Source organism: Acomys minous (assembly GCF_964271855.1).
Source record: "Acomys minous genome assembly, chromosome: 11".
Classification (NCBI taxonomy): Eukaryota; Metazoa; Chordata; class Mammalia; order Rodentia; family Muridae; genus Acomys; species Acomys minous.
In genome coordinates, this window is record NC_140492.1 from 3,804,058 (window position 1) to 4,038,442 (window position 234,385).

Genomic DNA, 234,385 nt, shown 5'->3' on the forward strand with positions numbered 1-234,385 from the left:
GCAGATACGCCAGACTAGGAACTGTGCTCTCAGCACACCAAAGCCACACGCACAGCCCCCCTCTGAGAGCACTAGGTCCTGGCATGTGTTTAGACAAACCGTTTCATCCAACTGCACACGGTCTCCAGCACAAAAACAGACACCGAAGGCGTCTTGAGCCTGAATTCTCAGAGCTAGTAAAATAAAAGCAGACCCATCAAAACAAAGCTGGGGACCAATTTAAAATGCAGTGTTTACTTCCCCCCTCCCCCACTCCAGGATTTATTTATTATGTATACAGTATTCTGGCCACATGTGTGCCTTCCCGCCACAAGAGGGCACCAGATCTCATTATAATGGTGGTGAGCTGCCGTGGGGTTGGTAGAAATTGCACTCGGGACCTTCAGAAGAGCAGAGAGTGCTCTTGACCGCGGAGCCATCTCTCCAGCCCTTACTGCCTCTTTATGCATTTCCCCACTGTAAGAGCACAACAGCACATTTAATGACAAATACACGGGAACCAAAGAGGGTGGCAAAGGCCCAGAAGTCACTTCTGAGGCCTTAGGTTACTATATCCTCATCAAAAGAATGTAGTTCTACCATTTATTAGGTAAAAATAAGTCTCAGGTACGTTCGTCCAGTATCACAAAATATGCTGATACCTAAGTAAAAAAGAAATCCCGTAGCCTGAGAGGAGAACAAAGGACGTTCTCAGTTCTCCAGGCACACTGACCTCCGTGCGAGGTCCTCACCGCCAGAGTGACCTCCGTGCGAGGTCCTCACTGCCTGAGTGCCGCCTCAGCAGACCCTCGGCAGGCCAGGGCCCACAAGGAGAACGCTGTGAGTTAGGCACAGCACAGCACGCCATGGCAGGGTAACTGACTAGCGCCCCCGGGAGCTGAGGGAGGGCGGCAGCACTGTCCTCTCCATCACCCCAGCAGGCCAGAGCCTTAGGCAGCAGCTCACACTGACCACTCAGAAGCAGTAACTGCACATGATAGTCACTCAGGTAAAGAATCCATTTTAAAATGGAATCGTCTGTTAAACCTCCAATTTTTACTTTCAACGATACTTGAAGCCTATATCTCTGCCACGCAAATATTTTCCCTTTACACAGGTGACTAAGTTATACCTGTATACCTAACATACCTGGATCTGCTCCATTGCATAGGAAGATTGGGGTGGTTTTTTTTTTAAACTGTGTTTACATTTTTCCTTAAATTAATATTTTAAAAAAGCATAGTAAAGAGTCTGAGGACAAATTATTCAACTGTTTATCATACATAAGACCGCATGACTATAATACAAAGGGGGGGTCTTTTTTTCATTTAACGTTACAATATACACAGCAAGTCCGGACTAGATCTTACAATCTGAACACAGGTATTTAACCCTTTCCATGCTGTTTATGTTTACAATGCACAGAAGTCCTGTAACCAAACTGTGTAGTAAAGCACACAAAACTGGACTGTAACACGACACAGTGTGCAGAAGCACTGGATTGTGTGGTTTTCCTTGTGTACGTATCAGTTTAAAAACTGCTTTCTTTTTTGGTGCTTGCTAAAATGTGGCAACCAGCACAGAAAGAAAAAACCAATGACCTGAGGCACCTGGTGTGGTGTCTGGGTTCCACAGCAGCAAACGGCTGACTCCCTTCTGACAGTGCTGTGCTCGAAACTCTCATCAACTACCAAGTTCCAAACAATCCACAGGCTTGACATTTAATTACAAAATAAATATGGATTTCCTGATTAACAACCAAAGTGTCTGTGTTTATATAAAAATCGGGGCTCTCCAAGTTTCCATTCACATTCACAGAGTTTTAGGCCTTTCTTTTCTCACTGTTTACATATAAAAACCTGCTTTTGCTTTGAAAAGAAATTAAAAAAAAAAAGTTGACCTAGTCAGCCACATGGAGTTGACCAATAAAAAGTAACAGGGCGGCGTTCTGCTCGGCTGCTTCCCACAGGGCTGTCGGCAGAGGTAGATTACTGCTGCTTCCTAGGCTTCTTTTGATCCTGGACAGGGAAATTACTCTATCTTCCTTCTCCCAATTCAACCGCTTAAAATTGCTCAATTTAAACGGGAATACAAATTTAGCCACTGCCAGACTGTGTTACACGAAGGCAGCATATTCTCCAGAGGAGGCGCCTGCTAAGCCAGGTGCTCTCGTCAGGTCGTGCTCAGCTCTGCCTTCCTCCCGTTCCTACTATGGACCTGTCGGGTCAGTCGGGGTCTCGGGTTCAGGTTTACAAGTGAGTCAGTGGGGAGCGCGAGGCTCGGCTGCTGGCTCCAGAGCTGCTGGCTCCAGCGTCCCTTCCCCACATTTAGAATGTGACAGGTGTTGTCATCTTGAGTCAGATGTCATCTATTCTGTCCAGGACAATTGCTGTGAAGGTATCAGCTATGGACTCATCAACAGTTCCAGTTTTGTTTAAGCAATAGTACAGCCATAATTTTCAACTGACATTTAAAAATGGTCTAGTTACACCTTGTGTCAAAGTGCACAACTGCTACATTATTGGTTACAGACATCTATGTGCTATAAAAACAGCTTTGGTACAATAAATTATCAAAAAAGAAAATAAATTTTTGTAAAATTCACAGCATAATTGTGAGGCAAAAAAGCAGTCACATAAAATCTGCATTTTAAAATGTTCAGGATGAACAGAAGACGTCTTTGTGCAGAAGAAATGGTGAAGACACCACGTGCCGAGAAAAAGCCAAAGAAAAGGTAAAAAGCAGGAAGGGACACAGCTGTAGCTATTCCATCAAAGCAAACCACTACCTCTGTGGCCTTCAACCAATACAGAAGTCAGCTTTATGACACACGCAAAGTGACCTTGCAATACCTTACAATTAGTGGGTCACAAAAGTCTATTTAAAAGAAAGGCCTCTTGAGTTACCCATTCTCTGTGTTTTCAGCATTAAGGACTGTCTGCGGAAGCGCGTCCACAAGTGACTGCATCTGACATGGCAGGCTCTTCTAACTTCGAGTCCAAATCCATAAGGCCAAAGGTCATCCCAAGGACCACCACTCAGACCTCCCCAGGACTGGCCACAACCGACCCGCTGCTTGCTTCTCGGTGGGTGCGCCTTGGTGAGGAGACCAGTCACACTCCATCCTATCTTCCTGTGGCCTCTCCACCAGGAGACCCACAGGATCCCACGCAATTGATGCTTCGCTCCTCAGGAGGTTCAGACAGGAGAGTCCTGATCCCCGCCACTTAGCATGCTTACTGTGCCTTACAGACTTCAACACAACCGTCCCTTTCACACAGCTGGTGATGGCGTGTGAGCTGGAGGGCCCTCTTCCTTACAGTACTGCATTTCCGTGCCCAAGTGTGGAGAGGACATAAAAACCCAAACTTCCCACCCCACCCCCAACCCAAAACAAAACAAAGCAAAACAGAGGGAAAAAGGATAAAAATAAAAATGAAAAAACAAAAACAAAACAAAACACCCTTATGGGGCCCTTTATGCAAATTATGTGCAGTGCCTTTTTATTTTAAAATTAGTTGGCAAATGACCAAGACCAACATCTGAACATTAACTTTTGTTGGATAGAAAGACAAACCCACTGTGACCAGGAGATGCTAAGTTAAACGGGGAGGCAAGAAGAGGACACCTCTGAGCTCTCCGTGAAGACGGGTGGACATGGCTCTTAAAAACTTCAGTGTCCCTTTGCAATCTTTTCAAGTTAAAAAAAAGTCACTTTGCCCTCTTGCCAGGGTTCAGTGTGTCCATCTCCTTCTGACTCAAGCAGCTTTGCACTTTGTTTTTGGGAAAAAACACCACTTCTATAAAAACACACAAGAAACAAACTCAAGTTTCAATGTAGTCACGAGCTAGCTACAGGACTCTGTTGCACACAAACTCCTGTCATGGGAGACTCTTCTCTATCGGCCCCTTGTCTCATCGTCAGATGCCCTTCAGTCATGTAATGTGCAGGGCCTGTATTAGCCGAGAACTGGTACGTCGGATGTCCAGCTATGCCAGTCTCTTGGCGGGGATTGGAGTAGACGGTCAAATTAACGTCCATAGCTCCATTCTGTCCAAAGTCCAAGGCATTAGCAGCCACCGGGCGGTTCTGATAGGCCTGATGGCCTTGATTACCAGTAGAGGAGGAAGATGTCGAGGAAGAAGTCGTTGAGGAAGACAGGGATGTCATGGAGTGGTGACTGTGGCCAACCTCCATAGAATCCTGGGTAGAGGAGCTATTTGTTGGAGAATTGTAGACCCTTGGCCTGGTCCGGTTACCCAAGGCTTGCTGTCCATGGTGGTGGTGGTGGTGATGGTGGTGGTGGTGGTGATGGGAGCTGTTTCCGTGGTGATGATGCAGTGCACTCTGCGGAGGGGCTACATGAAAGGTTGTTTCCTGAACAGGACGAGTCTCAACAGTGACCTGTGTAGGAGCTTCAGTGCCTGACCAGCCCAGAGGAGCCGGGAACTGCTGGTGCGCCTGTGGGGACATGGTGAAGAGGTCATTAGCACTGATCCACCTGCAGCCTATGCCTGGGCCTACACCCGGACGCGTGCAACGGTCACTGGCCACCCTATGCCTGGGCCTACACCCGGATGCGTGCTCGGTCACTGGTCACCCTGCTTCCACTCTTGCCCTTCTCCAACACATAAAGAGGAGCAGGAATATCTTTTAAAAACCAATCAACTTGCTTCCTAAATCCTGCCGGCCACTGCCCGCTCCCCACCGCGCCTCAGGCCTTCTTCCCACCCCTTTGTCATACACGTTCTGCTTTCTTTTAAAAACTCAGCTAGGTTGTGTAAGTATGTTTTTGTTTTAATCCCAGGTATGGGATATGGGGCCGCTTTTAGTTTGTCCAGAGCTGTTAACTAGGATTGCTTCACATGGGCTCAGAGAGGGGCGTGATCTTTGCCAGCTGCAGAGAGCTGAATTCTGAAGACTCTGAGAGGAAAAGCGGTCTGAGGAGGAAGAAGGCTCCTGCTGTGTTGCCCTGCTGCTTGTCTGCTGTTTGCTGGAAGGCTGGATGTACTAACTACAAAGACTGTAACTGCCCCAAGGAGCTGAGTCTAAAGAGCGCTACATCCTGTTTCCCTCATAACCTTCTCTCTCCTACCTGGTGATGGGGCGTTGGCAGGGAGGCAGAGGTGTAAGAAACTCCAATAAAACAGAATAAAAAGTAACGCCAACCCCGCCTAGCCTGGACATCTGCTCCAGGGCCCTGCACGCACTGTTCCCTCCTGGTGAGGGCGTTCACTGCTAATCTGGGCTCAGGTGTCTTTGTAGAAGTCATTGCATTTCCTGATGCTCTGCACCACGCACAAGCACACACCATACTCTGCGTCCCCTCTGGCCATCAGCAGGAGGGTGGGTGGAGCCGGGGTGGACTGTGGTCAGTGGAGCTTGACTAGGTCTCACTAAGCCTGTCTGTCTGCTGGACTCCATAGCTGCTGCACCTGGGCCTGAGGAGTGTGGGGTCACACGCTGGTAAGAGACGGGGCACACGTGATACCCCAAAAGCCTGAGCCCTCACTTAAACTCCTTTCTCTCTCGAGTGTCTGTGTTCAAGCTACTTCAGTCAATGTGCCTCAGTCTAACCAAAGTCCTTCTCAGCCTCTCACCCTTGCCTATGCTGGGCTTTGCCAGGTCCTGCCGTAACACCTACCTCAGAGACAGACCCCCAACCTTCCTTTTTTTATGTAAACAATCTTGTCATTTTTGTTTGTGTTTTATGTTTACTTGTGTCACTGAAAGCTCTGAAAAGGCACAGTCCACCACCAGTGTCTAGCACAAATTGCTGAAAATACATGTTCAATTAAAATTATATGGAAATGAAACTTGAAAATCCAGTAGGGAAAACAAAACTCACAGACAATCTCACAAAGGAAATACAGGCCAGCTCCTCCCGCTACCTCCAGCTAGGTGGAGCAGACTACAGAGTGCTAGCTGCGCCGGGTGCTCTGACAGACCTGGGTGCTTGCCGTGCTGCTCTTGGGCTGGACCTACTATTAAATGGCTAATTATAAAGTCTTAAATCATGAGAATCACTCACACAGGCACAGTGGCTGCACAAACAGCAACCTGCTGACCAGGATGCCGCTTCAGTGACTAGGGGGGAGACCGTGGGCATGGCACCGATAAAGCCTGACATGGGACCCAGCACAAGCGGTGAGAACCCAGCCTGCAAGTCGGAAGCACATGATTCTATACTGATAAAACCATTCTTACGAATTTTCTGCTTAATATCCTGAGGCCACCGGCGGGTGTGTGCAATGTGGTCACACTGGAGTGCGCGTCCTCACCATTCCCCCTCTCTTTTTGGCGTGAGTGCCCATGTGCTGCTGGAGACTGATTCTAGTCAGGGCACCGTGCACTCCAAGCAAATGCTCTACCACTGAGCAGTCCGCCCGGCTGGTGATGACTTCTAGTACTCAACTTACTGAGCCGTAAGATCATGCAGAAGACAATCATGACCAACCAAAACTACTGTTACCTCCCTCTGACTCAGCAATTTGACTCCCAATTGTTTCCAGGAATTTATAACACAATCGATATGCTTATGTGTGACTGATGTATATAAAATTTTTTATTATGCTATCATAAATAGTAAAAATGACTAGAAGTAAGGAAAATGCCCATTAATAAGCTATGAATGAAATGACTCCTGGAATATCTAAACAATGTAATGTTGCAAAACAGTATAGCATAAAAGCTTTATTTTGACACAGGAAGAATACCAGATCTATGCCAAACATGTAGAAAAACCTAGATATAGAAGTGTGTACAGTATGACAGTATTTATATAGAGGCTGGAGTGAATAATATACCTAGGGTAGGTGTTTGCATGTGTGTAAATACTGTGTCTACATATAAAATGTGGCCTAGTTAACATATAATCTGATAGTATATAAATGGACTTACTTTCATATGAAGAGCACTCTTCCAAGGATATAAAACCTTGGATTAACCCACTTGACATGATGAAGAGGGCTCCTCACAGACCAGTATGTTGTTTCTTATTTCCCACATGACTGCATTAATTATTTAAAAGCTCACTGGCAATATGGCTGCTCAGCAGATAAAAGCATTTCCTAATAAGCCCGACGATCTGAGAGTTTAAGTGCCCAGCACCGACACGGTGACGACTCTCAGACTTCCACATGCATACCATGGTTCACATGCACCCACACACATATACACATAAAATAAACAAGCAACTAAAAAAAATTTTTTTTAACTCAAAAAGGAAAATAAGAAAGAGCAGCATGCTGGGTACAGGGAGTGTGTCTGTGACTCCAGACCCTTGGAGGCGGGATGACCATGGTCTTAAGTGGGAAGGCCAGAGGGGGCCACCTGAAGTAAACAGCAAGATCAACAACTAATGTGAAACAAAACACACACTGGGAACTTTCTCTGTGTGTTTACAGTATAATATGTATGAAAAAGAGAAATAAAGGATAGGGCAAAATAATTTAGGGCAGCTTTTGCAAATAAGTGAGTGGTGTTTAAGAACCAAGTGTAAAGTGTTGTCACTAAGCAGGAAGAGAGCTGAGCGCGCAGAAAGAAAGAAAAGCTCGGGAGACCCGGTGTGGCACACCCACGTGGTCAAAGATCTCCGCCTGAGCACCCAGGGTGTAGAGCACAGAGGAAGGCCCGGGCAGGGAGAGACCGAGTACGGACTCCTGGGTCTCCCAGCACGTTCTACATGGTAGTTTCAGGTACAAGAAGAAACAAAGGCAAGGAAAGCAGGGGGCAGACTAGAGTGGAGCAGCAATGCCTAAGGCTGACGGGGACAGGGACGAGGAAGCCAGGGCACAGGCGGCTCCAGCAGTGGAAGGGCAAACAGTGTGTGTATAAAGTTCAGAGTTCACACTTTACTAGGCTCTGGATTTAGGACAGCAGTAAGTGAGCTGAGGTCATTCTGCCTGTGAAGGTGCTACAGTGTGTAATCACTGCTCAGGCTTTCAGAATGGTGCTTAGAGCAAACCCAGTCCAGGGGCGCGGAGTTAGGTTTAGTCAGAGACAAAGCGGGAAGGAATGCTTTAAAAACGGTGACTGCAGTGACTCCCAACAAGAGACGAGACCAAACAGGAAGCACGAGGGTCATGTTGAAAGCGTGGTGGGCAGTAACACCCAAACATGAAGATGGCGAAGGGAGGGACAAAGGAGCAGCCACACAAAGACACATGCAACTCAACGTGTGTGCACAAGTCAGCACTGCCAGAGACTGCCAAGCAGTGTTGAAGATGAGCACTGGAGAGCGCGCTGGACACAGCAGTAAGCATCATGGCTGACACAGGCGGTTTAACTGAGGCCTGAAAGCTAAGTAAACTGCGCTGAAGACGAGCGGGAAACCCAGGGGAGACGCACAGCGAGCAAGACAAGGACCAGAGAAAGACTGGCCTTGTCCTAGAAAGATCAAAGGAGCCTAGTGCCACTCACACAAGGAGCCAGGGCCATGGAGGGAGGAGGGGAGATGGGAATGGCCTTCAGCAAAAAGCCCAAGGCCAACGGCTGGGCAGGCAGCTGTGTGAAGGCATGCCCAGAGGCTCAGAGTGGAGAAACTGAGGACTCCGCCCAAAGCCGGGGAGTGGGGAAGACAGGCCAAGGAGGAAAGAGGAAGACAGCATTCTCTAAGGAGTGTGTAATTACCTCATAGAGTCTGGTGACACTAACAGTGGTGACAGACACACTGTGTGACAGTCTCTCCAGCAGAAGAAGCAGGAGGCCCAGTCACTAGAAAGGGAGTGATCATCAAGCGAGCAGAAGGTTCACTTACTCCACCAGATAAGCGGCTGGCCTCTCACCATCAAGGAGGAAAATGCAGCACACAGTATGCAGGGGGTCACCTCATAAGGACAGGTGCTTCTGTCTGAACAGGGAGCACCTCCCACAGGCTCGGGTGTTTGAATACCTGGTCCCCAGCTGGAAGCAAGTGGCAGAGGTGAAGCCCTGGCTGGAGCAGGCTGGCCCATGGGGGATGGGCCTTGAGGCCCTGCAGCGCAGCCCCATCTCCTGTTTCTTGATGCAGAGGCACTCTGAGCAGAGTCACCTGCATGCTGCCATGGCCTCCCTGACACAACCCAGTCTTTCCTTCCACAGTGTCTTCCTCCCACTGCCTCTGTCTGGACTTTACCACAGCACAGCAATGCAGGAGTAACTAAAACACCACCTCAGCATTTTTACCCTTGCTGTCTGCTTCACACGAATTTTAAAGTTACTTTAATAGGAAGGCTCAGTGGTTAAGAGCACTGTCTGCTCTTTCAGAGGTCCTGAGTTCAATTCCCAGCAACCACATCACAACCATCTATAATGTGATCTGCTGCCCTCTTCTGGACTGTAGCTGTACATGCAGGCAGAGCACTGTGTATGTAATAATAAATAAATATTAAAAATAAATAAATTAAATTAAAATCTAAAAAGTTTAAAAAGCAAAATAAATACTTTCAAGGTTAAAAATCCAACACAAACTGATTGAGACCCAGGACTGGATTTCAGGAGGCCACAAGACTCGACAACCAGGGCTCCAGACTGCACAGCTCATGAGATGTGCTGCATCTATGAAGGCCTAGCACCTATTGAAAAGCAGGGGCCAAACTGCTGAGACTCAGAAGCTGCTGAGGCAAGTAAGAAAATAAACAAGGGAGTGTCTGGAAGGACGGTGGCGTGTGCCCCCTGCACGTTCTTTCTACGGAGGAAGGAGTTACCAGGCTGTGCTCCTCCTCAAGTCCTTGGCAGCTAACACAGCTAAAGCTAGCAGGGCTGTGACTGAGCAGCAGGACCACTCACCTGAGGACTGTGTGTCTCACAGTCCATGGCCTGGACAGCAGCAGTGAAGTGGCCGCCACTGTGCCGATGCTGGTGCGTTGGGTCCGACCTGGCTCTCCCACTGTTGCTCGTTCCTGAGGATCCACCTTCAGTATGAGGACATAAAATAACTTGTGAGCGTACATTAAAACTATATTCCTACAACTCAGAGCATGGGGCTAGGATGATGCTCAGGAATGGCACTTGCTCTCAAGCACTAGGACCTGTGTCTGGAGCCTCGGAACCAATGAAGAAGCAGGCTGACTTAACCCCAGGACTTTAGGGGGGACAGGTGACTCCCAAGAACTCAAGGCCAGACAACCTGGATGAACCAGCAGGCCTCTGGTGCAGTGGGACTCTTACATCTAAGCAATTAGGAAGACACACATGCAAATGAATGCAGCACTCAGCACATACACTGACACTTTATAGTATTAACTTGAAATGCACAAGGTTACTATGGTCTCACAAATGTTTTCCCACATCAACCACGAGCACAGCCAGGCTCTCCTCAGCAAGGAAAAACTCAAGGATGTGGAAAGATACCTCCAGTTAAAGCTATTTAGAATTGTGGCTGCTAAGTAGCTTTGTTTCCAACTGCCAAGCAGACAGTCATCACATGCATAACTAAGGGTATTATGGTACTAACTGTACAGAAGGGGAGGAGCTTACAAATGTTTGCACACAGAGCCAAAGACACACAAAGAAGAGATTTAAATAAAATAACCCCTTGTTACCCATTTACAACATTTTAAAAATTACAAGCACTCTGAAAGATCCCACATTGAAGCCGGGCGTGGTGGCGCACGCCTTTAATCCCAGCACTTGGGAGGTAGAGGCAGGAGGATCTCTGTGAGTTTTAGGCCAGCCTGGTCTACAAAGCGAGTTCTAGGATAGCCAGGGCTCTGTTTACACAGAGAAACCCTGTCTCAAAAACAAAACAAAACCAACAAGAACAAATCCCACACACTGCTAAGCAAACAGGAAGCAGGCACAGGGAAGGCCACAGTGAGAAGCAGACCTGAGCTGGACGAGGTGCTGGAGGTGGTGCCTGAGGACTGGGACTGCTCCATCGCGGGGCTGGTGGACACGCTGTTGCTTGTATTTGTACCTTCATCAGCTGTTTTCTTGAAAAAACTGTGCTGCAGCGCATAGTAAGGCTGAATCCGAGTTTTGGGGTCATAATCAAGCATCCTTAAAATGAGGTCTTTGAACTTCAAGTAGTCAGCTACGGTGTGACCCGATTCCCCAGCGCGCCGCCCGCCAGGTCCTCCTGTTTCTACTCCAAGAATATTATGAAGTTTGCGGGTTCCTGGTGGTTTGTACTCCTATTAAGAGAAGAGCAAAAACGGTCTCTAAGTTGGGAAGGAGACGTAACATTTACATGACTTACTCCAAGTATCTGAGGTTCTTGCATGTACAAGGCTTTGTGAAGAAAAGACAACTGTAGTGAGAATTCTGGTTTAAAACCCCAGTTATAGCTGGGTGTGGTGGTGCACACCTTTAATCTCAGCACTCAGGAGACAGAGGCAGGTGGATCTCTGTGAGTTCAAGACCAGCCTGGTCTACAAAGTGAGTCCAGGACAGCCAGAGCTACACAGAGAGGCGCTGTCTCAAAAACCACAAAAACAAAAATAAAACCCAGTTGTTGTGTGATGGCCGTCTCGATCACAGGTGTGGGCTAAGAGGCTGCTTCACAGCAGGTGATTATTTGCCTAGAGCACTAGCAGGCATGGTTTTGCCGGCTGCACACAGTTGACCTTTGGAGTTCTGAGGAATCTTGAGAGGCCATACAAGCGAGAGCCCCGAGAGGGCCAGACGCTCAAAGGCAGCGGCGGCTCCCTCTGCTGCTGCATTTGCTGCTGCTGGATTGCTGGGTATTCTGCCAACCACAGCTGTACTTGCCCCAAGGAGCCGACGGCCTGATCAGCAGGAGGTAAAGACATCTACTCTCCTTCTTTCTCACCAACCTAGTGTTGGGGGCTTGGAAGGAATTGGATAAAAAAGGGTGGTAATTATAAGAACCCAAATAAAGTAGATTTATCATATACACCTATAGACAGTTACTGAAATAAGTAGGCCCCTACTGTACACACCACTTTCAATATAGTTTTGAGAGCAAACAGTGACTATGAGGTCAGTGTGGCTCAGGCATGAGCAGCTGGGGTGAGCGGCTGGGGTGAGCGGCTGGGGTGAGCGGCTGGGGTGAGCGGCTGGGGTGAGCGGCTGGGGTGAGCGGCTGGGGTGAGCGGCTGGGGTGAGCAGCTGGAACCAGGTTTGTTCACCTTCACCCAGGAACACCGCTCTTATTTTCAAGGTTGTGAAAAAAGCAAACAAATGAACAAAGACAGAGTATGACCCAAGAAATCACAAACCTAAAACAATCACTATGCAGGCTCTCAGTGCGTAGACTCACTACACAGACCAGGCTGGCTTCACACTCACAGAGATCTGTCTGTCCCTGCCTCCCAGGTACTATAACTGGGATTACAGGTGCCCACCACGGTGCCAGGTTTGCTCTGAACCTGAGAACATCTGCACTGCCTCCCTAATGGTGGCTCATTAAATTGTGTATGCCACTCAGAGTAAAGAAGCATTCAATAGTCTACCCCCAACTGTCCTTTCTCATTTCCGAAGCAGTCCATAAGCTGTTCAACCACACGGCGGCATTTCTGGATACTTGTTTAGAAACAGGGAGCAGTGTCCCTCCACCTCTCTACAAACACCAGTCAAAAAAGCATCGCTGACTTTCAGTGACAGTGTAGGCCTTTGTCAGGAAGCAGGACAAGTCACAACTGCACGTGTGCAGCAAGTGTTCCTCCACTGGCCGAATCCCCAGCCCCAAGAGGGAGCACCATGCCAGACATGAGCAAGAACACCTCACCTAGTTCTGACACATACTACTGACAGCCAGAGGAAACGGTGTGGGGCTCCTGGTAGCAATGTGCATAGAGCTCCAGAGCCTCCACCAGCCATGAACAAGCAGTGCTTGAAGAAGCCGCCTCAGATGGTGAGTAAACCTCGAGTCAAAGGCTCAACAGAGTCAGACTCCTCTGACCTGACAGTGCCAGAGACATGTTTGCTACTCAGGGAAAACTACACATCAACCATTCTCAAATACAGAAAGATTAACATACTTTTTAAAAGGGATGGAAACAAACAATGGAGTCCATAATTTAGCGGGGGTGGGGGGTGAGGTGGGGTAGGGTGTGATATATCAGTCAATCCATATTAATAAATGTTCCAGGCAGTGGAATTGGCAGGCAGGTGTTTTATACTAACAAATAAATGTGTAAGGTATATAGTTTAAAACACAGGCAACCTGTGTGAATACATGGGATTTCAGAGAGGAAAAACTAGTTATGAAAAATGAGGACAAGGGGCTGAAGAGATGGCTCAGCAGTTAAGAGCACTGTCTGCTCTTTGAAAGGACGTGGGTTCAAGTCTCAGCACCCATATGGCAGCTCACAGCAGTCTATAGCTCCAAGAGCTGACACCCTCACACAGACACACGTGCAGGCTAAACATCAATGCACATAAAATAAAAATAAATAGATTATATTTTAAAATGAGGGCAAATACAAATTCTTAAACTAAAATACTAACTAAGGAAGAGCCTGCTTAACATGTGGGTGCTCTGTGCACATTTGTAGGGGGCAGCAAACAATCTCAACTGTCATTTTTCTCTTTTTTTTTTAAACAGTGTCTCTCACTGGCCTGGAACTCCAAGTGTGTCAGGAAGGGCCATCTCTGCTTCCCAGTGCTGGGGTGACAAATGTACATCATCCTGTTTAGGCGGATAATGGGCACAAGCTATGGCTTTTGTGCTCAGGAGGGAAACACATTGCCTGTGGGACAGTTTCAGCAGCACACTTGATGTAGAGTGCTGGGGAGCTGAGGTTAAGAAACTAACACTGAGCAGTTATTATCCAAACTCAAAACACAAGAGCAAGGTCAGTGCTGCTGCACTCCCACGCCACAGGAGCCCTGAGTGAGCCTGTGCTCCAAAGCAAGTCACTCAAGGAAGCCACTCAACCCATAAGGAAAGCTCTCAGGGCAACACTGAGCACACCAGTGCCATCCATGGAAGCCGAGAACTAGAACAAAGACTGAGCAGAATAAATATTTGACCTCTGAGGACCTACCGAAGAGAGCAGCCCACAGATCCAAACTTTTCACTACCCATTAAGTAAGTGCACAGTGATCAAGTTATAAAGACAAAAATGTTTAATCACTCTGAAGGAGCCAGAACACCTCTCTGAAGGAGTGAGACACGCTAACCTAGATCTCTAGATCCATGAAAAGCATCACAAACAGACAGTGGTTAAGGGTATCCTTCCGGTAGCGTACTGCTGCAAACCATCCATGCAAGTCACGTACTGAGAAACAGAAGGGAAAGACGTTCAGGAAAAGGGAAACAGAGCTAAGCACAGGCAGGAGATACAGACACAGGATGGTAAAGACCACTTGCCCACTGTGCCTACAGCTTCTCTTCTTGCCTGAGATAAAGCCAATGTGATCTGAGGACTCTAGCACACTCAGAAACAATGTTTGTATACTAGCACTCAGGAGCTAGGAGGAGTTACACACAGTGATACAACAGGATCTGAGGTGACCTGACGTAAGGATACATGTTGTAAAACAACTCTACAAGTTAGACACAGAACTGAGAAGTCAGCTGAGGAAATTAGAGTATCCGAAGCATCCAACAGCCCTAAAGATAGCAAAAAGAGAGGAATCAAACCCAAAACAATAAACAAACAAGCAGAACAAGACAAACCGTAAACCCAATGCTCTGAACGAAATAAATATTCACTATAGAGGAAGACAGATTTTAAAACATGCTCTACCTATATGTTGCACACAAGTCACACTTAAAATGAACAGAAAGGTTTAAAGTTAAGGTGGTGTGTGCACACACAGAAACATCCTAAAAACAGTCAGGATGAGAAAACTGCCATGGCACAGTACTAACAAATATAATGAAGAACACTTACTGGCAATACAAGCATCAAGTTATCAAAAATCACAGTAATATTACTAACAAACATTAAAAACCATGACACAACTGAAGATAAGCCTCAACATACCTCCCACCGCTACTGGTTTAAAAGTGACTGCACCGTCACAGTGTCACGTGTGCTGAATGCTTGGTCCCTAGCCACTGGCTCAGCTTGGGGAGGCTGAAGAACCCTTAGGAGCCGGGGCTGAGACGGAAGCCAGTGGTTGGGGCGTAGCCTGCACCAGGCACAAGCTCTGGGCATGGCTTTCCATTCAGCATCTCCTAAGCAAGCAGTGCGACACTCCGGCAGGCAGACTAGGAGCTGAGGGAAGCCTTCCCCACCAAGCTGCTTGCTGCCAGTATTAGTGACAGGGAAATAGCTAGTACACCACTGCCTCTCTGCTATTGACAGAAACACACGCGCGCGCGCACACACACACACACACACACACACACACACACACACACACGGCTCCGCACCACTACAACTGAATACAGTTGCTATCAGACACCCATGAAAGAATCAGCAAGACAGATTACATTCTAGGCTATAAAACCAAACTCCAATTTTAAATGAGTGAAATCACATTTTGAAAGCACAGTACTTGTCTAGAAAATTCTCATTATATTTTGAAATTATGTACAAGATTCAAGATAATTCTGATTTAAAAAAAAAAAAATCACAGCTACATTAGGAAGACCTCAGCATATTCTTACTAGAACAGTGAGTTTAACTTAGTGCTATACAAGAGGACAAATGCCAGGACCACGTGTGCTTCATCACAGGCTAGGATAAATATTAAAACTAATTAAAAATCCATTATACGCAGGGTGGTGGTGGCATACACCTTAATCCTAGCACTCAGAGGCAGAAGCAAGTGGATCTCTGTGAGTTCGAGGCCAGCCCGGTATACAGAGAGTTCCAGGACAGCCAGGGCTACACAAAGAAACCCTGTCTCAAAAGAACAACAAAACAAAAACACCGTATAGTGAGGGTGGGGAAAGCACACGATCACCATGTCTGCAGTGCAGAAAAGGCTTGTGACAAAGTGTGTATTATCAGTGCAGTTACCACTAGGACTTGACATTCAAGTGCAAGCTTGTTTTCAAGTTTTAGAAAGAAAACACCTAGAGTGTGCAGAGACCAGCACCATGCTGCTGGACTACAGACAGGGCGATAGGAGTCCACATTAGCAAATATAAAAGGTGATTAGCTTTGTACAGAATCAGATCAACAGAGAAAGGCAACCGTCCAACAAAAATGATGTTCATCGCTGCCCCCTCCAATGCTCAAAAATAAATTCTAAGGGAATCACAACAAAGGGGGAAATCCGAAGAACTGTTAGGAGGAAGCATGAAAGCGTATCTTTACCAACGTGGGAATTAGAAAGGAGGGAAAGTTCTGTGGAGCTGAGGGAAAGTTCTGTGGAGCTGAGCATCCACTCTCAGTGATACTTGACTAATACTGGGTTTCCTTGGCATCCAAAGAGACCATGTTCAGACAAAGACTAAGCAAATGCTGCCCACGAGAAAGTGCTGACGGGCAGGCCCTGCAGCAGTAAGGCGCTGGGAACATCCGCTAGGTCTTTCCTAATGAAGATAAACATACAAAGGCCACAGTAATTCCTGCACAGTGCCACAAAAAAATTAAAATTAAAACAAAAAAACCACGTGTGTTCTCTCTAGCTTTAACTAAATAGTTCCTATTTAGGTATAAACAAAAAGTTCATTGACAGATAATAAATTACAGTATAGTCAACGAAATATCATGAAGCAATAAAACGAATTACGCCCTGAGACATACAACAGTATGCCCCATGCCCCCTCACCCCACCCCAAAATATTATCTTACTAAGGAAGTGTGCCAATCTTCACAGTCAACTGGACAGGTCACCATAGGAACAACTAGGTTAGCTGAGGTGACAGGACCTATATTGTGGGCAGCACCATCCCACAAGGCTGGGGTCCCAAAAGGAATAAATAGGGAAGAGAGCTGGGTGGCTGCACCCACCTTACAGTTTCCCAACTGCCATGTCTTCCCTACCACAGTGAGCTGCACCCACAAACTGCAAACAAACAAATACCCCTTTCTTCTGTAGGTTGCTTTTGTCAGGAGTTTTGCTGCAGCAACAAGACTGACCCTTCAGTGCTAAGACCAGATCTTAGAATTTTATAAGTGCACCTGTTTATCAGATCCACCTGCAGCAGAAATTAAAAGAGCAGAACAGAGTCAGAAAAGAAGGCGGAGCTTGGTAGAAATGTCCTGTATCCTGAACTAGGTAGTGAGTGAGAACTCAACACTCCAAGTGCGCACACACTGCTACAAACAAATTGTGCTTCAAAAAAAGGAGAACATCTGCAATCTTACTTTTCTTACTACAGAAGAAAAATATAGTTACATGTAGATTTTGGGGTGTGAACTGAGAATGCTTGTTGGCTCATGGTGATGTTGGGGTAATTTCCGAGGTGTGGCATTGCTGGACAACGCATATTACTAGGGCAGGACTTCAAGGTGAAGCCACACAGCATTCCCAGTTGGCTTTCCCTGCTTCCTACTGCGGCTGAGGAAGTGACCTCCCAGATCTCCACTGCAGCCACCATGCCACTGAGGAAGTGACCTCCCAGATCTCCACTGCAGCCACCATGCCGCTGAGGAAGTGACCTCCCAGATCTCCACTGCGGCCACCATGCCGCTGAGGAAGTGACCTCCCAGATCTCCACTGAGGCCACCATGCCACTGAGGAAGTGACCTCCCAGATCTCCACTGCAGCCACCATGCCACTGAGGAAGTGACCTCCCAGATCTCCACTGCAGCCACCATGCCGCTGAGGAAGTGACCTCCCAGATCTCCACTGAAGCCACCATGCCACTGAGGAAGTGACCTCCCAGATCTCCACTGCGGCCACCATGCCACTGAGGAAGTGACCTCACAGATCTCCACTGTGGCCACCATGGTGTCTGGTGCACATCTGGAACCCCGAGCGCAGTCCGGCCTTCCCTTCCAGCGCCTGCTCTAGTCAGGTGCTTTATCACAGCAATCAAAGTGACTAATACAGACTTCACTAAAATCTTGAATACAGGCATCTGAAATATGAAAAGCTAAGTCAACTACACCAACAACCAGTGATGGTGTCTGCGTTTATGTCCCCTCCCCACAGTGTGACCAACTCGGCCAGGGGACTCTCATCGAGCTTACAGTTGATCAGTGTGTAGTAAATATAAGTTAAGATATGATTTTTTAAAAAATCTACTGATTTCTGAAATGCCCTCAATAATCAATAAATAATAACATAGCTCAATATGGGAGAAATGATAAGCTATGTGCTACATGTAAGAGAGACTCGGGGTGGGAGTGAGGTATTTTCCATCCCCCCAAACAGCCTACTCCACTCCTGGATTTGGAGACAGTTGATGAAGCCAGCGTGCTCCATAGCAAGCCTGAATCAGAAGTCCCACAGCTTGCACACTCCTGGAGTGAGGCCACAAGTGCAAGTTAGGAACTGGAAACTATGGCCTACAATCACAGACAGTAAGGCAGAATGCAAGAAGTTGCAAACCAGTTATGAAAGAAATAATAACTGTACTCTAAGTCTCTGAGCACTGTAAAGAATCACCTGGGGCTGGGGATGGAGGTCACTTGTTTGCCTAACACCTCAGCTACACAGCAAGTTCAAAGCCAACCTGGGCCACATGAGACTCTGTCACAAAATAAAACAAAACAAACAAAAAGGCCAAAGCAAAGCAAAGCAAGTGGGGCTGAAGAATCGTTGTGTTGATTAGAAGCACTAGCTGCTGCTCCTCAAGAGAGCAGGAGTTTGGTTTCCACATGGACAATGGGTGGCTAACACACTACTGCAGCCCCCAGGGGATCAGAGCCCCCTATAGCCTCTGCAGGCGCGCGCGCGCACACACACACACATGACGAAAAAAGAAATCTCTTGCCTGGCATGGTAACGCACACCTGAATCCCAGCACAGGGGAGGAGGCAAAGGCAGATGGATCTCTGTGAGTTTGAGGCCAGCCTGGTCTACAAAGCGAGTCCAGGCCAGCCAAGGCTACACAGAGAGACCCTGTCTCAGAAAACCGATGGATGGATAAATAGATAAATAGATCTTTAAAAAACAAACAAACAAAGAAATGCAAAACAAGAATCATTAGACATTAAAAAACTCTACAATTAAGTGTATGTGAGTTAAGCAAGCGGCACCTCAGTTTCCTGAAGATGATAGCTGGTAGCAGCATCACTAAAATATAGGGTAAAATAACTAAAGAAAAAACTCTTAACTACTGAAAATGCAGAACTACAACCACAAGACAACTTACGTGCACCAACTCCAACTGTGCATCTGTGCAGTCTTTTTATTTACTAAAGCCCAAAAGACTAAGGTGCCTGGCAAATTACAGAGATGGAAAAATGCAAATTTGTTATCATTTACCCTAATAAAGCAGTACATTGGACCTCTGAAAAGTCCTCCAATCGACTGCAGCATTAAAAGATGCAGACTCCCCACTACCTTGGTCATTGAGTGAGGACCCTGAAATCTGTCAGGAGATTTCCAGTCGATTCATATCCTTGAAAAAGGATCGTGAACTGCTTAAGCTTACAAATCATCTTTTCCACTTAAAAAAATTAATAACTGACTGCAGTTATAACTTCTGCTCAGTGCTGTGACTTCACTCCTATGTGCAAGCTATGAGACTTCTGGTTAAGCTCTGAAATGAAGTATCCTGGCTTCATCAGCAGTCAGAGGCAGAGAGAGAGCAGCCTCCTTGTTTTTAGGGAAGGCCAGAAACCCCTGACCACTAAGCAAACACTGGCCCATACACAGTCAGCTCAACTCTAGTCAACTTCTGAACAAAACTACTAATTCTAATACTCTGTCATCAAATAAATGCAATGAGCTATAAGCAGACAGCTCTGGTGAGAAAAAAAGAGACAGAAAAAAAGGGGGAGGCAGCAGAGAGAGAAAAGAGGGGGAGAAAAAAAGGAAGTCCCCTCCAAGGACAAGTGTGCCCCTACTTTACCCGTTTCCCATCTTTGGTCTTCTTTAAGTTCCACGTGCCATCGGGCAGCTTCTCAAAGAACTTCCTTGCTTTTGGTGCTTGGTCAAGGATGTGAGCAGGTGGGATGCCCAGAACTTCCACTATTTTATTCATCTGATCTACCTGCATCAGAAACAACAACAGAGCCTGTCACTTCAACTGGACATTCACTCACGTCTTCGTGCTAACTCCCTCCTAGACACAGTGCACATATCCTCTGTGCAAGGCTCTGTTGTGGACACTGAAGACACTAAAACCAACAGGTACATTTCTGCCCTCATGGACCACACACTCCACAGAAGAAAAGACAGATAACCAGCAAATACAAATACCAACAACGGACACCATGCCTCAGACAGAATGGGACGGTACTTTTAAGTGTCAGTTTTTGAAGTTTTAAATAACCAGTCAAACTGTCTCACTAACTTACAGACGTAAGTTACTGTTTAAGTAAAAGCTACGCACTCATGTGACAGTGTACCTACCATGAGGCTAGAAGCCAGGCCTCCCGTGAGACACATCAGAGGGAGCAGGAAGTCCTGCTCTGGACGAGGCCAACTGCACACGGTCTCGCCCCAGCACGCTCAAGGGCATGAGCAGCACAGCCCCGCCCCGTGGATGCCCAAATCTATGTTGTACAAAATTAATACCCGCATATAATTTGTGTACATCCTCCTTTACTTCAATTTTCTGTAGATTGCTTACAATACAAATACTAGAAAAAGTCTTTATGCTGTACTGTTTAGGAACTCCTTAAACAGGAGAAGAGTCAGAGCGTGCTCCTAGCAGGCCGAGTCCCAGTAGGATGGGCCTGAGTTACGGCAGCAACAGCTACACTATTTCAATTAACGCGAGGACTGTGTATCAACATTAAGACACAAATAATCCCAAGTATAATAAAACTCTAATCTAGACATCTGGATTCTACTGTCTCGAAGATAAATCCTAGAAATAAAAGGGGTGCAAGAGTAGACACGCAGCGCAGAGACCCCTGCACAGTGGGACGAGGACAATGTCAAATGCAAAAAAGACTTTTGGCTTTGACAATGAGAAAAATGGGAAGCCACTGGCTTTCTGTTATTGTACTTAAACCTGTAAATTGTCTATGAAATGTCACTTTCTAGCTAATCGCCTTCATTAACATGTTAGCTATCTCAATTACTTGGTCAGAATTCTAAACCTACCATTATTAACTGACAATGAGGAAAAATTAAGAGAATGTAAAATAAGACCACTGACCTCAGACCTAAACAGTCAGGCTGACAAGGAGGCGCCTTCCTCTGAAGACACCCTCACTATAAAAACCGCGCTGTCAATCACATACCTCATTGGCACCACTGAACAGAGGCTCTCCAGTGTGCATTTCAACCAAGATACATCCAAGGGACCACATGTCGATAGCAAGGTCATAAGGCATTCCCAGTAGCACCTCTGGAGACCGATAAAAGCGACTCTGAATATACTGGTATATCTGAAACATATTTCAAAATTGTATTAATTCAATATGCCTTGTTTATAGTTGTATCTGCATCTGGTTAAGAACACCACCCACAGCAACAGAGCCGCTAGGCAACTCACCAAAAGAAACACGGCCAAATAATTCAACATTTCAAAGGGACAACTAAACAAAAAGACAGATGAGAATCCAGACCCGAGAAGCCGCCTGACTACCTTGGTTAAGCCAGTTTACACCTGACCCCTGCAGGCCCTTTCCCAGGCATCCCTTGCCCGTCTGCTGTCTTCTGACTCTGAGTCGGTACAATACACCATGGGTCTGGGAAATATTTCTCATGTGACACCAATACACATTAGCAGTTAAACATCTATGGCCACTGAAGGTGTAAGTCATCTCAGTTTGTCTAGACAGAGGCTACGGTGTTGGATATTAGGACCGAAATCAGGATTTGGTTTAAACTGAGGGGAAGAGTTGCTAATTGAAAACATATTGAAAGCCCTGGCACCGTAGGCGTGCGCCCCGGTCACAGGGGTCTTACTCACAGACCCCGGGGCATTGCTGGGCTTTCCGGCAGCATCCACAGCTGCACATTTTGCTTCCTAATCCAATTTAGAAAACTCTCTCTTCAACTACACAGTTTTGCACAGTTAGAATGTTAGATTAAAAAGTTTCTTTCGAGAGGACAAGCTGTAACCCGTGTGTGCATCTAAAGGACATCAATGGTACAGATGCCCGGATGCCACCAACTATGTCAGGAGGGTTCTGATTTCCCGACCCGGATCAACTTAATCACAGTAAACATGTCTGCTATTAACTCTGTAGAGAAAACTAGTTCTGCTGTGTTCAACGTGTATCAATTCTAACTCAGTGAGGAAGGTAAGACTTAACTTATTTATCAAAACGTGTGTGTACCACCTGTGCTATTTCTACACCATACCATCAAAATCACCACATTTGTGTGTATTCCTCAGTTTTTTGCTCTTTTAATATTTTTTTAAAATTGTGTATACAAAGTTCTGCCTGAACGTGTGCCTGACCGCCTGAAGAGGGCACCAGATCACATTATAGATGGTTGTGAGCCACCATGTGGTTGCTGGGAATTGAACTCAGGACCTCTGGAAGAGCAGTCAGTGCTCTTGACTTCTGAGCCATCTCTCGAGCCCATATTCCTCAGTTTTTAAGGAGCAACATTTACCTTGGTGACTTAAGAGAAGTAATTTATAGTTAAGATCCTAGCTCAAGCTAAAATTATTTCAATTTTTATATTAAAAGCTCTATTTGGGAGCTGCAAATCACCTAATATTTAATTCTTTTATCTTTTTTTTTCTTAAAAATTTTTACCATTAAACATAATTTTAAATATCCACTTTAAAAATCATCATCTTTCACTTCAAGTATTGCTACCTGGATTTTAAACTGATGCCAGCAGAATATAAAAGCACGTGCTATGTGTTCAAATAAGCAACCATCTGTTAGCTGCCTCCAAGCTATGAACACATTATTCACAATACTTTGAGTAGCTAACTATACTGTCCTACCTAATTCCACGGTTAGTCCCAAGCCCTACAGTCACACTCACCCTCTGCCCCAACTGACACGAGCTGCCGAAGTCAACGATTTTGATGGCGCTCCGCTTGGGGTTGCACAGGAGGATGTTCTCGGGCTTCAGGTCACAGTGAATGATGCTCAGCTCGGGAGTCGCGAGGAAGAGCAATGCTGTGCACATCTGCTGTGCAAACTTCCGAGTTAGGTTCAGTGAGACCCCTCGGAAATTCGTGTTCCTCAACAAATCATAGAGATTATAGGACAGCATTTCAAAAACTAAACAGAGATGGTTTCGAAACATAAAGTGGCGTTTCAAATGCACTGAAAGAGAAAAAAAAAGTTCACTTAAGTTATTCATGTTGGTAAGATGAGACTTCACACACAGAGTTCTCCATCCGTCCCTAGCAGTTCCCCATCCAGCGCGGACGGGGACCAGGCTAGTCTGAGCCCCAGCAGTAGCAGCCTGACCTTCCGTCGTTAGGAAGGTCTAACCCACTCTTCCTGAGCCTCACAGCACAGTGTCTATCAGAACATAAGGTAGCACCACCGCACGGATCCCCTCTGCTAAGACCCATTTGTGACACTGCATCTGACTGCCCTCTCCACTGCCTGTGATACATGTATAAAGCTATGTTCAGTAGCAGCTTTCACCAATACCTGGCTACTGCTTACATACAGAAGCCTGTTGTTATGTTTTAGGAAAACATAGCATGTGTCTGCAAATCACGCAGACTAAGTTCTTGGGAATCCATAATCAACATATTTGTGTATTTATTTATGGTTTTTAGACAGGGTTTCTCTGTGTAGCCTTGGCTGTCTTGGACTCACTTTGTAGACCAGGCTGGCCTCAAACTCACAGAGATCCACCTGCCTCTGCCTCCCCAAGTGCTGGGATTACAGGTGTGCGCCATTGTGCCTGGATAACTGACATATTTATTACCTTCAGCAAATTGAGAAAATAAAAATCTTGGTTAATACTAAAGGTTTTGGGAAAACTGTAAAGTCCAGGTCAAGTACAAGAAAGAAAGGATGAGTAGGCCTATGGCCAGGGACGGCCCAGAAGACATCTGCGGCTGCTGCTGACTTCTCCACAGAACTATCAGTGAGCCAATCAGGCAAAGTCGTTCACAAGCTGCATGCAACCTTTACTTCAAGCATTCTCTCACACACCAGGAAGCGCCTGTAGGTCAACTGGTGTGACGTTAAGCCAACAACGTTATGACTCTTCACTATGGTCTTACAATCCTTCCAGAGCAGTATGACAGTGTGCAGACACCCACTGTGTGAGAAGTATGTGTACGTGTGTGTACACACACACACACACACACACACACACACACACACGAGCCTTCTCAGCTGAGCCCCACACTGACTGCCTTGAGTGGTCTACAGCACTCCCATGTGATCTAGAGTTGGGATGAACCACACAAGGAGTTTTCTGTGTGGCTCGAATACAAGTCCACAGCACTGCTCAACACTGTAAGGTAACAAAAATAAACTCTAGAATTTTCCTAAGAGCATGTATTATCTGTTCTTAGTCACATCACAGTTCCTAGGTTTAAAACGAAAAATGGCTCTTTGACCGCTCAAAGGTTTTAATCTCCTGGTTAAGCAGTAGTGACAAAAGAAATGCAAAAGAGACCTAAAGTCAAATCCAACATGACTGTGCAAGTCCGAGCAAGAAGCTGCGCAACAGGATGTTCAGGTCTGCTCACCTGCTAACCACTCATGGACTGAGATACACTAGCAGGAGAAACATTGTCAAACACAGATACATTTGTTAATCTTTTTGACTGGATTCTGAAAGAATGGAGAGTTAGTAAGATTTTCTCCAATAAATGAAATGGAATTACTTTTAACCAGACCATTGTCATTAAATATTCCAGGAAAAAAACAAAAAACAAAAAACTCTATAAAGCGAATGAAGCGAAGGACAGGGAAGATTCTTGAGGGTCCATCTGCAGTAAAAAGGGGCTGAGCTCTGACACTTACGCCATGGGCAGAAGGACCACAGAACAAACCCAAACACAGAGGACAGTATTTCACATGCTTCCACCACCAACAAATGATAGCTGCTTATCCTGGCCTGAACCTAACATAAGGAACATGCACTAAAATACACATGGTAGCTAAAAGAATGTACAGTTTGTACAACTTTTCTGTGCCAATTAAAGTAAGTTACATTTTAACTTAAAAAACAAATCTGCCATATAGTGTAAGGTCATCAGAATAAATTGTAGCTATCAATTGTACCATCAGAAAGAAACCTTGAGTTTAAGGCAGGGGTCACAACACTGCTGTGTCTGAAGTTTTTCTGTGGCTGCTGTCATCCACAACACAACTCTTAGTTTCGTTCTGAGTCACTATGAATTTTCCATATTATTAAACAAGAACCTGACCGCTCCAAAAAGCAAGGCACAGGAATAAGGAAGAAACTAGGTGTGGTAGTGCATGCCTTTAATCCCAGCACCCAGAAAGAGGCAGGTAGATCTTCGAGGCCAGCCTGGTCTACAGAGAGTTCCAGGATAGCCAAGGCTACACAGAGGGACCCTGTCTAGGGCTGGGGGAGGGAAGCGGGGAAATGAGGCGTGTCTATCCCTTGATGCCCCTCCAACAGAACGGGGCTTCCTCTGCACTGAATCAGACCTGCTTGTGACAAGGAAAGCTTTTAAGACACACCCCCTACCGTCAGGAACTGTTCCGACAATTTCCAGAAGAAGATGAGTGGCACAAGTTCCCTTCCCTGCCTGGAACAGGAACAGGAGCTCACAATCGTGTGTGGTCTGCACTATCTGAAGGTCACACACGGGAACTCTGGGATGACTAAGCCGCAACGTGCTCTTATGACTTGTTTAATGATGCTCATTATTTGAAATCCAGCTTGACCTATGACACTGCATTAGAAGCTCTCAGTGCTAGCCGGGCACTTGGGGGAGAAGCAGGTGGATCTGCTTGGCTGCGAGGCCAGCCTGGTGTGCAATGCCAGCCCAAGACAGCCAGAGCCACATCGAGAAACCCTGTCCAGAAAAGCCAAAGCAAAACCCTCAGTGCTGACACGTCCCTTTATGCATGTGCTCTGCACTCAAGTACTAAGAATGTTCGGTAATTGATCACAACAGCTAAATATTAAAATGGCCACAAATTAAATTTGTGGCAAATTGGGCCATTCAATATTTGTTGTGGAAACAATGTATACATGTGTGTGGTACAGGGGTTTTTTTGGTTTTTTCCCCTCCTCATTTACATTAGTCGACTTGGAAATGTTTACGACAGTACAAGGAAACTAAACTTGAGGAACAACGGACGTCATTAGTTTGGGTATCAACAGTTTACTCTAAAAGGAAGGCACTGGGACTATTTACATGATGAAACAGCTCAGAAGATCAGGGGGATGGGCAGCTCCATGTGACACCGTACCAAGAGTGACTTCAGTGCACACACTTTCCAACAATGTCATCATCTCTAAATAGGAAATAATCCTGCTCATCGAGAACTACTTTGGTGTCTACAACTTTCATACTAACAGATAGACTCTCTGCGCCCTTCTCTTTGACCCCTGACCCCATAGCTACCTCTGCTGCTCCCAGTGCTTTTCCTTGAGGCTTTCTGGAAAGAAGCATAACACTACCAACTGTTACAGTTCTGTCAGCACGCCTGTTAACCAACTCTCTGTCAAAGAGCAGAAGAAACTGATTTTTATGTATGTGTCGGTCTGTGAGTCGCATGTGTGCAGGTAGCTGTGAGGTAGAAGGAATTAAATGCCCTTGAGTGAGTCACAGGTGGCTGTGGGCTCCAACAGAGGTACTGTAAACTTGGTTTTGTTTTGTTTTATTCCTTGCCAGTGAATAAAACAATTGTGTCTCATCAGCACTGACAGCTGAGATCTCATTAAAAAACAGCACTGGGTGAGTGAGAATGAATGCTGTTCTTCCAGAAGACCCAAGAGCTGGATTCCACACAACCGTATCAGGCGGCTTACACAACTATCTGCAACTCCAGCTCAAGGTCGTGGACGACTCTGGCCCCTGCAGAAACTTGTACCCATGAGCGTACATACACACAAAGAAAGAAGTCTCTTAAAAGTATGGAAAGATATAATTAGAAGGCATTTTGTCTGTAAACCAACTGGCTCTAAAGTCCCGACTTTCCTAACTCTTTTGCCTTACTGATTTTGTCTCTGGAATGGCAGTGAAACAAACCCTGAGTCTGAGGTTATGCGGGAGCAGGTTCAGATCCCAGCTGCAGTGCCTGAGACCCTGCACACCTACAACTATAAGGAACTTTTCTGTTATCTAAGGTTGGCGTCATCTTCCTGGGATGTGGCTAGGAGACAGGAGACACGTAGACACTCTTGTCAGAGATTTCGCACTGTGTACCACCCTACAGATTAACGCAGAACTCAGGCCTGCAAAGGCAGCTTGTATGTGCCTACTTTCAGGTGGGAACTCAGGCCTGCAAAGGCAGCTTGTATGTGCCTACTTTCAGGTGGGAACTCAGGCCTGCAAAGGCAGCTTGTATGTGCCTACTTTCAGGTGGGAACTCAGGCCTGCAAAGGCAGCTTGTATGTGCCTACTTTCAGGTAGGAACCAAAGCATCAACAGCCCTTTACCTATGTAGTACTTCATTTCCGTGTCATGCTTGTTCATGAGCTCCAGCAGGCGCACTTCTATCTGGGCTTGGTTCAGAAACGCTTTCTTGTTCTTTATAATTTTAATGGCGACCCATTCTTGCTCCACTCTGTCATATGCCTTCACGACCTACAAAGAAAAGGGAGTGGTCATTAGTGCCGTCAGTAACTGGTGTGCAGGGTACACTTCTCCACACTGCATATCCACTTTACTCTCACTTAACCTTCTGATGTGTCTAAGGAGCAGCTACTTGTGTTCAACAGATCATCTATCTAACTCACTGCACAGCGGCTAGATCTGTCTTTAGAACTGAATTTCTCCGTGAATCCTCCTTACAGTATTTCTAGGTATCCATAGAATAGGAACTTTAACAAAATTAGAACTGTTTTCTACTTCAGAAATGAAATGACTCCCGATGAACACGCTGGGTAATTTTCACTCTTATTGAAGAAGAGAGAGAGAGAGAGAGAGAGAGAGAGAGAGAGAGAGTGTGTGTGTATGATAGTATGTGCTTTTTAAAATGCTTTTTAATAAATAAAACAATGTACTCAACTATTGGGTTTTTTAATTGTTATTGTTGAGGCAGGGTCTCACTGTATAACCCTGGCTGGCCTAGAACTCACTATGGACCAGGCTCACACATCTTCCTGCCTCTGTCTCTCCAGTTCTGCATTTACAGGCATGCACCACCACTCCAGCTCAACTATTCTTTTAATGTAGAAAAACTTGATTTAATCCTAAGAATACATACAAAGTTCTAATGCGTCTCAGAAATTTTTCTAATTTTAAATTAGAATTCTTATATACAAAAATGAGGTAAGAGAATTAGTCTGTTTTTTAAAAAAGTTGCCAGCAAAGTACTATAGTGGGAATGTTATAATTAGATGCTTTGAACCCTTCTAACCCAAACACAAATGGTAGAGCCGATTAATACATTACACATCTGTAATATGACACAGTCTGAACAGGCAATGGTTTTAGATACATCTGACACATTTCACTAAGTTTGGCGGCCGAGCCTCAGAAGAGCCCAATATGAAGACTGCGGCCACTGGCTTAGGCAGGAGGAGCCTTCTCCATGTTCACATCAGCGAGGCTCAAATACACTCGAGATGATAAGTGGCATACAGCTGGAGTGCGCGGTCTCAATATCATCGTCCACCGCCTTTCACACAGGACGCTGTGCCTGGGAACACGTGACAAGTAGTTCTGCTATCTTTGACTCAGGTGACAACTACACCCACATTAGCAAGAGTGGCCCGTGACTACCCTGTGCCCAGAGGTCACTCACAAGGACTCAACACCTCCCGACTTAGCCAACAACTAGCTGCTCAAATGCTAATGGGTGGGGTAGGAGGAATATGTTAGCCTGAGGCATGCATTAAATGCGCCAATGCATAAAATCCAGCCATGAGAGATTCTTATTTACGTAGGGTTACGGTACAAGCTTCTGGAGATTTTCAATGTATAATCAGGACTAATAAACAATAGCTAAAAGAAATAAGAAAATTCCCTCATTTGACAGACCTGACAGAAAATTCAGATAAATTAGGTCACGTCCATGTGGTGAATGACAGGTCCTAGCTGTGAATGTAAATACTGCAGTCTCGGCCAAGGAGCAGACAATCAGCACAGCCAGGTAAACAGAGCCAGAACCAAATGCGCCTGTCCTGTCATACTGCGCTCCTCTGCTCTGGGCCAAGGGAGCACAAGACCAAGGTGGAGAGGGGAGCTGAGAACCCAGGGCTGCTGGGCGGGGGAGCACCACGGGCAGCACGCCATGGTGGAAGGACCACAGAAGAGGACAGGCCCTGCTGACTACTCCTCAGGGTAGGGACAGCACTCCGTCTGTCCGTTTGTAGGGCGTTCCCAAGCCTCATTAAGACACAGGCCTCAACAGTGCTTTGCTCAACAACTGTCCTGGAGACACGGGAAACACGAAGAATGAGGCCTAAGATACTATGAAAGCCTTGACTCGGTAGAAAAAGGTGGCAAGCCTCCTTTACAGCACAAACAGCAGCAGCCGTGCCTGGTGTGGCCATGCGGAGCTGGAGCAGGCACACCGCTTCCCTAGTCAGTAGCGCCTCTAAGAGTCACCTGTGGCTAAGGCCAACAATGTACTTTAGTCCTTAGCAAGATTACATCTGACAGAGGAATATTACCAACATAGTTAAAAGAACATATTCTGTTTTCTCTCAGAGAACTACGCACATTCAGACCCTATAGGTATCTGTCTGGCTTCTTGAGACACGCTCTCACATGCCCAAGGCTGGCCCCACACTCGCTGTCCACTCCTGGTAACCCTGCCACTGCCTCCCAAGCTCTAGCATTACAGCCATATGCCACCACAGCTAGTGCTTCAGTTTTGGTGGGTTTTTGTTTTGTTTTTGTTTTTTCCCCTACAGCCTGTTTTTAATCAACAAAGCAAAAAGGAATTTTACAAAAAGTCATTTTGACTCCCACTTTATTTTACACAGTAAAAAGTAGGTTTGGATTTCATGTAACTACCTAACTTAATGGCATCAACAGTAAATCAAAGCTCTAACAAAAAGAGCCTAATGACTCCATGAGATGGGGGGGCTGGGAGCAGCCAGAGAGAAAGCTTTACGGAGCACAAGTGGTGTGTGCCGCGCTCTCAGCCGTAGGACCCGAAGCAGGAAAGTTCCCGGCCAGCCAGGGCCCGGGCACATCCTGTTTCCAAAGAAAGAAAAGGCGAGGAGGGAGTGACCACCCCTAGGTGAGCACACGGGAGGCTCAGAGCTCAGGTGAGCACAGGAGAACAGCCGGGCCCAGCGTAGTCACCGGACATAGAGGGCCCCAAGGCCGGTGCTCTGCGGACGGTCCGGAGAGCCCCGACCCGGTCTCCTAGCATGAGCCGCTGCAGTCAGAATGGCTGGTGAAACGCAGAGCCCAGCTCCAGCGTCAGGGAGAACGAGGGCTCTTGCTATGCTGCAAGAGAACTCTAGCAGCCAGGCGGCGTCCTGACTAGCCCAGACCAAAGAGGAGGCACTAGCTGTCAGCAAGGCACGTTAATCACTTAGTCACAGCTAACAGTGAGTAGTCAGCAGCGAAAGAAACATTTATAAACATAAAAAGGTTACTGGAATTTTTATAGCTGTGAACTATGATCCTTTAAGTATTTAAATATACATGGTTCACATAAGCATATTAGTATTAAAGGTGTGTTACTAAGGATTTACTACTATGACCAAATACAAATTTTAATTAATGAAATGCAGTGGTCTCCATTCCATCACCTGTCCAAACGAGCCTTTGCCTATTAAGGAGTCGATCTCATAGCGGTCCATCCACTTCTCCCCGTTCTTCACGATGTAGTCGTAGTTGTCGTCGTCGTAGCCGTCGTTGTATACCTTCCGCTCCTTCTTGTGGCTCGAGTCGTCGCCCTGGCCCTGCTGGTGCCGCCGCTTCTTCTTTGCATAGTAAACCTGCAGTGAGTTTCACAAAGTTAAGCTGGTTACACTACTCAATCACTACTGAAGATGCAGGTTACAGGCACACGCCTCACAAACCAGTGGGAAATGAACTACTCTTCTCTAATAAAAAATGCAAAACAAAACACACATCGTCTGCAGTTAACATCTGAATGCAAAAACAGAACCAATGCGGCCACGTCTGTGTGGAAGACAATGCTGCGCTGCAGATGCATTTTATAAACAAGAGGCACAGGGGTGGCCTAATGCATCCCATTAAGGAAAACTCACAGTTCCTCACACTTTGTTAGCGTATGGCTTAGTTTACGTACAGTGAGATTACAGATCTTAGAAATACAGTGAGGAATCCCCAAACAAAAGAAGCAAACTTTCATTCCCTCAAAGATGAACTCAAAGTTCAAGGTCTTTTATGTTCTAATCTCCCAGCACTACTAATTTGAAATTTAATCTTACAGCAAAAGATTTTTAAGATGAAAGCTTTAAATACCAATGAATTGATGTTTTACTAAAATCATCCAATTTCTATGTCAAGAGAAAATAACCTAATGACTAATAAAAGCCATGGCCATCCGGCCTCATACCTCTCTGCTAATCCCTTATGCCTTTGGGTCAACCCTAAACCAAGTTATTTTTCTTACAGCTTAGTTTTTAAAGCTACTCGGGTGGCAACAATAACATTCTAAGAAATTGGTACCTTGATACACTGTGACAAGACATCTGATGAATGAACTTCAACAAAACCGCTAATAAGGACAGGTTAGCCCAGGTATGACATAACGCACTGACACTGATCCACTGCGAGGAACAATGTTTCAGATGTTTCCAGATAATCACAAGGCATCATAACCAAATGTGTGCAAGTGAGGCTTTCTAACTTCACCCTGACCCTGCTGACGCGTGAGCACTAAGAACAGCTCTGAGGCAAGCGGCTCCCGAGCCTTCAGGGTGAGATGGCCCGGTGGGGAAGCACTGCCTCCTCTATGCCTAACAACGAGCTACAACGCTATAGAGTGGAGGCCAGAGGTAAATGGCAACCACGCAGAAAAGGGCCAAACACCAGAAACTAACTTTTAGTGACAACAAGCCAAGTTACAAGAAAAATAATTCAATGTGCTTCTTTTTTTTTTAATCCTACTCTTCACTGCAAGTTTCTGATTATCTTACCATGGGAAGACATAGATAAGAAAATACACAAAACCAGACATGGTAGATTACCTCTGCAATCGCAGCATTCAGCAGGCTGAGGCAGGAGGACTGCTATGAGTTCAAAATCAGCCTAGGCTACAGAGTAAGATCCTGCCTCGAAAATAAGTAAAAAAAGAAAAAAATTTTTTAAGAAAAGTGTAATAGAAATGTGACTAGTTAAAATAAAGCAGACCAGTTTGACTTAATGTTAAATGTCAGGACTTCAGCAGAAAATATATACTCATTTTTAATATTTAATATAATATATACTGTATTTTTCAGACTGTAAGACGCACCTGACCAAAAGGCACATCCAGTTTTTAGAGAACAAGAAAAACAGTAAAACCAGCAATTGGACCACAAGGCGCACCCCAATCCCCCTCCCTCCACCTCGGGGCGTCGAGGGGAGGAGCAGACCTTAGGGTCTATATGAAAACGTAAGCAAAGTCTACTGCTGCCTGCACACTTTTTGTAATTATTAGTCACCCCTTCTTGTTCTGAGGAAAAGCTATAGAAACGACTCTGAGTAGTAAACACGCCTTTCTATATCCTTCCTACCTGCAGCCCTGGGGATACATTTTCTACAGTTGTAATTATGTATAAATCATTAACTTATTAGAACTCACAATACTCATAAATGGTAATCATTAGACACAAAACACATTAGACACATTTAGTTGTCTAAAGGGGCAATAGAAGACTTGTCCCTTGATCTGTTGAAATTATAGATGATGCCATAGCAAATTAAGACTCTTACCTCATTAATATGCTTGTATGTTTTGATCAAGTCAACAGAAAGTTTTCTCAGAGGAGCAGTTGCTGGATCACGGAAGGTTTGGGGCATCCGCCTCTGTAACATGACAATGTCAGGCATCACCTTAAATAGACAGAAAGACTAGCAGTTTAACTACACTGCAGCTGTGTAACACCCTGCACAACAACCTAGTCAAGATCCCGCTACCAAAACTAACAGTCAAGTCTCTTCTGCCATATACTTACTTTGTCAAGCTCTCCCTACTATAACCTAGGAAAGGCTCTTCTACCACAACCTAGTTAAGTGCCCACTACCATAATCTAGTAAAGACTCTCTAAAAAATATACTTATATTAGGCTATACAATCTCAAAGTAATTTCTTTTATCTGGATTGTAAGGGAGCAAATCAATGAAATTAAGATGCAGTATGCCCAGCTATCTATTTCCCCCGACAGTGGGACTCCAGGTCCACCTATGAGCCTGGAAATATCTGCAATGCTGCACCACATGCCTCCTCTTCCATGTCATTAGTCATAGAGCAGTGTCTTTTTCTGCATTATTTCTAAAGCCTGGCTGGCTTACAACAGGCATATAAGAACACACCTAGCCACTGAAGCAGCCTGCATCTTCTTAACCCAGCTGATTCAAAAAGGCCAGGCGGATGCTGAAAAAGTATAGTTCTAACACCCCCTTAAGCACCTGCTCCTGTCACAGAAACAAGACTGAAAACTGCACAAGCATGACGAGGTCACAGAGCCCTTCTGCCGACAGGTGCCGTGCCTCAGTCATGGAGGGTTCATAAAAGGGTTTCTTGCAGTCAAGAGACTCAAATCCAATGACACTGGCACCCACAATGATGACCACCAGGCCATCCTGTGCCTCTGCTCAGCTCTTACAGACCTTTCCATCACTCAAGTTTTGGGGACCAGAAGATACCCCCAAATGAAACCTTTCTTAAAGGTTGGCAGTTTGGGAGGCAAAGCAATAAGGACTACCCAACTTCACAGAAATGTCTAACGATGATCATCTCTTCTGAATAAGGCTACCTAGCAAGGGTTAACCACAGTGGTTCTTACTGTACTCTTAATTAACAGGACTTAAATTAACTTCCCAAATACTTTATTTCTTAAAATGCAAACAGAAAAAACTAAATTCAAAGAATACCATTCCTTGAGGACTTAATTTGTTAAACAGACAATACTAGTAATAAGTCAATTCTTTTGTGTGAATTAATGCTGTAAGCATTTGAAGTAATGAAAAGGCTTTTAACAGTTGGGTTTGTTTGGGGTTTGTTTTTTAATTTAAGTCCCTGGAATTGTTTCATGAAAGTAACTTATGTTCGAGAGGCTCTTTCTTGGGCTGATGCAACGGACCCTCAGTTTGAAGTTTCACAAACACACAGACTTTATAAAAACACACAAGCAAACACGACTGCTCCACTACCACCACCACCCATGTACAAGTTGGTGTTCCAGCAAAGCACAACAGTAAGACAGCACGAGCAGCAGCTGCTGCTATTAGGGAAAACTATTGTGAGCATCTACACTTTGTACGAATTTTATAAGAAAAAGTACTATCCTGCCTGCATTTATACCTGAGTGCTGCCCTAATAAATGACCAGGGTTCTAGAGCAAGTACAGCTACACAAGGACACCACCAAAAGACACGCCAAAGTGGAAAAGGGAAACCCTAGACAGAAAACTACAAGCAACTAAGGAATACTGAAAGCAGGAGGAATCCCCAGGGAAGAGCAGGCCAGCCTGTCAGCCAGCACCACATGCTGCGCCCGAAAAACATGCATGGAAGTAACGGTGCGCAGACTGAGCAGGTTAGGTTAGGTGTCTATCTACTCTTCACTCAAGTGCTCCATTTCGCCCATGTTACACTCAGGCACTATTTTCATTCATCAGGAAACAGAACACTGTTTTCTGCCTTTCTGCTTACTCTCAGAAAGATCAATGAAGTGCAAGGAACAGCACTTAGCACCCACATCCAGGGCACGGTGGAGCCCAGGAGGGCTGGGCTAGCCTAGCGATCAGAGCTCCAGTGGGAGCCACACTCATCTACACTCACTTTTGTTATAATTTTCATTTCTTAACTATTTTTAAATAGAACCTTTAATTTTTGTACCAAACACACTTATGAAAAAAAAACCTAATGACTAGAAATAAATGCTAAGTTAGTTCCTTTCAAAGTACTTGTACAGTAAGTCTCATGTGAAAGACACTGGCAAAATGGTAAGAAACATGTAAATCAATTATAAAATTTACAGAATATGATCACTAGAAGATATTAAGGGGGTATCGAATATGGTCCCAATCTTACATTCAAGAACCTACCAGGAGCTGGCATGGTGGCACAAGCCTGTAATCCCAGCACTCAGGGAGGCAGAGGCAGGCCAATCTCTGTGAGTTCGAGACCAGCCTGGAATACAAAGCCAGTCCTGGCTACACAGAGAAACCCTGTCTTGAAAAAACAAAATTGGGCCTATCAGACATGAGGTGTCTGTGTGGTTTAACTCAATTCCTGTAAGCAGCTCAGGCGTGCACCACGCACCAATTAGCATGCTCCTTGGTGAGCCACATGGATCAACACCAAGAAAGATACCTTCTTCAAGACTACCTTACTAGACTTGGAAACTTCTCGACTTGAAAGGAATACTTCATTATTACTTAATAATCATTTGTGTGTTTTTCGGTAGTCCTGGCTGCCTTAGAACGCACTATGTAGACAACACTGGACTCAAACTCAAGAGATCCACTTGCCTCTGCATCCCAAGTGCTGAGACTAAAGGTGTACATCACCACACCTGCCTCTACTTAATAGCTTTTTTTTTTACATCACATGAACTTATAACTTAAGTGATTTAAAGAGCAGATAGTAGCTGGCTGTGAAAACAGATACTGTGCTCGCTACACTGCCCTCTAACATGCTATAACGACAGAGAGCATCTGGCGGGCGCTGTCTCTGTCTCTCTGTAAACGGAACTGGGCCCATCTAACAGTGCCACGTCTAAGACGGAAGCAAGCAGGGCTGGACGCTGAGGTCAGCCTCCACTCACACACACCTCAGAACTGCAGAGTGGGGCTTCAGCTGGAGAGCATATTAAAGCAAAATCTGTGTGACACACTGATTTGAAATAAATGGGAGTGTGACCCTGAGCACACTGGTTCTTCAGAGCACACGTCAAGCAGAGCCGTGTGCTTTGGGTACTTCACTCTTTCGGCTTCTCTCTGTGCTTCCCTGTGGTACATGACAAGAGCTTTCTAACCCTGAACATGCTGATGAACTGCTCCAGCTGCCGTACGCAGCCTAACTCCCAAATCAGACGGCTGCAGGAAACAGGTCTAAGCGCCAGCACGCTGCTGCTGTTCACATGCTCTCTGTGCTGTGCTAGTGTTGCGAGAGGGCACTGGCAAAGCATGCCCATAACACAGACACTCAACCACAGCCAACTACTCATTTAAAACCACACATTATTCAGCAAGAGAAAGCACACTCCACTTGACTAACCCACTACAAGAAATGCCGTGTCCCTCACTTGCTGTACCAATGATCAGAACGAGCCGTGGCCAGCTAAGCCCTCAATCTGCAGAGCACAGTGCTCCTTCCTCAGCACGGACAACAGGAACTCACCTCACAACCGGACAGAGGGGGACTCCCCAACAGCGGCTACAGGAGGGCGCCGCTGATTGGGACATTTAAGACATGCATGCACATGTGTATACAATGTGCTCAGAGATTACAGCGACCTTTTTATACCCTCAATTTATGAAAAACGGCTGGATCTGTAGTCTGAATATTAGAATAAATAGCATGCTTAAAATTCCCATATTCATCCTTTGAGTCTCAAGGACTTTTGTCTATAGTTTTAAAAATGTATATAAAAGTTATTTTAACATAAAATCAGTTCCTGTAAGTTTGTTGTAAGTCTTACTTTCCTATAACTTTCTTAAGTTAACAATTACCATTCTATAATTTTTTTATTTTAAATACTCTTCTTTAAAAATAACTTCATTTTCTTTATTTCAGAATAAGCAGCTGTGCTGCTTCTGAGCATCTTTCAGTGAAGGAAAATAAACATGTACAAAGGGTGAGGAGAATCAGCAAACTTAGATACAAACTCGTGAACACCACGTTCTGCCTACCGAACTTTCATTTAGCATACGAAACTGAAGCGGTTTTCCCATCTGACTGGTCTAGTATTTTCAAAGTGAGAAGCTGTACTTTCCCCACCACTTAGCATAATAATAAAATTACCTGGTTAGTTAGAGGCTGCTGAATCTGCTCAGAATATGATAAGGCAGAAACCTGCTGGTCATTTATGTTTGGCTGGCGACGGTCACTGTACTGGTGTGGATGGGGCATCTGTCCAGCCATCTGCAGGCCAGCAGCATGGAACGAGAACGACGGTGCAAGCCGGACAGATGAAGGTTTGCATGCTGAAGTCTCTCCTCCTGCGAACACATAAGCCGAGTTTTACAAAGTATTCACATCCTAATGTGTATCACTGATGTATCATAGCTACTTAAATCAGTGCTTTAGGACAGTCAATAATAATACTAAAAGCCTATGTAACAACCTACAGGTGTAGTCATTCAATATAAAAGCTATGTGTTAAACTATATATAAGACAGAGATTAAAATGAGTATAAATTTCTTTTGAGAGAATCCTTTTAAAAGCTTTTTATAGGCTGGAGAGATGGGTCAGAGGTTAAGAGCACTGTCTGTTCTTCCAAAGGTCCTGAGTTCAATTCCCAGCAACCACATGGTGGCTCAAAACCATCTATAACAAGATCTGGTGCTCTCTTCTGGCATGCAGGCACACATGAGGGCAGAATACTGTATAAATAATAAATAAATAAATCTTTTTAAAATAGCTTTTTATAACAAATTATTTACTATTTTTAGTTTTCTAAGTGTGTACACACATGGAGTTCAGAGAGCAGCCTGCATCAGCCGGCTTCTCTAGGTGGGCCGCGTGAGTCTTAGGGTTCACACTGAGCTCATATCAGATTTGGCACCGAGTGCCTTTACCCACAGAGTCATCTCATCTGTCTAGAAGTAACAACTGTTTTTGATTTTTGGTTTTTCGAGACAGGGTTTTTTCTGTGTAGCCCTGGCTATCCCGGAGTCACTTTGTACACCAGGCTGGCCTTGCACTCACAGAGATCCACCTGCTGAGATTACAGGCGCGTGCCACTGCGCCCGACCAAGTAACAACTTTTAATACTTTTTCTCACTTATGAAATACTCAAGACTTAAGAACTGTGCATCACAGGAAGAATTCTCGAGAAGGGCCCAGTGCTATCCATCAGCAGCATCGTGGGCTAACCCCACCCCAAAACCAGGCTGAGGAAGCTACACTGTGATGTTCTCCACTGACAGGCGTTACCACGGTGAGCAGCACATTCAAATATCTGACTGAACCTCATTCAAGGACGTAAGGCTCCCTTGGGCTTTCCCAATACTGTCCTAGCGAAACAGACCTGGAAAGTCGGAAGGGAGGCAGAGAAGAAAACCAGGGCGCTCGATAACCACTTACAGGTAAGCTAGGAACCATGGTTACACTACTACCCACGGCAGAAAAGGAAGATGAACGCTGAGTCCACAGAACCACTGACGGCTGACCAAGGAAAGGGGGATACTTGCTTTAAAAAAAAAGTTTCTTCTCTGTAGGCAAACTTGTAATTAGAAAAGGCAGATTAAAAACCCTGTCAATCAATTATAGCCCCAAATATTTGTGTCTCCTCTTAAATGAACGTCCAACATTCACCAAACCGCATGGGCAGAACAGAACACTGTGCCCAACGTTGTTGCTATTTTAAAGGCCCTCAACTGGAGCGCAGGCTAAGGCAAGCTACAGGTCTGCAATCTCAGCTCTACCACACACCTGTAAGATCCTTGTGTGGCCAGTTTCATGATCATAGCTAATAACCTGACACAGGTGTAGTGAAAGGCTTACAGCAACTCAGGATTGGACAGATATTATCAGCCGTCACCGCACACCCAGCACTCCTAACTTTACTGAGATGGAGTAAAAATCATGTAGACAACGTGCAACCTGGCCGACCCCAACACTTAACTGGGTGCAGAATGAAGTCTGTAGACTCAAGAGAACAAACAACGTTCAGGCCCCACGACTTCAGTCTGTTTCTCCTTTTCTACCAGAGCAGACTCTGCAGTCATGGCAGAGGCCCCTCGAAGAGGCACCCCAGCCCCAGCCCCAGCCGCTGGAGCCATGTCCTGGCCAACACTCCAATGCCAGCTGTCCTTTTCCTCCACACATCGCAGTGTGCTCATCAAAGTGGATTCCTATGACTGTTCATCTGTCCTGTGTACACCTCTGCATTACCAAAAAAAAAAAAATTGGATGGCTACAGTGGCCTTTCTAAACTGTAGAGTTCAGACCTGTCACCTTCTGGAACCTGTCTTTGGCACTGCTCTCAAGATCAGCTTGCCTTCCTATGGTATAGCTTCATCTGACCTACACTGAGAGATCAGACTAGTCAAGTGACATCAAATCTATCTTAAGAAGTAAGAGAACTTTCTCTAAACTCTTCAGATATTTGGTCAATTTAATTAATTAAATGGAAAAACTATTCAATGAAGGAGAAAAACTTAACTCCCAGGAACTTATGCTAAGCAAATAACTGATGTGAACAAAGATGACAGTCATGTCTGTAACAGCAAAAATTCAGAATTCTAACTGCAAAACAGTATGGACAGGGCTTTAAGTCTATATGCTAAAAACAAAAACAAAAAAATGGAGCAGCCGAATATAAACAACATTAGCGGTAACACTAGTACGGTTAAGGTTGAGAGTGACAAATCACTTAACCATTCAGAATCTTGGTTTTCCCTATTCAGTGTTAGAAGTCTAAGGAGAGGCTATCTGCACCTGGATATGCAGTTCTAAAATAGAGCTTGATAGTTAACATCTCAAAAAACTGCCAGTTGATGTCGATGCTGTTTTAATCGGGTGCACAGGATGCAGAACTGCTTCATGCCAGTTTTCGGTTGTGTCAGCCCAGCATTCAGGAGGCAGAGTTGAAAGGCATCCTGATCTACACAGCAAGTTTCCAGGTCAGCCACGGTTAAATGTCTTAAATAAATGTATAAATAAACAAGCAAGCAAACAGGTGAAAAGCTGTTCCCCAGATGATCTAAAAATAAGCACTGTGTGACCACACATATGCCAGCGGCTCCCAGTGTGCTCGCCTTCCCAGTGAGTCTGGCTTTGGTCCTTAAACATGAGGTGGTCCACGACTGGTAGCTATGTGACATGGTGTCTTCTTGTCCGTACATGCTACATGTTAGGTTGTAAAGGACGGAGCAGGAGGAGAGGAGGCAGAAGGAAGATAGGGGAGGAGGAGAGGAGGCAAAGAAGGAAGTCCCCAAGCGGCAGCGCGGGCCCTGAGCACACGCCCTGAGTGCTGGCCTGACAGAACACAAACAGCTCAGCTAGGATGGAGTAAGGCAAGTTACATGGGATGTGCAGCTGGGAAATAGTAAAATGGCTTAGAGGGCTGATATCTGTCCAGTTATTGTGCTCTGAAGCTCTTACGATTCCAAGAGGTCTCTGCCTCAATTACTTGGGAGGGAGCAGGAGTAGAGAAGCCCTCAAGACTCTTAAGATTAGCCCCACAACAGGTTTCCACTCGCTCCTTTCCTACCGTAAGATTCCAAGACAAATTGGTGCAGACATTTGTCTCAACCTGACTCTGAATGGACGAAATTACCATGTGCGGATTCTTCCTCAAGTGCCTACCTCCCATTCCCACTCCCCTGGTCATTTCCAAGTGGACATTCCATAGCTTCTAGCAGAGATGACATGCTAATGAAGAACTGGGTTGAATCATACAAAATGATTGGTACTTAGCCTTCTTTGGGCTCTAAAGTAACAATTCTGTATGATTCAACCCAATATTTACCACATCACAAATGATCCTTATTCTATTGAACTAACAAGCAACTACAGCATTTTAGCCCAAGAGTAAACAACAATACACTGGCATATCAAATGACATAGCTACCTGATAAAGTTGTCACATTTAATTTTTCTAATCATTATTTGAAGTTCAGTTCCACAGAGCACTGAAGCAAATATGCAACATCCCATTGTCCCTTCATTATTCTTCTGAACTGTGTCAGCTGTTTTTGCCACGAAGGCATGTTCAACTTTCAAAAGTCCATTAAAATTTTGTTGACAAAAACTGTCAATGTGTTCAAAGCGGAGCTGCAATGGCTAGGGAGTAGGAGGTCCCTAGTGAAAAGTGACACAGGCTGTGTGGAACAGTCCGTCAGCACACTGTTGGGCTGGTATGTGATATGACTCAACACTGCAAACCCAAGGAAGAGCAAACTGTGGAAGCCCTGAGTAAGTGTAACAAGGAGCAACTAGGCACTTGTCTGATACCTGACCTCCCCACAGGTCACTACACTTAGCTATCCTGAATGTCTCTACTATTAATGTGCGAATATAAGACTAGTGACCGCATTATTCTGTATTAGACTTTAAGGCGTATGTATAACAACAGTAAGGGACAAAAAAAAAGAAAGAAAGAAAATAATTCCAAGTAAATTCAAATTAGAGCACCCAAATCTTGGCACAGAATTCCTTAAACACCGAGATCCAGGTTTGCATTGGAATAACCTACAAAATTCCCTATCAGCACAAAACAAAAGGATAAGGAGGACAAATATGTCAGAGAAACAAAGGTCTGGGACTAAGCGGGCAACGACTGTGAACCCATGCGTGCGGCTGTGATGATTCACTTCACCAGCAGCGGCAGCAGCACGCGCGCTACCTGCACATCCTCTGCATCCAGCAGGTTGGTTTTTAGTGGTTGAACCCACGACAAACTGAATCTATCAACCAAGAAATCATTGAGGTGAAGGATAAGGATGAAGGAGTTGTTCTGAAAGCGAAGCTCAGTCAGAAGTGAAGAGCAAGAAGTCTGTGGTCACTGAGAAGAAAGAGCCATCTTGTGCAGTCTCCCCATCACGTGACGCGCAGGGTCAGACCCAAAGGGAGCATGGCAGCACTGCTGAGCTGTGTGGACAGAGGAGAACTCAAGGCTGCCAGCACCGTGTGGGCCACCCCTGGACTCTTGTATGGAGGTCGTGGTGCTGCTGGGCACACAGCCTATCAGCAAGGTAGGCGCTAAGGCACTATGAGAACCCACGCACGCACAGACAGACAGACAGACAGACAGACAGACTCACTCACTCACTCCAGGGATGCAGACGCAGTCACACACTCTTCAAGGAGGGCGGCAGATGTAGATGTCGGGAGCTCAGCACAGACACTGTAACATCAACCTAACCCACCAGGCCAAGACCCCCAGGACAGCAAGAGCTGAGAATATCATTAGCAAGAGATAAGAAAGTGAAAACACAAAAATTGCTACCGTAAGTCAGCAGTGACTCTTACTAGAGAACTCCAGCCTCTAAAAGGAACCACATGGAAACTGTCTGACCTCACTGAAGATCAGACACCAGAGAAGATCAGAGGGAGATGGAGCTAGCTAGCTAGACAGACAGACAGACAGACAGATAATAGATGATTGATAGATAATAGATTGATAGATACACAGATCAGATAGATAATAGACGATAGATTAGATAGATAGATAATAGAGGATTGATAGATAACAGATGATACACAGATAACAGATGATAGGTAGGTAGGTAGATAGATAGATAGATAGATAGATGACCAAATTAACTAAAAAAAAAAAAAACACTAATGGGAAAAGCAAATACAAACCATATGGAAACATTCAATCAAATTGTTGAAATCGACTATGAAGAAAACAAATCAAAGCAGGCAGAGGGTTTTTACATGCAATTAACCCACTGACTTATGAAAACCATGCACCCCATGAGAAGAAAGGAAATCATCTTCACGACAACCAAGAAAACAGACCTCCAACCTTCACTTCTGTATCCATTCAAAATATCCTCAAAAAAATGTCAGCAAAATACTTTTCAGTCAAAGAAGGAATCTGTCAACATCAGATATACACTCAAAAGAAAGTTCAGGGAGACTCCGAGAAGGAAAATGACTGCAGACAGAAACTAAGCTCCACGTGGAAAAATTAAGTACACCAGAGAAAAAATATGTCTAAAAGGCAACTGTGTGTGCAAAAAAGCATGTTCTGGAGCTCTTACATCTGTAAAACTAAAGTGCACAGCAGCCACAGCACGGGGTGAGCAGTGAGGACTCAGGTTAGCCCAGAACAGCTGAGAGACGTGGGAGAGCCACAGAGAGCAGCCACGACTCCTTTGGACCAGTGTACAAACACTCGTTACTGCAGAACTCACACTTGCTAATTTCTGAGGCACTGCACTATCCTAAAAGCTAAACACGGAAAATTTTATTTAACCTCGTGGCAAAAGTATTTTTACCTCCCAATTGTCAGAGGTAAATTAGGCCCTTACTGCTGAAATAAGAAGCCAAGAATTTAATCTTTAATGCAGCATGGAATATGAAAAATATTAAAATAACCCGATAGAGCTGCTGGATGTCATAAACTAGTGTACTGTTAAGACACCACATGTGCAAACTTGTATTTTCTCTATTTTAAATTTTACACTAAAACTATTTTAAATAGGAAAAATATAAAGTGGGTAATCCGAGCTGGCACTTCATAGCTGCTGACAGCACTGACTGTTCCACATGGGAAAAGGTGATCTTCCTGACGGTGCCTATGCTTCTAAACACTTAAGAAATAAAACCATCTAAAACTTTTTGCCCCGCTTAGTGGCTACGCAGCTACCTCTGAGCCCACTAGGCTAAGGGAGCAGAACAACAGAGATATGCTGTGTGTGAGGATAAAGTCTAGGGGGAAAAGAAGAGTAAGCTTTGAAGGAGGTCATCTGACTTTTAAAAAAACAAGGAGGGCGGGCTAGAGAGAGAATCAGCTTGCCAGGCAGCGACTCAAGGATGAGGACAGTTGCCGAACAGACTTCACAGGTAGCAAGTCAAGACCACAGTGCGCTAGGAGATTTAGCAACCTCAGCATAAAAGAGAAGATCTTTTATATGGTAACAACAAATAAGACTGGCCAATAGCTCTTAACTTACTAAAACAAAACTTTTGAAAAACTTAATACTAATACTTTGCTAGAAACAGTTCTCATTTTAAAAAAAAAAACAGCAATTAGACTAATAGCCACTTATGTAATGGTGTTTTAAGTTTGAGCTAAATATAATAAAAGAAAAAATAGTTACACTTTGTAGCAGTGCTTTTACGATCCTTCCTAGGTAAGCACTCAATGTAAGGCTCCCAAGAAATTATATATACTTTTTTTTTCAAGTTTATTTATTTCCTTACTAAGCACTCATCCACCTTTAGGTAGCAAACACCAAACACGTGTCTGGTGGAAACCTAGCATTAGCTCTGTCACTTCAGAGCCCTGAGGAGGATCCCATGGCCTCTCTAGACCAGGAGACACTGCTGAAGCACTGAGCTGCTACTGCACATCCGTGGAGCCAGGGCTTCTCAGCAGGCCAACCAGGACCACATCCCTGAAAACGCCAGCCATCTACAGGCACGGGTCAGGATGAAGTGTCTGCAGGATTCTGGATTTCCAGAGAACAGTGGCACTTGCCCGCCAGTACTCTCTGGGTCAGTGCTATAGACAATGAGAGAGGCAGTAACTGCTCAAAGCCTAGCAGATACTTAAAGCCCCAATTCTCACAAAGGTGTAAGAAATTGTACAAAAATTCCTTCTTCACACTGATACATTATACTGATTGTAATTCAATAATTAATTCTATAAGACAACCTAATAATGGACTGTTCTTTGGAGTAGATAGTAAGATAGGTTCTGATATTCTACAGTGGTGAGAGTGGTCAGAGAGTGAAGGGAGGGCCCAGGTCAGTCACACACAGGGAAGGCAGGGCCCAGGTCAGTCACACACAGGGAAGGGAGGGCCCAGTCTTCATTTCTGAACTGCCCTTCACACTTTTACCTCTTAGATGCATTTACCTGAGATAGGATTAAAAACAAGTTGGTGGCACATCAAATGCTTAACTGTCAGCCATTTTAAAAGTGACAGAAGTGTTTTAAGTGCTTTTGACAAACAGCGTTTCCCATTAGTGTGTTGAGGAGGTCTCTTCACTCTCCTCCAGGGTGACCCCCACAGCAATCTACACAGCTTAACTGTGGCGCCCCCCAGCTGCTCACTAAAGCATCCTGGGCCTGCTGTTCATACTCAGATACCTTTCAAACTTACAAACTGAGCACGTCTATTTGTAGAACAAAGTTCTGGGTCCTGCCAGTTCAGCTCCTAAATTGGGGTCACTGTGAAAGGGTAGATGCTGGCGCGAGATCAAAGACAAGTTAGACTTTCCTGTGTCCAACAAGACAACCAATCACCATACTCAGCGGACAGGAAAACACTACATAATTTCCAGAGGACACAAAAGGTGATCTATGAATATTAAAAGTTTTTTTAATGGTAAAATTCCAAATTACTTCATTTTATCAAAAAAATCCAATAAAATAGTAAAATGCTATTTATGTCAAATTAATTAATGGTACACAATGGTATGCATGTCCATGTATATATACATATGACATACAACACACACAAACATATATACACATTTCCTAAAATCACCTCTCCCCTATGCCTCAGTTTCTCCTCTAGTCTCACACTTGTAACTCTGTCCAGGCCTTACAATACACTGACAGTATCTTCTAAGAATCACCAAGTACAAAAACACTGAATCATCACAAAGCCACTAAAAACAAACAAAAAAACAAAAACACAAAAAAAAAAAAGCCAGAAGTTGACTGCTTAGCTGCTTTTCCTCCAGAGAAGGAACTAACCAGACTTAAATACAGTAGAGCCCTGTGCCGACTACAGGCCACCAGGCTTTCAACAGAGCCACAGCAGTGCTGCATAAAAATGCCCAAAGACTGACTGAGTCTCAGGCACAGTCTCTTTGAAAACACTGCTTCAAGCCTTCCTTTTCTTCTAAAGCAGGTTCAACAAAGATAGCTGAGAAATTTTTTTAAAAGTTAGAAAAAGAGAAAGAAAAGTGCTCTCTCTCCCCTGGGGCCATTGCATACTCCTGGCTCTTAGTTCCAGCTAAACAGCTATTAAATAAGCAAGACATTCTTAAGCCAGTTAAGCACTTATGTCTCTATATTGAATTATAGCTTAACACTTAAAATTATCCAACGAGGCTTAATGATTTGGCTTATGATTTCATTTGGCTTAATGATTTCAATTAAAACACTATGTATTTACAGAAATCTCCATCACAACCCATTCAAAAGACAAAGTATTTATCTGAACAAAGATACTTTAAAAGTCAGTCATGAGTGGCCTTGATGGCATCACCTCTAATCCCCACACATGGGCAGCAGCCACAAGTAGGTCTCTTTCAGTCTGAGGGTGCCCTGCTCTACACAGAGTCTGAGGCCACTCAGGGACACACAGTAAGACCCTGTCTCAACCAATCAATCAATAAATGTAATAAACCAAATTAACTGCATAATAATGGTTTAATATTTAAGAATAAAAGTCCCTCATTAAAGATCTATTTATGTAGTAAAATTTGCCCTCTTCACATACATTATGCAAACACAGTTAACACTGCATTTCTGAGGTAGGCTGGGTGCTGCCAGGAGTCAAACTGCCTTATTGTCAAAGAATCATTAACACAATATAAACATCTTTAAATGCCATATTCTGCAGGACTCTGAGGTTTCTGAAGACCTTATCTAACTATTTTACGTATCTGTTATAGGAGCATACCTATCTGTTACATCCAGGATGTATATTCTTGTGGTATAAAGATAGTAGTAATTGAAGTGACCACGATTTGATCAGTTGACAATTAGCTGGTCTAACTTATTATCCTAAACAGCCTGCAGTTGCAGTAGCATTTTTAAAACAGGAGGTAAACCTTGTAATCTACTTGAGTGGTATGGGTACAACACCTCGTAATAGAGTAGAAATATATATAATGTGTGTGAAGAATAATCTTAAATTTGAATTCTGTATCAATGTATCAAAATTAAACTTATTTTGCATCAATATACAAATTTCTATACCAGTGAATTAAAAACCTCAAGGATGATGAAGAGCATCAGTGAACCTCTAGATAGAGATGGTTTCAAACCAGCCACTGGTCCTTGTTTTGACCACTGACAAATTTCTGTCCCAAGCTTGGATGCAGGCAGTCGGCAGCTGAACTCTGGCAAGAGAGGGTAAGCAAGTCCTCAATAGTTCCTGCCTCACAAATATGTCGGTCAGATACACTGGGCCAGAAGGCCAGAGTTTTGGGTGACTCTCCAGGCAGCCAACTGTCTCTATCATTTTTTTTTTTTTAATTATGGAAGCTGCTAACCTGCACTTCATCTTTACTCAGGTGATTGATTTTGCTCCTTCTCAAGTCTCTCTGATGGGATTGAAGACCAAATAGTTTAGTTTCACAATTAAACTTGGTTAGTATGTTTTTGGGTCTAGATAAATGTTTTAAGTTGATAGAGATGAGATATGATAGATATTGAGTTAGGTTCAGAATTTTAGACTTACCAAAATAAGAAAATGTTTTCTTCAAGGTTGCCAAATACAAACAGCCAAAACATGAATGTAATTCCTGAATGTTCTGTGATTCTTCTCACTGTATGCAGTGTATTTTATATATTTGTAGTAATATAAATGTATATGTAAAAAAAATAAACATTACCAAAAAAACAAAAAAAATGTGCATTTCAATTCTATATCTAACCAAAGTAATCCAGAAAACGCTGCCGTCCAAAAGCTGCATAGTCCCCTAAATACACACGGCACACGTTAGTCTAAACGATACAACTGAAGTCACTGAAGTGATCTCCCTGTCTTCACACTCAATGCTACTCAGGACCACAGACAGGGGTCATGCCAACAGACGGCGTGTTAAGGAAAGCGTTATGCTCAGTGGTCTAACGCTAAGTATGTAACAGCACGCTTCCCTTCCCCTTTCAGGAAGCACATCTTGACAAGCCAGGAGCACTCAGTAACAACAGGATGGAAACCACGGGTTTCTGTGACATGTTACCACAGTTCTGTGCACAGCTGTCAACAACTAAAGCAAAGACAGAACATAAAAGCACTTACGATTCCTAACTTTGTGCCACACTGTGCCAGTGAGTCAGTGCCAGAGAGCCTGTGCCAGTCTCCACCACAGCTACCTCTCTGGGGGAGAACTAAGTAGCAAGCCCCTTGGCAGCACCCCCTACGAAGACACAGCATCCACAGAGGGCACAGCAGGTCAAAGACAAGCTCGGGAAACCCTTAAGAAACCCTACCGACTCCCCCAAAAAGAAGACCGCTGCACCTGCATAGGAATGAAGAGAGCATGTCTTTGGCAACGGACAGAGAGCGACAGCGAGCGCCGCAGGGAGGACAAGTGCCCCAGGCACAACCTACATGGGTAGCTGTAGCCACGGGGGAGAAGAAAGAGTTTAAAAAGCATTTAAGCAAGTTTCAGAAAGCACGTTGTGAAAGGGAAAGGACCTAGTTATCTAGTATCCTGAATCTCCTGGTCAAGTCACAAAAGGCCCTGTGAAGAGCGCAGAACCAGGAAGTGCTTCCCAGCCGGCCTCAGGCGGAACCTGCAGGCCTTTCTTTTAAGGAGCAACTTAACTATGAACAAACAACACAGAACAGTTCAGGGCCGGAAACACAAGTTGACTGAGGTGTAGCTCAGCAGTAGAGCTAGACTTAGCCTACACAAAAGCCCCCGAGTGCAGTCCATAACCCAGAGCATGCTGGGAGTGGAGAACACAAAGAAAAGCAGTTCAATTCAACAGCCTTGGGAGGTCAGTATCCAGCAGGAAAGAGATGCGTGAAGTAGACAAGAACCTGCCTGTTTAGACAAGACACGGCTACCTACAGAACAGTGCTGATTACTACAAGTCAGAAAACAAAACTTACTCCACTAGGTGGTGTTTCTGCAACTGTATCTTGACCAGAAATTTAAAGGCTGCTTCCTGGTGCATCCAGTACTTTTGACATTTTCTAGTATAAGACAATTAAAACTGTTTAAAAAAACACTATGAAGATTTCAGTACCAAAACAAGAGGGACAGAGAGAGAACTCAGTAGCTGGACCGTGCGCTGCTCTGACAGGGATCTGAATCCAGCCGCCGGCTGGATGAAAGGTCTTCCGGTTTGAACGGTGCCGGTCCTCCTGAGTCCCACTTACTGCAAAGCTCCTGGTGCTGGTCTTCAGTTCTGTTTACACTAACACCTGAAAATAGCAATTCCCTAATCTTGAAGGTTTGTGGTCTTTGTAGCGCTTTCCTACAAATCCATTCTATCAAATGACTTCCATAACCTTCCAAACCTACTAGGAAAAAAAGGCTACCGAGGGCCTTGTAAAGGAGAACTTGTTAGTCACTGGCTGGTACAAGTTGTATCAAGTATGTAAGAGACCACACATCACATAATTTTGTCACTGAAGTATATGAGGGCTAAGGAATAAGTCTGGGAAAAATAATCTCACTTATAATAAATTCTAAAAATCAGGTTCAGGAAATTAGTCCTTAGTACATAAAAATACTTCTTTCCAGCTGAATGATATCTAAAGTAGAAAATACTGGCGCACACCAATAGCATGTTTTCTACTTCCCGTGTTAAAAAGACAGTTTTCCCCTAAGTCATTTAGGAAAGCACATTCACCTTTGGGGTGAAGTGCAGGGGTGTGAACCCAGGACAATGCACCTGCTCTAACCCCTGAGAATTTTGCCCTTTACTCAATTTTTAAAACTTTTAAAATGACCCTCAACCTCAACTACTTGAATGTTGACATACCTACAGTTTTATCAGGGAATAGTTAATAAACAACCTGTTGGCTGGGTGGCAGAGGCAGACAGATCTGAATTCAAGGCCAGCCAGGTCTATAGAGTGAGTTCTAGACAGCCAGGGCTACACAGAGAAACCCTGGCTTTAAAAACTAACAACAAAACCCATCTGTTTTGTTGGGCACCTCCTCAGGGCACTCTCCAGCAACCAGAGCTGCCCCTGGGCACCTCCTCAGGGCACTCTCCAGCAACCAGAGCTGCCCCTGGGAGCTCCTGGGAATCTCTTACCACTGCTTACCTAGAGCTAAACATTCAACTGCTTCGCAGAGAAAGCAACGCCCTCATCCCACACGCAATCGTCATAGCAAATTCTTTCCATATTCATTCATTAAGCTGATCCAGGTGGTCACCCAGCACAGCCCAAGGCATTGGCTCACAGTCTGTGTGCTGCTCAGAACCAAGGTAATTTATAAATGTAAAGTACTCCACTATCATCTTAAATCTGATTAGACTTAAATAATGTATCTTAGAAATGCTGAACAAAACTGTATTATTATTATTAAAATTAAATTAAATTTTCAACTTTAAAAAATTAGAATTGCTTGTTACATGGACATTGTTGCTCTAGACAAGGCTCTAGCACCAGTGACCTAACTGAAGGTGGTGAGCAAAGCCCCAGCCTTCAGGACATCTGCATCTCACCACGTATGAGCAGGAGTGCCATCAAAGGGCCGGACGGTCTCAGGAAACTGAGCAGGCGCAAGGCGAGGAGGCCACGCGCTCCCTTCCCTCGTCACCCTCACAGCCCACGCTGAAGGCACAACCAGCAGAGTGTAGCGGCTGTTAGAGCAAAGCTTCCAGAGCTGCCTCCAGCCTGAGCTGCAGAGCAGGGCATACTATATTTAACAGAGCCTTTTGGGGTTCAAAACCAAGCAGGAAAGCCAAGTTTGACCCAGTTCTGTAAATGGCATCCCCACCCATCCATCCACCCACGTTAGAAAGCTTCTTCACTCTTTTCCTTCTACCCCCTCTCACTCTCTCTTCCTCCCTCCCCTCCCCCACACCAGGACTCTGGCCTGTAACTCATAAATCCAGTTTATTTCTATGCTCTCTGTCAAAACCTTATCTAGTAAAGCGGGGACCAGAGTAACTGATTCTACCCAGGCTCCAGGCCCTCAGTTGCTGCTCAGCACTGCTACCACAATTCATGTTTTCAGAAGTCTCAAACCCCACCACTTGAAACACGCAGGCCTTGCAGGCTAAAGCTCACACCTCTGGTCTGTCGCGCAGTAACTTTTGTCTGGACAACACTGGCCATCTTGCTGCTCTTTGAGAACGCCTGCAGGCAACGTTCCCGTCATCTACACACAGCCTGCTCCCTTTTCTGTTCCTAATATTCTGAACTAAGAATTTGAGACCTAGATCTCATGTCACCCTAGAATCTTACTTCCCCTCCCTAAGAACGCTGTTCTGGGCCCCCGGCGGGAGCGTGCTGCATGCTAAAGGCATCACTATGCTCTTGAAATATAACCAGGACCCAGGGGAAACCTGGCCCCAATTATTTCTCTCACTAAACAGGAAAGAGATCTCTGAATCTAGTTTCTTTCTTGTCTCTTTGAGCATGACTACTATCAAACTACAACCAATCCCACTGAATGGCCAACAACCCCAGCTTCTAGCATCTATGTGCCCTCTGAGAAGTTCCAAGAAATCCAAATGTCACACAGTTGAAGAAACCATCTGCAGCTAGCAAAACCATTCCTCTGCTAGAGCACAAGGCAAATCATAGCCAGCTGCTTCAAAGCAGCCCCATAGCCCCATACCTGGGAGTAAAACAAAACACAATCTTATAATATTTCTGTGTTTTTAAAGAAACCAAAGTTCCAGAATTGTCAATATATTTGTGCATTTTCTTATTACAACGCTGCAAAGCCTTAAAGGTGACAATGAGCTAATGAGTGAAAGAAAGTAACTGTGGGTGGACGCCCTACCCAGGACTTCTCCATTTAGGGAACAGGGCGCTCCTCGGCAGATCCTACACCTCCCTGGGCTTAACAATATAAAACACTGCACACCAATTGCACTATACAACTTCTCTGCTCACACAGTTTCCTATGCAAGGGTTGTCATACCAACTCTTAGTGAACATAAGTGACACTCACAACAGTCCATGAATGAGCAAATGGACCAACAACAGTGTAACAGGAAAGGTGTGATGAAGAGACGCACGTAAAAGGTCAACGGCAGATGCAGAATGGAATGATTTCCATCTTACAACTCAGCATTACTTGTCCTCAAATACCACAGGAGCTACTTGAAATCTGGGCCGTGAGGCAGGAGGGCTGCAGAGCCCACAATGAGCCAAGGACCCATTTGCTCTGCCTGCCACACAGGGCACTTCTTCACTGACTGGCGCATGACCCTGCATTTCCCCATACATGTATATGCATGTTGCAGGAATGTCTATCCAAATATCTAAATTCTTAGCAGAAAGACCAGACTGTCTACACGCTGTTCATTCCCAAAGCCACAGTCACGAAAGGGAAGGGAAGGGGGCAACAGAGCAGACTGGTTCTAGCCACAGGACCACTCATCTGGGTCTGCGTAGCGTGCTAAGCAAATATATTAGACACCCACAGCTCTGCAGTTTGAGGCATTTGAGACATTTCCCCAAGGTCTCTCAGCAGACTGCGGCAATAGGTCCTCCAACAAGCATTCCTGCGAATACACTGCACAATCTGAGATCACAGCAATAAACAGCAGAGGCGCACGTGTGTGTGTGTGCGCGCACACACACACACACACACACACACACACACACACACAGTGACAGCACTCTGGAGGCTGAGGCAGGAGGATCATGAGTTTGATGGCAACCTGTACCACATAAGTGGTGGCTTACATAATAGCAAGATACTAAGGCAACAAACAAACTAAATAACAAAGGAGAAATATAGCAAGAATGTGCTTAAATATTTACTATTTTATATAATGTTAACACTCAGAACATCAGCTACTTAGTGACGGGGGAGGGAGTATGAATATGCGAATGAGTGTGTGTGTGAACACAGCCCGCTGCGCCCTCTGAGTGCTGCTCATGAGGCGTGCTGCCTGCTTAGGACTGTTACCTGGCACTGGGTCCCTGCTGGGCTCTGTGTGACGCAGCCTCGATCTGCAGTCAGCCGCCCTTGCTAGTGCTGCACAAAGCTGCTATAAAACACAGTGCGCACAGCCATGTGCCAACAAAACTCCTGACAGAACAGTGAGCAGAGGCTGGACTTGGGATCTGGGAGCTCTGAAGCAGTGTCAGTTTCAGGCATGCTGAAACTTACATGTATGTGTGCACATGTTCATTGATACACCTGTGTGTCTGAATACACACTTTCTGCCAGTATCAGACCTAAAATAGCATCACATTCGCTCTGTACCTTCATGTGTGTGAGTGCTCTGTGTTTTCATGTGTGTGAGTGCTCTGTGTTTTCATGTGTGTGAGTGCTCTGTGTTTTCATGTGTGTGAGTGCTCTGTGTTTTCATGTGTGTGAGTGCTCTGTGTTTTCATGTGTGTGAGTGCTCTGTACCTTCATGTGTGTGAGTGCTCTGTGTTTTCATGTATGTGAGTGTTCTGTATTTTCATGTGTGTCAGTGCTCTTGCGAGACAGGGACAGGATGATGGGAGTCAGAGGTGAGTACACACTCCTGTCAGAGCCAGAGACCAGCCTCAAATGTGCTTCCTCAGGTGCAGTCCACCTTGGTGAGTTTGTTGCTTGCTGTTTGGTTTGTGTTTGTTTTTACACAGAGTCATTCACTGACCCGGTGGGGCTTTCCAAGTAGGCCAACCTGGCTGGGCAGTGAGCCCAAGGATCCATTTATCTGCCCCTCACCAGCGCTAAGATTACACCTGTGAGCGCCTTGTGAGGGGTAGGCAGGCCACAGCCCCTTCAACACTTCCCTCCCTGTGTGAAGCACCACAACTAGCTCAGCATTTTTTTAAAAACATGGATTGTACGAACAGAATTTAGGTAGGTGCTTCATGATTGCAAGGCATGAACGTAATTGGCTGAGCTATCTCCCACCCTATATAGGTATTTATATATGATAGGAACTATCATAGATTTATATTTGTATATTTATCTGCTATTAAGTCTTCTTCCAGCCGGGTGTGGTGGCGCATGTCTTTAATCCCAGCACTCAAGAAGGCAGAAGCAGATGGGATCACTGTGAAACTGGTCTATAAGGCAAGTCCAGGGTAGCCAGGGCTACACAGAGAAACCCTGTCTCATAAAAAAGGCCTTCCTCTCCAACTATAATCAATAAACCAATCAACCAACCTACCTACACTGAGGATGGAACTGCTGCTTCAGGCAATGACCAATCTGTAGTGAATAAAAAAAAAAATAAGCACCGTAAAAAAAAATAAACATGTGTGTCAGTGGAGTGCTTGAGCACAAGTGGAAAGGACACTGCCTCCACCACCCCAAGGCTCAGGGAGCACTGTGAAGGAGAGCGCACAAAGCCTGTAAGAGCCAGAAGTGGAGGAAGACCAGAGCAAAACAGAGTCCTCTAACATGACAGAACCGCTGGACCCAGGAACTCACAGCAGCTATGGCTGCCTGCACAAAATCAAACTGGTCAGCATTCTAATGGAGGAAGAAGGTCTCCGTCCATGACCACGGAGCTTCTGACAGCTGGCTGTGTAAGCGAGCGAGCCAGTCTTCTGCAGGAGTGTACCTCTGGGAGGCCGGCCGTGTTCTGCGGATGGCCCCACTCCTAGACGTACATAATCAGCACAGGGGATGTGGTGGGCTGTTGTCTCAGAGGCCACACCCACGCGCCTCAGCAACACGACCACCTACACATAAGCTGAACAAGGACAGCACCACCAGCCGTGCAAAACACATCTAAAAATTACAAATGCCTATTCTTAAGGTTTCTAGGCTCCCATATGGAGAGCTGTTAAGCTTCCTCTCTGCTTGGAAGAAAGTGTGAAGTTGTCCAAAAACAAGAGGTTCACAGGATCTTACACACAACTATGACCAATCGCTCCAGAACCCACAGTGCAATGAGGTCATCTTAGCACTAAGATACAGAAGGTAATGCCACAAGACCAGAAGTCACCAAAACAAACTACAGAGCAGTCTCTGCCCTCCACAGCACCAGCTGAGTGCAGTCTAGGAGCCCTGTGGAAAACCTTCCTGATTTTCCTTCTCTGTGTTACCATGTGGCTGTTTAGTTAGGTCCGTCGGAACAGGGTTATTATAAACTGTCACTGGTCTACTATCTGCATTTAGTGAGGGGCTCTCTACTCAGTGAGCCCAAGGTGAGAAATACTGAACACCTGACTTACTACAAATGCCCTCCAAACTCAATTCCTTGGCTTCCTTTCTAAACTTCCAGGCCTTCCTGATATTATTCTCTGCTAAAAATATCTCATTCAGAGAGCCTGTCAACTCAGATATATCCGTGACATATTAATTCATGTGGCCGCTAGTTACGAAGTACTAGAGGTGGCTCTGCGGTGAGTGATTCTTCCCCGCTGTTGCAGGCAAGTGCTGGGAACAGGCTAGATGCTTGTGAGACGGGGGCACCATCCGCTTCTTCAGTAGCTCTGACTCCAGCACCCTGCTGTGAGTGCACGAGATTCCACGGGGAAAGAGGCTGCACACTGAGCTTTGAGTTCTCTAAATTCACCAAAGGACACCTGAGCCCACAGGACCTCAGAATATGAGGAAATTATTTGGAAATAGTCAGAAAAGGGTGCAGTCAGTGAAGACAAAGTCACTGGGTAGACATTAATCCAATGTGACTGGGTCTATGCCAAACACTAGACACAAGACCCCACCAGCGATCAGCCTGGAGAGGCAGAAGCAAAGATCTACAGACTGCCAGCAAACGGCGCAAACAAAGAAGAGAACTCACCAGCCACATGGCCACAGAGGACTTGGCAGAGGATCCTCATCTTCCCAGGGACTAAAGATAACCATCAGTGGGCCCAACACTGCAGTGCTCCTTCTTACAAAACCTTTTGAGTCTCACCAGGCCATAACTACACCACAGGAGGGGGACGAGACGGTGAGATGTAAGATGCAACACAGTTTTAAAAACAAAAGACCCCAATGTTACATGTAGCAAGTGACCAGAAGAACTGCGGCCTCAGGAGGCAGAGGCAGAGGCAGGCCAAGCTTCAGCTACAAAGCAAGGCTCAGGCAGCCAGGGCCACGAGACCATACACTGAAACAACACACACCACAATTTGGGGGTCACTCTTAAGGAACTGCCGTGTAAAGAGGGAGCAGGAAGACGAGAATAAAGGGGGAGCACAAACTTGTTCACAACCTGGTAAGAACTAGTATACAAACCAGCAGCATCTAGAACTCAAAACCCTACACAGAATCACACTCAAGGCACATTACAATAAAGCTGCACAAAATGAATGATCAACAGAAAATCTTAAAAATACAAACAAAAGAGCGTCTGGTGGTCCACGAGCACCTTCAGATCACTGTAGCCAAAAGGAAAGGCTTGAAGCTCCTCAGGCACAGTAGCAGCCAACAAGTGAGTGACTAGAAGTTAGCCTACTCCAACTGAACTCAAGGGCACAGGGAAAGGGAATGTGGCCCAGGAGAAAGACGGAGAATTACGTACTGTAACTTGATTGTTAATCAACAGTAATAATGTATTTGCGGTTGGTAACCAATAGATACAAAAAAAACCATGAAAAAGTTCTGAAGGGCTGATAAGAGAGAAAGGCAAGTGTCCTGCAGTAAGGTCTGTGGCTGCATTCGAGATGACGTAGAGAAACAGAGTCATCAACATGTAGATTATGACAACAATAAGTTTTAAGTTAAAATGAATAACCTAACAGACATAAAAAATTAATAACCTAAAGGCAGCAGGGACAGGTGAGAAGGTCCAACAGAAGCGGCAGGACCCTTCAAATCACATACCCGTGACTGCACCAAGGCAGAGTCCAGACAGACAGACAGACAGACAGACAGACAGAACAAAGTCTAGCTACCCAAGGCCAAATTCTCTGCAGCCTGTGAGAAACACATTTCAAATATAAAGACACTAAGAGCTTAAAAGAGCAAAGGTTTAAGGAAAAGGGTATAGTTTTCTAACACTAATAAAAATTAATATAGAATTCAGAAATACAAAAGTATCACATGTTAAGAAGCCATGATAGTTATGGACTATTAACATAGCATTAAGACATGTGGAACAAGGAATAGCAGGACCAAGAACAGACACAAATACATCAACATCTCAACACCTCAAATTAGTAAGGGCTGCATACATGGACAGCACTACGGACAAAATGACATCAAAAGAGCATTCTATCAAAGTGGAAGACAGCCAATGCATTTGCAGTTGACAAAGCTCACTTACCAATGCACACCTCACAGAAAGTGAACCTGACTAAAGAAGTGTGATATAAACCTTTTCTCTGACAATAAAAGTAAACAAAAACAGTAGCATTTATGCAAAGCCCACAGATCACAGCTCTACACTGCCATGCCTCCAAAAGAGAAATCAAGCTATAAAGTGTTCTAAACAGAACAAAACAAAAATCAAACAAGGTTTTGATATGACTAACATTTGAGGGTGGGGTAGGAGAGCTGGGTTAGTAGCACCCATCAATTTTTATTAGAAAGCAAGAAAATTCTGAAATGACTCCTGCTTCTAATGCTCTGTGTGTATGAAAGAGGTGAAAGTGTTAAGAAAAAACTGTAATAAACTGAACCCAACAATCTGTGTAAAAGAACAAATAACATAACCAAGTAGCTTTTATTTCAGTATAAAATTTCAGCTTAGCAATAAGATTCATGTTACTTTAAAAACAAACAAACAAAAAACTTTCATTAAAAGTAGGAATAGGATCAGAGTGATAAAGGATACTGGCAAAATGTAGGAAAAAAGCCATCTACATTTAAAACATTTCTCCTTCTAAATCAAGGAACAAGAAATAATGTCCTTTTTCTGCATTTCTACTCAATACTATATACCATGTTCTTTAAATATGCTTTGTAAATACAGTCCATGGAGACTCCATTCAATGTGGTATGGTACAAGCAACCAAACTGGAAAACTGTCTCTCAACAATGGGCAATTATCTCTGAGGAAAAAAATAATTACCTATCAAAAAACCATTGAGTCAGACATGGTGGTGTAGGCCTTTAATCTCAGCACTTTGGAGACAGAGACAAGCAGATCTCTGTAAGTTCAAAGCTACCAGTCTGCATAGAGAGTTCCAGGACTACCAGAGCTATGTAGAAAGACCCTGTCTCAAAAAAACTGGAAGCAAATAAATAAACAAACCTATTTGAGTTAATAGTGCAAGATTAATACAAGAAAAATTAACTTATTCATATATTACTAACTTCAACCAGAATCTGAAATAAAAATAAATTTATATCAAAAATATAAAATATTTTGTCATGAATGATAAAATATATATGAAAGATTTACAAAATCAAAATGTCTTAAACCAGAGATGTTAAGTAAAATATATAAAACATGTGCTGAGTCTAAAGAATCAATACTGAGCTGGGCCTAGTGGTGCACCCTGTCTACAAACAAACAAACAACATTGGTAACAGCCAGAAGCCGAATCTGGGGGGGGGGGGGGGTGTCATGATTTAACACTATTAACAATTCACGCAGCACAATCTAACTTCATGCTCCACAAGGCTTTGGGGGGAGGGGGTAGATTCAAACAGAAATGTAAAGAGACTCAAGCAGTTGTACCAACTTGAAAATGAAAACTGTAGGATTGACACTATCTTACTAAGGGGAAAACCGCTGCCAGCACTGAGACAGACTAACGGACAGGACCTGATGTGCATGCTGAGAACTGACTGTGAAGACGGCTCGCACAGCAACTCTCAAAGAACAGTCATTTCGGCACAGGACGACCTTTAGGATTTTTGCATTTTTTTTTTCCTTTCTTTCTTCCCCCCGCCCCTTCTTCTTTTGTATTTTTTGTTTTCTTAAATGTGACAGGGCTCAGCAGTTAGCAACACTTATGCTCTGGTAGAAGACCCAAGTTCAGCTCACAGCACCCACAGAGTGGCTTGCAACCATCTGTGACTCTAGATCCAGAGCACCAAGTAGCCTCTTCTGTGCATCCTGCACACAGGGAGTACACTCATGAACACACATGTATAAACAAACAGTGGTAACAACTAAGCTGTGCTACTTGACACTCCTAAATATTAGCTCAAAATGAATCTCCAACTTAAACGTTAAATCTGAAGCTACAAATCTAGGAGAGAAACATCACAGGACCCCAATAGAATCTTTACAGCCTCAAAATAGTTAAGTCAAGACTTTGCAAAAGGACAATGTTTAAAAGAATCACATTAATAAATGAAATTTCTTAAGAATTTTAAACATCTAATCTATAAAACACTTAATGAAAGATAAGCCATGGAATAAGAGGAAATTCCTGAAAAATCATGTATCAGAAGAAAGAAAAACTAAAATAAATCAGAAACTCTTGAAGTTCAATAAGAAAGCAACCAGTTGTTTTATTAAAGTTTTTTTTTTTTAAGTAAATGTTGTTAGTTACTACATTGGAAGGGCAAATAATGATGTGGCAAGCTGACCTTTAGTAATTACTGCTTACCACCAAACGTTTACAGCTGCAAGTGCTGAGCACCAGGTGGACACAGCAACCCATGGAAAGACAACTCCACACTGTGCTGATGAGAACACACATGACACACACGCAGCCAGGTTACAGTTCCTAAGAATGATGTATAAATAAGCCTCCTATACGCTATCATCCCGCTTTTCCAAGAGAAACTAATATACACCCATGTAAGAAATTGTGCATTAATACACACGGGCTTTTATTTGTAACATGTCAAAACTGAAAAGAAAAAATTTCAATAGACAAATGTGTGAACTGTGGTTGCACAACAAAATATAAATCTAGAAAGAAAGCTACTGATATGTAATATGAATGACATAAATGACTCTCAAAATGATCACACTAAGTGAAAACTAGGCTGTGTGTGTGTGTGTGTGTGTGTGTGTGTGTGTGTCTGTCTGTCTGTCTGTCTGTCTGTGTGTGTGTGTGTGTCTAGAAAGGGCAGAGTAGGTTTCAGAAGAGACATGCACTCCATTAGCGGTCAACACTGATGGATACATTGAACAGCGTGTTCTGTGTAAGTTTACTGCCTGCTGGCCCTGCCCGGTAGGCAGGCTCCTCCCTCCTCTCCGCAGCACAGCCTGTCTCAGATGATGGCGACTCAACCCTACCAGCTTCTTAAAAGAGAATATTTTCCTATTTTGATAAGCAAAGAAATGGCTATCTGAGCTTGAAATTTTCACAGACAGCTTGATTATTTTCTTAATTGTAAAAAACAATTCTGTAAAGAATTCAAAATGCCCACATTTTCACAAGGCAATCTTTAAATCCTTTGTGGTCCTTTCTGTTTGTTGGAAGATAAAGCATCTCTCGTTAGTATGGCTAAGACCTACCTCTTGTCTGGAGTCCAAGCTCATCTCAAACTCCCACTTCCTCCTTCAGCCTCCTGAACTGTGTGAGTGCAGGCATGGGCCACTCTATCCAGGGAGCATCACTCTCCCAAGCCCTCAACAGCATTATCAATCTCCTTTCCCACCTGTAATGAACCATCTTCCAGAGACTTCACAGCACACCTGTGAAGAACTTGCCCAGAGTTCCAAACCTTGTGAACTGCTACTTTCATCAAGTGTTATCTAAGCCCGCCTGGTCTACACAGCGAGGTCCAGAACAGCCAAGTCGACACAGAGAAACCCTGTCTTGTCTTGTAAAACTAACTGTGCCCCTCTCTCTCCCCGCCAAGTGTTTGTCTAGTCCCAGTCCCAAACTCCCCCAGGCCTGCATTTCCACTATTCTCACAGCCTGGACACTTCCATCTTGTGAAACTTTCATGAAAAGTCAACCTTTCCATTAAATTATAGCTTAAATTCAAGTCACTTTGACTCTCTGACTAAAAAAGCAGTCCTATAGGGTTATTTTCTAAAATATCTCCAGAATATATAGCTAAAGAAAATATAATTAGTAATCAAGTTACAGTTTAATTTTTAATTTCCATTCTTCACAAGTCTGCAAAATGGTCCAGCTAGCCTGTCTACCTGCTCTTTAATACTGGGCAGAACAATTAAATGGGGAAATAGCCTAGAAAACTGAAGACAAGCATCTAAACTCAGATTATTTTGGCTGTTTCAAGGCTTTAGGGCCAGCAAGAGGATAAAGAAGGTAAAATGCCTGTGTTAATAGACCCAGAAAATACTGAGCACTGCTAAGCTAACCACAGAGACCAAAGGGGAGAGGAGGCAGCAGGGCGTCGGCTGCAGGGAGGCCACCCGCCCTGAGCTGAAGACAAGGACGGCAGCAGCCAGTGTGGAAGCTCAGGCGAGGAAACACGTAAAGCACCAGAGGCCTTGATCACAGTGACCCCTGCGCTTGACAACCAAATGCTGCTTTTATTCATCGATTCCACATCCAAATAAAATTCTCCATTCCTTTAACTCGTCCAGCTATTTCATCTGTAAGTCATACTTTACCAAACCACAGTGTTAACTTTTTCTCAGACTATACATTCTTTCAGCTCCTTACTCAAAAATCCTAGAGACTAAGAGGTGTGGTGTGGTAGCTTCTTTCTTCTCTGTGTCTTCTGTTTAGGGTGCATACCCATAAGGAGTTTGGGGTCTGTTGGATGATGTCCTGGGAACAGTGCTATGGTTGGTGTGGGAAGCACAGCAGAGGGATGGAGCAGGCAGGTCCTGCAGTGTGGAGCTGGAAGCCCTTGTCCTTCCAGCAGGACTGAGAATGGTCCAGTATCTGACCACATAGTCTCTAACAAAACCAGGCTGTCTTGCATGCCTGGCAATAGCACTGTTTACGTTTGTATCAATATGGTTGGGAAGGCACCAGGATCTGCATGAGGTGTGTGTCCAGGCGACTGTAAAACCTCAAGTCCAGATGAGAATATCTAAAACAAAAGAGCATGTCCACAGGCTGGGGTGGTTCCATGTGTCTAGGGCAGACCACATGTACTTCCTCAATAAGGACCAGAAAATTGTTGAAAATACAAGCACAGAGCCAGAAAGTAAAAGAAATATGGGTTTTTTTTTTTAAGTTAGAAAAGTCAAGGTTCAGATAAAGGAAAAAAAAAATATGTCCTAGAGACCTTCCCCCAAATCACTCACATGTCACCATTTATTGTGTTCCTCTGTGTGGTCACTGTGCACTTCCACCTAGTCCCGTGTCCTCTGTGTGGTCACTGTGCACTTCCACCTAGTCCCGTGTCCTCTGCGTGGTCACTGTGCACTTCCATCTAGTCCCGTGTCCTCTGTGTGGTCACTGTGCACTTCCATCTAGTCACGTGTCCTCTGTGTGGTCACTGTGCACTTCCACCTAGTCCCGTGTCCTCTGTGTGGTCACTGTGCACTTCCACCTAGTCACGTGTCCTCTGTGTGGTCACTGTGCACTTCCACCTAGTCACGTGTCCTCTGTGTGGTCACTGTGCACTTCCACCTAGTCACGTGTCCTCTGTGTGGTCACTGTGCACTTCCACCTAGTCCCGTGTCCTCTGTGTGGTCACTGTGCACTTCCACCTAGTCCCGTGTCCTCTGTGTGGTCACTGTGTACTTCCACCTAGTCCCGTGTCCTCTGTGTGGTCACTGTGCACTTCCACCTAGTCCCGTGTCCTCTGTGTGGTCACTGTGCACTTCCACCTAGTCCCGTGTCCTCTGTGTGGTCACTGTGTACTTCCACCTAGTCCCGTGTCCTCTGTGTGGTCACTGTGCACTTCCACCTAGTCACGTGTCCTCTGCGTGGTCACTGTGCACTTCCACCTAGTCCCGTGTCCTCTGTGTGGTCACTGTGCACTTCCATCTAGTCCCGTGTCCTCTGCGTGGTCACTGTGTACTTCCACCTAGTCCCGTGTCCTCTGCGTGGTCACTGTGCACTTCCATCTAGTCACGTGTCCTCTGCGTGGTCACTGTGCACTTCCATCTAGTCCCGTGTCCTCTGCGTGGTCACTGTGTACTTCCACCTAGTCCCGTGTCCTCTGCGTGGTCACTGTGCACTTCCATCTAGTCACGTGTCCTCTGCGTGGTCACTGTGCACTTCCACCTAGTCCCGTGTCCTCTGTGTGGTCACTGTGTACTTCCACCTAGTCCCGTGTCCTCTGTGTGGTCACTGTGCACTTCCATCTAGTCCCGTGTCCTCTGTGTGGTCACTGTGCACTTCCATCTAGTCCCGTGTCCTCTGTGTGGTCACTGTGCACTTCCATCTAGTCCCGTGTCCTCTGTGTGGTCACTGTGCACTTCCATCTAGTCCCGTGTCCTCTGTGTGGTCACTGTGCACTTCCATCTAGTCACGTGTCCTCTGTGTGGTCACTGTGCACTTCCACCTAGTCCCGTGCCCTCTGTGTGGTCACTGTGCACTTCCATCTAGTCACGTGCCCTCTGTGTGGTCACTGTGCACTTCCATCTAGTCACGTGTCCTCTGTGTGGTCACTGTGCACTTCCACCTAGTCACGTGTCACTTAGGTCTCTGCTCTTATATTTCATCAACAAAGACTTGACCTCTCTATTGTCCAATCAACTATCCACCTAGCAATACCTTGTAGGTTTGTTGTCAACCAAAGACAAGAAGCAAATCAGTATCTTAAACCATCTAAATAGTCAAAATTAGAAAAATGACAGCCATAAATAAATACAATGTGATTTTCAAATTGAACAGAAGATGAATAACAGACTGAAGTTCACTCTTCTGTCTGCTGATGACACAGTAGTACAAAGTGACTTTCATCCACAGGCTTAGAGCAGTTCCCTACAGACAGCATCACTGTAAGAAGTCACGACTGTGAGAAGAGCCGTGCACGCTACCGCCTGTGCCACGAGGCTCCGTGTGAGGAGAAGGGCTGACTTCACGGAGCAGCTTCAGGGCTCTTCACAGAGAGCCGCTACCTCCGAGTGACTCTCAAAGACGAAGCAAAAGCGCTGCCTTTTATGTTGTATTTAATTAATCAAGATTTACAACTTCATGTCTATAATTTAATACACTTATTTGGCCACAGACATTTAACAGAGCAATTAAATCCGTATTTCCACTTGTGTTCTAAAGTCTGCCTGCCCGCAGTGAGTGGGAACTGCTGCGGATCATTAACCTCACGTGTATCAATGTCTCTCACCAGGCAACACAATGCAGACACACACACAGAACCCATCCTGAACCCCAGCAACAGCAGCTAATTAGCATAGCCTACCACTAAAATGCGACCATATGATTGGAACCGTTAGTCAGAATGCTAGCCAATCAAACTAGGTTATGCAAATAGACTATTTTAGTTGCCAGGGTAGAGCTACTTCCAATTGTCCAATAGGAAAACAAGCAATAAACAAGAAATGAAATTGAGCTTTGTCACATTCTCAACTTGCTGTTAACACTTTCAGGCTTAGAACAAAATTAAAAACAACTAGAAAGGATTAGATTTTCGATCTACTTTGTACTACCAAGGCAAACAGATGCTAACACACAGAGAATACTATTACGCAGTTATCTGTTGCAGTTTTAGCTTTTCACTTTATAGACATTCATTTTTATAAAACCTGCGGCCTCCAACACTTCCAGTTTTCTCCCAGCTTCTCAGAGAGATTACACAAGTGCCTTTCTATGCATCTGAAGAGACTCCCAGGCATTGCGCTTCAGAGGAACCCCACACACTATTGTTAAGTCTTTGTGAAGCTACAGCTAAGGTGAGTATCACAAAACACAAAGCTCAAGTGAGTTTTTTCAGATTCTTATCTTTCATTATGGTGTCTTTCAATATATAACTGTGTTAAATGTCACTTGTGTAACAGTTTCAAAAGTAAGAAACTGTAAGACATATTAATCATATAGGGTTTAAAATGTGCAGGCTGGAACCAAGTAAATACTTCTCCATAACTGAGAATAACATTCTACTAAAACTGTAGCCAAAATATAGACATTATATACATATGTATGTAAATACGATATAGACACTATATACATATGTAAATTTTTCAGTAATGAATAAAACATTCTTGAAACTTCTAATTCTGTTAGTACATATTAATAGCTATAAAACTTTTTTTAAAAAATCAGTATTCTGACAATCTTGGGTTGAGGGAATTTCTTTAATTTCACATAAGTACTTTAAAACATGTCAAAGAGTTTTAAAGTCAAAGACTTAACACTTATACCTTACAAGGGACACATTTTAAAATTACACCATCCTTCCTAGCAATTATCCCCACCTAAATAGAATGCAGATTTGTCCCACACTGTTGAGAAGTTACTAGTTTTAAATATTTTTTCACAAAAGGCCAGTAAATGTCTCCAAAATGACTTGTAGCATTTGTAAAAAGGTGTCCTATGAAGACACAGCACCTTTAAGCTAAGCTAAGCTAAGCAGAGCCCTGTGCCTATCACTGTGGCTTACCCTCCCTTGAGGAGGACAAAAGGAGCAGATACGCTTCTCCCTACAGGAGAAAGGGGACAGGGCTCTGGAGGAAGGGAGTGTACACAAGTACAGCAGCAGCACAAAAGTGCCACACAGTGAAACACAAGCACTCTGGAAAATTAGAAAAAAACAAATGCAAATATAAACAAAAACAGAGAACATGAGAGTTCAGGTCCTGCTCGCACATCTCCGGCCTGGTCTCTTCCTCCCCCTGCTCTCTCCACTCAAGGTCAACTGGTCCCAAGATAGAAACCACACGTTTCTTAAAAGGAGCAGGCAGAGGTTTCAACAGGAGACCGTGACATGGGGAAGGAAGCCAGTCAGGCTAGAGCACTAACTTCTCATCCTACAAACTGTGCTGTTAGAAAGTCCTACAGATGACGTCTAAGCCCTCCCAGATCTAAGTACTTTTAAGCAGGACTGATGAATCATCACGACCTTTTCCTGCACATCCCAGAAACAAACAAAACTCCCTTTTATATCAAAGTAATGGAGGAAGGTGAGCAAATCACCCCTACACTAACAGCTGCCTACACCTGCTAGGGAAGGGTTCAAACTCACTAACCCTTAGACAGCTCACTCTCACGCATCCAGGGGCAGGATCATTTGGCCTGTTGTTTAAACACTTGCAAGCTTTATGCGCCTCCTGAAATTCTCAACGATAAAGACAGGAAGCAAAAAGAGAGAAACCTAGCTTCACGCATACCTTTACCCATAACCACTCACGCTTTCAAGTCCCTGAATTCAGAGCCCTTTCTTCTCTCCACACTGGGAGTCCAACCTTATGAGGCGCACCTTCCACATCACCACGGGGTGCCCTACTATGCCTCTCAAGCACTGTCCATCACAAAATTTCACCTGTCCTTGAAAGAGGTGAAATGAAAGCCTTGGTACTCGGCCTTCTCCTCAGGGGCTGGAGACACAGGGGACATCGTCTGTCTGGTAATGATGCTCTCTGCGATAGAGCACCTGCACTTAATGGTTGTAGCTTAACATCATTTCTTTTCAAAGCAATTAAAAAGTAAAATTTAGGAAAATATAAGTACTACTTTAAGAATCAGAAATTGAACATTTAAAATATTCAAAAGTAGTTCACTAACTAAATTAGGATCTTTATCACATTAAACAGACAGTAGAATTTCTAGTAAAGGAAATAAGCATCCGATGAATCCTTAGCTTTTAAAGAGCTAGGCTTTTCAGTTAGGTCCTGTCTTACAGGAAGAGCTACACTGGAGTAACTTCTCCCTTGACTGTAGGCATGCTCAGTACACCAAAAGCATCAGCTCCCCCTTCATGCACACCAGACACGTGGCAGTGTCACCCTGCTGCCCACTGCCCTGAGCTCCAGAGACACATCACACTCCACCCCAAGAAAAACAAACAGCTTTATAGTTTTGAAATTATTAAATATGTAAAAATAAAGTTTTAAACTTTGAAGTCATCTACTTAGAAAAATCATCAAAAAATTTTCACTATCTTGACCAGTTTTTAATGTCCCACACTGTAAGACGGCTGCTACTGGCCACACCAGTGTTTGTTGGGCATCTTTTACAGAAGACTAGCCCAGCCGTTGTCATAGTCTCCAGCTTCACAGCAACCGTGGCCCTGCCCTGACGTCCAAGACACGAACAGCAAGTTCAAGTGCGGGCTGCCTTGTTCTTGATGCTCTGGCACATGTTTAAGACTGTTCTCTTCTAAAACACAGAAGTCCCCTGGAGTGTTACTGAAGTCATGGTTATGCAGTAAATACACTTCCTCTGAGCAAGGTATTAAGAAAATAAAACAGTAGGAATAGGTTTTTATATAGCCAAAACACGTTTTTATTTAGCTAAAAGTTAACAAATTAATAATATGCATTGCAAACTGACTTTTAGGTTTAAAGATTCTTATTCCTGAACTATGCTGTGGGTCAGTGCAACAGCATGAACACCAGAGCTACACTGAGACAGTACAACAGCAGGAACACCTGAGCTACACTGAGACAGTACAACAGCAGGAACACCTGAGCTACACTGAGACAGTACAACAGCAGGAACACCTGAGCTACACTGAGACAGTACAACAGCATGAACACCAGAGCTACACTGAGACAGTGCAACAGCAGGAACACCTGAGCTACACTGAGACAGTGCAACAGCAGGAACACCTGAGCTACACTGAGACAGTACAACAGCAGGAACACCTGAGCTACACTGAGACAGTACAACAGCAGGAACACCTGAGCTACACTGAGACAGTACAACAGCAGGAACACCAGAGCTACACTGAGACAGTACAACAGCAGGAACACCTGAGCTACACTGAGGGACAGTACAACAGCAGGAACACCAGAGCTACACTGAGACAGTACAACAGCAGGAACACCTGAGCTATACTGAGGGACAGTACAACAGCAGGAACACCTGAGCTACACTGAGACAGTACAACAGCAGGAACACCTGAGCTACACTGAGACAGTACAACAGCAGGAACACCTGAGCTATACTGAGGGACAGTACAACAGCAGGAACACCTGAGCTACACTGAGACAGTACAACAGCAGGAACACCTGAGCTATACTGAGGGACAGTACAACAGCAGGAACACCTGAGCTATACTGAGGGACAGTACAACAGCAGGAACACCTGAGCTATACTGAGGGACAGTACAACAGCAGGAACACCTGAGCTACACTGAGACAGTACAACAGCAGGAACACCTGAGCTATACTGAGGGACAGTACAACAGCAGGAACACCTGAGCTACACTGAGACAGTACAACAGCAGGAACACCTGAGCTACACTGAGACAGTACAACAGCAGGAACACCTGAGCTATACTGAGGGACAGTACAACAGCAGGAACACCTGAGCTACACTGAGACAGTACAACAGCAGGAACACCTGAGCTACACTGAGACAGTACAACAGCAGGAACACCTGAGCTATACTGAGGGACAGTACAACAGCAGGAACACCTGAGCTACACTGAGACAGTACAACAGCAGGAACACCTGAGCTACACTGAGACAGTACAACAGCAGGAACACCTGAGCTACACTGAGACAGTACAACAGCAGGAACACCTGAGCTATACTGAGGGACAGTACAACAGCAGGAACACCTGAGCTACACTGAGACAGTACAACAGCAGGAACACCTGAGCTACACTGAGACAGTACAACAGCAGGAACACCTGAGCTATACTGAGGGACAGTACAACAGCAGGAACACCTGAGCTACACTGAGACAGTACAACAGCAGGAACACCTGAGCTATACTGAGGGACAGTACAACAGCAGGAACACCTGAGCTACACTGAGACAGTACAACAGCAGGAACACCTGAGCTATACTGAGACAGTACAACAGCAGGAACACCTGAGCTATACTGAGGGACAGTACAACAGCAGGAACACCTGAGCTATACTGAGGGACAGTACAACAGCAGGAACACCTGAGCTACACTGAGACAGTACAACAGCAGGAACACCTGAGCTATACTGAGGGACAGTACAACAGCAGGAACACCTGAGCTACACTGAGACAGTACAACAGCAGGAACACCTGAGCTATACTGCAACAGCAGGAACACCTGAGCTATACTGCAACAGCAGGAGCACCTTTAATACACCAGTCTGCACAAATGCACTGAGTGCTCTCTTGCCAGTCGCCATTCCTCTGACAAAAAGCCATATAGCTTTGGTTACTGATCAAGGCCTTGATGCTTGTTTTGGAGACCTATTCTCCTATGTGATCTCGATCAACCTGGAGCATACTCTGTACACCAAGGTGGCCTCACACTCACAGTAATGCCCCAGACTCAACAAATTTAAGGGATAAATTTATCTTATTTCTTTTTTTCCTAACAATATGAAATTTTACTTTCCAGAACCTCAGGGTGAAGAACACCTACAGGAACAGCTCTAGGCAACTGAAACCTCAGAAGGAAGAAGAGGCCTTGAGTCTATATATGGGAGGAAACAAGACAGAAGACAACGTGCAGAGATCCCAATTCAAAAGTCACAGAGACAGGGTTCAAGACAGATGGAATTCTAACAAGTGGCTTTCCACTGGGGCAACTTGAAGTGGCATCCCCCAGCTGCTTAGCACCAGGCAATGTTTGCTGAAGCCAGGTCAGCCACCTACTTGTCAGCACAGCCACAGGTACAGCTACAGTTAGGAAGAACAGCAGAGACAGCTGGAGCCTTCAGAAAGACGGCAGCAGCGAGAGCAGCCAAAACGTAGTTTTGTAAGTTAGGGGGAAAAGACACCTGAGGAAAAAGCCTAATCATACTTGTTAACATCTTTAATTTAAACAAAAAACAAAAAACAGCAGAATAGTAATAATCACAAAATTAAAATATGAGTGAGGACATATCAGTGAGCCAAAGGATTTTAAGAGCTTTCTACAAGACAAGTAATAAATAAGATCATTTCTAGTATTTAAGAAATATTAAAAAAAAATATTTATCTAAAAGCTGAAACCAAAACCCACCATCACTAGATATGACAGCATAGTTATGATATCAGCACACAGAAGGCAGGGCAGCAGGGAAGAGTCTGAGACAGCACCAGCCCACCCCACCAACTCTGCAAATGTGCAAGCCGTGTGCACGTGTCTGTGTGTCTGTCTCCCACACCCCCACCTACTGCCCACTGGGTAGGAGAGGAGAGCTGGAAAGACAGGCTGCTAACCATGAGACCCCCTCCAGCAGCTCAGCGCTAAGGAAGCGTCTGTGCACCAAGCAGCACACAGACACCAGCTCCTCAACATAAAAGAGCGCTCGCACCAGGAAGCCTGGGGTAGAACCTTAACTGTGGACACCACGCAAGTCCTTGCTGCTCCAAAGGGCCACCTCAAGCTGGTGATTTAAAAAACAAACAAACAACAACAAAACTCTTCTGGTCAAAGCTTGTATACTCACTGCACTGAAGCCTATTAATATGCCTCACCACAGACACCAAATGTTCACGTGGTTTTTTCTTCTCCTTTGGAAGAAGTGCACAATCCTGCCTGGGCAACAAGGGTTCACAGTGGTTATGACTAAAACACTATACAACAAAGCCATACGCGACCCTCAGAGAACGAAACATCTCATGTGACAGGCAACTGTGTGTCACACAAAGTAAACTATTTGCCTGGCACAAAAATCACATCTCAGCCCCAGGGCTAACCTTTCTCTGTGTCTACTACAAACACAGTGTACTACAAATACAAATACAGTGCCACATGGCACACATTCCTTTTGGATGATCCTAGTAAGTTGTTTTATCTAGTAGTCTTGTGGTTTCAGTCTTCCAGGTATTTTAAGACAAAACTCTGGGCTGTAGCTATAGCTTTGAAAAGTGTACAAGTGCATGTGCCTCTATACAACAAAACATCCGGTGGTGCTGTGCTATACACTGTAGCTATGAATGAGTTGGGTTGCTCTTATCTTGGGGAATGAAAACCTGTCTTTAAAAAAGAAAAGAAATCAGTGGGTCCAAAGAGAGAGGCTTTAAATTGATTGTATAAAATGTTTAACTAACCTGAAACATTAAAAAGAGGACCAGGAGAAGATGGCAAGAAGAAGACAGTGCATGTGACTATTCTGTCTTCTCAGCAGACTGTCAGTAGTGTAAACTAACATTGTATCTAAAAATGATAGAAGTAATCAAGAAAAGACCTTTAAGATGGAAATGATTTAAAAAGATATTCCTAAGAATGCAAACAAGGGAAAGAAAAATAAGTTGTAATTCTTTCTATTTCCAAAAGGTCTTAACCCTTAAAAGCAGGCCTGGAAACTGATTAGAGAACAGTAAAAACGAAAAATACAAGTGTGAATTTAGCACACGGGCTAATATGGCCCAAAGAATGACAAGGTTTGTAAAACACTGGTTATGATCAACAGGCCACAGAAACAACACATATTTTAACAGCTTGTAGCTTTCTGTCCAGTGTTAGTAACAACTAGTAATGAACAAATGTCCTCCCATTCAGCTGCCAACCCAACCAGAGAAGAGGCAGCAACCTATCAACAAATGCATACATACGTGTGGAAGTCAAGGGGTGACTGGAGGGATCGAGCAGTAAAGGAGCGTGTCCTGGGGCGGGGTAGTGGAAGGGAGGGGAGTGTGCACACAGACAATAGAGCCCTCACAGCCCTGAGCCCTGTGTCTGCCCCTCCCCCAGTGAGTGGTACCCACTCTACAGAAGAGATGATGAAGTCATCCTCATCATCACCCAGTGCATTCTCCTAGGTGGCTCGTCACTAACTGGAATGTCCTGCCTCTATGGCAGCATCCCTGGGCCAGCCTTCACTGTGACACTCTCAGAGCACAGCTGGGAACTACCGCTGTCCAATTATCACGGCATGACAACACTCAAGCACTGAGAAGTTTATCCCAATACCCATATTTATTTTGCATATAAACCTGCACTCTGCGTAGGGACAATCACTGTCCACTCAGTGTTGGGTAGATGCCTTTAAGAGGGGGGTGAGAGGTGGGGCTGGGTCCACAAGGAACCTGCTCACTCATGTAAGCTAACAGCTGATGCTGCCTGGGATCAGAGCTGAGGACCTGGGCAGACATCTCCATGAGCTTTCTCATGAGCTCCCCTGGCTTCCTCACAACATTACGAAAGACAAAGAGAGAGAGACAGACCCAGGCACCAGTGGTACTTACTGCCTAGTGTGCTCAGTAGGAAGGTCACTAAAGCTGAGCACACTCCAGGGAGGGAACTACACCTTTAATTATCAGCCATGCTTTACAACAATTATACGTAGCATGTGTATTAGAACAAATTCCTTGTAGATGTGCTGTGATCTGTACAACTGTGCCTTGGGTTTCCATTCCTGCCATACCAATAGCAACCTGAGGACCAGTTTGCTTGGCTTGCAGATTACATCATCCAGGGAGGCCAGGACAGAACCCTGGAGGCAGGAACTGAGGCAGAGACAACGAAGAGCTCTGCTCACTGGCTTGTTTAACCTGCTCTCTATACAACAGGACACCCACGGTGGACTGGACCTCCCATAGCAATCATCAATGAAGAAAATGCCCTGCAGACTTGCCAATAGGCCAATCTGATTGATGATGGCATTCTCCTGATGGACGTGCCTCTTCCCAAATAACTCTAGCATGTGTCAAGCTGACCAAAACCAAACCAGGCCAAAATGATAGTGAACTTACCAGTCTCTCTCTAATACAGAGCCACTAATATGACGATCTCTACACTGTCTTTAGAGACTAGGTAAAGACAGGACAAGTCTTTGACAAAAACCAAACCTTAGGTTTCATCTTTAAAAGGGTCACCCACATGACAAGGTCATTCCTGGTTTCTTGCTTTGGGTTTTCTATTTTACTTCTTGAACTAAAATTTAAAACATTTTAAACAATTGGTCAAATATACCCATAACATTTTCTTAAACTATAAAGCATAAATTCCATAAAATCATTTTCAGAAACAAGCATGCTATCTCAGTTCAGTCAAGCATTCACATCTCTGTTAATAATGCTCCTCTGACTTGGCTATTTAAGACAGCATGCTCCTGTTTCAACCAGTGATTACTTCCACGGACGACAGCCGCACTAGTGAGCAACTGCACCTTATCCCATCAACAGAGAGGTAGCCATGAAGCCCCTAAGGATCTCTCCTTTTTGTTGTTGTTTGCTTGTTTGTTTATTTCTGCGTAGCCCTGGATGCCCTGGAATTCACAAAGATCAGCCTATCTCTCCCTCCCAAGTATTGGAATTAAAGGCATGCACCACCACCATGTAAAGAGATCTCTTTAAAGGGGGACATTACAGAAAATAAAAGGTCATCGCCATCAACAGATTGCTCATGGCTTTATTCTAATTTGTTCAGCAGATCTGAAAACCTATTATGTTTCTCTTCTATTTTAGGGCCTTATCCATTCCAGAAACAAGCAAACAACATAAAGCTGCTATGCAGCACGGTGCTATGAAGACACATCCAGACAGATGTGAACTGAGAACTAGTTCACAATGGTAACAGGATGTGAGGTGTGTGACCTGGCGTGTGTCACCTAGCCTCTGGCCTCCTCAATCATGGCCCCTTCCCAGAGCCATCTATCACCAAGAGAAAATCAGTCACTGTACAGATAGCTTATAACAGTTCTTGACATAGTAAGCGCTCAGCAGCGTACATGGAACAAGAGATAACACCGCCACCAGATACTAACCACGGTCTCTCTTCCTGTGAGGAGCACTGGGGAGCTCTCTTCCTGTGAGGAGCACTGGGGAGCCCTCTTCCTGTGAGGAGCACTGGGGAGCCCTCTTCCTGTGAGGAGCACTGGGGAGCCCTCTTCCTGTAAGGAGCACTGGGGAGCTCTCTTAAGATCCACCCCAGCCTGAACTGAGACAGTCTTACTGGGAACACATACAGCAGTGGTGATTATAGATCCCTGGGAAGTAAGAATCTGTGAAGCCAATGAGTCACAGTATTTAAGGAACTCTCACACTCACATACCAGTGGCGATGAGTGAAACTCAAGAAGACAGAATTAATTTTGCCATCACAGATATGGTGTATTTTATACTTTACAAGGACAGAAAGAACATCAAATAATTATTTCAAGTATATTTCAACTAAAAATTAACTCAAAATATTTTTCTGTTATATTTATGCCAGAAGCAACTCAAGTGCAGAAGTTTGAGAAATGATGTGCTAACTCTCTGGCTTTGTTCCGAACGCTCTTCACCAAGCTCCTATAAACAGCAGGTGACAGGACAAGCATAGAGCCTATGCTGAGGGATGGAGCAGAGCCTGCACCTCCAGGACCTGACAAGCACAGCCGCCCATGCAGACTCCATTTGTAATGTAACCGGTAATTTGAGAGACAGACACTTAGGGCTTAACAAAAACTCCCAGTTAGTGCACAACATGAGTCTGAACTGGTAACACCAGCAGAATAAATAAACTGTGGAGCATTAGTACGTAACCTGACAAGATCTACCAGTTCTCAACCAAGTAAGAAATTTAAGAAACGGCAGCCCCAAATGTGAGTAGTTAGCACAGGGCCAGCCCGGGAGGGGACGTTAGGAGCCAGTGATAAAGGCAGCGCCCGTCCCCGGCAGTGCTGTCCCCGGCAGTGCTGTCCCCGGCAGTGCTGTCCCCGGCAGTGCTGTCCCCGGCAGTGCTGTCCCCGGCAGTGCTGTTCCCGGCTGTGCTGCCTGGGCTGTGCGCCTGGCACGGGCCACTGTCACCATGATCCTCATCAGTGGCCCAAGAAGAGACGGCGGGGTGAAGTCGCCGCTGTCCTGTCTCTGTCTACTGTATCTGTCTGTCCTGTCTCTGAGAGAAGAGTAGGCCCAAGCACTCCTTACCCAGAGACAACAGCCACCTGCCACCTGCCTCCAAGCTCAAGTGACACTCTTTTACGGCCAGTTAGTAACTACAGAGCCGTCAAGACTCTTCCCTCTGAACAAGCCCCGCTGGCCTGCTCCCTCTTTACACGGCAGTTCCTTATAACCACCGACGTGTGGCCCACAACTGTGTCTGGTCCCGCACCATCTCTTTGCTGTGTAAGCTCGCTCTCTAGCGCAGCCCTTAAGAACCCGTGAAAGCAGTGCTGTCCCAATGCACTCTCACAGCTTAACACTGTCCACGCTGCCTTTCTACTGTAGAGTAAACATAAAAGTCTTAGCTTTCCCTGAATGCCTCAGCAGTCACCATCAGAAGGCAGGTCGTGTTGACAGTCCCCACCTCAGTAAGTAGCTGGGCCCTTTGCACGTTTATCTTTATGGTCCATCTTTGGGGCTGTTGTTTCGTTGTTTCTTTGTAAGCAAAATCTTGCCATATAGACCTGGCTGGCCTGAAACTCTATGGAGACAAGACTGGCCTCCCACCTGCACAGATCCTCCTGCCTCTGTCTCAGGGTGCAGGGAATGCAGGTGTGTGCCAACATACCTGGGCCTGCCCACAGCATTCTATCCAGGTGGGCACTTTGCTGTGCCCCGCCCCGCCCCGCCCCGCCCCTCCTTCTCTCACAGTGTAGATAAAACAGCTCAATTCCAGCAAACGCTCGTTGCTCCAGCTCTTCACTAACCATCACTTTCTTTGAAATGTGTGCGTATATGCTTTGCATTTTGTTTTTTGTTTAGTTTCGTTTTGTTGCATTGTAACATTTTTCTGCTGCTCATAATCTACTTATCTGAAGAATTCTTAAACTGAAACTTCTTTTTTAAATCATCTATTGACTTGAGGCAGGGACCCCTTCATTTGTTGGTGTTCTTGACACAGGCCCAGGTTCTTGACATGTGCCCCAGGTTCTGAGCCTTCCAGTGTCCCTGCCTCCTCCTTTCTAGGGGCACCCCACACAGTGTCTGTAGTGCTGGGGTACAACACGGGGGCCACAATCATTTTGAGCCGTCACTCTACCAATTAACCACAACCCTAGCACCTACGCAAGATTTTTCCCCCTTTCCAAAAATATCAACAAATATCTGAATTTTCTTTACCCAATTTTATGTTGTTCTTCCATATTTCCATGAGTCTTGTCGGTTTCTCTGGGTGGTCTAAAGCACGCTGGAAACTTTGCAGACATTTTTTTCTGCTTTTTTATGATCTCTGTGATAGTCTGTTCCTTCTGGTTCTCCTTTTACCACATTTCTTGAAGATTATTTTTATTTTATGTGTATGTGTTTTGTCTGCACGCATGTCTGCATGTATGCATTCATGTATGTATATGTATATGCATGTATGTATGTATACCATGTATGTGCCCGGTGCTCATGGAGGTTCTGACATCATAGTTACAGGTGATTGTAAGCTGTCGTGTGGGTGCTGTGGGCTGAAGCCAAGTCATCATGTGTTCTTAACCACTGAACATCTCCCCACTTCTCCTCGCTCTTGTCAGAACTACCCTGCAGCCAGCCTGACAGAGGCACCTAGAATCCCAGCACTTCCAGAGCGGAGGCTAAAGGTCTGGGGCTCTAAGTTAGATGTGGCTACACCCTCAACAACAAAGCAAAATCTATGTCAAAATATCAGCAACAAAAAGAAAAAAATAATGACAGAAGATGACAATGACGTTGACCACATCAGATTCTTTGTCTAATAATTCTTATGCAAACTATAAAAACTATGTATAGGTTGTGTAAAATGTAAAAAGCAATTGAAGAGGTGGCAAGATGGCTCAGTTGGATCCCACAAGGGGGCAGTAGAGAACCTGCTCCTGACACCTGTCCTCTGAAACACACACACACACACACACACACACACAGGCTATATAAAACTCCTGGGCGGCTAGGGTCTCTGTCTTCACTGAGTTCTTGCCTGGCTTTCTTCCGTGCTGAACTAAGTCATGAGCTGCAAGCTGCGACGCGCTGCCCCAAGCTGCTTTGGGTCATCTTATTTTACCATAGCAATAGAAGCCTAAGTAAGACGTTTGCAAAAAAGCCTTAAAATAAAAAGTACTGTAAGGACCAGCAAAATGGGTCTTTCCTCCAAAACCCACATAGTAGGAGAGAAGTGACACCCACAAGCTGTCCTCAGACCTCCACAGGCACACTACAGCAAAAGAGCACGCACACAAACAAGTAAATAAATTTAAATTTAAAACATTAAAATAATGTAAACATCTGCTTTCTTCTAGCCCTTGAGTAAAGACCTTACTATCTAAGAAATTCAACTATATACTGAGACTGACCCATTATACCTACATGTAGATTTTATTTTATTTTTATACTGTATATACATGACAATCAATAACACTTCTGCTTAGAAAATAAAAGCTGAAATCACAAAACAAGTAAGACATGAAAAGAAGCGGCAAATAACAAGAAAGCACGTGAAGAGCTTCCTGAGGCAGGCACTGGGAGAAGCTGCCGCTTGACAGGAGTGAGCTGGCAGGCTCGGCACTCCACTCCCAAGGACCCTGCACACACACAAGGAGCCACAGACCTGACCTGTAACTCAGGAAAGGGTGCAGTTGTGGCTTTCCATGGCCAGTGTCTCTGAGGCAGCTGAGCTTTCCATGGCCAGTGTCTCTGAGACAGCTGAGCTTTCCATGGCCAGTGTCTCTGAGGCAGCTGAGCTTTCCCGCCATCTGAGCTGTAGCTGTAGCAGCCACTGCAGCCACCTAAGAGGTCCCAGTCAAGCCTAATGCCTGACCATCAGCTTTCTGAGAAGTTTTATACGAACTTTAGAGTTTTCCAAATCACACAACCTGAGTCACCCCAAAGCATAAGAAACTGACATTCAAGCTAAACACTCATAAATACCTGTTAGTTATTCTTAAAACTGAGGAAATATTAATTTAAAAAAAAAACAGCTTGGAGTAGAGTGTTAGCTCAGTGGTTAGGAACATCTGTTGTTCTTGCATGTGAGCTAGATGATTGCCAGCACCCAGACAGCGGTTCACAACCGCCTGCAACTCCAGCCCTAGGGGACCCAGCACCCTCTTCTGTCCTCTGAACTGACCAGGCATATGCATAGTGCAGACATACATGCAGGCAAAACACTCATACATATAAAATAAATATCAAGATCAGCTAAGCATGGCTGGCACACTCCTCTAATCCCAGAGCTCCAAGGGCAGAGGCAGGGAAGTAATTTCTGTGAGCACTAGGCCAGTACTGCTTGCTCTAGAAAGGAAGTTCCACAATGGCCGGAGCTAAGTAACAAAACAGCCCTGGCTCAACAAAGGTGGGTAGGGGTTGCTGTGAATAAGCAATGTCTAACATAAGCTAGGAAATGTTCACATGATAAAAAGGTAAAAAGCAGCACACGCTGGAACTAATCAACCTTCAAGACCAGTTACGTCTGTCTGGACCAGTACGAGTGTCAGCAGGTCACTCAAGGGTGGAACACTAGTCAACAGGAGCCTCAAATGCACTCTCCCCAAGCTCACCACCATGAATGGCTCAGTGTGATCTCAACTGAAACTGGCGAGGGATAGGGGGCAGGCCAACAGATGAGGATGAGGATGTGCCACTGCGCCAAGAGACTGAACACTTGGTGCACGTCTGTCGCCATGATAAAAACACCATGACCAAAAGCAACTTGGGAGAAAAGGTCTACTTCCTTCTAACAACTCTCAGGGCACTCCATCACTGAGGAAAGTCAGAGTGGGAACTCAAGCAGAGGCCACAGAGGGCGCTGCCCCACAGGCCTGCTCCCCATGGCTTGCAGCACCCAGGAGGCTCAGGACAGTAAACCTGAGCTACATGAGAGCCTGCCTTGGAGGGGGGTGTGAGATGGGAGCGTGCTCTGGACTACTTCCAATGGCCTCTTGGGTAGAGGGCTGTGTGTCCACAGAGGCAAGCAGCCTCCTGCTCATTCCCACTCAGTGTTTCTGAGACAGAGGCTCTCACTGATTCGGTTGGGCTGGGCGGGAATTAAGTTCCAGAAATCCTCCTGTCTCTACCTCCCCTGAGCAAGGAGTGTGGTGCATGCTTACAGGTCATCTTTTCATGTGGTGCTAGAGATCCAAACTCATGTCCTCACACTTGCACAGTGAGCACTTTTCCAGTGAGCCACTGCCACCCACCACCACTACAGACTAGCACGTCACTATTAATGTGCTTAAAAAGAAAAAGCTACCTGGGTAAAGAAAATCATTAAAACAAAGAAGAGGACCAAGGGTCATCCCAAATAATGGTCTACAGGATGTAAGTGAATTTAAGCCAAGCTATAAAGGGGAGTCCTTGAAGGAAGGCTGACCTTGCAGGCTCCTTCCTGCAGGAGCCTTTAATGGGAATGCGCTCCCACATCTAATTTATTTGTTTGTTTGTTTGTTTTTTGAGACAGGATTTCTCTGCCCTGGAACTGAGAGATCTGCCTGCCTCTGCCTCCCAAGTCCTGGGACTGAAGGCACACTGCCTGGATCTCAAATCTGGTTACTTGTAGGCCCTCCGGATCACAGGTGCCCCTGGGTGAGCTAGCATATCCCATCACTACAATGTTTACATGAGCAGAAAGGGTTGTGTAGGAGAGACAACCAGGAGGCAGTCACCTGAGTCCGGAGCTGGCATCAGAGTGAGGACCCAGAAAACAAAGTGCCATTGGAGGTGCGGAGCAGGATGGCTCAGCCAGTGACAGAGCCTGCTCCCTGAATTCAATCCCTAGGACCCAGACGGAGGAGAGAGACCTGACTCCCACAGCGTCCTTCACACTGACGCACACAAAAATCAGTAAACAAGTGTAGGAGAAAGTTTCAAAAACATTTCTTAAGTGTACATTCAGGACCACCATCAGACTTACCCACCCAGACTCTGTATTGACCCCACCAGAGGCTTTTATAACATGGGCACTGAACGGTCAGCTGAAGCTATGACTGTAACAGGGTTAGCCTGGCTTTGCTATCGGTGCCTTGAATTCAACAGGAAAATGCTAAAATGTTATGACATACACCCACTGCACGACTTAGGTCCTTACAAATCCACCCCTTGCTCTAAAGGAAATATGGCCCTAGATACCCTTAGCGGCACAACACCCATTACAGCACTAGCTACAAAACAAGCAGTAGACAAATAAATGTTTACATAGTCTTCCAAAAGTCAAAGGAAACTCTGAATGCTCTAAGAGTTCTAATTGCATTTAACATGACAAAAGGAGCCTAGAGCTTACACAGGGTAGATCAGAAGGCTGGTCTGACATTGACTCAGCAGGCAGTAAATAACTACCTTCCTTTCTCTGCAGTGTCACAGGAGTGTAACTGGGAAACAACAGGTCACAACCTATGGTGTACTGCATGACTCTTTACATATGTGTGCAAGAGCAAAGTAACCCCCTCCCCCCAAAAAAAACTAAGGAAATAAACACAGCTATCACCTCACAGTAACCCAAAACAAAAACAAGGGGAATTACCACACCATCATCACCTCACATAGTCACGATGAGAAGCACGGCCTGGGACAGTCGGCTACCATGCCCGTGGCTGACACAGCAAGGCCAGCACCATGAGCAAGGGGCACAGAACATCCACCTCCGAACATTGTGAACACTGCAGCAAGCAGGCTCACTGAGAACTCCTTATGAGCTTGTGTCTGTTGTGCTGCCTAAAGTACAATGCAAGACCAAAGTACCATGTTAACTCATCAGGACGCTGCTGGTTTTATTATCAAAAAGACCCAGCTTTCCAGTTATGAATGAGAAATCCACCAACAATGTACATATGTGTTATACAAGCTTTCTTGGGTCATTTTTTTTTCTTTTGTAAGGCAATAAATATTGTTAAGTTCCAAAAAGCCAAAAGACTGGTTTATATCACAAATCTAAGTCCACAGAATTCTCCTGTATTCCAACAGTTCCTAAGACAATTAGGTATCTTTTTAAACACCTACTCTCCAGCTATTTAATTCCATTGAGACCATAAAGTTTTTAAAAGAAACAGACACTTAGGAACACACTGTACCTTCGGTTATGAACAAATTTACAAATGGAAAACCTCATGAAGGAAAATGTCCCCAATCAGTAATTCACAGATAACAATGAGACAACTAAAAGCTACTTTGTTCTCCTACTGACCTCTACTGCAATGCAGACAGCATCTGCTCAGCATAACCCAGCTGCTATACAGACTGTGGCCAGGGAGCAGATAGCAACTGACAGTGCTAACGGACTGTTCATGCATCAAAAGGCCAGGGTTATCCGATATAAAGAACCCGTTTCTGTAAGCAGCACTCCTGTTGACTCCTCCATGGCGATGGCATTCAGCATTAGCACCACAGTGACTCTAACAGCCGTCCACTGAGGCTAGCTCATGGGACGTCTACATGCTACCTACATGCTACCTACAGGCACCCCTACAAACAGAGGGGTGAGTGCTCACTGACTTAATTAAACAGTTACCATCAGACTCTGAGAAACAGAGGGCCCCATGTGTAAAATACATGGTAACTTACTTTCCCATATCATTTCATTTACAAATGCTATATTCAAACACGTTTTTGTCACAGAAAATAAAATTATTTCTAAAGCAAAATAAAACTTATTTTAGAAAATCTGAGTCATAAAAAATTAAAACTCCCCCACAGCTATACCAATTATCATTAGATGCCAGACAACTACTCAAGACTTATTTTCCACTTAAAAATCATTTTCAAATATTAGTTTATGATATAATCAGATAAGAACTCACATCGACCAGTAAAAGTAACTTGTTTAACAGAACGTCCCCGCCTGTCTACATACCATGGTTAGGCATGTTTTACTGCTGGCTACACTGTCTTTTTACCCTCAATCAACCATGAAGCACACACACACACACACACACCTCAGGACAACCTCACACTAGTTTTCATCAATAAATTCAGATGACATAAAGATGAAAGAGAAGAGGAAACTATGAGAACGTAAGAAGAAAAGGAACAAAGGACCACAAACTCCCAGACCACACTTGTGTAAGGAAACACACACACACACATACACACACATTTATGCCAACAACTTTCACCTTTACTTGTTAGTCTCATTGAAATATCTTAACATCCATTCCCATGGAAAATTTGCTATGTACTCACAGGAATACAAGGAGACATATTTAACATAAAAGTAAATGTTATTAGTTTAGAACAAATATTTCAACTTTAAAAGCATGAGCCAGCTTTTAAAAGCTCAACTACTAGGAAGTACTCTGTCAACATCACTGTTAAACTGAGGTTTAAACTGAGCCTCAGAGTCACTGAGCATCTTCCGCTGCGCATCTGCGGATCTGAGCAATTCCCTCCACTAAGCGCTGTCGGAAGCCCCACCCTCCCCACATTGTCTTATAGTCATAGCTCTACCGTAGTTCAAAACTTGAGTCACCTGTATGCATCGTCTTCTTTCAAGTCTCATAGCATCCTGATGGGGTGGGGGAAGGGAGGGAAGAGTCCAGCGGCAAAACTACAACACTGTGTGAAGAAAAACAGATTACGATAAGACATGATGCTGCAAGACAAAGGCCCCAACCAAGGAGGATCTAAGTGCAACCCCCAAACACATGGAAATTACTTCAAATTTGTCAACGTAAGTCACTAACCACTATACTTATGTGAGTAATTTTTATTCATCTAGAGCATATAGAAAACATATATAATAATCATTTTTCATGGAAAAGAAGAAAGTAATAAAATGTGCCTATGAGCAGTTAACACGTTGGGGATTTCCAGGCATCAAGTAAGCATAAGCACTGACCGTGCAGCTCTGTGCAGCGAATCTAAAGGAGCAAGCTGCTGTTTGCGCTTACACACTCTGCACAAACCACAGAATTTCACTTCACTTCTCATAGGAACTGTCAAGGCAAGATAACGAAGGCTCCCTGGGGGAGAGACAGTGTGCCGTCATTACTGTCTGCATTAAGTTCAGAGCCATCTCGCTTGTGTAGTGTCCCGTCCATACACTCTCCCTTGCTCTCCAACTGGTCCATCTTAATTTTTTATTTATTAACTAACTAATATTATTAACTATTTATTAAGTATTAATGAAGCTATTAATTGCTTCCACTGGTGATTCAATGACTACTGGGACAATTCCATGATGATGTGGGAAGTTCTGGCTATCAAGGGAGAACAACACAAGGTGGTGACAAGAGAGAAGCAAAGACAAACAGGCTAAAACCTAACTTGCAAAAAAAAATTTTTTTAAGTGATACTGTGAAATTCAGTGAGCACTCCAGAGGAAGCAGAGTTACTTATTTGGGCCTAGCTCTCAAGCTGAATGAATGAATGAGCCAACAAGCAAAGCACATTGATTCCTGAGATAGCTGGGCTTGTTTGCTAGCCTTTAAAGAAGTTTTATATGTAAATTCTTTTAATGATTATTATTTTATGTGAATTGTTGTTTTGAATGTTTGTGTAATCTCTTGGAACTTGAATTACAGACAGTTTGTAAGCTGCCATGTGGGTGCTGGGAATTGAACCTAATCCTCTTGAAGAGCAGCCAATGCTCTTACAAACACACACACACACACACACACACACACACACACACACACACACACACACACACACACAGTTTTTTAAAGAAAGGAAACCAGGAAGAAACACACCAACAAATACAAAAATACTGTTAGTCATAAGTGTTACAGACTGAGGAAGAAAAGACAGTCTATCTAAGCTAACTCATCTCGGCAAGCTGCCCTCTGTGGTGCTGCCTGCATCCCAGTGCCTGGACCTCCACACACTTCCCAGGATGCATCCTCCCAACCATCCTTCCAGAAGCCTTTTTCCAACTTAGTATGTACTCTCAAGTGTCCATCCCAAGTCACACTGAGTGTAGCCCATTTCAGGTAATACATGGGGAAGGGGAAGGGAGGAAGGAAAGGAGAAAGGAGGGAGCGAGGGAAGGAAGGGGAAGGGAAAGAAGGGGGAAAAAAGGAAAACCTAGACTGAAACAACTCTTATCAATGACTATAAGTCACAACAAATGGTACTAATTAGCCTTATTACTTAAAGTCCAAGTAATACTACAAAATAATAGGAAAACTAAGTCTGAAATGAGGTATTTTTAGGCAACTGGGTAGTATGTGCGTGCATGTGCGTGCATGTGCGTGCGCGTGTGTGCTTACTTATTGCCAACGATTTTGTTTTTCACTTATTTCTGCTACTTTTGAACTCTCAGGTTAAAGTCCAACTCTGCCCTCTAACAGCAGCAACAGGAAGCACTGCTGGTGAGCAATCTCCGTCAGCCAGGACTGGATCTGGGGGTTCTTTGTAAACTGCAAACTGCCTGTTCTGAAGTCACCGCCTATATCCCTTACCTCCTGCTCAAGGACTGCCTTTCCAGACACGCTGATGCTACAAAGACACATGCTGCCAAGTGCACCAACTCTCAGCACACAGGGCTGGCTGTGTGGCTAGGGGCATGGTTAGCGGGTGAACGAACAATGAAAGGAACCGTCACAGTAGCTTTGCTTCTAAAAACAACTGAGTCAGTGAAATTAAGTCAGTCTTTCAAATTCTGGCATGGATTACCAGAAACGACAGAGAAGGGTCAGCTGTCTGGTTCGGAGCTATACACAGCTGCATTTGACTCTTCATGCTGTTTGCTTGCAACATTTACACACTGAACAGGTGACACTACTGCCATCAAAGTCCTTTACAACATTGGATCAAACACAGTCCTAGTGGTGTGTGTGTGTGTGTGTGTGTGTGTGTGTGTGTGTGTGTGCGTGCGCTGTGCATCATGTACATCCTGCTACCTGGAGGCCAGAAGAGGGTACATACAGCAAGTTGTGAGCTACTATACGGGTGCTGGGGATTGAGCATGGTCCTCTGCAAGAACAGCAAGTATTCTTAACTGCTGAGTCATCTTTCCAGCCTCCAGTATTCCTTTTATTAAAAGCTGATAAAAAGTTAAAGTATTATTCACTACTAATTTAAATATGTAAAGGTAAAAACAAGTCTTGACACCTTTCAGAAGCACTATGCGTGGCTCACTACTCACTGGAGAAGCAGCCACAGCAGCAGCAAAAGGCTAACCTATGTCCAGGTCACACAACCTGCTCCTGGCTTCTGTACCACCTAACCATCACACAGTTCACAGGGAAATCTGGACCTTGCATCATTTTAAACGAAGTTTCTAATACACCCTCTCTGTTAGCTTCAGGAAGAAAAGGTTCATGTGCAGCCAGCTCACTGCTGTGTGGGGCTCTGCAGCGCCTGGCCTGGCCTGGCAGGCAGGCACCATGTGCACATTCCATGATGTTTGGCAGCTCTGTGCGGTGCTCCATACATGAATTCTCAGCCAGAGCCATCGATGGGCACATGGTTTGCCTGGGTAAGTACAAGGGTTTCGAGTGCATCGTCACCAACGCAGCCTCGCAATGAAGCAAAACCAAAGTAAACTACGTTTAGCTTGTCAATCTACGTGCCCGATATGCGGAGTGTGTTTTACAAAACCCGGTCTCCCCTTGCAACCAGCTGGGGATGGGCAGCAATCAGGGATTCTGCAACTGGGGATGGGCAGCAATCGGGGGTGGGCAGCAATCAGGGGGTCTGCAGCTGGCTACAGTGTCAAGTTTGACTTGTACCTCAAGATCTGTGTAATGGAGACAATGCCCACCCACTGTGGAAATGGGTGAAAGTCCAGCCCGAAGGCAGGGGCATGCTGGGAAATGCCATCAAATGGAATTCTACGAAGATTCTCACACCTAAGAACAGCTGGCTGCGTGGAGAAGCGCGATGGTCCCATGGAGGAGCCTCATGTCATAGAGAAGGACCTACCGTGCTACCTCTAGCCCTCCAAGTGTGAACGAGGCCCCTGCCCTGTGAATCCTGGACCCTTCTACCCCGGCACTCATGGTGGTCTGCCTGCAAACCAGCCTGCTGGTGGGACAGTCCTGAAGACCTGGCATGCACCCCTACTGGATGGAGGAAGGCGCAGAGGCCTGTGGCCCCCCAGGCTCAAGTTTTACCTTGGCTGCCTTGTGGGAATAAATTATAGAAATGTGAATTAAAATAAAATAAATTAAATTAAATTTTTAAAAAAAGGAAATCTGTACCCTAATACTCCAGGGCTAGAGAGATGGCTCAGAGGTTAAGGGCACTGGCTACTCTTCCAAAGGTCCTGAGTTCAATCCCCAGCAACCACATGGTGGCTCACAACCATCTGTAGTGAGATCTGGTGCCCTCTCCTGGCCTACAGGAGTACATAATAAATAAATAAAAAGACTTTCACTGCAAACAGGTAATTGCAAACACCAACAGCTACTTCTGCAGTCTCCATTGGATATGATTTTCTTTTTGAAGAGCCTTAAAATATTACAGTCATATACTTTAATTTCTGGAAAACATGTAGTCAATTAGTTCCTTTTCCTTCATAAACGGAATCATTCACAAACTGTGGAGGGTAGCTGTAGACACTAATAAAAACACGCCCGACCACCACAGAAGGAGCTGTCCATCCTGGTTCTCAGAACCCTCCGGTGTACTTCAGCTCACAGTCGGCCGAAGGCTACTAACAGTCCATCAACCATCCGAAAACTGAGCTTATGTGCTTTCCTAAAGCTAAACTTGGAAGCTACTTGTCAGTTATCTAACGAACAACAGCTTGTCTTCCGGGAGGCAATCGGCAGTGGACACGTGGTGTACACAGGGAGGCCCTTGCGCTTGCACATCCCTGAGACTAGTGAGCAGCAGCCCCCCACCCCACCCCGCTGGCGTTCCCCAAGGCTGCCCTGACCAGCTGGCACGCACAGCTCGGCTGTGACTACAAGGGCTACTGAGTGCTCTGGTGTGGCCAGATCAAACCCAGGGCCAGTGAACTCAGCTGGGTGTGGAGCCTTCACTAACGACACCAAGCTCCAAAGTGTCTCTAACTCCACTAAGCGGTGGGACCTGCTGCAAAAGGCAGATGAGGCAGTGGGTCGTGCACACCCTGAGCCCAGCACGCACAAGGCACAGGCACCTGGAGCTCCACAGTAAGGCCTAGTCACAACAAAAGCAAGCTTTTTTAAATGTTCTCATACAAAGACTTTCAAAGAATAATTAGGCACCATTTTATTAAACTGAGTGCAAATGAACAGCTTCCTATTGCTCTCTAACTGTTCCTGTGCTTTATATATACTTCCTAAGTGATTTTAGTCCATATGAAGAAAACATGATGCATCATGGAATTTAAAAGGAAATTTAGGTGGTTCCAAAGCTACCAACTGAATAAACAAAACCAGTTACGTATAAAACATCTAAAATTTGGGGCCAGCTAAGTGCACTTCTTCATCATGCAGCGTATCGAGGGTCAGCCCCAGCACCCACGCGGAGATGCACGGCCATCTGCAATTCCAGCTCCAGGAGACCGGAGGCCGTCTAACTTTCAACAGCTCTAGGCAGCACGTGGTGCACATACAATGCATGTAGGCAAACACTCACACATGTGAAAGTTAATAAATGTAAGAAAAGCTCTAGAACCCTACTTCGTGAATTAAAGCCGTGATTATCTAAAAGCTATACCCTATGGCTAATAAACATCCTACTACTCTGTGCCCATCACACAATGGATGCGGCAGAAGGAAACAAAGTCTTTTCCATGTACTTGTAGAGGCAAATTTTCCAAAATTACAATAGGTAAGTGGTTAAAAAGGAAAGGAAATGTCATTGTTCTGATACTAAACACAGAAAATAGTCCATATCTCTAATTCCCAATAAGATGATCAAATGGCATTATAGAAAAAGCAATTATACTAGCAGGGACTTCATCACGGCCCTTTTTTTTTTTAGCCTGTATTATGCACTACCATGCTGCCAACATTACTGATGAAACCACAAGGAAAAGCATATTTGTGGACACCGCAGCTCAGGTGCTTAGTGAGCGCTGACATGTTTAATGCTGTAGCGACCACTTTACAGATGTGGGAAACAAGGGGGCAAGAGACTAGCAGGCCAAAGGCCCCACTGCTGACCACCTCAGTCAGGCGCCAAAGGGCTCCACACCCCAACAAGATTCTTCCAATTAAATCATGGAATGGCTGAGAAAACTACAAAAACACAAGACCCAGAGTCCATGCAAGCACGGCTCTGACCTTAGCTCCTGCCGTCTCTACCTCAAACATGGAAGAGCAACAGCCTTAAGTAATAAATTAATACATTAAAAAATTTACCTTAGGCAAATGACACGCCAACTGTCCCAAACTAGTCAGGAAATTTTGATTCCAACACACAACAGATTGCTGCATACTCCTTCAGCTGCAAGAGGACAGCTCAGGACAACCCACAAGTACTCTCAGCATGGGCCTTGGGCTGCTCTAATGCACAAACACCCTGACTGGGGAATGAGGAAAGGAGGCCTGTGTTAAAGAAACAAGTGCGGGGTTCAATAAGAATCGGATGGAAGTAACAGGTTCCTATCCTAAGCCCTAGGGAGAAGGTCAAGGACAATTCAGTAGATTAAATTTTGACCCAAATTTTTGCTACTTCAACAAATAAACAAAGTTCTAATTCAGCCTCTAAAATCTACTTAGGCCCCGAAACTGACTTAGACATTAAGTATCCACACACAGCAGCAGGTACAGCAGAGGAGGAAGGGATCCAGAGCAGTGAGCCCCCGGGAACATGAGGCCCGGGATCTCCTCTACAGCAAGAGCTGGAGAGCGTGTGCACAGGAACAGCACAGATCTGCCCACCATGCCCCGGGGTGCTGCTGTCCTCTGTCTTCTCAGTCCACACAGACACACCCGGGCGTCTGCATAGCCTTAGGTGAACTCTTCCAGTCTGCAATGCATTTGTTCTCTCTGACTCTCAGTCTCAGATCCCAGAGCCTTTGAGGACCCTAGCTGCCCTTCCCAGAGGGGCAGTGTATAGAGCAGACACAAGGAAATGCCTGGCTGGTTCTCTTCTACCTTAGAGCTTTCTACAGTTCAAGGGCCACATTTCCAATGACCCAGTGAAATCAAATTTCCCTGTTACGATTCACTGCATGAAGCATCTTTTTAACTTACTTAACCTCCACTAATTAATTACATAAATCACACTATCATATCCATTGTTACACATGATAAAACTAAGGCCCAAAAATTAAGTAAGCGCAAGTCAGACATAAGCATGGTAAAAACAGGACGTTTCATACTCACACCCGCGGCTCTGCCCCCATGTTAAACTGAATGTAACAGTTCCCTCACTTGCCTTCCTCAAAACCAAGGAAGGAAACAGGAAGAACCTCCTCACTCTCCACCTTGGATAATGGACGTCACTGCCAGCCCACTATCTCAAGCCAGAGCTCTTATCACCTAGGACTCTGTCCTCTCCCTTGCTGCACATCCCATAATCTCCTGGGGTAGATTTCACCTTGAGAGCGAAGCCTTCCAAACTGACCTCACTGCTGCACCGCCATCTTGGCCCACCAAGGTCCTCGTTTCCTTTGGACTTGCTGCTCGTATTCTCCGACCCAGCAGGGCCATTCTCTTCAGAGCTACAGTCCTGAAAAGCCAGTCACGCCATCCGTCTACTCCCCTCAGGCATAATTATACTGTTCAAAAGGTAGGACTGCTTAAAAATGAGTATATTTTCTATTTGAAATTCAAAACTTCAGATCTTTCTACCTTTTTATATAAAATAATTATTTTAAAGGATATTAACTATTAAAAAAACTAAAATTCACACAAAACTTGACTGTCCACAGTTTGGTGGTACGATTTCTGCGCTCCTGTTGTAAAATCCGTGTAACTTTGTATTAAGAAATTACTTGCAGGGCTGGAGAAAAGCCTCAGCGGTAAGCAATGCATGCTGGCTACCATGTTCTGGCTTCCATACGCACCAAGAGCACATGGCATATGCACAATACAAACACAAGACACACACAACAAAATGTAAAAGTTTACAGAATACATGTGCATCATCTGATAGGTTCACAGGTTCCACTGAAAAGACCTGAGCGCATTCTAGAAAACACCGCTGGGCATTGTGTAGGTAGGCGGTTCCCAGTTCTTTACTATGGAAACCTGAACCCGGTGCCTGCCTCTGCCCACCTGAGAACACAGTACAGCGCGAAGCACTGTGCCCTCCCCCGCTGGCTTGCGTACTTACAGATGCCACCCACAAATCATCCGCTCACACTTTCTCACACGTACAGGAGGTGGCAGATGGTATGTAGTTCTCTCATCCAGACAAGGTTGAGAACGAGAGTCTCACACAATCTATTGTTCTATTTCCTCCCTAATCTGAACTCCTAGGGTAATCACTTGTGTATATACTTCCTAAACTAATCACCACCTATCCCAGAAAGCATTTAGAAAGAACATGTTCAATCAGCAGCCTGCAGCCTTTCCAAAACCCACTTCTAAGACAAGGGTGTAACTGACCCGCTCTGCCCTTCCCGATTGCACTAGTTTTCCTAAGTAAGATGGTCTGTAAGTGCAATGGCTCACATACATAATTTTAAATTTAAGTGCTATATATTTATATCCATGCATACATGTATACATATGTCTAGTTAGCCATAGTTTTATAAACATAGAACTACGTGTAATCTTAATAAACCATTGCTTTTAATTATCTTAGAATGTAAAATCTACAGAAAAACAACAGGGTCCAGAAATGACCACAGCACAATCGCCATCCACTTAAATCTCTCCTACACCATTCCTGAGCCTGCAAGGTTCTTCCCATACAGCCTGTTACAGAGAAATGCTACTGTAACAGGCACTTTGGAAGCAGCACTCCCCACCTGGGTCTACAAGGTAACTAAAGGCACAGTACCTCTGCCTTGTTTTACAGCTGTCACCTACTTAGCACTGCACATAGACATGTTAGTTACTCAGACTGTGAGTGTAAAGGCTGGTGATACCCAGCCCAAGCCCAGCCCTTCAAGGAGGGAAGGAGCACACCAAAGAGGAACTGGGGCATCTTCCTGGATGCTCTGTTCCAGACTTCCCAATGAACCCCCAGCCACCCTGGATCCCAAGAAAACTGCAGCACCCAAACCCTCCGTCCCCAGGGGAGAAATTAACCCGTGGAGGAAGAGCAGTGGCAGAGAGTAACCATCCGCTGAGGCCCAGCTTGTCCTACCCCTTCACCAGGACCGCCCGGTGTGCACACCTGCCACCTACCGCCAGCGCCTCCTCCATTCAAAGCCAACACTCTTCGCAACAGTCCAGAGACAGCTAAGGTTCCTGGCCACCTCCACGCTGTCTCTCTTTCCAGTGTGATGCCGTCTACAGCTCCTCTCTCTGCTCCTTGTCATCACTCATTTAACAGTGTGCTCTGACAGGTGCTCTAGCCCAGGCTCCTGGTGCTCCTGGATCAGAGGCCCTGCTCTAACAAGTCCCACTCCCCGCCTGCCTTAAACAGGATTAAAGTCTGTGTGTTTGCTTTCAGAATACGTACTAGTGCTCTTGAGACACTCCTTGATTTTGGGTTTTGTTTGTTTTTTCCTAGAGACAGGGTCTCTCTGTGTAGCCTTGCCTGTCCTGTAGACCAGACTGGCTTTGAACTCACAGAGATTCACCTGCCTCAGCCTCCCGAGTGCTGTGCTGGGATTTGAGACACCCTGCGTCTCTTTCCCACGCTGACCCTGACCACAGGCGCTGGCTTCTCTGATCTCTGCTCGCCACTCATTTCACTCTAACAACTTCCCTGCCCCACTTTTTACTCGGTATCAGTCTTGTAAGCTTCTGGGTGCCTCCTTTTCACCACCCAGCTCACTGTGCCCAAATCACAAGTGGGAGGCCTGCTCCTCTAGCCCCAGTACCTCCACGCTCACACTGACCCATAAGCCCCGACAGCTAGCTTCTTTACTTACTGAGTGTGTCTGCGTTTGGTTTAGGGAACAAGGCCTTGCCCAGGCTGACCTCAAATGCACTGTGTAAAGACAGGCCAGCCTAAACTTGTGGCAAGTCTCCTGCCTCAGCTTCCCAAGTGTTGTCATTACAAGTATGTGCCACTAACCCTAGCCCTAACTCCTTTCCCTGGGCTCATCATGCATATGGCTGCCACGTCTTTCTTCAGCAGCAAATGACTTCCCTCTACAGCTGACAGCCACCACAGCTCATGGATAAGACTGTTACATTCTATGCTGGTGTTCAAACCCCTCCCCATCCACTTACAGGCACAATACCTTCTGGTCTGAATAAGCATTATCTATCAGTGTGTTCCAGTGACTGCTGTATACTTAGCAAAGTGACATCTACCATTGGGGACAAAGCACTACTTGGTCTCCCATAGAAGTTCAGTGAACACAGTGAACTAACAACGGTGAAAACGATGTCTGGGGGAGGGGCAAACTACAAACTGGCATAATATATACACAAACACAGCTGCCTCCAAAGATGGCAAGAAACTGTTTTTGTCCTCTCACGTTTTCAAAAGCAATGTTTTAATTTTTGTTTTCTGACAAAACAAAACCTTATACCTTACAAACTTTCACCTGCAATTTTACTATCAATGGGAGTTTTGTGGAAAATGAGGTGGTGCTGTCACAATCCTAACACACACACTTGGTAATAATGTCAGGTCTATGCTTCAGATGCCACTGGCTTCAACTAATGCGAGCATCCAAACGCCTGGCAAGACAGACATGTATCCCAGGCGTCCTCTACGTGTAAAGTGGAGTTTGCTTCCTCATTCTGAGATCCTTCAGCCAAACTCCGAACACAGGCATAGCATGACTGCTCTCCAGTCTCTACATAAGACCAGCCGACACATAACAAATGAAAAACTATTCAAATTAGTAAGAAAATATGGTGGTGGGGGGGCCTTTCAGCAACACCATAACTCTCACTCCCTCGCCCTAAGCAGGAACCACCCAGGTCAGAGAGCAGTGGTGACAGGCCACCCTGCCAGCTCCAGCCCTGAGCACACAGCGCCCCCGCAAGGCCTCTGTGCCGGTTTAAATTCAAGCTGCTTGTATCTCTTATTTGGGTTTGGGGGAGGGGGTTGTTTGTTTGTTTGTTTGTTTGTTGTTGGTTTTTTTCCCTTAGGTTTTTCAAGACAGGGTTCCTCTGTGTAGCCTTGGCTGTCCTGGACTCACTTTGTAGACCAGGCTGGTCTCAAGATCCACCTGCCTCTGCCTCTGCTGGGATTACAGGTCTGCGTAGTTGTGCCTGACGTTTTTGGTTTTTGTTGTTTTAAGCTATACACAGACAACCAAACTGCCTTTAAAGACAAACTTTCTCCCTCACCTTCACTCCAGCTGATCGCCATATGCCCCATCCTTCTTAGCAGCCTCAACTCTGCTCCATCTCGGGCTTCACCTCTGTTACACCCTCATGTGCTCACAGAGCACACAGCACTGTCAAGACTAAGTCACTGCACTCCTCAAGGCAGAGCACTGACCCACAGTTTGCTCATCTGTATGTGTGGCACGCATGTGCACCACTGCATGTGTGCACCAGTGAATGCACAGTTGCATGCAAATGTGGCTGTGGAGACCAGAAGCCAGCTGCAAACATGCGACACTTTTCTAAGGCTCATTTTTATTTATGCATGTGTCTACTGATTGATGTGAATGTATCCCTGGGAAGCGGGCTTGAATCTGAGCCATCTCTGCAGCTCCCTGCTTCAGCTGTTGAGACAGGACCTCTCTTCAGTCTAGGGCTGACTAACTCAGCTGGAACGGCCCTCCTGTCCCCTCCTCCCCGGCACTGGCATCACAGGTGTGCACCTGCCAGACCCAAGAGCAGGCTGGGAATGGGCGCTAGAGGCCAGCCTCCGGCCCCCATGCTCACACAGCACTTGGCCAGCTGAGCCATTCCACAGCCCACTTGTGTTCTCACTTCAATCCACTCTTTCTGTTTCTTTCTTTATTAGTTGTTTTCTCTGTGTTGTCTTGGCTGTTCTAGAACTCACTCTGTAGACCATGCTGCCCTTGTGTGCCAACACTGCTAGTCTGTCTACTCTTAGAAACTCATTTCATCATAGCAAATATAAGCTTTATATGCAAAAGCTGCCCACCAAAATGAAAATTTAGAGAGTAAGTGCTCACCACAAAGAAATTGTGGCAGATTATGGTATGTACAGCCTATGTTAAAATATCATGAAATAATTATGTTCTTAGGATTGTATGACATAAAGAAAACTGTACATCAAAAGGGGCTCATCCTAACTTTTCTCTGGGTTGTTTTTGTGTTAATTTAGTTTTGTTTTTAACAAATCTAGGCTATTTAAGTCACTGGCAAGCATTTTCTGATTGTTAATCAATCTCAACTGCACAGCATTGTCATTCAAGAATCAACAATATAATTTACATTACTCTTCTCTTCTCCTTTTCAGTCTTATCTTCCACTGCCCACTTCTAAATCGACACTCAAGTCAAGGTTAAGACCAACACCCATTCATTCCTCAAATGTTTTCTGACTATTCCATAAATCCTTATTTGCTTCTGCCTGCCAAGAGCACGCCAGCCTCACACCTGTACTGTCTCCCTCATGGTGTCTACCGCTCCTGGAACATGACTGCCTGACACAGCAATTCTTTTGTTTTGTTTTGTTTTTCGAGACAGGGTTTCTCTGTGTAGCCCTGGAGGTCCTGAACTCATTTTGTAGACCAGGCTAGCCTCCAACTCATAGAGATCCACCTGCCTCTGCCTCCCTGAGTGCCATCACGCCCAGCGACACAGCAATTCTCTAAGTTAACAGTATGCAGTGTCTAGTCACGAAAAGCAGGAAAAGCCACGTTCACCTCACTTTCTAGAAGTTCAGCCTTAGTACCCACAGCTGACTAGAACAAAGGTGACCATGAAAAACCATGATCATTAATTAACCCATTCATCTCCAAAACCATCTACATGGGCTTGCTCCGTAGAAACAGGCCAGTTGGCTATCGTTAATGTAGGCGAGCCGGCAGTGGGATACGTGTGACTCTACTATGTCTCAATCCAATCAAACAGCACAGAAGCTGGTGGCTCTGCTAGAGACCAACTGCTCTACAATTACCTATGCTATATAAAGAGCTAGCACTCAGATAATGTTTGGAAATAATTTCTTTTAAGTAGCCATCATCTTTCCTAAAAGTTATTTTCGGGGCTGACAAGACGGTTCACTAGATTAACATGTTTGCTGCCAAAGCTGACAACCTGCGTTAGATCCCGGAACCTCGCATGATGGAAGGAGAGGACAGACTCCTGTAAGCTGCCCTCTAAAGTGCTCAGGGACATTCATGCACACACAGAAACGTGGAGCTTAAGTGGTGAGAGTACAACCACCCTCAGCTACTAAAACAAGTGACCTACTAGGCAAAACAGCTAACTGAAACAAATGTGACAGCTCAGTGACACTGGATGAAGAGCTTAAAACATCACAGCTAAACAAGTCCCTAAAGGTCGGGGCGTCTGCTCCTCTCCCGGCAAAAACTGCTTAGGAAACTATCTTCCATGAAGCATTATTTTTATCTTTTTTTTTTCTAAGATTTATTTATTTATTACATATACAGTGTTCTGCCTGCATGCACACCTGCACACCAGAAGAAGAAATCAGATCTCATGATAGATGGTCATGAGGCATCACGTGGTTGCTGGGAATTGACTCAGGACCCCTAGAAGAGCAGACGGTGCTCTTAACCACTGAGCTATCTCTCCAGCCCTAAAGCATTATTTTTAAATCACTAACAAAAATGTATCTACTTAAAGCTTTGGTTTCTGTACCATTTCTAAGAGCATCCATTGTGTTAAAAAAAAAAAAAAAAAAATATATATATATATATTTACTGTCAAAATTGAGGAAGTTAAAAGTAAAATTTCCATTTCAGATGCGTCAGCCAGCTGAGGGTCACCACAGAACACCTAGCACTGAGTTTACCTACAGAAGAGCTTCACTCGACGCCTGGTGACAAGTCTCTGCACTCTTGGTGCAGGACACGGCAGGTTCTGACAGTTCTCCCAAACCCTCTCTTGTTCTTTGTTTTCAGTCTCACATACCCCAGGCTAGCCTTGAACCTGTGAGGAAAATGACCTGTTTTGAATCCTGCCTCTCCTGTGAATGAGTGGAGAGATTACAGATGTGTGCACACCTGGTTTACTCAGCACTAGGATCCAACCCAGACTTCCGTGAGTGTGAGGCTAGCACACTCCCAAATGAGCTACATCCCAGGCTCCCAAACTCTTTCCATTACACAAAGTCACATTTGATTCTCGGCTCCATACTTTCTCAATACAGAATAGCATAATATTCCTATTTAGGACACTTGTACAATAATGGTGAATTGCTAAGAAGTTTTTAATTCTGACATTCACAGGACATGGTAGAGCATGCCTTTAACCCCAGCACTAGGGAGGCAGAGGCAGATGGATCTTTGTACAGTGAGCTCCAGGCCAGCCAGGGCTGTACCCTTAAATGAGAGTATAGGAAAGGGACAGAACACTACAAAGGCTTATAAAACCAATGGTAAAGCAAAATCCTCAGTCATCACATAACTGTCACACCACACAGCATCACCTAAGTGTGTACAAACATATGTGTAACGAGAACGTGAGCCCTGACTGTAATCATAGAGAATATTTTTTAAAATCTGCTCATTAAAAAATACAGGCTGGAGAGATTGCTCAGTGGTTAAGAAGACTGACAGCTCTTTCAGAGGACCTGGGTTCAATTCCCAGCACCCACATGGCAGCTTACAACTGTCTGTTAATTCCAGGATCTTACATTCTCACACAGACATACATGCAGGCAAAAAAAATAATAAAATAAAATAAATAAATAAATAGCCCAGCCAAGACTACACAGAGAAACTCTCAAAAAAAAATAAAAACAAACAAACAAATAAACAAGACCATGAGGCCTTCCCAGAAAGGTAACAGCAAGCCTTTAGAGGTGTTTCTCCCATCCAAGTACAACCAGGCCTGACACTACTTTGCTTTAGAGATGGCTAAATCAAGCACATTTAAAGTGACGTGGCCAAAGACTGAGGGCAGCACTTCTAATCAGATTGCGGGGACTGGGGGAGGCACAGCGGAAGGCAAGGAAGCACTGAATGGGATGCAGCTCCATGCACGGGAACAACCAACTACCTTACACCCACTGACCCCACAGAGCGCACCCTAAGAATCTATCATGCCATGACTACCTCACACCCACTGACCCCACAGAGCGCACCCTAAGAATCTATCACGCCATGACTACCTCACACCCACTGACCCCACAGAGCGCACCCTAAGAATCTATCACGCCATGACTATCCCACACTCACTGACCCCACAGGAGAGGACACACAGAGAGCACCCTAAGAATCTATCACGCCATGACACTGAGATTTCACATCCTCACTCAACCCCTCAGCAGTGAGCCGAGCACCAATGATATGCAGAATGGTACTTCCTGTCACTATAGCCCCCAATGGACTCTACGCGAAGGGCAGGGGAGGGATAACTCCAATGTAATAATGTCAAGCCATGCTGAAGACAAGGTAAAAGTAAACACAGCGCAGTGGTCCTCAGCCTTCCTAACGCTGCAACTCTTTAATACTGTTCCTCATGTTGTAGTGACCCCAACCAAAAACCCTCACTGTGATTTTGATATTGTTATGACTCGTAATATAAATGTCTGATATGTGACCCCTGGGAAAGGGCCATTTGACATCTCCCCACACCCTCAGAGGTGCAACCACAGGTTGAGAACTGCTGACATAGACTGACCCAAAAATCAATAAATAAATAAAATAAAGAGGAGAAACTTTTTTAGATCGGACAGGTCTGTCTATCAGACGATAAGTTTTCCAAAACTTGGCAGGTAAGATCCAAGGCTTGCAATCTTTACAACGCTTCCTGAGACATAATCTCACTTCTAGATCCACACACAAGATATCAGCAAGAAGACTGAAAGCCTAACAGTGAATGGTGGGAATCTGCAAGTGCTAAGCACAAGAGCAACTGTGTCCAAATAAGTACAACAGCATACAAAGGCCCGGGGTGCACGCTTCCTAAGGTCAGACTCGGCTGCAACGGATCTGCAAGGCTAAGGGAGCGCAGGCAGTCAGGACAGAGAGACCCAGTAACCAGGTGGTCATTTCATGGATGGCAGTCCTCCTCTGCAGAGGACAGGACCTGGGGCGTTTCCTTGGCCAGATGCCAGCACCAGGTGAGCAGCAATGTTATGCAGTTCACAGGGCTGACCTGACCCAACCTGCCTGAGGTGAGGCTTGCATCACTAAAGCACTGTAGGGCCAGTATCCCTGCTCCAAAATGCTTACAACCAGAGATGATTCAGACTTCCAGATTATGAAATATCTGCACATGAGATATCTTAGGGACCAAAGTCTAAAGATAACATTCTTTTACACTTTTAGTATACTTTATAAAGATACCTAAAGTTGGCTTTTTTTCATTATTTTATGCTTGAAACTAAAGTTTGTACACAATAAAGCATTAGATTTGTAGCATCATGTCAGCTCTCAAAGCCAGAAAATATTCAGATTCAGAAGATTTTTGGTATCAATTTTCAGATTAAGGATGCTAATCTGCCTGGTATACGACATAATCAGAAATGCTGAGTTTTAATAGAAAGCAGCCTCTCCTACAAACCTACCTCCTGCCCTCACAGTCTATACTCGCTCTGCAAACAGCCTTACAGCAAAAGCCAGCTATTCTGAAAGCCTGAAACTGGGTGTCTGTTTACAGTGAACTCTTCAGGATCAACACAGAAGAGGAAAAATCTTTACCAATTGTTCAGCTGATAGGGGTTAGTGTCTAGACTATGGGAGGGGGAAGGAATCTGAATTTTAAAAAATCAAATAACCAAATTAAAACATGTAGTCCAGAATTGAAATCAAACACAATCCCTTGAGAAACACCTGAAGAACTGTTCAGCACCCTTAGCCACAGGGAAATGCAAATTAATACTACCTTGAGATTCCATCTTAGCGGAGTCAGAATGGCCAAGATTAAGTTTTAGAATGACAGCAGCTGCTGGCAAGGATGTGGGGGAGGGGAACAATTAATCATCAGTGGTAGAAATGCAAACTGGACTTGCCCCTGTGGAAACTGGTACGGTAGTTCCTCGAAAAGATGAAAATCAATCTAGCACAAAGTCCAGCTACGCCACTCTTGGGCATGTGCTCAAAGGCTCCACAGCCCACCCACTCACAGCTGCTCTATCCATGGCAGGCAGAGACCTAAAGCAGCCTAGAACGTCCACCAACTGACGAATGAATAATGAATCAACAGCACATGTGCACACTGGAATATTATTTCAGCTATGAGGAAAACTGAAGTTCTGAATATTGCAGGTAAATGGATGGGGTCCCTGAGTGGGGCAACCCAGACCCAGAGAGACAAACATTCTGTGTTCTCTCACATGGAGATGCAGCTTCTACGCTTTAGATGTATGGGTTTCCTTTAGAATACCCACAGAGGGCAGGGACCTGGTACAGGAGGAGGTCTTCCAGGAAGGGAGGTTAGAATATAATGTCATGAAAAGATGAAGTGGAAGCTACAACAGGGGGACTAGCCAGGGCGGCAGGAGGAGAGCAGGTAGAGGAAGGCATGTGGGGGACAGCTAACACTAGAGGAAGGCATGTGGGGGACAGCTAACACTAGAGGAAGGCATGTGGGGGACAGCTAACACTAGAGGAGGGCATGTGGGGGACAGCTAACACTAGAGGAAGGCATGTGGGGGACAGCTAACACTAGAGGAAGGCATGTGGGGGACAGCTAACACTAGAGGAGGGCATGTGGGGGACAGCTAACACTAGAGGAGGGCATGTGGGGGACAGCTAACACTAGAGGAAGGCATGTGGGGGACAGCTAACACTAGAGGAGACATGTGGGGGACAGCTAACACTAGAGGAAGGCATGTGGGGGACAGCTAACACTAGAGGAGGACATGTGGGGGACAGCTAACACTAGAGGAGACATGTGGGGGACAGCTAACACTAGAGGAGACATGTGGGGGACAGCTAACACTAGAGGAGGGCATGTGGGGGACAGCTAACACTAGAGGAGGACATGTGGGGGACAGCTAACACTAGAGGAGGACATGTGGGGGACAGCTAACACTAGAGGAGGGCATGTGGGGGACAGCTAACACTAGAGGAGGACATGTGGGGGACAGCTAACACTAGAGGAGACATGTGGGGGACAGCTAACACTAGAGGAGGGCATGTGGGGGACAGCTAACACTAGAGGAGGGCATGTGGGGGACAGCTAACACTAGAGGAGGACATGTGGGGGACAGCTAACACTAGAGGAGACATGTGGGGGACAGCTAACACTAGAGGAGGGCATGTGGGGGACAGCTAACACTAGAGGAGGGCATGTGGGGGACAGCTAACACTAGAGGAGACATGTGGGGGACAGCTAACACTAGAGGAGACATGTGGGGGACAGCTAACACTAGAGGAGGACATGTGGGGGACAGCTAACACTAGAGGAGGACATGTGGGGGACAGCTAACACTAGAGGAGGACATGTGGGGGACAGCTAACACTAGAGGAGACATGTGGGGGACAGCTAACACTAGAGGAGGGCATGTGGGGGACAGCTAACACTAGAGGAAGGCATGTGGGGGACAGCTAACACTAGAGGAGACATGTGGGGGACAGCTAACACTAGAGGAGGACATGTGGGGGACAGCTAACACTAGAGGAGGACATGTGGGGGACAGCTAACACTAGAGGAGGACATGTGGGGGACAGCTAACACTAGAGGAGGCATGTGGGGGACAGCTAACACTAGAGGAGGACATGTGGGGGACAGCTAACACTAGAGGAGGACATGTGGGGGACAGCTAACACTAGAGGAGGACATGTGGGGGACAGCTAACACTAGAGGAGGCATGTGGGGGACAGCTAACACTAGAGGAGGCATGTGGGGGGACAGCTAACACTAGAGGAAGGCATGTGGGGGACAGCTAACACTAGAGGAGACATGTGGGGGACAGCTAACACTAGAGGAGGACATGTGGGGGACAGCTAACACTAGAGGAGGACATGTGGGGGACAGCTAACACTAGAGGAGACATGTGGGGGACAGCTAACACTAGAGGAGGACATGTGGGGGACAGCTAACACTAGAGGAGACATGTGGGGGACAGCTAACACTAGAGGAGGGCATGTGGGGGACAGCTAACACTAGAGGAGGACATGTGGGGGACAGCTAACACTAGAGGAGACATGTGGGGGGACAGCTAACACTAGAGGAAGGCATGTGGGGGACAGCTAACACTAGAGGAGACATGTGGGGGACAGCTAACACTAGAGGAGGACATGTGGGGGACAGCTAACACTAGAGGAGGACATGTGGGGGACAGCTAACACTAGAGGAGACATGTGGGGGACAGCTAACACTAGAGGAGGACATGTGGGGGACAGCTAACACTAGAGGAGACATGTGGGGGACAGCTAACACTAGAGGAGGGCATGTCGGGGACAGCTAACACTAGAGGAGGACATGTGGGGGACAGCTAACACTAGAGGAGGACATGTGGGGGACAGCTAACACTAGAGGAGGGCATGTGGGGGACAGCTAACACTAGAGGAGGACATGTGGGGGACAGCTAACACTAGAGGAGACATGTGGGGGACAGCTAACACTAGAGGAGGGCATGTGGGGGACAGCTAACACTAGAGGAGGGCATGTGGGGGACAGCTAACACTAGAGGAGGACATGTGGGGGACAGCTAACACTAGAGGAGACATGTGGGGGACAGCTAACACTAGAGGAGGGCATGTGGGGGACAGCTAACACTAGAGGAGGGCATGTGGGGGACAGCTAACACTAGAGGAGACATGTGGGGGACAGCTAACACTAGAGGAGACATGTGGGGGACAGCTAACACTAGAGGAGGACATGTGGGGGACAGCTAACACTAGAGGAGGACATGTGGGGGACAGCTAACACTAGAGGAGGACATGTGGGGGACAGCTAACACTAGAGGAGACATGTGGGGGACAGCTAACACTAGAGGAGGGCATGTGGGGGACAGCTAACACTAGAGGAAGGCATGTGGGGGACAGCTAACACTAGAGGAGACATGTGGGGGACAGCTAACACTAGAGGAGGACATGTGGGGGACAGCTAACACTAGAGGAGGACATGTGGGGGACAGCTAACACTAGAGGAGGACATGTGGGGGACAGCTAACACTAGAGGAGGCATGTGGGGGACAGCTAACACTAGAGGAGGACATGTGGGGGACAGCTAACACTAGAGGAGGACATGTGGGGGACAGCTAACACTAGAGGAGGACATGTGGGGGACAGCTAACACTAGAGGAGGCATGTGGGGGACAGCTAACACTAGAGGAGGCATGTGGGGGACAGCTAACACTAGAGGAGACATGTGGGGGGACAGCTAACACTAGAGGAGGACATGTGGGGGACAGCTAACACTAGAGGAGGACATGTGGGGGACAGCTAACACTAGAGGAGGCATGTGGGGGACAGCTAACACTAGAGGAGGACATGTGGGGGACAGCTAACACTAGAGGAGACATGTGGGGGGACAGCTAACACTAGAGGAAGGCATGTGGGGGACAGCTAACACTAGAGGAGACATGTGGGGGACAGCTAACACTAGAGGAGGACATGTGGGGGACAGCTAACACTAGAGGAGGACATGTGGGGGACAGCTAACACTAGAGGAGACATGTGGGGGACAGCTAACACTAAAGGAGGACATGTGGGGGACAGCTAACACTAAAGGAGGACATGTGGGGGACAGCTAACACTAGAGGAGGACATGTGGGGGACAGCTAACACTAGAGGAGGACATGTGGGGGACAGCTAACACTAGAGGAGGACATGTGGGGGACAGCTAACACTAGAGGAGGACATGTGGGGGACAGCTAACACTAGAGGAAGGCATGTGGGGGACAGCTAACACTAGAGGAGACATGTGGGGGACAGCTAACACTAGAGGAGGACATGTGGGGGACAGCTAACACTAGAGGAGGACATGTGGGGGACAGCTAACACTAGAGGAGGACATGTGGGGGACAGCTAACACTAGAGGAGGACATGTGGGGGACAGCTAACACTAAAGGAGGCATGTGGGGGACAGCTAACACTAGAGGAAGGCATGTGGGGGACAGCTAACACTAGAGGAGGACATGTGGGGGACAGCTAACACTAGAGGAGGACATGTGGGGGACAGCTAACACTAGAGGAGGACATGTGGGGGACAGCTAACACTAGAGGAGGCATGTGGGGGGACAGCTAACACTAGAGGAGGACATGTGGGGGACAGCTAACACTAAAGGAGGACATGTGGGGGACAGCTAACACTAGAGGAGGACATGTGGGGGACAGCTAACACTAGAGGAGGACATGTGGGGGACAGCTAACACTAGAGGAGGACATGTGGGGGACAGCTAACACTAAAGGAGGCATGTGGGGGACAGCTAACACTAGAGGAAGGCATGTGGGGGACAGCTAACACTAGAGGAGGACATGTGGGGGACAGCTAACACTAGAGGAAGGCATGTGGGGGACAGCTAACACTAGAGGAGGCATGTGGGGGACAGCTAACACTAGAGGAAGGCATGTGGGGGACAGCTAACACTAGAGGAGGACATGTGGGGGACAGCTAACACTAGAGGAAGGCATGTGGGAGGACAGCTAACACTAGAGGAGGACATGTGGGGGACAGCTAACACTAAAGGAGGACATGTGGGGGACAGCTAACACTAGAGGAGGACATGTGGGGGACAGCTAACACTAGAGGAGGACATGTGGGGGACAGCTAACACTAGAGGAGGACATGTGGGGGACAGCTAACACTAGAGGAGGACATGTGGGGGACAGCTAACACTAGAGGAGGACATGTGGGGGACAGCTAACACTAGAGGAGGGCATGTGGGGGACAGCTAACACTAAAGGAGGCATGTGGGGGACAGCTAACACTAGAGGAGGACATGTGGGGGGACAGCTAACACTAAAAGCCATCTTAAAAGCCGTATGAGAAGCCTACTACTCTAGAAGCTCCCTAAAATATATAAAAGGAATATAAACAGAGTTACATTTAACATGGAAAGAGAGGGGCCCAACTAGACATCATGAGCTGCTGTAAGTACACCCCCAGTGTGGAAGAGTTACACTGTGTCCAATCATCGGCCACCTCTCCAAAGGTGGCACCTCTCCAAAGGTCACAGCACACTACCACCACTGGCATTGCTTACCCTCCACAGCGGGAGAGTGAGGCCCCATTGGGGAAGACTCCACTGACTTATGTCGCTGAACGTGGAGAAATCAAGCAGGCCTGACTACCATCAATAGTGCTAGAAGGCAGTACACAGGCTGCTGGAGGAGAAAGGTCAGCATGAATCTCACCCAGCTGCAAGCCCTGCAAGCAAAATCAGCAAGCTGCCTACAAGGTACAGTAACAACCAACCACTGGATTTGAGGATTCCATGAGAGAGAGAAACCCAGAGCTGACCCTGTTAACAAGGCCAAGAACATGGGACTAGACGGGTCAGGAGCCCTCAGGGAAGGCACACGGCTGTACAGGATGAACAGAGCAGTCAGACAGTCCCACTGACCTGCACTGTCCGCCCTCAGAGGCACAGCTTCTTGCAGTGAATGTGAATTAGCACAGAGACCCACACTGCACACTGCACAGAGTCAGACCTCGGAGCATTAGCCCTAAGTGGGATGTCCATATAAAACTCCTCCCCTCAAAGCTGTTTCCTCAAAGAGGAAACTATGCAGATGAGAAGGCAGAAATATTTTAAGAGGCAGAGGTGGTGGATAAGGCCAAGGAAACAGTGTTTCCAGACTGAACAGGCCTGATACACACACAAATGCAGAGAGACTCAGATAGCATCCATAAGACCTAAACAAATACCACCCAGCTAGAACCCCAGCAAGACAGACGTGGGCATAAAGCTCGCCTCTAACCAAGATGCTGCGCATTAGGGGGAAGAAGGAGCTTGGCGTCCCCAGTGGCTGCACTAGATGCCAACCAGAGTGCAGAGCAGGCCTCACGCCCAGGTAACACACACAGAACAGGTGCCGCAGTTTCCTACGTTGTTGTTGTTGTTGTTGTTGTTGTTGCTACTGAGTGTGGGAACTGAGTGCTTTCTGTCTTTGTGAGTGTTTTACTTTTTTTCGGGGGAAGGGTATTTAAGATTTTGTGCAGTTTTTTAAGAGAAAAAAAGTGTATGGATTTGGGTGAATAGGGAGGCGGAGAGGATGGGGGACATGGGAAAGGGGAAGAAACATAATCAAAATATATTGCTTGAAATAATTTTACAATGTAGTATTTTAAAAAGTGGAGCATAAAAAAATGTCAGTGGGAAAGGGATCAGCAAGTCAGAAGGCCAGCGTCAGGCTAATCACAGCCAGCTCTAGCTGACAGATTGTAAGGCAGTTATTTCATGCATTCAAACAAAAAGAAGGAATCACAGAGGAAAGCATGATTTTTGTTGATGGCAGCAGTCTGTTTGGGGTTTGCTGGTTCTGTTGTTTGGAGACGGGGTCTCATTTTGTATCCTTGGCTTAGGGGCTGGACATGAACTTGCTTCAGAACCTAGAACTAACAGATCTGAAAAGCCACATGCTTCAAGTCGTGTTTGAGGTCGGACACTCGGCACACACAGGCAAGCGCAGGAGCCTCCACTGGCACCTTCCATTTCGTGTATGCCCATCTTTCTGTTGCTACATGGTCTGACTGGTACCCTGGCTGCCTGGAACCTACTACGCAGCCCAAGGTGGCCTTGAACTTCTAGAAGCCAATCCTCCCACCTCAGCCGCCAGCATGTTGGGTTTCAGGAGTATATTCCCGCCTCACCACACTCAGCTTTCAAGGATGTATGTCTTTCAACACTACTGAATGTATATTTATACCTTATTTAAAGCAAGCTATTAGCCCACACTAAAATTAACTATCTAAGACACAGCACAGTAAGAAGACAATGATAACAACCTACTTTGCCTTCAACTCAAGCACAAATCCTGAGGGAAAGTGTGACCATCTACTCTCACTAGAACCTTCTCAGTCACTGCAGCTCTAAGACTCCTAAACAGCCCCGGCATTTGTACTACTTTCCTGAACTTAGACTCATTTTTACAGGGGTTAACACCCGAATAGACTCATTTTAGTAAATGCTTGGAATAAAGTCATCAGTCAGCTTCCGCCAGCTCTCAAAGAACGAACATGCAACCACTAACAGAGGAGACGCTAGAGTACAGCCAGCAGCCACCAGCTAGCCCAGCTGAAGGAAGATTCTTTCCCACAGCTTCCCAAGAGAGCACAGAGCTAGCCCTGTGGTTGCCATACCAGGCTGGCCTCGAACTCACAGCAATCCACCTGCCTCTGCATCCCGAGTGCTAGGATTAAAGGCCTGTGTCATCATGCCCAGCTTTTACACCAAGTTCTTACAGCAGCCACAAGAAACTAATACAGGGAGCTAAGAAAAACATTTCAGGCAGGTGTAGTGGCACAGGTCTGTTATCCGAGCACTTGGAAGGCAGAGGCAGGCAGATTTCTGTGAGTTTGAGGCCAGACTGGTCTACAAAGCAAGTCCAGGACAGCCAAGGCTACACAGAGAAATTCTGTCTCGAAAAAAAAACAGAACAAAAAACTAAACAGAAAGAAAGAAAGAAAGAAGGAAAAAGGAAGGAAAGAAAGACACCTCAAATCTTCATGTGATACTGTCACTCTAGAAATGCTTCCTAGAAGGCACTCTAGCCCGCATTAGCAGTCCTGGGTGCTTTCCGTTCTTAAGTGGAAAGCTGCACTTACGGTCCATCTCATTTGGAATAGGATTTCCAATCAGGGTACTTTCTAGTGGGAGCCTTTCAGCTTAACAAAGATATGCATAAGCTCTGCCACCGCCCAGCACAGTAAAGTTCAACACTAGCCTATCCCACCTTGAACAGGATCAGCAGGAAGCTCTCACATATTCTATTACAAATTGCCAGTGTGAGAACGCCAAGGCAAGTCTCAGCAGCACGGAGGCAAGCTGTGTCCCAGGAGCATCCCTGACTACCCAGGAGCACTCCTGACTACCCAGGAGCACTCCTGACCACCCAGACACACTCCTGACTACCCAGGAGCACTCCTGACCACCCAGACACACTCCTGACTACCCAGGAGCACTCCTGACTACCCAGGAGCACTCCTGACCACCCAGACACACTCCTGACTACCCAGGAGCACTCCTGACCACCCAGACACACTCCTGACTACCCAGAGACACTCCTGACTACCCAGGAGCATCCCTGACTACCCAGAGACACTCCTGACCACCCAGACACACTCCTGACTACCCAGGAGCACTCCTGACTACCCAGAGACACTCCTGACTACCCAGAGACACTCCTGACTACCCAGAGACACTCCTGACTACCCAGGAGCATCCATGACTACCCAGGAGCATCCATGACTACCCAGGAGCATCCATGACTACCCAGGAACACCTCTGACTACCGAATGCTGCAGGCTTTTCACTGTTCTTCTCCGGCCTGTGCCTCGCAGCCGGACAATGAGCCCACAGATCCTCATCCTTCATGTCACATGGGTTAGTAGCAATCCTGTCTTTGTCAAAACTAGACCAAACCTAATGTTCTGACTAGGCAGTCAGAGGCTTAGGAAGCTGTCTCGCCAAGGAAAGCCTTTTTTTTTTTTTTTTTTTTTTTGGTTTTTCGAGACAGGGTTTCTCTGTGAAGCCTTGACTGTCCTGGACTCACTTTGTAGACCAGGCTGGCCTTGAACTCACAGCGATCCGCCTGCCTCTGCCTCCCAAGTGCTGGGATTAAAGGCATGCGCCACCACGCCTGGCTGAAAGCCATTTATTTTAAGTACCTACAAACAATCCAGATTTGGTGCCACAATTACAAACTGCTTTCAGAATACTCTGTCCACTGACGACACCTGCCTCCCTCTGCCCACGGGACCACTGAGACAAGCTGGCATGGACTAAGAACCCGTTCACACATCCCAAGCTTAGTTCTCCTGCCTTTCCCTCAGGAAGCAAGGCATATCCTTCACCTCTCCAAGTTTCCTATTGTTTGTCTCACCTGCTGGATCCTGGTTACTGCTCCACAGCACAGCAAAGGGCTCTCTCGTTTCCTGACCCTGTTTGCTGCATCCCTAGCGATGCTCCTGACACCAAGACAACCTCACATAATCTCTAACTTGACAATTATTAAGGCTGGTATCATGTAGCTGGTTATGGTAGCGCACGCCTGTCTACAAAGAGTCTAGGACAGCCATGGCTACACAAAGAAACTCTGTCTCAGGAAGAAAAAAAGGACTGCTATCATAACGTCTAAGCCTCCTGTAGTAGCTGCGACTTCCTTATGGACAGGAAGCATCTTCCTCAACTATGTCTTGCCAAGTGCAACCTCAGAGTCTTCCATGCACATTACACTCACAGTGTAGCTAATCTAGGGCATCAGTCACCTACTGTCCTACAAACTATGTAAAAACCAAAGTATCTATTCAGGATTTGCTTTCAATAGCCGTTAAACTAAGCAGGCAACATTTCCTGAGTCCTGCTCAAATATATAAAAATCTAGAAAGATCCCTACCTGTGCTTCTCAGTGTGCTTCTAACAGGAAATACACTTCCCTTTCTGCACAAACCATCCTAAAACTCAGCACTCAACTTTATAATGCTGTTTAACATTTTTTAGCTACTTTTCAGTTTATACAACAACTTCAAATACAATCTATTTTCACATCTCTCGGCCAATGTGGTAATGAAGCACTTTCACAGGAGGCAAATGACAACTATCTAAGGCAGCGGTTTCCATACTACTGACAGTTCCATCGGAATCACCCTGAGGGGCTTGTTCAAAATTCAGATTCTGAGACAGAGCCATCACAGTCTCCTGAGGGCACAGCTTGAGCCCGGTTTGCTGAACAAGACCCTTAGGCAATCCTAACACCAAACTAGGACTTGTGATAAAAACCCAGAGTCCAGGAGCCTGGACGATTCTGGAAAGGTTTTCTGGGCTTGCTCGGAGGAGGGCCTCCACTGCAAAGGGCTTGAATCTGAGTATGCAGAAGGCTGCAACAGCAGCTCAGGAGGCCGACACAGGGTCAGGCTTGCTGAGTTGTGTATAGCTAACTAACTTAAACATCTTCCTAATGATGTTTACCATTAGCATTTTTACTTACTACTTGCCAAAATAATTTGTGTAAAACACATAACTGATTAAAATAGTAGAGGAGAAAGAAGAGGTGGGCTAGAGAGATGGCTTAGCTGTTAAGAGCGCTTGTTTAGCTTGCAGAGGGCTTGGGTTCAGCTCCCAGCACCCACACAGCGGCTCCCTATCATCTGTAACTCCAGTTCCAGGGCATCCAACGCCTCCTGATCAGGCACATGCAGACAAAACACTGGTACACATGAAATAAAATTAATTTTTTGGTTTGTTTTTTGAGACAGGGTTTCTCTGTGCAGCCCTGGCTATCCTGGAACTTGCTCTGTGCCCACAGAGATCTGCCTGCAGAGCAGGTAGGAGGTTCAAAGCCAGCCTGGTCTACAGAATGATTTCGAGGACAGCCAGGGCTACACAGAGAAACCCTGTCTCTCTTCTACTTCTGTCACTCCTGTCCACTAGCGCCCACCAACTCCCAGAGAGGCAAGTCTATGTGTATGCGGCTCCAAGCACAGAAAGAAGGCAGCAAGGTAGATGGCAACGCCTATCCTACGCCTTCTCCACAGCACCAGGGCACTGGGCATCTTCTGCCCTGTACTCCACCAACCTGCACCGTGTAGGAGCAGACACAGAACTGGCCTTACCACTTCCTGGAAGAGACAGCCATGGCTGAGGGACAAACTGGAGATGAACTGCCTCTGAGGAGGCTCTCTTGAGTCTTCTGTGAGCAGGCAGAGTCTTGGCTCTGTTTACAAGCTGCACAGACAGTATGAGTTCCAGTCACAGAGGCTAAGACACCTGGGCCTTCTTTCTCTACACAAACACAGTCATAACTTACTACGGGAATACTTGAGGTGTTTTATGGGTTGTAATATGACCCAAGAGGTGGTTGACTGGACAAACTACACTGCCTGGCTTTTATCTCATAGTGCGGTGCCTTGACATCTAAGCTGGAACTGAGAAGCCCATTAAAGTTCTCATCATCAACTCTGCCCTAGTCCCAAATCTGTGCTTATGATTCTATCAAAATTACAAATATACGATTTAATTGATTTTGAAGAGTACATTAATTATATAGTTCTTTTATTATACTTATAGCTAAAAGCTGATACACACAATTATATCATTGTATAAAGAAATCTTGAACAGGCCAACACCAACTGACACTTTTTGTTATGGCAGAGCACGTGCCCTGGCTCCAGCCACCCACTCCTGCAGTGCCCATGCCTCACACAATCCCATCCCTAAGGCTGGCATGACCGTAATCAGAGGGTATGGGGAGTGTGCTTCCAGGAGTCAGTTCCAGCATGGCCTGGCAGCTCCAACTGTCGGCGCCTCTGGAGAAGTCATTCTCTAAGAAGATGACTGCGCCAAGGCTGACTATGACAAAGTCCAAGATAGGGAGGAAAAGGCCACATGGAAGAAGGTGACAGACAGCAGACAAGTGAAGGACACATGTGGAACAGAAATAACCCTGTCCAAGTGGACACCATGCAGACAGGTACTGTGTGGCTCTATGCCATTGCAGCTGGCTGCTAAGAAGCAACAAGAAACCTCAACATTGTGTATACCAACAATTATGGAGAAATTATGATGAACCTGTTAGTAAACTATTTTACAGTAACATTCTCCCTCTACCAAAATGTCTGTTCAAACTGCAAAAGAGGCTGTGAATCCTGCCTTCCCTCATTTCATTCAGCATGTCAATGGATACTCATTTGTGCCAAACAGTTATTCTTGAGAAAAGGGGAGTTAAGACACCATCACCATCTCCAGATTAAAGACACAGAGGCAGAAGACACAAGGAGAGGCAGGAGAGAGAGGAGAGGAGAGAGAGGAGAGAGGAGAGGGGAGGGAGGGGAGGGAGGGGAGAAAGGGGAGAGAGGGGAGGGAGGGGAGGGAGGAGAGGGAGGAGAGGAGAGAGAGGAGAGAGAGGAGAGAGAGGAGAGAGGAGAGAGAGGCATATCCCCCTCTCAGGTGCTGTGCTCAAGGTGCCACCTTAAAGCAAGGAGGACACCATCACTAAACAATAAACCTCCTAGGACTTAACTCGGATTTCTTAGCCTAAAGAATTGTAACTGAAGCCGGGGCGTGGTGGCGCACGCCTTTAATCCCAGCACTCAGGAGGCAGAGGCGGGCGGATCACTGTTGAGTTCAAGGCCAGCCTGGTCTACAAAGTGAGTCCAGGACAGCCAAGGCTACAGAGAGACCCTGTCTTGGGGGGGGGGGGGGGAGAGGAAAAAAAAAAAAGAATTGTAACTGAGAGCCAGGCATGGTGGCGCACGTCTTTAATCCTAGCACTCGGGAGGCAGCGGCAGGTGGATTCCTGTGAGTTCGAGGCCAGCCTGGTCTACAAAGCGAGTCCAGGACAGCCAAGGCTACACAGAGAAACCCTGTCTCACAAAACAAAAAAAAAAAAAAAGAAGGGAGGGGGGACGACTTGGGCCTGACTCTCTGATCTTTATCCCATTTACCCCACCTGCACTACAGCACCATGTACTAAGGACACTGTTAGAACCTGACAGTGTCGAGAGCTGGCACTATGCTGAGTGGCACCTCAGTGAGGAGGAGGGTGAGGACTGCAGCAGGCGGTTCCAGGAGACCCAATACCCTCTTCTGGAATCAGAAGGCATCTGCACTCACACATGTACACATGCACATATAAACACACATAATGTTTTTTAACATGAAAAGAAACAGATAGGGCTAGTTAGTAGCAAGATGTTTGGGTTCAGATGACCTGCCTGCCTGCCCTGCCATGTGAGGCGGAGCCAGACAAACAAAAATTCTATGAAGGAGAGCAAGCCTTCACTGCGCACTGACCCTGCTGCTGACTTGGTCCACAACTTCTCAGCCTCAGTAACTGTGTGAGATGTAGTATTTATAACTCACCCCATCTGAGTAAGTCCTGTCATAACACCACAAAGGAAGTGGGAAAGGCCCCAAAACAATTAACAATTTTAGAAATACGGGTAATAAAATGAGAACACAAGATAGGAACTAAGAAAAAAAGTTACTTCCCTCCTGCCAAGTTACAAAAATTTTTTTAAAACTAACTGATGTTTTCAGCCATGCATGGTGGCGCACACCTCTAATTCCAGAACTCGGGAGGCAGAGGCAGGCAGATCTCCATGAGTTCAAGGCCAGCCTGGTCTACAAAGAGAGTCCAGGACAGCCAGGAGTACACAGAGAGACCCTGTCTCAGGGAAAAAAAATTGTTTTTCATTCCATGAAAATAGGAAGCATGAAAGGGTATAGACTGCAGGAAACAAGAGTACACTCAGAAAGAGGATGGCAACGCAAAAAAGCAAAACAAAACGCACTGAACCCTGCATGCTCACAACCTGCAACTTAGAGAAAGATCAACTAAAATCAGCGTAAAAGTTTTTTTTAATATTACAAGAAAGATACCGAGACAGTTTTAACAGAAACGACAGTGAGCACAGAGGGAGAGTGAAGAGGCCAGTGGCCAGTGTTTACCAGTTGCTAGCATCGAATCGACTCTCTACCCTGACTTCTCTAGAACCCAGAACACCTAACGGTAGCAACAGTGTCCTCTCAGAGAGACACAGCACGAACATCAGCCTTACAGTCAGCCAGCCACAGCTTGGTTCAAGAGAACACACACCTCCACACTCAGGAGAGTGAGCATCAAGTAACAAAAAGACAGGCTCAGGCTCAGGCTCAGGTGCTTTAAACCAACAGAGAGGTGACAATGTCACCAACTCAACAGCACAGACAAGTTTGTCTGCATCCACTTCCTCTCCACAACCACACAGCAGGGTGGCCGTGTCCTTAGACCAGGAAGAGCTAGGCATGTCGCTGGAGGAAGCGGAGGCTAGGACAGATGTCCCTCTGCCCACTTCACCACACTGTGGGTGACACACTTCACGCTGCTTCCCACGACCCTACTTTCAGTGCTCGCTCGCTCTCCCTGAGCATGAAAAGAACCAGGGAAATACGCAAAAGTACTGCAGATGTCAGTTCCAAGGTTTTGACCTGAGTATCAACTGGCTGTAAAGTGAGTCTCTGGCTCTGGCCTTGATAATAAAGTAAATAACCAAGCTGAAAGAACTGTGTAACAAGGGTTTGAGACAGGTATCTGCCAAACTGCAGGAAAAAACTCAGGTTGCCAGACTTCACACTGCCAGCAACAGTGTACTTTATAAGAGTGTTTTCCCCAGTCAAAGTTAACACAGTGTTTTAAGACTCTAGAACAGAGGACTCAGCTAAAATGCACCCAGGAACCTGACTCACAGAGGCTGAGGTGATGACCCCAAGGTCGGCCCTAAAGATGCTCACTCTGAGGATACTGTTACAAAGCAACAGAAAACCGTCTTGTTTGCTACACATTAAGGTTCCTTCTGCCATGCCTACTGCTCTCCTGGGAGACTTATTTTAACTATCCTGCTATCAAGGAAACCAACTTCAAGTTATGGCCACACTTTTTTTTAAATAGGGTCTCACACTGCAGCCCTGGCTATCGTGGATCGTCTGCCTGCCATATGTAACACTGCCTTACTTAACGCGCTCTAAGGAAAGGTTCAGTTAGGAACTAGCTCTGCTCCGGCTAGCCTGAAACTGACTAACTAAAAGAAAACCATGTGTGGCAGGTGCAGCTACATAGTCAGATCTACCAAATTTACGCCACAGATCCACTCGGATGACGGACACAGCACTCTACCACTTGCCCTGACGCCAGTGAAAACAGAACCTAAATGCTGCAACTCAACCCCTGCCACTGCTGCCTCTGTGGCCACTACACACAAATCCTCCAGTATGCCTGACTCACTGAGGCAGCCAGCACAAGCAGGATGAGGGTGCCAGCAGCACACTGCGAGAAGACAAGCAGAGCCCTGCCTCCCACCAACACCCAGCCAGGGAAGACTGGCTGCAGGCCGGCTCCCGTCTCACAATACTGACCTGGCTTCTTATGCGGCAGCGCGTGGACGTACTTTGAGCAATGTGAAACAAATTTGATTCCTTGAATCCTACTTGTTTAACATAAAATGCTAAAATGCAGATAATATTAGCTACTTTGTAGGGCTGCTGAAGAGGGTCAAGGCCTAATAATAAGTATCTGTCCATTGGCTTACCTAATGCTGGAGCTCACAGTGGCTACTGTTACTACTAAGTAGTCTCTTACTTTTTAACAGGAGAAACTCAGGATTACATGAGTCTTTCTTGAAAAAGGAAAAAAAAAGAAAAAAAAACAACAACTCATAGACGAAAGTGGTAACTTAAGCCTGTGATCTGTGAAACTGACAAGGAGTGTCTTCAAGTCAAGGCCAGCCTGGGCTAGTATAAGTTCTAAGCCAGCCCGAGGTACAGAGACTCCCTCAAACTGCCAACAAGTTGGAGATTTTACCAACAAGTCTATATTTACCTTGATACTACTAGGCCACCGCCTCCCCACCTTGCCAGACAGTAAAGCAGTGTAAAGTGGTGCCAGCAAAGCTAAGCCCAAGACCCGATGCACACGCCATGTGCTGAAAGCCCTGTTCTCTCCACCTCTCTCCAGTGAGCTCCAGCTGTACAGAAAAGCTCCATGAGGGCAGAGGCCAGCTCACCAATCTGACCCATGAGTGTGTCCCAAGAACCCAGCAAGGGGCCACAGAACGACACCTTCAACTAGTTACCCAAAGTTTGCTTTTCCAAATATTGACTATGCAAACTAGTCACTGACAAGTCATAAAATACCTTGGGGGAAAAATGCTTACAAAGAGCTGGTGCAGCTGCACCACGTTGAACCCCAGCACTCGGGAGGCAGAGGCTTCAGTTCAGAGATGCGCCTGCCTCTGCCTCCTGAGCGCTAGAACTAAAGGCCGCCGCCACTGCCACCGATGCTTTTGTTTTGCTCTGTTTTAAGGAGTCTCCCCCTGTAGCCCAGGATTCACTGAGAAGCTTCAACTCACTAGAGCCCTCCCTGAGGACTGGCCTGAGTATGCCCGCACACGCACACTCCAGGTCACTCGTCTCCACAAGGCTTCTCCTCTTCCTTTTCCTAGACGTACAGCTTCCCTGTCCTGCTCTTCACTCCAAATGTAAACGTGTCCTGCTATGCTTCTTTGGTCCTTGGGACTGACTAAAGAAAAAAACTTAGGGCGTGTATTGATTCCTTCAACAAATGTTCACTTAATGCTTCTACTGCCCCAGGTCCTGGAATGCCTAAGACTGCAAATGCTGCAGGTGGATCACTGCTGATTCCTACGTGGGATTAATCGGTGCACGCACACACAAAATACACACACACAACCACCTAACTAAAAAATGATTTAAAAAAACACAATTATGAACAAAGAACAGACAGACATGAGATTTTACAAACTCAGAATAACTTAGTGAGGGGGATGTGCCTTCCCCAAAAAAATGATGTCTCAGCTGAAAGCAACTGAGGAAACAAGTTACCTAAGCAGGGTAGTAACTTCAGAAGTAGCAGTGCCACACGGACCGTCACATGAGGCAGTCATCTAGGACAGGTCACTTAGGCAACAAGGGCACAGGTTCTATGACTCCTTTAGTCTTTACCGTGAAAGTACCAATACCACTGGCATGGTATTTTTGTTTTGTTTTGTTTTGGGGGAGGTCTTTACTTCTGCTTTGGGAGGAGTTTTCTTTTTGTTTGTGCTGAGACAAGAGTCTCAGCTGAGCCCAGCCTGCAGTCCTTCCTGATGTCCTCATGTCCTGCCTTAGCTTCATGAAGCTCCACACGTGCAAGCCCAGGCTTAGCCTGACCCTACCTAGCACTCATGCAAAAAGCATAGGTGTGGTGGCACCTGCCCATCAGCTCAGTACTGTAAGAGGCAGAGACTGGCGGATCCCTAGGAACTAGCCTAATCAGTGAATTCTGGGTTGGGAGAGAGAAACTGTCTGGCAAGGCAAGGTGGGCGGCCCTGAGGCTGACCTCTGGCCTCCACAGGCTGAGTGCCACAACCTCTAGCCAGAAGGTCCCTCTCCACTGCTGCCCTTTCAACTGACCTTCTATTCCCTAGCCTTCTCCACAGGCCTGCACCCTTTATAAGGATTAGGTTTTTTTACTTATTCAGCAAACAGCCCTGAACCCTCCCTTCACTTTTTCTTCCCTCCACGTGCCTAACTGCAGTACTGCTGAGTAACTGGTGGCCGGCTCCCAGGGGACTTACCTAGATTGGCCAACGCTTTAAACTGTGCTACAGGATTACTATAGGAAAAATGTACAAAAATTAGATTTTACTCAATGAGATCCTATTCATTTTCTTATCCAAGCTATTTTGAAGTACTTTCACAATCTTTTCTATCACAGAAGGCATTACCCATCAATAATGAATGTTCCTGATAGTAAAGATAAAGAAAAAAAAAAATCACCACTGGCATGACAGTTTGCAAAAAAACAATCAAATCACAACACACTTCTCAGGAGCCAGTATTTGGCTTAGGGACGAGAGTCCTATTTAACTTAATCTAAGTACAGTTTAGCTCAAAATTAACTGTCAAAAAGACTAAGATAACTTTTGACCTCCAAAAATGATTTTTAAAAATCGTGAAATCAAATAAATAAATAAATAAAACAAAATTTTAAAAAAAAAATCACGAAATCACAGCTCCTACATCCCTTTTATTGAGAATGTAACATGTCTCCTGTAGACTGTGTCCTTAATCCTGCTCAAGAAACTATAATTTTTTTCCACCAGAACATATTTCCATAATGGCAAAGACAACAGTGGCTCCTGTTTTAGAGCTGATTTCCAGGCTCTGGTCCCATGTTTGACAGTCTTTAGTGCTCAACAAACAGTTTCAGCATGGTGGTGCGTGCTTTTAATCCCAGTACTGAAGAGGCAGCTCTCGGTGAGTTCAAGACCAGCCTGGTCTACAAAGTGAGTTCCAAGTGAGCCGTGCGTGCATGTGTGTGTGCGTGTGTGTTTTCATATGTATCCCTGTTCTATCACCACCCATAATCCTGCTATTTTACATATTTTATTGCATATACAGTGTTCTGCCTCCATATACACCTGCACACCAGAAGAGATCACATTACAGATGGATGTGAGCCACCATGTGGTTGTGGGAATTGAACTCAGGACCTCTGGAAGAGCAGCCAGTGCTCTCAACCTCTGAGCTGTCTCTCCAGCCCCACAATCTTTTTAGAAGATACTTGTACAAGTAAAAACAACCTGGGACATACTGAGTCGCCTGGGATAACCACATGCTCACATCTCTGCTACGCTACATTTCCACCTGTAAAGTACGACACAACTCTTTCTTTGCAGAGCCACAGTTTTGCTGGACGGTGGTGACACAAGCCTTTAGTCCCAGCACTTGGGAGACAGAGACAGAGGCAGGCAGATCTCTGAGTTCAAGGCCAGCCTGGTGAGTTCCAGGACAGCCAAAGCTACACAGAGAAACCCTGCCTCGAAAAAAAACAAAACAAAACAAAAACAAAATAAACAAGCCAGTCACAGTTTCACAATACTTTTTCCCACATCCCACTTTCTCTCTCTCGTCCTTGGTGCTGCTGCTGACTGCTCCAACTCACCATAATGGAAGAAGGCGCAGGCTACATGGTGATTCTCTTTGGCTCCCTCCAGCCCTCAGTCAGCAGGAAGGAGCCTTAACTGCCATACTAGAAGCACTCCACTCCTAGATCTGCGTGCGTAATCCTCCCAGTCATCCGGCCTGCCTCCTCCCACCTCCAGGAAGGCAGCCACACTGCGCACGGTCCAGGTGTGAAGATGAGCTGAGAAGCGCTGCTCCTGCAGGCTCTGCCTGGCCTCCTCGCCCCTCACCAGCCTTCCAAATCCTCCCGGCTGCGCCCCTCACTATCTCCTTCTCTTTCCTCCCTTTCTTCGTTCTTTCTTTCACCTTTCCTTGCCTTTCCTCTCCAAAGCCATACACCACACCTGACCCCAGGCAACCTGCCTACTGTCCAGAGCCTTGCTCAGGTCCACAGCTATCTCTCACCTCCCCTGGGCTCACTATTTCCTCACATGGCAACACCCTTCAGGCACCACAGTCTGATCTGTGCTCACTTTTCCATGAAACCACATCTAAGTGGTCTTGCCTGCGCTTAGCTTTCCTTGCATACACATCTATGGACCGCAATCAGATCCCCTTCGCCTTTACCATCAGCAGCGGCCGCCACCCACATCCCATAAGAGGGCAAGACAAGGAAGCTCCCTCTAGACATCGACAATCTATCCAAGCTAAGTTATTCAACAAGGGAAAGGCAAACCAGAACATGATGAATTCAAGCTCTAACTATGTATCTAACAAAGAGTGAATATTTCGTTACTTAAAAACATATGCCTCGGCCTGGAGAGATGGCTCAGTGGTTAAGAGCACTCCCCGTCTGCTCTTCCAAAGGGCCAGGGTTCAGTTCCCAGCACTCACATGGCAGTTTACAACTGTAACTACAGTTCTAAGGAATCTGACACCCTTATACCAATGCTCATAAAATAAAAATAAATTAAGTCAGGCCGGGCGGTGGTGGCGCACGCCTTTAATTCCAGCATTTGAGAGGCAGAGGCAGGCGAATCACTGTGAGTTTGGTCTACAAAGTGAGTCCAGGATAGTCAGGGCTACACAGAGAAACCTTGTCTCAAAAAACCAAAAATAATTAATTATATAATTAATCCTAAATCCTAAAATAAGAACATAGGTGTGCTGGGCATTGTGGCGCACGCCTTTAATCCCAGCACTTGAGAGGCAGAGGCAGGCAGATCACTGTGAGTTCGAGGCCAGCCTGGTCTACAAACACAGTCCAGGACAGCCAAGGCTACACAGAGAAACCCTGTCTTTAAAAAAAAAAAACAAACAAAGCCCTAAACCAGGCATGGAGGTCTATATTTTTAATCCCAACATGCAGGATGCTGGGGGGAGGGGGTGTCCTCAGGTAGCCTCAGACCATAAAGGGATAGGGGACACTTACAGTACAATTCAAGATGTTCAAATTCAGCCTTCAGTCATAATTAAACAAAAACAAATCCAAACTGCAAAATAAATAAAACTTAAATTATCTGCCGTCCTAAAAATTGGGAAAATGCACTCTTGAGACACTAATTGTAAACATCTAAGCTAGTACTATATTTTAGAATACAATTTGGCAAAATACATTTAAATGTGCTTATAGCTGGTAGTTTTCCTCAAAAATAGGATATATCTACAACGTAAGAGCAACATTGTTTAAAACATCAAAGTATGAAGACAATTTTAATGTCCCTTCATGAGAACTAAATAAACCAAAGAATACACATAAAATCAAACTGTTCCCAATCAAACAAAACAAAACAAAACCTGGCAAGGGCTAAGGACGTATCTCAATTGGTAGAGTACTTGCCTATAACCCATGACTCCCCAGGTGTGAGCCTGAGCCCCGGCATGAAGTGGGCGTGGTGACACACGCCTGTAACCACACTGCAGAGGCTCCAGCAGGAGGAGAAGAGGTCCTGAGCTACGTGAGACCAAGAAAGAAATGGGAGGGAGGGAGGGAGGGAGGGAGGGAGGGAGGGAGGGGAAAAGGCTAGAAAGAGGGCTCCAAGGTCAAGAGCTCCTACTGCTCCTGCAGAGGAAGCCAATTCAGTTTCCAGGGTTCCAGGAGGTTCCTAACTGCTTGCCGCTCTAGAGATTCCAACACCCTCTTCTGGCACCCAAAGGCACTTACACACAGGTAGCATGCACTCATAAAAGACACATACATACATACATACATACATACATACATACATACATACATACATACATTGAAAAATAAATATCCTTTAAATTTTTAAAGAGGGCTGGGCATGGTGGCACACATGTTAATCCTAAACACCCCAAGGAAGAGGCAGGCAGGTCTCTGAGTTCAAGGCCAGTCTGGTCTACACAGAAAGTTCCAGGCCAGCAAGACATATACTGCAAGACCTTGTCATCAAAACAACATGCAAAAACAGTTTAGAAAAGAAAACCACATGACAGGGTCAGGTGTGGTAGCAGAAGGATTGCTGCGTTTGAAGCCAGCCTGAGCTGCAGAGTAAATACAGTCTGGACTAGAGAGAGCCTGTCACCAAACTCAAGAAATAAAGCCAGGCCAGCGGATACAGGCCTGCGACCCCAGCCTCTCCAGAGGCTAAAGCAGGAAGATCTGAGCAAGGCCTGATGGGACACAGAGTGAACCCAAGGATAATACAGAGCAGGGCCTCAGAGTAAGTGAAAGGACCGGATGGTCCAGCTCAGTGGGAGAGCACTGGCCTGCAGCAGGGGATGCCCTAGGGTCAGTGCTTAGCACACGAGGGGGCGGGCGGGGGGGGGGGGGGGTTGCTAGAGAGAGACAGACAGAGACCAGCTTCTCAGCTGACACAGGAATATTTCCATGACAAGCATGAAGTTTAAGTCAAAAGGCTATATGTTTAGTGTGTCTTTGATTTTCGATGCATAGACATTGCATGTAGACACAAGCTACCTAACTATGGATTTTGCTTGTTTGCTTGTTTTGTTTTTCAAGACGGGGTTTCTCGGTGTAGCCTTGGGTGTCCTGGACTCGCTTTGTAGACCAGGCTGGCATTGAACTCACAGCGATCCGCCTGCCTCTGCCTCCCGAGTGCTGGGATTAAAGGCGTGTGCCACAACCCCCGGCTACAACTACTATGGATTTTTAGAATAAGACTAAATATGCACAATGCCCTGGGTCGGCCGCCCCATTGTGACCCAAAGAACGGGGGATAGGGAGGAAAAGCACGGAGGGAAGGAAGGCGGGAAGGCCATACCTGCACAGTTCTGCAGCACAGTACATATTATATGCAATGTATATGTATTTGCACATGAACACACACAGGACATGTCTGGTAGAAAAACCATGAGCAGTTACTCCCCACTGGCCCACAGCACGAGGATGACTGCACAGCACTCTGGTACTTCACTCTTTAACCCTGAGTACATCTGTCTTGTTGATAGTTAAAAACTACACAGTCAGCCGGGAGTGGAGGCACACGCCTTTAATCCTAACACTCAGGAGGCAGAGGCAGGCGGATCGCTGTGAGTTCGAGGCCAGCCTGGTCTACAAAGTAAGTCCAGGACAACCAAGGCTACACAGAGAAACCCTGTCTCAAAAAACAAAAACAAAACAAAACAAAAAAAAAAACCCTACACCATCACATGAAATGACTAAGATCGAACCCCTCCACGGAGGGGAAGACCCGTGGAGAAAGGGATGCTCTTCTGCCTCAGTGGGATGACCCCTCACGGCTCCCAAGCTCTAGTAACTGGTGACACGGAGAGCACAAGTCTCTCCTAACCACGTGGTAGCTGTCATTACACCCTTCTTCTTCAAGAAAAAGAACATGTGACATACTCTTGCCTCCCCATCTGAAAGGCTTGTGTTCAGTCCAGGTGCTGACCTCTGACCTCTAAAATGACAGTCAGCCCAGTGATAAACAGCGCTAACCTGGTTAACAGGGGAAGGATATTCCTCTGAGCCTATTTCCATTTTAAATTAGAGACGCTACTGAGGTGAATCACAACTAGTGAAAACTCTAAGCAATCAGATAAAAAGGAAAAGTACTAATTTGGGGACACAAGCTGTGTTTGTTCTACCTAATCATGCCAAGACCCCGCCAATCTATCTACCCCAAAGCCACCCACCAGAGTCCTGCTACTAACCACACCTTATAAAAACCTCAATTCCTCCTTTAAATAAGAAAAGTATCATCCCAACAACTCCCTAGCAATGAGCTACTGCATGAGGAGCGCTGAGGCTGAGAGGCGCCCTGTAACACGGGGCTGTAGCATGGGCACTAGCCCTACCGGTCTGCATGCAAGGAACAAACGCCAGCCAGCAGTCCCGGGCAGCCCACTGGCCCAGCCGCCCCCCTGCAGCTCAGGCACTGGGTCTGTCCGCTCCTCCTGTCAAGGCGGGATGAACTGATCCCTCAGAGGAGTTTAAGTGTGCTGCATCAGGGTGACCTGGACTCTTATGAGCAAAGCTCCCAAACTACACAAAGTCCGCTAAGCTTGGAAATCCCGAAAACCTGACAAGCGTTGCAGGAGAGAGCACTATCAGCTGCCCCAGGCCCCTCCCAGGCACAGCCCCAAGGAGTGGCAGCAGGTAGTGTGTGCATCCTAAGTCACTGATCACTGCTCTCCCACCCTCACACTAGTGACTCTCAGATACTGAAAGCCTGACAAGACCCAAGCGCTGGTCTAGCGTTGTCCACTATAGTCAGGAGTATGACCACATGTACAGTATGGCCCAGAGCAGACCACTCAGGGTAAATCCAAGTTTAGATTCTATTGTTTACATGATATAATCACAACCATAAAGAATTGTTTCTACCAGAAAATAGTGATATTAGGCCCCAAATACCTTCACTCAAAAGAAAAAAAAAATTTTTAAGTACAAATTTATTCATTCTCATCAGACTACAGAACAATCTATTTTGAGTTTGCAAACTATAGGACAAATGTTTAATGACTAATAACTCAACAGTGCCTGGTCAATAAGCTACCTTATTTCCAATGATTTCTCCCAAAATATTTGGAAGTTAACAAGCAATGTTTAATTTTCCTTCTTTCTACCTGTCTATAGTAGAAGCAAATTCTCAGCCAAATAAACAGCAACCCTACCAAAGACCACAAATCCCAGCCTGCCGTGCAACTAAATAAAGCCACATGACTAAATATGGCCAATAGCACATGGAAAAGAAAGACACACTATTGTCCAAAAGGACAATCTAATGGAGAGGAGAGACAGACATTAAGAGTAAGTATATATAAATCACTGATGACTCACTATACAGCTATCAGCAATAAAGGTTGTGAAAGAACGAAGAAAGTCCTGCTTGGCTTAAGGAGGGAAGCTATGGGAAAATGTTTGCCCAGTGTGTGTATAAAGTCCTAGGTCAATTCTCAGCACAGCTGGGGGCAGGGGAGGGCCCAGGAAAGGCATCTCTGGGGCAACAATGAAGAGAAAGACAGAATGGAACGAAAAGAGAAGCTTTCATCAGGCCATCTACACAAGAACCAGATAGCGTGGACCCTGTCACAGGTGTGAAGACTGATGCTAAGGCCAGCCCGAAGGCTCTCCCTCCTGAGACGCACTATCTCAAAGCCCACAGGGCCTCAGACACCACTCCTGACCACACCAGAATCATCTGGGATAAGAGCCACAGGGTCAACACACTTCTATCCAAACCCAGCAAATACTTCTAAATAAAAATCAACTTAGGACTGGAATTCTAATAAAACTTTAAAAAAACATATAAGAGGAACCATATAAGAGGGTTTGATTATGACAATGTTATTAAAAGAAGATCTGATGTCTTCTAAAAACTGGTTTCATTCCTTGTCAAACCATCACAGTAGGCTCCCACAAAGTAAAGAATCTCAGCGATAAGATTTCAATTTTGTGTGATAAAATGACATCATCAAGACCCAACTTTTTAATGACTACTGTGTATTACATGTGCACACATCCTTAGTCAAGAATTACTTATCTTGTCAAAAGTTAGCTTATTAACAGTAACAATATAAATAAAAATCACTCTTGAGAACAGTGACACCTATGAAAGAACTAACTGTCAGGAATCCAGTGTGGTTCTTTGTCAACAGAAGCTGGCCTTGGTGGAACCACAGCAGGTTAGATGATTCTCAACCAACAACTGCAACTCATTACAGAATTCTCAAAGGAGAATTGCAAAGCCAAAATATAACCTTAAAAAGCATAGCTGTTTTATTTAATGCAATGTACTTCCAAGTCATTTTTGTTTTTTATATACGAAAATGAAACTAGAATTTAGAAAAATAAGACTTGCCTACTTTGTCTACTAATGTGACTTTATTTTAGTCCTCTGAAACCTGTACTCAACTCTCACATGCCCAACAAAGACTACACACACTCTAGCTTAACGTTATGAAGCTGACATGAAGGAAGGTTTCAAAAGATTCCTGCATTTAGGGTCAACAAAGGAGAAACTGTAGGTAACTCCAAATATCTTAGTCAGTTTTCCCCCAAGTCACTAAACAGCAATCTTAGCCCCCATATTGTATAACCCCAATTAGTGCAAGCACTGGGTTATGAACTGCCACAGGCGGTCTCAACATCGAACAAAGACAGATGGCCAGGGTGACACAGGTCCAGCCTGAGAGGCACAGCCCACTCTACATACTACTGCAGTTTGGTCACACAGCCGCACAGTGACAGGCAAACTGTGTTGTCAAGTTACAAGTGACCTGGTCGGATATTTCCAGGCAACAATTTCACTTCTAAAAGGAAAGTAGTCCAGTGTAAGATGGAGGAAAGCTAACAAAACACTCAACAGAAAGGAGACTGTTAGCACCAAGTTACTGTTTAGGGACACCACAGAATTATTGGGACTAATAACTACAAGTGCAGAGCCAAGTTCCCAACAGGCTTTCAGGAAACTGGTGTCTGCTGGGCTGGAAGCTAGGAAGTCCTTTCTTGGGAGAAGTTGCTGGAAGGAAGGACACTGGTTGGCAGGTGCAAAGTGAGTTTGTAACAAAAAGGAAAATGACAAATTAACACACATGTGAGCTAGAGAGATGGCTCAGCAGTTAAGAGCACTGGCTGCTCTTCCTAAGGTCCTGAGCTCAATTCCCAGCAACCACATGGTAGTTCATAACCATTGTAATGAGATCTGGTGCCCTCTGAATACTGTATAAATAATGAATAAATAAATTTTTTAAAAAATTAACACACGTGACCACAAGGACCAAGAAAGTCAACTTAAGCCCACCCTCTGTGGCTCGTATTTATAACGTCATGTACAAGACAGTTCTCCGCCACTCACAACTCTATACAAACTTTCCTCCTCTACGTAGACATGTGCCCAACACACCCTCTATAACCTCTGTTAATTAAATATCTCTGTGCTATTAAAGGGGTTGAAGTAATATCCAAAAGTAACTGCACATAGTACTGTCTTTGACTTACATAACATGCATGGCAAAGTCCATGCCATACCTCTAACAACCGTGGCCTCCCCTTCCTAGGGTCACAGCACTGCACACACCTGGAGGCCTTGAGCACACTGTTGCACTCAGCACTGCACTCCCATCTGTAAGTCACAAACTCAGGAAGCCATAAATAAAACCAAGTGACAGAGCTCAAGTCTCAGGGAGACTTTTCTAGCCAAGGGTCTTTTTGACTGACTGTCCACGTGGTCTTGAAGGTTCCGCGTTCCAAGCGCTAGCACACAGCAATGGCTGAGGTTACGTTTATAACAGGGCACACGCCAGAGTCTTTCAGAAGGTCTTGCTACATCATTTCTTCACTTCCTGCCCTTACTAACACTCATCATCCATTCATTTCTTCACTTCCTGCCCTCACTAATACTCATCATCCATTCATTTCTTCACTTCCTGCCCTCACTAACACTCATCATCCATTCATTTCTTCACTTCCTGCCCTCACTAACACTCATCATCCATTCATTTCTTCACTTCCTGCCCTCACTAACACTCATCATCCATTCATTTCTTCACTTCCTGCCCTCACTAACACTCATCATCCGTTCATTTCTTCACTTCCTGCCCTCACTAACACTCATCATCCATTCATTTCTTCACTTCCTGCCCTCACTAATACTCATCATCCATTCATTTCTTCACTTCCTGCCCTCACTAATACTCATCATCCGTTCATTTCTTCACTTCCTGCCCTCACTAACACTCATCATCCATTCATTTCTTCACTTCCTGCCCTCACTAACACTCATCATCCATTCATTTCTTCACTTCCTGCCCTCACTAACACTCATCATCCGTTCATTTCTTCACTTCCTGCCCTCACTAACACTCATCATCCATTCATTTCTTCACTTCCTGCCCTCACTAACACTCATCATCCGTTCATTTCTTCACTTCCTGCCCTCACTAACACTCATCATCCATTCATTTCTTCACTTCCTGCCCTCACTAACACTCATCATCCGTTCATTTCTTCACTTCCTGCCCTCACTAACACTCATCATCCATTCATTTCTTCACTTCCTGCCCTCACTAACACTCATCATCCGTTCATTTCTTCACTTCCTGCCCTCACTAACACTCATCATCCGTTCATTTCTTCACTTCCTGCCCTCACTAATACTCATCATCCATTCATTTCTTCACTTCCTGCCCTCACTAATACTCATCATCCATTCATTTCTTCACTTCCTGCCCTCACTAATACTCATCATCCATTCATTTCTTCACTTCCTGCCCTCACTAACACTCATCATCCGTTCAATTCTATCCCTCTAAAGATAACAATGTCTTCAGCATCCACCAGGAGTAAGAAACGTGTGTCCTTGCCTTACAGGGGTGACCCTTCTAGGGTAATTTCTGAACTTAGGCATCCCTGAAGTAAACATGAAATTCATGTAGCCGTTTTTATAAGAGAGCTTGCTATAGATGCTGACAAGAGTCTTTTAACTTTTTGCCAAGGTCTGGAATCTAACTCTATTTGGACAGTTACCACAGACACCACCACCATGCCCCCTGCCTCCCACTTATAGTCTACCTAAAAATGTTAATTCTTTAAGAACAATTAAAAAGAGAAATTTAAGAAAAAGCAAGGTAACCAACATCTCAAAGTACCTAATAGCTATTCTTAGCATGCAAAATACAAAGTGTCAAGAGGAACCTAAGTATTTAAAGAAAAAATTATAACTTTACACCAAGCTTTGTGTTTTATCAGCATACAGAGGGAACTCTGAACTGTAACAGTGGTTAGCTGTGAAGAGGGAGCAGCAGCACTCTTTCAGGTCTTCCACCCAGAAGCAGACTGGTTTGCTTCGAGGGTGACAAGTTTCATTAGGAGGGTTCATTTAAGCTGCACTCTGCAAACCCTAAATTAACTCCACCAAAACCTGGACCCAAACAGTCTCTAGGTTAGAGCACTGAGTCATCACACAGAGCTTAATAATAAGTGACAAGATGAGGGTCAGAAACCCAGGCTAGCAACTGACAACTGCCTCCTGCAGTCCTGACTGTATGACCTTGGACTAGTCACTGTCCACCTCCAGGCTCAGTCTGCTCATCTGTAAAATGGGTAACATTTCCTACTGGGAGGTTAAGCCAGGAAATATATAAAACTGTAGTTAAGAATGCCTGGCATTAACCTACGAGCGTGAAAACAGTTACAAGGTATATTTCCTAGCAATTTGGCAGGATTCAAGAAGCAAACGATGCTGCACCTGGATGACAGGACTCACATAATCTAGGGCTGGGCAAAAGACAGACAAGTCATAGAGTCACTGACTCACGAATTTTGCCATTTTTAACTATTTCGGGGTAGGGAGGGGCCCTCTAGCTAAGCGCTGATAGTCAGCGGCTCTGGAGCCTCTGGAGCCCGACTGGGTCTGCGCCTATAAATAGACCGGGGAAGTTCTGTTGCCATTCGCAGGTATCCATCCTAATCCGCGTCTCCTCACGCTGCTAAGCAGGTCACCCCGGCCCCTCCGGTGGCCCCGGATCGCCCGCGCCTGCTGCCCGACTTCCGAGCACACCGGGTCCCCAGGCCCGGGCCCACAGGGCCTCGCAGACAGCAGCAAGCTGCCGACCTCCGCCGGCGCGGCCCTGTCCGGCCCTGCCTGCGTCCTCGCCTACCGGCAGCCAGCCCCATCTTCTTAACCCGTGCATTGTCCTTGCCTAGAACCCCGGCGCTCCGCACGCCGGTGGGGACGGAGAGGAGGGACGAGGGAGGAGCTGGGGGAAGAGGATGAGGAGGAACAGGAGGAGGGCGGAGGAGGAGGATGAGGAGAAACAGGAGGAGGGAGGAGGAGGATGAGGAGGAACAGGAGGAGGAGGAAGGAGGAGGAGGAGGAGGAGGAGGAAGACAGCCTCCTCCCCTGCGCCCCGGCGGCCAGTGGAGGTCTGGCGCCGGCCCGGCCCGAGCCCGCGGGTCCCACCCGCCGTAACTTTCCTCGGGGACACGGCCTTCCCCGGCCTCCCTCCCGCAGAGGCCTGCCCCGGGCCGCCCGCCCGCCCGCTCCTAAGATGGCAGGTCCCTCCCTCCCTCCGCCAGAGGCCTGGCGAGCCCGGCTCGCAGGCCCCGGGGAAGCCGCGCGCAGGGCCGCGCCGCGCCGGGCGGGGCGGACACTCACCGGGACGATGGCGGGGCGCTCGCGCCGCTGCTCCCTCCGGTGAGTCTCAGCCTCGAGCTCCCGCGCCGCGGCCTCCGCAGCCAGCGCCGCCCCGACCGGGCCGCCTCTCTCCTCCGCCCCCGGCGTCCCGGCTCCGCGCCGCAGCCGCGCTGGCTGGCTCAGGGTCCGTCCGGATGGCGGGGCCGGCGGCGCCCGCGGCCGGGGAGGCGACAGCCCCTCCCCGGCAAATACCGCAGTCCCCGGGCCCCCGAGTGCCGGCGGCGGGGCCCGGCCCGGCCCGGTGCGGAGGGCGGGCGCCGATCGGCGGCCGGCGGCCGCTCCTTCCCGACGAGGATTTTTGTAAATCTCACAAAATGGCGCGCGCTCTCCGAAGCTGCGCAGCGAGGAGCGCCGGGGCCCGAGCGGCGGCGGCGGCGGCGGCGGCTCCGCCAGGAGAGCCCGGACCGCCCGCCCCCGATCCCGCACAGACACTCGCGCACACTCCCCGCGCGCACACTCGCCCTCGCACACGCTCCCTCACACTCACACCGGTCCCGCCCGCTCGCCGGCGGCGGCGGCGGCAGCGGCACCAACAGCAGCAGCAGAAGCGGCGGCGGCGGCGGCGCCCGCACCCCCGCTCGGGGAGTCCGCTCTCTCAGCCCGACCCGGGCCGCGATCGGCAGCAGCGACGGCAGCAGTCTCCCCGGATCCCCCCGCCGCGGTTGCCGCCGCCACCCCCGCCTCACTCCAATGGGGCTTTTTATTATTATTCGGGCGGGAAGCGAAAGGGTTTAAAAAAAAACCAACCAACAAAATGGCGACGGACCGACCCGGTCGCTATAGCAACTGTCAATCAAAACGCAAAACCCCGGCTGACGTGCTGACGTCCTCCTCCCGCCCCGCGGCCCCCGAGCCGGAGGGCGGGGCCTGTTGCTCGGGTAACGGCAGATTCCGTTCCCTCCTTTCCCCTCTCTCCTCCGTCCCCCAGCCAACCACCCAACCCCCATCAGGTCACGTGAAGGATAAATTCGGAGCTCGGGCCGGCTACGAGTGTCAGCGGAGGGCGCGTGATTCGCTCGGGGGAGGGGAGAGGAGGGAGGAAGGGACGGGGGGCGAGGCGGTGGCCCCGCCGGTGCGCGCGCCAGCGAGGGAGGGAGGGAGCGAGCGAGCCAGCGCCCGCCGCCCCGCCCCGCCCCCGCGCTCGCTCCCACGCGGACTGCGGCCCGGCCGGCGCGCGCGCCCCCGCCGCGCGCTCCCGCGCCGCGAGCCCGCAGCCCCGCCCGCGCAGGCCCGGGGAGCGGAGCGGACGGAGGGGACGAGCAGGGCGACCACCCCGAGGCCCCCCGGGGAGGCCGCCGCCGAGAGCAGCTGCGAGCCCCACGCCCGCGCGGGTCCGCGCCACCGACCCGGGCCGCGCTCGGCTCACCTCAGGAATTCCGGCTGCGGGCGCGCGGCCGCCACCTAGGTCGGGCCGGGGCCGCGCCCGAGCCGCGCGGGCTGTGCAGAAACTTTCCAGGCTGGGCACGCTCCCGGCAGCCGGCTGCTCCATCGGAATGTCCAGCCGGGGCCAACCCCAGGGATTTTTTTTTCTCGTGCTTGTCTTAAGTCACCTCGGTTTGCCGATTCCTAATTTGCCCACTCGGCCTGAGCCGTCCGAGTCTTGACTGGGATTCTTCTGCCTTTCGTTCCTATTCATTCTATGTAGTCTTCCGCCCGGCCAAATACCGCTGGGTGTGTTCTCCGGCCTTTGACACAAGTCTGCTGTGCTGGTTACTTTGTAATTAGAGGACAGCCGCTGGCTGCAATTGTATTTTGTACCTGTTCGGAAGTAATGGGGTTAACTGGTAGCCTAAAAGAGTATACATGAAGGTAGAGTCTTGTGTTTGTATATACACTGTTGCACACCTGAAGCCACTGGGTTGATTTCTACACTTGATTCTTGCCATATTTGTGTTAACGTTTTGCTTTATGGTCTTTGCAACAATTGCAACAGATGCAATCTCGTAAACAAATGTAAAAACACCAGTAACTGCAGGTCTCTGTGCGCTGTGACCCTAGGAAACACTTGTTTTCAATGAGTTCTAACAAACCTAGAGTTAGTACACCGTTGATTTCACTAAACAGCTATTCAACTTAACATAGAGGAGGAAAGAAAAATAGGCCAAAACTAAGGTAAATAAGGGCACAGGGAGGACAATAACTTGTTTAGCCTGCCCCGGAATATCTAAAAGTTGCGGCACTCGACAAAAGTACTATAGGCTGCCCTGTTGGTGTAATTAAAGTCCACAGTCAACATAATTAATCCGAAGAAAACAGAAGTGGCCAAGAGCATCCGGTTCACAGAAGTTAGTACCTGGTTTTTCCAAGCACAGGCCTCCACCAGCTCCTCCTCCCTCACATCCTGGCTTCTCACACTGTTGGCCAGTTTCTTTCCAACATAACTCTAAAAACTAAATTAAGGGCCGGTAGGATTTGCTGAAGGAGGCAGAGGCAGGAGGATAGCTCAAAGCGAGTCCAGGACAACCAAGGCTTCACAGAGAAACCCTGTCTAGAAAAAACAAAACAACAACAAAAAAAGCCCAAGATATTCAGGATTAGGAAGTGTGTGTCCCCATATCTAAGAGGTGTGCCTTGTCCCCACACTGTCCTATGGCAACTTTAGCTGACATCAATGAGTTGTCATGTCTGGGTTGGGATGCTATCAAGTGTTTTGATTTGGATGTCACCTAAAAATGTGGCTTGCAAGTTATTGCTGGTGACAAGCAGTGGACACTGTAGTCTGTAGAAGAAGCGCCAGCCTAGCATTAACCAGATACAGATATTAAACCTTCAGTTTTATCTGAGATTCTCCCATCTGAAAACCTGGGAGAGCAAAGACAAGGCCCCAGTCTCAGAGGTCACCCTCCAGCACATTGTAGAGCATCCAGTCCTCACAGGATATGACCCATCCCACTCTTCAGAGAGAAAACTGGGGATGGGTGACAAATGACATCCCAGAGTGACACCACCAGTGAGCGGTGAGGACAGGAGCCAAATCCAAGCGTATGTGCCCGCCCCGCCCCCATGTGCCTACCAAACCAGGGTTTATTTGGAGAACAAGTCTTCACAGAGGTCATCAAGTTAAAAATGAGGTCTTTGAGCCAGACCAGTGTCCTTCTAGCCAGCTGGACCCAGGGATAGGCACAACAAATGATTGACAAGGAGTGGAAAATGAAGGAACAAATCTGAGGTTACTGAACAACAAACAGCCAAGAGGCAGGAAACAGATTCTCCCTCAGCCTTGCGAGAGAGAGAGAGAGAGAGAGAGAGAGAGAGAGAGAGAGAGAGAGAGAGAGAGAGAGAGAGAGAGTGCTCAGTTTATATCTTGGACTTCTACCTTCCAGAACTGTGCCCCCCGTTTGTGGTGGATGCTTTGTTGGAGTGCTAACTAGGCTTCTCCTGGCTCTCTTGCATCCCTTTAGTGGTCATCTTGGTGGTGCGCTATTTTAAGCCCATTAGGTTGAGTAGATGGAATCCTGCTGAGAGTTAAACCAAATATCCCAAGGACAAATGAACTGAAGTTCTATTCTTCCCACCTCATTCGAGGTGAGAAGAACAGTTCGGAAGTCGGCCCTGCCCAGTGCACGGCCTGCAACCCAGTGCTCCTTCCATCCTTCAGACTTGTGACCAATGGAGTACCTTCTGGTACTTTACAGCATATTGTTCTGATTTTAAAAGCCACCCACGTACATACAATACTAAAACTAAAGCAAGATGGAAGCCTTATAGGAACTGATATTGATAATAAGTTGTGAACTAAGAAGTTAATAGTCTCTGTATCTGAGGTCCAAAAACTAAACATAAATGTATGGTCGGTCACTTCAACAATTTAACAATATGAGAGCAAGTAATGCTGCACACATGACTCACAGAGGTTGTTACCAGAGCTGCTGGGTCACAACCTGGGCTCTTACAATCCTAACACATTAAGGAGACTAATAATAATAATAATAATAGTGACTGACAGTCTGGGGGCTTATTCCACGTAGCCACACTGGGACAAGGAACAGAGAGGTCCACACCGTGTTGGTGAGAGGGTCCCGAGCCAAAGGTTCGCTCTAGAGAGGATGAGAGGTGAGCACAGTAAGCCAGCGCCTGCAGAGTGTGGTCACTCTGCCGCAGCAGCCTCTGACCTCCAGCCTTGTGTGCGGAGCGGTCTAACAGCTGTCAGACGGCATGAAATCGCCTCCTCTCAGCCACGTTCCTCTTCTGACTGGTACTGAGAACTTTTCCTTCTCCCAGCACGTGACTCCTGGGGAACTTCCAACTCCTCAGGGTGCACTATCTGATAGCCAGTGGGAAAACTGTACATCCTCCTGCCAGAAAGGCTACACGATCACCCAGAAAAGTGTTCATACCATCTTCACAGGGGCATAGGTTCCTCCCACACTTTCCAGGGAAACGTGGGTGGGTAGAGAAGGGTGGAGTGTCCTTGTTTACTTACAGAAGTGATTTTTTTTTTTAGCCTCCTTGAGGACTGGCAGGCAGGTAATGGAGCTGAGGGAAGGAAAGGCATCCCTGGTAAGTCACCCATACTCCCAAAGGCAGCTTCAGTCACACTCACCGGGTCGCCCTCAAATGTGTCTATTGCATATCTGTTCTCTGTGTATATCTGGCGTCCACTCAGGGAGGCAGGAAGAGGAGCCATCTTTTTATTGTCTTCTTTGCTGCTAAAAAGATAAGAAGGAAAGAAAGAAACGAAGCACGTGTTGTTAGGCCTCGTCACGGATACCAATACCACGCGCTCAGCAACGCAGCCAGCGTCTCTGTGGCAACCACGGGCTACGCAGCCAGCGTCTCTGTGGCAACCTCCACTCTCTGCCTACCCCAAAGTAAGACTTCCCAGACTTCCTTCCTGCCTCATTCAACCGTGGTCCTGAACAAAGTACTTGGCAGCATCTTAAAGTTGTTTATGAAATTAAATTGCTTTATGCCAAGACATGCCTCAAGCAGCGCCTTTGTCTTGAAAGCAAAACTTATGACCTTCTCTCCCTGTATGTACCTTTGACAAGAGTATTTCGGAGTTATCATTAATACTTTCTTTACTGGGAATTGAAGAAAAAAATAAATAGAAAATATGGAGTTCCAACAGAAATGAAACAGCCTCTACACGGAGGAAAGTGAAGAGAAGGCTCCTGAAAGCTCTCCTCAACCTCCACACGGACGGACGCCATGGCCTGCACACACTACACATACACGTGCCTGACTGAGGTACACACACTCCATCTCCCTCTCTCCCCCTAATAATTTTTTTAAACATTAGCATTTAAAGAAAGCATGCAGTTTGCTAGGTGTGCATGGTTTCTACTGTTTGAGAACATCCTGAAAGTGTGCTGTGATTTGGCAACACTTAGGAAGAAATGCAGTCCCCGTAGTGACGAACACTGATTTTATTAAGGTTTCTTTCTTTCTTTTCTTTCTTTCTTTTCTGAGACAGGTTTCTCTGTGTAGCCTTGACTGTCCTGGACTCACTTTGTAGACCAGGCTGGCCTCGAACTCACATTGGTCCACCTGCCTCTGCCTCCCGAGTGCTAGGATTAAAGGCCTGTGCCACCACGCCTCGCATTAGTTAAGGTTTCTAATGCTGCAATAACCATGAACAAAAAAAGCAAGTCAGGGAGCAAAGGGTGCTCTGCTTACACTTTCATATCACTGTTCATCATCAAAGGAAGTCAGGGCAGAAACTTGAACAGGGATCGCTGGCTTGCTCTTCATATCTGGCAAAGCCTACTTTCTTACAGAACCCTAGACCACAAGCCTATGGGTGGCCCCACCCACAGTCACTAATTAAGAAAATTCCCTATAGGCTTGTCTAAAGCCTGATCTTATAGAGAAATTTTTTTTCTTTTCTTTTCTTTTTCTTTTTTTGAGACAGGATTTCTCTGTGTAGCCTTGGCTGTCTTGGACTCACTTTGTAGACCAGGCTGGCCTTGAACTCACATTGATCTGCCTGCTTCTGCCTCCCGAGTGCTGGGATTAAAGGCGTGTGCCACCATGCCCAGCCTAGAGGAATTTTCTTAATTGAGGTTGCTTCCTCTCAGATGATTCTAGCCTGTGTCAACTAAGAGATCCCTGTCCACGTGACACATCACTGGAAAGGCACCTTTCCCTTCTCACTCATTCCCAAAATCTCACATTTAAAACATAAAAAGTCCCACCGTCTTACACATCCAAGCACATTAACGTTTCCTTAAAATATCAAATCTCTTAAGAAAATCCAAAATCTCTCAGCTATGGACTTCTACAAAAATTAAGTTAAATACTTTCTCATTTCAAGAGGGAAGAACCAGGCCACCATCATATTTGAACAAGGTTAAAACTCCGGTTACTGTAAATAACTAAATGTCCAATTATCTGGGACTCACTCACAATCTTCTGGGCTCCTCCAGAGCTCCAGCTCCGCCCTCTACAGAAGATATGCAGCTGCTCTTCTCAGCTTTGGCTGCTCCATTCCACCGAGGCTGCTCTTCTGGTAGTCATCCCATAGTACTGGCATCTCCAAAACTGCTCGTGTCCCTCGCTGAAGCTGGGCTACATTTGCATCTATAGCCTCTCCTGGGCTCTCTTTAGGAACTACAGCACCGCCACACAGTGCCAAGCCTCGGCTGCTCTCCATGACCCCTTCATGCCTTCAGAACCAGTACCATCTGGGTGGCTCTTACACTACCCAAGTTCAGCTGCCAACATGAGGCACAACCTTGGCCACCTCTGGAGCACAGCTTCTGTGTGCCGACCCTGAGAAACACTTCCCAGAAGACTTCACCTCATTGGTGCTAGCTTCACCTTAATCACAGCTAATTTCTCAGCTCCAGCTGACCAGCATCCATTGTCCCAGTAACTTGAAGGCTTCACTTCAGGGGTGCCGGTCTCTTGTTAGTCACAGATGACACGTCAGCCTCAGCTGACCAGACATCACAGGTTCTTCACACAAATGGCCCAGTAGAGTCTTGTCTTCCTTATGAAACATACAAGCCAGGTCTCCCTCCTCTCAGTGTTCCTATTGTCCCAACCCAGACAACATCCCCCAGAGCTCGCCACCTCAACGGCTCTTCTAGCCCAAAGTTCCAAAGTCCTTCCACAATCTTCCCCCAAACATGGCCGGGTCTGTCACAGCACGACCCCACAGTCCTGGTGCCAATTTGTCTTAGTTAGGGTTTCTGTTGCTACGAAGAAACACATGGCCACAGCAACTAGGGGAGGAAAGGGTTTGTCTGGCTCACACTTCCACATCACTGTTAATCTTCAAAGGAAGTCAGGACAGGAACTCAAACAGGGCAGGAAACAGGAGGCAGGAGCTGATGCAGAGGCCATGGAGGGTGCTACTCACTGGCTTGCTCCCCCTGGCTTGCTCAGCCTGCTTTCTTATAGAACCCACGACCACCAGGCCAGGGATGGCAACACCCACAATGGGCTGGGCCTTCCTCTATTAATCAATAATAAAACGCCCTACAGTCTTGCCTACAGCCTGATCTTATGGAGATATTTTCTCAATTAAGGTCCCCTCCTCGAAGATGACTGTAGCTTGTATCAAGTTGATGTAAAACTATCCAGTGCATCCCCAAAATTAGCACGTTGGTGGGGTGTGCCCCAATGAAGCTGACAATTCATTGCATGGAGTTCACAGGTAGGTAGGAGGCCCAGCTTGCAAAACAGTGTCAGCCTCCAAAGGCTCATTAACTCAACAGTTCTCACCAGTGCCATTGCCTTGGCTGTTTCATCTAAGTTATATGACATATACATATATGTCATAAATAACTTTATACATGTGTGTATTAATACTGCCATGTGTCAGTATGCACACTCACTAGCATTTTCAAATTTTTCCCTGTGTTGCTTCAAGTCAATGCTACAATACTGTAGCAGTGGCATTACCTTAGTATGTTGTGTTTACAGTTGTTTCTAACCTATACATACGTTAAGGGCAAGGGGATCTGTCTCTCTCCTCTCCTCTCCTCTTCCTTCCCCCTCCCCACTTCTCTTCCAGTATCTGTGGATTGAACCCAGGACCTCACGCATGCTAGGCAAATGTCCTAGCACTAACCTACACCCCTAAGCCCATGGATTCTGGGTTTTCACTTTTACCTCACATGAGCATGCCTGGTGTGTGTGTGTGCGCGCGCGTGCGCGCGCGCGCTTGGGTTGCTGTTTGCTTATACTGGAGACTGAACTCAGTGCCTCCTTTCTACCACAAAGCTACAGCCCTATCTTGAATTTTACTTTCAAATCTTTTTTGTTTGTTTGTTTGTTTGTTTGTTTAAAGGCAGGATATCACTATTGTGGTCTTGGCTGAAACTTACTATGTTGCCCACGCTAGTGCTAAAGTCACAAAACTCTGCCTGCCTCTGCTTCCTGAGTGCCATGGAAAGGCATGTGACCGCCATGGAAGTAAAAGCCCCTGCTGTTTTTCTGTCTAGTCAGTCCTATAGCAGTCTGAAGCCCTCCAGTGATTTGTATAGCAGTAAGGAACTGTGTTTATGGTGATTAACTTGGATGGGATTTTCATGCTGCCAGAGGAAAAGTTTAGTCAACAAAGCCTGAAGAAGCAAGTCTCCCTGCAGAGCTGCAGCAGCAGCACTGGTCACTACATGTCAGCTGGTGTCTCACACGGAAGTGTCCTTGTCCATTTAGCACTTCGCCCCGGCTGATACCCAGTTTGAAAACTACAGTGCAAGGAGATCACTCAGTCAGTGACGTGCTTGCCTGAGTCAACCCCCAGCACCCACATAAAGACAGAAGAGGGGGTGCACAGCTGGAATCCCAGCACTAGGCAAGAGGAGGAGCCTGCAAATCCCAGTGGCTTACAGACCAGACAGGAAGTGCTGTCCAGATTCAAGAGAGACCATGTTGCCAGGTGTGGCAGCACACACCTGTAATCCCAGGACTCAGGATGCAGATCTCTGAGAGTTCGAGGCCAGCCCAGTCTACAAAATGAATCCAGGACAGCCAGGGCTACACAGAGAAACCCTGTCTAAAAAACAAAAAAAAAAAAAAAAAGAGAGAGAGAGACCATGTCTCAGAAAACATGGATTGCTCATGGGGAATGGTGCACATGTGTACACACACACACACACACACACACACACACACACACACACACACACAGAGGACGAGACAGGACCTGCGAGTAGTAAGTGTTAACTTCCAGATCCAAAAATGCAAAAATAACAGCCTAAATCTCTCTGGATACACCTTCAGCAGCTTAAAGACAAAGACTGATTAATGTCAAAAAGCTGTCTTATGAGGCACAACAAACACATTTGTCCATTTCCACATCTGTATTTATATCCAGACTCTTTTTATTTATTTTACTTTTTATTGATTCTTTGTGAATTTCACTTTATGTACCCCATCCCATACATCTCCCCACCCCTCCACACCCACCTTCTGCCCTTGCAGCCTACCCCCCACAAAGAAAAAGATCTCACCGCGGAAGCTGCATTGTGTCACAGTGTGTCCCATAGTGCACCCTTTGCCCAAACAGCTTTACTTGCAAAGGTTTGCTGCAATGAGTTGCTGGTCTGGTTTGAGGCCTCTGGCTGCTCCTCACAGGGATTCCTCTCTGATATCCTGTTGCTGCCCTGTGTCATGGAAATCCTGCAGCCCTTTCATGTGCTCTAGCCGTTTATAGATGAGGTAAATGTTGACATGGGCCAACTCAAAGCCCTGGCCCTGGCCCTGGGTGTTAGCTGAGTTGGTCAGCCTGCTGGCTCTCCCACTTTGCCCAGGTGAGGGGTGGGGCCAGCTCTCCTGCCTGTGGAAGTTGGCAAGGGGTGGAACCAGTACTCCTGCACCCGTGCCACCAGGGCTGGCTCTCCCGAGCTCACACCCTAGGGCCAGCTTACATGTGCCCACTCCACCAGGGACAACACTACTGTGCAGGCGTGAGGGCGGGAACTTTCTCAAGTCTTGTTATTTTCATTCTATGTGTATGGGTGTTTTCCCTGTATGTATGTCTGTGCATCACACGTACGCAGTGCCCGCCGAGGCCAGAGGAGGCCATTGGATCCCCTGTAACTAGAGTTAGAAACATTTGTGAGCCACTATGTGGGTGCTGGAGATCAAACCCAGACTTTTCAGAAAGGCAATTACTGCTCTTAACTGTTGTCTCTCAGTCTCTTCCATTTTGATTATGTCTCCTTTCTTTTATTTTTTAATTAATTTATTTATTTATGTATTTATTTATTTATTTTGTTTTTTGAGACAGGGTTTCTCTGTGTAGCCTTAGTTGTCCTGGTCTCGCTTTGTAGACCAGGCTGGCCTCGAACTCACAGTGATAAGCCTGCTTCTGCTTTCCATGTGCTGGGATTAAAGGTGTGCACTGCCACACCCGGCTATGTCTCCCTTCTTATTGGATAACACAAATAGAAGAAGGCTGGAGGGAGGGAGTCAATAATCCCATGTCCCAGATAATAAATGCTTATCATTAAGATTTTTTTAAAAATCAAGCACATTATGTAAAAAGCCAAATAGAAGCCAGGTGTGGTGGTGCACACCTTTAATCCCAGCACTTTAGGGAGGCAGAGGTAAGTGGATCTCTGTGAGTTCGAGGCCAGCCTGGTCTACAAAGTGAGTCCAGGACAGTCAAGGCTACACAGAGAAACGCTGTCTTGAAGCCCCTCTCCCCCGCCCCAAAAAAGGCCAAATCGAACTGAGAGCAATAATATCAAGCCTTGAGGCCTCTTCCTGGCCTCCCTAACTTCTTTGTCCTTTGTCCTGTTCCCAAGGCCACAGGCAGACTATAAAATTCCGTGCTGCGTCTATCTCTGCTTGATGAAAAGCTTAAAGGACACCTGGCTGCACTGAGGCTGAGGTTTGAACTCAGGCATTCAGCGCTCACATCCCTTTGTGATCTGCTTCCTCCCCCCTGCCCCCCACATCCTCTCCCCCCCACCACACACACACCCCACCTTCTTAGCCAAGGCTTCCTAACACAACTGCTTTCTGCAAGGCTGCCGTCCTTCGCCTGGAGATCTCACTCCCTGTGAAAGCAAGCCTCCCGTGTGTGTACTGCAGTTCTTAGCTCAGCACCCAATCTATACAGAGCACAGGCAAATGCTTCTGAAAGAAGAAAATCAGCACTGAATTGTAAAAACCATGAGAACTGGACATAACAGGTCAGCACAAGGAAATGGTTAACAACCAGGAGAGACTGGCTTTCACTGCGGTTTGAGAGACGTGGCCATCTGCTTCCGGCCCTTCCTCTCCAGATAAAACTTCCTGGAGATATGGCGGGAACTTTAGAGGGGAGCTTGTGTCAAAGGGTAGCCCAGTGGCACCAGTAAGTCAGATACAGCGGTGGCAATGGGGGCTCACTGCCACAGGATTCATTTGCTTTTGCTAGAAAGGTACATAGGAAAGGTCACTCCAAGAGTGGCAAGGAGCGGGGGTCACCCTCCAAAGGCCAAAAATAACCTTGGCATTTCATTCTAGCTCATCTAACCCACAGAGACCAGTGTGGAGGAAGAACCCACGGAGGATAATGGAAGCAGGAGTGATTTCTTGGGCTTATGCTTTGCAGCTAGACCTGTGGAGGCTCAAAGCCCAGAATCCCGAGGCGACAGAGCCAAGGATGCATTTGACACAGAGGAGCAGTGGGGAGGGAGACTGGGCAACGCTCTCACAGTGCCAGTCCCTGCCTTGAGCAGGAGGCTCTAGCAACGTCAGAGATCCATAGGTAAGTATTGGTGTTGGAAGAAGCACCACCCTTACCTGTCCAACCCCCTCAGCTCTACAAAGAACTGCTGACTTTGATAGTCACAGCAGCTGGAGGAAGGGGCAAGGGATGTGGGGATCTGGTCTCGCCTTACCTAACCTCCCGCTCTAGATGCTTGGCTCTTCGGATGGTTCCTTCTGAAAATGACGCCCCGACTGCCAAGCCACCGTAGCATCCGCCAGGCCAGGACTATCCTTCCTGCCTCCTTTTACAAAAACCAGGTTGAGAACACTCAGATTGGCATCCACAGTGCATTGAGAACACACGTGTGCTTCTCCTCGGAACTCCATCCTGCTCTCCTAACTCACGAACAGCAGGCACACTCTGCCATTGTCAAGATCCCGTGCTTCATGGGAAAACCTTGTCTGCGGTTCCCACTCGGATTTTGGACCACATGATCCTCTTTACCAGAGCATCAGCAGCTACTTCTTTAGCCGTGAACGTCCCACAGAAAGTACTCCTAACCACTGAACCTTCTCTCTAGCCCCTATAGCAACCTGTGTGCAACAAACATCCTTCCAAAATGTGTTTTTTGTTGTCCTTTAGTTTTTTTCAAGACAGGGTTTCTCTGTGTAGACTTGGTGATTTGTAGACCAGGCTGGCCTTGAACTCACAGAGATCTGCCTGCCTCTGCCTTCCTGAGTGCTGGGATTACAGGCATGCATCACCACACCCAGCTCAAAATGGAAGGTTTTTTTGTTTTTTGAGACAGGGTTTCATTGTGTGGCCTTAGCTGTCCTGGACTCACTTTGTAGACCAGGCTGGCCCTGAACTCACAACGATCCACCAGCCTCTGCCTCCCAAGTGCTGGGATTAAAGGTGTGCGCCACCACACCTGGCCTAAAATGGAAGGTTTTTATCTTAAGGAAATTGGAATTCAAGGTACATTTACATACACAGACAGATATAACTTCTTAAAATTAGGTCCAATTTTTCTAGTCTTTTCAGGTGGAAATTAGATGCTTATTTTTTTTTAATATTTATTTATTTATTTATTGTTTTTTTGAGACAGGGTTTCTCTGTGTAGCCTTGCCTGTCTTGGACTAGCTTTGTAGGCCAGGCTGGCCTCGAACTCACAGCGATCTACCTGCCTCTGCCTCCCGAGTGCTGGGATTAAAGGCGTGCGCCTCCACTGCCCAACAGATACTTGATTCTTAACTGTTCTCTTGGTATATGTATTAAGCAATGAATTTGCCTCTTAATACTATTTGAGACACACACACACACACACACACATACACACACACACACACACACACACACACACACACACACACACACAGAGCGGGTTGGGGGTGTTGTGTAGCTCTGGCATTTCTTGGATTCACTATGTAGACCAAGCTGGCCTTGAGAAGACATCTGGCATAAAACCATAAACTGTAAGAAAAGTCAACAAAATTTAATCTATAAAACCTGGAAATGTCAGTTCTCAGGCAATGGGTCAGCACTGAGAAGAAGCACTGCTCCTACTGAGGATCCAAGTTCACACCCAGCAGCCGTATTAGGAGGCTCACAACCACCCAAAACCCCCCTCCAGGGGATCCAACAACACACTCTTCCACCTCCACGGACACACACACATAGACACAAACACACACAAATAAAAACAAAGATAATAAATCTTTTTTAAAATAGAGAATTTGGCAATGTCTCCAGGGCCCTTGCTGCAGTTCGGATCTGCACGGTTCTGCAAGGTCTCAGCAGTCACAGGGTGGCCATCCAGCCTGCAGGACTGCAGGGAGGTTGCAGAGCTCAGGACCTAGAGCCTATGGGAGGAAGCTAAGTCACTGGGAAGCTAGTCCTTTGAAGAGAATATTGGACTCTCTCACCCTCCCTCTCTCTTCCTCTTTCTTTCTTGACTGCCAAAAGGCAGACACCACGAGCCCAAAACAACATGCCAAGCAACCATGGATTGAAGCCATGAACCAAAACCTTTCTTTTAAGTTAATTATCTCACGTGCTTGTTATAGTTAGAGACAGCTTGCTTACACATCCCTAAGCACCGTAAACATCACCACAAGTACATCACGCACCCCACTGCACACTAGTCATGGCGACTTAAGATTGAAAGAAAATATAAACAAGGCTCCCATTGAACCAATTCTGGTTTACCCAGAAGCACGGCGCCCTGTACAATGCCATTTACCATGATGTAATATGAATATCTGTTATGCAGGATATCTGATACGCAGCCCCTGAAGGGGTTGTGACCCACAGGTTGAAAACTGCTGCCTCCGCCCGATATACTGACAGGAGAAGATTCTAGGCCATTCTAACAACAGCAGGTGAAGCAAACCCTGGAATGCCTAGAGTATGTAAATGTTTTATGTCCATGATTGCTCTGGAAGGCTGTCTCAAAAACCAGGAGGAGCCACTCCTGGGACAGTGGACTGGTTGGTTAGGGTACCAGGGTAAGAGGAAGGTTTAACTTGATTTTCACATGTACATTTTATTACTTTTTTGGCTTTTTGAGACAGGGTCTCTCTGTGTAGCCCTGGCTGTCCTGGACTTGCTTTGTAGACATGGCTGGCCTTGAATTCACAGAGATCCACCTGCCTCTGCCTCCCAGTGCTGGAATTAAAGGCGTGCACCATCATGCCTGGTCTCATTTTATTACTTTTTTCTTTTTAATGTGCATTGGTGTTTTGCCTGCACATGTCTATGTGAGGGTGTTGGTGTCCCTGTAACTGGAATGACAGTGGTGAGCTGCCAAGTGGATGCTAGGAACTGAACCTGGGTCCTCTGTAAGAACAGCCAGTACTCGGAACCCCTGAGCCATCGCTTTAGCCAGTACTCGGAACCACAGAGCCATCGCTTTAGCCCTCTGTATGGCATTTTAAAAGAGGGTGGACTGACAGCCACAGTTAAGATGGGAGACAAACAGAGACCGGCCACTTGGAGTGCTGGCAGTAGTGGGAGAGTTAGGTGGTATAGCAGTTTGAACGACACCGCCTCCCAGAGGCACAGATGTGTGAACACTTGGTCTCTAGTTGGTGCTGTTGTTTGGGGATGCTTAGTAGGTATGGCCTTGGTAGAGGAAGTACATTGTGAACGGTGCAACAGGGGGAGCCAGCCTGGAGCAAGAGTGAGGTTGAGATATGTCCAGATCTCAAAAATTTCATCATGAGGCCAGTGGGAGTAAGGACCTCTCCCTCCCTGTTATGGCCCGCATGCCCCGGTGCATGTAGCCTTCCAACCTCCACCTGTGCCACACTTGAGGTACTCAGATAGCCTGGTGACCAGGTTTCAGGTTAAAACTTTTTTTTAAAATAAAAAAATAAAACATGTCTAGCACCTGAAATTCCTCTCATTGCAAAAGAAGTATTCCCAGCACCTGAGGCCCAGCCAATGATGTACGCTCACCCCAAAAACCCCTACTCACTCCCCAAAATTTATATAGCCCTTGTCCCCCCCCCAAAAAAAGAGAGCTGTATCTCTGAAAACCGACAGGGAGAGGAGTTTTTCACAGTGCGACTGAGATCCTGCTAACCCACCCGCCTGGCTAAGTGTCTGTCCTTCTGGCCCACAGTGTCTGGATGCCCTGAGGGCAAGCCAGCTTCCTGCTGCTGCCGCGATGCCTGCCATGCGCTGCCATGGTGGAGTCTAGAACCATAAGCCGCAGCCAGTTCTCCTCCTGTAGTTGTCCCAGACACAGGACACCGAGACCCCGTACAGAGTGACTGTGCACATGAAGAAACCACTTGGTGAGGGCTTTGTCATGGGGTGAGGGTGAGGAAGAGGAGGAAGCCAAGGAGAAACTGTCCAGAGTGACCTCCAAGTCAGCAGGGCCATTTTTGTCAGTCACTAGGATGAGGGAAGGCGCTAATTCAAGCACAGTTTTGGACCTTCTAGCTTGGTCTAAATGAAGATACTGAAAAGAGTCATGTGTGCTACAGATACATTTCTAGTAAGTCTCAGAGCATGGAGATAAAGCAGAGAGAGAGACAGAGACAGAGACAGAGACATGGAAGGAGGGAGGGAAGGAGGGATCCTAGCATGAGTGCCATGGAACCCCAATACTTGAGGGTACAAGGAAGTCAGACGGGACAGGCCCTTCACTGCAGAGATGTGGCTTAAATGGAGGAAGAGGACCAAAAACTAGTGGTGACACGGGAGCACACAGAACAGGCTGCTGCATTCAGTAAACATATCAATAATGCCAGCACTTAGGAGGAGGAGGCAGGAGAATCAGGAGTTCAAGGCCAGCCACAACTGTGTAGCAAGTTCAAGACCAGCTTAGGCTACATGAGACTGTGTGTCAAACAAACAACTCAAAAAATATTTCAAGCAAGCAACATGAATCAAATTCATGTTGTCCCTGAAGAAGTGTGGCCACGTGCTGTCTCGGGGCTGCTGGCACGAAGCTGGGTTTTCTTATGCTTTCCCCCTGACCTGTGCCAGTGGTGACATTCACTGTGGTCTTCCGTATAGTATTCTGAGCAACCAACACTAGCTAAAGGGCAAAGCAAGCTACTCAGGTTTCCTTGCTCCCATCAGCCCCTGCAACTCGCACATCCTATGGGTGTCTCTTGGGCTCCTTGGCTCTGAATGGACGGCTTTGTATATATTACTCTCCAGGTCAGAATCTTCAGCGACTCCACACTGTGTTCACATGAGTTTTGAAGCCACAGCGAGAGGCACTCATGGTGGCACCATGCACTTTGCGCTGTCCCTTTTCTGGCCTTGTACAGTATGGGTGCTGGACAAACCACTCAGCGTTAACTCTGGGCACTGCCAAAAGTTACCGAGTAATTCTGTCTCCCTCCCACCTCTACCGTTTCTTGCTCTTTGTTCCATGGAGACCCCATCCGTTGACTATGGTCAAACGCAAACCTTAAATGTTCTGTGGCAACTTTGCGCACGGCCTCTGGTCTGGCTCTTTCACTGTGACATATGCCAGCCTCGATATGCAGCTCATAGCCCGTGTCATTCTCCATCAACTCGAAGTGCCCTGCATCACCATGAGCTCACCCAGGGTGCTGTCCGGTAACCCTCCAGACTTTGCCTGGGGCATCTTATTCATTACCAGACAGAAACAGAGCCGATTAACCAGCTAAACAACTATTGTCACATAATGACACACACAAAACATTTGCATATACAAGTGTGACAGCGTACAAATCCTTCCTCATCTCAAATGGGTCACAGCGCCAATACAGAATGAAGGAATGAAGGAATCAAATGTGGTCTATGATCAGAATTTTGCCAGTTCTCCTGCGGAGAGAAGCAAAGAACTTTAAAAATGTTTAAATGTATAAAGGTCGCCTCCCAATTAGCAGGTTGAGGTTATCAAGTCCCAGAGAGCGAGCGCTACTGACTGGCCAGCCCCACTACTGGGTGTCAGCGCTTGTTTTAAATGCTCTAGTAATGGATGGAGCAAGGGTTTTCTTGATCAACGACTGCGAAGCGCCTGGCAAGCTTCCAGGGTGAAGTCTGAGGACCAGGTTGTCTTAGCTCTTGCTGCTACAACAGAACACCATGCACCAGGGACTAAACACAGACACTCAGCTTTACAAGTCTCCGAACTCAGAAGGCCACAACCACAGCAACAGCAGACCTGAGTCTGACGAAGGCGCTCCTCCTCCTGCGCAGGCGGCCATGTCCTCAGTTTATCCTCACGGAGGACGGAGGACAGCAGAGCCGACTCCTGCGTCTGTTTTTTAAGGCGCTAATCACAGGGCCTGCTCTCCTGAGCCTACCACCTCCCCCAGGTTTGGTCTTCTTACACCATGATGTGGGAGGTCAGAACATCAATCCCAGAATCTCAGGGTCAACACAAACACATTCAGAGCCGGGCGTGGTGGTGCACACCTATAATCCCAGCACTCAGGAGGCAGAGGCCGGCAGATCGCTGTGAGTTTGAGGCCAGTCTGGTCTATAAAGCGAGCCCAGGACAGCCAAGGCTACACAGAGAAACCTTGTCTCAAAACAAAACAAAACAAAAACAAAAAACAAAAACAAACACATTCACCACATGGCACAGATTAACTTAATTTTTATTTTTTTAATTTTACTTGATGTATGCTGCGTGTGGTTATATGCACGTGAGGTCAGTCACCCACAGAGGCTAGAAAAGGGTACCAGCTCCCCCAGATCTGAGCCTCCCAACATGGTGAAGACTCAGTTCTCCAGCCCCATGTTGCATGGTGTTTAAATTAAAGACAGTCAGTGCAAAATCTTTGCTGAACACCTTGACAGACTCGCACATCTGTACAGATCCATTTCCCATAGGCACGTCTGCTTACAGAGTATCTTCAGGACTCAGGAGAGCACCATACTGGCTACTACTGCAGTTTAGCTCTGAAGTGTGGGAACAGCTCTGTTCCTCTTTTTGTCTGGGTCGAGTGCACCCCTACCCACCTCCCTGACAGAAAATGGCTTTTCCCCCTGGTTTTGAGCTGTTATGTGAGTGGTTTTCAGGCTGTGCCCTTGGACATCCAGCTTTTCCCCATTATGTATGTCTACACACTCTGCATTGCAGGAGCTCGTTGTTGTGTCAGTGTGTTACTATTTTTCTGCAAACTTTCATGAATTTGTTGGTATTTCCTCTGTGCTGGTCACCTTTATCTAAAAGCTACATATATGGCCGCGTTACATCTATAGGTTTTAAATGTCTCGTTCTTTACCCCCAGGGAACAAGAGCTGGTCAAACAGCTCAGCTACATCAGCTGAAAAGTGCACAAGCCAGGAGGCTTCTGACCTAATCCTCTCAATGGCCTAAGGGCCTGAAGGAAGGGTTAGGAACGGCACCAACACAGACAGGCTGGAGGTGCTCACATGCACAGCGGTCTTGCCCAGGACTTGAGTCCTGTTCTCAGCACCCAGCCTGAGCAGGCCACCACTGCACGGTACTCCCGCTCCAGACACCCCTTCTGGCCCCCACGTCCTCACAGGAACACACAACCTTAACATACATTTCAGGTGAGATGGTCAGCAATGCTCAATGTTTTGTTTTGTTAGTTTATTTCTTGAGACAGGGTTTCTCTGTGTAGCTTTGACTGTCATAGACTTGCTTTGTAGACCAGGCTGGCCTCGAACTCACAGAGATCCACTTGCCTCTGCCTCCCGAGTGCTGGGATTACAGGCGTGCGCCACTGCACTCAGCTTTAGAAAGAATGTTTTTATATGGCCTTCTGCTCTTGTTTTTGGAAATATTGGTGGCTTGAGGGGAGAGATTGCCTCTAGTTCTCAAACTGGTGACCGGCTGGCAAGCTAAATTACGGAAGTCGCTTTCTCTCCCACAGCGTTTACCTTCGGCTATGGCATTAACGAACCTGTTCCTCTGAGCAACACAGATAAATCGCCCAAAATCTGTCGAATTTACCAGTTTTCAGCAAGTTTTGCTGTAGTAAGAGACTGCCCCTAAGTATTGGTGGCTCATCACAACTAAGCCTTCTCTCTCTGCCACCATGCATGTCTGTCACAGGCCATGTGTGTCCCCACATCATGTGTTCCTTATCCTAACAGCTCACTCAAGCAGAGGCCTTCATGTGAGACAATGCTATTATCAAGTGGAGGGAAGAGCCTGGACCAAAGCAGGTCACATGGCCAAATCTGCGTTTGAAAGGAAGGACACTCCCCACCCCCCCACCCCCACCCCCGCCCCCACACAGGACCTCCTGGGCTACAAGCGAGGCCTGAGTACTTCAAAGAGCAAGTAGCTAAATCCTCCTCAGCCAACGTCATCACAGCTGGAGCCTGTGACTCAGGAGACAGCCTCTATCTTCATCCTGAAGTTACGGGGCCCCTCAATCCCTGCCGACACCCCTCCCACAACCACAAGGTGTGCGGTTCTATCACACTACCTCATGCCCGTAAGACAGGGTCTCTCTCTGAGCCCAGAGCTTGTCAGGTTTTGATTAGGTTAGTTGGTCAGCAACCCTCAATGTTCACCTGTCTCCGCCCTCCCAACATTTTTTTAAAATTATGGAACACTTCACAAATGTGCACCTTGTCATCCTTGCGTCGGGGCCATGCTAATCTTCTCTGTATTGTTCCAATTTTAGTACATGTGCTGCCGAAGCGAGCACAGGTTATTTTTATTTTATTTTTTTATTTTTTGGTTTTTCGAGACAGGGTTTCTCTGTGTAGCCTTGGCCATCCTGGACTCACTTTGTAGACCAGGCTGGCCTCGAACTCACAGCGATCCACCTGCCTCTGCCTCCCGAGTGCTGGGATTAAAGGCGTGAGCCACCACGCCTGGCTTATTTTTATTTTTTTAAGCAGGGAAAATAGGTAAGATTTGGCTCCCAGGTTGTCTAGCGGTCCTTGGTGTTGAAGTATGCACGGGGACCAACGGTTCGGTGCCCTTTGGGTGGTCTGTTTGGCGCTGTATAGCTCTGGACAGGGAATACCTCACAGAGCGTTGACCATTCAAGGAAGGAGGGTGGCTCCACCTCACTGCTGTGGCCACAACAGCCAAACGCATGTGTGTCACGGAGAGGTACGTTGCACCACTCTTGTCCTTTACAGTGGGAAGCCTGTCCTACCGATTGAACTGGTGGACCGAAGAGGACGAGTGAGCGCGCACTTCGTGGGAGGAGGCCACGTGCAAAGACCAAATGCTGCTGACCCTGCGTGTCTACATGGGAGCTCCTCGGCCACACGAGCTTAGCACCAGGTGGGAAAACATACTCACATCTGAGATTTCACACTCATTTCCTTCAAACTGTCCAGGAGCTGGGCAGCGGGGAAGGGCAGCCAATCACCTCACTGAGGAAGGACAAAGTCCTCCCAGAGGCTCTGTCGTTCTTCTGTGTGCAATGCCTGACAGACAGCAAAAGCCGACTTTCTTTTGTTTTCCTTTTTGAGACAAGGTCTCACGTCACGTCATACTATGTAGTCTGCTGGTCCACACATTCTCACTCATACTATGTGGCTGACTGAAGTTGCCCTTGGCTTAAGGAGCTGCATGCCTGACCCCCAAAATACATTTTTAACAATACTATATAACCAGCCAGCCTGATCTACCTAGTAAACCCTGGTCTACATAGAGAAACCTTGTCTCAAAACAAACAAACGAAAAACAAAACAAAACAAAACAAAAATGCAAAAAAACCAAAAACTAAAACAAAGATCCCAAAACCAAGGTCATGAGTTCAATTCCCAGCAACCACATGGTGGCTCACAACCATCTATAATGTGATCTGATGCCTGTAGGTGTTCATGCAGGCAGAGCACTGTATACATAATAAAAAACAAAACCCCATAATCTCCATGCTCAGAGGCTGACACACAAGGATTCCGAGTTCAAGGTTATTCTAGACTCCATAGTTGGACCCTGCCTCAAAAACAAAAATAAACAAAGGAGGTCAAAGATGCACGCTGTAGTTTTCTTTGACAATGGAGCAGCTGAGAGTAGCCCTGCAGTGAATGGAGAAAGGACAGTGACCAGAAGCGTAGAGAGGATGCAGCGGCAGATCTCAGGGGAGCAGACTCAGGAGGGCATACAGGCAGCAGAATGAAAATGGCTATATTGGGACTTGGTGGTGTCACTTGGATATGATTAACTTATATGTGCATATGCTATACGTGATATGCAGGGTCTATTTTACTGTAACACACAATTTACTACATATAACAAATATTGTATTCTTACAGTTATATAAATAGAGTAACTGGGGCCAGCACGAAGGCTCAGTGGGTAAAGGCGCCTGCCACCAAGCCTGACAGACTGAGTTCAATCGTCGGGTCCCATGTGGTGGAAGAAAAGAACCCACTCTCACAAGCTATATGACCTGCACGTGCATGTCATGGCACACACCCACCCACATGTATACATACAGATGCACACAAAGTGATAAACAGATAATAAAAATAATTTAAATCTAAAAGAAAATTAATTTAAAATAGCTAAAGTATACATTTTTTTTTTTTGGATTTTCGAGACAGGGTTTCTCTGTGTAGCCTTGGCTGTCCTGGACTCACTTTGTAGACCAGGCTGGCCTCAAACTCACAGCGATCTGCCCACCTCTGCCTCCCAAGTGCTGGAATTACAGGTGTGTGCCCAGCTAAATTTTGTTATATGGAGACTAAAATATAAAATATGATATATTGCCAGAAAGGTAGGTTATATAATAATGACATATGTAAATAATGATAAATATTAGACATGCTTGTATATAAATCTGTTGTTTTCTTCTGGAAGCCTGTACGGTGCACTATATATAATTGAACCTTAACAAAATAAAACCTACATCAAGAGAAAAGTAAGAGGCTGGAGAGATGGCTCAGAGGTTAAGAGCACTGTCTGTTCTGCCAAAGGTCTTGAGTTCAATTCCCAGCAACCACATGGTGGCTCACAACCATCTATAATGAGATCTGGTGCCCTCTTCTGGAGTGTAGGCACCCGTGCAGGCAAAACACTGTATAAATAATACATCTTTTAGAAAAGAGAGAGAGGGAGGGAGAGAAGTAAGAAATGTTGTATTTATGGACAAGACTGGAAATCTTGGCAGGATACAGGCCAGTGGTAGCACAGCCGCCTAGGAAATCTCAGGGTCTGTGTTCATCCCCTGACACCTTCACATACAAGACAGACCGAGGCCGGAGAGATGGCTCAGTGGTTAAGAGCACTGGCTGCTTCTGCAGAGGACCCAGGTTCAATTCCCAGCGCACACACGGCGGCTCACAACTACCCATAACTCCAGCTCCAGGGGATCTGACGCCTTCTTCTGGCCTTTGAGAGCTCCAAGCTTCATGTAGTGCACAAACAAACACACAGGCAAACACTTGTATACATAAAATTAACTAAGTAAAAAAATTGGAGGAGAAAAAAGAACTCTAGCAAATAAATATGTCCATAAAACCAACATATATAGTAAGAAATGGAAGGTGATGCTTAAGATTTATCTCTGAAACGGAACAAGAGAATGTGGTCCCTGAGAAAATAAGGGCAGCCCAGAAGCTCAGCATCGGGGTTAAGGAAGATGTTCCAGGGAGGGCGGGTGGCACCAGTGATGTCACAGCACACGGCTGTCACCACATCTGATGACCCAAGTACCATGTATGGAGCACACAGTGGTGGGGGACAGACTCAAGCCCAAGCCGTCCTCTGACTGCCACGTGTGCTTTGTGCACGCCCACGCACGCCCACGCACTCGCACATGTGCACACACGCTTTAAAATTAGACCAGAGAAAAATGGAAAGGGGAAAATTATTGAATAAATAGTTAAATAGTTTAGAAGGTAGAGGCAGGAGGATACCACAGTTGAGTCCAGCCAGAACTACATAACGGGATTCTGTTAATAAATAAATAAAACTAAACGTGAAATTCAATTAATCAAAAAACACCATGTAAAAGCCAAAGTACCCAGAGCAAAGAAGTGAAAAGACCAACCTTGAGGGACAGCAGACTGAGGAAGTCTCCCAAGAATTTTAGGGACAAAGTGGGTCTTATGTGCAGGGGTGAGGACTTCAGTTCAGATGAAGAAGCAGAGAAGGGGAGGGACTCAGTGAGGTCCAGATCCCACAGGAAAGATGTGCGGGGATCCCAGGAACAGTTGTCCAAGGTGGGTCCAGGTTGGTAGCTTCAGCAAGCCTGGAGAAAATGCAGTTCAGATCACCAGTGAAAAACACTGGCAGACATCATCTGCAGGAAAAAAAAAAGACATTGAGTGGGGTTTTATGTACCATGCCTTATTTTTATGTGAGAAACCACTTCACAATAACTGATAAAAAGCATTTTTTTAAATCAACTTTTTTTAAAGCAGAGTTTAAAAAATCAATTAAAAAACTTTTTATCACTAACAACTGATAAAGATTGACCAGAGAAATGCAGCAATTATGAATGAACCGTAGAAAAAAACATTACAGGATGGGCGTGGTGGTGTACCCTTTATCCAAGCATTCGGGAGGCAGAGGCAGGTGGATCGCTGTGAGTTTGAGGCCAGTGTGGTCTACAAAGCGAGTCCAGGACAGCCAGGCCTACACAGAAAAAACAAAAACAAAAACAAAAAAGAAAAATCCTGTCTAGAAAAACAAAAAGCAAACAAATTACAGGTCTCATCATAAACCAACTTGAGCCATCGCTTCTTGTGTTAATCGTCGTGAGGTCCTTCGCATTTACAGAAGGAGGCGTACAAGGAGTAGCTTTAGCTTCAGGGGGTCTAATGGTCTCCCGCCTCATTGTGCAGTACATACACATTAAAGATAAACAAAATTAACAATCAGCAGAAAATCAGTGTGAATGTGCATACCTAAATTAGGGTGTGACTTCAACATGAGAAGAGACCTTGGCACCCGGAAGTGACAGGTAGGAGGCGAAATTGGAAATTTGTTTCATAACGAGCCTTTTAGTAATATATTCTGTTTTTCCTGTTGCTTGGCTCAGTGGACAAGCTGGTGGCCTGAGTTAGATGCCTGGAGCCCACATAAGTGTACAAGGAGAGAACCAGCTCTACAGCGTTGCTCTTCAGCCCGCTCACACGCACCATGGCACACGCATACCCACAGGACATCGGACCCACCCATCTCACATACCGATAATTAATATATACTGATTTTTAAAGATTTGCTTTTTTAAAATTTATGTCTGTGCGTCTGTGTGCCATGTGTGTTCAGCTGCCGCAGGTTAAAGAGGGTCTCAGACCCCTTGGAACTGGAGTTATAATGGCTGTCAGCCATCAGGTGTGCCACGGTGCACACCTGTGATCACAGTACTCGGGAGGCAGAGGTAGGAAGGAGTTCTGTGGGTTCAAGGCCAGCCTATGGCCTGCACAGTAAGTTCAGGCCAGTCAGGGATATACAAGAAAATCTTATCTCAACACACACACACACACACACACACACACACACACACACACACACACGTTTCACTGTCTTTGTTTTTTGTACCACTGACATTTTAAGGAGAGATGTCAGGTATCTTTTCCCCCAAAGACTTACTTTATTTTTATTTTATGTGCATTGGTAATTTGCCTGCATACTGGTCTGTGCGAGGGTGCCAGATCCCCTGGACCTGGAGTCACAGACAGGTGTGAGCTGCCATGTGGGTGCTGGGATTGAACCTGGGACCTCTGGGAGAGCAGCGAGTGCTCTTAACCACTGAGCCATCTCTTCAGCTTGAGATGTCAGTTTTTAAAATATGTATATTATTTTTACTTGTGAATATGGGGGAGGACACATTTGTGGGATGACCGCTGGAGCTAAAAGTGGGCCCTGGGTCCCCAGAGTTGGAGTTGGTGACCTTGAGCTGCCAAATATGCATGCTGGGAACAGAACTCACATCTTCCGCAAGAGCAGCAGGCGTTTTTGTTATGGAGCCATCTCTCCAGCCCATTGGCTCTGGGTCCTGATCCTGGATTCTGGGTCCTGATCTTCATGGGTCCTGGTCATGGGCCTTGGGTCTTGGGTCCTGAGCCCTCGGTTCTGTCTTGGGTCCTGGATCTTGGTCCTAGCTCTGGGCCCTGGTCATGTATTTTGAGTCCTGGGTCCTCAGTCCTGGGCTGAGTCTTGGTCCTGGGTCTGATCTGCTGGTGTTTGCAAATGAATAGAAAGAGAGGGGAATGGTTTTTAAAATGTTAAGAAATATATCAGTCACCACAAATGGGTATCAATTGTGTGTCCTGACTCAAACAGCACACTTAACAGTGTATCCGCCAGTCAGGTGAGTGGGTGGAGCACTGAGCGCTCGGGGCAGAAGCAAGTGACCCTCTAGCGAGCACGCTCCCACACTCGTATCAAGTTCATGCTCTTTGTGCCAAGTTTGCATCTTTTAGAAGTCCTAAGTGAGAGGATGGCGAGTGTCTGCCTCTCGACACCTGAGCTGGGAAGTGGGTAGCAGAGTGAGAAGTGCCAGAGGCCAGGCAGTGGTAATGCAGAGCGATGAGACAGTAGGAAGCTTTCCATAACAGTCTGTAAATGGCAACCAGGAAGAATAAATCCCATCACAAACAACAAGGGAAGGAGGGAGGGAAGGAGGGAGGGAGGGAAGGAGGGAGGGAAGGAGGGAGGGAAGGAGGGAGGGAGGGAGGGAGGGAGGGAAGGAGGGAGGGAGGGAGGAAATGACAGAGGGAGGGAAGGAGAGGAAGCAAAGGAGGGAGGGAAGGAAGGAGGGGGGAGGGAGGGAAGGAGGGAGGGATAGAAGGAGGGAAGGGAGGAAGGAGGGAAGGGAGAAAGGAGGGAAGGAAAGAAGGGAGAGAGGGAGGAAGGGAGGGAGGGAGGAAAGGCAGGCAGGCAGGAAAAGACAGGGCTCCTGTGCTCCATTTCTCACTGGCAACTCCTTGGGCATGTAGGGTAAAAATAAACTCATGTTTAAGAAACAGGAGAAGGGAGAGACCTGGTATTCGTATTTCCCCAAAGAATGCTGATGCACAGCAGAGGCTCAAAGAACTCAGAACCTGATCTACCTGGGAAAACCCTGGTGTGTATAGTCTTTGTAATAATCAACGTCTGACAAAAGGCCTTAATTATTCTGCTTTTGTGTTTAAAAATATGATTTACTTTAAACTTCTGAAAATATTTTCCTTTGTTTGTCTCTTAGTTTTCACTTCAGGATTTATTTCCTATCCTTGTTTTGAGTGGAAAACTCCGACCAAACCTCTATTTACAATATTAGAATTCCTAGCAGTTCCTCTATCGCAATTTGGAGTAATTTCATTTTTTTCTTTTGGTTTCCATTTAGGAGATGTATGGGACAGGGTGGGGCTTTGTCCACCTGGATGCCTGAATTTGTCACTTATTTCCCATGCTCCAGCCGAGCGTGAAGCCATCAGGAGTGTCCTGTTCCATTCGCTCTTTCCCACACTTCCTTCACTAGCTGTGTTTTCCTTCCTCTTTCCTGTGAATGCTTTTAAGGAACGAATTGATGACGCTGTGTCTTTTTATTTAACTACTGCGCCATCAATATTCACAAGGACACCACAGGAAGATTTAAACACAATACCCTGCTTTAATAACCACAAATGCAGGTTTTTAAAACCTGGGTTTTCCTTTCCCTCTTTCCTCCCTCCCTCTTCCCCTGCACACCCCCACACTATAGAGGCGTGGTCCCTGAAAACATAAACTATCACCTGCTCTCATATTAAGAAGCCTAAGCCGGAGGCTTGAAGGATTGGCTCAACAGGTGAGAACACCTGCTGCTCCTTCAGAGGCGCCAGGCTTGGTTCCAGCACCCACAGCGGCTCACAAGCCTCTGTAATCCCAATTCCAGGGGATACAGCACCTTCCTCCGGACTTCAAAGACACTAAGAATGGATTATACCTGCACACATGCAGGCAAACACATCCTAAAATAAGAATATTTCTTTCTTTAAATATGAAATCAACCCCAGACCTTCACTCCACAGGTTGTAGGCCAGGCAATGCCTTGTCAGTGTGAGGGTAACACACTGTTGACATGAGAGGCCTGGATGCACTTGCAGGGCATGATGGGTGATATCATACCAAGACCATCCAAAAGGGCTGTCAGCAGGCAAAGGCTACAGGGGACAGGGCAGCCTCTGGGCAGGGACTTCACCAGGCTCTGACTGGGTTTACTATATGACTCTGCAAATATTAAATATAGCTACATGAACCACAATGTGAAATTCCAGTCCCGAAACCTGGTGTCAGGCATAACAATTTGTTCCCTCTCCTTCGCTCATGAATAACAAAGTCAATTGAACAAATTTTTGGTCTCTATGAAGAATACACAAACATTTCTCCCCTCCTCCTGGAGGCACGCTGTACACTTGGCTTAGCATATGTTTTCCGAGTGTTCTGAGGTGCGTGTTTATCTCGGAACTAACTTTTCTGTCCTTGTAGCCAGGAAGACATTTGCCCTCCCCCGCCCTCCCCGTCTGACTCATGCTAAGGTACACAACAGCTGACAAACTAGTGACCTCACAGGGGACAGGTGGACTGCGGCTTGCAGGACAGCAGATGAGAACACAGGGTGGGTCCCACTGTCTGGAGTTGGAAACAGTGGCCATGTCACTTGTTCTGCTCAAAGCTTGCTCTTTGCAATAGTTGGGGCCACCATTCTGCCTCCTGCTATGTATCCGTACGTGTCTCTCTTTTCTCTCTTTTTCTGTTATGTTTTGAGACAGGGTCACTCTATTAAACCTGAGTGTTCTAGAACTTTCTCTGTAGACCAACCTGGTCTCCAAGGTACGCAGATCCACCCCCGCCCCCCTTTCTGTGTCCTGAGGGCTGGAATTAAAGGTACTTACCATTACAACTGGCTTGAATGTGTACTTGTTTATAATGAAAATATAACCCGTGCTTCTGGTAAGAGTCACAAGGCATTCTGCTAAAAGCTTCAAGTGTGATCACATTTAATCTTCACCAAGCCCGTGGGGTCCCTATCACTGTCTCCACTTTGCAGTCTGGAAAAGGAGGACCTCAGGCCTCAGAATGCTTACCTTCACTTACCCTTCCAGACAAAACAAGGACTCATGATAAGAAGGGAACAAGATAATGGTTATATAAGCTAATTAATATAGTGGACGTAGATAACGGTGGAAACAGTAAGTAGAGGCTTTTTTAATGGGGAAAAATATTAAGTGCTCACAACAAATGAACAGACTGGTGTGTATAATTTTCCGAATACCCAAAGGTAGGTTGGAAAAAAGAGACAACACTATCTGTCTAATAAAAATGGAAATACAGGTTTATGTAGCAATAATTTAAAATAGAGAGATCAAATAAAAAAACAGAAAGAGTTCAAAAAATAAAAACATTACAAGAAAACAGTATTTACAGGCCCAACAGAACAGCTGCACAGGAACTCTGGGAAGTTGTGACAGCATGTGCAAAAGGCGTGCACCACCACACCCGGCTGCAAGACATGTTTATATTGTCCTTCATTTACAGGATTAAAAAGCCAGTAGCCAAACAAAGAAACAAAGAAAAATGAGGGTCAGCGCCTGAGAAATGACAGCCAAAGTTGTCTTCTGGCCTGCACACACGCCCACATGCAACTCACGCACACACAGGCACACACGCACGCACGCACGCACGCACGCACGCACGCACTGGGGCTGGCTTACACTTCAGAAGGCGAGTCCATTATCATCATGGCAGGCAGACACGGTGCTGGAGAAGGAGCAGAGAGCTTTGCTTCCTGTTATCCAGGCAGCAGGAAGAGACACTAGGCCTGGCACAGTGCACCCGCAGCACACACCTCCTCCAACAAGGCCGCACTAAGTCTCCCAGATAATCCGTCAACTGGGCGCTAAGCTGGCAAATACGTGAGGCTGCGCAGACTATTCTTGTTGAAGCCACCACAGAGGGCACACTATGACCATGTCAGAAGAGCCATCTTCCGCTCATCACATCTCTGAGAGCAGAGGCCACTGACCTGTCATCTAACCATGCACTGTGTCCATACGGTGCCTGTGTCACCCCAAGTGTCCTTCCAAAGCTCAGGGTCTCCATTACTCAACATCCAAACTGAATCTGTGCAGGCTGTTGACAACTTTATAACAAGGTTCTCTGCTTTAGATGTTTCTTAGTGTGTGTGTGTGTGTGTGTGTGTGTGTGTGTGTGTGTGTGTACACATGTGTGCACATATGTGCAGACCAGACAACAACCTGTAGACCCTTTCTCTTCTTCCACCGCAGGATCCTAGGATCTAGCTACGGCGGTCAAGGTCGGAGGCGAGCACCTGTTATGGCTGACACATCTCAGTGACACCTTACTTACTCGAGTACTTTTCATTGTATCTGCGTTAGCGCTCTGACTCTCCCCTCATTAAGTCCTTGTTGAATGTTTCACTTGCTATAAATTACATACACGGCGGCCAGGATACGTAGGAATTGCATGTATGTGGTGGCAAGCATACATAGGAATTACATGGTTGGCTCAATAGACTCAGGAAAAAAGCTTTTTGACGAACTCTAACATCTCTTTATGTAAAAAGTCCTGAAGAAGGCTGGGCGTGGTGGTGCACGCCTTTAATCCCAGCACTAGGGAGGCAGAGGCAGGAGGATCACTGTGAGTTCGAGGCCAGCCTGGTCTACAAAGCAAGTCCCGGACAGCCAAGGCTACACAGAGAAACCCTGTCTCGAAAAACCAAAAAAAAAAAAAAAAAAAAAAAAAGTCTTGAAGAAACTCAGAATAGAAGGAACATATCTCAAAAGATGTAGGAACATATATGACTATATATGTTTATTATATAAATGGGGGGAAACTCGAAGCATTTTCACTAAGTCAGGAAGGAGACAAAGGTGTCCACTCTCCACTTTTACCCAGCAGTACAGGGAGCCCTGTACTTAAAGGTAGGAGGCAGAAAGACAGGAGACACCCATAAAAGGCAGAAACGGGAAAATAAGTCCAAGCATCCCCCTTTGCAGATGATAGGGCTCTATAGACAGGAGGTCTAAAGACTCTCCGAATTGATATTTTCAGCAAAGTGGCAGGATGCAAAATTCACATCCCAAAATCAGTAGCCTTCCTATATAACAATGGCAATCATACTGAGAAAGAAAACCAGGAAAATAATCCTGGTGACAACAGCCTCAAAAAATAAAACGTCTCAAACTAGCTCTAACCAAGGGAGAGCAGGACCTCTAAATGAAACTTTTAAAACACTGAGGAAAGGCTGGGTGGTGGTGGTGCATGCCTTTAATCCCAGCACTTGGGAGGCAGAGGCAGGAGGATCTCCATGAGTTCAAGGCCAGCCTGGACTACAGAGTGAGTTCCAGGACAGCCAGAGCTGTTACACAGGAAAACCTTGTCTTGAAAAACAAAAACAAAACCAAACAATAACAACCACTGAAGAAAGAAATTGAAGAAGACACCATTAGTGGAAAGGTCTCTCCTGCCCATGGATCTGTAGGGTTAACATTGTGAAAATGGCCATCCTACCAAAGCGGTCCACAGACCCAATGTAATCCCCATCAAAATCTCAGTGACATTCATCACAGAAATAGAAAAAATAAAAAATCTATATAGAAACAGAAAAGAACCTGAGTAACCTAGACTGTTCTAACCCTAAAAAGACACTGTGCAAGGACTCAGCCGACCTGAGTTTGAGTTACACCCCAGAGCCAGGGTGAATGAACCAGCAAGAAGCGAACACACAGATCACCGGAAGAGCAGAGGGCTCAGACAGAGGCCACGCACTGCAGCCACCTGACCGAACAGCTGCAGAAAGAGAAACAAAGTAGTAGACCCTTGTATCTCACCCTTCACACAACTCAACTTCAGGTGGCTCAAAGCCATTTGACCGGGGAGTCTACAGTTGCTAAAAGGGAGTACATTTTAAGACAGAGGCATAGGTAAAGATTTCCTGAGCAGGGCTGTACTCCTCAGGAAGTAAGGCTAATAATGGGCAAATGGGACCTCCTCATATTAAAATGTTTCTGTAGAACAAAGGAAACTTTTCAAATGAAGAGACAGTAAAAAAATAAGAGAAAATCTTTGCCAGCTATATACCTGCAAAGGGTTAGTATATAAGATATACAAAGAACTCAAGAAACTAAACAAGCTATCCAATGAAAAACTCACCTATAGACCTGAACATAGTTTTCAAAACAGACAAAACGCAAATGGCTAACAAAGACTTTAAACTTTTCAACATCATTAACCACCAGGAAAATGTTAAACTATTTGAGATTGATTCCGGCAGTCAGAATGGCTTCCCATCAAGAAAGCAAATCACAACAAGTGCTGGTGAGGATGTAGGGAAAGGGGGACTCTTACCCATTGTTGTCAGGTCACTATGGAAATCAATGTGAAAATTTCTCCAAAGGCTAAAAATAGAACCACCACATGACCCAGCTCTACTATCCTTGGCGTCTGTCTGTCCAAAGAACTGCACCTCCTACTAGGAGGTCTATGTTCATTGCTGCCCTACTCATAACCGCTAGGAAAGGGACATCAACCTAGATGTCCATCAATCGATGACCAGATAATAAAATATGGTACAAATACACAATGGAATTTTAAAACTAAAAAAAAAAAACCTAATCAAGACTTTGTAGGAAAATGCATGGACTTAGAAGATGGCATATTAAAAGAAGTGACTTAGGAAAAGACAAACGTTGTTTTCATATGTAGGTCCTGCCTTCAAAGTTTTAAGAGTTGTGTGTTGACTTTGGAGCTGCTGGGGAGGTCCAGATGCTGAAGAGAGCCCACAAGAGGGGAGGAAGGAAGAGTCCTCAGCAGAGGGAGGGGCTGGTGTAACAGGGGGATGCAGAGGAGCTGGAAGAGACCCTGGGGTCAAAGGCTTACGCAGGATGAAATGGGAGCATGCAGGAGAGCGAGAACTTACAGTTTTACATCAACCCAGTTTTGTAAACTAATAATAATAATAAAAGAAGAAGTTTGAACAGAACTATCTTGCCTATAGATAATGCTTCACCTCAAAATCATGGGTTTTTTAATGGAAATCTTCGGGTTACCCATGAGTCACTAGACAGAGACACGCTCGAGGCGTGGTTGACCCAGGTTGTCCACAATACCTAGGTGGCAAGGCTCTGTTGCTGAAGATCCCGTACACAGATCTACCTTGGACTGGCGGGGACCTTCCCTTCTGCTGACTATAGCTCTCATCACGTCAGAGAGTACTGTGTAAGGTGCCGGGAGAAAGGTCACCAGAAGACCTACCCAGCAGCAGATCCGCACGCTACCATGCCAACAAGTATCGTTTGGTGCAATAGCGGCACGGCTGTTGTTGGAGATAAACTGACCTGTTGGCGTACTTTTAAACAACTATTTTTATTTTGGGTTCCTTAACTTTCTATCTCCCTTCTCCATGCCAATCCCTTCCAACAGCCCAACACCAGGTAGGGGAGAAGGAAAGTTAGTGGGAAGAGGGGGCAGTGTTTTCCTTAGCTGCTTCCTGCTGTTTAGGGTCCTCCGGTTCCTTGGGGCGCGTCCAGCCCTCGGTTCAGGATATCTTCAACTTCTTATTGTCAAACTGCAACAACAGCAACCAGGAGCAGCAGGGGGAAGCACCAGCAGCCTTCTTCTTTCTCTGATCCCTCAGTCTCCCTTTGGGTCCAGCATTTATCCCTACTGACAAAGACCATCCCCGACAAGAGGGAGTTCACAGCTGACAAACATCACGTGTGCTCTCAGGAGGCAGTTATCAGCTGTGGACAAACTGGAGCAGCCCCCATATCCCACACCTGGGATTAAAAGAAAAACATGCTTACATCCACTATACTAACCACGTTAAACACACACATATACATTAAACAATTAAAAGTCAGATGAGTGGTGGTGGCACACGCTTTTAATTCCAGCACTAGGGAAAACACAGGCAGGCAGATTCTCTGAGTTTGAGGCCAGCCTGGTCTACAGAGTACAGGACAGGCAAAACCCTGTCCAAAACAAAAACAAAAACAAAAACAAACAAACAAACAAAAAAAAAAACGTTGAGGCTGCTCCTCAGGAAGGAATCCAGATCTGGTCTGTACGTCTAGCCAAAAGCCCACAATCAGGGAGGTCATCAGCCCTAGAGGGGAACTCACCATGGTTGTGCTGATAACGGACATGCTGTTAAACTGCCTGCTACATATTTATGGTTTTACGAACAGATTAGTGTTCCTTTCAGCCCAGGTCTCTGCAGTAGCCTCAGCCAATGGAAAGGTAACCGGCAATGAGCTGAGAGTGGTGATTGCTGAGCGCACAACCCTGGTTGGGGGTTTCTATGCGCCCTCTGCACAGGATTTCTTAGCCTGAAGAATTGTAGCTGAGAGCCGGGCCTGGTGGTGCACGCCTTTAGTCCCAGCACTCGGGAGGCAGAGGCAGCTGTGAGTTCGAGGCCAGCCTGGTCTACAGAGCAAGTCTAGGACAGCCAAGGCTACACAGAGAAACCTTCTCTCAAAAAACAAAAATAAAAATGAATTAATTAATTAAAACGAGGAAAGAAAGAAGCTGGGAACACCACACCACACGCACGTTACCTACACTGTAGCGCCCTTCGCTCTCTCTGGCTAGGTTTGGTTTGAAGTCTGATTTCGCAGATGTCAGACTCCACTCTCTTGATAAGATGACACCCTTTGACTCTTAGGCTGTGGTATCTCTGCCAATGGGGCCTGTTTCTTAAAGACAGAAGAGCGTTGTCTAAAAAAACAGACCTAATTTTTTAATCCAGTCACCTAATCTGAATTTCTTAATTGGTGAGTTGAGCTCACATCCACTTAAGGCTATAATGGAACAATGTTTAATAATTCGCATAGTTCTGTTGGTCATTCTTCGGGTTGGTTTGGTTACGGTTTTCTTACTTTCTCCCTCTCTTTATCAGTATTGGACATTGATAGTGTCCCCTAGCTTCCTGTTGTGTAACACTGTCTCTGAGGGGATGTCAACAAATGTCTAATTGGCCCAGATAGAGAACCGATGAACTTGGTGAACCAACGAGGCCCATGGGGTCACTCACAGGGGCGTGGGGGAGGGGTCGTCTGATCAGTGCGGGAACAATTCGAAGGCTCAGCATTAGCAAAAGCCCACCCCAGCTCACGAACCCCGGAACCCTGGAGTCACGGAGCAGCTTCCGGGCAGGTGGACAGGTTGCAGAGAGTCTCTTCCTGGAAGCTCAGCCGCTGGTTTCTCCCTATCCGGGCAGTCTGTCCGGTCTCTCTTCCCGGTAACTCTTGTCTCCTCAGGAGTCCGACAGCTTTTATAAACTTTACGTGTTGTTATTTTGTCTCCTTCCCGTGCCCCCCCCCGCCCCCCCCCCAGCTGAGGGCCGAACCCAGGGCCTTGTGCTTGCTAGGCAAGCGATCTACCACTGAGCTAAATCCCCAGCCCCATGTTGGGACCTCACCATGTAGGCCTGGCTGGCCTGGAAATCATAGAACTCCTCCCTCTCTAATCTCAAATGCAGGACTTAGAGGTGTGCGCCACCATGCCCAGTTTATTTCTTCAGTCTTAGTGAACCTCCCTTTAAAGTATGACTTGCCTTTCGGGTTTGCTGGTCTTACGTCTCCTTTAGAACCTCTAGAAACATAGGAACTTACTACAAAGCAATCCCCTTCGTTCACCAATTCCCCTCACAGCAATGAGACGCTCGCTTTCCTGTGCTCTCGTGTGCGGACTGCCTTGCTCTCCCTGAGCTAAGCATCAGATGTACAGCGGGCGTGGTGGTCAGGAACTCTCTCGTAGTTGGTTCTTGTCTGGAAACGTCCTTAGCTCGCCATCAAACTAAACACAACAACTTGGTCGGAGTTGTCTACCCTCGAGGTTTGAACACACATCGTCCCGCTCTCTCCTGGACCTTCATGGTGCTGGTATGGGATGTGTTCTCCCACGTTTGCCTTTGTATGTGAGTTGCTGTTTTTATTCCTTACAGCTTTTAATGTTGTTTCTTGTCTTTGCATTTTTGGGATTGTAATGCATCACAAGGAAGTGACCTGTTTAAGCTTCTAAATGCTTGGGTGCCCATTTGCTTTTCTACTATTATTTCATTGACTGGAGTTGTTAGGTGTTCCGTTTTGAATCTCAACTCCTTTTATGCCATCTCTGGCTTGGTCTCTCAGTCACATCCTTGAGTTCTTGGATGGTTTGGTTAGGAATGTTTGGCTTTTTCCTTATTGATGTATGAAGGCATGCACCACCACGCCCAGTGTGTTCTGAGGTTTTTTTTTAAACTTTAATTTTTACTTTATCATCAACATCATTATTGTATGTGTTGTCTGTGTGTTTGTGAATGTGGGTCCCTGTGCCACAGTGAGTGTGTGAAGGTAAAGGAGGAATCTTAGGGCTCAGTTTTCTCCTCCCACACATAGGAATTGAACTAAAGTCACCAGGGTTCTTTGCCAGACCCTTTCACCCACTGAGCCATCTTGATGGCTCACCCTGAGTTTTCCATTTCAAATTTTTTGTTTTGTTTTGTTTTTAATATAGGGTTTCTCAGTATAACAAATCTGGCTGTCCTGGACTTACTTTGTAGACCAGGCTGGCCTTGAACTCACAGAGATCCTCCTGCCTCTACCTCCAGAGCACTGGGATTAAAGACGTGCGTCACCACGGCCTGGCTCCATTTCTAATGTTCAAACACTCTGTATTTACTCGCTGATGTTTTCATCTAAGATGATCATTTCCTGGCGTTTGCTTCCTTTCCCTGTGTTGCTGGCTTTTCTTTCTGGGTCCTGCATGAATTCACCTGCTTTCTGTTCCCTCTTTCAGGGAACTTGTGAAATCTTGATCTGGCATTTTACCTATTTCGGTATCTTTGGGTTCAGTGAAATAGCACACCATTTCTAAACTTACTTTTGTCTTGAACTGGTCACACAGAAAGCTTCTAAAGTTTTTCATTTGTTTGAGAATTCCTTCCCTGGAAAGACATAAGCAGTGTCTACTTCTTCCTCATTGTAAAGTTTCAGTGACAACTCACAGGTCAAATCCACCGAAGTTCCCACTGGGGAACCAAGGGCTTTTATTAGGTTTATGTACAGACCATGGATTAGGAGCTAGCTACCTTCAGGATCGTGGGGGACCCCAAAGAAACCACACTGGAAAGTGTTTACCCAACATGCATAGTTGCTGATCCCCCTTTAGTCAGCCTTCCCTGCCTGGAGAGTCTAGCACCTGCCTGGAGGCCGCAGTCAACTAGGGCAGAATTGTCAGAGGGAGAAGGAATTTCAGCTCACTGACTTCCCCAGCCCCTCCTGCTCTGAGAGAACATCAACAGGTAACAAACTTACTTTTTTTTAAAAAAAAGATTTATTTATTTATTTTTGTTATGTATACAGATTTCATTATAGATGGCTGTGAGCCACCATGTGGTTGCGGGAATTAAACTCATGACCTTTGGAAGAGCAGCCAGGGCTCTTAACCTCTGAGCCATCTCTCCAGCCCAACAAACTTACTTTTAAAAAATTAACTAATTAAAAAAAATTTAAATTAACTAATTAATTAATTAGCCAATGTGTTTTATAGCCCCTCCCTCCTTTCCTCCTCCCTGCCCCCACCCCATCCACTCCTCCTGGTTTCTCTTCAGGACAGTGCAGGCTCTGGACCTGGGGACGGGGATGTCTGCCTTGCTCAGGGGACAGTGTTCTGTAACACCACTGTCCTCTCTCGTTTCTGATGCCACACAAACATGTGTTTTCTTTTATTCTCAGTTTGGCTAGGGTTTAGTCACATTTATTGATCTACCCCCTTTTTTTGTTTTTGTTTTGCTTGAGACAGGGTTTTTATATGTAACTCTGTAGACCAGGCTGGCCTCGAACTCACGGAGATCTGCCTGCCTCTACCTCCCCAAGTGCTGGGATTACAGGTGTGCGCCACTGTGTCGGGCTGATGCTGTACAACCTCAAAGCCCATCTCCAGGAGCATCCTCCTTCTAGCAGTGCCAATACCTCCTAAGCCTCCCTCCACATCACCACCTGCTGTGGACCAGGTGTTCAAATGCACCAGGCTATGGGGTTGGCCTGGAGTGGGGGGAGGGGGAGGAGGGGGTGGGGGGGAGCGGGGGGGGTGCTTCTCATTCAAAATACAACATTCCATGCCCCTGTAAGCTCTTGGCTATATAATGAAAAATACATTTAGTTCAACTTTAGAAGTTCACACAGAGGGGCTGGAGAGATAGCTCAGTGGTTAAGAGCACTGTCTGCTTTTCCAGAGGACCTGGGTTCAATTCCCAGCACCCACATGGCAGCTCACAATTGTCTGTAATTCCAGGTCCAAGGGACCTGACACCCTTGCCCCCACACCAATGTACATAAAATAAAATTAATAAATTATTTTTTAAAAAGTTAACACAAGCGGGGTGTGGTGGCGCACGCCTTTAATCCCAGCACTCGGGAGGCAGAGGCAGGCGGATCGCTGTGAGTTCGAGGCCAGCCTGGTCTACAAAGCCAGTCCAGGACAGCCAAGGCTACACAAAGAAACCCTGTCTCAAAAAAAAAAAAAGTTAACACAAGCTTCAACACTGAGTCTGGAAGGAGACCTTCGAACCACAGAGCCTTAACCTGGATGTAATGTTGTTCATGCACTAACAGAGTCAGGATTGGTCAGGATTTTCTAGAACAGACTGACCCGCTAAATATATCTTAAAAATTGATATCTGGCACTGGAAGCCGGAAGAAGCTGGGTCAGCATCGGCAGAGTGATGAGCAACTGGGTAGATGACCTTGCCAGCAGGCGAAGGCAAGCAGGCGAAGTTCCCTTCTTCCATTTCTAACAGTCTGAGCAAGAAAATCCGTCCTGGGGCTCAGTAGCGGCCTATCATTTGATTCCAGACCCAGCCAAGTTGTCAACCAGATAAACCACCACGGGGGAAAAAAGATGCACCGCCAAGACGCACGGCCAAGGAAAGGAACATGCGCCGGAAACACTCAACTGTGGCCGAGGAATCCTGGTCCCAGAGTCAACACCCCCCCACCTTGCCCCGAGTCCTCTGTGTTGTGGGAGTAGTCGTGGAAGCAGAAAAGCAGTGGTCACACAGGGGCAGGTGGCTCCTTAGGTCCCTGTGCAGAGCGCAGAGCAGCAGTGGTCACACAGAGGCGGGTGGCTCCTTAGGTCCCTGTGCAGAGCGCAGAGCAGCAGTGGTCACACAGGAGCGGAGAGCCAACCTTGGCTGGCCTAGAGGATGAAACAGTACGGGAATCAACCAGAAATCGTGACTTCTGAGATCCACACCTCGAAAGGACCGCTGTTGACATATGAATGCACTCATTACAAACACATTTGGAAGCTCTTGAGTGCTCTGTAAGTATGTACTACCTCCCGCCTCCCGCTTACTCCGAAGTAGGAAGGTCTGGTAGATCCGTGGAGATTTTTCTGGTGCACGATGCTTTAATTTCTAACTCATGTGCCGTCAACCTATTAGGAGAACATTCTATTCTGGGCAGCTTCTTTATCCTTAAATCTGCCAAATGACTTTTAACTAAGTAACCACCAAGTGCAGAGGGGTGTGTGTGTGTGTGTGTGTGTGTGTGTGTGTGTGTGTGTGTGTGTATGTGTGTGTGTTAATTTGTAAAAGAACCCTGTGTATCTCAGAATATTTTATTTGGATCACATCCTAAAAGGTAAATTGAACATGAAGCCCAAGTCACTACCATCGTACAAGGGGAAGGGGACATGCTCCATGGTTTGATTACCACACTAGCGCCATGCAGTACAAGACTGGGCCTCGACTGGGCCTTTAGAATATCACCTCTGGCATATTCCAGAGGGAGGACCCCCCCCCCCAAGTCATTGTCTTAAAACATGTGATCATCTCAGCATTCAGGGCGATCTGAGTTCGAGGCCAGCCTAGTGTATGGAGTTCCAGGACAGCCAGGGCTACACAGAAAGACTACAGACAAACCCCGCCTACAAAAAAAAAAAACATAAAGAAAACAACAAAGCAAATAAAAACCTTGTGATTCTGAGCAAGTGTCTTAGTTTCTTTTTTGCTGCTGTGATATAGTACCCTGGCAAAAGCGACTTACAGTGGGAAAAGGTAAGCTCTCGCTAGAGCTCAGGTCTGTAAAGGCAGCTGCGGCAGCTCTTCCAACCTCTGCAGCCAAGACAGCCCCTCACGGGCACACCCAGCGGCCTCCCAGCGCGCCTACATCGCCTCACGTCCGCGTTCAGTGGTTAGCTGCAGCTCACCTCAACCTTGGCCTCCTACTTTCTGAAACAAATCCTGACTCCAAATCACCTCAGGCATAAATGTTTCAGTATGTCATTATAAAAGACACATATTTCAATATAGAACCTTTTCATAACTCAATCTTTACATTTTTGTAATACATTTTACCGAACCTAGTTGCCAATTCAAACCGAATCCGTTCATGAGGCAAGGCTCCACTCTGCATCCTAGGAAAGACAATGTGGTCTGCTGTTTCTAGAAGCAAAGCAAATTTAAAGAGGGTAGAGGAAGTGCAGCCTCCCTGCCCTCCTGAGATTCTGACTACAGCTTAGCCATGGGCGCAACAACAATAAAAGTCCCTTAGTCAGTGAGGCCAGAGTGTCTCATGGAGCTGAGCTCAGAGCCTGGCCAGGCCTCTGCAGAAGGCTGAAGAGCGTGGAGGTTCTCTGCTAATCTACTTTACTTAGATCCCTACAGCACCATCAAAGAGCAAAATGCAATCAGGTGAGGGTGGCACACACCTTTAATCCCAGCACTGGGGAGGCAGAGGCAGGTGGATCACTGTGAGTTTGAGGCCAGCCTGGTCTACAGAGTGAGTCCAGAAGAGCCAAGGCTACACAGAGAAACCCTGTCTCAAAAAACAAAAAGAAAGAAGAAAGAAAGAAAGAAAGAAAGAAAGAAAGAAAGAAAGAAACAACAAAAACCAAACCAAAATACAATAACTTTTTAGTTTTTAAGGTAATTTTTTAGGGGCTCATCAAGTTGTATTTATATATATATATATTTGTGCATACACATGTATACATATATGTAACAATAATATCAAAGAAAAAAGGCTACTACTTTGGGAGCAGAAGGACATGAAAGGGTTTCAAGAGCTGAAGGATGGAAAGGCAGGGGAAATGATGCAATTTTATTTCAATTAAAAACATAATTTAAAATATTGTACTAGAGTTCTGGGTTTCTTTCTTATTTTACTGTAAGTAAGAGTTCTTTACTTTTTTAAAATAGTTTTTTTTTTTCTGGGACTTCCTAAGACTTTCAAGTTGTTCACTTACTGAGTACTGAGATTAGAGGTGTATATCCCACGCCTGACACTTTCCCCAGTGGATGTATGTGTGTCTGCACATGTCGCGAGTAACTTGCAGATGTCCGTTCTCCTTCCACCGGGTGAGCTCTGAGGATTGAATTCGGGTCATCAGGCTTAGCGGGATGCACCTTTCCTTACTGAGCCACCTTGTTAACACCTAATTATTTTAATGTTAGTTTTCTGAGACAGGGTTTTCTGTAGCCCAAGCCGGCCTCAAACCCACTGTACACCTGTCACCTTGTGTTTCTTCCGCCTCTACCTCCCTCAAGTGCTGGGATTACAGGCGTGTGCTGGGACCTGCTTGATCATGATTTAAAGGCTAGTTTTTGTCTGCCACATAGGCACCAGCTCCCTGGAACAGGAGCTACAGATGGCTGTGCGCTGTCGTGGGGATGCTGGGACCAAAACCTGCTCCTCTCTGCAAGAGCGTCAAGTGCTCTCAGCCTCTGATCATGTGTAAAGGCCTTCCCTGGTGGGTGGGGCTGTAGCCCAGCGGCTGAGCTGTTACCTGCTATGCTTCTGGGCACTGAGTCCTTGATTGGTCTGTGAGTTCAAGAAGTAGGCAGTACAGTGTGAGTTAGCCGGGCGTGGTGGCACACGCCTTTAATCCCAGCACTCGGGAGGCAGAGGCAGGCGGATTGCTGTGAGTTCGAGGCCAGCCTGGTCTACAAAGTGAATCCAGGACAGCCAAGGCTACAGAGAGACCCTGTCTCGGGAAAAAAAAAAAAAAAGAATAAGTGTTCCCAAGGCTGGAAAGTAGGGGCTGGTCTTCTAAGGGGAGTCAGGCTGTAAGGGCAGAAAGGAAAAAAGGGGAATGACCACTTCACAGTCACACGGAAGAAGTGACCAGTCGCTTAGCATCGGGCTACCGTGTAAAGACAAGCAGAGGGAATACCGTCCTTTCACGCTCGGACACTGGCCTGATTCAGAGCTCTGGCTGCCGCCTCTCGCTGCTGATTTCTTGGAAGGCTAAGGTCTGCCTGTTGATGTGAACTTTAGCATGGCTGACCTCATTTTTATTTTTAGTTTGGAATTTCTGGGCCCAGTGGAGGAGCTTAGTCCAAAACAACAGCTGAGGCTGGGGAGGTGGCTCCTCGGTGGAGCTCTTGCCTAGTAAGCATGGTGAGGCTCGGGGTCCCTTCTCCATCCCTGGGAACGATGGCAAACCCACAATGGGCTTTGGACTGTGTATCTGGCCCACTCCGTTCTCCTGGAAACCAGGTGTCCAACCATGTGGCTCCAGGAGACATTTCCCGTTCAAACCAACACAGAAAGTGTCTCAAGACAAAGCTAGTGGTCACCACAAAAACAAAAACAAAAACAAACAAACAAAAAAACTCCAGAGTGCTCAGAGTTCTACAGAAAGGACAGTGTTCTGCTCTCCCTCGTGAAATTAAAACGTGGCCTCAGCAGCGTTCTGTACTGGATTGGGGTATCAAACTTGGCCAAGCCAGGGTTCCTTCTCCATCTCATCAGGCTTTGGAACCAGGGAGACCCCCAGACTCCTCTACAGCCCCAAACAAGGACGAGCCTACAGCCAACAGGCCAATTTTTAGTGTCTGCAGCACAGCCTTGCTGTATGGGAGCCCTGCGATAAAACTCCTCAAAAGCGGCCGCGAATCAGTACAGGTGCAATTGCTCTCCATTAAAGTAAGTCGGGCGGAATGGTCACATGAATTGCACAAAGAGACCAAGCCAGGGGCCGGAATGGCAGAGCCCCATAAGCTACCTTCCTCTTTGGTATTTGCAGCCTTGTGCGTGCTCCCTTGGGGGTGTCAGTTTAATCCCCCTCCCACCCCCAGGTCTTGATGCAGACTCAGAGCCTTGATTCCAGAGACTTAGCACCACAGCGCCATGGGCCCAGCCTGGGGATGTATCTGACAAATCGGGAGACTCTGATGTTCACCCAAGTTGGACAAGCAATTGGCTGTGGACAGAAACGCTAGTTCTAGGATGTTTGGTTCCTCCCCTTGTCACTGAAGATGGATTTTCCTATTATAATTTGCCTGCATTTCTGTGGTGATGGTGACGTACACTCAGCGATGCCACAGTTGTTAGGGAATGCACTTAAGCCTACACCCTAAATACCTTCCCTCATGCCGGGAGCTGCCCTAAACAGCTGCCCAGTCAAGAAAAGCTTCTACAGCTCTTGCTGGTTACCAGGCACACACACCCCGGCCCCCCAAATGAGGGGTGTGCTCTATTCGTTTCCCTAAATTTAACACAATAATATTCTTGGCCCAGCGTGGGTATCGTGACCTAACCTAAGAGCTATGTTTTAAAATTGCATATTCTAGTTTTTGAAGGTCTCCAAGTCTGGTTTCTCTCTAAGATGATAATAGAAGCACCTCCCACCCTTGGAAGTCCCAGGCCACAGCTGATTTTCTGTGTTAGTTTTGATCCCATAATGAGGCAACAGCAAAACTGCTTGACTTATCATGTGCTAGGATGTGAAAGAGGAAGAGAAAGGGCCAGTCTCTGTGCCCTTGCAGGTCATGTCTTCAGTGATCTGAATGTCGCGCCATCGAAACAGACAGATTAAGAGTCTCCATCTCATGCCAGGCGTGGTGGCACACACCTTTAATCCCAGCACTCGGAAGCAGAGGCAGGCGGATCACTGTGAGTTCGAGGCCAACCTGGTTTACAAAGTGAATCCAGGACAGCCAAGGCTACACAGAGAAACCAAACCAAACAAAAACAAAAACAAATAAACAAAAAGTCCCCATCTCTAAATGCTCTGCAGCTCCCAACAGTGTTGTCCTAAATCCAGGCATCACAGTATGGCTCTTGGCATCTGACTCCTCTCACCTGAGAGTCACCTGTGCTGCTGCCCAGGCCCAGCATCATTCCCTCCCTGGTGGAGGGGTATTCCGCCCCGTGGGCCCTTTCTCCATTCCCTCTGTGTTCTCTGAAGTAAAACCCTACGTTTCCACATTACACGGACAGAACAGAACTGTACTTACAAACTTCAACCTTGGGCCGTTTCTTGGGGCCGGGTGTTGTCAGTGAGATGGCCTGCACAGCACTGTGTTGGCTGATGAGGGACTCTCAGTAAAGCCATTTGGTTCAACACTCAGCTCCTGCCAACTTTACTGAGTGTGTGGTGTGTGTGCTGGGGTGTGACTGCGCTGCCAGGCACGTGTGGAGGTCAGGGGACGATGTGTACAAGTCAGTCCTTGCCTTCCGCCCTGTAGGTCCTGGGGAACAAAGCGAGACTTAGCAGCAAGTTAGCTGGCAGCCACCTTGCCGATGCCCCCTCCCCGTTCTTTCCTCCTCCTGCCTCAGCCTCCTGAGTGGCATCGACCGCTCTCAGCTTGTATTTTGGATTTCAGTAGTGTCTGTTCTTAGTGGGAAAATCACTGCATCTCTTTTTCAGATGACATAATTTCTTTTTTAAAATATATTTTATTAATTTATTCATATTACATCTCAATGGTTATCCCATCCCTTGTATCCTCCCATTCCTCCCTCCCTCCCATTTTCCCCTTACTCCCCTCCCCTGTGACTGTGACTGAGGGGGACTTCCTCCCCCTGTATATGCTCATAGGGAATCAAGTTTCTTCCTGGTAACCTGCTATCCTTCCTCTGAGTGCCACCAGGCCTCCCCATCCAGGGGACGTGGTCAAATATGGAATACTACTCAGCTATTGAAAACAAGGAATTCCCAAAATTTGTGGGCAAATAGATTGAACTAGAAATGATCATAATGAGTAAGTTAACCCAGAAGCAGAAAGAGTCAAATGGTATATACTCATTTATGTCTGCATACATGGGACTGCATGTCCCATGAAAGCCTTCACTTATCAGGAAACTGGGACAGAGGGGAGGGCATCCTATTGGGGCTCTAGATGAGAGAAACATGGGAGAATGGCAAAGTAGAAGGATCTAGAGGGTCCTAGAAACCTACAAGAAGAACACTTATGACAGGCGGATCTGGGCCCAGGGGTCCTGCTCAAACTATGGCACCAGCCAATGACAATATGTGCAGTAAACTTCGAACCCCTACCCAGATCTAGCCAATGGACAGGACATTCTCCACAGTTGAGTGGAGACTTTCACAGATGACAGTTTCTAAATCCAGTTTTTCTGTAGCATGCTAATGTCATTTACTCACCTATGAACTTAAATGCACTTTTACCACAGGACTATCAGCTCCAGGTAAAGTGAGCTGTTGCAGATACAGCTGCCAAGCGCTAAGGACGTGGCTCGGAGGTAGGACAAGCACTGAGCCCGACCGGAGAGAGAGGCAGGCGGGCAGGCTGTGGCACTCCCGGTTCCCCTTCACTACTGGGCTGGCGCAGCGCCTGGTGTGCATGTGACCTTATGTGCAGGTTTTCTGTGCACCCCTTTCCTAATGCGAGGCCTCTGCTTCCGGCATCTTCACTGTCTGCTGCTTTGGGAGCACGGGCCCAGGTCAGAGGCTCTCAACACCCCGTCACAGGCAGCACTCCGAGGCACTTGCAGAGTAGCCGCAGCCTCCATTTCTGGCCACACAGCTGACTGGCCTGGAGAGGAGAGAGAGTCCAGTCTCTTGAGAATGCAGTTCACTGGGGCCTGCAGTTTTCCTTTTTCTACTTTGTGATTAACTAATATTTCGACAGCACAGGGATTTAGGCACATGTTTATTAAGCGTTTCTTTTGAAAAGGGCACGATGCCAGGTATAAGGCAATTTATATGATTTATATGCTCTGCTCATTGGAAAGAAATTTCAATATACATGGTCCTGCATACAAGGCACACATGTCCTGCATACAAGGCACACATGTCCTGCATACAAGGCACATATGTCCTGTATACAAGGCACACATGTCCTGCCATACAAGGCACACATGCTCTGCCATACAAGGCACATATGTGTGGAATTCTCAGTACAAGGAATTAACAATCTACAAGAAAGACCGTGACTTCAAGATCACTGCTTGTGTGATTTGCATATTGCCTGTGCCCTTTGGGAAGCTGCCCTTTATCTGTTGGTTTGGGGAGCTGAAGCGTTTCGCCATGTGAAGAGAGAGCCTTGGCCACACTGGTATGCGCCTTTCTTAGCAGAAGTGGAAGAAAGTGGACTGGGCTGCTCTCTGTGCATGTCACCTGTGTGCATGGGTGGAGGTCAGAGGGGACTTTTCTTCTGCTGAGTGCGACCCGCGGGATCAAACTAATACCATCAGGCCTGGCAGCACACGCCCTGAGCAGCTGAGCCATCTTGCCTGCCCTTCTGTCCTTTCTAATTATGGTTTATGGTTTTCATATTGAGTGTCCCCACGAAGGCTCGTGTGTTAAAGACTTAGCTCCTGGTTTATAAGGACGATCTTTTCACAGAGAAACCAACCCACTGGTGAACAGTCGAGCAGGTCACTTGGGGCACAGGTTGGAAGGTGGTTCCTCTCCCGGGCTGGCCGTCGTTCACTCATCTCTCCCAGCCTCTCCCCCTCTCCCTGCCCCCGTCCATCTCTCCCGCTTTCCCTTCCTTTCTCCTTCTTCCTCCTGTGCCACAGTGACAACAGAATCTGGTTGAATTTCTTCTCTCAGGCATTTCCTGAGTAAACAGTGCTTGGTTCTCTGTGAGCCTGTGCTGCTCTCTACTGTCTCAGAGCCACTGATCCCAGCGCTCGGGAGGCTGAGGCAGGAGGATGGACAGTCAGTGGGGTCAGCTACACCTGGAGTGCAAAACTGGGCTTTGTGGGGGGAAATCTTGTTTTCAACTTAAACATACACAGTAAACTAAAAGAAAGCAGTGTGTGCACTGGCCTCCAGCCAGAACGTCCTCTTCTGTCCTGTTGATAATTATTCTAGAATAATACCAACTTTGTTCTCTACATAGACCTGGCTGTCCTGGAACTCACTTGGTAAAACAAGCTGACCTCAAATCCACAGAAATCTGCCTACCTCTGCCTCCTTGGTGCTGGGGTTAATGGAGTGCGCCACCATGTCTGGCTCTAATTATTAACTTTAGTAATCATCTTTATTTATTTTGGTACATAGTCAAGGCTGTCTCCAGATTCACAGTCCTCCTGTCTTGGCTTACCAAGTGCCAAGATTTCAAACTTGCAACACTATGCTGTTTATCAACTCAAAAAAAAAAAAAAAGATCATTTAAAAGCATTTTTTCAGAATAAAATTTAAAATAATAGCATTAAAATTTCTCAAATTGTATTGTAGCGTTCAGAGGAATTAATTAGAACTAAATTTACTATAACTGGACATTTAAAAATGTTTAGACTTGCTGTTCAGAGACACTGTGTATCCCCGCATGGGTGTTGCTTAAGTACGCACTGTGGCCTTACTCACATGGCTCTAGCATATGTCACAGCCCACTTACTGCAAATATTTTATGTTTTATTGCTACTGAGAATGCTCTCCCTATCTTCATTTCATTTCCTGACTGGCTATTGCTGTAACTAGAAAAGGCTTATTGATTTTTGTATACATAGCTATTTCAAAATTTATAAGCACAACACAGAAATGACAAAAAAAAAAAAAAAAGCAGTCATTTCTCTATAAAGGAACCCAGTTTGGCTTTCCAGGTGCCATTTCTGCTAAGGGAAAATCTTTCTTATAGCCGTCTGGCGCTCAACTGATAGGGTTTCTCACAAGCCTCTCTTCTCACCCCATCTCCTCACCCTGACATATCTACCTGGGACAGAGGCGTATATTCAAAGCACAATACTTGCTGGATATCTGACCATTTTTGGGGCTCGCTGAGTAGTGCATGGGCCACAACAAGCTACAAGAATGGTTTGTTCTGGCCTGAGCCCACAGCTCACCCTTGCTGGGTCTGTCAATCTTAGATCCTTTCCTCCTTGGCCTCTCAGGGAGGGAGCGTATGGCGTCTATAGCTTTGCCTGTCTCCATCCCCAGGTAAGTCACTAACTTCCGAGGATGCCACCGAGACAAGGTTTATTGGTGCAGCCCTGGCTGTCCTGGAACTCCCTCTGTAGATGAGACTTGCCTCCAACTCAGAGATCTGCCTGCCTCTGAGTGCTGGAATTAAAGGCATATGCCACCACCACCCAGCTTAGGCCTGACATCTTTAATATTTGGAGGGAAATCCTGTTTATCGTGTATTCTGTGATCTAAGGCAAATCTGGTTGAGAGTTGGAAGGAACCTACAAGGAATGATAAGAGTTAAAAATACTTTACGCTTACATTTAAACAGTGTTGCCCGACTGCAGATATTTGCCTTGTCTCCTATGGCAGAATTCCCGCACTCCATTTCCAACAGTGACCACCATTTTCATTTGCATGTGTCTATGCAGGTACTGATGCTGGAGGCCAAGTGCTATTTACCTTATTTTTTGAGGTGGGATTCCTCACTGGCCTGGGTCTTACCTAGTCGGCTGGCCGGGCCATGCCCTCCCGGGACCGCACTGCTTCTATTCCCCAGCACTGCGGTTAGGAACAAGCACAACTCTCCCTGGCTTCTCATACGTGCTCTGGGACGGAACTCAGTTCCCCACGGCTGGCTGCCCACTAAGTCATTTACCTGGTCACAATTACTTTGTCAATGAAGTGGAGTTGGGGTTAAGACATGTTTGAGGGGTGTGGAGTGCTCAGCCACAAATGGGGCATCTCTGTCACATCCCCTCTCCGTAAGGCGCAGGACAATTGCAGGGGAGGAGAGGGGGCCTACAGATCTTAAGATCCAGAAGTCAGAGAGGACCAGAGTGAGAGTGTCCTTGGACCACTACCCTCACGGACTCACAGCAGCTGTGGTTGCTGCACAAGACAGAGCTGTCAGCAAACACCACAGCATGGAGCAGCAAAGGGGCTCATACGGCCCCACCCCTGGCTGAGGAGCTATTGACAGGCAATGGCTTCTGAGAGAGGAAGAGTTGGTTTTCTTTAAGGGTGTAGTCCCTGGTAGGTCAAGTGTGCTCCAATACATTGCCCCATGCATGAGTAGCACAAATGGGACTTGGTGGGAGAATCTGAATATATGTGTGTACACACACACACACACACACACATAATGAACAGAGGACAGAAAGGTGAGAGGGTGACAGGAGATGAGGGTGGACTGGGAGGAGTTGGGCAGAGAATTGTAGGGTGACTATGAGGGAGGCTTAAGGACTGTATTACACACGCTGCAGTGGATATAGAGTTGCTCACACTTGGTACTCTTTAGTTTTTCTATTTTTATTTGTTCCTTGCCCATATCTTTGAGAACATAGTCTTGATGGCTAACTGGCTAAAATTTTTCCTGTTAAAGGAACATACTAAGTAGATTTGAGGTTTTTTTGTTTTGTTTTAAATGACACAGCATGCAATGGCCTCAGTTTGTGTATGCAGATAAAAACACATTTGTTTCTCTCAGGTCTGAAGAGTGAGACGTCCAAGACCAAGGTGCTGCCAAGGTTGGTGTCTGGCGAGAGTTAGGTCTCAGCTTTCAAGATGGGGCCTTGAACACCCCATCTGGAAGAGGGAACAGTGGCAGGAAAGAGAAGAAATGGTTATCCTGTACAGGCCCTCTGAAAAGAGTAACACTCCCACACATCTCAAGTGTGCATCCCTGTCTAACATGGTGGCCAAAACTACTGGGCCACCGTGTTGTATCTGGCTCACATATATTACAATACTATGAATGTCTATTGTTTTAATCTACTGAATAATTTGCTATGCCACATTTGATAGCAGAGGGACTCTGGACCTCAACAGTCCTTCACCGTTGTCTTGAACTGGGGGAAAAAGAGCGATCTTCATGTCCTAAGTTCATTTGTCATCAGACATAGGTTGTCTCTGAAAAGGAAGCATGACCTTGGGAAAAGTTGAGTTCAGTTAAAGACAAGCTCTGAAGAGTGGGGCAGCTGAGATCTGTTGAGACTGTGTTACCAGCAGCTCAGGGTGCTTGTCCTGTCCCTATAGACGGACCAAGGGAGAGAGCCAGTTAAAAACATCCAAGGGGGGCTGCTGCTGTTGTCCCAGAATTGCCAGGAAGCTAGTCTGGCCACTAGTGTAGTGGTTAGTATTACAAACTTGACTTGGGTTCTAGAATGACCCTGGAGATGAGTCTCTGGGCATGTCTGAAAGGAATTTTCTGGACTAACTGAGATGAGAAGATAGGCGTGGGTGGCACAGTACACAGGCTGGGGTTATGGGATGTGCAAAAGGCATTCCTCTTCCTCTGCTTCCTGTCTGTGGAGGAGATCAGCTGCCTCCAGCTCCCGTGGCCGTGACTTCTGTACCAAGATAGACTAACCCCTCAAACTCTGAAACACACCAGACTTTCTCTTCTGTGAGCTGCTTCTTGTCATATTCCATCACAATAATGACAAAAGAAGCTAAGGCCTGGAGATAAAGGCCGGTGGTTAGAAGAACCGGCAGCTCCTGGACAGGGTCGTTTGAAGCACAGCACCCAGGTGGTGGCACAGAACTGCCTGCATCTGGCCTCCACGAGCACCAAGCATACAGGTGAAACACAGATACACATGTGGGCAAAACATCCATGACATAATTTTTTCAACTCAGGAGGCAGAGGCAGGCAGATCGCTGTGAGTTCGAGGCCAGCCTGGTCTACAAAGCGAGTCTAGGACAGCCAAGGTTACACAGAGAAACCCTGTCTGGGGAAAAAGAAAAAAAAGAAAAGAAAGAAAGAAAGAAAAGAAAAACAAATTTGTTATCCTAGAAGTGATATGTACTGAAGAAAATCAGAATCATGGAACTTGAACACATAGCATGTCTTCGCCACATCACTTTGGGTAGCAGGGGACTTGGCCTGCTTGTTGGTAGAGGCCAGTGTACACATTTACGAGGCTGTCACGCTGGCTGGCCGCAGCATCCTCCCTAAGTTCCGGCGTCCACTGCGGCGGGCAGCTGCGAACGAGGCGAGTAGGCAGGGCGCGCAGGTCGGTCCCAGGTCGGACGCCCGCCATGCAGCTCGCGCAGCCGCAGCGGCGCCCGCTCAACCCCGAGACCACTTCCCGGACGCGCGCCCGGGGAATACCCAGAAGCCCTCGCGGCCGCGCCGCCCGCCCGGCGACGACCCTCAGAACCAGGTCACCGCGCTTCCCGGGCGCCGCGGGCGTGGCCAATCAGCGCCCGGCAGGTCGCCAGGGGGGCCACGCCCCTGCGGTGGGCACGGCCGCTGCGGCTGGGAGGACCGGGGCGCCCGCACCCCAGAACATCGGGAAGCCGACCCCGCTACGGGGAAGGAGGAAGCGGATGACCGGAGTTGTGGGGTGGGGGAAGAAACACATTCCCGCTATCACTTCCGGAAACCCACCTCCACAGCGCAGCTCTTCGCGCCGCACTGCCCGACGGGAGGAACACGCCGCGAGGCACGCCGGGACAGCCTCGAGCTCCCTCCAGCCTTCCGGAAGTGTGTGTGTGGGTTCCGTGCACCTGTCTGCGCTAAATCCCGCCCCTCTGCCGGAAGGAGTGTGGTGGGGGGGGGAAGGCCGATCACGTGGCAACACTGCGGAAGAAGCCGGGGGGGGGGGGGGCGTGGCGACCGGGTCACGAGTGGCCGGAAGCTGCGGCCTCTGCAGATAATCCGAGATGGGGACCTCTCTGGACATCAAGATTAAAAGAGCGAATAAAGTGTATCACGCCGGGGTAAGTGGAGGGGTGTCGGGCTTCAGGCTCCACGGTCTCCCCCACGGCGCGCGTGGCCCGACGCTTGGATGGGCGTGCCCTGCGGTCCTGTCCTGCGTGGGCTGGGGGCGCGTCGGCAGGCGGGCGGTCATCCCTAACGCAGAGTTCTCTTCCTTTCACCATGGTCGGGATCCGGTACCCTAGGTCGCATCGCGCTGGGTCCCCCCCATCACCCGCCCCATCCCCAGAGACAGCAGCCATTGTGGACCACAGCTCGCTTCTGCACACAGTTTAGTGCACACAAATGCAGTGCGGTGTTGAAAAGGAAACATGCCAGGTGAACATCTTAAGTGATGTAAAAAACTGGAAGCCTGATATTTATAAAGATTCCAGTGCGCCACCCCACAGCACCCCACAACACCAGGGGAAAGCTCTGTCTGTAGTACGTCTAGCAGTCACCATTCGAATACCTCCCCAAATTACCATCATCTCTTATAGGAGGGGCTCTGTGCTCCGTGGCAAGGTGTCCTGGGAAAGAGCGGACTCACTAATGCTGGGTCGCTGCCTCGGTGTAGGGACACTGTCAAACCACTGCCATAGTCTTAGAGACGTCAGTGCCATGAGAAAAGCAAACAAATGGGGTCTGGGGACGTAGCTCCGACAGTAACATAGCTGCCAGCATGCGGTAAGCTCTGGGTTCACCTCAGCGCCGCATAAAACCAGATGTGGTGGTGTTCCCACCCCACTTAAGGTAGGATGGTCACAAGTTTATAGTCATCCTCAGCTGATAGTGAGTTTGCTACAAGCCCAGGAGCCACAGGACCCCGTCTCAGAAAAGATAGGGCTGGAGAGGCGGGTCAGCTATTGCGTGCAACACTGCTCTTGGGAAGATCCAAGTAGGGTTCATAGCACCCGTGTGAGGTCACTCACAGCCACCCGTAACTGCAGACCTCACACCACTGGTCTCCCATTGCACCTGCACCCACGAGCACGCGTCCACTCACAGGCACAATGCACAGCATAGTCTGAAGTAGTTTTAAGTGGTAAGGCAGTACAGCTATATAAGATGAAAGGACACTGAAGAAGAGGATCAAAGTACAATGCACAACTTTTGTCAAATAACACTTGTGTGTCAGTGTTCCAAGGGAGCCCTTTCCGTACGCTGAACATCACCTCAAGGGCTAGCCATACAATACAGGTGTGCATGAGCTTCTGCCTGTGTGTGTGCAGAAGAGAAGTAAATGTGGCAAAGCCTTAGCAGTTCTAATCCAGTTAGAAGCCGCGTGGCTCTATGTTTCCTCTGTTATTACCTTTGTGGAGATGTAATTCACACACACACACACACATATTGGAGATATAGTTTGTATACAGCAAGCCGTCAGCCCTTTACACCATGCAGTTCACTGCTTTTGGTGTATTTATAGTGGTGTGCATCCATCACTGCTAATTTTAGACCATTTTTGTCAACTCCAAGAGAAACCGCGTACTTGATAGCTGCCACTCTTCCTTTCCTGCTGCAGCCCCAGGCAGCGCACACACCATGGACTCTACCTGCTCTGGGCGTTTCACAGGGAAAGAATCCTATAAGGTGTGGACTTTGCGACTGGCTTCTTTGGCACAGCGTGTTTTCAGCATCCGTGCATGTTGAAGCATGTGTCACCTGCTTGTTTCTGTGGCTGTAGCAACGGGCCACATGCTGTCCTTTACTGAGCTGGAGGTTAGGTGAAGTGAAAGATGACTACGTGCTGGAAGAGGGGGTGGGGGAGGGGTTCTGTGGAGTGGAAGACTAGCTTCCTCTGGGAAGACTCGTCCTAGCTGAGGGAGCAGCAGGGCTGGGGCCTCCTGTGCGGCTCGTGGTGGAGATGCTTCAGGGCGCTGACTTGTTGTTTTCCCTAAGTATCTCTTCTGTTCTCCTTGGTCTTAGTCTTAAAAACCTTTGTAGCGTGGCTGTTTAGCTTATTAAGTTTCAGCCTCCTTTTAAAAATGCAGAGAGCCCCATTAAATTTGATTTTAGTTATAGCAGGTTTTGTTTTGTTTGTTTTCTGTAGTGATTTAATCTGAGGCAAACACCAGGCCACTAGCCCAGTTCCTGCTTGAAAGGCTAGGGATCCAGGGGAGGACAATGCAGTGGGCGTGGGAGGACCGGGCCACCCCACCTAAAGTGTGACCAGGTACTTCTTTGGGAGCCAAGGAAACTCTGGCTTTGTATCTCCCGAACTCCAGAGCAGTCCTCTGTGTCTGCCCACCTTTGAGCTCAGAGGAGTTGCTAGTAATATTTGTACAAGAAGAACATGAGTGTCTTCTGACTTCCATCAGTATCAGGGGGGTGGCTTTTTGTTGTTTTTGAGATAGGATTTCTCTGTATAGTTCTGTCCTGGGATTCACTGTATAAACCAGGCTGGCCTTCAACTCACAGAAATCCGCCTGCCTCTGCCTCCCCTAGTGCTGGCAGAGGCAGGCGGATCTCTGAGTTCGAGGCCAGCCTGGTCTACAAAGTGAGTCCAAGACAGCGAAGGCTACACAGAGAAACCCTGTCTTGAAAAACCTAAGGGAACAAACCAAACAAAAAACCAGAACTACAATGAGGAGGAAAATCCTTATACACGGTAGCTCATTGTTCTTAAGGAAAAGTTGCAAAGCTGCAATGCTACTTAAAAATGAAAACCCAGGGCTGGCGAGGTGGCTCAGAGGTACAGAGGACTGGCAGCCTTACAGAGGATCCGAGTTTGATTCCCAGCATCTACGTGGTGGCTCACAACCAGCTCACAGTCCCAGTTCCATGGGGTCCATGCCTTCTTCTGACCTCCGAGGGCACCAGGCATGCACATGGTGCAGAGGCACACAAGCCAAAATACCCACACACATGAAATAAAATAACATCTTCAAAAAGGAAGCCTAACTACTATTCTGTGTCATTGGGGTTGTTCAAGTGAAAATGGCCCATGGGAGAGAGAGAGGGAGAGAGAGGGAGAGAGGGAGAGAGAGAGAGAGAGAGACAGAGAGAGAGAGAGAGAGAGAGAGAGAGAGAGAGAGAGCGAGCGCTAGACCTATACCGTTCCTAGGCAAATACCTAAAGGATGCTCCATCCTACCATGGGGCAGACATCTTACTGGTAGCTAGGAAGTGCGCCCTGCTTTCCCTCTTATGTAGAAACAACCCAGTACCTGGCAGCAGCACGTAGTGGAGAGAAACACAGAATGTTGGCCTCAGAGACTGGTGTAGTCCCTGTGTGATGTCCAGGCCCACGGGGGAGATTGCACATTACAGGGAACTGCTGCTGTAGGCATGACCTCCAGGCTGCGCCTGGTGAGAGGTGACTGTGCTGACCCCGTGCTCTCAGCCCCAGCTGGTCACAGCAGACTTGGCAGAGCGGCCCACTGGGGTGTGTGGTGCGCACTCAGGTGCCACCGTCCAGCTGGCCACCCCCAGGTGGCTGCAGGCGAGGTTTTCGTGCTTCCTCGGCGTTCTCTCGATGAGCTGCTGCTAGGGTACAATTGGAATTGAACTGCTGTTCTCACGTCTGCGTTGCAGCTGTGGAATGACAACACGGAACAGCTCCGTACATGAGAAGTGAAAGCTCTCACTGAGTCATCTCCTGCCAGACGCTTGCGTACAGACATGTAGAGGTGGGATTTCTGTGAGCCACTTCTGTGTAGCTCTGGCTCTCCTGGAACTCACTGTAGAATTTTATTTTATTTAAAAATGAACTTAGTGTGGTAATAGGTCACCAGTTCATGCCGTTGACGCATTTTGCATCCCAGGGCAGGTGGCAGTCACCTCCCCTGCCCATCCTTCACTCCCTGCTATTAAACAATTACATCTATCAGCTTCTCTTTTTTTTTTTTTCAAAAATGTTTTGCATGTACAAGAAAAATGTACAAGTAACACTCCCCAGCACTTTGTATACATGGGACAACATACAGCTTTTACAGTGTTTATCACAGCCCCATTTGTGACAGCCATGGTATGCAGTCAGCCTTTGTGCCTACTGACGAAAGAATGGTAAGGAGATGTCATGTGTGCGCACAGTGACGCTCAAAGCTCCTGTCAAGCCAGCTGTCAGGTCAGGTGCTGCCCCTGGGGTGCTGGTTTCCTGTCTTCAGGCACAGAGTCCAGATTACGGCTTTGGTGTTTTGTTTCAGGGAGTTGTTACGCGATTTGGAGTGGCCTCTTACACTTTACTGACCAATTTGAAAAGTGTCTTCCATTCTTTGTCAACGGTGATTATGGTTTTTGCTATGAAGACCAAAAAGCTGAGGCCAGGGGAGACCTGGAAATTTGTGCTTGGGTGCTATCTGTGGAAGGCTGGCCGTGAAGGCTTGGTCCACCTCCAGGCTCTCCAGGGCCTGTGAGTTGGTGTGAGGGTGTCAGATTTTGGAATTACAGACAGTTGTGAGCTGCCATGTGGTTGCTGGGAATTGAACCCTGGTCCTTTGGAAGAGCAGGCGGTGCTCTTAACCACTGAGCCATCTCTCCAGCCCCACAGTGTTGTTTCTTAATTAAATCAAAGAATGGCTGAAATGACCTGTGAATCACCAAATGCTTTCTCTGCTTCCAGAGTTGTTCACTGCCTTCCCTCATGTGCCACAGGGATTAAAGAAGGGAGGGCACGGTGTGCGGAATTATAATGTGGGAGCAGCGGGCAACCCAAAGACTGCTGACCTTCCCATGAGAGTGACCAAAGACGTTATGATTACATTAGGGCAGAGCTCTTCTCAAGGACTGTGGATAGGTTAATTAATGAAGTCCACAGACTGACTTTGTTCTTCTCACTTCTGGAGTATGCTAGGCAAATTTGGGAGGGGAGGAGATACTAGTGACTTAATTGTTCTTTCTTCTTCCTTTTTTTTTTTGTTTTGTTTGTTTGTTTTGTTTTGTGACAGTTTCTCTGTGTAGCCCTGGCTGTCCTGGACTCAATCAGGCTGGCCTCGAACTCATAATAATCCGCCTGCCTCTACCTCCCTAAGTGATGGGATTGAAGGCTTGTGCCACCACATCTGGCTGACTTAATCTATTTTTCTTAATTTAAGTTTCTATTTGGTTTGGTTGTATAAAAATCAGAATTGTTGCTGTTGTTATTCTTTTGTTTTTGAGACAGTGTTTCTCTGTGTAGCCCTGGCTGTGCTGGAACTCACTTTGTAGACCATGCTAACCTAAAACACAGAGATCTGCTTGCCTCTGCCTCCCAGAGTGCTGGGATTACAGGTGTGTACCATGTGATCAGCTTATTGTTAAATTAAGTTTATAAGTTAAATTATTGCACAGGCACTTGATGTAAATATGCTTATTGCATTTTTGTGTTCTGAGAACATAAAATTCTACCGGTGTCTTAGGGTTTCCATTGCTGTGAAGAGACACCATGACCACGGCAGCCCTTATAAAGGAAAACATTTCCCTGTGGCTGACTTACAGTTGAGAGGTTCAGTCCGTCACCATCATGGCGGGAAGCATGGCGGCGTGCAGGCAGACATGGCGCTGGAGCAGGGGCTGAGAGCTCTACATCCTGATCTGCAGGCAGCAGAAGGAGACTGTGTGCTACACTGGGTGGAGCTTGAGCACAGGAGACCTCAGAGCCCGCCCCCACAGTGACACACTTCCTCCAACAAGGCCACGCCCACTCAAACAGGGCCACACCTCCTGATAGTGTCACCCCCTTTGAGCCAAACATTCACACACGTCCCTCTGGGCCATTCCTATTCCAACCACCGCAGCAGGATTCTGCTGAGAATTGAGAGGATATTGATTATTTAAAAATATTATTTGCCAGGTATGGTGGCGCACGCCTTTAATCCCAGCACTCAGGAGGCAGAGGCAGGTGGATTGCCATGAGTTCGAGGCCAGCCTGGTCTACAAAGTGAGTCCAGGACAGCGAAGGCTAACACAGAGAGACCCTGTCTCGAAAAACCAAACAAAACAATTTATTGGTGTTACTGAGTACGTGGACATCAGAGAACATCTTGTGCAAGTCAGTTCTCCCATCATGTGGTCTCAGGAATAGAACTCAGGCTGTCGGATTTGACAGCAAGTGTCTTTAACCACTGCACCATGCTGCTGGCCCTGTTTGTTTTCATTTAGATTTCAGGGCTCTAGAGTGGGTAGTGGAAAACAAATCCTTAGAGCATTTAATAGACACAGGGTACACCCTGCCCCTGAAGTCCCACAGAGTGTCGTCAGCGGCTCTGTGCCACCATAGTACCAGACTTCAGGTGGGATCCTAGAAGCCAGGACTGAAGATGTCTCTAGAAGGTGGCCTTGGGAGAAGGGCCCAGTGCGTCCTCTGTCCAGGCTCGACACATCACCGCTGCTGGGTGGGGGTGGGGTGTTATGACATCTGCCTCTTAATCCAGTGGTCTTCAGAGTGAATAAACAGGGCTTCCCAGGCAGATGTGCTGGTCTGACTGGAGGCTCTCTTGTCCCTCAGGAAATGCTCTCTGGTTTGGTGGTCATCTCTAGCAAGGACTCTGTCCAGCACCAGGGAGTGTCTTTGACAATGGAAGGGAGTGTAAACCTCCAGCTCAGTGCCAAGAGCGTGGGTGTGTTTGAAGCCTTTTACAACTCTGTGAAGGTAAGAGCCAGCGCAGCCTGTGGTGCTTTGCACTTGCCGTGTGCCTTGTTCACTGTGGTTACTTTGCAAGGCTTGTGGTCCTCACATTTCCAGTTCTTACAGAGCAAACGCATGTGTTGCTTCTGTATCCTGCTAGCAGGTCTTTGCATGTGTAATATCCCTGCGTGGTGCTTGGGATTGAAGGCCCTTGGACTGACGTCAGTCCTCCAGTGAGCAGCTTCTCGGCGAGTGCTTGGGCCTTGAGGCCCTGGCCTTGCTTTGTCACTTTGCTGCTGTGCACACTGCTCCTGTTGAACGTCACACTGAGGTAAGATACTTGGAACATGGAGCTTTTATATTTTTGTTATTTAGGTTGGAGTTTATATTCTAGAAAGCACTCCAAGTTTAGAATTTCTTTTCCCTGAGGGCCATGTGAGCTCTGTCTGAGGAAGCCTGGGAAGAGGAGCACATGAGCTTGTTTAAGTTTAGTACCATGCATTTGCATCCTTCTAATTTTAATCCATTAGGAGCTTTGGTGTGGTAATGGTAAACCAAAGATTCAAAACCATGAAAGCACTGGACGTGGTGGGCCACACGTGTAGTCCCGGTACTGTGGAGGCCCAGGCGTGGTGGGCCACACGTGTAGTCCCAGTACTGTGGAGGCTCAGGCAGAGCCCATGAGAGCCGGGACTTGGAGGCCAATCTGGATTATGCAGGGAAACGCTATGTCAACATGAAATGAAATAAAGTGGAGAATATAAAACTGGGACAGAGTGGTAGTCCTGTTTCTCTCTGTGGCCTCCACTGAGGAGTACAAGTGGTCCACTGGGCCTGGAGAGAGCTGCTCTGCCCACAGGGCTGCAGTGCTGAGGGCCGTGGGAACTGGGGAACAGTGCCCAGAGATGTCAGGTAAGGAGCAGCCCTGGGCTACTGTTGGCCAACCGGGCCAGGCAGCTTCCATGCTAGGTCTGCTTACTTACTGCATATAGGATTGTTAGGACAGTGCAGTGCAGTGTTTGAGCAGGAAACAGGCAGACGGGAGTTCAATTCCTACTGTGTACAGCACCTCGGGGCCCAGCATCCGAAGTGATCATTACTGGGCCAGTGCGATGGCTGAATTTGATCCCTGGGACCCACAGAGTGGAAGGAGCAAACTGACTCCCACAGCTGTCCTCTGACCTCCACATGTCACACACCACACACAAGCACGCGCGCGCGCGCGCACACACACACTAAATTAGTTAAATGTAGTAAGAAACAAATGTAAAGAAATGAACCGTGATTGTGCAGGCTTAAAAGCAGCAGCAGCTTGCTGTGTGTCCAGCCCCAGCACTGCGCTGCCAGGGCACGGGAGCAGCAGGAGCTCGCTTGTGCCTGCTGCTAGCAGGACTGCAGAGAGAGACAGACAGGGTGTGCTGGTGGCTGAAGCTGCTTTGTCTTGACAGCCGATCCAGATTATCAACAGCAGCATCGACGTGCTGAAGCCAGGAAAGCTCCCCAGCGGCAAGACTGAGATTCCCTTTGAGTTCCCTCTGCATGTGAAGGGCGGCAAAGTCCTGTATGAGACGTACCATGGCGTGTTTGTCAACATTCAGGTGAGTTCCTGACCACACACTTGTCAGCTGTGTTTTTCTGCTGGAAACCAGCTTGACTGTTTTCCTACACTGAAGTAACTGAACTCAGGTCTGCTCATGGGTGGAGTTGAAGACTGCGCTGTGTATGCTGTAGCGGTGCCTCATTGTGCCCTGTGGCCACACTGTGTATGATCCTGGCTTTGCAGTGCTAGAGATTAAACCCTGGGCCTCACACATGCTGTAACATAAAGCTAAGCCCTGGGCCCTGGGACCCATGGTCAGACTTCTTCCTTGCAGCTCCTTTGTGTCGTTGCATTTTTCTCAGGTGGCAGGGACACCGCCAGGGCACTCCTCTGCCTCAACCTTTCTGGCACCAGCCTAACCCATGTTTTATTCTGATGAGCGTGTCTTTGTGAAACACCCAAAGGCTGCTGCGTCAGCATAGGCTGTGTTCTTCATTGAGCAAACCTCGTGAATGAGGGGAAATGGGTTTACGACTTCCTGTCTACCTCTGCTGGAGAGGGATGGCCTTCACATTTGCTGTTGTCTCAGGATCAGAGCCCAGTCATGACTCAGCCAGAGAAAGAGCCCCTTCCTTCATTCAGGGCACATAAAGGTACTTTTGTGTATGTAGTCTGCCTTGCAGCAGCTCCCTTGTGAAATGAGAAGACCCTACAGCCTTAGGATGCACAAAAGGCAGCGATTGGAAAGTTGTGATTTGTTAGTCAAGTTTCACTTGCTCACATTTGGACTTAGTAAACACCACTCATTTGCTTAAATTTAGCATGTTTAAAAATCTCAAAACATGCTGGGCATGGTGGCGCATACCTTTAATCCCAGCACTCGGGAGGCAGAGGCAGGCGGATCTCTGTGAGTTCGAGCCTGGCCTACAAAGAGAGTTCAGGATAGCCAAGGCTACACAGAGAAACCCTGTCTCAAAAAACCAAAAACCAAAAACCAAAAACCAAAAAAAAAAAAAAAAAAAAAAAAAAAGCTCAAAACACTTGGGAAAGTTAAACAAAGGTTTAGTCTTCTGTGAGTTTTATGAATTGTTTGACAATCTGTCGAGGTGAACCACATAGTATGTGCACTCTATTGCAGAGGCCTGCCCTTCCCTGGAAAAGATGTTCTCCTCATACACCTGTTTTAAGCATGACACACATGCGCACAAATGCTAAAACATACATGCACACACATAAAAATAAAATTTTTAAAATGGCGCTAGGAAGAGATTTCAGTTACAACTGGGTACTACTCTTGAGGAGACCCGCGTTTGGTTTCTGGCATCCACATGGGCTGCCCCGGGATCCAGACAAACACACATCACACTGCACATAACTTAAAAGCTGATTCCTTTACAATTAAGAAACTTATTTACAACTAAATTGGAATTTCATCCTTTTTCAAATGCAGCTGAGAGTACAAGTGTGCCCTGGTTGTGTGGACCGTGTGTGCGCGTGCAAGAGCTAATGTGTGACTGACTCTCTAGTAGACTTAATGACACCCCCACCCCACTTTTCCCTCAGTCATCAGATTTTCCCACTTTAAGCTTAACCTCAGCTACAACATGAAACTGTATATGAAACTGTGTCAAGATGTGATTTCTTAGCGGAACCTCGGGTCTTTATGGCTCGTCACCACTCAGCCCTGAGTGCTGTCTTCCCACGTCCTGGGGTGGGAACCCGGCTGCATGTGTGTTAGGCGTGCGCTCCGTCGCCGAGCTGCACCCACCTGCTGCCCTGTGTCACGTGAGCTGAGCTCCTGACCACTTACTTCAGTGTTAGCTGTGGCATCTGTGTAAAGTTCACGTCCCAGTGTTCAGTGTCCATTTCAAAGGCCGGGGGACTTATCCTGCAGAGCCGTAGTTACCATGTCACCAGAGTGAACAGAGGCCTCAGCTGACCTCCAGCTTGTATACAAGTGTGTCGTTTTCTCTTGAGCAGCTCTACTTCACAGGAGCTAGGGTTATGGCTTCTGTTCTGCATCCATCCATCCTTTACTTGACAGTGTCCTAGTCTCCTTGTCACCAGCAAATGTCACCAGAGAGACAGTGATTCCCTGTGGTCACATGGGCCCCTCAGCAGAGGGACTCCCAGAGAGACAGTGATTCCCTGTGGTCACATGGGCCCCTCAGCAGAGGGACTCCTAAGGCATCACTTATGTACCATTTCTTCCCATGCCTCCTCTGAAGATGACACTCGTGCACTGAATAAAAGTGTTGTTCTTAAGTCCTAGTACTTTCTCAACGTGTACAGACACAAGGAACTTGCTCATTTATAATTTGAGTTGTGTTGTAATAGTGTAATGTAAGAACTCATGGGACAAAAGGTTTAAAATATAAGTGCATTGAATTCCTGCCGTGCCAAGGCTTGGCTTGTGCGTTCTTTCTCACTGAGTCTTGCTCTTGGGGCCATTCTGACAAGATTTATATTATGAGCAGTTGAGTAACAGTGCCACCATGACTGCGAACATCACATATTCATTTAATTTATAAAAATCCTACTCTCCTTTTTAAAGCTAAAAACACTGTGTGTGTGTGTGTGTGTGTGTGTGTGGTGTGTGTGTAATAGAGACAGACAGACAGGCAGACGGACAGACAGAGACAGAGAAAGGATTCAGTGGTTGAAAGACTTGCTGTTGTTGCAGAGAGCCAGAGCTCAGTTCCTAGCTGCTCACAGCCACCTGTAGCTCATCCCACCTGGATCCCTCCAGGGACTTCGGTTACAAAACAGCAGGCAGATGTGGGCTTTAGTTACAGTTCTACCAGGACACTGTGCAAGGGTTTGGCTTAGGTTTTGGCAGCAGACAGGTGTCAATTTAAATCCCCTATCTGTGACTCTCCCCAGCAGCCTGCTTGACCTTGTTGCTAGGAGATCAGTGAGAGAATAGCATGAGGAGTCTGTCACACAGGATGTCCTCAGTGATGAGCATTTGAGTTGACTATGACCCTTAGAGTAGCCTTGTGTAGCCTTGACTGTTCTGGAACTCGGTATGTAGACCAGGCGGGCCTTGAACTCACAGAGCTCCACTTGCATCTACTTCCCAAGTGCTGGGGTTAAAGGTTTAAAATGTTTGTTTCATGTGTGCATGTCTGTGCACCGTGTGCATGCAGTGCCCATGGAGGTCAGAAGAGGCTGTCAGAATCTGTGAAGTGCAGTTAAATAAAGATGGTTTTAAGCCACCCTATGGGTACTGGGAATAAATCCCAGGTCCTCTCCGAGAACAGCAAGTGCCGTCCCTCTGGCCGCACTGTGACAACCTGGATGCCAATACTGTAAGTTAGTTGAAGCAGTAGAGATGAGAGAACGAAGCCCCTTCCAGACCTTAACAGAGGAGTTTGCTCCACCTTGCTGCCCTCCTCAACAGATCACATGATCCATTAATTACAAATTCTTGGTCTTTGTGCAGTAGCTGAAGTGGGTACTGGTGGCTCATTTCCTTCCTTTCATAAATTAGCATGACAGAGATTCCGGAGAGCAGCTTGGCCACACTGGAGACCAGGGCCCCAGCATGGGTGAGCTTGGCTTTCCTGTGTACTGACTTCGTCCTCAGGAAGTCATCTCCCTTGTCAGAGCAAAACTGGCCGCCCCTGGGCAGGGGCAGCTTCCACCTTCCAGACCCAATACTCAGTAAAAGAAAATTCCTTCCTTGGGTTCCTTAAATGGTTCTAGCTTTATCTAACACTTCTCAACCATTGAAAGAGGCGGTAGAGGCCAGACTGGGAGAGATTCCGACTAAGGCGGAGAGGGGATGGCTCACCTTAGTGCATGTGAGATCTAGGAGGTGGGCAGTGTGCACCTGGTCACGCGTGCACGGACACACCAGTCTTCACTGAACTTGTGTGGGTAGAACAGATTGCAATCTCACTGGAGAATATACATACATGCATACATACATATATTTTTATATACACTTTTATAAAATTTAAGGTTCTTGCAGGCAAGAGATGGTTCTGATAAAAGTGTTTTACCTCCCTGCAGTGCCTCAGATATACTGGAACTTACTTTATGTGGAAAAGCTGCTCTTAAGAGTGGAATTTCTTACAAGATTTGTAGCTGTGCATGTAGTCCTAGGTATGAAAATTGTTTTTGACACAATTCAAAAGTGTTTCCTATAGGGTTAAAGCAGCAGGTAGATGGTTAAACAGGAATCATGTGAGGGTCTGGGACCTTATTTATGGTGCTGAGAATGGAACTAGAGCCGTGCACATGTTAACAGGTGCCATTGGCCACCCCAGCTCCCCAATACTGTCTTCTGTGTTCTAGCACTAGGTCTGGTTTCTGAGCATCCTGAGCTCATGGCCAGGGATTTGAGGCCTCAGATCCTGTGCTACACCCAAGGGAGCTTAGCAGCCACGCTACAGTGTCACCCCTCCAAAGCCCAGGGTCTTCTCACAGCAGGAGTCCCGTAGTGACAAGCTGGGAAACCAGCACAGTCCAGAAAGTGAACAAGCCGGAGTGCAGAGTTAGTGTCTCCTCTCGTCTGTCCTTTAGTTCACACGAGGCTCCATGGAGGTCGTTCGACAGACAGGGCTGGGAGAACTGCTGGAAAGGAGGCTGCCTCTGAGCTACCTGAGGCGGACATGTGGAGCTTGGGCACGCTGTTTCCTTATTTCTGTATGTCTCTGCATTTTTACAATTTGAAAGTGCCTTCTTTAAAATCCACAGACATTGTTTTTAGGTTTCCCTGAAATTCTGTTTTTCTTTCTGACCCATGGCTCCTTGTCAATAAATGAGAAGCTCCTCAAGACTGTGTGACTGCATGTGGCTCTGCACCCCATGCTCAGCGCATACGCCAGGAGTGATGGTCTGTGAGCTGCCTGAGGCTGCGTCTGGGGTGTCCACTGTGGAGCGCGGCATCCCCGCCGCAGGGGGACAGCTCCGAGGGGTTGCTTCTCTGGGCTCACACAGGCAGTGGGCAGCGGTGTCGAGCCTTCCTCCCTAGTTCACCGCTTCCTCTCCTTCCCTCCCCGCCCTGGTTGTGGAGACAGCTACGTGAGCTTTGTTTAGAAATGCCCTTATTTTGTACATTGATTCCTCTTGTGTGTATTGACTACATGAAACACATCCATTGGTCAAAGTGTCCTTAAATATGTTGACTGCTTGTCGCTTTAGATGTCGTGTCTAGGTAAGAGCCAAGCCTGCTGAGATGACGTTTGTCTCTCCTGCTTCCCCTCCAGTACACACTGCGCTGTGACATGCGGCGGTCCCTGCTGGCCAAGGACCTGAGCAAGACCTGTGAATTCATCGTTCACTCTGCTGTAAGCTTCCCTCGGGACCTGGGCTCTGTGAGGCGTGGGCTAGCACCTGCTCACAAGCCCGGGCTCTGTGAGGTGTGGGCTAGCACCTGCTCACAAGCCCGGGCTCTGTGAGGTGTGGGCTAGCACCTGCTCACAAGCCCGGCAGTGGCTCTGGCAGGAGGCAGCACAACACTGTTGCTGTAGCACTGTAACACCGCCCTAAGGGGCCGTGCCTCAGCAGAGGGAAGCCCCGCACCACAACAGCAGCACGACACTGTTGCCTCTGCAGAGGAGACCTCCACCGTGGCCCTCAGGCGCTGCGGCACGCGCTCCCTAGAGAGAGTGCTCTGGTGCTCGGCACTACTGTCCTGTGCCAACATGGGATATACATACTTTCTGCCTGTATTTTGCAGGCACTTTTTAAATGCCTTGCCATGCCAGCTGGGGCAATTGGTCCATTGCCACCACTGCTACAGCCACTTGGGGGGTTCATAGCAAGTCCTCCATAGCCTACATGCTCACAAGAGCCAACGGTGACAACACCTTCTCCTTGGTGTGACGTGGTGACAGAGTCATCTTCAGCACGTTCTCTCAGACCTCACTAGGTCTAGTCTCACACAGGTGGCCACACATTGGCCTTTGTCTCCTGTTAGCACCACTTTCAGCCCTGGCCAGTGGCCATGTGTCTCCTGCATCCTGGTGTCCCCCTCAGACTGTATACCTCAGACTGTAACTCAGACCTGAGTTACAACACTTGAGAGGAGCTAGGGAGGAACCCTGGGCTGGAGAGCTGCCTGGAAGGGAGAACCAGCTGGGTCGTTGGCCAGTGTCAGAGCTACCTCAGGAGCTTGTTCTGCGGCCTTCAGGGAGCTGAAAAGGCCTGCTCCGTAGCCTCTGGGGGAGCTCTGAGGAGCAAGGCAGAGTACACAATGCCCATGTTAGCTCATGAGCAGTCCTGACCAGGCTACTCAGTATACCATCACCACCGTGCTGTGCACCTCAGGGAGCAGGGACTTTGGCAGGCATCTTGTGAGGGAGCTTGCAGTTAAGGAGAATTCACACTTGCATTTCTGTGTGACAGTGTGACAAGACTGTGGTGATGAGGAAGTGCAGTGCCGTGCAGGGAGGTGGGCTAGAGTCATGTGTGTGACATGAGCGGAGCAGTCACCAAGGCCCTCTTTCACATTCCTTTATTTGGGTAAAATTCTTAGGGCTCCCACGACTTGTGGTCGCTACTTATAGTCTAAGTTCATATAGAATATGATTATGCTGTTTCTTTTGCTTTTGGAAATTACATGATTTAAAAGGTGGGTAATTCCTTCTTTTTCCATCAGGGGTCTTTAAATAATTTACTATAAATTGTTTGGACTTTATTTCCTAAAACAAACTTCAGCCTCGACAAGGAAAGCTTTGTGTGTTTTGAAGAACAGTAAGTCCTCACTCAGCCCTGAGCCTCTCTGAGGCCCCTGCCCTCTGACTGCACCCTCCTCAGGGCGATCAGGCCCAGGGCTGCTACTGCATTCTCCAGGGCTCTTATCTCTGCTCATTGTAAACTGTCACCACAGAGCCTTCAAGAGGTAGGTGTGAGCCAGGCCTGGTCACTCACATTTGTAATTCTAGTGCTCAGAAGGCAGAGGCAGGATGGTCACCAGGAACTCAGCTTCAGTCTGGCTACATGTGTGTTCAAAGCCACTGTGCTGTCCACAGAGTGATGAGATCTTGTCTCAAAAACCAAAACGGGCTCGAGAGGTGGCTTAGTGGGTAAGAGCACTGGCTGCCCTTTCAGAGGAGCAGGTTTGAGCCCTGATACCCAATGGCAGCTCACAACTGTCTGTAGCTCCAAGTCCTAGGGGGAGTCTAATGCCCTCTTCTGGCCTCCATGGGCATTTCAAGCACATGGTGCATATACATGCAGGCAAACACACACACACACACACACACACACACACACACACACACACACACACACTTAAATAAATAACAGCAAACAAAAAACACAAGGCTAGGTGTGGGTGCACACACGCCTTTAATCCCAGCACTAGGGAGGTAGAGGCAGGGAGATCTCTTTGGAGTTCCAGGCCAGTCTGGTCTACAGAGTGAGTTTCAGGACAGCCAGGGTTATGTAGTGAGTCCCTGCTTCAAAAACAAACAAACCAACAAATAATAGGGGAAAAAAAAGAAAGAAAGAAAGAAAAGAACCATTAGTGATACCTCCATAGGAAAGCTGCAGTTCGCTCTGGCACATGGTTTGCAAGCTCAGGGTTATTTCTGAAAGAGCCGCCCAAGTACAGACCATGCTGTGAGCCTGCTCAGCGTGTGCTCAGAAGAGAACCCCATGGGACAAAGTGACGTGGGAAGTGAGGGCACTTGGCACACTGTGCCCTCTCCATGTAGTTCTTGGGTCTTGCTGGCCTTTTGGATCCCAGCTCTTCTTACATGTGGTGCTGGGCAGGCTCCCGAGAAGCCTGGCCATGTGAATGGATTCTGGAATGTTCCTTCCAGTCTGCTTCAGCTCTGCCACATGATAAGAACATCTCTGAGCTCCACGTACCTAGCTTCCCTGAGTGTGAGGTGGCAGCAGTTCTCTCCGCTGTCGCCATGCCTGTCAGCCCCTGCGCAGATGCTACGGGGCAGCTCTGGCCTCCCAGTGTCACCATTCTGTCCCTCAGGTCCAACCTCCAGTGGGTTCTGAGCCAGCAAGTCTCAGAAGAAGATGGGGGTGGGCAGACAGACCTGAGAGCACCGTGTTGTTTCGGGGTAGACCTGGGCTTGCTGGGGATCAGATCCCCTGCTTCTCAGCACCAGCAACTTGAGTTAGTTTCCTGTGCTGCCACTCATCTCAGTCCGAGGGCAACGCTGATCACCTGCTGCTGACTATGTTCACCTCCATTTCAGCCTCAGAAGGGGAAGCTGACCCCAAGTCCTGTTGATTTCACCATCACCCCGGAAACCTTGCAGAACGTCAAAGAGGTACGAATTCCTCACTCACACTTGTGTGTTGTGGCTTCCCCAGTAACTCAGCCCAGTGACCAACACTGCCAGTTGCTCTTTGGTTGAAAATTGAGGTGTCAGTGACAAGGCTTCTGATGGTGTTTGTCCCCAAAGGACGTTTCAAGTTGATTTCATGTTGAGCTCAGTGATTACTTAGTTAGAAAGCCCCTCACATGCTTATAGTCTTGTCTTGTGAACTGATGATGTCTTAGCATGTTGCCCAGGCTGGCCTGCTCCTGGCTCGGGTGTTTAACTGCACACGTGACCTGCTCCTCGGCTCCTGCCCCATGCCTGCTCTTGTATTCCTTATGGTAGCTGCGCTGTGCCCCGGCCTCACCCTTCACTAAGGCTTAGTTTACAGTCTCTCGCTGGCATTCCGTTCAGACAGAGGACTGTTTGTGGGGAGACAGCAAGGACGCAAGAATGGGGCAGCACCAGCAGATTCCGCTGCATGAGAACCAAGGCTGCCTGGCTCTTGGTGGCAGCCCCAGGGGGCCCACCACTGTGGCCAGCTTTCCTGGGTTCGCACTCTGCTCCATTAGCAGAACATTGCCCCAGGTTTTGTTTTTAGTTAACGGTTCAGTCTCAGAGCGAGCAGTGCTGCAGAGGGCTCTTTGCTGGACAGAATGTGGCTTCTTTACTCAGTTCTGCATTTTGCTCAGGTTACATCTGGATTGAAGACGTGTCTGGGGATGTGGGACACTGCAGTCATGGTCGATGTCCTAGGGAGCCCTTTAGAAGGTTCTAGAAGGAAGTGGCCATCATGTCCTAGGGCCAGGCAGGTTCCTGTGCCCTCCTACTCTTTTTTTTTTTTTTTTTTTTTGTGCCCTCCTATTCTTATGCTCCCTCTGAAGTGTTTTCCTTGGACCCATGCCCTCCAGGTCCTCCTCTGCTGCAGACACAGCTCCCTCGCCTGCACCTTACACGTCCCCTCCTCACAGGGCTCCACATGTGGGGCAGAGTCCTCTTTCTCTTGCTTTTATATTCTTCAAATGTTGGTTCTTTGTGTATACGTGAGGATCTCTGGTGTAGATGTATTAATAAGAGTATCTGCCACTACCAACACTGGTGAGATGATTCTTCTGAGTGTAAGTGTACATTGAATTTAGTCGAAAGTATCATACAGGGAGTGGCAAGTGTGTGCAAGGTGGCCTTCAGGCTTTACAGCTGTTCCAGGTGAACAGTGTTTCTAACAACAGAAACATGCTTATTGTTGGAAAGTGAGGAAAGTGTGTTCTATGGTAAATACCTTGCATAGTGTGCAGTTATTCATAAAATATCACTGCTGGGAGCCAGGTATGTTGGCGCACACTTAGGAGGCAGAGGCAGGTGGGTTGCTGTAAGTTCAAGGCCAGCCTGGTCTATAAAGTGAGTCCAGGATAGCCAAGGCTACACAGAGAAACCCTGTCTCAAAAAACAAAAACAAATACCACTGCTGCTTTTTCTTTTCTAAGTAAAAAAGGAATTTTTGGGGAAAAACAAGGTGTCACAGAAACTATGGGATGGCGGAAGATGAGACTCAGAAGTAGTGCGTGTTATAGCATTGGTGCTGGGGAGAGGGGACACAATGTCAGGAAGAGGCCTGAGAGTGACACTGGAGCTGTGTGAGCCCCTGCTGGCATTTACTTTCTTTCTTTCTTTTTTTTTAAGATTTATTTATTATGTATACAGTGCACATTTGATCACATTATAGATGGTTGTGAACCACTATGTGGTTGCTGGGAATTTAACTCAGGACCTCTGGAAAAGCAGAGCCGCTGAGCCATCTCTCCAGCCCGGCATTTACTTTCTTAAACCAACAGCGTGTTCTTGTATTTGTTTTCCAAACTTGGTCTTCCAGACACATTTTCAGAGCGTCTCAGGTAAGAGCTCACTGGTGTTTGAGGGCTGCGCCGTTCTGCAGGTCACAGCTCCATGTGACCACTGCCAGGCAGGGCGTGGCTGGCTGCCCCAGGAAGCAAGCTGAGAGTGCAAGCCTGGTTTCAGAGATTCAAGGACTCGGTGTGAAAAAGAGAACATGAACGCACTGTTGATCCTCTTTTTTTTGGGGGGGGGGGACAGTTTCATGTATCCCAGGTTGGTCTTGAACTACGTAGTTGAGAATGACTTTGAACGTGTGATCCTCCTGCCTCCACTTCCTGAGTGGATGACAGGCGTGTGCCAGCGTGCCTGCTTTATGTGCTGCTAGAGATTGAAGCCAGAGCTCCAGGCAAGCCAGGCGAGCCCTGTTCTGGATGAGCGCTACTATTTCTCACATTTCTCATGTTGACTGTGTGCAGAAGTGATAGCATCCTAGATAAACTGCTGAGTTTTATGTAGCTATCACATAGGCCATTACAAATTAGAAATGATTGTAAGTTTGTGGCTGATGTTGCTTCTACTGGATACTGGGACATGCCAAGACGAAGACTCCTAAAATGATTGTCCAGCTATTTTCCTTCAGTGTCACTGCCAGCTCCCCTCAGCCAACTTCCTGTCTACAGAGAAAAGCTTTTCATCAGGCACTGAGAAAAACTGCTCTTTCACTATCCTTGAAATAAAAATAGTTGGCTTCTCAAACTTGCCTAATTGGGAACACTTTAAAACTGACTACCTTTTTCTTTTTTCTTAATTTTTTTTTCCTTTTTTTCTTTTGTGACCTGGGGTTGAGGGGGTGGTTGTCCTTAAATACCCTTGTCAACTTTCAGGCTTTTTACAGTTTATGTCTTGTTGCTTGGTGAAGGAACTTTTTTCAATCAGGGAGGCAGGGGGTTGGATCTGAGTGAGCTGGTCATGTCTGTCTGCCCCTTACGTGTGTAGGACGGTTGATGAGTCAGTGAGAGTCCACTGAAAGACGAAATGTCTGTTATCCCTTCTTGTTTTCTAGAACAGTTTCCATGGTTTACAGGATAATTACTCAACTTGATTTTCAGTTCTTATTTGCACTTAAGCAACTGGAATAGCTAATGACTCCTTTTCCTTCTGTTCCTTTGTCTCTCTCTATTGTAGAGGGCCTCGCTCCCCAAGTTCCTCATTAGAGGACATCTGAACTCCACTAACTGTGCTATCGCGCAGCCCCTGACAGGAGAGCTGGTGGTAGAGCATTCGGATGCTGCTATCCGGAGCATAGAGCTGCAGCTGGTCCGGGTGGAGACTTGTGGTAAGGCTGTCTGCGCCTGTCCCGTGCTCGTCCTCCTGGGGCTTGCCTACGTGAGCCTGCCTAAGCTCCATTCTCAAAGATCCTACTTGTGGCTGGAGTGGCACCTGGGAATCTGGGCCGTGCTTTAACGATGCTTCCCTGCATCTGTGCAGTGGTACAGGAGGTACCTGGACCCTGTATGGAACCAGTGCTGTAAGTCAGGGCTGTAACAGCACATCATGCCTATGGTAGCCTCACTTTGCTGAGTTTTGATGACCATGTTCCTATGCTGAGGCTGCTGGGAAGTTTGTTTGAATAGCTTTGGGCCAGAGAGACACATCTTTTGCTCTTAAGTGCAGCTCTTAAAGCTGCATGTTGCAAACATGGCCCCTAGTACAGCACTGCTGAGGGAGAGCCTTGGGAGGTGACCAGGTCCTAAGCGCTGCAGTCATGACAAGTTATGTGGTGGGCTCAGAGAGTACTGTTGTACTGTGGAGCAGGCTGGCCATCTCAGTCTCACCATGTTAGGGCCTCTGCCATGTTGTGGTGTAGCACAAGGCCGCCAGATGCTGAGCAGATAGCTGTGCCCTGCTTTTGCTGTTCCTTGGCTCCAAACCAAATAAACTAAATAATTTCTATTATTAACAATAGGTGGATGCAAAGTCGAGCATGTTTGTCAACTGCACATCTTATTTTTTGTTGCTATAACAAAATCTGAGACTAGGTTTATTTCACTAATGGTTCTAGATGCAGAAAAGTTAAAAAACAAACAAACATGGTACTCCATTTGCCAGGGGCCATCTTGTAGGTTTTTTTTTTTTAAGATTTATTTTTATTTATGTGTCTGTCTATGTGTGGGCGTGGGGTGCTGTGAGGGCAGAAGGGAGTCTCCCACGCCTTGGAGCTGGAGTGAAGAGGCAGCTGTGTTCTGCCTGCCTTGGTGCTGGGAACCGAGCTTGGGTCCTTCCAGAAGAACTGGGAGTGCTGTGAGCTGCTAGGCCACTCACACCTTCCTGTCATCTCAGCCTGGTAGGGGTAGCACCACAATGCAGCAGCTGTGCCGGAGGCCTCACCTTTGTAACAAGCTACTCTGATGACCCTCCCTGCAGGCAATCCCTGAAATGCTAATTTGGGCATTAGGCTCCCAGCACCTGCAGCCTTGGAAGCATCTTAAAAACAGTGTAGTGATGTTTAAAGACATGAGAAATGGAAGGGAAGGGAACTCCCAGTCAGAAAACAAATTGGAGAAGTAGTGCTGGTTGTCAGGGTTTGTTAATCAGTTTGCTTTGGTGTTCTGGCATCCTGACCCCATGTGTTTCCTCTTTGCCCAGGGTGTGCAGAAGGCTATGCACGAGATGCCACAGAAATTCAGAATATTCAAATTGCTGATGGGGACATTTGTAGGAACCTTTCTGTCCCCTTATACATGGTCTTTCCAAGACTGTTCACCTGTCCAACACTGGAGACCACCAACTTCAAAGTGGGTAAGCAGTCTAGCACCTGGTCTGCGGGGTCCACAGGGAAGAAGTGACTTGCAGACACACAGGCTTGCAGGAGTCACAGCCCACAGCATCCGGCCCTGAATCACTCAAAAGTGCCTCAGTGAGAAGGTGCACATGCAGGCGGTAGAGCCCGCTGAGAGTCGTGTCCATCCCCCCCCCCCCCCCCAGAGTCATACATGAGCCAAGCAAATCTGCCATGAGGCAATGGAGAAAGCCTGTTCAGTCATTAGGTAGTGGGACGTGAGTAAATACCCAGCAAGAAACAACCTAAAGGAAGGTGGGTGTGCTGTGGTCAGAGTTTGGGAATCTAGTCCATTGTGGTGGAAAACCCATGAGGACAGAGGGTGCTCACTCACTCTAGGTAGGCCCAGTGACAGAGGTAAAGTCTGGGACAGGCGAGGACTCCATCCCATGAATGGTGCCACCCATATTCAAGTCAGGTCTTCCTCCTCAGTTAAACATGTCTAGAAATTCCCCTGACGATATGCCCAGAGGTGTGCCTCTTAGAAGATCGCACACCAAGCTAGTGAGATTAACCACATGTCCTCTCCGACACCTGACACACTATCCTGCAACAGCAGCGGCTGTCTAAAGACCAGAGCTGTTTCTGAGACTCCACTGTGAGCTGCGTAAGATCAAAAGACAAATGGCATATTCCCAACATAGGCATAGAGTAAACATCCCAAACAAGGAGCTCCAGCAGAACCTTAGCAAGCCTTCTGTCACCATGGTTTGCATCTGGAGCTCCAGAGCATTGGGGACCCCCCCCCCATCTAGTTCTGTTGCACGCAGCAAATGGAATCTGCCTTTGGCCAGCTTGTCTTGTCTGCAGCTCTCCTTGGCAGAAGCCTCTGTCCCTGTATCTCTGGCGTTGTGGCTCCTTCCCATTACAACTCCACCTATAACTACAGCGTCACACAGTGCTCTCTGCAGGGAGCAGACCCTGCCATGCACTGCCTGGCTCAGTGCTTTCTGAGACACGTATGTACGTTTCTATAATACTGTGACCCTAGCTCTGGCCACCCAGTGCCTCACATCTGGTGGCCTCTGTGCATCTTGGTGACTGAACCTGGGAAAACACTTTCCACTTTTTAAAAATGCAATTTATTTTATTTTTGGTTTTTTGAGACAAAGTTTTAAGCCTTGGCTGTCCTAGACTCATTTTGTAGACCAGGTTGGCTTTGAACTCAGAGATCCACCTGCCTCTGCCTCCTGAGTGCTAAGATTACAGGCTATTACTTTTAATTATGCGTGTGTGTATGGATCTCTGCGCACCCCAAAGCCGTGCCCAGAGCTAAGTCTCTGCAGTGTGGTGCCAGGCACCTCTGTGCCTGTACAGTGAGAATAAGGGTGGGGCCCATTGGGTGCTTTCTCTACACCTAGATCGCTGTGTGGTGATCTTTTACCCATAAAACCTTAGAAGAAAACCAGTGAGAAAATCTGTCTGCACTAACGTCAGAACCAACTGTAGCACAACCACCCGGTCTTGCTTTGTAGCCTCGGCCAGACTGGACCTGCCCATGTAGCTCATGCTAGCCTCAACTCCTCACGGGCTGGGGTTACAGTTGTGGGCTGCTCATTTAAACCATATGCCATTTCTGAGGAATGTGTCTCAGGATCCATGTCCTCCCTGGCCTCCGCTGGCGCTAGCACACACTGGTTATAGACATGGATGTAGGCAAAATACTCACATACATAAGTGAAATAAACTGTCTCTCATTTGGAAATTGGAGACATGCAGTCTGACAGCTGCAGCACAGTTCAGAACCCTAATAACCCATAATGAAAAACAAGAGATGCAGAAATATGGCAAGGACTATAGATATTTGGAAGGACTCTAGAATTCTCTCTCTCTCCCCACCCTGCTCCCTGTTTTCTTCTCCCTGGCTGTCCTGGAACTCACTCTGTAGACCAGCCTGGCCTCAAACTTAGAGATCCCTCTGCCTCTGTCTCCTGAGTGCTGGGATTACAGGCATGCACCACAACCACCGCTTAGTTCTAGAAAAGAAAATGGACAAGATATTGTGGGGTGCTGCTCTGGCCCTGGTGCCCCAGCTGACAAGATAGCTCCTTAGAGAAGTTGGTAGTGCAATTGTCAGTAGGCCTCACTGGCCCTGCAAAACGTGCAGGCTCACATTTCTGGGCCACGAGCAGCAGGACTCCGTGGTGAGCATCTCTCTCCTCCCCGCAGAGTTTGAGGTGAACGTGGTGGTCCTCCTTCATGCTGACCACCTCATCACCGAGAACTTCCCGCTGAAGCTCTGCCGGACATAGTCCAGCTGCAGGAAGGGACAGCAGGAGCGGCCACGTGGACTTGCCCCAGTCATCTGCTCATGCGTGGACGTCACTCGGGCCATCTGCTCACAGGCACCACATCTGGCAGCACACACTTTGATTTCTTCTCTTTGCCACAGAGCTTCTGTTTCCTGCAGGTGCCTTGCCTCAGCCCTGTCTTCTGGAATGCAACAGGGTTTTCTCATGTGTGTTGTAAGATCACAGAAAACATTTCCAGTGGCTCCAGAGGGTCCATTTTGTTTTAGGTTCAGGGAAGCAGTGTGTCTGCAGTTTGAGATTTGCTGGCAAATCTCTCCAACTTGCCCAGACCCCTGACAGCAAAGGGTCGGCAACCAGCTCACTGACTGTGTCTGTGACACACGCCAGGGAATGACAGTGACTTCACTGGGAGGCCGGGGGCTTTTTCCTTCTGGACTTCTTGGTAATGTCTCACTAGGACTTCAAAATTTTTATAGAACTGGAAATAACAGACAGACAGTCCTTGTTCTCACAGGCATCGGTGAATGGGGGTTGGTGCTGGAGTATTTGTGGTGTGTAGTCCTGGCACACACACCTAATGCTGCCGTAGTCCCAGAATGTATTAAAAGGTAAAGCAGTGCGTGTTGGGGAAGAACGCACATGGGCTGCTGTTACTACGTGGGTTCTGAGTGACAGGAGACTGCTGAGGAAGGAGGGTGGGTGTGGCCTGTCCGAGGCACCTTTGTACTTTGTGCTTTGAGCCAGGGGTTTTGGCCTGAAGCCTGTTTGTCCTCAGCCTCACACTGTAACTCCTGCTGTGTGGAGAGTACACTGTAGTACTTTTCCTCCTTGCATTCTTGTGTCGCCCACAGCTCATGAGCGTGCTCTGCACACTGGCCAGCCGGCCTTCACAGGGTCTTGGGGGCAGGCCCTGACAGACACCTCCTGGCTGCACTCCCTGCCCTGTAGCAGCTGAGGGGAACTGGGCACTGCTTTACTTGGGGCTTCACGGGGAAACTGAAGAGACTTAGCTGAGTCGCCTGACAGTTGGTTCTCAGAGAATGTATTTTTGATTTGTCAGTTTTTTATGCTTACATCATAATACTTAGCTATCCTTGATGTGTTTAAACAGTTGAGGAGCCAAAAATGTAGGCCATACCTTCTGGTCAGTTTGCAAGGAAAAGTCATATTTAATGACATACTTTTTTTTAATGAATAAAGAAAGCTAAACAATTTCTAAGATGGTTTGGTCTGCATATTGTCACATCATTTCCTTAGTGAACTTTTAGACTATGGTGAGCATGTAACTGCTGAGGTGCTACCAGCTGCCTGCGCCTTCTAGGGTCACATCAGTCAGGAGCAGCCTGGCTGCTGAGCTGAGGGTGGCCAGGGCTGAGAGTGGCCAGATCCTCCAGTTAGACCCAGAGTGGGCAAAGAATGGGAGACAAGAGACATGAACCTAAAATGCTAGGCTATAAGCCAGCATGCTGCCATGGCATTCCCAGGCCTGGCTAGAGCAGAGCAAAGTGGACTTGGAACAGACACTGACTTGGGTAGCACTCAGCTGACCTCTGAGCTGAGGCTTGCCAGGTGTTTGGACCTGCCCTGCCATTGCAGTGTATTGTTGGCTCTGTTTCTTAACAATTAAACTTTATTATACAACCCAGCTAGCTTACACAAAAGGGTTAAAGGGAAACAAGTGAACCTTCCGGTGTCCGTTCCACAGGACGGGTCCCTAGGTGCCTCTGGCCTGTGCGCTGGTCCTGCCTGTTTTAACACAGAGTTGTGTGTGTGGAAAACAACACACAGAGCAGTAGAGACCAGAGTAAGTCAGGGCTCCTGTTCTGACAGACAACTTCAGCCAAAGTTAGAGGCGATGGGGAATCTCACTTCAGAGTGATAAAGACAGCAGTCCATCAGAAGGCAGAATGTTACAAGCATGTGTGCGTCTGATGTCATAATACTTAGAGACGGGTCCAGCAGCAACAACAGTGGGCAACTTGTACTCTACGGCCACCAGGAGACGCATCGAATGAGGAAGCATCACTACTAAGCTTGAGACCGGAAGCTCATCGTATTAAATGGACTTAACAGACATCCTTGGAGTATTCCTAACAACCACTGAGGAATACACAATTGACCTCAAAAGAAAATAATAATAAAAAAACAAAAACAATACAAAAGATCAAAACCGTGTCTTGTGTCTTATAGTGAGGGGGAAAACTAGAAACTCACAGAAGAAAAACAGCATAAACTACACATGCACAGCAAGGCTGAAGTTCCCACAGTCAAATGGAAATAAAGCATAACTTACCAGAACTTTTAGGATATAGCAGGTACCTAAGTAAAAAGATCAGAAATTTCAAATACTTTAAAAATATATTTAAAGTCGGGTGGTGGTGGCGCACACCTTTAATCTCAGCATTCAGGAGGCAGAGGCAGCTGGATTGCTGAGTTTGAACCCAGCCTGGTCTACAAAGTGAGTTCAAAACAGCCAAGGCTATGCAGAGAGACCCTGTCTTGAAAAACCAACCAACACCCCCCCCCCAAATGTATTTCAAGGTCTTAGTAGGACAAGAGAAAACATTAAACCTAAAAATTAGAGGGAAATGGGGCTGGAGAGATGGCTCAGCGGTTAAGAGCACTGATTGCTCGTCCAGAGGTCCTGAGTTCAATCCCTAGAAACCACATGGTGGCTGACAACTATAATGTGACTTAATGTGCACTGTATATATAATAAATATTTTTTAAAAATTAGAGGGCAAGAAAGAGACACCAGGACAATCAAGTTGGAGACAAAACTAAAAGAGGCAATGATCGAAAAATTTGGTTCTTTGAAAAGGTGAACCAGATTGACAAAGTCAAAATAGCTAACCAGAGGGAAGAAGATCCAAATTAATAATCTTAAGAGTTAGAAAAGGGGGCGTTACAGCAAATACTAGTGAAATTCAAAGGACCATGAGGAAATACTTTGCAAACCTATGTTCTAACAAGCTGGAAGTCAGGAAGAAATGGATAAATTTCTACTTGCAAATCTACTAACAAATCAAGGGGTTGTAAAGAACTTAAATATTATTATGAGCAGTGAGATTGAAGCTGAAATAATAGTCAACTAAAAAGAAACCTGGGGACTAGATTTTGCAAACACTAAATTCTACCAGACCCTTAAAGAAATGATACCAATGTTTCTCAGATTATCCCATAAAATAGAATAGGAAGGAACAGTACCAACTAATGTAGGCCGCTGCCGAGACTGGATGAGGGCACAACCAAGGCAAACTAAACCCATTTCCCTGATTTGCACACATCAGTATTCTCAACGATACACAGGCAACTCAGGTTCAGCCCCATATTGGAAGGATCGGACACCGTGACTAGGCTGGCTTCAGTCTAGTGCTACACGGCTCAATATACACAAGTCTATAAAAGTACAATATGGAAGAGTCTCAAGGAAACTGCCTTGCACCCCATACCTATCATCCCAACACTCCTGGTTCTGAGGCAGGAGGATTGCCACAAGTTTGAAACCAGTCAGGGTTACAGAGTAAGACTTTGAAACTAAAAAGCCTTGTATTAGGGCACTGTAGAAGAGTAGTTGTTCAATCTATGAAACTAACTGTCTTGGCCGTCCCATGCTGGTGCTGGAGCCCTGCAAGGTTCCGAGAGCTGCTGGTCTCTAGTCTGTTGGAACCCTGAGCAGGTAGGCTCTAATGCCTTAGAAGGACGGCAGATGGACGTGCAAATGAGAGGGCTCACAGGCAAAGCAACATTCTCCTTCCATGTCCTTTTCTGTGTGCTGCCAGATCTAGGGCGGGTCTTTGAAGGAGAGATAAACCTGTTTTTTAGGATTCCAAGTGTGGGATCAGAACAGTCTCATGAGAGAACAGGTGAGGTTAATCCACTACAAGACCAACCACCTTGTGCAGGAGCTTAATTGTTGTCAGCTGAAAAGATCCCGTGAACAGACTCTGGAAGAAGATATATATAGAAATGAGCCCAGAACTGGAGGCGGGGGTTTTTGGAGACTTGGGATGGTTTTGGCTGTTCCTCGCTCCACTTCAAGATGCTCCTAGAGAGAACTGCTCGAGGGAAGGCTTCGGGGCTCAGGCTCCTGCTGAGGTTCTGGGTTCTGGTTACTCCAGGTTCCAGCAGAAGAAATCCTGCGGCTCACACCTGGGGAATCGTTCCTCGGAATTGATATCCTTAAGGTTTTGTTATTGTGTCCATTAATCCTCATTTCCTATTGTTTTGATTAGTCGGGTTATAAAAGACATATGCTCGGTCACCAAGTTGTTAATAAAATATATTGGTTAAGAAAATTGAGCCTACAGGTCTTCCCACCTCAAATGGACGCCACTAAGAAAACCCCTCAGGGCTGCGCAGATGCTCTGGGTTGAGCTGATCCATGATGCAATAACGTAACAACCAAGATCAGCAGCCATGACTACTCACTCGCAAACAGAGGTCACGTGATTACCTTGATACAGAAAAGGCCTTGAATGGATAGTTCAGTATCCATACTCCCTAAGAGCCCTGAAAAAGCTAGGCATAGAAGGAGCATCTCTCAGTGTTACAAGACTGTTTCAAAGCGAAAGCCATATTAAACTACATAGGGGAAGATTAAAAACATTTCCTCCAAAGCCAGGAACTTCTCAAGCCTGCTTGAATCTGAGCCGCAGCAGCAGGGCAGGAGGAGAAACAGGAGGGCCTCAGTGGCCTGACACCATGTGGTAAATACCCCAATCACAAAGCCCCATACACTCAGTGCATGAGCATGCTGGGGAAGGAAGCAGAGAGGTCACTGTACTCACAGCAGCTGGAGAAATACAATAACTAGGAATAAACTTAACCAAAGAGGGTGAAAGACCTCCACAAAGAAAGCCTTACAACACTGGAAAAGTACATTCTAGAAGATACCAAGTTTTGTGCTCCTGTGACGATGGCCTCATCACCGAAAGTGACCCACAGATTCGATGTAAGCCCCTCAAAATCCTAATGGTACCTTTCACAGAATTAAAAAAATAACCCTGAAACTAAGTTAGAAGCACAGAAGACCCTGAACAGACAACACAATCCTGAGTGAAAAGCAGGCTCCTTATTTCAAATCACACTAGCACCATAGTGACAAGACCAGCATGGTGTTGGCACCAGAGCAAACACATAGTCCAGTGGAATGCAACAGATGGTTAAGAAATAAACCAGACACAGCCATCTGTTTTGTTTTGTTTTTTAACAAGGTACCCCAAACCACAAGGTAGCAAGTGCCGCCCAGAGCACTGGCTTGTCCACATGTAGGAGCAGAAGGAAACCATGTCCTCCTTCAGTGTGCGCAGCAATCAGCACAGAACGAAGCGGACCTTATGTTAACACCAGAGACTGAAAACACCACAGGAGGGGCTGGGAAGACGCCCCACGGTTAACAAGAGCACTTGTTGGTCTTTGACCTGGGTTTGGTTCCCCGTGCCAACATGGCTGCTCACAACTGCCCACAATTCCAGTTCCGGGGGATCTGACGCCTCCTCTGGCCTCTGTGGACACTGCCTGTGTGTGTGGCACACCCAGACACAAAATAAGCCCAGGTTTGTCCCCCGAGTTCCTACCCCGACTTCCTGAGTGGTGGACTGTGACATGAAATAAACCCTTTTCTTCCAAAGTTGCCTCTCGCTGTGGTGGTTATTCAGCAGTACAGGCCTGGACTGAGACCACATGTAACACGTGGTCAGTCTCCAGGATGTATAGAACTTACAAACTTCTCAAAAGATGAAGTACAAAAGACCAATAAATATGTGAATATGTTCAACAGCCCTAGTAATTAGGGAAATGTGAATGGAAGGCTCACGAGGTCCACACCCACCTGTACGTAGTGATAAAACTGGCTGCAGGTGCTGGGGGAAGCAGCCTGGAGACTCTTAAGAAAACTACAAATGGAACCATCACGTGATCAGCCAGACCACTGTTGAATATTCTGGACCAGCCTGACATGCACATGCCATCGCCTGCACACCCGTGTTTAACCTAGCACGCACATGTCAACGCCTGCACACCCGTGTTTAACCTAGCACGCACATGCCATCGCCTGCATACCTGTGTTTACCTGACACACACATGCCATCGCCTGCACACCCGTGTTTACCTGACACACACATGCCAATGCCTGCACACCCCCACCCCCACCCAGCCCCTCCACTGAGATCTATTTTACCCCTTGCATGACTGTGGCTCCTGTTAACACCAGCTCTTAGCATACCAGAAGCCATTTTGACCCTGAGTCTCCACTTTGATTATAAGGTAAAATTAAGTTCAAGTTCTCAGACCCTGCATGCCTGACACCAGGAAGGCTCAGTGCTGGCTGCTTAGAATAAAACAATAGATGATAAATGCATGTTCTGGTTGGGTTAAAGACAAACGTATGTTCTATTAGAGTTAAGATCATAACATCCTGCTATGCTCCTTTCTCCCAGAGGCTGGAAAGCCCCCGGGAGCTCACCTACCCTAAACCCTAGCCAATCAGCTTAATGTGCTTTGTCTAGCCACCTGGACATTGTGCTCAGAACAAAATCCACACCTCTTGTGTTTAACTGGTCGCAACGCTGCAATGCTGCCCTCCCCTTGCTTCCCAGCTGGTCACCTGGTTACGGTTTTTCTTATAAAAAGCCTGCCTTAGCAGACCTACATCACAGTCAGGCTCCAGAGTCCACTGTGTCCCTGGCCAGGGCCAGTCTTGGGTGTGGCATTCTAATAAACCATCAATTTCTCACTGAGATTGGTACTCAAGCTGTTTGTGTGGAAATCACTGTATTTCAACAGTATTCTCTCATTTGTGGAATCCAGATTAATGTGTTCCCTAGGTAGAAGACAACCCAAGCAGAAGAGGCTGATCTGTGTGTGGCAGAGATGATGTCAAAAGGGAAGTGGCCAGGGACCTTCTCAAAGAGGCTCTCCACTGGCTGGTCTATCTACACATGGTACCCGTGCCCACGTGCACGCATGTACCTCATACCCCACAGCCCACCTCTCCTCTCTGGCTGGACTGTTGGTGCTGTCTGAAGTGCTGTAGTTCTGAAAGCCTGAAGGGGAAAACAATCTCACCAGTAACTGGTCGAGGACCTTGAAGGCTCCACGGGCTGGCCGTAGTGTGCCTGGCTGCTGGAGGACATGGCCACACTGGTGTCTCATCCCAGGGAGCAGAGGTCTGCTTTACTTCAGTTTCAGGAAATACTTTATGGTGGAAAGACATGGCACCTGAAGCGGCTTGGTTCATGACAGCATAGTCTTCAGTGTGGCACCAACTAGGGAACAAAATAGTGCCGAGGCAGGGCTTTGTACAACCAGCAAAGGCACACCCCACATCCTATCAGAGATGGCAAATATGGCACCAGGCCTCACTCCACAGCAAACAGCAAGCTCAATCCTTACCAACAAGACCCAAAGAACCCCTACCTGGAAGGCTTGCTGCATGAAGTCAAGTGCTGGGTCCTAGTGGCCATGACAGTTCTCCACCACAGAGACCAGGGTGATCACCTGGGTGCTTGTGGCCACGGTGTGTGTCCTGTGCAAGACACATCCTGACTGGCTTCTCTCTCTCTGGGTCTTGTCTTAGAGTAAGACACATCATCAAGACAGAAAGCGAACAGGCTTCCAAACACCCAGATTTAGGTCTGAAATGCTCTGAAAGTAAATCTCCCTTTGACTGAGGTGTGGTCCTTTGTTCTTTATGTCATGGAGAAATGGGAAGCTCAGAGTGTATTCTCCTGGGAGTACACTGTGTGCTTCCACTGCAAGTGTGTAAAATCTCTGTGTACTGTCAGACCACTAACTGGTCTGCTCCACCAGAAGGGAGTGAGTGAGGAACCCGGAAGACACAGTGGGGATGAGGACACCAAGATCAGACACTGAATTCCAAGGTAAAGGGCCACAAAAAGCTGACGTTTCAAAGCAGCTAATTAGTCAGAACTCCGTTCCCTCACCTGGTGACAGGTATGTGCTGGGAAGCAACAGCTGTCATGGACGCATCTTCTTCCTCCACTCCACTGTGGCTTTCATCTGAAAAAGTGAAAAGGGCAAAGTCTTTCTTCACCCTGTGTAAAACAACAGCTATGGCTCCTGCTTTGCTTCCCAAGGAGGCAAAAGCCAGAGTCCAGAGTCCCTTCCTCCACTGTGTGCTCACCATCAGCGTCCCCGGCTGCGGCCAGCGTGCCCAATCCACGTTATCACAGCTACAAGCTGGTCTGGTGCTATGCAGCAGCCTCTGTCCCGTCAGTGTTGGGTGTCAGGGATCTCACCCACTTTGACGACTTGTTTTAATCGTGTTTATGTGTGTGACTGTATGGTACTTGGTGACAGGTGCCTTGAAGAAGCCAGATGCATCAGACGCCTTGGAGCTGGAGTTACACAGTGTTGAGAGGCATCCATGGGCACTGGGAACAAAACTCGGCTCCTCTAGCAGTTCAGTGCATCTGCTAAACCGTGGAACCATCTCTCCCCCCCTCCCTTGATTTTCGTCACTTCAAAGCCCTGTGCTGGCATGCTTCAACTTTTGGGGTGTCTCAGCCCAGAGGCAGTAAGTGATGGGCTTCACCATGCTCAGCTCAGGGTTCGTCATGGCCAGTGCTGTGTGTGAAGCCTCGACAGCAAAGCAATTACAATCTCTCCTGTTATTCCTCGGGAACAGAGACTATTTTTAGGGTCAGTGTGGTGGCCACAGACAAGGGACAGCCAAGAAACTGTCAGCATTTCCCCTATAGTATCTGACAACCGGGCTCACTGCCATTCCTCCTCTTCCTCCAGAAAGTCTGTGGCTCACTTAAGTAGCTGGCGCTGGCCTTGAACTCTTATCCAGCTTTATCTGTTAACCTCCTAGGTAGGCCATGGATCACAAGCTACTTCTGATGATCCAGGCCCCAGGAATGTCCATGTAGGAAAAGGACGACCCTGCCCTGGCTCCCTGGTCTCCATTCCTACTCATCGCCCTGCAGACTCTCTAGTAAGGTTCAGAGATGCTGAGGGAAGACAAGAACAGCATCCAGGACAGAGCAGCAAGGCACAGAGGTCCCAGGCCTGGATTCCCGTGTTCTAGCTGACCTCCCTGCTGTCTGGACACCAACAGCTCAGGAAACCTCTCTATGACTCTGCTCTCACACGGGCCCTGTCCCGGGCCCTCTGCTCTCACACGGGCCCTGTCCCGGGCCCTCTGCTCTCACACGGGCCCTGTCCCGGGCCCTCTGCTCTCACACGGGCCCTGTCCCGGGCCCTCTGCTCTCACACGGGCCCTGTCCCGGGCCCTCTGCTCTCACACGGGCCCTGTCCCGGGCCCTCTGCTCTCACACGGGCCCTGTCCCGGGCCCTCTGCTCTCACACGGGCCCTGTCCCGGGCCCTCTGCTCTCACATGGGCCCTCTGCTCTCACACGGGCCCTGTCCCGGGCTCTCTGCTCTCACATGGGCCCTGTCCCGGGCTCTCTGCACTCACAGGCTGTAGGCTCAATTTTCTTAACCAATATATTTTATTAACAACTTAATGACCGAGCATATGTCACTTATAACCCAACTAACCAAAACAATAGGAAATGAGGATTAATGGACACAGTAACAAAACCGTAAGGATATCAGTTCCGAGGAACGATTCTCCTGGCACAATCTGCAGGATTTCTTCTGCTGGAACCTAGAGTAACCAGAATCCAGAACCTCAGCAGGAGCTGGAGCCTAGAAGCCTTCCCTCAAGCGGTTCTCTCTAGGAGCATCTCGTACTGCAGCGATGAACAGCCAAAACTTTCCCAAGTCTCCAAAAAGCCCCACCTCCAGTTCTGGGCTCATTTATACATCTCCTCCCAGAGTCTGGTCACAGGATTTTTTCAGCTGGTAACAATCAAGCTCCCGCACGAGGTGGTTGCTCTTCTAGTGGATTAAACTCACCCGTTCTCTCACAAGACCGTTCCGATCCTGCACTTGGGATCCTAAAAAACAAGTTTATCTCTCCTTCAACATAATGTTTGAATTATACCACACTGAAGTTGTTGTAAAAAAAAATTAACTAAAGGAAAAATAACTACAGCATATTATATAATTTGTTGCATATATATGAGTAAATGGTATGAAAATAGTAATCAAGGGGTACAGAAGAAAGGGAAGCACAGCCCGTGAGGGTTCTACACTGTAGGGGGAGCACGGCCCGTGAGGGTTATACACTGTAGGGGGAGCACAGCCCGTGAGGGTTATACACTGTAGGGGGAGCACAGCCCGTGAGGGTTATACACTGTAGGAGAGAACACAGCCCGTGAGGGTTATACACTGTAGGGGGAGCACAGCCCGTGAGGGTTATACACTGTAAAGGGAAGCACAGCCCGAGAGGGTTATACACTGTAGGAGAGAACACAGCCCGTGAGGGTTATACACTGTAGGGGGAGCACAGCCCGTGAGGGTTATACACTGTAAAGGGAAGCACAGCCCGAGAGGGTTATACACTGTAGGGGGAGCACAGCCCGTGAGGGTTACACACTGTAGGGGGAGCACAGCCCATGAGGGTTATACACTGTAGGAGAGAGCACAGACCGTGAGGGTTATATACTATAGGGGGAGCACAGCCCGTGAGGGTTATACACTGTAGGGGGGAGCACAACCCGTGAGGGCTCTACACTGTAGGGGGGAGAACAGCCCGTGAGGGCTCTACACTGTAGGGGGAGCACAGCCTGTGAGGGCTGTACCCTGTAGGGGGGAGCACAGCCCGTGAGGGTTATAAACTGTAGGAAGGAGCACAGCCCATGAGGGTTCTACACTGTAGGGGGGAGCACAGCCGGGGAGGGCTCTACACTGTAGTAGGGAGCACAGCCGGTGAGGGCTGTACATTGTAGGGGGGAGCACAGCCCGTGAGGGCTCTACACTGTAGGGGGGAGCACAGCCCGTAAGGGCTCTACACTGTAGGGGGCAGCACAGCCCGTAAGGCTCAACACTGTAGGGGGCAGCACAGCCCGTGAGGGTTCTACACTGTAGGGGGGAGCACAGCCGGGGAGGGCTCTACACTGTAGTGGGGAGCACAGCCCGTGAGGGCTGTACATTGTAGGGGGGAGCACAGCCCGTGAGGGCTCTACACTGTAGGGGGGAGCACAGCCCGTAAGGGCTCTACACTGTAGGGGGCAGCACAGCCCGTAAGGCTCAACACTGTAGGGGGCAGCACAGCCCGTGAGGGTTCTACACTGTAGTGGGGAGCACAGCCGGGGAGGGCTCTACACTGTAGTGGGGAGCACAGCCCGTGAGGGCTGTACATTGTAGGGGGGAGCACAGCCCGTGAGGGCTCTACACTGTAGGGGGGAGCACAACCCGTAAGGGCTCTACACTGTAGGGGGCAGCACAGCCCGTAAGGCTCAACACTGTAGGGGGCAGCACAGCCCGTGAGGGTTATACACTGTAGGGGGGAGCATGGCCCATAAGGGCTCTACACTGTAGGGGGGAGCACAGCCCGTGAGGGTTATACACTGTAGGGGGGAGCACAGCCGGTGAGGGTTATACACTGTAGGGGGGAGCACAGCCCGTGAGGGTTCTACACTGTAGGGGGAAGCACAGCCCGTGAGGGTTATACACTGTAGGGGGGAGCACAGCCGGTGAGGGTTATACACTGAAGGGGGAGCACAGCCCATGAGGGTTATACACTGTAGGGGGAGCACAGCCTGTGAGGGTTATACATTGTAGGGGGAGCACGGCCCTTGGGGGTTATACACTGTAGGGGGGAGCACAGCCGGTGAGGGCTCTACACTGTAGGGGGGAGCACAGCCGGTGAGGGTTACACATTGTATGGGGGAGCACAGGCCGTGAGGGTTATACACTGTAGGGGGGAGCACAGCCCGTGAGGGCTCTACACTGTAGGGAGAGCACAGCCCGTGAGGGTTATGCACTGTAGGGGGAGCACAGCCCGGGAGGGTTATACACTATAGGGGGAGCACAGCCCGGGAGGGTTATACACTGTAGGGGAAGCACAGCCCGTTAGGGCTCTACACTGTAGGGTGGAGCACAGCCCGTGAGGGTTATACACTGTAGGGGGGAAGCACAGCCCGTGAGGGTTATACACTGTAGCGGGAGCACAGCCAGGGTGGGTTATACACTGTAGGGGGAGCACGGCCCGTGAGGGTTATACACTGTAAAGGGAGCACGGCCCGTGAGGGTTATACACTGTAGGGAGAGCACAGCCCGTGAGGGTTATGCACTGTAGGGGGAGCACAGCCCGGGAGGGTTATACACTGTAGGGGGAGCACAGCCCGGGAGGGTTATACACTGTAGGGGGAGCACAGCCCGTGAGGGTTCTACACTGTAGGAGAGAGCACAGCCCGGGAAGGTTATACACTGTAGGAGAGAGCACAGCTTGTGAGGGTTACACACTATAGGGGGGAGCACAGCCCGTGAGGGTTCTACACTGTAGGAGAGAGCAGAGCACGGGAGGGTTGTACACTGTAGGGGGAGCACAGCCCGTGAGGGTTCTACACTGTAGGAGAGAGCAGAGCACGGGAGGGTTGTACACTGTAGGGGGAGCACAGCCCGGGAGGGTTCTACACTGTAGGGGGAGCACAGTCCCTGAGGGTTATACACAGTAGGAGAGAGCACAGCCCGGGAAGGTTATACACTGTAGGAGAGAGCACAGCCCGTGAGGGTTATACACTGTAGGGGGAGCACAGCCCGTGAGGGTTACACACTGTAGGGGGGAGCACAGCCCATGAGGGTTCTACACTGTAGGAGAGAGCACAGCCCGGGAGGTTTATACACTGTAGGAGAGAGCACAGACCATAAGGGTTATACACTGTAGGGGGAGCACAGCCCGTGAGGGTTACACACTGTAGGGGGGAGCACAGCCTGTGAGGGTTATACACTGTAGGAGAGAGCACAGCCCGGGAGGGTTGTACACTGTAGGGGGAGCACAGACCGTGAGGGTTATACACTGTAGGGGGAGCACAGCCCGTGAGGGTTATACACTGTAGGGGGGAGCACAGCCCGTGAGGGTTATACACTGTAGGGGGGAGCACAGCCCGTGAGGGTTACACACCGTAGGGGGGAGCAAAGCCAGTGAGGGTTATACACTGTAGGGGGGAGCACGGCCCGTGAGGGGTCTACACTGTAGGGGGGAGCACAGCCCGTGAGGGTTATACATTGTGGGGGGGAGCACAGCCCGTGAGGGCTCTACACTGTAGGGGGGAGCACAGCCCATGAGGGTTATACACTGTAGGGAGGAGCACAGCCCGTGAAGGTTCTACACTGTAGGGGGGAGCACAGCCCGTGAGGGTTCTACACTGTAGGAGAGAGCACAGCCCCTGAGGGTTCTACACTGTAGGAGAGAGCACAGCCCGGGAAGGTTATACACTGTAGGAGAGAGCACAGCCCGTGAGGGTTACACACTGTAGGGGGGAGCACAGCCCGCGAGGGTTCTACACTGTAGGAGAGAGCAGAGCACGGGAGGGTTGTACACTGTAGGGGGAGCACAGCCCGGGAGGGTTCTATACTGCAGGGGGAGCAGAGTCCCTGAGGGTTATACACTGTAGGAGAGAGCACAGCCCTGAGGGTTATACACAGTAGGAGAGAGCACAGCCCGGGAAGGTTATACACTGTAGGAGAGAGCACAGCCCGTGAGGGTTATACACTGTAGGGGGAGGACAGCCCGTGAGGGTTACACACTGTAGGGAAGAGCACAGCCCATGAGGGTTCTACACTGTAGGAGAGAGCACAGCCCGGGAGGTTTATACACTGTAGGAGAGAGCACAGACCGTGAGGGTTATACACTGTAGGGGGAGCACAGCCCGTGAGGGTTACACACTGTAGGGGGGAGCACAGCCTGTGAGGGTTCTACACTGTAGGAGAGAGCACAGCCCGGGAGGGTTGTACACTGTAGGGGGAGCACAGACCATGAGGGTTATACACTGTAGGGGGAGCACAGCCCGTGAGGGTTATACACTGTAGGGGGGAGCACAGCCCGTGAGGGTTATACACTGTAGGGGAGAGCACAGCCCGTGAGGGTTACACACCGTAGGGGGGAGCAGAGCCCGTGAGGGTTATACACTGTGGGGGGAGCACGGCCCGTGAGGGGTCTACACTGTAGGGGGGAGCACAGCCCGTGAGGGTTATACATTGTGGGGGGGAGCACAGCCCGTGAGCGCTCTACACTGTAGGGGGGAGCACAGCCCATGAGGGTTATACACTGTAGGGAGGAGCACAGCCCATGAAGGTTCTACAGTGTAGGGGGGAGCACAGCCCGTGAGGGTTCTACACTGTAGGAGAGAGCACAGCCCCTGAGGGTTCTACACTGTAGGAGAGAGCACAGCCCGTGAGGGTTATACACTGTAGGGGGAGCACAGCCCGTGAGGGTTACACACTGTAGGGGGGAGCACAGCCCATGAGGGTTCTACACTGTAGGAGGGAGCACAGCACGGGAGGTTTATACACTATAGGAGAGAGCACAGACCGTGAGGGTTATACACTGTAGGGGGAGCACAGCCCGTGAGGGTTACACACTGTAGGGGGGAGCACAGCCCGTGAGGGTTCTACACTGTAGGAGAGAGCACAGCCCGGGAGGGTTGTACACTGTAGGGGGAGCACAGACCGTGAGGGTTATACACTGTAGAGGGAGCACAGCCCGTGAGGGTTATACACTGTAGGGGGGAGCACAGCCCGTGAGGGTTATACACTGTAGGGGAGAGCACAGCCCGTGAGGGTTACACACCGTAAGGGGGAGCAGAGCCAGTGAGGGTTATACACTGTAGGGGGGAGCACGGCCCGTGAGGGGTCTACACTGTAGGGGGGAGCACAGCCCGTGAGGGTTATACATTGTGGGGGGGAGCACAGCCCGTGAACGCTCTACACTGTAGGGGGGAGCACAGCCCATGAGGGTTATAAACTGTAGGGAGGAGCACAGACCGTGAAGGTTCTACACTGTAGGGGGGAGCACAGCCCGTGAGGGTTCTACACTGTAGGAGAGAGCACAGCCCCTGAGGGTTCTACACTGTAGGAGAGAGCACAGCCCGTGAGGGTTATACACTGTAGGGGGAGCACAGCCCGTGAGGGTTACACACTGTAGGGGGGAGCACAGCCCGTGAGGGTTATACACTGTAGGTGGGAGCACAGCCGGTGAGGGTTATACACTGTAGGGGGGAGCACAGCCCGTGAGGGTTCTACACTGTAGGGGGAAGCACAGCCCGTGAGGGTTATACACTGTAGGGGGGAGCACAGCCGGTGAGGGTTATACACTGAAGGGGGAGCACAGCCCATGAGGGTTATACACTGTAGGGGGAGCACAGCCTGTGAGGGTTATACATTGTAGGGGGAGCACGGCCCTTGAGGGTTATACACTGTAGGGGGGAGCACAGCCGGTGAGGGTTACACATTGTATGGGGGAGCACAGGCCGTGAGGGTTATACACTGTAGGGGGGAGCACAGCCCGTGAGGGCTCTACACTGTAGGCAGAGCACAGCCCGTGAGGGTTATGCACTGTAGGGGGAGCACAGCCCGGGAGGGTTACACACTGTAGGGGGAGCACAGCCCGGGAGGGTTATACACTGTAGGGGAAGCACAGCCCGTTAGGGCTCTACACTGTAGGGTGGAGCACAGCCCGTGAGGGTTATACACTGTAGGGGGGAAGCACAGCCCGTGAGGGTTATACACTGTAGCGGGAGCACAGCCAGGGTGGGTTATACACTGTAGGGGGAGCACGGCCCGTGAGGGTTATACACTGTAAAGGGAGCACGGCCCGTGAGGGTTATACACTGTAGGGAGAGCACAGCCCGTGAGGGTTATACACTGTAGGGAGAGCACAGCCCGTGAGGGTTATACACTGTAGGGGGAGCACAGCCCGTGAGGGTTATACACTGTAGGGGAGAGCACAGCCCGTGAGGGTTACACACCGTAAGGGGGAGCAGAGCCCGTGAGGGTTATACACTGTAGGGGGGAGCACAGCCCGTGAGGGTTATACATTGTGGGGGGGAGCACAGCCCGTGAGCGCTCTACACTGTAGGGGGGAGCAGAGCCCATGAGGGTTATACACTGTAGGGAGGAGCACAGCCCGTGAAGGTTCTACACTGTAGGGGGGAGCACAGCCCCTGAGGGTTCTACACTGTAGGAGAGAGCACAGCCCGTGAGGGTTATACACTGTAGGGGGAGCACAGCCCATGAGGGTTACACACTGTAGGGGGGAGCACAGCCCGTGAGGGTTCTACACTGTAGGAGAGAGCAGAGCACGGGAGGGTTGTACACTGTAGGGGGAGCACAGCCCGGGAGGGTTCTACACTGTAGGGGGAGCACAGCACCTGATGGTTATACACTGTAGGAGAGAGCAGAGCCCGGAGGGTTATACACAGTAGGAGAGAGCACAGCCCGGGAAGGTTATACACTGTAGGAGAGAGCACAGCCCGTGAGGGTTATACACTGTAGGGGGAGCACAGCCCGTGAGGGTTACACACTGTAGGGGGGAGCACAGCCCCTGAGGGTTCTACACTGTAGGAGAGAGCACAGCCCGTGAGGGTTATACACTGTAGGGGGAGCACAGCCCGTGAGGGTTACACACTGTAGGGGGGAGCACAGCCCGTGAGGGTTCTACACTGTAGGAGAGAGCAGAGCACGGGAGGGTTGTACACTGTAGGGGGAGCACAGCCCGGGAGGGTTCTACACTGTAGGGGGAGCACAGCCCCTGATGGTTATACACTGTAGGAGAGAGCACAGCCCTGAGGGTTATACACAGTAGGAGAGAGCACAGCCCGGGAAGGTTATACACTGTAGGAGAGAGCACAGCCCGTGAGGGTTATACACTGTAGGGGGAGCACAGCCCGTGAGGGTTACACACTGTAGGGGGGAGCACAGCCCATGAGGGTTCTACACTGTAGGAGAGAGCACAGCCCGGGAGGTGTATACACTGTAGGGGGAGCACAGCCTGTGAGGGTTATACACTGTAGGCGGAGCACAGCCTGTGAGGGTTATACACTGTAGGACGGAGCACAGCCTGTGAGGGTTATACACTGTAGGGCGGAGCACAGCCTGTGAGGGTTACACACTGTAGGGGGGAGCACAGCCCGTGAGGGGTATACACTGTAGGGGGGAGCACAGCCGGTGAGGGTTATACACTGTAGGGGGGAGCACAGCCCGTGAGGGTTCTACACTGTAGGGGGAAGCACAGCCCGTGAGGGTTATACACTGTAGGGGGGAGCACAGCCGGTGAGGGTTATACACTGAAGGGGGAGCACAGCCCATGAGGGTTATACACTGTAGGGGGAGCACAGCCTGTGAGGGTTATACATTGTAGGGGGAGCACGGCCCTTGAGGGTTATACACTGTAGGGGGGAGCACAGCCGGTGAGGGCTCTACACTGTAGGGGGGAGCACAGCCGGTGAGGGTTACACATTGTATGGGGGAGCACAGGCCGTGAGGGTTATACACTGTAGGGGGGAGCACAGCCCGTGAGGGCTCTACACTGTAGGGAGAGCACAGCCCGTGAGGGTTATGCACTGTAGGGGGAGCACAGACCGGGAGGGTTATACACTGTAGGGGAAGCACAGCCCGTTAGGGCTCTACACTGTAGGGTGGAGCACAGCCCGTGAGGGTTATACACTGTAGGGGGGAAGCACAGCCCGTGAGGGTTATACACTGTAGCGGGAGCACAGCCAGGGTGGGTTATACACTGTAGGGGGAGCACGGCCCATGAGGGTTATACACTGTAAAGGAAGCACGGCCCGTGAGGGTTATACACTGTAGGGAGAGCACAGCCCGTGAGGGTTATGCACTGTAGGGGGAGCACAGCCCGGGAGGGTTATACACTGTAGGGGGAGCACAGCCCGGGAGGGTTATACACTGTAGGGGGAGCACAGCCCGTGAGGGTTCTACACTGTAGGAGAGAGCACAGCCCGGGAAGGTTATACACTGTAGGAGAGAGCACAGCTTGTGAGGGTTACACACTATAGGGGGGAGCACAGCCCGTGAGGGTTCTACACTGTAGGAGAGAGCAGAGCACGGGAGGGTTGTACACTGTAGGGGGAGCACAGCCCGTGAGGGTTCTACACTGTAGGAGAGAGCAGAGCACGGGAGGGTTGTACACTGTAGGGGGAGCACAGCCCGGGAGGGTTCTACACTGTAGGGGGAGCACAGTCCCTGAGGGTTATACACAGTAGGAGAGAGCACAGCCCGGGAAGGTTATACACTGTAGGAGAGAGCACAGCCCGTGAGGGTTATACACTGTAGGGGGAGCACAGCCCGTGAGGGTTACACACTGTAGGGGGGAGCACAGCCCGTGAGGGTTCTACACTGTAGGAGAGAGCAGAGCACGGGAGGGTTGTACACTGTAGGGGGAGCACAGCCCGGGAGGGTTCTATACTGCAGGGGGAGCAGAGTCCCTGAGGGTTATACACTGTAGGAGAGAGCACAGCCCTGAGGGTTATACACAGTAGGAGAGAGCACAGCCCGGGAAGGTTATACACTGTAGGAGAGAGCACAGCCCGTGAGGGTTATACACTGTAGGGGGAGCACAGCCCGTGAGGGTTACACACTGTAGGGGGGAGCACAGCCCATGAGGGTTCTACACTGTAGGAGAGAGCACAGCCCGGGAGGTTTATACACTGTAGGAGAGAGCACAGACCGTGAGGGTTATACACTGTAGGGGGAGCACAGCCCGTGAGGGTTACACACTGTAGGGGGGAGCACAGCCTGTGAGGGTTCTACACTGTAGGAGAGAGCACAGCCCGGGAGGGTTGTACACTGTAGGGGGAGCACAGACCGTGAGGGTTATACACTGTAGGGGGAGCACAGCCCGTGAGGGTTATACACTGTAGGGGGGAGCACAGCCCGTGAGGGTTATACACTGTAGGGGAGAGCACAGCCCGTGAGGGTTACACACCGTAGGGGGGAGCAGAGCCCGTGAGGGTTATACACTGTGGGGGGAGCACGGCCCGTGAGGGGTCTACACTGTAGGGGGGAGCACAGCCCGTGAGGGTTATACATTGTGGGGGGGAGCACAGCCCGTGAGCGCTCTACACTGTAGGGGGGAGCACAGCCCATGAGGGTTATACACTGTAGGGAGGAGCACAGCCCATGAAGGTTCTACACTGTGGGGGGGAGCACAGCCCGTGAGGGTTCTACACTGTAGGAGAGAGCACAGCCCCTGAGGGTTCTACACTGTAGGAGAGAGCACAGCCCGTGAGGGTTATACACTGTAGGGGGAGCACAGCCAGTGAGGGTTATACACTGTAGCGGGAGCACAGCCAGGGTGGGTTATACACTGTAGGGGGAGCACGGCCCGTGAGGGTTATACACTGTAAAGGAAGCATGGCCCGTGAGGGTTATACACTGTAGGGAGAGCACAGCCCGTGAGGGTTATGCACTGTAGGGGGAGCACAGCCCGGGAGGGTTATACACTGTAGGGGGAGCACAGCCCGGGAGGGTTATACACTGTAGGGGGAGCACAGCCCGTGAGGGTTCTACACTGTAGGAGAGAGCACAGCCCGGGAAGGTTATACACTGTAGGAGAGAGCACAGCTTGTGAGGGTTACACACTATAGGGGGGAGCACAGCCCGTGAGGGTTCTACACTGTAGGAGAGAGCAGAGCACGGGAGGGTTGTACACTGTAGGGGGAGCACAGCCCGTGAGGGTTCTACACTGTAGGAGAGAGCAGAGCACGGGAGGGTTGTACACTGTAGGGGGAGCACAGCCCGGGAGGGTTCTACACTGTAGGGGGAGCACAGTCCCTGAGGGTTATACACAGTAGGAGAGAGCACAGCCCGGGAAGGTTATACACTGTAGGAGAGAGCACAGCCCGTGAGGGTTATACACTGTAGGGGGAGCACAGCCCGTGAGGGTTACACACTGTAGGGGGGAGCACAGCCCGTGAGGGTTCTACACTGTAGGAGAGAGCAGAGCACGGGAGGGTTGTACACTGTAGGGGGAGCACAGCCCGGGAGGGTTCTATACTGCAGGGGGAGCAGAGTCCCTGAGGGTTATACACTGTAGGAGAGAGCACAGCCCTGAGGGTTATACACAGTAGGAGAGAGCACAGCCCGGGAAGGTTATACACTGTAGGAGAGAGCACAGACCGTGAGGGTTATACACTGTAGGGGGAGCACAGCCCGTGAGGGTTACACACTGTAGGGGGGAGCACAGCCTGTGAGGGTTCTACACTGTAGGAGAGAGCACAGCCCGGGAGGGTTGTACACTGTAGGGGGAGCACAGACCGTGAGGGTTATACACTGTAGGGGGAGCACAGCCCGTGAGGGTTATACACTGTAGGGGGGAGCACAGCCCGTGAGGGTTATACACTGTAGGGGAGAGCACAGCCCGTGAGGGTTACACACCGTAGGGGGGAGCAGAGCCCGTGAGGGTTATACACTGTGGGGGGAGCACGGCCCGTGAGGGGTCTACACTGTAGGGGGGAGCACAGCCCGTGAGGGTTATACATTGTGGGGGGGAGCACAGCCCGTGAGCGCTCTACACTGTAGGGGGGAGCACAGCCCATGAGGGTTATACACTGTAGGGAGGAGCACAGCCCATGAAGGTTCTACACTGTAGGGGGGAGCACAGCCCGTGAGGGTTCTACACTGTAGGAGAGAGCACAGCCCCTGAGGGTTCTACACTGTAGGAGAGAGCACAGCCCGTGAGGGTTATACACTGTAGGGGGAGCACAGCCAGTGAGGGTTATACACTGTAGCGGGAGCACAGCCAGGGTGGGTTATACACTGTAGGGGGAGCACGGCCCGTGAGGGTTATACACTGTAAAGGAAGCACGGCCCGTGAGGGTTATACACTGTAGGGAGAGCACAGCCCGTGAGGGTTATGCACTGTAGGGGGAGCACAGCCCGGGAGGGTTATACACTGTAGGGGGAGCACAGCCCGGGAGGGTTATACACTGTAGGGGGAGCACAGCCCGTGAGGGTTCTACACTGTAGGAGAGAGCACAGCCCGGGAAGGTTATACACTGTAGGAGAGAGCACAGCTTGTGAGGGTTACACACTATAGGGGGGAGCACAGCCCGTGAGGGTTCTACACTGTAGGAGAGAGCAGAGCACGGGAGGGTTGTACACTGTAGGGGGAGCACAGCCCGTGAGGGTTCTACACTGTAGGAGAGAGCAGAGCACGGGAGGGTTGTACACTGTAGGGGGAGCACAGCCCGGGAGGGTTCTACACTGTAGGGGGAGCACAGTCCCTGAGGGTTATACACAGTAGGAGAGAGCACAGCCCCGGAAGGTTATACACTGTAGGAGAGAGCACAGCCCGTGAGGGTTATACACTGTAGGGGGAGCACAGCCCGTGAGGGTTACACACTGTAGGGGGGAGCACAGCCCATGAGGGTTCTACACTGTAGGAGAGAGCACAGCCCGGGAGGTTTATACACTGTAGGGGGAGCACAGCCTGTGAGGGTTATACACTGTAGGCGGAGCACAGCCTGTGAGGGTTATACACTGTAGGACGGAGCACAGCCTGTGAGGGTTATACACTGTAGGGCGGAGCACAGCCTGTGAGGGTTACACACTGTAGGGGGGAGCACAGCCCGTGAGGGTTATACACTGTAGGGGGGAGCACAGCCGGTGAGGGTTATACACTGTAGGGGGGAGCACAGCCCGTGAGGGTTCTACACTGTAGGGGGAAGCACAGCCCGTGAGGGTTATACACTGTAGGGGGGAGCACAGCCGGTGAGGGTTATACACTGTAGGAGAGAGCACAGCCCATGAGGGTTATACACTGTAGGGGGAGCACAGCCTGTGAGGGTTATACATTGTAGGGGGAGCACGGCCCTTGAGGGTTATACACTGTAGGGGGGAGCACAGCCGGTGAGGGCTCTACACTGTAGGGGGGAGCACAGCCGGTGAGGGTTACACATTGTATGGGGGAGCACAGGCCGTGAGGGTTATACACTGTAGGGGGGAGCACAGCCAGTGAGGGCTCTACACTGTAGGGAGAGCACAGCCCGTGAGGGTTATGCACTGTAGGGGGAGCACAGACCGGGAGGGTTATACACTGTAGGGGAAGCACAGCCCGTTAGGGCTCTACACTGTAGGGTGGAGCACAGCCCGTGAGGGTTATACACTGTAGGGGGGAAGCACAGCCCGTGAGGGTTATACACTGTAGCGGGAGCACAGCCAGGGTGGGTTATACACTGTAGGGGGAGCACGGCCCGTGAGGGTTATACACTGTAAAGGAAGCATGGCCCGTGAGGGTTATACACTGTAGGGAGAGCACAGCCCGTGAGGGTTATGCACTGTAGGGGGAGCACAGCCCGGGAGGGTTATACACTGTAGGGGGAGCACAGCCCGGGAGGGTTATACACTGTAGGGGGAGCACAGCCCGTGAGGGTTCTACACTGTAGGAGAGAGCACAGCCCGGGAAGGTTATACACTGTAGGAGAGAGCACAGCTTGTGAGGGTTACACACTATAGGGGGGAGCACAGCCCGTGAGGGTTCTACACGGTAGGAGAGAGCAGAGCACGGGAGGGTTGTACACTGTAGGGGGAGCACAGCCCGTGAGGGTTCTACACTGTAGGAGAGAGCAGAGCACGGGAGGGTTGTACACTGTAGGGGGAGCACAGCCCGGGAGGGTTCTACACTGTAGGGGGAGCACAGTCCCTGAGGGTTATACACAGTAGGAGAGAGCACAGCCCGGGAAGGTTATACACTGTAGGAGAGAGCACAGCCCGTGAGGGTTATACACTGTAGGGGGAGCACAGCCCGTGAGGGTTACACACTGTAGGGGGGAGCACAGCCCGTGAGGGTTCTACACTGTAGGAGAGAGCAGAGCACGGGAGGGTTGTACACTGTAGGGGGAGCACAGCCCGGGAGGGTTCTATACTGCAGGGGGAGCAGAGTCCCTGAGGGTTATACACAGTAGGAGAGAGCACAGCCCGTGAGGGTTATACACTGTAGGGGGAGCACAGCCCGTGAGGGTTACACACCGTAGGGGGGAGCAAAGCCCGTGAGGGTTATACACTGTAGGGGGGAGCACGGCCCGTGAGGGGTCTACACTGTAGGGGGGAGCACAGCCCGTGAGGGTTATACATTGTGGGGGGGAGCACAGCCCGTGAGGGCTCTACACTGTAGGGGGGAGCACAGCCCATGAGGGTTATACACTGTAGGGAGGAGCACAGCCCGTGAAGGTTCTACACTGTAGGGGGGAGCACAGCCCGTGAGGGTTCTACACTGTAGGAGAGAGCACAGCCCCTGAGGGTTCTACACTGTAGGAGAGAGCACAGCCCGGGAAGGTTATACACTGTAGGAGAGAGCACAGCCCGTGAGGGTTACACACTGTAGGGGGGAGCACAGCCCGTGAGGGTTCTACACTGTAGGAGAGAGCAGAGCACGGGAGGGTTGTACACTGTAGGGGGAGCACAGCCCGGGAGGGTTCTATACTGCAGGGGGAGCAGAGTCCCTGAGGGTTATACACTGTAGGAGAGAGCACAGCCCTGAGGGTTATACACAGTAGGAGAGAGCACAGCCCGGGAAGGTTATACACTGTAGGAGAGAGCACAGCCCGTGAGGGTTATACACTGTAGGGGGAGCACAGCCCGTGAGGGTTACACACTGTAGGGGGGAGCACAGCCCATGAGGGTTCTACACTGTAGGAGAGAGCACAGCCCGGGAGGTTTATACACTGTAGGAGAGAGCACAGACCGTGAGGGTTATACACTGTAGGGGGAGCACAGCCCGTGAGGGTTACACACTGTAGGGGGGAGCACAGCCTGTGAGGGTTCTACACTGTAGGAGAGAGCACAGCCCGGGAGGGTTGTACACTGTAGGGGGAGCACAGACCGTGAGGGTTATACACTGTAGGGGGAGCACAGCCCGTGAGGGTTATACACTGTAAGGGGGATCACAGCCCGTGAGGGTTATACACTGTAGGGGAGAGCACAGCCCGTGAGGGTTACACACCGTAGGGGGGAGCAGAGCCCGTGAGGGTTATACACTGTGGGGGGAGCACGGCCCGTGAGGGGTCTACACTGTAGGGGGGAGCACAGCCCGTGAGGGTTATACATTGTGGGGGGGAGCACAGCCCGTGAGCGCTCTACACTGTAGGGGGGAGCACAGCCCATGAGGGTTATACACTGTAGGGAGGAGCACAGCCCATGAAGGTTCTACACTGTAGGGGGGAGCACAGCCCGTGAGGGTTCTACACTGTAGGAGAGAGCACAGCCCCTGAGGGTTCTACACTGTAGGAGAGAGCACAGCCCGTGAGGGTTATACACTGTAGGGGGAGCACAGCCCGTGAGGGTTACACACTGTAGGGGGGAGCACAGCCCATGAGGGTTCTACACTGTAGGAGAGAGCACAGCCCGGGAGGTTTATACACTGTAGGAGAGAGCACAGACCGTGAGGGTTATACACTGTAGGGGGAGCACAGCCCGTGAGGGTTACACACTGTAGGGGGGAGCACAGCCCGTGAGGGTTCTACACTGTAGGAGAGAGCACAGCCCGGGAGGGTTGTACACTGTAGGGGGAGCACAGACCGTGAGGGTTATACACTGTAGGGGGAGCACAGCCCGTGAGGGTTATACACTGTAGGGGGGAGCACAGCCCGTGAGGGTTATACACTGTAGGGGAGAGCACAGCCCGTGAGGGTTACACACCGTAAGGGGGAGCAGAGCCCGTGAGGGTTATACACTGTAGGGGGGAGCACGGCCCGTGAGGGGTCTACACTGTAGGGGGGAGCACAGCCCGTGAGGGTTATACATTGTGGGGGGGAGCACAGCCCGTGAGCGCTCTACACTGTAGGGGGGAGCAGAGCCCATGAGGGTTATACACTGTAGGGAGGAGCACCGCCCGTGAAGGTTCTACACTGTAGGGGGGAGCACAGCCCGTGAGGGTTCTACACTGTAGGAGAGAGCACAGCCCCTGAGGGTTCTACACTGTAGGAGAGAGCACAGCCCGTGAGGGTTATACACTGTAGGGGGAGCACAGCCCGTGAGGGTTACACACTGTAGGGGGGAGCACAGCCCGTGACGGTTCTACACTGTAGGAGAGAGCAGAGCACGGGAGGGTTGTACACTGTAGGGGGAGCACAGCCCGGGAGGGTTCTACACTGTAGGGGGAGCATAGCCCCTGATGGTTATACACTGTATGAGAGAGCACAGCCCTGAGGGTTATACACAGTAGGAGAGAGCACAGCCCGGGAAGGTTATACACTGTAGGAGAGAGCACAGCCCGTGAGGGTTATACACTGTAGGGGGAGCACAGCCCGTGAGGGTTACACACTGTAGGGGGGAGCACAGCCCATGAGGGTTCTACACTGTAGGAGAGAGCACAGCCCGGGAGGTTTATACACTGTAGGGGGAGCACAGCCTGTGAGGGTTATACACTGTAGGCGGAGCACAGCCTGTGAGGGTTATACACTGTAGGACGGAGCACAGCCTGTGAGGGTTATACACTGTAGGGCGGAGCACAGCCTGTGAGGGTTATACACTGTAGGTGGAGCACAGCCTGTGAGGGTTATACACTGTAGGCGGAGCACAGCCCGTGAGGGCTATACACTGTAGGGGGGAGCACACCCCGTGAGGGTTACACATTGTCGGGGTGAGCACAGCCCGTGAGGGCTCTACACTGTAGGGGGGAGCACAGCCCGTGAGGGCTCTACACTGTAGGCGGGAGCTCAGCCCGTGAGGGCTCTACACTGTAGGGCGGAGCACAGCCCGTGAGGGCTCTACACTGTAGGGGGGAGCACAGCCCGTGAGGGTTCTACACTGTAGGGGGGAGCACAGCCGGTGAGGGTTATACACTGAAGGGGGAGCACAGCCCATGAGGGTTATACACTGTAGGGGGAGCACAGCCCGTGAGGGTTATACATTGTAGGGGGGAGCACAGCCCGTGAGGGTTATACACTGTAGCGGGGATCACAGCCCGTGAGGGCTCTACACTGTAGGAGAGAACACAGCCCGTGAGGGTTATACACTGTAGGGGGAGCACAGCCCGTGAGGGTTATACACTGTAGGGGGAGCACAGCCCGTGAGGGTTATACACTGTAGGGGGAGCACAGCCCGTGAGGGTTATACACTGTAGGGGGAACACAGCCCGTGAGGGTTATACACTGTAGGGGGAGCACAGCCTGTGAGGGTTACACACTGTAGGGGGAGCACAGCCAATGAGGGTTATACACTGTAGGAGAGAGCACAGACCGTGAGGGTTATATACTGTAGGAGAGAGCACAGCCCCTGAGGGTTATACACTGTAGGAGAGAGCACAGCCCGTGAGGGTTACACACTGTAGGGGGAGCACAGCCCATGAGGGTTATACACTGTAGGAGAGAGCACAGACCGTGAGGGTTATACACTGTAGGAGAGAGCACAGACCGTGAGGGTTCTACACTGTAGGAGAGAGCACAGCCCGGGAGGTTTATACACTGTAGGGGGAGCACAGCCTGTGAGGGTTATACACTGTAGGCGGAGCACAGCCTGTGAGGGTTATACACTGTAGGGCGGAGCACAGCCTGTGAGGGTTATACACTGTAGGGCGGAGCACAGCCTGTGAGGGTTATACACTGTAGGGCGGAGCACAGCCCGTGAGGGTTGTACACTGTAGGCGGGAGCACAGCCGGTGAGGGTTATACACTGTAGGGGGAGCACAGCCTGTGAGGGTTATACACTGTAGGCGGAGCACAGCCTGTGAGGGTTATACACTGTAGGGGGGAGCACACCCCGTGAGGGTTACACATTGTCGGGGGGAGCACAGCCCGTGAGGGCTCTACACTGTAGGGGGGAGCACAGCCCGTGAGGGCTCTACACTGTAGGGGGGAGCACAGCCCGTGAGGGCTCTACACTGTAGGGAGGAGCACAGCCCGTGAGGGCTCTACACTGTAGGGCGGAGCACAGCCCGTGAGGGCTCTACACTGTAGGGGGGAGCACAGCCCGTGAGGGTTCTACACTGTAGGGGGAAGCACAGCTCGTGAGGGTTATACACTGTAGGGGGGAGCATAGCCGGTGAGGGTTATACACTGAAGGGGGAGCACAGCCCATGAGGGTTATACACTGTAGGGGGAGCACAGCCCGTGAGGGTTATACATTGTAGGGGGGAGCACAGCCCGTGAGGGTTATACACTGTAGCGGGGATCACAGCCCGTGAGGGCTCTACACTGTAGGAGAGAACACAGCCCGTGAGGGTTATACACTGTAGGGGGAGCACAGCCCGTGAGGGTTATACACTGTAGGGGGAGCACAGCCCGTGAGGGTTATACACTGTAGGGGGAACACAGCCCGTGAGGGTTATACACTGTAGGGGGAGCACAGCCCGTGAGGGTTACACACTGTAGGGGGAGCACAGCCCATGAGGGTTATACACTGTAGGAGAGAGCACAGACCGTGAGGGTTATATACTGTAGGGGGAGCACAGCCCGTGAGGGTTATACACTGTAGGGGGAGCACAGCCCGTGAGGGTTATACACTGTAGGAGAGAGCACAGCCCCTGAGGGTTATACACTGTAGGAGAGAGCACAGCCCGTGAGGGTTATAGACTGTAGGGGGGAGCACAGCCCATGAGGGTTCCACACTGTAGGGGGAGCACAGTATTTGAGGGTTCTACACTGTAGGGGGAGCACAGCCAGTGAGGGCTCTACACTGTAAGCAGCTATGGCATTTCTTTAAGGTACAGTTTTTTATTGTTATCATAATTCAAATATAAACTTAAAATGAGTTAGAAAGAAAGCACAAGAAAGATGAAGAAGGATTACAATAACAGGAAATAAAGACGACAGACTGTGAAGCAAGGGTGTAATGCCCAGTTGTGGCAACAATTGTAGGAACTTTGAAGGCTTTATCAGCTCCTAGTGGAAGGGCTTAAACTGTCAGACCAACTTTAAAAAATACATCAGGAACTACATGCTGTTTGTAAAATGTCTAACTTTAACATAAACAAATACACCGACAGGTAAAATAGATGGAGAACCATAGACTGTCCTAACTGACCTAAAGGAAGGGCCCAGAGGCCGTATCAGTAGCCAAGTAAGATTCAAAGCAAAATGTCACTGCTAAATTAAAAAGAAAAGAAAAGAAAAGAAAAGGAAAGAAAAGAAAAGACTTTCACAACAAAAGAGAGCCAGGTCACTAAAAGAACAGATCTTACATATTTAGAGACATAATCACAAGGATTCAAAATAAAGGAAGAAAAGTCAGGACTCCAAGAGGGGAGAGTCCCATACGCATGAGATCTCATCCTGAATGACAGGAAACCAGATGTGAACACTTGGCCAACACCACAAACCAATGATTGTAAAAATACTTAAATTATACAAATTAAAAGACAACCGAGAGCTGGGCGAGGTGGCGCACGCCTTTAATCCCAGCACTTGAGAGGCAGAGGCAGGCGGATCACTGTGAGTCTGAGGTCAGCCTGGTCTACAAAGCGAGTCCAGGACAGCCAAGTCTACACAGAGAAACCTTGTCTCGAAAAACCAAACTAAAACAAGGAAACCAAAACACCCCATATTAATCTTTTGGTTTTTGATCAATCGGATGGATATCACATGTCTGTCTGTCTGTCTGTCTGTCTGTCTCTTTCTCTCTCTCTCTCTGTGTTTGTCTTGTTTTTGGATCCTTTTTTTTTTTTTTTTTGGATCCTTTATTCTGTCCCATTGGTGTATGCAGGGATTGGATGAGAATGGCCCATATTCCCACACACTGAACGCCTGCTCTCGAACGGGTGGAGCTGCTTTCCTTGGTAACCTGCCTTGGCCACGGTGCCTCTTCACAGCAGTGTAAAGTAACTAAGAGTGTCTGTGTCTGCTTTTATGTCAGTGCCATCTGGTTTTGTTATACTAGTTTCACAGTATAATTTGAATGGGAGGGAATAATTCCAAAATTCCTTTTCACTCAGGACTGTTTGGGCTACTCACAGCTTTTGGTTTTTGTTCTTTCATATAAATTTTAGGATATTTTTCTATTTCTTTGAAGAATGTTATTACAGTTGATAGGTATTGCTTTGACTCTATAAGCTACTTTGGATAATGCAGCTATTTCATTATACATACTTTGCTGATCCATGAACATGGGATGTTGTTCTAGCTTTAAGCATCTTAATTTCTTGATTCTGTACTTTTAAATCTTCCTTTTAGGAATCTTTCACCTTTTTTTTATTTTATGTGCATCAGTGTTTTGCCTTCATGTATGTCTTTGTGAAGGTGTCAGATCTTGGAGTTACAGGTAATTGTGAGCTGCCATGTTGGTGGTGGGAATTGAACCCAGGTCCTTTGGAAGAGCAGTCAGTGCTCTTAACCGCTGAGCCAACTCTCCAGCCCCATCTTTCACCTCCTTAACTAGATTTATTCTAAAGCATTTTATTTCACCGTCAGGCTGAGACTGACAGGGAACTCAGGGAGAAGGCGTTTCCAACTGGAACTAGCGTGTGAGCTCCAGGGCTACCTCTGTGGCAACAATGCATAAATTAGCTCTTCCCCGGAGCAGAGAGCTCTGCATAGTCTGGCACAGTCAGCTAGGGACCAGGACCAGGAATCTGGCCCCTTAGTATTAAGTTCACAGTTTATTTGTGCAAAGTTGTTTTGTTCAGCTCAGAGTTCAAATCTGTATAAAGCCCTTGAGACCTAAGTCAACAGGCCCCTCCCCCACACATCTGTCATAATGGAAATTCCAGCCTCTAATGGTCACAAACGCCATCTCCAGCCTTCACTGGGACCCTTCCCAAATTATGTTGATTTTAGGTGAAAGGTCTGAACCAAAAGCCCTGAGCAAGAGAACCCACCTAAGCTCCCCTAAGCTCCAGACTTGAAGTCCCACCAACCCTCTGGCGGCAGGGCTCCTGGATTCAGCCCTCCTCTCCTGAAGCCGGCCCTCCAGTAAGTCCCTATTAAGAGATTTGCTGCCTGGTGTGACTCTCTCATCAAAAGAAGCCCAGAAGAGAAGGGGAGAAGGGGCTGGGCTGAAGGGCCGGAGCTCCTGAGCTCAGCTGCAGTTAGCTGAAAGCCTCCCTTGGGAGCTGCAGCGTCTCTGCTGAGGCCTGTTCTCAGAGCCCTGTGGCTCCTGTACTGCAGTGTCTAGTGTCTCCCTTCCCATGGGACACTGCCCCACCTCAGAGCCACAGGTTTCCTGGATACCTTCCCATCTAAGCAGGAAGGCCAACAGTGTGGGTGCTGGAAACTGAACCTGGGTCTGATGCTTTTAAAAGCAGTAAGTGCTTTTACCCACTGCCTGGCTGGCCAGTAAGCTGCCAGACTCTGGCTGTTCCCAGGGCGGAGGTGACAGAAGCACAGAGTTACAGCTTAGCTGGGTCCTTATGGCACAGTCAGCGGCTCTTTACAGGGTGCTGGGATCCAAAGTCAGGCACTCATGACTGCAGAGCAGGGGCTTTACCCTTGAGGCATCTTCCAGATCCTGATTGGCAGATTTGTTCAAAAGGAAAATAAAATGCATATGAAGCATAAAAAATAACAAATTAACAAAATTGCCCTCTGATCTCCATATGCATGCCATAGGATGCATATGTCCCCACACAAACTATACTCTAATATATAAAATAATTGAAAAATCTTTCAAACAAAAAAGCAATTTCAAAAGTTCAAAGTTGTTTTTCTTAAGATTTCAAAATACAATAGAGCCAGATAGGTGGCTCAGCAGGTGAAGTGTGTGACCCCACTGCTGGGGTGAACCCGCTGCTGGGGTGAACCCGCTGTTGGGGTGAATCCGCTGCTGGGGTGAACCCACTGCTAGGGTGAACCCGTTGCTGGGGTGAATCTGCTGCTGGGGTGAACCCACTGCTGGGGTGAACCCAACAACCTAAGCTTAATTGCTGGATCCCACAGTAAAAATAGAGAACTCACCCCTGCAAATTGTCATTTGACTTCTACTCTGAAGGCCCAACCCAACATCACATAACAGACACACACACTAACACATACACGCACTAACACACATACACACACACTAACACATACACGCACTAACACACACACATAAACACACACACACACTAACACATAGATGCACTCACACACATACATACACTAACACACATACACACACATACACGCACAAACACACACACTAACACATATACATACATGCACTAACACACATACACACAAACATGTACACGCACTAACACACATACACACACACTAACACACACACACTAACACATACACGCACTAACACACACACACACACACACACACATTACTCTTTGCTGTCTTCTTGTGATCAACCAGGCTGACAAATATGTCCACTGGTGCAACACTGGCGCAAATGTCATAGGAGCAACCGACTATTATAACTGGATTAAAGCCCACCCCACAAGATGAAACCCATGTCTCACACCATTACTGGGATCAAGCTTCTGTAACCGGACAGGTTACATGCCAGGAGGGAATCTACCACTGTGAAATTTATGAGCTGGATATAGCATTAAACCAACTCCTAATGACTTACAGTGCAATTTTCAACCCTCAACACAGATGCTTTTATTTGCAGTAGAAAATGATTAACACAGAGACCCACAACTGGCCAAGGTGTGGAGACTGGAGACTGCAGAACGCTTGCACAAGCTCGAGCCAGACTAGGTTTCGTGAGTGAGGCGGCGGGTGAGCAGAACTCCTATCCCTAGCTGAGGAGCCACTGGCAACTGACAGCTGCTGGAGAAGGGAGAAGCCTTTCTGTAAACAATGTGGCCCCAGGTAGGCATGCTAGTGGGTGGCCATATACCGAAGAGTGCATGGACAGTGCAAATGGACTTAACGGCTTCCATTAATACGAGGACACAGGGCTGGAGAGAGGGATCAGAGGTTAAGAGCACTGGCTGCTCTTCCAGAGGTCCTGAGTTCAATTCCCAGCAACCACACGGTGACTCACAACCATCTGTAATGAGATCTGGTGCCCTCTTCTGGCCTGCAGGGGTACATGCAGGCAGAGCACTGTATACATAATAATAAGTAAATAAATCTTAAAAAAAAAAAAAAAAGAGGACAGGAAGCTTCAGGGTACAGGAGGAGGCGTGCGTCTGGGGAGGCCGGGGGAGAGGCGAACATGAAACTCCCAATGAACCTAACACAAGGACAAACAACGCTGGGCCAGTGAGATCCCTCAGTGGTTACAGGGACTTGCTCCCAAGCCTGGTGACAGGAGTTATAGTCCCAGGACGCAGGTCGTGGAAGGAGAGGCCAGCTACCACAGGCTACCTCGGGCCTCCACACATGTACCATGGCATGCGTACGCGACCGCGGGCCTGGGTATATACCTGCACCACACACTACAACAAAAAATTTTAAAATGTCGAAGCACCATGAAAACAAATGAAAATGTGCACCACCGAGTTGGATAAAAAGTGCTTAACGTGCAGCCACTAAATGCTTGTATCTGGAATGCATGTGAAACTATTGGAACTCAAGTTTAAACTCCTGGGTTTTAAGATGAGTCACAGATTTAAACAGGTACTTCAACAGAGATGTACTGACTGCAAAGGAGGCCAAAATAGATGCTCGGTGTTATTCATCTTAGGGAACTGAAAGAAAAGTCCTGCTGACACAGCATTGCACACCCACTGGAGCTTAGCAGAGTGACCACACAGTGTGTCACATCACTCGGCTCCCAGGTGGGTAAGTGCTGGTATGTTCTGGAGTCTCTAGCAACACAGGGTTATAAACCCAGGAGAAGACCCTGTGAGGAAGGCATAGGTCCCACCCAGGGGCAGCAATAAAGCTAACTCTGGTTTGGAGGCTGGAAAGAGTCTATGGGGACAAGCTAAAGACACACATAGGAAAACAAAATGTGAAGCAAGAGCAAAGCAGAGGAGCCAGCCACGGGGAACAATGCAAGGCAGCCTGAGAACAGATGTCCGCACGGGTTAGAAGGCTGCAGCTTCCTAAACATGCTGCCAGCCCCCATGGCAGCTGT

At 47.8% G+C, this 234,385-nt stretch overlaps 2 protein-coding genes, 2 long non-coding RNA genes and 1 pseudogene across 13 annotated transcripts; 3 read left to right on the plus strand and 2 right to left on the minus strand.

Annotated features, from left to right (window-relative positions):
• Window positions 1-1,237: 1,237 nt before the first annotated feature.
• DYRK1A (dual specificity tyrosine phosphorylation regulated kinase 1A) lies at window positions 1,238-132,239 on the minus strand. 8 transcript variants are annotated; one of them, XM_084801400.1, is made up of 13 exons: window positions 132,134-132,239; window positions 128,957-129,348; window positions 81,865-81,950; window positions 37,092-37,288; window positions 32,835-32,954; window positions 30,698-30,886; window positions 27,422-27,569; window positions 22,847-23,133; window positions 21,136-21,282; window positions 19,794-19,934; window positions 10,788-11,094; window positions 9,749-9,873; window positions 1,238-4,441 (listed from the first exon to the last, which is right to left on the minus strand). In XM_084801400.1, the coding sequence occupies exons 3-13, from the start codon at window positions 81,872-81,874 to the stop codon at window positions 3,821-3,823; spliced, it is 2,292 nt and encodes a 763-aa protein (XP_084657526.1). In that variant the 5' UTR covers window positions 81,875-81,950; window positions 128,957-129,348; window positions 132,134-132,239; the 3' UTR covers window positions 1,238-3,820. The 8 variants fall into 8 exon arrangements, with proteins under 8 accessions (XP_084657526.1, XP_084657527.1, XP_084657528.1 ...); XM_084801401.1 differs by lacking the exon at window positions 128,957-129,348; XM_084801402.1 differs by lacking the exon at window positions 132,134-132,239 and having other exon boundaries at window positions 128,957-129,494.
• On the plus strand, window positions 82,946-91,002 carry LOC311608773 (phospholipid hydroperoxide glutathione peroxidase GPX4-like; annotated as a pseudogene). The gene has a single exon. The product of its transcript is annotated as a phospholipid hydroperoxide glutathione peroxidase GPX4-like (transcript).
• A 5,910-nt stretch (window positions 132,240-138,149) lies between the features above and the next one.
• Window positions 138,150-139,808, plus strand: LOC311608774. Its single transcript, XR_014783154.1, has 3 exons — window positions 138,150-138,379; window positions 139,016-139,243; window positions 139,504-139,808. It is a non-coding gene; the product is annotated as an uncharacterized lncRNA (long non-coding RNA).
• A 38,387-nt stretch (window positions 139,809-178,195) lies between these two features.
• VPS26C (VPS26 endosomal protein sorting factor C) lies at window positions 178,196-202,818 on the plus strand. Of its 2 annotated transcripts, none has more exons than XM_084801484.1 (8): window positions 178,196-178,376; window positions 184,777-184,920; window positions 186,345-186,494; window positions 191,653-191,733; window positions 194,608-194,682; window positions 197,692-197,842; window positions 199,153-199,305; window positions 201,515-202,818. In XM_084801484.1, exons 1-8 carry the CDS (start codon window positions 178,320-178,322, stop codon window positions 201,595-201,597), a joined length of 894 nt encoding a protein of 297 aa, XP_084657610.1. In that variant the 5' UTR covers window positions 178,196-178,319; the 3' UTR covers window positions 201,598-202,818. The 2 variants fall into 2 exon arrangements, with proteins under 2 accessions (XP_084657610.1, XP_084657611.1); XM_084801485.1 differs by having other exon boundaries at window positions 197,758-197,842.
• A 5,849-nt stretch (window positions 202,819-208,667) lies between these two features.
• On the minus strand, window positions 208,668-209,619 carry LOC311608500. Its single transcript, XR_014782993.1, has 3 exons — window positions 209,544-209,619; window positions 209,017-209,125; window positions 208,668-208,865 (listed from the first exon to the last, which is right to left on the minus strand). It is a non-coding gene; the product is annotated as an uncharacterized lncRNA (long non-coding RNA).
• Between the last annotated feature and the right edge of the window lie 24,766 nt (window positions 209,620-234,385).

Excerpts from the sequence above, each read along its gene's own strand:
- DYRK1A (XM_084801401.1), bottom strand. Across the intron at positions 21,283-22,846 it reads CGTGTCAGTTGGGGCAGAGG|ATATACCAGTATATTCAGAG; the intron begins GTGAGTGTGACT and ends AATATGTTTCAG. Across the intron at positions 9,874-10,787 it reads CAGCACCTCGTCCAGCTCAG|GTGGATCCTCAGGAACGAGC; the intron begins GTCTGCTTCTCA and ends CTCATACTGAAG.
- VPS26C (XM_084801484.1), top strand. The coding sequence starts at position 178,320 with ATGGGGACCTCTCTGGACATCAAGATTAAAAGAGCGAATAAAGTGTAT. Across the intron at positions 186,495-191,652 it reads GCGTGTTTGTCAACATTCAG|TACACACTGCGCTGTGACAT; the intron begins GTGAGTTCCTGA and ends CTTCCCCTCCAG. Across the intron at positions 191,734-194,607 it reads AATTCATCGTTCACTCTGCT|CCTCAGAAGGGGAAGCTGAC; the intron begins GTAAGCTTCCCT and ends CCTCCATTTCAG.